This window comes from Crocuta crocuta, unplaced genomic scaffold (genome assembly GCF_008692635.1).
Source record: "Crocuta crocuta isolate KB4526 unplaced genomic scaffold, BGI_CrCroc_1.0 scaffold61, whole genome shotgun sequence".
Lineage (NCBI taxonomy): Eukaryota > Metazoa > Chordata > Mammalia > Carnivora > Hyaenidae > Crocuta > Crocuta crocuta.
The window spans coordinates 279,472-553,998 of record NW_027528369.1 but is presented as its reverse complement, the minus strand read 5'-3'; the positions used below and the strand labels follow the sequence as shown (position 1 = coordinate 553,998).

The window sequence follows — 274,527 nt, the reverse complement described above, 5'->3', positions numbered from 1 at the left end:
GGGGGGGGATTTGGGGGGGGATGCTAAATGGATGATAGGCATCAAGGAGGACACTTGTGATGAGCACTGGGTGTTACATGTAAGTGATGAATCACTAAATTCTATTTCTGAAACCATTATTACATTTTATGTTAAGATTTAAATAAAAATTTTTTAAAGATTTAAAATATGCAGATTTTTAAACTAGCAATACTACTTTTGGGACTCTGTCCTACTGTAATAAAAAATACATGTATCTAAGATAAATGTGTAATGGTACCTATCGCAACATTGCCTGTCACAGTAAACAAAACTAGAAATAAAAATCGTTTAAAAAAAAGTAAGATTCATTGTGACTAGATTGCCTTGGGCCATATTTTCATTTCTTTATCAAGCTCTGTACCTAAGGAATAGAACAGAAGATGAGATCAGCTTCTAAAGAAACAAATAATAAACAAGGGACCAGTGTAGACACCCAGAGAAAAAGGCTGAGTACTATTAGAAAATAGAGACATGGTCATATAAACAAGCAACAAATACATAGTATGGCACCAGTTGGCCCTTTCATGTCAGTAAGTAGGAGGAGAAGGAAAGCTACTATTTACACTACAGCTGAGCCTAAGAGTCTGACAGGACATTTTTGGTGGAGAGTTAAGAAATGCTTCCTCACAGGGGCGCCTGGGTGGCTTAGTTGGTTAAGCGTCGACTTTCGCTTAGGTCATGATCTCACGGTTCGTGGGTTCGAGCCCCGCGTCGGGCTCTGTGCTGACTGCCAGCTCAGAGCCTGGAGCCTGTTTCAGAGTCTGTGAGTCCCTCTCTCCCTGCCCGACTCGACTCCCTCTCTCTCTGACCCTCCCCTACTCATGCTGTCTCTCTCCTAGAAATAAATAAAACATTAAGAAAAAAAAAAAAAAAAGAAATGCTTCCTCACAGAGCCCAGTAGGTGTCTCCGGAATGATGGACAAGTGGGAAGGAAATGAACATTTAAGTATGCCCAAGGTACCTGAGTATTTAACATCCATTTTACTATATTCTTACAACAAGGTAAGGTAGAGGCTAGAGAAAAAAAAGTTATTAAGAAAATCATAAGGGGGAGAAAATACGTTTACAGTACTAGACTATATTAAAAAAATCTGCACTGAGGTAGACTCACAGAGTTCAAGCTGCATTGTTCAAGGAGCAACCGTACCAGCTCCGCTCCCGCACACCTGGTATTAGCTAGGTCCTCTTCCTCTTATAGCTTCCCTGAAAGAACAAACTCAAATAAAAACACCACTGGGCATTGTGAACATTGTTCTATATCTTGACAGAGCAATGAACGAGAATATTCACTGAAAATAACTCAAAGTCTCCCTACTTAATTCTCCAAATCTCCGTCTTTGCCAAGCATCCACAAGCTTCCTGTTTCCTTTTTCTCCATCTGAGCTCGGTTTCCTCAGCTCCACCTGGCTTCCTCTAGGCTTTCCTAAAGGAAAATTGAAAACCATTTTTCTTTGCCATCATTCATGGAGAATGGCATCCCTCCACCTGGGAGACCCAGTTAAGTGGGCCTCAGCCCTGGAAGCTCATCCTCTGCTTTCAGGGGCCTTACTGAAGCCACTTTGAACCCAGTAACACTATTCTAAATGGAACTCTCATTCTAGTCTGCTAGAAAATAAAACTATCTCCCTCCAAAAGGTTGCTTTCATTCTGTGCTCTCAAATACAAGCTTTACACGAAACACTGTGACCATAAAAGAGAGAGAGGAGGAAAAAAGTATTTAAATGTGAAGGAAAGGAATAGCAATTATTGAAAACTAGTCCATTCTCCTAAACCATAATAAAAACCAAAAAAATTAAGTATCTCCAAACCCTGTATGAGACAGAAAAGTTAAACCAGCCACAAAAGAGTCATTAAAATTGGTTCCTTATTTCATCTAGGATAAGCTTCACCGTTAGAAGTATTTCAGTCAGTATTTCAGCTTTTCCCTTTGAGAGTACTTCAAGCATCATTTATAGAAAAATTATTAAATGCAAGACAATCTAGTATGTGAGTGGAACTAATCCCACAAAAGTTATACTCCAAAGTTCAATAGTAACTCAACCTCCCTAGGGATAATTCCACAGTAGATATTAAGGGTAAAAAGCACTCAATAAATACTAGCTATTATTATTATCATTATTACCATCATTGTTATTGTTCTTAGCCTTCATATTCCAGATTTAACACTTTAGTAGTTGATATGAAAAGTTACAGACTAATAATACAGAATGTATGTGTGTAAATGAATGAATGAATGACTGGGCTATAAGATAAAATACATGTCTTATTATATGTCACGGTGAAAAACAAATTTTTTAAACATTGGTGTAGATACCAGTTTTATTTTTCCCTACTGGTAAGACTTCTTGAATAAGTAGGCCCTTGGTTCTCATAACCAACAATGAATGATATATGTGCCTTCTGACATATCATATCTGACATATGAGTTCTGACTCTATATATACCTTGATTCCTTGATATATGTTTTAATTTATAACACAGATAATTTGCAGATAATCCCAAACTGGTCACAGCCCTCACAGATCCCTTTTTCTTTCCAAGGAGGAGCAATAATGCCATAGATTCATCAATTTGAGGATGTTCTGACTACAGTCCTATAATAGGGAGCTTTCACTATTCTGGTAAAATAGGAGGGTCCAAAGAGGGATGGCTTCTTGTGGTATTCTTCCTTCAATAAGGAAGAAAGACAATTAAAATTTTCTCCAAAGTGCTTGAGAAACAAAAAGAAGGTCAGTATACCTGGAGAATACAACAACGGGAAGAGTGAGGAGAAGAGGTGCAGCTAGGAGCTAGATTATCTAAAGTTTGATTTTATTCTGGCTGCAATGGGAAACCCTTAAATTGTTTTAAGCAGGAGAGTAATGTAATGTAACAATGTCTTTATAAAACTCTCTCTGGGGGTGCTCCAGGCTGGCTTGATCTCAGGGTCATGGGAGTTCAACCCCACATTGGGCATGAAGCCTACTTAAAAACAAAACAACAATAACAAAACAAAACAAAACACACACACACACACACACATACACACAAAACCTCTCTCTGGCTGCTAATTAGAAACTAAGGTGCAGGACAGCAAGATTGGAGGGTATTTAGAAGATGGGTACAGTGGTTCAGGTGATTAAATTATTCCTCAGACTAATGTTCTTATACAGAAGATGATAAAAGGTTAACATCTTAAATATAATTTGATTTTATCTAAGCTTACTATTGAATAATCAAGGATCATTCATAAGTGTTTGTAGCAAACAGAAGGCAAATGCTGCTGCTATTTGCTGAGAGGGAAGACATGGCAATTGAGACTATCAGTTTGGAGGAGGGTTATAATAGTTTAGCGTGACCCATACAACATATGGAGTCTCTATACCTTTTATTTCTTTTTCTCATGTGATTGCTGTGGCTAGGACCTCCTGTACCATGAATAAAAGTGGCAAGAGGAGACATCTTGTCATGTTCCTAATGTTAGAGGAAAAGCTTTCAGCTATTCATTGCTGAGTATGATGTTGGCCATGGGTTTGTCACATGTAGCCTTTATTACATTGAGGTATGTTCCCTCTAAATGCACTCTATTGAGAGCTTTTATCATGAATTGATGTTGAATTCTGCCAAATGCTTTGTCATCTACTGAGATGATAATATGGTTTTTATCTTTCATTTTGAGGTCATGTATCACGTTGACCAATTTGCAGACATTAAACTATCCTTGCATTCCCAGAATAAATCCCCCAATTGTGCTCAATGATCCTTTTAATGTACTGTTGATAAAATATGGTGTATCTAAATGGAGACTAACCTATAGATGGGATTAGATGAGATCATCTACAAAAAGAGAATAGATGGAAACACTAAGGACAGAGACCTCCAATGTTCAGACAGAATGATTAAGAATAAGAAATTAAAAAGAAATAGCAGGTGAGGGTGATGTTATAGAAGTCATTTAGAACACCATTTCAAGAGCGAAGATGAAGTCAGCAATGTAGAAGCTTAAACAACTATGTTATAATGAGAATGCAAAACTGACTATACATTTGGTTAAGATTCAAGTTACTAATAACTTGGAAAAGACTGTATCATTGTATTTGCGGGGGGGAGGGGGGTCGTAGAGAGCTTGATAAGAATAAGCTTATCAATATATAATCAGAGTCCACTGTATCCAATTTTCACTTTTTGAGTTTCTTCTTTGAAGAGTTCTGTTTGTGAAGATTAATATTTCATTATGTTAGAGATCTTCAAAAAGTAAAAAGTTTACTATTTTTAACAGAATAATACCCATTCTATTTGAATTACCATATGAATCTACTGGGCTCTTTTATAAATCTAAGGTATATGACAGGAATTTAATGATCTTATGTTTCCTCAATCTTGAAACATTTTGCTATTTCATAAAATTTATTTTATCACTATCAATAATTTCCATGTAAGCTAAAACAGAGACTAAAATATAAAAATGGAAAAATATCAAACTAACCTAAAAGGGTAATGCAATAGTGAAATAAGTCATCTTTCTTTGATTTTCTAATTGTTGCCCAGAGTACTGCAAAGGATTTTTAAAAGATGAGAAAAACTATCTCTATAGCCTATTTTTACTTTTCATTAAACACAGTTGAGAATTCAGATTTTTTTCCCCTGCCCATATGGCAAAGCAAATACACAAGACATTTCACAATCACCAGAAAAATGAGATGAATACAAAGAGATACTCACTCTGAATTCTACTGATAATGATAAAACTGTTCATCTAAGTGAAATATCAGACTATGAACCTTCAGATGATGACATCTATAGATGAATTTTCTCAAACTCAAGAATCACGTCTGAAAAATATACTTTTAAGGACAAAAAAAGGAAGTAGAGCATTGCCATCTAATTAATCATATAATAGGAAGGACATTATTATACAATTTTTTTGTGACAAACACGTGGGCCATCTGTTCTTGCTAAAAAAAAAAAGTATACGGCAATATTCCTTTACCTTTAATGAGGTGAACGTAGCAAAAAATATTTTAAACAGAGATTTGCTATGTTTGATGCTATTATAACTTTTAACAGTAATTCTCTCTCCCTGTATTCTTTTCTTTAAATTATTTGTAGAAATAACTAACATATATTCTAAATAGATGACAGTCCCTTAAACCATAATGATAAATAATGATGACTATCTTTGTTGGTACACTAAGAGTTAAAAAATATGCGATGAGGAAATGAAGTCTTTAAGTATATATTTTAAGCAATATTTCTAGGAGTATTGCTGTAAGGAAAAATAGAAATGGCAGTAGCTGGAAAGAGACAGAAGTTTAAGGGATATTAAAATGGATGCTATTACTCAATAAATAATTCTGGATAATGCTAGAATTAGCATTGGGAAAAGACCTATATCCTGACCCAACAGGGTCTCTTGATTATTTTAATACAAATGGAGTTTGAAGTGGCCGTTAAGCAATGGTCCTCAATCCTAGCTGCTGAGGCTCTAGTGGCACATCTATGGAAATCTTATGACCCTCCAAACGCATAGAAGCTCTGTGGTGGCCTTGTAATTACATTGATGTACTATGATTACTCTTGCCCCAAGAATATATTACAATAAAACATGTCCTGTGATACAGTTGGTAGGAATATGAAGTATTGCTCATGTCCTCCCCATAGAAGGGGAGTGGGTCCTGCTATATAACAACACACAATGGAAACCAGTCTTCACATAGGCCTGTGAGATGAGGCAGGGTAATTGGCTTGGTCTCTAATTAACTTAGAACCCAGACAAAATTGAGTGAGAGCCAACTGAAATGCCTGTCCTTAATAAGAACTTGTATATGGGCAAAGATAGATTTTGTTGGGAAGGCAAAGTAAATATCTCTATAATTCTTACTGATTTGTTCCGTAATGAAACTGAGTGGTGCCATGACCACACTGTGATATGGTATAATATCAGGTTTGAGAAGATTCAACTACCTCATGTAACTAAGTCTTATGATAACACTGATGTTGATGATCAAGTGCACTGGAAGAATGAGCTAAAGCCTCTGCAGGATGTAATATTCTTGGAAAAATGATCGGCCTGAGGAAGAACTGAATGTAGCTAACCATCAACTGGTTTCTAAGCTCAACAGTTCTACATAAGTTTATCTTGATGTACAAATAGCAATAGATCAAGGGGTAGTGGGAGAAGTATCAATTGTACAAGAATATGAAAATGTGTGTAATATTTTTGAAAGACAAATTAGTTGTTTCTTTTTTTTAATGTTTTATTTATTTCTGAGAGAGAGAGAGAGAGACAGTGTGAGCAGGGGAGGGTCAGAGAGAGAGGGAAATACAGAATCTGAAGCAGTCTCCAGTCTCTGAGCTGGCTGACAGCAGAGCCCGACGCGGGGCTCAAACCCACGAACCGTGAGATCATGACCTGAGCCAAAGTCAGACGCTTAACCGACTGAGCCACCCAGGTGCCCCTTAGTTGTTTCTTTAAACCCATCTCTATTTCACACTGCCTTCACAAAATGTTAGGTATATTCGTGTTGGTGCCACTGGTATATCAGTTCTGTAAGTACTATATCAAATGTAAATGTTCTGAAAAATATGATGACTTTGCTCTAAGGGGTCCATAGCCTGAGACCAGGGTATGGACCGTGACATAATAAGAAATACATATTTGGTCTGTCCCTGGTTCCAGACACAGAGCTCCTAAGTCCCTTGGAAATTCTGGGGTAATAGGAATATATTTAATTCAAATAAGGCAATTCTTGTTGGGCTTGACGGTCAGTGGTCACCAAGAAGACCAAGCATGATTACAGGCTTGGAACTTTCAGCTCCCTCCCCTATTCTCCAAGAAGGAAAGAAGAACTAGAGATTAAGTTAATAATCAATCATGACCATGTGATGAACCCTCCATAAAAGTTTCTAAAGTAGGAGGTTCAGAGAACTTCTGGGTTGATGAATACATCAACATGCCAGGATGGTGACACATCCCAATACCAAGTGGACAGAAGCCCCTGTGCTTAGGACCCTTCCAGACATTGCCCAATGTACCTCTTTATCTTGCTATTTATCTGTATCTTTTTTATATCCTTTATAATAATCCAGTATAATAAAACAGTATAATAAAATACTTATAGGCATAAGTGTTTCCTTGAGTTCTGGGAGCCATAATAAGGAAATTATGGTAGTCAAGGAGGGGGTTGTAGGAACTGACAATTTAAAAATGATTTGTCAGAAGTACAGGCAACAACCTAAAACTTGTGACTGGCATCTGATGTCATAGCAATCTTGTAGGACTGAGCTCTTAGGTGTACAAATTCCACCTAGTTAGTGTCATAACTGAATTGCAACACAACCAATTGGTTTGGGGGGGAAACCCACTTGTGGTATCAGAGTGTTATGGGTATAGGGAAATGGTTTTTTCCTTTAAGTGGATAGGAAGAAGGGGTAATGCTTGTCTGATTGCTTCTCCCTTCCCTAAGAATTATAAAACAATCTACATTAAGGAAGTTATCAAAGGTCACACAGCTACTCAGTGGTTGAGCAGGCTGGAAAGTAAATCTGATTACAGAGTTTAAATGCTTAACTACTGTACCACAGGGCACCTGGGTGGCTCAGTCACTGAGTCTCTGACTTTGGTTCAGGTCATGATCTCACAGTTCCTGAGTTTGAGCCTCACATAGGGCTCGCTGCTGTCAGCATGGAGCTTGCTTCAGATCTTCTGTCCCCCTCTCTCTCTGCCCCTTCCCTGCTCATGTGCTAGCTCTCTCTCAAAAATAAAATAAACAAAAGTAATAAATAAACTCTTAACTACTGTACTATGACTCAGGAAAGGCAACTGCTTATCTTAGAGTAATCCATTCAGCTGCATGTTTATCTCATTCATATTTTTGTTATAGTAGCATTCGCTATACTGTTTCGTGATTTGTTTATTGTGTTTTTAAACTAGATCTCTGTGCCCTTTACGTGTGTATCAAATAGAATCCAATATTTGGCAAATGAAGTTAAGGAAGGGAGAGAGGCAAGAAACAAGGGTAGATGGAAGGGAAGAATGAAATAGGGATAAGGAGAAGAAAAGGAGGTGAAGAACAAATAAAGAGCTGTTCCTGGTTCTGCCACAGACTGGCCTGTAACTGGGGGGCTACAGACAGTCAGACATAAAACCTCCAAGTGTCCTAATTCCATGGCATAGAAATTGAATGTTTTGTACTAAGTCAACAATTTTCAAACTATTTTTCTCTGTGAAACTTCTTTAAATAACACCTGATCCAAGTTGTCAACAAATTTTATAAATGCTGTTGAGGTTGATACTTTACAAGGAAAATCTAATCGTTCCTCTGCCCTCAGCTCATCAGAGTATGCAAAGCCACATATCTACTAGAGCTTCAAAGCTTTGAAAAAACAGTGAGTAAGGTGGTTTCCTTCTTTAAAGACCGGCCAACCTCCCAGAGATGAGTTTGGCAAACCTTAGCCTTGTGGGGATGGGGATGATTCTTCTCTTGTTAACTGTTGACTTCTCCATGCCCAACACCATCAACCTCTACCTGAATAATCAATTATTATAAAGGACAACAAAAAGAAAATTCTGTTACTGTAAAAAAAAAAATCAGCTTCATTAACCTAAGTTTCCATCAATAGATAAATGTTTAAAGAAGATGCAGTGTAGGGGCACCTGAGTGGCTCAGCTGGTTAAGCATCCAACTGCAGCTCAGGTCATGATCTCACAGTTTGTGGGTTCGAGCCCCATGTCAGGCTCTGTGCTGACAGGTCAGAGCCCGGAGCCTGCTTCAGATTCTGTGTCTCCCTCTCTCTGTGCCCCTCCCTCATGCATGCTCTGTCTCTTTCTCCCTCTATTTCAAAAATAGGTAAACATTAAAAAAAAAATTTTTTTCAAGAAGATGTAGTGTAAGGGGAACCTGGGTGGTTCAGTTGGTTAAACATCTGACCTCAGCTCAAGTCATCGTCTTGAGGTTCATGAGTTTGAGCCCTGAATTGGGCTCTCTACTGAAAGTGTGGAGACTGCTTCGGATCCTCGGTTTCCCTCTCTCTCTGTCCCTCCTCTACCCTTATTTCCTCCTACCTCTCTCAAAAATATTTTTTAAAAAGATTAGTGTGTACTNCCCTGTTCACTCTGTCTATCTCTCTCTCTCCTAGAAATAAATAAAAATTAAAAAAAAAAATAAATAAAAAAATAAAAAATAAAAAGATGTAGTGTCTACACACACACACACACACACACACACACACACACATAGTGGAATATTAGTCAGCCATACAATGAATGAGATCTTGCCATTTGCAACAACATGGATGGACCGGAGTCAGACAAAGAAAAATATCATTTGATTTAAATTATATGTGGAATCTAAAAAATAAAACAAATGAACAAAAAAAAAGCAGAAACAGACCCCTAAAAACAGAGCACAAATTGATGGCTGCCATAGGAAAGGGAAGTGGGAGATTGGCAAAGTGAGTGAAGGAGAGTAGGAGATACATGCTGCTGGTTATGGAATGGCTGAGTCATGGGGATGAAAGGTACAGCATAGGGCACATAGTCAATGTACTGTAACTGGGCTGTATGGTGATAGATGGTACATACACTTGTGGTGACATATTATCATGTATAGCGTTGTCAAATCACTGTGCTCTATGCCTAAAACTAAGGTAACATTGTGTGTTAACTATACTCCAGTGAAAAGAAAAGAAAAGAAAAGAAAAGAAAAGAAGAGAAAAGAAAAGAGAAAAGAAAAGAAAAACATTAGATTCCTTATAGTAATTTATAAATTAATATCCCTACTTCTTATCAGACATACATCTGAGGTTCAGTGTGTATAACTGATATGGCAAAAATAAACACAAAGAAAAATGCTTTGAAAAGTTTCTAAGCCAGAGAATCACATTTTTCAAGCATATAAAATCATGCTAACACTTGAGCATTATTGTTATTGGGGCTTTTTAAATCTTTTTGTTTATGTCCATATTCCTATATGTATTCCACATAAAGATAACAATTTTATAAGTAAAACCTATCATTTTGTTCTCTAAAAAATGAGAAAATTAAGAGCAGTTTTTCATTATCTTTCCTTTTTTCTGTTATCAGTTTTTTACTCTATTAAGAGTTTTGAGGGTTACTTTCTGTTAAAGCATCAAATCAAACTAATTACTCAGAGACAGTTTAAAGTTAAAGATAAACTGAATACTTCCAAAGATAAAAAGCATACCACATTCTCTTGAGAAACCTTTGCTGATCAGATTTTTACTGGCTCTTAGCAGTAACAAAATAGCATCTTGAAATAGCAACAGACTAGTACAAAAGAGAGCAGGTCATTCATGGAAGGGTCTTCCTTTGAGACTGCTCTAAATTTATTTCCAAAGCTTCAGGCAACAATAAACCTCTCTTTCTCCCCACATTTGCAGTAACATTAACTCCAAGTCCCCACCACAATAGAATAATGAAAACAGATTCAGAGTCTTTTGCAGCTTTACAAAATGCCTGTCCACTAATCCTAAGCAAATGTGATTTTTCTTCCTTAAATCTATTGGGAAAAGTTACCTTTTTCTAATGGAGAAAATAAGTTTAAAGTAATATGAAGTGATCTCCTTCAAATGCATCACCCCACTTCACATAGAAATCTGATCACTTTCCTTGTTTGACATAGTACTGGTACTAATTTCCTCCCCTAGATTAGAAAGCTAAAAAAAAAAGTTCAAAAAGTATGTCATAACAAATACATTTAATTTTAGCTTTAACTTACGATCACTATCTCATTGATCAATACATAGCACAAAACAGCATACAGGATGATATGTAACTATAGCTATTGGCCCAAAAAATGCTGAAAAATTCTGTCTTTAATTTTAAGATACCAAAACTGAGTCTCGACTACTTTGTTCATTTTTTTATTCTATTTATTTGCTTCACCAAAACCATATAATTACAAAGTGCTGACTCAAACATTAATGTTAATTTAACCATTAGAAAATAATGCATTTTGGGGGTACCTGGGTGGGTTAAGCGTACAACTTCAGCCCAGGTCATGATCTCACAGCTCATGGGCTGGAGCCTCACATCAGGCTCTGCTGTCAGCACAGAGCCCACTTAGGATCCTCCGTCCCCTTCTTTCTCTGTCCCTCCCCTGCTTGCGCTCTCTCTCAAAAATAAACTTTTTTAATTTTTTAATGTTTATTTATTTTTTACAAAGAGGAAGACAGACTGTGAGTGGGAGAGGGGCACAGAAAGAGTGAGACACAGAATCTGAAGCAGGCCCCAGCCTCTGAGCTGTCAGCACAGAGCCCAACATGGGACGTGAACTCATGAACCATGAGATCATGACCTGAGCCGAATTTGGACGCACAACCGACTGAACCACCCAAAGTGCCCCAATAAATATTTTTTTAAAATAATAATGTATTTTTATGGTAAGGTCACTCTGCCCTTCCTATTATTTTCTGAAGTATATATGTTACAAGTGGTTCAATGAATTCTTGTGATACCATCTGCCCCATAGTTAAGGACAAGTATTTCCAGATTGAATCCATTTCCAGTTTGAAAATTGGGGTAATGGTCAAGGTAGATGATGGTTTTGTATGATGAGTATTCAGAATCCCTTAATGGATGCCAGTTGTTTACAAATGTTGATCTCAGTGTGCAATGGCAATTGTTCTGTGTTCATTTTCCAAAAAGTGGGAGAATGTTTTCTAGCAGAAATGTTAACAATACATGTTTATCACCCAAACCTTTCTATAAAGGAGCCAGACTCCAGCTTAGAAACAGCACAGTCCTTTGCTTACCACACACCTTATTAAAGGGACATGGTACTTTGTTTACAACTGGGTAGACAAGCATTGCTTAGAGACACTGTAATGCATTGTCCTCTCCCTAATCCAATTCCCAACTGATCTTTTCCTTCCAAACTTGACACTTGCGCACTGCTCTCCACCTTCCTCTCTATGATCAGTAGTCTTTCTTCACAACCTGAAATATTTGTAGAACATTTTATATGTTTTCCTCTTACAGAAACCCAGCTCCTTGTCGGGACTCCTCTGCAACATTCTCTTCCAGAAACTTTTTCTGTCTCACCTACTTCATATCTGGCTTCCCAGGCTTTTTCCAGTCCCTCCTCCCCTTTCCTCTCATCCCTGGAATTGTGGCTACAGCATCCTCTATATTCTCACCACCCTCTCTTTCACTGCACCTCTCTGCTAATCTCCTAGACATTCTTCATTAATTAAACCCTTCATAATTAAATCCTGACTCGGGGTCTTTCTCATCCTGCCAGCTTTTTGCCAGCAGTCTCAATGTTGATCATGTCCACAGTGATGGGCTAACATCTTACACTTTTGGTTCTCTAATCTCCTCCTCAAACCTCTACCTCCCATCCTACCTCCCCGCATCTTGTCCTTACCAGGCATTACACCACTTGTTAAAAGTGGATTTTAAGCATCCGCTTCCTGATCAAGAATGCCTGCTCAAGAATGCCCCCATTACTGGCACATTTCCAAAACCTCGTGATACCTCGAACCCACTAACCCTACGGCAATCCCCTTTGCTGTTAGTCCCACCTGGAGTAACCCTGCTCCTTGTCGAGCCTCTTTTCTTGTTGCATCACTACAATCACTCTTTTTAAATGCTTTTGATTTTGTGCTCTTCATGCTTTCAGTCTCCTGGGAATAACCACAGCTTATTTGTGGAGTATCAACCTACACATCACCTAACCAACAACCCAGCTCATGTGTTCCCTTTACAGTCATGACTGTGAGTCTCAAACTGGCACTTAGTACTACTCACTAGTCCTATTATCTAGTGAGCTTTCTTTCCCACTCATTAGAGGAATATTTCATACATTCTCTTACCTGTTAAAATCGTTTCACTTACCTCCTCACAACTGATTTTTCTTGCCTCATATTACACTGAGATTACAAAAGTAAGCATCCATCAATACACTCAATTTTTCACCAACAAATCTACATACTCACCATCCTTGAATCTATTTCCTCCTTCCTTCCTACCACAAGGCAGTAAGTGCCTCATATCCCCATGGAATACTTAATACCTTCCTCTACTTAATACCTCAAACTCAACCTCCTTGGACCCATCCAAACCTCCATTCATGTGGTTATCGCCTCCTCTTTAAACTTGATTCTTTCAGCAAACAAGCTCACTCAAGTTTCTATTACCTAAAAATAAACTAAATTAAAATAACAATATAAAAGAGGTGCCTGGGTGGCTCTGTCAGTTAAGTGTCTGACTTCGGCTCAGGTCCATGATCTCACCACTTGTGAGTTTGAGGCCTGTGCTGGGCTCTGTGCTGAGAGCTCAGATCATGGAGCCTGCTTTGGATTCTGTGTCTCCCTCTCTCTCTGCCCCTCCTCCACTTGTGCTCTGTCTCTCTCTCTCTCAAAATTAAATAAACACAAAAAAATTGTAATAAAACAATATAAAACTACAGAGAGAGCTATCCATACACACACATAGCTTATGCTTCATTTTTGTGTTTCCTTTACAGCAAGAAATCTCAATGGAGTTATCTCCTAAAAGTTACCAAATTCCTAACCTCCAGCCCAGCCAAGCACGCATCCCCACTTCTTGACAGACACTATTCTTGTTAGCCTCACCAGTAACCTCCATATTGCTAAATACAGCCTAACAGGCAACAAGTGTTACCAGAAACTTTCTCGTGCCTTAGTTGCCAAACTGACAATTCCTAGTGATCCTCCAAAGAATCAGAACTGAAGAATGGTACAGATTCACAAGTTACTTTGCAGCAACGATGAGGCAGAGACTGACTCAGTGCCAAGCAAGAAGTATTAGGAGAGAGTAAATTAAAAAACAAAGGTCAACACAAGGGCCCAGTCAAAGCCAGGAACATGGCCTGTAAGATATAGACATAAAGACTGGCCCAAAGACCAGCAGGCTTTGCAATCATAAAACTAAATCCACTGACTGGTTCTTTAGAGCCCAGGGGCACCTCAGACACAGACACAGAAGTCAATTTGTCATTAGAGTTATAAGAACAAATATGTATAAATAAATGTATATACACACATACATATATGACCTTTTGAAAGGATACAATTTTCTATAAATAATCAACTCTTGTAGGAATTACTTGATGCATATACATATAACTCTATTTTTATAACGGTTTATTTTCAAACACACATACATATTAGGCTATCTTATGTTAAGTACAATATTGAAAAAAATGAACTTTGGTGCACTTGTGTCTGTCTACATATAAATGGAATATTTTGGATAAATACAGTTCTATGTACTGTTTGTAAAAATGCAGCAGTCTCTACATTGGCACTGTTCCGTTTTGTGTCAAGCCCATCTGTTGCAATTATCCAAATGTCTATTTTTATTATTCAATTTCCCAATAACATGTGTCTGCCTTCCTTGTTCCATTAACTCTCTATTCTTTTATGTGCTTCCTATAGGATAATCAGCTCTATTCACTATATTCCACCACCAAAGAATATTTTAGGAAAGAAAAGGGTATTTTGGCTAAAGTGCAGCTTTATATATGATTGTTGTGGTCTTGGATACACAACACCTATTTATTTATCCTTTAAGCAAGACTGACCGAAATTTCCTAAATTTGTATGTAGTACAATAATAGAAATATCAAGAGTAATTGTATTTACCTCTGCATCTAATTTGGTTGAATTATATTATACAATATAATGCCCCCAAAATTAAAACACAGATGAAAATACTGAAATGTGGGGTTGTTGGTGGCTGTCACAGATTTTTCTGGATGGAACTCACGTCTCTTCTAACTTGGGAAAGCTCTCTTGGCATATGTAATGGAGTCCTTGCCCTGGGTAACAGGTAAGCACATGCACATTTCCCAGGGTCTTCCTTATTTCCAGAGTAGGAAACATAGTCTTGTATTCATTATCAGCCAGTCTGCCCACCTAGTGATCCCAGCCTCATTTCTAGTTTTAGGAAAAAGTACGGAGAAATCTCCTAATTGGATCTAGCCCCAAGTCAAAACTAACTTTTAACCTAGTACTATATATGGGAATCCTGTTTGCTGTTAGAGCCCTATAACCAAAGTATAATCTTTGATCTGACCTATAAAGTATGTCAGGAAAACAGTAAGGATTCAATGACAACTTTAAAATAATTTCATTAAAGGACAAGTGTTCCTGAAAACAAATATATTGAGAAAATAGGTTTCTTTGTCCTTTTACCTTAGTCAAACAGCTATATACATAACAGTATTATTTAATAGAAAATTAGATTTGACATCTACTTCTGGTTCATATACTAACTAGAACTTCCCTTAGGGAAGAGATTTAACATCCATTCATTCAAAATGTATTTACTGACCATCTGCTGTGTGAATATACGAAAGGCAGTCTTAGACCTTCCTGATTGATAATACCTTCAACTGAATAAAAGTTTTAGATTTTACCATCGTAAAATTCTATGTAGTTTTATGACATGTTATAAGATCTTGAAGCAAGGTACACTCTGCCTTATGCACTGATGACAGATATAGCAAGGTGAGAACACATTTTGTGTATCCTTTTTAGCCAAGTATCCACTAAAAAATAATATTGTTTGGAGCACAAAGGCAACATCTCTTAAGCTACATGTTACTTTTCTAACAGACAAAAATAGTTTTATTTTCTGAAGAAGTAAAGAATACTCCTTTCATACTTATTTTTAAAACTTTGTAAGTTTAGTTCAAAGCTTATTGAAAAGATGCAATAACGTCCCCCTTTGGAACAGGCTACCCTCAAGCACAGACAGGTCAGGACCTTTTTTCCATCGATACAGAAATATTTCCACAGGAGAAAACTCCTCGCAAAATAAATTGAAGAGTTTTACTAGTGGGTCATATCAGTACTAAGGAAAGCCTAACAAGGATATATAACTAACATCATGTGGTTTTTCTAAGTGACAAACATATTCCCTCCCAAGACCTGCTTATAAGCTATCCCTTCAGCCAATTATCCTGGCTCAGTCACCAAATATGATCTGATGAGCCTAAGAAATCTTTATCCTCATTCCATGAAACACAATTTTTAAACCACTTTATTAAGGTATAACTGATATAGAAAAAGCTGTACACATTTAATGTATACAACTTATGGAATCTGAAGATAACTATACACCATAAATCATGAAACATAATTTTGAAAGCAATTGTTTCCTGGATCTTGAGCTATCTCCTCATCTTTTATCATAGAATGGGGCAGCTAAGAAAAAATTTGCAAATACTAGGTTATAAAATATAAATATTTGCTTCAAAAGTACTAATACCTCCCCTAAAAATGTATTTTGGTGTTGGTTCTTGAATTATTTGCATAATAAAATGAGAAGTACAGAAATGATGCTCTTCAAGTTAGCTATGAGTAAATAAATTTCCAAAGCAAAATACAGGATGATGCAAAATTACATGATGTAAAAATGGCACCAAAGGAGGTTGTCTTCTGGGCAGGAAATGCTCATAGTGTTTGGAACAAAGACTTTCTAAGCCACATGCCAAGAGGAAATGATAAGAAGGCAAATTAATAACAAGGTAATAATAAGGCCAACTTGGACAGCATATTATTTATGAGATGTATGCCCCTTACTGCATTTAACTATAATTCAAAAATATATCATCATGTAATCTATTTTAGAGACACTCATGTTTTCCTTTTCATTTTAAGATCCATGATCCATGTGAAGCTGATTTTGGATTATCATGTGACACAGGAATCCTTTTTGCCCATTTGGACATCTAAATGACCCACTGCCATCTTTTGAAAAGACTTTCCTTTGTCACTGCAAAGAGTAAGCTTTGCAGTTTATCTATATAAGCTTATAAAAATACATGGCTCATATAAGTGTAGGTTAATATTTGGATTCTATTTTATCTCGATAATCTAATTGTCTATAGTAGCATCAATACCACACTGTATCATTTAGGTACCTTTATTATGATTATTTGATGGAATAATTCTTCCAACTTTGTTTTTCTTCAAGACTTTCTTGCCTATTCATGGTCCTTTGCAATTTAGCTGTATTTTCAAATCATCATGTCAAGTTCTATCAGTAATTTTGAAGACAGGTTGATTACATCTATAGTTTTGTTAATGCCACTTTACGATATTAAATCTTCCAATCCCTTGCCATGGTATATCCCACCATTTGTTTCAGCTTTCTGTAATTATTCTCATAAATGTTTTATAATTTTCTTTTAGATGTTCTACATAAGCTTTAGTACATTTATTCTGGCATTCAGTGTGTTTTCATTATATTATCAATGCTATTTTTACCTTTTTGACCATGACCCTTAAAGCTTAAAATACAATTTATGTTCCAATTAACCTAATTTGTTTCCATGCTTCATAAAATGCTCCAGTTTTATATTAATAGTTTGTCTAATATGTGTACTACACAAAAAATATCATAGCTATGAGCACAAAGACATTTGTCATAAAACTTTTGTTATTTCAGTTTGTCTATGTCTGATTATGATGTGTAATGTTTCTCACAAGACATTCAGGAAGGCTTAATCACCATTATTTGGACCCAAAAAAATAAAAGAATGGGAACAGTAACTCAGAAACTGAAATTCTAGTAAATGTAAAAATAATGGGTTCCATCACTAATGCCACAAAAGGAAACTGCCCAAACTCCAAATCCAGGAAAATGCCCACTTAGTCAAACTGGGCATTTACCCAGAGGGCATTCTATGGCTTAGTGATGGCGGAAAAGTAGCTTCCTTGTCTCAAATTTAAGGTCCAGAGCTCAAGCTCTGTAGACAGTTGGATCTCACTCTTTTGGTAAACAGATTCTCAGCTGACTCCCAGATTCCTTTCCTTGCTTTGTCCCACACTGACCTCCCAGTAATGGTGACCAGAGGTGAACCTTTAGAGGAGTTTAGGACACAGAACTGAGCAGCTGAATCTCTAAACACACCCTTATAGCTTCTGGCTGATATTCCCGCATTTGGATGTTCCTCAGATCATCAGAAACGATGAGGAATTAACTGGCTGTATCAATATCCATGGTCATATCCACTAGAACTTCAACATTCTTGGATTCATCTGTAGAATAGCTCTCAGCTGTAGTGCTAATTCCTTAATCTTGGAAACCAGCTCTCCCAGCTGGCAAGTGGATCAGATATTGTTCTTCTGAGAGACCAAACAGCAGAGGGGCACAATAAAACCTCTTCATCAAGTTCTTCATGCAGTGAACTGATGCACTGGAGGCAGTAGCCATATCAACATTTCAGGTACATGAGTTTTTCAAGATAAGTTACGTAGACAAGACATTTACTTCCTTTTCTTTGCCTTTTTAAAATTTATTTTTATTGTTTTAATGTTTATTTTGAGAGACAGACAGAGACAGAATGCATGCATGAACAGGGGAGAGACAGAGAGGGAGAGAGAATTTCAAGCAGGCTCTGCTTTGTCAGTGCAGAGCCTGACGTGGGGGGCTTGATCTCATGAACTGTGAAATCATGACCTGAGTCAAAATCCAGAGCTGGATACTTAACCAATTGAGCCACCCAGATGCCCCTTAATTATTTTTTGTTTTGATTCCAGTGTAGTTTACATACAGTGTTAGATTCAGGTATATAATATAGTGATTCAACAGTTCATATATTATTCAGTACTCATCAACCTCTGGCAACCATCTATTCTCTATAGTTAAGAATATATTTTTTGGTTTGCTTTTTATTTCCTTGCTCGTCTGTTTTGATTCTTAAATTCCATATATGAATGAAATAATATGGTATTTGTCTTTCCCTAACTTAACTTTACTTAGCATCATACTCTCTAGATCTATCCATGTTGTTGCAAATGGCAAGATTTCATTTTTTATGGCTGAATAATATTCCATTGTGTATATATACCATATCTTCTTCATCCATTCATCTACTGATGGATACTTGGGTTGCTTCATAAATTGGCTACTATCAACATAGGGATGGCATGTATCCCTCTGAATTTGTGTTTTTGTATTCTAAGGGTAAATATCCAATAATGCAATTACTGGATTGTAGAGTAGTTCTATTTTTAACTTCCTGAGGAAACTCCATCCAGACTTACTCAGTGGCTGTACCAGTTTGCACTCCCAAAAGTAGTGCAAGAGGGTTCCTTTTTTCTCCACATCCTTATCAACAGCTGTCAGGTGTTGCCATTCTGATAGCTGTGAGTTGATACCTAATTATGGTTTTGATTTCCATTTCCCTGAATGTGATATTAGATATCTTTTTGTGTGTGTGTTGACCATCTGGATGTCTTCACTCGAGAAATGCCTGTTCATGTCTTTTGTTAATTGGATTTGTTCATTGGATTATTTGTTTTGGGGAGTGTTGGACTGTAGAAGTTCTTTATATATTTCGGTTACCCTACCCTTTACTGGATATGTCATTTGCAAATATCTTCTCCCATTCCATAGGTTGTCTTTCAGTTTTGTTGGTTGTTTCTTTTGCTGTGTAAAAACTTTTTATTCTGATGTAGTCCTAATAGTTTATTTTTGCTTCTGATTCCCTTGCCTCAGGAGACAACTAGAAAGATGTTGTTATGGCAATGCTCACATACACATGCTCGCTCGCTCACTCTCTCTCTAAAATTAAAAAAAGGAGGGAAAAAAATTCTAGGCTTTAAGTCCACTGATGGTAAGAACAGACAAAACACAGCCCCTCTATCTTTCAAACCCAAATATTGGTTATCCCCAGTGTGATAACCTATTTCTCCCTTTTCTCTGTGCCCAAGGGTCTGTTTAGGTCCCCACTGGGTCTCTGCCCTTCCTACCCTTTTGATGTTACCTCTTTTCTACATTTAGTTGTGGAGTTTGTTCTGCCAGCCTTTGAATCATTTTCTGGGTTATTTACACTGATATGAGTATTATCTAGTAATGTCCATGGGACAAGGTAAGCATAGGGTCCTCACTCTGCCATCTTCCCCGAGGGTGCTTTTTTACTACCTGCAACTTTTAAGTGCTCACATGTGGCAACTGTTTGTCCTCAACTAGATGTACAGACGTATGGATATCCTACTTCACTTCGCTCCTCATTCTGTTCCATAGTTCTAAATATTTATCTTTATACCAGTACCACAATGTCAGTTATCATAGCTTTGTTGTAATTTTGAAATCAGGAAGTCTAAGTACTCTAAATTTGTTTTTTCTTTTTAAGATTTTTAGGTTATCAGGGTCTCTTGAGTTTCCATATGAATTATAGAATCTGCTTGTCAGTTTCTGCAAAAAAAAAAAAAAACACAGCAAGAATTCTGATAGACACTGTGTTGAAGCTGTAAATCAATTTAGGTAGTATTATCATTTAACATTATTAAATCTCTGAGCCAGGGTGCCTACACAGCTCAGCTGGTTAAGCGTCTGACTCTTGATTTTGGCTCAGGTCTTGATCTCACAGTTTAGTTCAGGAGATCCAGCACAGAGCCTGCTTGGAATGCTCTCTCTCCCTCTCTCTCTCTGCCCCTCCCCTACTCTCCTGCCTTTCAAAATAAGTAAGTAAACTTTAAATAAATCTCTGAGACATAAACATGGACTATATTTCCATTTACTTAGGTCTTCTTCAATTTCTTTCACCCACATTTTGTAGTTTTTAGTGTCCAAAACTTGTACTTCATTTTTAAAATTTATTCCTGAGTACTAATACTTTTTAATACTATTGCAATGGGAATTTTTCTTAATTTCCAGTTCAAAATATTCATTGCTAGCATATACAAGTACAGTTAATTTTTTATTGGTCTTATATACTAAAACCTTCATGAATTTATCACTAGATTCCAAGTAACTTTATCTCTAATCCTCACAAGAGTAGCACACAAAGGATGTTACTATGCCATTTTTTACAGATGTTGCTAAGAATATGAAAGAAGAATTCTGAAACTCAGAAAAATTAAACAATCTTGATAAACAAAAGTAGTAAGTTGTAGAGGCTATAAACAAATCCTATAGCTTCAAATGACCTCTAATATCATCTACTTTCTAATATGCCATGTGCCCTCCAATGAGCCTGGTTCTTGTTAACCTTAGTCATTTATTCTTAACATTACCTTATGAGCAAATAATAGTTTTGCCTATCTGTGTACCTTAAGCATGCCACATCCCCTTTTTTTGTGTAAATGTGCAAAATAATAACCAACTGTATTGTTCTATAATGACTTCATTCTTAGAAAAATGTCCTGTGTGATTCATTATTCAACAGTAGAAACTATCGGTTATATCATAAAAACCACATTATTCTTTTTACAATTATTTAAGTCTCTTTGAAAGGCTAAATTTACATTATCCGTGAAAATGAAGAAGAAAGAAGAAATTATTTAAAATGTTCACAGTACTATTTTTTTTTTTTTGAGAGAGAGAGAGAGAGAGAGAATGCACGCATGCAAGGGGGAGAAAGGAGCAGAGAGAGAGAATCTTAAGCAGGCTCCACATTCAGCACAGGGCCCCTCACAGGGCTCTATCCCACCACCTGAGCCACTCAGGCACCCCTCACAGTATTTTTAATATTACTGATTTCATTCGTTTCCAACTAAACAGAATTCTGAATACCAGGAAGCTTGTACAACTGTGGGAGTATGAGATGCCAGAAACATCAAAAGTAATGAAAGGCCAAATGATAATTCTGATAGGAATTAAATAAAACTTGTGTTTTCTCAGTTATTATTTCAGGCAGCTGGTTGTCTCAGACTTCATAGTCCAGATAGTAATGTAAACTCAACACAGCGAAATCAGATTTCAAGTAATATTTTATTTCACTGGGTTTCAACAGCTCTTTAAAACAACCCCTTTTATCTGGAGTCCATGTGGGAAAGATGGCATGCCACTACTCAGAATAACAAATAAATCCCTTGGCTATATCCACCTCTACATTGTCTCCTAACTCAAGTCCCTTGGAAAAGGAAACGTGCTGCATTACAATTTCAAAAATAGCCAGAGACTGAAAATTAATGCACCACAGAGCACGTCGTTTTGGCCTTTTGTCTAAAGGGCAAATGCAGACAAATCAGAGTCTAGAGCTGTGTGCCATATACAGGGATTTGTTTCCTGCACAAAACTCCAAAGAAAACAGTGCATTCAAATGGTAATGAAGAGAGGGCTTGGGTGCAGATAATGGTATATTAAACTTGGATGAGCTAATTGTGCATTTTCATGTGAATCAACCTCCTGCTAGGACTCATTAGGAATGCACATTAAAGATATAGACAAGTGTGCCGCCTTTTAATCAAGTGTCTTATTTCTAACAACACTATTAGTATTGTGAGCATTCTGGTAAGTGGAATTTTTGACTGAAATTTAATTGTGCAGCCTGGAAATCTGATTCCATTTCAAAGCTGTAAAAAATATCTTCATGTGAGGGTAGAATGGGGAGAGTTGGGGGCCGGAGGGGGGGCGGCGAGTGGACCAGAATAGGAACTGATCCATTACTTTCTTTTCTCTTAAAAACTAAATATGCTGGCCTGTTGAGCTGAATTCTTACTTGGAATCCATACAAATTCCCACAAAATATCAGTCTACAGATGGTGCTGAGGAAATGACAGCCGAGACCATACTAGCAATCCTTAGGAAAAGTTGAGAAGCATTTCTGCAAGAGGGTGATAGAACACATGCGGAGTCTCAGATGGAGAGATGTTACGTATGAGGCAATCTGCATGTAAGAGCAGAAAAATACTCATATGATTATGATTAGACATGTATCAGGAGAGAAAAAAATGATTTAGCTTATTAAGGAATTGAAATTCAAGTGGGTCAGTCTTGAAATTCTAAAATTCCTTGAAGAACATCCACTTTTTTTCAATTCTTATTATACCACACTTGTAAGAGGCAAACACTTAAAATCTGGTTGCATTGAATTCCAAAGTGTGTTAAAGGGAGATAAATAAAGAAAAAACAACCACTACAAAAGATTTCTTTGTCTTACAAAGACATATCTAAACACTGAAGTCATTTCTATGGAATTCTGGGATAATGGCATACTGGTCACGTATCATTACCTTTACTGCCAACATCCTTTCTCTAGAGAAAGTGATAGACCCAGGCAAGCATGCTCCTCATGGACTATGAGGGTCCAAGGACACAAGTTCTGCTGGGATTTCCAGGGAAGGAAAGCAAGGCATGGCTTCCTTCTCCAAGGAATCTGAAGTAAAAGACAAGGTTTGTCTCTCAATCTTGGAGAGCTGTTCATGAGCGGTCTCAAGTGGCTGAAGCTCTAGGATCTCTGGATGATAGCAGCACATGTCCACTTACTTCTTGTGATCCTTAGAACAGCTACTCAATTGTCTAAACCTTAGTGAGCTCTGGTGGAAACAGTGGTTAGGGCCAAGGCTTGCATCTGGGAGATGGCAGCCAGCCCCTAGAAAAAGAAAGCAGAGTAAGATCTTTCCCAAACCATAACAGAAAGGTTAGAGTCTAAAACTTCATTTACTCCAAGCTGCAAGAAAACTGCTATGCCTTCCATCATCTGCTAATTTCCCACAGCAGAAGAGAATGTGACATGTCAAGGTACACAGTTAAAGGGACATACAACCATGACTGGGTTTAGGAATGCATAAATTATCTTTTCTCATATGACTTTAAAAGAGAGAACTTAGGGGCGCCTGGGTGGCTTAGTCGGTTAAGCGTCCGACTTCGCTTACGTCATGATCTCGCGGTTCGTGGGTTCGAGCCCCGCGTGGGGCTCTGTGCTGACTGCCAGCTCAGAACCTGGAGCCTGTTTCAGTCTGTGACTCTCTCTCTCTCTGATCCTCCCCAGCTCACGCTGTCTCTCTCTCCCTCTCTCCTAGAAAATAAAATAAAAACATTTAAAAAAAAAAAAAGAGAGAGAACTTAAAGATATATAAAGTTAGGTTTATGAAAAACATAAAATATCAGAAGGAATTCAAGAAGACCAACTGTGAGACATCAATTGAAATCTTGAGGAAAACTATGAAATTTGATCCAAAAGATAAATGATCCCAACAGACACATAATCACATCTACTTCTAAGATGACCTCACTCTCGACTGCTTTGTAGCTGATTCCACCTAATTTTAAGTAATATTTTATCATTTCTTTCCAGGTCATAGGAACATATGGAAAGAATTTCAATTCGTGTAAACAAAATTTTTTACTAATGATGTTAAATGAAACTTAACCCAATCTTACCCTGATCTTACCCAAAGTATAAAAATTAATTTCACAGTAAAAAAAAAACCTATGGAAACTGTTCTGGAGAAATACTTTATAACATGCTGTATCAGGGTTCTCCAGAAAAACAGAACCAGTAGGGCACATAATGATACATATAGGACATTTATTGTAGGAATCTGGTCAGGCAGAGGCCTGACCCACCAGGAAGGTGGCCAGGAAGTCCCACCATCCGCCATCTGCAAGCCGGAGAACAGGAAAGTCAGTGGTGTTATTCAGACAGAGTCGGAAGGCCTGAGAATCAGGGGGCTGATGGTTTAAGTCCTGGTCTGAGTCTGAATACTCATGAGAGTCCAAGGGCAGGAGAAGATGGATGTTTTAGTTCAAGCACAGAAAATAGTTGCCCTTCCTCTGCCTTTTTGTTCTCTTCAAGTCCTCAACAGATTGGATGATGATGGCCACCAGCATTAGTGACAGTAACCTTTACTCTACCTACCAATTCAAATGCTTATGTCTTGTGGAAACACCCTCACAGACACACCCAGAAATACTGTTATACCAGCTGTCTGGACATCCTTTNGCTCCAGGCTCTGAGCTGGCAGTCAGCACAGAGCCCGACGCGGGGCTCGAACCCACGAACCGCGAGATCATGATCTAAGCGAAAGTCGGACGCTTAACCGACTAAGCCACCCTGGCGCCCCAACCGAGAGCATCTTCTGACGTTAACCCTATTTTATGACATAAAAGAACCATTTGCCAAAACCTCTACAAACAAAAGCCAAAGGTAATCAATAAACTGGGAAAAGCATTTAGAATGAAATGACCAACAAAAAGATAGTATTTTTTATATATATGAAGTTCGTCTAATTAATAAGTAAAATTAGCAAATGATATAACCAGGCAAGCCACAAAGGATATATAAATGGTCATTAAGCACAAAAAAAGATTTTCAGTGTCCCTAGACATTCAAATTATGCTTCATGAATGAGATATACTGTTCCACTCATCACATTAACCAAAGTTTAAAAACTTTATGGTATCTTGTGCTGAAAATTTGAGGAGAAAGGACATGTACACAATTGTTTTGAAAGTATGTATATACATAGTATAAACCTAAACATATCTTATACGGGATATATATATATATATATCATACATATTGTATCATACATATATATAAATTATGTCCAGTATCTCTACCATTAGTTCATTATAGTTCTTGAATTACAAAAATATATAGTCATAAGAATCTTTATAATTAAATGACTTTAGTTGATTTGGAAAGTATGAATATGCCTTGGTGTACCCTTTTTTGAGTGTTGACAAGGGAAATTCCCACCCTGCCCCATGCTAGACGAAGCTTATAGGAACCTGCCTATAACACACACACACACTTTCCATGCTACAGAGAGAATAAACTTTACATTTAATCACTATCTATTCCCAGAAAAATGACTGGCATAAGTGCATATTTGAAAAGATGGTGAGAAGTTTCCTTTCAAGATTTGATAGTAACACTGTCCTTCAAAATCAGAATATTTTAACTTTGGTTGAGACTCACTTTCTTGAACAGGCTGTCCTTTTATTATGCAAATATTACAGTCTTTTGAGCAACTATTTACTACTATTATTATAAGATCATATTGTTCTAAAAATATCTATGTATATTCTTGCTCTAAATATACATATCTTTTTGCATGTATACATATGTACATGCATGGATATGTGCATATATGTGTCTTTGTGTGTACATAACTATGTGTATATATGTATATGTACCTTTAAATCTAGTCAATTTCCATTTCCTGTATCCTATTGCTAACTTTCATGAAGTTTGCTATAATACACATCCCATATCTGCAAAGCTGATTGTGATACTATTTTATTATATTAATGTCTTCCTGACACATTCTCATTTGTGATATTTAACATATTATTGTTGCAATGTGCTAAATGACCCCATGATGGTTATTTTTTAAAGGTAAATATGAATTTTTAAATAAATTAAGAATCATAGTGTAAATTAATCACTAAAAGTACATTAAAGTACATTAACAGTGTTTTATTGTGAAATTTTGCTGTTGGCTTAGAGATTGCTAACCATATTCAGAGAAGTGTCTATTATTTGAAATCAATACAATTAAAAGCTGTCCACTTTTGAGCCAGAGCCTAATAGAAATTAAAATATTCAGGAAGATGTGATAAGTATGTTTTAAGAAGTCATTATTAAAATTAATTCTGTTGGTACAGATTATTCCAGTCAAGAGTTGGCTGTCAGTCTTCAGTTTGCCTAGAATAGCATGTCTGCCTGCAAAACTGTAAGTTAGAGGCCACTAGGGAATTTCTGCCACACTTCATTTCATTTACAATCACAACAAAAAGGAGTGCTTGGTCGGCTCAGCTGGTTAAGTGGTGGACTTTGGCTCCAGTCATGATCTCCTGGTCCATGAGTTTGAGCCCCACATCAGGCTCCATGCTAATGGTGGAATCTGCTTGAGATTCTCTTTCTCTCCCTCCCTCTGCCCATTTCCTACTCTCTCTCTCAAAATACATAAACTTTTAAAAATAAATAAATATATAAATAAAGCTACAACAAACATCAATTTTTAGAGTTACAGGTACATAGGTATGTGTGATCATATTTTGACATCACAACAATTAACACTGAAATAATTAAAAACATATGCCCTAAATCTTAAAAATTATAAATGAACAAAATGAAGATAATAACCAGGTACATATTAAACAAAGGAAATATTGAAATAGAATTATGCAGAGTTTTAGAAATTAAGCAGGTTAAGAGATCACAATAAATGGAAATGAAATAAATTCCCTATTACCTCTGAGAAATAGGTAACGTAGCATTACTCCACCCATCCAAACAGCAAATATTTAGGTCATTGTTGATGGAAACATCTTAAAGTTGTATCAAGAGAGACTCACGTTAACCCCAATAGAACAATAAACCCTTTGTGCATAGGTAATCTGTATTTTAACCAGAAAATGGGTAGATTTTCAAGATATTTTCTATATGAAGGTCCCAAGACTACAAGAAAAAACCATCTAGTTTTAAAATAGAGCTCAGAGAAGATATTTGCCAATGACATATCAAATAAAGGGCTAGCATCCAAAATCTATAAAGAACTTATCAAACTCAACCCCAAAAAGGCAGTGAAGAAATGGGCAAAAGATATGAATGGACACTTTTCCAAAGAAGACATCCAGATAGCTAACAGACACAAGAAAAAATACTCACTATCACTTATCATCAGGGAAATACAAATTAAAACCACAATGAGATACCACCTCACACCTGTCAGAATGGCCAAAATTAACAGGTCAGGCAACAACAGATGTTGGTGAGGATGCAGAGAAAGAGGAACCCTTTTGCACTGCTGGTGGGAATGCAAACTAATACAGCCACTCTGGAGAACAGTAGAAAGGTTCCTCAAAAAGTTAAAAACAGAACTACCCTTCAACCCAGCAATTACACTACTAGGCATTTATCCAAGGGATACAGGTGTGCTGTTTCAAAGGGGCAGATACACCCCAATGTTTACAACAGCACTATCAACAGTAGCCAAAGTATGGAAAGAGCTCAAATGTCCATTGACAAATGAATGGATAAAGATGATGTGGTATATATATATACAATGGAGTATTACTTGTCAATCAAAAAGAATGAAATCTTGCCATTTGCAGCAATGTGGATGGAACCAGGGGGTATTATGTTACGTGAAGTCAGAGAAAGACAAATATCATATGACTTCACCCATATGTGGAGTTTAAGATACAAAACGGACGAACATAAGGGAAGAGAAGCAAAAATAATATAAAAACACAGAGGGGACAAAACATAAGAGACTCTTAAACACAGTGAACAAACAGAGGGTTGCTGGAGGGGTTGTGGGTGGGGGAATGGGATAAATGGGTAAGGGGCATTAAGGTAGACACTTGCTGGGATGAGCACTGGGCATTATACATAGGGGATAAATTACTGGAATATACTTCTGAAATCATTATAGCACTATATGCTAACTAACTTGAATGTAAATAAAAATAATATAAAATAACGTAACATAAAATATAGCTCAGAGGGGTTCCTGGATGGCTCATTCAATTAAGCATCTGACTCTTAATTTCCACTCAGATCATGATCTCATGGTTCACAAGTTCAAGTCCCACATCAGGTTCTGTTCAGCACAGATTATATCTCCCTCTCCCCAGCTCACACACATGCTGTATCTCTAAATAAATAAATTTTAAAAAATAAAATAAAATACAGCTAAGAATTCTAGCAGCTACATGAAGAAAGCACACAGTATAACAATACCTGTGATTTGCAGTATTAGCAAAGTCCCAGCTCCTGAGCAAGCTGGAAAACTAGAAAATAGGTGATAGAAACAAGTCAGAAACAAAGAATACTAAGTTCAGCCAGCTAAATGACTTACAAATTGTGTTAACTCTTAATCTTCAGGTGTTTCACCATGAACATAATATAAACCATTTTTAATATAACGAAAAACATTTTTTATTAGCTTCTCAACTTTCATCTCTTTCAAAAGCTATATTCTGTAAAGCCAGTTGGCATGTAAGACACATACACACAAACATACATGTACACACACAGGAGTAAAAGTAGGCAAGTAATGTTGCTTGCTTAGAGTTTTGTATTGATTAAAATATTCTTTAAATAGGTGTGTGTGCGTATATATATATATGTATATATATGTGTATATATATATGTGTGTGTGTGTATATATATATATACACATATATATATGAAATGGGACTAAGTGAAGAACTCAAAGTTGTTGTGTAGATCCAATGGGATTACAATATAAACACTTAGCATTATACCTTGCATACTTAGTCAATACTCAATAAATGGTAGGATTATTACTGTCGGCACAAAATGCCATGGACAGCCATGGCAAATGTTTAGAATAAGGCTTGTGTGGTACAGAAGAAGAATGAGATGTTGTCATACACTTGGCTTATGCAGATTCAAGTGAGTTGTTTAGAGACGAAAACAAGGAACAAGTGTTGACAATCCACTCTCCGCTCCTCTCAATGAGCATATGCCACAATGTGAGTATGAGCCCAGCCACAGAATCTGTTTCTTTAGTGTGTATCCAATGTTTTGAATATCTCAGCTCACTAAACATGATTCTACGATTACATATACATGTTCTTCCCATAGCATGATGCCAAAACACAAGTCAAAAGTTCACCTGACACTCAATAGAAGAAATGATGATTACATCAATGTTGAGGAAAAGGTGTCATGACTCAGTAAGTGGAGTTCTTTGGGGTTCCTGGGCAGAGGCCAGTTTGGTCAATTCACATCAAAAAGAGCAGGGTTTTGGTAAACTTCTCAGGGGCCCTAGGAGGTAGAAGAGAATGTTTATCACAAGGGCATTAGGAGAGTCATATAAGGAATTTAAATTTATTTTTGACACTGCAGGCTGTTACCTAGGGCATGTGCTGGAGGAAGGACTAGTCAGTTCAAGGCCCCTGCAAGCCACCTAGGCACACAAAATGGATGCTGAGGCAGTAGTACCATGGAGTAGTTTAGCTAATCTCTAAATAATCAGGAAAGACTCATGTGTCAAGAATGAAAAAGTAGGAAACCAAACTAATACAATCCTTCTTCCCAAGTCACCTACTTTAAAAGTTTGCCTTCTTTCAGTGACAAGCATGATGTCCAGGACAATTTTCTAGCCAGACACTCCTGAGAAAGAGTGACCGCGTTCTCTGGATGCCTATGATGCTCTTCACTAGCTGTGATGACTGTCACCCCTGGGCTATACTGTTACATACAGACCTAATCTCTTTCTAGAATATTCCTCTCCCTGATAATTGCTGTTGCTCTTTTGACAGTGGGGCGGGAGAAGGTGGATGTGAGGCCCTGTGACTGACACTCTATTTACAGGCACTTGCTGTGTGGGTAAAGAACTTGGGCACAGAGGCAGAGATTTCTGATAAGCGTCCATTGATCCTCCCTAAACAAAGGCTTCAGGCTTAAAGTATGAGTGAGTTACAAAATCAATTTAGTGAAACCGGCTGCATCTTCACGACAAGGGATAACTCTGTGTATTGTGGATATGACTTTTTGTCATCTTCAGTTTTTGTAAATACACAGGTAGCGAAACACTGCCAGTAGTCCTAATATTCCATTACAGGGACAGCAATTATGTCAAAACAAAAATATATTGTCTATGCTCAACTAATATTATCTACTTGGTATCCGTTGCTGGCAAAAAGATTCAGTAGAAAATACTCAACAGGACAAAGAATTGCTAAGCAGCTGGCTAATCATGGACTATACAATTATTATATTTTCAACCTGGCTCTGAATAAGGAAACACTTAAAATGAATGAAATATGCATTGGTGCCTCCAGCAATGAAATTAAGCCACCTTATTAACTGTGCAATTTTTACAAAGGTTTCAAGAAACACTCATTAGGCCTTTTGTTTGAATTGAATTTCATCTCTTGTCTCATCTTAATTCCTAGAATATAAAGCAACTCTTACTTAAACACCTTGGTTTCTACTGAGAGATGGTAAATAAAATACCTGGAAATTTTGGAAATAGAAGGGGATAATATTAGCTGCTTCTTATTGTATTTAGCCTATTTTTTATAGTTATTACCTTATTGTTACTATTATTTTTCACTGTTATCATCACTATACTCAAACCATTATGCTAAGCACTTATACAATGTATTATTAATACTTTACAAAAAAATCAGGCAAGTCAGAAATTACCATTGTCATTTACTAAGTAAGGAAAAGCTTCAGAGTACAATTAACTTTCTGAAGTTCTCACTGCTAATAAGTCCCAAAACCTCTATTAAATCTCATACTGGAACAATTCCAAAGCCTACAAACATCCATCCTATCAGTCATGTTTCCATATAAAAACCTGTCAAGGATCAATGAGAAAAATGCATAATTTATATTTTACTATTATATCAGTCAATCTAATAATACTAATGTAATGAGATAGTTTCATTAAATGTTACTGTTACCCATAAAAGTTTTATAAATACCAATCTCAAATTATTAAAATCTCTAAATACTTAATATTAAATGCCCACACATTATTATTGCTTCTTCATCTTTAGGAAATCATCCAAGGAAATGGTCATAAAGTGAGAGCATTATTGGAAAATTTTTTATCACTAGGTTTTTAATCACTCTGAAATGATATTTGGCATTTTTTCAGCTAGGAGAATGGTGCTGGATATTTAATCGAAGAGAGTATGGCTAAGGATTAACAGTAAATTCACAGGTTGCTGAGAACAAACTGAGGACTGATGGGGTGGGGGGAGGGGAAGGGGGTGATGGGCATGGAGGAGGGCACTTGTGGGGATGAGCACTGGGTGTCATATGGAAACCAATTTGACATAAACTATTTTTTAAAAAAACAGTAAATTCACAGGAAAAGAAGCAGCTCCATAGAAATTGTGTTTGAACTCGGAAATGTTTCTACTTCCCTTCCACATCCTACAAAGTACCAGGCAAAAATAGAAGGAAAAATAAAACAGGTATAAAACAGCTACCTGTACAATTAAATTAAAACCGAAACTCCTACTCTGAATAATGAGTATTAATTGTCTACTTCACATTATAGAAATTTTCATAAAGACCTTCCAAACCACCAGACATTATCTGTACCTGTAAATAAAGAATCTACAAGCAGAACAGATCAAGTCAAGGCTACTTCATTGCTCTACCACTAAATTGGTTGAACTCCAGTCAGTTAACAAGGCTGACAACATCCTTACTGTGGATGTTATCATCTGCTCAAATAATCCTTTTGCCTGAAAGTCTCTAACCAGCATAATCCAATACAGCTACTTATCAAGCTCATGCCAATTATAAAAAATATTGAACATATAATCCCTACTAAGAAGTCTAGAGGGAATTAAATATACAACATGTATCAGGTTCTCAGCTCACATGTATTTGGAGTCAATATTAGCATTTGCATACTTTGAAACTGGAAGAGTCCTTTCTATGATGTTTGCTTTTCACAATTTAAAACAGGTTAACAGAAGAGCTTCTGGACACAATTTCAAAGGCTATTTCCAACATCAGTGAATCATTTGTAAATAAAATAACAGAAATCTGGGGGCACCTGGCTGCCTCAGTCAGCAAAGTATATGACTCTTGATCTCAGGGTTGTGAGTTTGAGCCCTACATTGTATATGGAGATTACTTAAAAATAAAATCTTTAGGGGTGGCTCAGTCAGTTAAGCCTACGACTTCAGCTCAGGTCATGATCTCACAGCTTGTGGGTTCGAGCCCCGCGTCAGGCTCTGTGCTGATAGCCCGGAGCCTGGAGCCTGTTTCAGATTCTGTGTGTGTGTGTCTCTCTCTCTGCCCCTCCCCATTCACACTGTCTCTCTGTCTCTCGAAAAATAAACATTTAAATAAATAAATAAATAAATAAATAAATAAATAAAATCTTTAAATAATAACAGAAATGCGATACATTTCAGACCTGGGACTGAAAACTCACAGTTAGGCCCAAGCTAATAAACATGGGATCACAGTTTGGAGAAAAGGAAACTACAGGTTCCAAAGAATGCACATGATAGAATTCGCCCTATTTAGGCACTCACTACTTGGTGAAAGAGAAGCAATAGCAGGTAAATCACCCAGGTAATAGGTGATGAGAAATCCTTAAGAAGTGAAGGAAGACACTGTGGACCAGGATCTAGATGAGCTTTTCTTATAGTCTTGGCTTTGATATAAACTATTTTTGTGATCTTAGGCAAGTTGTTTTCCTTCTTAGAACTTTCTTATCTCTAAATATTCTCATCTCTAAAGGATATTCAGGAAAAGGCAGACTGACAAATTTGATTTAGGGTTCCTTGAAGTTCAAGTTCCGAAGTTCCCAAATGAAGATTTGCAGAATAGGTTGTTTTCATGAAGAAAACATGTTTCATGTTTCTTTCCTTCAGCCCAAGTTTTAGCTGCATGGATGCAAAACATGGTAAAACATCACAGCCCTACTCATTATGGTTTGCTGGCCCTATTCAGACCTTTCTTTCTTAATAAAGAGATGAAGGTAGAGTGGATGTTACTTATACGCAATTGTGGCCTGGTCTACTGGAAATGAAGATGGAGGGATTATACAAGGTTACACAGGCACGGCTACCACATACAGTTGTCCAGTTGATAACCTGTACAGCTGTGGTCAGTTGTCCTGGGCTGGAAGTGATTGGAAAATCCAATATACTTGTTTGGATTGGAGGTGGGATGAAAGTTCATGCAATAAAAACCTACTAAACAAGAAGAACCAGTAGAAAGAAAGGCATCAGGTAGAATCACTGTGCATTTAGTTATAATCCTAATGGGAGAGATATTTAATTGATGACTATTCACTCTCTTTTTTGGAGATTTGTAAATGACTATGTCTTTAAGACAAAGATTAAAATTGTAACTTTTTATGTGCCTTTCTGCTCCAAGTGCATTTAAGACTAATCAAACACTTAAAGAGAAAAATTAAGGGTTGGTAACTAATAGAAGTATTCAGTACATTTCAAAATTAAATGCATAAATAGTTCTGTTTATTCACTTCCAACATGACAGGCAACTAAATCTCAAAGGGTTACCCCTTAACATTAATGAAAATATATTGTAAAAACAAGACTTCTCCACAGATACCATACATTTGCACATATAGGTGGATATGGAGGACCATGGGGGAGAAGAAGGGGAAAAATAGTTGGGGAGAGGGAGGGAGGCAAACCATGAGAGACTCTTGAATGCTGAGAACAAACTGAGGGCTGATGGTGGGGGGGGGTGTGGAGAGAAGGGCAGGGGGGTGATGGGCATGAAGGAGGGCACTTGTTGGGATGAGCACTGGGTGTTATATGGAAACTAACTTAACAAACTATTTAAGAAAAAAAAGAATTTACATGCTTAACTAGAATGCACATTTTATTCAAAGTACAATTACAACAAAGGCATTATACATAGAATAAAATGCAAAGAAATACAAAAAATGATAACTGATCCTATTCAACTGTAATTATATAAAATATCCTGGTACCACTAAATAAAATTGCCTCATTCTGGAAAAAAAAAAAAAAAAAGAGTTCTCTTTGTTCCAAATCAAATAGAAAATTTTCACAATGCATTTTAAATATCTGTATCTACATATGCATAGGATAGCATGTGAATATTGTACGTGACTGTGCACAGTTGAGCATGGGTGTGGATGAGTTTATGGACTGTGTGTGAGTGAGAGAGAGAGAGAGAGAACCAATAGATGATCTTGTATGTAAGCATGCAAGTGTGAATGTGTGCACACTTCTAATGTGAAAACCACCAAAGATCACCTTTCCTTCTATAACCAGAAGCACACAAGTCTTCAGCTTCATAGGAATCTTTTCCCACTGTGAATTGTACCAATGCACAAAGTAAGCATTTGTTCTTGTAGGTGTATGGAGGCAATTTAAACAAAGCATGGAAAGATGTCAGTATTTTACCATACACATATAATTTTTTTAAAGCTTTGATATGGACCCAGATATACATAAAGCAAGTAAACATTGATTACATAAAGGGGAAAACCCTACACATTAGTAAATATAACTATAATTTACTTTCCCATAAAACATTGTTAACTGTGTAATTTTTATTTTGTACAGATACATAAACCACAAATAAATCATGTCAATATAGGCCAAAAGTCAAAATAATACAAAAGGCAAATGATGTGCATCATTTTACAAAGATTAAATGCTTTTAGAAATGACAAAATTATTACGGTGAGTAGTAGGTGGCAATGATGCAGCTCTAATTTTTCGATGGTTATTGGGAAATTAGGCAGTTAGATGTTAATGGTCATGCTAAATCCATAATGAAGAGGCAAATGATCACATTAACACACACCATATGTTTACAATCATTTCGTTATGGTTACTCTACCATCTCTAAAGAGAAAGGAAAAGTTCAATTTAAATTGGGTGGAGAAATAAGAGTCCTTTCAACACCAAAACCGGAGATACAATGATTCTACTTTCTCCTTTCCACCAGGAATCTTGATGTCTCCCTACTTTGCTTCTTGTTTTCTTAATGATTCATCGAATTCTATTTCCTTAGTTTATCCACTCTTCTCTCTGTCCTCCTACTGTTTATATGACAGCTCTATACTCTCAGCCTTCTCTCTCTCTCTTCCTTGTTCTTATTTCACCTATCTTATATCTGGTTTTTCTTCTTTATGGCTTGGCTTAACCAATTTAAAGTCCTGGACTCCACCATCCATCCTCTGTGTGCCCAGATGCATGGACTCATTCACAATATCACGTACAAGTCACACCTACCCTCCCTATCCACCCCACACTTGCATGCTTAAATTCAAGAATAGTGCTTTCATGAAATAGGTGCTTTCCATTTCATTATCACTCCCCAAACACGAACTCCCAGAAATCTACATAACATTACACACATTTGGTTAACCAGCAGAGCCACCCAGGTGTTGCATAACATTATACACATTTGGAAGGACAAAACTTATAAGCATCTCTGAGTTTTTTAACTCAGTTTGGGAGGGTATTCTCCATAAGCTCTGTGAGGCACGGCATATAAATGACAAAGTAACAATAGTTATTACTGATTAGTATCCTTTCTATTGATAGCTGCTTCAGACTGAATCCCTATTATATGACACAAACAGATTTATGCTGAAGTTAATATTCTGAGTAATCCTGGGAGGTCTCTGGTATCACTACAGGTTAAGAAACACAGAATCGGGCACATAAACCATCTGCAGACCTGGGATTCCCACTCAGGGATTCCGGATATTGACATCAATACTTTATTTACTATGGCACCTACTATATAATACCATTTTAAAAAGTCAACAGACTAGCACTTGATTTTAACCTGGTGGCTGTTATATTTTTATTAATTTGCTTGTTGCTTGTAATACCAACAGCTACCATTAATATGGTGTAACGCTACCATGGGCATGGACTCAGAGCAGAAGTTGTGGGGACTATACATGTACTTAGGAATAAAAGATGGGCGCAATCCCTTTGACCAGCCTCTAATTATTACAGTTTTGATATTGTTAATATATCTCACTTGGATCAAAATAAGAATCAAAGAGGAACTGAATAGGTGATATTAAAAAAAAAATGACACCTGGGTGGACCATCTGACTTCAGCTCAGGTCATGATCTCATGGTTTGTGTGTTCAAGCCCTCCAATGGGCTCTGTGCTGACAGCTCAGAGAGCTTAGAGCCTGCTTCTGATTCTGTGTCTCGTTCTCTCTCTCTCTTCCTCGCTCTCTCTCGCTCTTGCTTTCTTGCTCTCTCTGCCCCTCTCCCACTCATTCTCTACCTCTGTCTCTCTCTCAAAAATAAACATTAAAAAAAATCTCTAACAATGACAAAGTAAAAACCTCCAAAACCTTCCATAAAAATCATGAGAAAATGTGTGTGTGTGTGTGTGTGTGTGTGTGTGTGTGTCTGTGTGTTTAATGGTCAAAATCAACACTTCAGAACTCTGGAATTACCTGATGATTTGTGGCAACCTGGAGAGTGTTTAATTCAAGAAAAATTGCTAAATCTCAGGAAGAACAGAGTTCCATGGAATTTTTTAACTTGCCCTATTCCCATTCATCCCATGCCAGCTCAGTGATAGCCTTGAAAACAACAGATTCACAATCACATGAAAATCAACAGTTTGGCAGCCTCTGGAGGAAGAAAAACAGGATTAGAGCTCTTTTAAAACCCCATTCAAGAGAATTTTCATTATTTAATCATTTTGGCAATTCCCTGGAAGATTCCACTTGCAAAGCTGGTCTTTATTTTAACTGACTGTCTTAGTCCATTCAGCTGCTATAACAAAAATGACACTAAGGTGAGGTGCCTGGGTAGCTCAGTTTATTAAGCCTCCAACTCATGACTTCAGTTCAGGTCATGATCGCACAGTCCTAAGATCAAGCCTTGGACTCTGAGTTGGGAATGGAACCTGTTTAAGATTCTGTCTCTCCCTCTCCCTTTGCCCCACCCCCACCTCTCAAAAACAAAGAAAAAAATGCCATAGACTGGGTGGCTTAAACAATAAACATTTATTTCAAAGGGTTCTAGAGGATGGAAAGTCCAAAATCAAGCCACCAGTAGATGCACTGTCTGCAGGGAGCTCTTTGGAGTCTCTTTTGTAAGGGTGCTAATCCTACTCATGAGGGATCCTCCCTCATGGCCTTATTATCTCCCAAAGATCCACCTCTAAATACCATCACACTGGGGATTAGGTTGCAACAAATGAATTAGGGGGAAGTGGGAGTCACAGACAGTCTGTAAGCACTGACTCAAAGTTCACTCAGTGCAAACAGACTTTTTGGAAGAAGGTATTGAAGAGATTTGTCAACGACAGAGGCAATTGTGTAACATCATACATGCCTGAGGTAGTGGGTAACAATTCAGACAAACAATAGGCTAATCACTAAGTTTAAAAGGAAGCGCTGAGGAATGAGATGTCTATAGAGGGAGATGAAAACCTGTTAACATATTCCTAGCAATCTAAAAGGCACATACATAGAGCTAGGTCCATGTTCAGGGCTGTGCACATGCTCAGAAAGACCTGAGAATATCCTATGTATTCACTTCTGATTAACCTAGAGGCTATGTACCAACAAGCAGCAAAGGTTAGGCAGCATTATAAAATAGACATTCCCCGATAAAATTGAAAGCGTTCACTGCTAACAAATCTGTCCCATAAGAAATACTAAAAAGATGCAAATGACATATCAGATAAAGGGTTAATATCCAGAATATATAAGGAACTCATCAAACTACATGCCCGAAACACAAACAACCCAGTGAAGAAATGGGCAGAAGATATGAACAGACACTTCTCCAAAGAGGACATCCAGATGGCCAACAGACACATGAAACGATGTTCAGCATCCCTCCTCATCAGGGAACTACAAATCAAAACCACACTGAGATACCACCTCACGCCAGTCAGAGTGGCTAAAATGAGCAAATCAGAGAACTCTAGATGCTGGCGAGGATGTGGAGAAACGGGCACCCTCCTACACTGTTGGTGGGAATGTAAACTGGTACAGCCCCTCTGGAAAACAGTGTGGAGGTTCCTCAGGAAACTAACAATAGAACTCCCGTATGACCCAGCAATAGCACTGCTAGGAATTTACCCAAGGGATACAGAAATGCTGATGCATAGGAGCACATGTACCCCAATGTTCATAGCAGCACTCTCCACAATAGCTAAAACATGGAAAGAGCCTAAGTGTCCATCAACAGATGAATGGATCAAGAAGATGTGGTTTATCTATACCATGGAATACTACATGGCAATGAGAAACAATGAAATCTGGCCATGTGTAGCAACATGGATGGACCTTGAGGGTGTTATGCTGAGCGAAATAAGTCAGGCAGAGAAGGACAAATATCATATGTTTGCACGTATAGGAGGATTAGGAGGAACTTGACGGAGGAACAAGGGGGAGAAGAAGGGCGGAAATGGTGGGGGAAAGGGAGAGAGGCAAACCATGAGAGACTCTTGAATGCTGACAAAAACTGAGGACTGATGGATGTGGGGGGAGGGGGGGATGGGCATGGAGGAGGACACTTGTGGGGATGAGCACTGAGTGTTATGTGGAAACTAATTTGACAATAAACTATTAAAAAAAAAAAGAAAAACAATAATAGATAACAAACAATAAAAAAAAATAAAAGAAAAAAAAAAAAAAAGAAATACTAAAAAGAGTTCTTCAGAATATAATGAAAGGACAGTAGACAGTAACTCAAATTCATATGAAAAAATAAAGAGCAATGGTAAAGGTAATTACCAGTGATGCTTTAAATCTACAATTTTACTAAAATTTAGTACATGAGTTTAGCAAAACCATACATATATACTTATGTATTTATATTCAAATGGATGACTGTGCGTGTGCGTGTGCGTGTGTGTGTGTCTATGCTTAAAAATATCAGGTAAAATAAATTGATGAGATGATTTTAAATACTTGATTTTCTTTTAATTTCCATCTGAAGGCAATCAATGAATTTCCATTTTATAAAAATATACCCAAGTAATGAAACATCTGGCACTTTAGAATATTTCCTGAGGCAATAATGTTCAGGGACATAGTCTAGGGAACTATTTCATTTGTCAGTTTAGAGATAAGTTGACTTGTGTTCTATATTATATGGTGATAGAAACCTTACATATTATTATTTTTATTTCTACCTTGCACTTCTTTTAGAAAGCATGTACTTTTCAAATTATTAGTTCCAAGATTAGACTAAAGATATATCATAAATTTAAAATAAAATATATTCCTATGTTAACGTCACACTGATATCAAATGTTGGAAAACAAGGAGTTATGAGGGGATATCACATTCAGAGAAGAAAGAAAGGTCATCCTTGATATATCCATGATACAGTTTTTAAGCCTTGGAAAGGACAGAGATTACGAATTGACAGATATTAGTATCTGTGACTAGCAGTGCTGGGCAACGTAGTTGTAGGTTTAAATAAGATGGACAATTAGATTAAAGCATTGCTGGGATTTGGCCAGGCAAACATGGTGAAAGGACAATTAGATCAAAAAAGTGAACAATATTTCTAATAACTACAGTTGAACTGAAGAACATGTTGGAGTTGGGTATGAAAGGAATTGAAGCTACATGGGTCTGATAGAAATAACAAACATTCTCATATGCAAATAATCACTCTTGTGACAGCTTATCTATTTTATTCATGAAAATATGAAATTATACATCCTTTGCATCCTAAATCCCAAAGCAGTTCCTCAGAGTTTCCAGCTCTGTTACTGGATAGATGGATGTTCTTATCAAGTCATTAAATCAGAACAATAATCCTCAGGATTATGTGTACATGAAAGCATTCTATAAACTATCATTGCTACTGCTTTGAAGGAAAAATACAGAAATGTATGACAATTTTATAAAAATACTAAACAACCTAATTCCCTTTCCTAGGGAAGGATCAAGATGAGACAAGGACAGCTTAAAGAGTTACAAACCATTCCACAGAATTTAAGATCAAGCTATGCAGACTTTGGCGATGTAAAAGTAGGAGTAGAGTCTGTGATATTATCATATACTGATTATAAATTGCTTCTTGGACCATCAAACATTTCAGCTTAGTATTTATTTTTCATTTAAACACCCAAAAATATATGTATGGGTTTATATGTTTTTCTTGCTTGATACATCATCTCTTAAATAATAAATATCATTTTGTATCCTCTCCATCCTGCTACATAGAGAAATGGAGCTTTCTGATAAGTGCATTATAGCAATTCAGATAATTTTATCTGCCATAATTCACGGTTTAAGTTACATATTCAATCATTTCAATAGAAAAAAATATCTTGTCTCTCTGTAAGCATGTAAGAATAAATATACAGACAATATAAAATTCAAATATAATTTAACTTAGAATACTACAACAGCATATGAACTAAAATCGTACACTCTATCACTTGCCCATTTTACCTTAGCTGTTTTAATGTCATGCTTCGGAGGAATACAAAAACAAAAAACACAAAGTAAAATCCAGTGGACATATGTCTTGCAGAATACAAGCAGTATTAAAATCCTTGACCTTATTTCTCTGGTTTAAAGAAAATTTGGGTTCAACCTTGAATAGCACAAACAGTGAGTTTAAATATTCTTTTAAACAAACTCATTACTACCGTCTTAATATAATACTAAGATGTTATATCTGTTAGTCAAACTATAGGGAAAAGAAAACCACACTTTGGTTAGAAGGTGTTGAATCTACCAGACATTTTCTTTCTCTTGTTCATCAACATAAGCCAAAGCATCTATTAAAGCTTGCTTTGGGGGTGCATATAAAGCTGTATGTGGACAAGCCAATGGAAAGGAGGTTTGTACCATTTAAACCAAAGGGCCTTGTTCCAGTGTTGGAGGCTTCAGTAGTTGTAGGATGTGGAAAATCTAGAGGAAAAAATGGGGGGAAGGGGAATTTCCTATATACCAAAATGGTCATTTTTAAATGAAAATACCTAACGTTGGGTATTTTTATCAGCAGTTGTTTCACTCAGTTTAATTCAAAGTCTCTATGCTTGTTTGACTCTAGAGACCTTATATGTTAATTTTAAAGTGATGCCCCACCAGGAGTTACCATCACCATTTCCAGTCACTTCCCAAGAGCCTCAACGTTGAAACACTGATTTTTATTCTGAAGAGCAAGTATATTTATATGCAGTTGTTGTTAAAGTTTCAATGACTAAACTGAAGATCCTTTAATGCATTTTTGTGAATACAACAGCACAATGACATTTATTCCTATCGTAATAAAAACACATTTCAACCAGCTCAATGAAAGCAGTTCAATAATGGCATAAGTCTGAAAACTTGACATTGAACCACCCCACAATGCTGAGTTTGGGGAATAAAGTTGTCATTAAAGAAGAAAGTGCCCTCTTTTTCAAATTTAGTTAATCTGGATTTTTAAAAACCACAATAATATTATATTCATTTTCAAAACAAGACACTTTAATGGGGCACCTGGGTGGCTCAGTTGGTCAAGTATCCAGTCTTGGTTTTGGCTCAGGTCATGACCTCACAGTATGTTAGTTCGAGGCCCACAATGGACTCTGCTGGTAGTGTGGAGCCTGCTTGGGATTCTCTCTCTATCCCAAAGAGCACCCTTCTTGGGTATCTAGCTGGTGCAAAAGAAGTCACAAGAAAGTCTCTTGGTTCAGGAAAACAAAGAAACAAACAAAAAAGTTGACTCTGCTACATGAATTCCTCCTTGAAATATCATGCTAGAATTGATTCTATTTCATGATAACCAACCCCATTCTATAGCTAAAAATCAGTACCACATCAAAGATGAAAGTGGTACAACATAATGTGAGTACCTTACTCCTATGAAGAAAGTTGCCAAACCTAAATGAAGTACCAACAGTGACTGGGGTCGAGGGTTTGCAAAATAGGAAAGCCCAGTGCAAAACCAAATATGCCCAGAATATTAAAACAAGCAAGAAATCAGTTATCAATAAAGTATAATCCTCAGAAAAAATACAAGTAATGTTCTCTTATAAATTATTTTTTCAGTGTCTATGGTATTGTCAACTGTACTTTTCTAATTATTGTATGTATTTATCTTTCCATATATTCCACTTGCTTTTTCTAAAGACCCATATTTTGGGGCATTTTTAACCTTTTTACAATATACTTTTCTATTTAATTTTATCTTTTATATCACTAATTATTGCTAGCTTCATTCTTTATGTTGTTATCATGCTTTTTCAACTTTCTTAAGTTAAATAGTTTATATTTATTATGAGGCTTTCTTTTAATAATAATAATTATTTTCTCCAAATAAAGCAATGACTATGTAGCATAAGCCATAATGTAAGCTGATCTATTGGTATTTTTTAATCTAATTTGTGACATTTTTTCCTTAATTGAGGATCTGTGTTTTTAAATTATAAGACTTTATAGTAATTCTACTTTGGTTTCTATTTTTATTGGCCATAATAAGAAATGTGACTTGAAAAATCTCTAAATTTTTAATATGCTATGGTCTTACTCATTTCTTGATAATCGTACATGCCTGTGAACCAAAAAAAATACTTGCTCTTTGCATATAAGCTACAATATTTCTTTAGTACATATTGCTTTGAGCTTTAAATTACATAAGTAAAATGCAGGGTAGTCTGGCTTTATCAAATTAATCACTAACATTTTTCTAACAAGTTATATAAAAACCTACCACTATAATTTTTCTTGGTCCAATCATTCTTATTTCTTAGAGCTCTGTCCTAGGTTTGGCACATTTAAGTAATACTGTCCTAGTTGTCACCAATAGCTATTCTCTTTTCTTTGTGTACTTTGCATTTTAACCACCTATGAGAGTCTCAGAGTTGTATAACGGAAATTGTCAGTATTTTTTATGTAATGTGGTAATTTATAAGGTGGTTTTATTCTTATACTTTAATTCATTTGATCTATTTATCATTGTTGTAATTGTTCTCCTCATTTTTACTCTTTCTGGTAAGTTAATTTTTTATTCATATTATTCCCCACACCCACCACCCATATGCCTGGTTACTTTGGAAAAATAACCACACTTCAGTATTATAACTATTTATATATCCATTCCTAAGAGTTATAATGAAACCTACATTTCTCTACTGATGACCCTAGATTAAGTAGTCATGCTACCAACCAAGACAGTTTACTTACCCATAGTATTTCCCTGGCCCAAATGAAATTATTAGAATGATTTCACTCCAAGTCTGTCTTCACTTGGCCAACCACTCATATCATATATTCATATTATATTATCCTCACCCTTTTAGAGGACTCCAACCTTTCGTATTATACTTGGAAATTTTCTTACATAGGATAGATGGGTGGCATACCAATTGCATCTTATATTCTCAAAAATACATATTTTTTCCCTAAGAGAAGAACGATCCCTTGGCTATATATGTCCTCAGAGTTCTGACCTTAAACTAAATAATCAATTACATGTTGTTCTTTTGCTGCCTCCTGATATTTGAGGCCTTTAATTTCTATTTGGGAGCCACTGAGCTTTTTAATCATTCTTCCACCCATGAAAAGGTTCTATTATTGCTTTCATTACTATCTATCCTCTATTTATTCTTTTTCCCACTTAGTCATCAGTCAACTATCTTTCACTTCTGATTTTCATTTCTTTTTATTTGTTTATCTTGTAAGCTACTTAATGCCACTTGGTTTTCTAAGACAATAATTAGGATCTCACTGGAAATCTACTTTTAAATTCTTTTACTGAATTGTGAAATCCAAGTTTAGAAAGTAGTTTTGTTTTTGTTGCTCCATTTCATCTATGTGAAGGTTTGATTCATTTTTTTTCCGTACTTATGCTCCATGCTATTTAGCCACTGATTTTCCCTCAAAAGTAATCACCTGTTTTAACTACATGTGTTCATCCTGAGTCATGTGAAATTAGTCATCTGCAATGTTGGTTATACATTAGAAGCACATGAGAAAATAATAAGATACGCTGACACCTAGGCCACAACCCCAACTATCTGATTTCATGCTATGCACAGCATCCAGGCACAGGTACTTTTAGAAGTTCCAATGTGCATCCAAGGACTGAGATCCACTGTCCTTAAGAATGACAGTGACTTGTGGGGATGAGCACTGAGTGTTACGTGGAAACTAATTTGACAATAAACTATTTGTAAAAAAAAAAAAAAAAAAAAAAGAATGACAGTGGCTCCTGACTGCTCATGGTTTTATTCCTACATTGTCTACATAGGCTGCAAGGGTCTCTAAGCCACTCACAAGCCAGTGGGCAGTGAACAACTAAACAGCCCTTGCCAGAGTCAGAGCAGCAAGCTTCTGTCCTGTGGGGATGACAGAGAAAAACTCCCTGAAGTTGTCAGGACATAGATGGTCTCCAGACAAGGAAAGATCTCATTCAGCCCCTCAGGCCAGTTGCTCTCCAGCTTGGTGCAGATTTAAACAAGAAAGTCCACCCAAGGACCAGAGGCCAGAGGGAGCAGACAGCGTGGCAGCTCTTTTATGAAGTCTGCCCCCATCTGCTGGCAGAGGAAAGGCTTGGGCCATCACTCCAGATAATTAAGTCCCCTGCACCTGCCCTCTTTCAGAGGCATCTCAGGCAATATCACCACCAGAAACACACCGTGCAGGGTCTGTCTATTTTACTGTGTGGATCCTGACTGGAAAAGGGGGTCAGGTATATGCATCCAGGCCATCATCTTTCAGATCCCTTTACTTGGGCATGGCTGTGCACTCCACATACCATAACACAATGCCTTGCACAGACATGTGGAGTACATATTCACTAAATCTTTGAGAGTAAATGAGGTCTGAGTCATCCTGCCCTACAATCTGAAACTTGGGGAATCTTCCAATTCCAAAGTGATACAGTGACTGTTTTAAGAATGCCTACCTAGAAATGAATCATGCTTAGAAATCAATACAGATACTTCTTGGTTTATTCTTAACCTCCCTACTTATTAAAAACTCTTTTAAATTTATATATTGGTGATCTCCAGCTTTTGTGAGAGTTCAGAAAACAGATAACAAGATGGTCTTAACCATTGCTGAATTCCCAATGTCCTGCATAATGACCGAAACATACTAAGTAGTATTTGCTATTGAAAACATTCAGAATTTTCCACTGAGCACCTCCTCACAGGGGCACTGAAAGATTAAATCAAATAATATATGTAAAATGTGTGGTTTCTTGCACAAATTAAATAAATAAAATATAGCCTTTGTTTCACTTGAATCAAATTCCTGCTTCTTTCAAACTGACCTGAGCATTTCATTCAATCTTCTCTTTCACTGATGATAACAACAGAGAATTTATAATATATAATCATTTTATTTTTTACCAGTAGTGGCCTGTACTCTCTCTTCCCAGACCCTTGTCTATGTAAGTACAATATTGTTATTTAAGATAGAAACACTTTTGAGTTTCCATACCAGTTATTTTTACAATGGTCCCTAAATTCCCCAGACACTGAGAAAGAATGACTCTGCCAGATTAAACAATAATTTACACATGCCACACATGCATTGTTCTATAGTGATTATGCAGAGTATCAATAGCACCAAGGTTGAGTGTAATTAGGTAATTCACAAAGCTAACTCTTATTCTAAAAGCTAATAAACAACTCTGAAACTTGCTTATAATCCCATCCTCCCGAGCTAAGCAATGTGGGATTTTAAAAAATTAGAACAAAAATAAATTTCATACAGTATTTTTAATACTTTTCTGTCTGTTAACATCTCAGTAGAAATCTTAAAGAGAGCAAAACAGCCGACTCTATTTATTTATTTTCCAAATATCCCTCTGGCACTTTGTGATAATTATGTGAAGTACTAATGGCATTTAAATTTTATTTAGTCATTAGACTTCTTTAGAGCTTTAGCTCCAGAATCCAAAGTGCTTTATGAAGAATTTATAAGCCCCATTATCCAGAAAGTAAGGAGCAAAAGAACTCATTTAATTGTGCATAACTGTGTGCTGATGGTTTTGCCTATATTTATGGAAGGAGGAGGTCAGAATTCCACTAAGTTTAATGGCATCACCACCACCAGCATTATCATCATCATACAATAATAAAACCATTGTTTATTGAGGCTTTATAATGTGCCTGACACCATTCTAGATATTTAACCTCACAATAACCCAATGAGGCAATGATTATTAATTACATTATACAGATAAGGAAACTGAAACTCAGAGAGTTTTAGTAACTTGCCTAACATTGCACATGGCTGAGAACCAAACCACTATTTAGATTCAGGTCTGACTCTAACACTTGTTATCCTAACACATGCTATCCTAACACATATCTATGTGTATGAGACTTATTCGATGTCCCTAAAGCTACTACTGATAGAATAGGCAGTTAGTTAGACATGAGATACAGGCAAAGGTGGTGAATAAACAGACGACACATTAGAAACCTGAGGGCTAAATCCTGACTTAGTGGCTCTTAACATCCTGGCCTTGCCACTTCCAACACCCCGGGGGCTGATAGACCAAGAGCCATAGGTACAGAACAGGCACGCTCTTGTTCAACCTTTGTGCCGGTTAACCTATAGCTTCATTACAATATATTTACACTGTGATTTTGACACACACACACCCTCCCAAAGATGGTCTTGACAGTTCTGGCAAGAACCTTGTAAGGTGAAAAATTCTCCCTCCCAAATGGAAGGAGGAATCCGTTAAATGACTGGAAACACGCTGAGTTAGAGACCACTCTTATTATGGCCCATAACCTATGCGAACATAGAAAGAAAAGACATCCCTAACCCCGGTGCAGTTGCCAACTCTGGGCTGGCCCGCTCTCCCACCCTGACAGTGAACGATCCTTAATAAACTGCTTTGTGCTTCCTACTTTCCCTCTTGTTGTCTTTATTAGAGCACAGATCTTCACATAAAATCTTTCATGGGGAATCCAAGAACCAAGACCTCCCATCACACAACAGCCTCTCCCATTGGTAACACTATGGCACTCTGGGAAAATCGCAATGGATAATCCGTTTCTATCAAAAGCTTTATGCTAGGCTGCCCAAGCTTGTGTGGGCTTGTGTGAAGAGATGGTCCCTACTAGACGCACCTGGAGTAAGAAAGAGGGAAGTCAGGAAGCTGCAGCTAATGGAAGAGAATGTATGTAAAGTGGGAAAAGCTTTTTTTTTTTTTTTTTAAATTCTTAGTTCCCAATTCTATTCCATTGGTCTATGTGTCTGTTTTTTGTGCCAATACCATACTGCCTTGATTACAGCTTTGTAGTAGAGGCTAAAGTCTTGGATGGTGATGCCGCCCGTTTTGGTTTTCTTCCTCAATATTACTTCGGCTATTCGGGGTCTTTTGTGGTTCCATACAAATTTTAGGATTGTTTGTTCTAGCTTTGAGAAATATGCTGGTANTTCTAGGTAGAGTATCATGTCGTCTGCGAAAAGTGAAAGTTTGACTTCTCCTTTGCGAATTGATGCCTTTTATTTCCTTTTGTTGTCTGCTGATGCTAGGACATCTATACAATGGAATACTACATGGCAATGAGAAAGAATGAAATCTGGCCGTATGTAGCAACATGGATGGAACTTGAGGGTGTTATGCTGAGCAAAATAAGTCAGGCAGANTGAATGCTGAGAACAAACTGAGGACTGATGGGGGTGAGGGGGAGGGGAAGGGGGGTGATGGGCATGGAGGAGAGCACCTGTGGGGATGAGCACTGGGTGTTATATGGAAACCAACTTGATAATAAACTTTTTTTAAAAAATTCTTTTTGACAAATTCACAGTAACTTCAACTGGCCAAAAAGTTTTACCCATCAAGGCCATGCTTCAAAGATTAATCAGTATATCAGTTTGGGAAGGACTGTGTTTCTACATACTTCTTAACAATTTGTATTTTTAGGTCAATCCAAAGGTCACATTTTAGGGGCAGCTGGCTGGCTCAAGTGGTGAAGCGTATGACTCTTGACTTCAAGGTTCTGTGTTCAAGCCCCAGGCTGAGTGTAGAGATTATTTTTTAAAAATTTTAAATCTTTAAAAATAAATGCTACTACCATTTATTTTTTTTTAAAAAAGGGTCTCATGGTACAGTTGATTCAATAATTTGCTCAAGAAAAACTCTTTATATGATTGGCACAAAGACCACTTGTTTTCAAGAAGCTATCCAAACACATGGTTCAAAGCATCATATTTAGAAATAATGCATGGGTGAGGGGGAAAGGGTACAGAGCAATGGTCTACCAGTACTACTGTAAGGACCATCTTGGAGCCCCTAAGAATACTGACTGGAAAACTCAAGTCCTTATGAATCATATTGTTTAAAAGATTATTTTTCTGGGTGGAGGCTAAGCCCCTTGAACCAGTCACTTGTCTTGACTTGGACTTAACTTCTACCTATGGAAGACAAACTGCAAGCATATACAATGCTCCCTCGTACCCTTCCCAGGCAAGGACTCCCAACCCAAGAACTAATAGCTATTCTAACTCTTCTGTTTTCTATAACTGTTGATTCATTTTGCCTGTTCTTGAATTTCACATAAATTGAATCCTACACTATGGCTAGATGCAGAACTGGATTCTTGAGCTTTCCATTATATCTGCAAGCTCATGCATATTGTCCTGTGTAGCAAAAGTCTGTTTTTCTTTGTTTTATATTGTCTTAAATGAGTAGGTCTCCATTCTCCTGCTAATGGGCATTTAGTTCCTTTTTAGAACTGGGGTATTAGAAGTAAAGTTGCTGTGCACACTCTTGTGCTTGTTTTTTGGTAGATTCAATTCTCAATGGTCAATGTCTATAAATCGGTTTGCTTATCCACATGATAGGCTTAAGTTTAGCTTTAATAGATACTTTGAATTAGTTGCATCAATTTAAATTTCTTGATATATGTTTTATGGCTCAGCATGTATCTTGGGAGCTCCATCACACTTGAAAGGGATGTGTATTCTAGCTACAGAATGTTGTGTTTTGTAAACAATTAGATCAAGGAGGTTGATGCTACTGTTCATATCTTCTATTCCTTATTGATTTTCAGGTCTACTTGTATTAATTACTGAGAGGACATGTTAATATCACCAACTATTATTGTACAACTATTTTCCCTTTAATTCTGGCTATTTTTGTTTCATGTAACTGGAAGCTCTATTATTAGGCACATGTGTATTAATAATTGTATGTGTTTGTAATAAGTCAGCACTGTTTCCATTACAAAATGTCCCTCTTTATCAATTCTGATCTTGAGGTAGATCTTGTCTAATATTAATACAGTCATTGCCTCCTTCTCATGTTTATTGCTTCCATGGCCTATCTATTCGCATCCTTTTGCTGTCACCTTTTATTTGTCTTTATAATTAAAGTATGTTTCTGTAGACAGAATTTAATTGGATCTTGGGTTTTTTTCCTCCTGTCAGACAACCTCTGTCACTTAACTGGCATATTCATTCCATTTACATTGAATATTATTTTAGATCTAGCTTGATTTTGGTTTACCATTTTTCTATTTGATACCTCATTGTTCCATCTGTTTCTCTTTGCTCTGTCTCTTTTTTTCTGCCTCGTTTTGAGTTAAAGAAATATCCTTGGTATTTAAGTTCCTATATTGGCTTTTTCTGCATCTTTTTCATGTTAACTGAGAGGTTACATCATGAATAATACAATTATCACTATCAACTTTATGTTAATAGAGTAATACCTTACATAAAATATATTAATTTTCAACAATATGAGTCTATTAACCCCAAATCCCCACTTTGTGTGCTATTGTTGATACATATTCTTACCTTCATATGTTATAAACTGCACAACTGGAATATGTTACAAACTGCCAAATCTCGAGTTATCATTTCTGCTTTACATAATCAAATGGTGAAAAATGTCACTGTCTCTCCTGTGGAGCATGACAATATCCTCTATACTGACTTTCCACTTCCATTCTAGCCCTCCTTTTTATGTCACTATTTACACAATAGCCAGAGATATTTCCTTTCAAAAGCAAAATGGACGGTGCTGTATGTCCCAAGCTTAGTGTGCTTCAAGGACTTCCCAGGATGAAATTCAGACTCACAGAAGTAGTCTTGTATTAATCTTCTAGGACTTCGGTAACAAAATACCACAGACTGGGTGGCTTAAGGAACAAATTTATTTTCTCACAATTCTGGAAGCTAGAAATCAATGATCAAGGTGTCAGTGAACTCAGCTTCTCGTAAGACCTCTCTTCCTGACCTGTAGACATTCCTTCTTGTGGTGTCCTCACATGGTCTTTTCTCTGGGAGCTTAGAGAGAGAGAGATCTGATATCCCTTCTCCTTAAAAGAACAGCAGTCCTCAGGTGGGACCACACTCTTATGAGTTCATTTAATCTTAATATACCTCCTTACAAGCCCTATATCCAAATTTAGCTAGGGCTTCAACAAGTGTATCTGGGGAGTGGGACATAATTCAGCCCTTAAGTAACAGGCCCGAAATTCTCTGCCTAGGCTAAGGAGGAAAAGATCAGTCTAGCTTATTATATAACCTAACACAACACACAGGTACAAATGTTAACAGCTTATGCCTATTAAGGAATCTATATCAATTCAGGATGAACCTCACTAGGCCTGTCTGTGTAAGCATAACTTTTATGTACTCTTAGATCCCACCTCTCAAAGAAGTTTAAATTCTCAAAAAAAAAAAAAAGTAATCATATTTTGAACAAGTGAAATTACAGTGCAATTTAAACCTAGCAACGATCAAGGCACAGCCAGTCAGAATGCCTCAGTGCCTACACATTGCATCCCTTTGGAAATCCTGAGTACACTTGGATAGAGTTCTGCATACTCAGGAGGACCCCAACACAGGATCCTAATGAACAACTAAGTGGTACTCAGGAGCCCCAAGAAGATAGCCAGGGAGTGGGAGAGATGGTGAATTAAAAGCAAGTGAGCTAAGCTCCAGGCCTATTTCAAGAGAGTAGAAAAAACACAAGTCCAAAATCTAACAGCTCACCTAAAGGAGCTAGAGGCAGAGCAACAAGAACGCCCTAAACCCAGTAGAAGAAGAGAAATAGTAAAAATTAGAGCAGAAATAAACAACATAGAGACCAAAGAAACAATTGAACAGATCAATGAAACCAAGAGTTGGTTTTTTGAAAAAGTAAACAAAATTGACAAACCTCTAGCCAGGCTTATCAAAAAGAAAAGAGAGAGCACCCAAATAGACAAAATTATGAATGAAAATGGACTTATTACAANTAATTTGACAATAAACTATTTGTAAAAAAAAAAAAAAAAAGTAAGTGAGCTAAGGACACCTGGCTGGCTCAGTTAGTAGAGCATCTGACTTTTGATCCCTGGGTTGTGAGTGCAAGCCCCACATTGGATGTGGAAGCTACTTCAAAAAAAAAATTAGGTGGCATAAAAGATTACACTTAAGCACTCATTTTGTAGAAGATTCAATTAACTACAGAGGAAAAAGCAAAGAAGTTGGCACAAAACTGGACCTAAAAAACAAAAAACAAAAACACTTGACCTAATTGCTAAGCACACAATTTTTCCATGACAATAAATGTTAGTGTCTGAGCAACTGCAATCAATATACTTACATATGACGTTTACCCAGAAACAAGAAAAGAAGTAGTTCACTAAATAATTTGAAAATTATATTTTATAAATACCACAGTAAAAAGCCTAGATCTCCTATCTCCTAGGACAGTATGAAAATGAAAAGCTATATTCTACAGTAACATATAATAAAAGTCTGACTCTTGTGTGCATGTGGCCTTTATTCATTATTTTAAGTGATCTGGATGTTTGCCTGAGTTGTCAAAAATGTTTTACCTTAACCATAAGAGATTCTTAAATACGGAGAACAGACTGAGGGATGATGGGGGTGGGGGAGAGGAGGAAAGGGGTGACAGGCATGAAGGAGGGCATTTGTTGGGATGAGCACTAGGTTTTATATGGAAACCAACTTGACAATAAACTACAAAAGAAAAAGAAAAGAAAAAAGAAAAAAAATAATGTTTTACCTTATTCCACACAGCAGTTCCTTCCAAGTCCTGAAACCAACCTGCCAAATGACACTGCTCTCTCAATCTTTTTTCATTTATTCCATAACATCTGTATTTGATTCCTATCACTGCTGTAACAAATCACCACAAAATTAATAGCTTACAATTTTGTAGGTCAAACATCCGGTGAGGGTTTCATCAGGCTGCAATAAAGGTAATGGAAGGACTTTCTCCCTTTCTGGAGGCATTAGGGGAGGACCTTTTTCCTTGCTCATACAGCTTATTAGCAAAATTCAGTTCCTGTTGTGGAACTAAGATATCTGTCTGCTTCCTAGAAAGCAGCTGAGGGTCCTTCCCTGCCTCTATAGGATGCCCACATTCCTTGGCTCATTGCCCCCTCTTCCTCCTTTAAAGGCAAACTCTAACATTTTGAATCCTCCTCCTTCCACTGCATCCCTCAGTGACCAAGCCAGATTAAACTGGGTCCACCTGTATATACAGGATAAGGTCCTGGTACAAACTCCCAGTTGCATCTTCAAAACTCCTTTTTCCATAGAAGATAACATATTCACAGGTTCCTGGGATTAGAATGTGGACATCTTTGAGAAGACCATTATTCTGTCTACCATACTACTGTAAGAAGGTCTTTGGTCAACATACTGGGCATCTTGATAAGGCAGCATTTTCAGGCTCTCTCCTCTCCTTTACCCTATCATGCAGAGAAGGTCATTCACTGCAAGTTGCACAAGGGCTATCATTTTCGTTTGCACTGGATTTTTAGCCTCTCAGATTTAATGGACACCTGAATGGTGTGACTTGGACTTTGTTCCTCAATAAGGATAAGACTTTGCCAACACACAACCTACAGATTCTCCAGAAAGGATCCAAGGTGGTATTTCTATAATATTCATAGTCAGTAACAAGAGAACACAGTCATTTTATGAATCATTAACTTCAACATAAAATGAAAAAGGTGCAGGAACCTAGCAATAATTTGGTGTAGATGACTTCCAGGAAAGGTGCTTCAAAAATGTCTTCAATTAAAACAAAAAAAAAATTGTAATGCCTGAATGAAGATTAAAAAAATAAAAACAAGGGAAGGAAACATTCCTTTTTAAAGTTAAATAAATTTTAACTAAACAATTTGTTAATAGATCTGCCACTTGAATCGCTATAAAAATCATATACAAAGATTGGGCTTTTGCACTGGAAAAACAGATATTCTTTCGTATGTCCAAAATGTTCTTAGATACAAATAAAAATAAATGTTATAATTCAGTAAAATTAAAGAAAATGGGTTCGGGTTCGTATTCATTTACTTTTGAGCAATTTGCACAGATTAAGGGCAGGTCAAATAGTCAAATGCCCTAAAGAATGAATGGTTTAGCCAAAAAGTTAAAGAGAAATTAGAAAGTACATGGAAGCCAATAAAAATGATAACACTAAAGCCCAAAACCTCTGGGATGCATCAAAAGCAGTCATAAGAGAGATATAGCAATTCAGGCCTTCCTAAAGAAGGAAGAAAGTTCTCAGATACACAACCTAACTTTACATCTTAAACAGCTGGAAAAAGAACAGTAAATAAAATCTAAAACCAGCAGAATATGGAAAATAATAAAGATTAGAGTAGAAATCAATGATACCAAAATAAAAAAAAAAAAAATCCAGGAGCTGGTTCCTTGAAAAAATTAACAAAATTGATAAACCCCCTAGTCAGTTTGATCAAAAACAAAAAGGAAAGGATCCAAATAAATAAAATCAAGAATGAAAGAGTAGGAGGGAGGCAAGATGGCGGGGAAGTAGGGAGCTCCGTACACTTCGCTCACCCGCATCTGTCAAACAGAGAAGGCCTAAAGCCATATGACACTGAACCACAGGAGTCTGGGAGGAAAAGAGACAAAGTCTACTAAGAAGACTGCCTCATAGGGCTACCTCAAGAAACAAGCCAAAGTACACATGGTGGAGAGTCCCAAATATAACTACAAATAGGGAAATAAAATAACCAAAGTCCAACAAGACAGACCAAGAGATACCAATAAAAGAAAACTTCCTGAATTGACAGGCCCTAGACAGTCAATGAGCCTTCTTTAATATAGTAATACTCGCAGGTGCAGAGCACATAACAAGCTTTTAAAACTGACAAGAAACAGAAAGCTAGCCAAAACAATGAAATGGAAGAAGTCTCCTCTAAAGAAATTCCAGGAAGAAGTGACAGCTAAAGAACTGCTCAAAACAGATATAAGCAACATAACTGAATAAGAATTTAGAAAAACAGTCATAAAATTAATAGCTGGGCTTCAAAAAGGCATGGAAGACATCAGAGAAGCTATTGCTTCAAAGCCTATGGAGCTTAAAAATAGTTGTGATGAATTAAAAAATGCTATAAATGAGGTGCATAATAAAATGGAGGTGACCAATGCATGGATTGATGAGGCAGGAAGGAGAATAGGTGAATTAAAAGACACAATTATAGAAAAAGAGGAAACAAAGAAAAAGAGAGATAAACTGATCCAGGAGCCCTAAAGGAGAGTTCATGAACTGAGTGATACACTCAAACAGAACAATATCCTTATCATAGGAATTCCAGAAAAGGAATAAAGAGGGAAAGTCGCTGAAGGAGTACTTGAACAAATTACAGCTGAGAACTTCCCCAATCTGAGGAAGGAAACACTGAAACCCAAGAGGCACAGAGAACTCCCCTCAGATGTAACTTGAATTGATCTTCTGCACGACATATCATAGTGAAACTGGCAAAATGTAAGGACAAAGAGAGAATTCTAAAAGCAGCTAGGGATTAAAGGGCCCTAACATACAAAGGGAGATATATCAGAGTGGTTGCAGACCTATCTACTGAAACTTGGCAGGCCAGAAAAGAATGACAGGAAACTTTCAATATGATGAACAGAAAAAATATGCAGCCAAGATTCCTCTATCCAGCAAGCCTGTCATTCAAATTAGAAGGAGAGATAAAGGTCTTCCCAAATAAACTAAAATTGAAAGAATTCATCACCACTAAACCAGCCCTACAAGAAATGTTAAGGGAGATTCTATGAGGGAAATGTTACAAGAAACATGAGGTACCGGAGACACCACCACAAGCTGAATCCTACAGAGAACACAATGACTCTAAACCCATATTTTTCAATAATAACAATGAATGTAAATGGACTAAATGCCTCAATCAAAAAACATAGGGCAACAGAATGGATAAAAAACAAAATCCATCTCTTTGCTGTCTACAAGAGACTCATTTTAGACCTGAGGACACCTTCAGATTGAAAGTAAAGGAATGGAGAAATATCTATCATGCTACTGGAAGTCAAAAGAAAGCTGGAGTAGCTATACGTGTATCAAACAAACTGGACTTTAAAGGCAGTAACAAGGGATGAAGAAGGGTATTATATAATAATTACAGGGTCTATCCATCAGGAAGAGCTAACAATTATAAATGCCTACGCACCAAATACGGAAGCACCCAAATACATAAAACAATTAATCATAAATAGAAACAATCTTATAGATAAGAATGTGCTAATAGCAGGGGACTTTAACACTCCACTTACAACAATGGATAGATCAACTAGACAGAATATTACTAAACAAACAATGACACATTGGATCAGATGTATTTGACAGACATATTTAGAACTCTATATCCTGAGGCTATGGAATTCACTTTCTTCTCAAGTGTGCATAACACATTCTCCAATATAGATCACATACTGGGACATAAAGCAGCCCTCAATAAATATAAAAGAATTGAGATCATACCATGCACACTGTCAGATCACAATGCTACAAAACTTGAAATCAATCATAAGAAAAAGTCTGGAAAACCTCCAGAAACGTGGAGATTAAAGAACACCCTACTAAAGAACGAATGGGCCAACGAGGCAATTAGAGAGAAAATTTAAAAATATATGGAAACAAATGCAAATGAAAATACAATAATCCAAACTCTTTCGGATGCAGCAAAGGTAGTCTTAAGAGGAATGTACATTGCACTCCAGGCCTATTTCAAGAAATTACAAAAAGCACAAATACAAAATCTAACAGCACACCTAAAGGAACTAGAAGGAGAGCAACAAGAGCACCCTAAACCCAGTAGCAGAAGAAAAATAATAAAAGTCAGGGAAGAAATAAACAAAATAGAATAAAAAAAAAAAACAGTGGAACAGATCAATGAAACCAAGAGGTAGTGTTTTGAAAAAATAAACAAAATTGGCAAACCTCTAGCCAGGCTTCTCAAAAAGAAAAGAGAGAGCACCCAAATAGACAAAATTATGAGTGAAAATGGACTTACTGCAACCAATCCCTCAGAAATATAAGAATTATCAGGGAATACTATGAAAAATTATATGCCAACAAACTGGACAACTTAGAAGAAATGGACAAATTCCTAAACACACAGACACTACCAAAATTCATACGGGAAGAGATAGAAAATCTCAACAGACCCATAACTACTGAAAAAATTGAATCAGTTATCAAAAATCTCCCAACAAATAAGAGCTCTGGGCCAGATGGCTTCCCTAGGGAATTCTACCAGACATTGAAATCAGAGTTAATACCCATTCTTCTCAAGCTATTCCAAAAAATAGAAATCGAAGGAAAACTTCTGGACTCATTCTACAAAGCCAGCATCACTTTGATTCCCAAGCTAGACAGATAACCAGCAAAAAAAGAGAACTACAGGCCAATATCTTTGATGAATACGGATGCAAAAATCCTCAACAAGATACCTGTAAATCGAATTCAACAGCACATAAAAAGAATTATCCACCATGATCAAGGGGGATTCATTCCTGGGTTACAGGGCTGGTTTAATATTCGCAAATCAATCAATATGATACATCACATTAACAAAAGAAAAGACAAAAACCATGTGATCCTGTCGATAGATGCAGGAAAAGCATTTGACAAAATATAGCATCCCTTCTTAATAAAGACCCTCGAGAAAATCAGGATAGAAGGAACTTACTTAAACATCATAAAAGCTATTTATGAGAAGCCCACAGCTAATATCCTCAATGGGGAAAAATTGAGAAGTTTCCCCCTGAGATCAGGAAAATGACAGAGAGTCCACTCTCACCACTGTTGTTTAACGTAGTGCTGGAAGTCCTAGCATCAGCCATCAGACAACAAAAGGAAATAAAAGGCATCAGAACTGGCAAACAAGAAGTCAAACTTTCACTTTTCGCAGACAACATGATACTCTACCTAGGAAACCCGACAGACTCCACCAGAAGCCTACTAGACTGATCCATGAATTCAGCAAAGTCACGGTACAAAATCAACGTACAGAAATTGGTTGCATTTTTATACATCAACAATGAAGCAACAGAAAGAGAAATCAAGAAACTGATCCCATTCATGACTGCATAAAAAACCTTAAAATACCTAGGAGCAAACCTAACCAAAGATATAAGAGATCTATATGATGAAAACTATAGAAAACTTACGGAAGAAATTGAAGAAGACACAAAGAAGTGGAAAAACATTCCATGCTCATGTATCAGAAGAATAAATATTGTTAAAATGTCATTACTACCAACAATCTACACATTCAGTGCAATCCCAATCAAAATTGCACCAGCATTCTTCTCAAACCTAGAACAAACAACCCTAAAATTTGTATGGAACCACAAAAGACTCCGAATAGCCAAAGTAATACTGAAGAAGAAAACCAAAACGAGAGGCATCACAAACTCAGACTTTAGCCTCTCTACTACAAAGCTGTCATCATCAAGACAGTATGGTATTGGCACAAAAACAGACACATAGGCCAATGGAATAGAATTGAGAACTCAGATTTGGACCCAAAAGTATACAGCCAACTAATCTTTGACAAAGCAGGAAAGAGTATTCAATTGAAAAAAGACAGCCTCTTTAACTGATGGTGCTGGAAGAACTGGACAGCAACATGCAAAAGAATGAAACGTGATCACTTTCTCACACCATACACAAAAACAAACTCAAAATGGATAAAGGACCTGAATGTGAGACAGGAAACCATCAAGACCCTAGAGGAGAAAGCAGGAAACAACCTCCTTGACCTTAACCACAACAATTTCTTCTTTTTTTTTTAATTTTTTATTTATTTCTGAGAGAGAGAAACAGCATGAGCAGGGGAGGGACAGAGAGAGAGGGAGACACAGAATCTGAAGCCGGCTCCAGGCTGAGCTAGCTGTCAGCACAGAGCCAGACATGGGGCCCAAACCCATGAACAGTGAGATCATGACCAGAGCCGAAGTCAGTCGCCCAACCGACTGAGCCACCCAGGCGCCCCAACCGCAACAATATCTTACTTGACACATCCCCAAAGGCAAGGGAATCAAGAACAAAAATGAACTATTGGGACCTCATCAAGATAAAAAGCTTCTGCACAGCAAAGGAAACAATCAATAAAACTAATAGGCAACTGAAGGAATGGGAAAAGATCATTGCAAATGACATATCAGATAAAGGGCTAGTATCCAAAATCTATAAGGAACTCACCAAACTCCACACCTGAAAAACAAATAATCCAGTAAAGAAATGGGCAGAAGACACGAACAGACACTTCTCCAAAGAGGACAACCAGATGGCCAACAGACACATGAAACAATGCTCAGCATCCCTCCTCATCAGGGAAATACAAACCAAAACCACACTGAGATAGCACCTCACGCTAGTCAGAGTGGCTAAAATGAACAAATCAGGAGACACTAGATGCTGGCGAGGATGTGAAGAATGTAAACTGGTGCAGCCCCTCTGGAAAACAGTGTGGAGGTTCCTCAAAAAATTAACAATAAAACTCCCTTATGACCTAGCAAAAGCACTGCTAGGAATTTACCCAAGGGATAAAGGAGTGCTTTTGCAAAGGGGCACGTGAACCCCAATGTACATAGCAGCACTTTCAACAATAGCCAAATCATGGAAACAGCCTAAATGTCCATCAACTGACGAATGGATCAAGAAGATGTGGTTTACCTATACAATGGAATACTACATGGCAATGAGAAAGAATGAAATCTGGCATGTATAGCAACATGGATTTCCGGAACTTGAGGGTGTTATGCTGAGTGAAATAAGTCAGGCAGAGAAGGACAGATACCGTATGTTTTCACTTATAAGTGGATGAGGAGAAACTTAACAGAGGACCATGGGGGAGGAGGAGAAGAAAATATAGTTGGGGAGAGGAAGGGAGGCAAACCATGAGAGACTCTTGAATGCTGAAAACCAACTGAGGGCTGAAAACAAACTGAGGGAAGGGGAGTGATGGGCATGGAGGAGGGCACTTGTTGGGATAAGCACTAGGTGTTACATGGAAACCAACTTGACAATAAACTATGAAAGAGAAAAAAAGAATGAAAGAGTAGAGGTGACAACCAACACAGCAGAAATACGAACTATATATTATGAGCAATTATATGCCAATAAATTGGGCAATCTGGAAAAAACACAAATTCCTAGAAACATATAAACTATCAAAACTGAAACAGGAAGAAACAGAAAATTTGAATAGAGCGTAACCAGCAAAGAAATTCAATCAGTAATCAAAAATCTCCCAAAATCATGAGTCCAGGGTCAGATGGCTTTCCAGGGAAATTCTACCAAACATTTATAGAGTTAACACCTATCCTTTTGAAGCTGTTCCAAAAAACAGAAATGGAAAGAAAACTACCAACCTCATTTTACAAGGCCAGCATTACCTTGATTCCAAAACCAAAGACCACTGAAAAGGAAAACTATAGACCAATTTCCCTGATGAACCTGGATGCAAAAATTCTCAACAAGATACTAGCCAGCCAGATCCAACAATACATTAAAAGAATTATTCACCATGATCAAATGGGATTTATACCTAGGATGTAGGGCTCGTCCAATATCGGTAAAATCAATGTGATCCATCATATTAATAAAATAAAGGACAAGAACCACATGATCTTCTCAATTGATGCAGATAAAGCAGTTCGCAAAATACAGCATCCTTTCTTGATAAAAACCCTCAGGAAAGTAGGGATAGAAGAATCATACCTCAGGATCCTAAAAGCCATATACAAAAGACCCAGTACTGGTAATCATCCTCAATGGGGAAGAACTAAGAGCTTTCCCCCTACAGTCATGAACACGACAAGGACATCCAGTCTCGCCAGTGTTATTCAACAGAGTATTGGAAGTCCTAGCCTCAGCAATCAACAAAAATAGAAGGCACCCTATTTGGCAAGGAGGAAGTCAAATTTTCACTCTTCACAGATGACATGATACTCTATATAGAAAACCCAAAAGATTCCACCAAAAAACTGCTAGAACTGATCCATGAATTCAGCAAAGTGGCAGGATATAAAAATCAATGCACAGACTCATTTGCATTTCTATACACCAATAATGAAGCAGTAGAAAGAGAGCTCAAGGAATTGATCCCATTTACAATTACACCTAAAACCATAAAATACCTAGGAATAAATCTAACCAAAGAGATGAAAAATCTATACACTGAAAACTACTGAAAGAAATTGAAAAGACACAAAAAATGGAAAAATATTCCATGCTCCTGGGATTAGAAGAATATTGTCAAAATGTTGATACTACCAAAAGCAATCTACATATTCAATGCAATCCCTATCAAAATAACACAAGCATTCTTCACAGAGCTAAAACAAACAATCCTAAAATTTGTATGGAACCAAAAAAGACCCCAAATAGCCAAAGCAACCCTGAAAGAGAAAATCAAAGCTAGAGACATCACAATTCCAAACTTCAAGACATATTACAAAGCTATAATCATTAAGACAGATGGTAATGGCACAAAAACAAACACACAGATCAATGGAACAGAATAGAGAACCCAGAAATGGACCCACAAGTGTATGGCCATCTAATCTTTGATAAAGCAGAAAAGAATATCCAAAGGAAAAAAGACAGTCTCTTCAGCAAAAAGTGTTGGGAAAACTGGACAGTGACATGCAGAAGGAATCTGGACCACTTTCTTACACAATGCACAAAAATAGCCTCAAAATGGATGAAAGACCTAAACATAAGACAGGAAGCTATCAAAATCCTAGAGAAGAAAGCAGGCAAAAACTTCTTTGACCTCGGCCACAGCAACTTGTTACTCAACATGTCTCCAGAGGGAAGGGAAACAAAAGCAAAAATCAACTACTGGCACCTCATCAAGATAAAAAGCTTCTGTAAGGCGAAGGAAACAATCAGCAAAACTAAAAAGCAAACGATAGAATGGGAGAAAATATTTACAGATGACATATCAGAAAAAGGGTTGGTATCCAAAACCTATAAAGAACTTAACAAACTCAACACCCAAAAAACAAATAATTCAGTGAAGAAATGGGCAAAAAACATAAAAAGACACTTCCAAATAAGACATCCAGATAGCTAACAGACACATGAAAAAAATGTTCAGTATCACTAATCATCAGGGAAATACAAAGCAAAACCACAATGAGGGGTGCCTGGGTAGCTCAGTCGGTTAAGCGTATGACTTCGGTTTAGGTCATGATCTCACAGCTCATGAGTCTGAGCCCCACATCAGGCTCTGAGCAGGCTAGGTGCTGACGGCTCAGAGACTGGAGCCTGCTTTGGATTCTGGGTCTCTGTCTCTCTCTCTGCCCCTCCTCCACTCACACTGTCTCTCTCTCTCCTTCAAAAATAAACAAACATTAAAAAAATTATTTTTAAACCATAATGAGATACCACCTCCCCCCCGACAGAATGGCTAAAATTAAGAACTCGGTCAATGACAGGTGTCGGCGAGGATGCAAAGTAAAAGAACCCTTTTGCACTGCTGGTTGGAATGCAAACTGGTGCAACTACTCTAGAAAACAGTAAGGAGGTTCCTCAAAGATCAAAAACAGAACTACCCTACCACCTAGCAATTGCACCACTAGGTATTTATCCAAAAGATACAGGTGTACTATTTCAAAGGGGCACATGCACCCCAATGTTTATAGTAGCACTATTAACAATAGCCAAAGTATGACTGATGAATGGATGAAAAAGATGTGGTATATATACATAATGGAATATTACTCGAAGATCAAAAAGAATGAAATCTTGCCATTTGCAACAATGTGGATGAGTAGAGGATATTATGCTAAGTGAAATCAGAGAAAGACAAATGTATGACTTCATTCATATGTGGATTTTAAGATACAAACAAATGAACATAAGCAAAGAGAAACAAAAATAACATAAAAACAGGGGTGGGGACAAAACAGAAGAGATTCTTAAATATAGAGAACAAACTGAGGGTGGCTGGAGGGATTGTGGGTAGGGTTAAGGGTTCAATGGGGAAGGGGCATCAAGAGGGATACTTGTTGGGATGAGCACTGGATGTTCTACGCAGGGGATGAATCACTGGATTTACTCCTGAAATCATTATTGCACTACATATAGCTAACTAACTTGGATGTAAATCTAATAAACAAGAATACAAATATATTTTTAAAAAGGCAAATGCCTCATCTTCACGGTTGTGACCCCATTTTCTTAGTGCCAGTGGCTTTGCCCACATCTGTTCCATACGGTGCTATTTAGGATATAACTTGCAAAACTGGGAAGTTTATTTGAAATAAGATGTTCCTATGGCTGTTCATCAAGATTACCTCTCCTCCTTCACTTCTTTATTTTTCTCCCTAGCACTTATCATTCAACATGCCATATAGAAAGCTCATTTGTGCATTTGTGACTATACTGACATATAACAATGGCCATGAGGCTCCCTCCCCCTTGATGCAGTATCAACAGTATACGCCGCACAATCTGGAATGTTATATAAATAATAACGATGACATCATAGATCCAAGGCAAGGGATAGGACATTTACTATGAATGAATCATTATTCTTAGAAGGTCTTATTTGAATTCTTTTCTTCCCTTTTCACCTTGGGGTGAAAGGTGTGGGGCAGTGTTTACCTTATCTATCTTATTGTTCACATACCTTCTGCTGCTCAATTCACTTTTCTTCCCCTCAGGTAAACTGAACACAACAAAAGCAAAGACCCAGGTTATGTCAGGACAATTCTGAATATCAAGAGCCACACAAGAAAGTGACTCCATATATGTTTTGCCGAAACCAAACTCATAGCCTAATGTCCCTCCCTGACTGCCTTCAGTGCGCACATCAAGTCATCTCCAAAAAAGAATGCAGGTTTGAAATGAATAAACAAACAAAAAGCAAAATCAGACCCATAAATACAGAAAACCGATGATTGCCAGAGGGAAGGGGATGGGCAAAATGGGGATGGGCTTCCAATTATAAAATGAATGTCATGGGGAAAAAGGACACAGCATAGGGAGTAAAGTCAATATTGTAACAGTATTGTATGGTGAGCACAGCAATAACATACAGAGTTGAATCACTAAGTTGTACACCTGAAACTCATGTAACATTGTGCGTCAATTACACTCAAAAACTTTTTAATAAAATTTATTGTCAAGTTAACTAACATATATTGTGCCCTTGGTTTTGGGGGTAGATTCCCGTGATTCATCACTTACAACAACACCCAGTGCTCAACCCAACAAGTGCCTCCCTTAATGCCCATCACCCATTTTCCCCTCTTCCCCACCCCACTCCCATCTACCCTCAGTTTGTTCTCTGTATTTAAGAGTCTCTTATGGGTCTGCCTCCCTCTCTGCTTGAAACTGTTTTTTCCCCTTCCCTTCTCCCATGGTCTTCTGTTAAGTTTCTCAAGTTCCACATGTGACACTCAAATTAAAAAAAAAAAAAAAATTTAATAACACAGGTTTGTTTAGCATGTTCTGCCTTAGATAAGTTAATTAACTACCTCCAAACCAAGCTCTAATATCATGGTGGAGTACAGAAGCCATGAATTTCCTTCCCACATGAGCAGATGGCCCAGTAGCCTGGAGCAAATCCCTAAATTCTCAGTCTCCACTACTCACCTGTATAATGAACATTCTCTAGTAGATTTATAAGCTTCCTTCCAGCTAGAATGTCCTATAATTTTAGTAATTAGATGGAATGACCATTCTCAAATGATATAAAACATGCCTGGAATTCAAAGGTACAAAGGATTGTAACCTAATCCAGAAACAGGTTATTTTTTCCAGGTGGTATCTTGAGGTCCAGTCCACACCTACTTTCAAGAACAAAGTGAATGGCTGATGAGGAAAGTCCTATTTCAAACTATAATTCATTCTATAGATAAAAGGAAGATCTGAGAGCAAACGGTCAGTGCTCCTTCCCGTACAGCCTCAGGAATGAATAATTAACTCACTTCAACCATCATTTGTGGAACTCCAACCATGTGCCATAATGTGCTGGTTGGTATAACCATCATGACAAATAAGAAAACAGCTCTAATAATATTAATCTGATCAGGATAATTGAAAAATTTTCTAAATACTATCCGTGATACGATATGATAAGGGTGATAATTAATAAGGGCTGGCATAAATAGAGTTAGGATCAACTCTATTTCAACACAATGCCTGCATGACCAAGGAAATAGTATCTATGTACTAAAACCATGCAGTGAGAGAAGATAAAATCAACTGCCTCTGAAAAGCTGACGTTGAAACAGGACCCCAGCTTTTGTGCCAAATAAAGACATCAATTTGTCCACTCTTCACACGTATGGTAAAATCAGGCTGGAATGTAAAGGGAAATAAAGGTAATGGTTTTGGAACAAAGCTGCAGGATGCAAGTACTCCATTGGGAATAAAGAGACAAGGAGCAAGTGAGAGGGTTCTGTGCGATGAAGGTCAGTTTCCAGTCCATTCGGCAGAATCAATACAGTGCTTTGGACCTGCAATAGGTCTCATAAGTCATAGATTGACTGGGCCATGTATCAACCTCCACCCTGTATAGCTTTCAATGCCTCTCATCGACAAGCAGTGTTGAGTAAAAATCTGTGATCAGAATCTGCAATTGGAGTGGAATACTGCCCACACATAGACTGGTAGAGAAACCAAGTAGATAACCAACAGCAAAAAGTACCATCACTTTCAGGAGACTATGTGTCAATTCTGGAATTGATTTCCAAAGTCAATATTGAAACTGCCATCAGAGGCTTCCTCTGAAATTCGAGCTCATAAAGGAGGTTTGTTTCAATGAAAACTTATGTTCTGCACAAGTCAGAAAGGTCCAGAGAATCATATTAATGTCCAACCTTCTCTTTGATATGGTTTTCTCCTGGGAAAATACTTGACAGAATAGAATAAGAAACAGAGAAAGGGAATAATAAACACCAGGGAACATTATTCATTCCTCCAGGCACTCCTCCTAGAACTTATATTCCACCAAGAGGAGACAGAAAATAAACAAAAAAATAAGCATGTCATATATAGTACATGAGAGAGTGATAATGCACAATGGAGAAAAACAGAGCAGTCAAGGCAGGGAGGTAATCTGGGGGGAGACAGGGCCGCATCAGACAAACTCATATTGCAATCAGCTATAAAGTATGATATTAAAGCACAATTTTCTGATGCCACCACTCCAAATAACACCATCACTGCTCACTGTCCAGACAAATGGAAGACAATCACATGGCTTCACCAGACTCCAGTTTATAATTTGAACTCTGAGCTGGCAACCAAAAACTATACAAAGCAGGCATTTCCTAGTCCCTTGTCTCAACCTAGCAATTTATTTGATGGGCCAGAAAGAGAAAACGGACTATAACAGCAAAGATTTACATAGCATATTCCTTGATCATCCAGACACATTCTAAGAGATTACATATGTTGACTAATTTAGTGGCTCATGCCACTCCAGTAAGGCTTATTTATTACCAACCCATTTTTCAGATGAGAAGAGTGAGACAATGAGGTTCACCTGAAGAGTGGATTTGGAGTTTGAAACCAGATGTTCCAGTTCCAGAGGCTGTGGTCTTAACTACCACCATTCAGAGACATGTGCCTGCAGCTAACAGTCTTCCTGATATCTCCATTTGAACAGCAAATGGGCAACATGAAAGTAATGTGCTCAAAATAAAACTCTGGATCCTTAATACATCTTCCCTCCCCCCCCACCCTTGCACCTCAGCACACCTGCTCCTCACCCAGGCTTCCAGAACCACCTTTATAAATAGCGCACCATTCACACAGCTGCTCAGGCCCCAAAGTTAAGCTTTGATTTATCTGTTTCTCTCTACAACCTTCATCTGATCTGTCTGAAAATCCGGCATAATATTTCTCAAATCCAGCAACCGCCAATCACTTCCAGGCCACTGTCAGGTCTCCCCATAAGACAGAACAGCCTTTTAACTAGTCTCTCTGCTTCCCTCTTGCTGCCAAAAGTCAATTCTCCCTCCTTGAAGTATTAGTGATCTTTTGAAAAGCATATCAGATCATATCACGTCTTTGTGCAAATCAATCTGATGACTTCTATATTAGTCTGGGTTCTCCAGAGAAACATAACCAAGAGGGTGGAGAGACAGACCAAAACTTAGAGAAAGATTTGTTTATTTCAAAAAATTGGCTGATGCAGTTTTAGAGGCTGGCAGGTCCAAATTCTACAGAGTGAGTGAACAGGCTAGAAATTCCAGCTAAAGGTAATGTTGTAGTCTTGAGTCCAAAGGCTGAAAGCCCAGGCAGAGTTTGTTTCAGTCTGAAGGAAGAATTCCTTCTTCTTTAGAGGACTTCAATCTTTTCTCTTAAGGCCTTCAACTGATTAAATAAGGCCCACCTACATTAGACTCTGCTTTACTCAGAGTCTACTGATATAAATGCTAATCACATCTAAAAACATAAAATAATACCTCCACAGCAACATCTATGTTGGTGTTTGACCAAACAATTGGGGGAACTGTAGACTAGCGAAGTTGACACAATTTACAATCACAGCTTCAAGATTTCAGAAAAAATCTACAGCCTACAGGTCCCTTCCTACCCTTTTTTTTCTTTTTCGAATTTTTATTTAAACTCCAGTTAACATACAGTGCAATATTGGTTTCAGGAGTAGAATTCAGTGATTCATCACTTGCATAAAACACTCAGTACTCATCATAACAGTGCCTTGCTTAATGCCCATCACTCATCTAGCCCATCCCCCACCCACCTCCCTCCATCATCCCTGTTTGTTCTTTAAGAGTCTCTTAAGCTTTGTTTCCCTCTCTCTCTTCCCCCTCCCCATATGTTCATCTGTTTTGTTTCTTAAAATCCACATTTGAGTGAAATCATATGGTATTTGTCTTTCTCTGACTAAATTATTTAGCTGGCATAATACACTCCAGTTCTATCCATGTTGTAGCAAATGCAAAGATTTCATTCCTTTTGATGCGTAATATTCCTGTGTGTGTGTGTGTGTGTGTGTGTGTGTGTGTGTGTGTGTGTGTGTGTGTATACACCACATCTTCTTTAGTCATTCATCTGTTGATGGATATTTGGGCTCTTCCCATAGTTTTTGTATCCCCTGGGTCAATACCTACTAGTGTCAATAGCTGGATCATAGGGTAGTTCTATTTTTTACTTTTTTCTTTTTTCCTCCCAGTTTTATTTTTTATTTTTTAAATAGAATTTATTGTCAAGTTAGCTAACATACAATGTATACAGTAACTCTTGATTTCAGGGGTAGATTCCCATGATTCATTGTTTACATACAATACCCAGCACTCATCCCAACAAGCCCTCCTCCCTGCATCCCCCCAATTAACCCTCAGTTTGTCTCTCTACCTTTCTGCTCTCACCTTCTCCATTCTTTGAATCACCTGGCCTTCTTGTTCTGGATATGTGACATGTTCCTTCCTATCTGGAAAAAATGCTGTGCTTTTTCCTTTTTTCTGTTCTTTGCACCTGGAATTCTCTTCCCCCAGAACTCCACAGGTCTCCAGCCTTCACTTAATCTAGGTCTCTGCTCTAATGCCACCTCCTCAGGAAGCCTTTGCTGGCCACCATCTCTCAAGCAGACCACAACCTCTTATTACTCTCTCAGCCTTCTCTATCTGCCCTCATAGTACTTATCAGTGTCTGAAAGCATATTGTATGCTTGTTCATTGTCCCCCTTTGCCCCACCAGGATGTTTTATTTAAACATTAAACCTCTAGTTTTACTCATTGTAGAGCTGAATAGTTTCTGCACCAACATGAATTGTTAGTGCCCACTTAACGAAGCTGAATGAAGGACAGTATAAAAGTATATTTTTTAATCCTTTGACAAAAAGGAACTGTGAAAATATTAAGAAACATTAAAACTACTTTTCAAATATTTATGATGTAAAGGAAACTATAAATGGTATTTCTTTTCAGCTGTAATTTATATTCCATGCAACATTCTTTTTTGTTGTGGTAGTTGTTTTTTGTTTTCATAATAAGGTTCTTGCCAATCTGTGTATGTGATTCTCTTTTTAATTTGAGGTCACTACTCTAAATGTTCTTTCCCTCCTAGAAAATTGCAATTGGATCAACCCACTTAATCAAAGCACACTAAAGTGGATCACCAGAACTTATTTACCTTGTATGACTATAACTTTAGGGCCTATAGTTAACCATACAGTATTGTATACTTAAAAATGTGTCAATAGGGTAGCTCTCATGCTTAAGTGTTCTTACCATAAATAATATTAAAGCATGGGAACACAAGAATGCTTTTGGAGGTGATGGATATTCTTATTACCTTATTTATGGTGACAGTTATCATAGGTTGTATGCAAATGTCCCAACTCATCAAAATGTTTACCCAAAATACATGCAACTCAATAAAGCTGAAAAAGAAATTAGTAAGCTCCATTCTTCCACAGAACCTTGATCTTCATGCCAGCTATACTGCAGCTCCACCCATGTATACCCACCCCTCTCTTTGAGTATTATGAATTGTTATAGCCTTTTGCATATCTTAAAAACGGCATTCAAGCCAAAACTGGTGTTTAGATAAAAGGATGTGAAAATCAGTGGAGTCAACACTGAAAACTTATTTATATAGTGACTAATAGTTAAGGTTTTTTGCTTTTAGGGAAACTGCTCATCATCTCATTATATGGTGATCCAAGAGGATTTTGAATGTTCTTGTTTCCAAGTTTGCAAATTAGAGAACAAAAAATTAACGCTATCAGATTCTGCAGTGAGTCAAAGAAATATCTTCAGGAATTTGAAGGAAACTCCTGCAAATTTACTGTTTGACTCTTCTGTGTTTGGCAAAGAAGGCCATTACTAGGCATTTTATATGCCATCTGTCCTTTTCCCTTACAATAAACAGCAATCCATAGAGTTTCATGTCTATACATGGTCACAAGAATGTCCCTTTATGGAATCAAAATTCCATCCCAGGATGTTCTGACTCCAAGTCTGTGTTCTTTTCAGTGACCTGGTCACACAGCGGCAGAAAACCCGAGACTGCAGGCACTTAATACAGTTCCATAGGGATACTGAACACCTAGTCACAATATGCTCCCCCGGACTCTTAAGAACATTTTTAGAAGAATTTCCCTTACCAGTCTATATTACAAGAATCTCTAGCATCCCAGCACAGCCCTTAGATTCTATGTCTGTAACGTGAGTAAGGAATCAGATAGTGAAGTCTGAGAAGCCCAGTAATTCCCCTCATCCTCTGCTATCAGGGCTGTGGCCACAGGACAGAGACTCCCACCCCCAGGGCTAAGGCTTGGAGGCTTAACACACACTGAAGAGCCCTCTTGTTGCAGACAGGAGAGCTCTGATCTCCAGCAAGTCACTCTTCCAAAAAACACTCAAACGTCTGTGAATGCTAGGAATGAAAAATTACACAAACAAATGAATAAAGAAATGGTAGTTCTAGAAAGAATCCTAAAATCATGTGTATTTCATGTGCCAGACTCTCTGAGCCTTTCTTTAATTATAAAATGACAAGATTGGGATTCTATAAAATCCATTCCAGTTCTAAGAGTCTGTGAGCTAAAAATCAATTAAAATCTTGTTTTTCCTCTCAAATTTCACTTCACTTTATTCATTTTTTCCCTCAATTAAATAGAATAATATTCTACCGAATATATGCTCTTCCCCTACCTGTAACAAACACACCTTGTCTTTCCATTTTGAGTCTCCTCTTTGTATCTCACAGCGGTTGCCACTTCAAGTGCCCGCTCTATTTTGTGCTGAGTTTTTATTTCCTTCACTTTCCTCTCCTTGAACAGCAGGTGCCAGAATAACAAGGCAGTGTGAAATTTACAGAAACAATGTGTTTATACAGTTGGCTACCTTATCTAAAACGTAATGCTATTGGACTCTAAATCAGTTATCTTGCCATATGCTGCAAGTTATAAAGAATACTGTACAAGGCCAGTACCTATCATATTTTGCAAAAAGGTATGGGGTCCCAAAATTACTTTTGTTAAATGCAAAAATTTCTATGAATCCTTCTGGTATACATTTATGGAAAGTAAAACACTTTTAAGCTGAAATTATTCCCTGTTATGTTACAGGGAATTATATTATCTCATATTTAATAAGGTCCCAGTTAAAAACTAGTCACAGCATTAAAAACCCTTTCACTTAATCATATTCAAATATTTGAATCCTATCAGAATTCATGGTAGATCTGGACTATAAAATGTAACTTTTTTGAAAAAATAGTTAAGAGTTATTTCAAAATGACCGTGTTTCCTCATGAAATTTATTTCGTGATTATTTGAGAATCCTCCCTTGGATTAATTTATTTTATTTTACTTGAAGTTGAACAGGAATGCCTGGGTGGCTTGGTTAGTAAACGTCCCACTCTTGGTTTTGGCTCAGGTTATGATCTCATGGTTCACGGGATCAGGCTCTGCAATGACAGCATGGAGCCTGCTTGGGATTCTCTCTCTCCCTCTCTCTCTGCCCCTACCTTGCTGTGAGCACATGCGTGTGTTCTCTCTCTCTCTCTCAAAATAAATAAGCATTAAAAAATAAAGCTGAAAAGGGAAATGTTTTGTTTTAAACCACATTATCTGACCATATAGAAACCTCCCACTTGATTCAAATGAAAAATATGTTTGAACTTCTCGTGTATTTTGGGATTATTAACCACTGCTTGCTACCCATCCAGGAGCAATACTAGAAATGCTATTAGAGTAACTCTATTTTCCTGTTTTCCTACATCTGACATTTCTACCTCTCTCATCCCTTGAGAAACCACTACCCCACCCAAAACAGGGTTTGGTTTTGTATCATTCCAGTGAGGGCATAAAAGAAATAATGATTCCCTGGGTTCAAATTCAACCAATGCTCTTACAGTGTAGATGGATTTATTTTAAATATAATTCCTGCATCAAGGGCTTCTTATCAGCAATGATAACTTCTAACAAATCAAGGTCTCTGCTAGAATTTGGTCTTAGGCAGCACTCACAAAATCTGCATAATGCATCAAATTCAGTACATTTATATTTACAATCATTCTACATTAGGCACTAGAGATAGAGTTAGAAAGACACTTTTTTTTTTTTTTTTAGAAAGACACATTTCTTGCCCAAGTTTGTTATAATTTAAGGAGCCCATGAAGCCCTCTCTGTTTCAAAATATTTCCCCAGCTGGCCTGACCATAGGGTCAGAGATTCCAACATACTTCCTTCTTGTAGAGTGAGGCACTGAAAGTAATGGTGAGGATACCAGTATGCAATCTCATTAACACTTGATAAAACTCTTACAGAGCAGAGCCCAGGAGAGTCAATCCACTGACAGCCTCAGTATTCTCTGACCCAGTTATCCCCAGCTCTGCTGATAATCAGAACCACCAAAGAGATTTTTATTAATTCAGCAGGCTAGATGTGGAGCCCAGGAATCCATCTTTTTCAGCCAGATTTGGAAACTAAAACCTCAAGTTTATTCTCTTTGCTTTTTCTCATTTCCCTTCCTCTCCTCTCTTTCTCCTTCCCCTTCTCATTCTCATGCTCCTCGGCCTCCTCTTCCTCCTCCTCCTTCTCTTCCTTCTTCAAATAAATAAATAACAGAAATAAAGTATGGTAAAAGTAGTGTTCTCCTAAACTATGTTATAGGTGCAGATTCTGAACAAGATGGCCAAGGCTATTCTGTACCTATAAACTTTAACATCCATTACCACCTTGGTTAGTAGGAATATCCAGATTAAATGTGTAAAATGTCCAAGAAAAATTTGGTAATTTATTTTATAAAGATACTAAGCAAAAGCCTTGATTTTTTTACATAAATGCCTTATCATAGGCAGAGAGAAGGAGCCTTGGGGTACTTTAGGTAGTCCTATACCCAGGAAATTTGAGACATTTTTGATACTCACCACACTTACATTCTAACGAACAGTTATGGTCCTTTCAATATCTTCTCTGTTATTTCAGACATACTTCAATTATACATGTGTATTCCTGAAAAGTCTAAAGAGAATTCTCAAGTTGTTTTTTTTTTTTAATTTCCACATAATTCTTTCAGCAATTGCTTGGTTTTCAGTACAATTTCTTAAGCTACCTTTTATAAGTATTTATGACCTTTCACCCCAATTTCAAGGTTTAAGACTTGAATATATATTCAAGTGAAGGTGTTTTGGATTTTGTTTTGTTCTCTCTGTCTCCCCAGAAAGCAATATAGGCAGGTAATTATTTTAGGAAATGTTCTACTGTTGTTTATTTTATTGCTTCCTTATTTTGGCTTTGTCATATTGCTCCCATATCTTTAAGTCTAACTGCTAATTATCTTAGCCTCAAATTTCTTAGGATTAATTTAAAACAAAGTAGATACCTCATTCACTTCAATTTCATGTGCTTTATTTTGCATAGCAAATATTTATTCCACTGATAAGTGTTATATACACTATAAATCAACTTGCCATTACAAACTAGTTATGCATATCTACTATCTTAACAAGATTATATGTTGTTTTTCTCTTTTATGAAAATGTGTCTTCATCTCTCTCAAATCTGTCAAACCATGTTGTTTTAACTTATTCTTAAACACTGTTTTTTTTTCAGTCATTAACACCTTATAGGAATTTTGACACAAAAAGTTCTCTCTCCTAATCTAAAACTATTCTTAACATCTGATTAATGGTAACTTATTGGAGCACCTGAGTGGCTCAGTCAGTTGGGCCTCTGACTTCAACTCAAGGTCATGATCTCACAGCTCTTGAGTTTGAGCCCCACGTCAGGCTCTGTGCTAACAGCTCGGAGCCTGGGGCCTCCTTCAGATTCTCTGTCTCCCTCACTCTGCCCCTCCCCTGCTTGCTCTCTCTCTCTCTCTCTCTCTAATAAATAAACATTTTAAAAAATTAAATGGTAATTTAATCAAATTGTGGGGATTTTTTGCCCTCTAATTTCTCTCAAATATTTTTTCCTCCAATTGCCAGAACTATTTTGTCCAATTATTTTGAGGTTAATAACACCAAAATAAGCATAGCATTAGGTTCATATTCATTTTTATAAATGTCCTATTAAGCATAATATAAATATAAGTATCAACAAAAGTGTACTGGTAGACTGACAAAAAAATAAATTTGAAACAAGAAAACCTACAAAAATTTAAAAAACCAAAAGGTGAGGGCTGATGAATTTTCACAAGTGAACTCCATGGAGCCATCACTCAGATCTAGAATATGACCAGCATTTAAGCAGCCCGCCCTCTCCTAGGCCCCATATGCCCTTCTGAGTTATCCCCCTAAGTTAAACACTTCCCTGAACTCATAAACCATGGATCAGTTTGCCTATTTTTTTATTTTATTTAAGATATATTATCACCTGGCTTCTTTACCTCAGTATTGTTTGTTAGATTTATTCCTGTTGTCACCTATTTGCAATACTCCATTCACTCTTGTTATAGCAGGATACTTTACAGGTATTTGTTTGTTTGCTTATTCAACTCTTGATTGACATTTGACTGGTTTCCTGCTTGAGGATATTACAAAGAGTCCTGCTACAAGCACTCCAGTAGATGTCTTTTGGTGAATATGCATAGGCCTTTCAGTTGTTTCTATACCTAACAATGAAATTACTAGGTTAAAAGGTTGTGTATATACCTACCTTGGCAGATAGCATCAAAAGGTCTTCCAAAGTGGTTGTACCCATTTACACTCTTATCCACAGTGCATAAAAATCCCAGTTGTGGGGCACCTGGCTAGTTGGAAAAGCATATGACTCTTGATCTCAGGGTTGTCAGTTGGAGCCCCATGTTGGGTGTGGACATTACTAATAAATAAACTTAAAAAAATAAAAGAATCCCAGTTGCTTTGTATCCTCAACCACACTAGGAACGGTTAGTATTTTTCATTTGGGATATTCTGGTGGATATATAAAGATTTACTTTTCTTTTTTCTTTAAAAATCTTATAAGAAAGCTTACTGATAATGTTAGGGGATAAAATATTTGATTTTCCAACACAAAGTGAAAATACATTTTAGTAGATAATTGTACTACACACATCACATAAACAGCAAATACTGAGAGATAATAAACATTGAAATATCTATGCCTGTCCTTCAGGAGAGTTTAACAAATATCTTATTATGCCATCACTTCCTAAACTCCCATGTCGTTACACTCTTAACTGGCTTTCCCACTGAATGAAAGCATTTTATTAAATTCAAAATATACTGTGTGAATATTTTACTTTGTTGAACCATGCTGCATGTATGATTCAGTGAGGTATATAAATGCAATCTGCTTATCCTTTAAAAGGCAAATAAACATGCTAAACTAAATGTCTTCTAAGTCCAGTTCCAGGATAAGACAAAGGTGATAGGTAGAAAAGTATAATATGGTCATTTCATCACATTGAGAATTGAGCCTAAATTGCCTCCCGTTAGAAGAGGGTAGAGGACTATTATTAGGATATAATTTTTCAAAAGAAGACACAAATTATCATATGTTCCAACAAATCACTCTGTATGTAAATGGGTTAACCCCAGATTTAAAACCAATATTTATATGCCTGACAGTTCCCAAACTACTAAGGGAAAGAGGCCTAGATATCAACACCCAGCATGGAAAGTGGCACAGGTGAAATGCAGAATTGGTGGCATCAAATTTTATCAGCTTTCAACTATTCTCCATTTTTTCTGAAGGACTGAATAAGTTCAGATACTTGGAAATCTGTTTCAGGCAATGCATCTATGTTACTAATAAGTATGAAGACGTAGCCATGGTAAGAGGGGAAATTTACCACCCAAGCTGTGTTTGGTATCTGCAAACTGCTCATACAAAAAAGCCAGGAAGTACAACTTCAAACATAGATACTTCTCCTGTCTCTCAGCCACTCCCTTAAAGGCAGGAACTGCATTTTGTGCCTCCCTCACAACAAATGCTTTCTCTAGTCATCCAGCAGTTCACACAGCAAAGAGAGCACACAGGCTAACTGTTAGGTTATTATGCTCTTCTCTCTAACCCCATCCTACACATCCCTTTGTGTCTCCCATTCATGTCTCCCAGAGAGCAGAGTAATTGGCACATTTCCCGTCAATCCCTCCTGTAAACCTTTGGTCCCAGGCTCCTTCCTTCCCTCACCCTAGCACATTACACACTTAGAAGAAAGTAGGCAGGATACAAGCTCACCAATATCCAAATAAGAAAAACTCTTCTCTAGCCTATGATCTCAACTTCAGTACACAATCAGGTCCTCCATAAACAGTGGCAATTCCCTGTCCTTTTGCCACACATTTCCCCTGAACCTGACGTTGATTCAATGAAGACATGTTTTCCACTTAAGAGGGCCATGTGCAGAGGCTGAAAAAGAAAAATGTTTTCCTGAGCGAGGCACCATGGTCATGCTTTGATCAAGCATGAAAAATACCTTAAAACTCTTTTGTACAGCTTATGGCTGTACAACAGCTTTATAGCTGGACTATGGGTCTTTAATCTTCTAAGGGATTCACTCCTGAAAATCAGTTGACTTCAATGGAAGTAGTACCGGAGTGCCTGCTAAAAGCAGGGCCCAATGCTAGGTGCTTGAATACACTTTCCTTGGGGACCTTTTGAAGTTAGGAGGAATCCAAACCACATAGAAGTATATGCCACAGCAGTGATGGAATTACACATGAGCTACACACGGAAAGGGGGCACTTATCCTTGCCTCGAGGCATCAGGAAAGAGATGCTGAAGAAGGGGACTTGGATGTGGTAGCAGACCCACAATGTCACCCATCTCACTGGTGATAACACTTAAAGACTTATAGCCTCACTACCTTGCTCACCAAACCTCAGTGCACCTCTGGATTAATAAAACCAAATTCTTCTGATGACAGTTCAGTTAGCATTCCACATAGTTCTCCTGATCTCCTCTTTAAGCAAACACTAGTTTCCATCCCTTCTGTTTATTCATTCTTCTGTGCCACCACCTAAAATATATTCCTTTCTACTTGCTGCTTATTCAAACCCTCTAGGTTTTTTTTATCACAGTCCAGCTACGGACTTACTTCCTCCAACAAGTATATGTCTACATACAAATACTCCCTTCCCTATGATTTCCTTCTCTATTGCACTGTCATCAGTGTGTTCAGCTGTTATCTTGAAACAGTCTCTGTTGTTTAAAAATACCTTGTCTCCCTACAGGGATTAAATTCCAAACAACAATAAATGTAGGGTTCTAGCAGATGATTCAAAAAGCAGAAGGTTATCACAGCAGCACCTACTCTCCCCAGCCGTCAACTCTGGGGCTCAGCTGTTCTCTGGACAGTGAGCAACTATAGTCTCGATTTCGGTGAGAACAGGTTTCCCCTGTCCCCAGAATCTCTGCTGAGAAGCCCTCCAGCATGGAGCTGTAAAGCATTTAAGAAAGGAACATCAAGAAGACCACAGGTGCTCCAAATACAGGGAGGGTAGTTTCTGGAGGGACTCGTCGAGAACTGAGGTTTGTTAGTTTCCTAGGGTAGTGGCAATAAATCACTTCAAACTTGGTCAGTTAACACAAACCTGTTCTCTAACAGTCCTAGAGCCCCGCAGTCCAAAATCAAGATGCCAGCAGGACCTCACTGCCTCAGAGGCTCAACTGATAATCCATTCCGTATCTTTCTCCTAGCTTCTTATGGCTGCCCACAATGTTGTTCCTTGGCTGGAGACATCCCCCTCTTTTCTCTTTGAATCTCCCTTATGTGTCTCTTAAAAGAAGCTTACTGCATTTAGCGCCCACCTGGACAATCCAGGCTGATGTCTTTATCCCATGATCCTTACCTTAATTACATCTGCAAAGACTTTTTCCTAATAAGATTACATCCACAGTTTCTGGGTATTAAGATTTGGACATATCTTTCTGCAGGTCACCATTCAACCCATTGAGAGTGTCATGATAACCTAATTACCTGAATTTTTCCACTAACCATGGTGGTTTACAAAGCGTACTCATCATTTAGCTTAAGTATTACAAATAATTAAGTCTACCTCCTGCTCCTGAGTTATTGAAATGTGTTCAAGGAGCACCACTAGGTGCTTTGAGGTGAGGCGGAAGAATGAACTAAGTCTTTTTTAAAGGTTATTATAATCTAGCAAGAAAAACAAGCATGTGCACAAGTGCAGAGAAACTGAATGGAGATGAGAATACAATATTTTGCAAGGAAGAGTATGGACAGAGTAAAGACTGCTTGTTTCTCTTCCCTTTAATTCTTTCTCAGCACCACTCTGATCAGCAAGTACTCAAACATTATGGGTATCACAATTGCCCCATTAACTGATGTTTTGGTTCATTTCTTTCATAGACCTTGAAGGCAAATGGACACCCCTTGCTAAATGTGATCTTAGGGAGCTCTCATGAGCCCAAAATCTAAATCTGTCATATTACAAATATAGATTACATTAAAAATATGGTAACTGCCCAATAAACTCTCAAAGGAAAGCACAATATGTAAGAACTATAGTATCATCTTAAATTTTTTTAACAGTGTGAAAGTCTATGGGCAACATATATAAAAGCTATACACACACAAAAAAATCTAAGCTTTCTAGAACTCCAGCTGCCTCTACTCATTAGAGGATACACATAAAACATTACCCCTAATAATTTTAATAATTTTAATTTCTACTTTGTGGGAGCCATCAGATTTCGATTTCTTTGTCTTTATCCATGATTCTGGTCTTTACCCATACAGAAGTAACACCAAATCACTTTCATAGAAGGTCTTAACTTCTACTGCCAGCTCAGGGTCAGCAGTCAGGGCTAGGATAGAAAGGAGGACTGATTAATAGAGCTTTAAAGGTGGCTGAGATGTCTTAAAACAAAGAAATGCCCAAAATGGTTCTACATCTTTCTAGTTCAAAAATCACTTAAATCACTACTTCTAGCCCAATTATATGGGACTATACTTTCTCTAGGACAAAGGTTTGCTTCCTTTAGGGTTTTGGCAATCAAGGATATAACTGATACGTTATGGACAAGCAGTTACAGAAAGGAAATCAGGAAATGGAGATAGAGACAGTATCCTCACAGGATGAGGCAGGCTCAATGCGTCTCTATCTGGTCATTATATTTAAGGAAGGAGTCACAAAGAAGAACACACTGAAATGCACCAATAAACATGCTGCGCTGTTAAAAAGGAGGGAGCTTTGGGGCACCTGAGTAGGTCAGACAGTTAAGCATCCAACTCTTGATTTCGGCTCAGGTCATGATCTCATGGTTTCTAAGACTGAGGCCCGCACTGGGCTCCGTGCTGATAGCTCAGAGCCTGCTTGAGATTCTCTTTCTCTCTCTCTATCCCTCTATGCTCATGCACACATGCTTACTCATGCTCACGCACGCGCACTCTCTCTCTCAAAAATAAAGAAAATAAGCTTTAAAAAAAGGAGAGAGCTTTGTCTAAACATGGGTACAGAATTTTCAATGAAGGGTGCTAACCCTCAAAGCATTCATCTTTGTAACCCCCAAAGCTTAGCACAAGTTACATCAGAAAGTCTTTTTATCAAATTGACATTGTAAAGGAAATAAAAAAAGGGAAGCTTATTTTGCCACGTTTCTTGAGCACATTTCTTTGCTCCAGTGATCTACACAAAGATGTAATTAAGGATTCAGAAATCAAAAAACATTAATTATAGTAACATACAAACCTATCTTTGGTGGGTAAGTCATTACAGAAATAAAGAATGTGGTATTTAAAAAAAAAAAAAGGCTTTTAATCAAAGCTGAAACAAGAGTATGCCTTTCCATTCCACGCCTTCCCTCCCTGACACCATATTTACAGAGAGCAGTCTCTAAAAGGAAAAAACGACCTGAGGTGGTAGAATTTTTTATGGATTGTTCTCACTCTATTTAAATTAAATGTACCGTCTTGTCAATTACTCAAACTATCATCACAGATTGCAAAGCAGTTCACATGTCTACTGGATTTGGGTTATTGGCTCAAAGCTGATTACCTAACAACTTTTCTGTACAAGTAGGGCCCAGGAGCTAAAGATCTAGAGAACCCACCCTTCAGAAGAGACCAACAGCTTGGCCTTGGGAGCACGTTGGGTTTCCTCATCAACCCCGCCCAGAGCAAAGCTTTGGATGGCAGCTCACTGTCAGCTACAAAGCAGTAATTTGGAAGGCATGTAATCCAAAATGAATTTGTATCTACCTATATTTTTTTAATCAGTTTACTATTTTCCAGTTAAATTCTTCTAAAGGATAAATCTCATGGAGCAAATGCTGTCTTTTGTGGAAAAATCCATAATAGAGCATGTTCAAGTTTACAAAGTTATTTTCAGATACCAATCCACATATACAATTTTTCCAAACAATATTTATCTACCTCCCTGTCCTCTGAACCAAAGCGAGGGACACTCCACAAAGATTTGAAAGGTGAAAAACAGCCAGCCAATGATTCCCTTGAAGCCAATGACGGGCAAAGTGAGGGCTTCAGCAAAAGGCAGATGTGACAATTTGCCAAGCCTTTCAAAACATCCTCCTAAATAAAGATCACCAAGTTCAGGGATGTGGGCAAATGGATTCATTGGTAGAGATATCCTGAAATTCCTGAACTTACAACAGACATTCTCTCCCTTATCCCTTCCTCTAGTTTTGAAAGCCTCTAATCCCTTGCACTCATTCCCTTCCAGTATGAAATACCTAAACTAATTTCCTTTCTCCTGATCAACTCCTGACTAATGCAATAAGGAATACAAATTATTCTCAGATTGATTACTTTGATGTTTAAAAAGCAAAAGTTAATTTTATTTAGTTCAAACAAATGGTTTAACTTAAAATTAATATTTCCACCGCATCAGAGGAAAATATTTCTACTTAGTCATTTCCAACTACCCTTCACCCTCTGCCACAACCTGGCTTCATTTATCATCTGGTCAGTTGATTCACCAGCATTCATTTGACCACTGAGCACTGCCCTTTATTGAATGTTGACAATGAACTCATAAATCATTAATAAATCTCCAATTTATAGTTAAAAACACCGAAGTTTAGAGATGTTGCATGCTTGCCCTTGGTCCCACATTCATGAATTAGAAGAATTTGAAGAAATCAAACTAGACACCATCTTATGCCTGAACTCTTTCTGCCACAGTAACTGACTTTTTCACCATAATTAATAAGTAATGTTAAGAGAGTGGTCAATATGAACATTCTTGGCGATCAATGTAAGGTAACCATAAACTGTTTTGTGACAGCATCTGCTTTCTCAAATCTCTCCCTTGTGGCCAGATATGGTGGAAATTTTCCCAGCTAGTTCATGGTGGTAGATGTGTGGCTTCTAAGATGTCGTGAGAACCTACTGTCACATGGGTCCAGTGGAAGGGGTTCTCAAGAGTCAGAAGAGCTCTAACAAAAGGGTTGACTAAAACAGATGAAATTAATAAAATGACAATAACAACAACAATCGCAAAAACATTATTCCCCAAATGTCACTAGAGGATATCTAGCTACACTGTCCTATTCTTCTATGAAACACACATATTGACATATTTCTCCCAAGAACCATCACTTCCTTCAACTGTCTTAACTTAATTTTAGAAATTCTGAAGTTCTAACAGAAAAGATTTGCTTTTTGCTGGGAACAATGCAACAGCAGAATCTTCTCTTTGGCAGTCAGCCTCCTCAAAATATGCCCACTGGACTTCACAGTGAGAGGTCTGGCTTCACCTGGGGGCAGGAACTGCACCACCAGCAACTTTCCCTGCCAATCCTTCTCCATGACAAAGCACATATGAATGCAAATAAGCTAATCCTTCTTTGGAAGAGTAAACTGCACCTGGCAGTCAGCTTATAGGAGCACCAGACAGAGAAGATGTGATTGTGAGGTACCTGGGGAATTGCTACAAAACAGGCTGGGAAAATCCCCACCTGGGATGCCTGAGATAAAACCTAATCACCTGCTGGAATAATTGGCCTCTGAATAAGATACATGCTAATAGCAGCAAGTCATAGGTTATTAACCTGCCTAAAGGTTACGAATATTTGCCTATTGATTATAGAATTCCTGAGAATAGCTAAGCCAACAAACCTCAAATAAGTAAACCAAATGAAATTCTACAAAAAGCAACTGTGCATCCCAGTAAGTGACAAAGAAGATATCCAGGGATAGGTCATCCTCTCAAATAATAGCACATAGAGAATTTTCTTAGAGAACAACATGTATCTCTACAAAAGGTGGGAAACCCCACCACCACCTCCATCAAAAAAAAAAAAAAGTTGGTACAGAATATAATTAGGAACAGGAAAATATTCTTTAAAATTTTCGTAAATATATGGTCTCATTTTCTAAAACATGCCCATTTAATTTCTCTCTCTACTCTGGATTTCCTAATGACAAGAGATGGTTTTAAAATATGTCCGCTTTATCATTAGTACTGCTCCTATTGAAAGATGGGAGTTTATCCTCCCTCCTTAAATATCAGGGACTTGCTTGTAACCAATGGGATGCAGAAGTGATGCTGCAGGCCCTCCAAAGCTAGGCAGCTTCCATCTGGTTCTCTTGGGACACTCATTCTAGGGAATTCATCTAATCAATGGCTACCCTGAGATCACCATGCTAGAGAAGAAGAGTCAATAAAGAAACTCTTACGCATAGCCCCAGCTACAGTCCCTATGAGACCTAGCCATCAGCTTCAGCTCCAAGTCATGTGAGTGAACTATCTTGGACATCCTGCCTGTCAAGTGTTTAGACAACTATAGTAATAGCCAACATGTGATCACAACTGCACAACAGACCCAATCAAGAGCTGCCTAGTCAAACCATTTCCAAATTCCTGAGCCACGAAAATAGGAGCAAATGAAATGATTGTTTTTTCACACCATTAAGTCTTAGAGTAATTTATTATGCAAATCATTGTTGACCATTCCTCAAACTTCCAACAAATCACGGTCAGCTTTTTAATGCCTTTCAATTTATAAAGTACAATCATATCATCTCATTTAATTTTTATAAATATCATGTGAAATATGTACAATTATCATGAGTTGCAGAGATTTAAACAAATGCTTATTATCACAATCAGGACTCAGAACCACATCATTTTATTCCCAGGGCACTTAACACTGTACTGACTCTCAAATGTGGTGAAATATTTTAAGTGGCTAAAAATCGTATCTATTCAAAAGTGCTCAGTGACAATGAAACAATGAACAGCATTGGTCCTATGCTTGATATTTCCAGAAAGACTGTCTCTTCATACATTTACATGTTCTTATAAAATTTTTAAAACAATAATAAAGCAATTCCTGGAGAATCTAGATGGCAGCCAATTCTTGCATTCCTTTGAAAGTAACATAGTGATTTCTTGTGATTTTACCTTCAACATTATAAGGAGCAGACCAGGTTTCAAGAGGTGAAATAAAACTGAATTTTAAACAGGCATTCAGAGACTGATATTTCATACTAACTCCCTAGTTTTCACATCTCAAACATACATTGGGAATTAACCGATTGGGGCCCTAAAAATTTAGAATTTGCTTAATCCTAAAAGAGTTTGCCAAATCTTGCATGTCGTCTCGGTATTTGGAGTTCCCCTGTATTAAATTTTTACAATGGCTAAATCAACAAAACACATTTACTTTTTCCTATTAAGGGCACTGATGTGATGCAAAGAGGTATAAAATGTGCTTCCAGCCTTACAAAAGCTTACAGTCTCGTTAGGGTTATTCAGAGATAAATTTGTATGATGTGGTAGAAAGTATACTGAATTAGGAACATATTTCCCTACATACCTAAAAAGGGCACTATAAAGATTAAGAAAGGAAATGCTTTGGAAGTCACAAAACACTAATATAAAATAAATGTGCAGGGCCACCTGGGTGGCTCAGTTGGTTAAGATAATCTGACTGATTTCAGCTCAGGTCATGATCTCACAGTTCCTGAGTTCAAGCCTCACACCAGGCTCCATGCAGCCTGCTTGAGATTCTCTCTCTCTCTCCTTCCCTCTGTCCCTTCCCTGCTCATGCTCTCATCTCTCTCTCAAAATAAATAAAACTTAAAAAAATTTTTAATATATGTCTAAGTTAAAACAGAAAGGTTTCATTCAAAATGGTGGCTGGATCCCTGCTCTGTTTTTAGAAAGTTGTTAAATTGTATCTAACTGGCTGATTCCACAGTATAGGTGCTTAAACTATACCTTACTAGCTTAATTCAAAATATATAGCCCATTGCAGACTACTAACTCCTTCTGATTACATACAACATATGTGAAGAAACAAAAATGTTTTCTAAGAGTTGTAATCAAGATGGACATCAGCAAGACTCCAGGAATTCCCCATCAAGTATGGATCACCAAAAGTCAAGTCAAGCTGAGGTTTACTAGCATAATAAATTATGATGCGTTTTAATTAAATTGAAAACAAAAACAAAAAATATTAGAAATATAAACCATTTCTATAAATTTCTTGGAGCAACGTATCTAGAGTATATGAGAACAAATCTTTACATAATCCATGATTGTGATGAAGTCTTCATTTTCCTGAAGTTTTGGTTTGTTTTTGTTTTTGTTTTCTGTCACCACATGACATGACATGTTCCAGAGAAATAAACCAGAAAACCGGGTACAGTTCTTTTGTACCAGGCACCCAAGCGAATGCTATCAGGAGAATATCACTAAGAAATATGGGAGTCTCTTGAACCATTAAGAATACAGACCGGAAGATACCGGTTTCTGTTCACTTAATATTTAAAAATAAACCAGTGGACACAACTGCCTTGCTTAAAAGCATTCAGACCACAGCACGATGGGACGCTGACTTGTAAATCAAGACACCAATATCTTCTCCGAACTACCACCACGTTGGTCTATAATCTTTTGGCCCACTCTTGGCCTCAGTTTCCTCTCTTGTTAAAAGCAACAATGGCAGTGGAATATAGAACGTTCGAGAAAATCTTACTGAGAAGTTCAAGTTCAAGATGGTGACATACGAGGATCCTAAGCTCAGCCACGTCTGGGAACATACCACATCTACTGCTACCTATGAACAACGTCCTCCGGAAAAAATCCCCAAGGGCTGGCTGGCCTCCTGTGCCGCAGGCGAAGGCGAGAAGGGCCACCCAGGGGCGCAGCAGCGCCCCNGCAGACTCTCCCACCTCACCCCGCCCCTGGGCCTTTAAGCACCGACGAACCCAAAACCGGAGCCTCTCCCTGAACAGTGAAGAGTTTGAACCCCGGCTCAGGCACTCCCAGCTTTGAAAACCTGCCCCTGAGGGACAAGGCCCCCAAAACCTCTAGTTTTGGAAACCAACGCGGTGGGCGTCCAGCAGACCGACCCACAGACCACAGACCCGAGCAGTTCTCACAGGCCGCGCTCAGACTCACCGGGGTCCCACGCGGAGACGGCGAACCGGCAGCCCAGACCCTGTGCGCGAGCGGCTGCTTCGACCCGAGGGGCAGGCATCTGGTTTGACTCGAGTTTGGAAGCCCTCTGAAGTTCTCTCGGGGGGAGACTGGCAGGCGCCACCTTCGCCTTTTCCTCCACAGCGCCTGGGGCTCCTGGAGGGGAAATTTTAAAAGCTGCGGGTGCGGGTCTCAGGTCAGGCGCCTGATTTTACGTCAAGTGCCTGGGTCTACGTCAGGAGCCGGGGTTTACGCCAGATGCCTGGGTTTACGTCAGGTGCCGGGGTTTACGTCAGATGCCTGAGTTTACGTCAGGTGCCGGGGTTTACGTCAGATACCTGAGTTTACGTCAGGGGCCGGGTGTACAGGTGCTTGGGTCTTATGTCCGATCCCCTCTTTTTAGGCAGATGTCCAGTCTGACACCCGAGCCTCGGTTTTACTTCGGAGGCTCTGGTTTTATGTCTGAGGCCCCCGTTTTTGTGGCTGCCACCAGGGAACACTTCTTTCACCTGACTTTGGTGGACAACAGGGCTTAAGCTTGCGGTCTCGCAGTCACATACGTTTGCACACTTTCAAATTATTGTATGAGGATCTGGCTTTCATTCAACTTGTATCCAGGTGCCCACTGAGATTCTCCCCCGCCCCACCATCTTGGGGACACTGAGGGGTCTTCCCTCAACTGCTGGCAGCCACTAAAAATAAAATAGGCTGCTTGGACAATCACAAAGGTTTGAAAGACAACCAAGAACTAGAACAGGATTGAATAAGTTTCATCTCCTGAAGGAGGCACTCTTTTTTTTATCTAAATGTGTCGGGAGTCCACGACACAGGGAGTCAAGCAGAATGAAGAAACAGGAATATTCTACAAAGAACAGGATAAAACCTCAGGGAAAAACCCGAATGAAATGGAAATAAATAATTTCCGGTAAAGAAAATCTTACTGAGCACTGATCAGTGGAATGAAGAAATGGAGGTGGCTGACATGGTAAAGAGAAATACACAAGGAAAAATAAATCAACAAGAACAATATCAGATACTGAAAAGTACTATAAGTAGTACTAAAGTACTACTTGTAATAGTGCATTAAAATAGCAGTAGTAAAATACAGCTGACGTGCAGGGTTTCTCAACCTTAGCACTTCACATTTTGGATTGGACAATTCTCTGTTGTTGGGGCTTCCTGGTGCATGGGGGAATATCTCCGAGCATCCCTGGCCTCTACCCACTAGATGCCAGTATGCCTCCTCCAATGTGATAACAAAAAATGTCTCAGGACATTGCCAAATGTCCCAGCGTGGAAAGAGAAAAATCACCCCCCAAAACACACACCCGTTGAGAACCACTGCAAAACTCACTAGATGATACCTTTCAGCTCTAAATTTTTATCATCATACTGACACCAGAATGTAACACTGAACCTGCCCCATCCTCCCTTTTCAACCAACCTTTGTAATTATAGATGCCATCCTCTTCTGTACCCAATTGTAAAACTTGCTGAGCTGTTTGCCTCAATAACATTCCAAACCTGTATTGTAGGAATTGAAAACACCGTCAGACCCTGTAAAATAGATGACAGAGTGTCCTGAACTATTGACATAGTTAAGAAACTCGATGAATAGTGCTTCTAAGCTATTATCCCGAGACCGACAGGAATGCTGTAGACTTTCTCCAAATGAAAGCACTCATCTTCACAGTTATAAAAGATAACCCATTACCATGGCAGGAAATCAAAACTGCAATAAATTTCAAAAGAGAAGAATGATGAGGAGGAGGCATAAAGGACTGGAAGAAAAATCCCAAGTGAGAACATGCTCGTCGCATCAAAAGGGAGGAAGGCTCGATCAGACTTTGACAGCTCTAGTACAGGGAGTGGTCTGACGCTGCTGGTGAACAAAAAGACACTTGAAAACTGGTTCAAATTTGTCAAGAAGTCTAGACAGTAGTGTTTAGACAAGCCCTTCTCTCCATCATCCAAATCATTTTCAAATTAAGTTGAAACCATGACAAAGAAAATCTTTATATTTGATTCTGGCTACAGAGAAACGCCATTTGGAAGCTGTTAAATAGCTCATGAAATTAACACTCACACCTGAATAAAAGTCCCCCCATCTTCCTTTATTTGTGCTAAAATTTTAGGGCATATCCCAGAGGAGATTTTTGAGCAAGAAACTCCAGGAAATATTTTAATGAGCATAAGGAGAAATAATTGAGCAATTAGATATTTATAGCAAATAGAAATTGGTTTTCACGAGTTACTTTTTCTGCATAATGTTCTTATAGATTCATAAGCTCACCTTTAATAGGGAATTAATACGACTGGTTATCATCCAAAGTTGATTGTAGTTATCTGTTTACTAATCAACTATATTAATAAATTTAAAGAAACAAAACATCTGAAATCAAAGAAAATGTTAGAACAATTGTTTTTTGTTGCTTTTCTTAAGAATTTATTACATTTNAAATAAAAATATTTAAAAAAAAAAAAGATTTCCCTTAAATAAGAAGGATAGGTTGGAGAGGGCACAGGAGTCAGATGCCTTAAAACGCCTCCTCTACTAGGGTGCCTGGGTGGCTCAGTCAGTTAATCATCCAACTCTTGATATCGGTAGTGAGATGGAGCCCCATGTCAGGCTCTGGGATGGCAGCATGGAGCCTGCTTGGAAATCTCTCTCTCTCTCTCTCTCTCTCTCTCTCTCCCTCTCCCCCCCCATCTTCCCCTCTCTCCCTGTCCCTCCCCCCACCAAAATAAATACACACTTAAAAAAAAAAACTCCTCTACTATTCATCAGCTACATGATGCTGTTAATTCACTCAACATTTCTAAGAATCAAGCTTCTCATATATGGATTGGGTATATCAATGATATGCTATTCACAGGTGGCTGTGAAGATGAAAAGAAATGACATGTGGGGTGCCTGGGTAGCTCAATCAATTAAGCATCTGGCTTTGGCTCAGTTCATGATCTCACGATTTGTGAGTTCTAGCCCCAAGTTGGGCTCTGTGCTGGCAGCTCAGAGCCTGGGGCCTGCTTCAGTTTATGTGTCTCCCTCTTTCTCTGCCCCTCCCCCACTCATGCTCACTTGCTCGCTTGCTCGCTCTCAAAAATAAATAAACATTAATAAAAAAAATTTTAATGACATGTAAGAAAACATTTTGCAAACTATTAAGTTCTATCAAATGCTGTTTTGTTATTATTGAATTAACATAAAATGTGACTACGATATGGTTTACAGAAAGCTTTCAAGCATGCAGATGAGCCAAAAGGGGCTTAAGGTTCACCTGAGTTTGATTAAATTTTAGACAGACTTCTTCCTAACTCTGAGCATTGACCTCCCTTTCCTCAGAGGGTTTTCTTTAGAAAACCCCCTAATTTCTTTCTCTGTCCCTTTGACATGTAAATCTTTTTAAAGGGCTCTTGCCCATTTTTAAATCCAGAAATATCTTCATCTAAGAGCTGAGAGCCATCTTTTTGAAATGTTAGCATCAGGGGACAGCTCCCATTTCCCATAAGAAGGAACTTCCATGGGCACTTTGCTCCAGAGAAAACTACCTTCTCTCATGCAGATAAGGAAGATTTTCCTTTTCCTTTGGGTAAGGTCAATTAGCAAACACAAACAACCTATGATTCCTCCACACCCCAACAATTAAAAGCTCTCCCAGCCTTGTCTGAGCAGAGTTGAGTTCACACTTTAATTCTGGCCTCTCTCCCCTACCTAAACAGCCTTGAATAAAGTCCTTGCCTGCTAAACTTTGTCCTGTACAATTCTTGCTTTGACACGTATCTGCAAAAGAATGAAAATATTCTGGGATGCATTTGCCACAAAATTTAACAACCTCTGACCCTACTTGTGACTCACCTGGTCACATTCACACTGGTCTCTAATACATTATAGCCTCCTGGAGCTCCTGGGTGGCTCAGTCGGTTAAGCATTCAACTTTGGCTCAGGTCATGATCTTGTGGTCTGTGAGTGGGAGGCCCACTTCAGGCTCTGTGCTGAAAGCTCAGAACCTGGAGCCTCCTTTGGATTCTGCGTCTGCCTCTCCCCCTGCCCCTCCCCCTCTCTCACACTCTCACTCTCACACACAAAAATAAATATTAAAAACAAAAAAAAGATTAACCTCCTGGAGCAGAGGGACTAATCTAAGAACTGACCACATCTAACAATGGCCTCTCTACATAAGCATGTGTTTATATATGTGAATCAACATGCAGCATTGATGTTTCAGTACCTGAATCTAACTTTCAGGGTTTAACTTACTTGAAAATGGAGCACTGGAAATGCTTCTACAGGTGGCATTAGGGTGATGCTGCAAAGCACCTTGCCAAATAAATGCATTTCTTTTTTTTCTTTTAACCACTTTATTGAAGTCTGATTGACATACCAGAAGCTGTACGTATGTAATGCATACAAAGTGAGTTTGGAGATAAGTATACACCCATGAAATCACTTCCAAATCTTTCCCTGCACCCTCTTTATTTATTATTTTGTGTGTGTGATAAGAACACTTAATATAAGATCTAACCTCATAGCAAATTTTTAAGTATACAATACAGTATTGTTCACTATAAGCACAGTAGATCTTTAGATATTATTCATCTTCTATAATTGAAACTAATTGTCTTAGACTAATATTTCCCTATGTCCCTTCCCCCCAGTCCCTGGCAACCACCTTTCCACTTGCTGCCTCTAAGATCTACACTCTTCATGTAAGTGGTATAATGTAGTATTTATCCTTCTGTGCCTGGCTTCATTTCACCGTTATGTGAATCCTTTGGGTTCATCCATGTTGTTACAAATGACAGGATTTCCTTCTTTTTTTTAAGGCTAAATAATATTTCATTTTATATGTATTCCACTTTTTCATTCATCTGTTGATGGACATTTAGGTTGCTTCCCTGACTTAGCTATTGTGAATAATGCTGCAATGAACACAGTAGTGCAGATATCTATTCAACATGGTAATTTAATTTCTTTGGATATACACCCAGAGTGGAATTGCTGGATCATATGGTCACTCCATTTTAATGTTTTGAGAAACCACATCCTGTTTCCCACAGTGGCTGCCCTGGTTTATAGTCCCACCAACAGCACACAAAGGTTCCCTTTTCTCCACATCCTCCCTAATTTTTACCTTTTGCTTCTTCATGGTTTTTAATCACAGGTGTGAGGTGATAGCCCATGGTGGTTTTGGTTTGCATTTCCCTGTTGAGTGATGTTGAGCCCCTTTTCATACACCTGTGGCTGTTTGTATGTTTTCTTTCAAAATAAAAATACATCTCAATACAACTCTATAAAACGATGACTTTGGGAGATGTATTATAGAGAGGTAAATGTACAAATTTCCAGAGATAGCCATTTCAAACATTTGTCAATATTAAATATAATTTGAACATAGTTAATTTACCCCCAAAATGTCTTTACTGAAAGACGCAGAAGGAATAGACGTAGCGCAGAAACAAGACAAATGAGAGGAGCACCATGTCTTAGGGGAAAAAGCTAAGGAATCTAAAACTCCTCTCTTAAAATCCTTCAATAATTTCCAATTACTTAAAGCATAAATTAAATCACCTCACCATACCTTTGGCAAAACCTTTGGCAAAAACTGGACCAGACCAAATTGCTCCACTTACTGGCTTTGCATATTTTCCCTACATCCCTGATCCTCAGTGTCTTCTGGTAAACAGAGAGGAACTGCCTGAAATCATCTAAGAACCTAAAATAGCCAAATCTCTTAATACCACTACCTAAAACCTTTGTTTATGTAACAGGGTTTGCAAATGGGTAATATAATCTTTGTATCACATCCAAACCCAAAAGCCCCATGAAATCTCCTTCCATCCCAATCTGATCAGTACTCTATATTTTCCAAAGCAAGTACGCGTCTATTATCATCATCACCAGCAGTGAGTTACATATTATTATTACTAAGTTCAATTTATTTGTGAGAAACTTGATGCTAATGGAATTTAATTTTTAAACCATTATGAGATATAATTAAATATGAAACCTGCACATATTTAAGATATGCAATTAGATGCTGAGAGTTTAAAGGTCTTATTTGTGTATCAGGATAGGACTTAAGAAAGACCTTAAGCCCATTTCTCTGTGGGATGATCAGATTCCCAGGGGTAACAGAAGCAGTCTTTGATTCTGTACACCCTGCTTGTTCCCAGAAGGACTTTAGGACCAGAGTGCACCCACAGTGATAAAAGATGCACATGTCATCCCCAAGACAACTGAGAGGGTTAATTTAAGGTTTGAACTGGATTCCCCAGAGCACAGAGTGAGAATGACTGGTGCGTCTCTAAAATAGTCTCAGGAACACAAAAGACAGAGGGGCAGAATGGCTTCTTCTTGGACCCAGGTTGAGCTTCTTGAAAAACCTGCCTGGGAGAGCCTCTCCACAGACAGGCTGTGTTAATGGCTGACAAGCATTATTCCAGGAATTTTAAGGCCATGAAAATTGATCTCCAAAAGGCAGAATGCTGCTGAGTCTCCAACTTGGTATAGCCATCGCCATGCAGTTAAATTTTTGATTCTTCACTTACATTAACGGAATCTGCATCCTCTGCCAGTGTCTGTTGATATCTCACTGCCAATCACTTTCTTCCTTGTGAAAAATATGCAGAGAATCACAAAAACTCATAAGTGGTAGATTTGGTGGTTCAGAAATTCCAATTGCATATCCAATACTCTTCTACTGTCTGCTTAATATTTAAAGGAATCCTATAATGCAAACCTTATAAATCACAGAACTTATCCCAAGGTTTATAATCAGAAAAGAATAAATAATGTAAAGCTGTTGGGGGAGTTCTGTCTCTGATTAGGATGTGGAATGGTGCACAAGACCATCATTCCCATGGTAACAACAAGAAAAAAAAAACACTTCTATAAAGCTATCAAAGAGCAGTGGATGGATGCAAAAAAGCCTTAATGACCTAAATTCCAGAGAGAGACAAGCAAGGAGTTGCCAATGCTTCCACACTAGCGGCAAATTCCAATCTGACTACAGATACGGGAAAGAGCACACTCATCATAGATGGAAGAGGGAGGTGTGAGGAGACCAGCCACACTTTAGCAACAGTGAGGCCAGCAAAAGAAGGTGAAATCTGTAATAGCTCAAAGAGTAAAATCATTGTTCAGGCCCAACATATTTCCCCCTCTTCTATCCCCTAGAAGTCGTTCTCTGAGAAAGCAGCAGAAATTGTTATGAGGACAGGGCTAAAAGACAGACAAAATTTTGGCCATTTTATGGTGTTAAGATCCCAGGGCCCTGCAAAATTTGAATCCATATGGGAATCATAACCACCTAAGCTAAAAATCAAACCCCTTCAAGTTCAAATCCTGGGAGGATCAAAGAGATTTATTTGTCCCTCAGTTGTAGCAACAGTAGTAAAGAAAGTTGGGGATTGAGCTGAAGGACAAAGTTAAATCCCCTAAATCATATTTGAAATCAGACATAAACTAACTGCAGCTGCAGTCCAGCCCTGGCCCAATTCAGAGCAAGGGGAATCTAAAGAAACAGACCCTGGCTAGGCTGCCTGATTGAAGTAAATTCTTGTACCCTCTGGGGAAAAAAGAAAAGAAGAAAGAAAAAAACATCATATTTCACTGTTCTTCAATGACTAGCATAGAATAAAAATTTATAAAATATGTAAAGATGGAGATAAATTGACCCATAATCAATAGAAGGAAATTCAATAAAGGTAGACCTACTAATGACTCTGCTATTGAAATCTACAAAGACTTTAAAACAACTGTTTTAAATGTGTTTTTTTTTAAGGCAAATTGAATCTGTTAAAACATTAAGTAATGGTGGATTTGATGACAGATCTGTAAACTAAAAAATAAATAAAATTCAAAGTATCAAATGGAAAAGAAATTATGCTTTTAAAAAAGTAATTGAATTCTGCCAGAGGCCACAATCCGTCTCTGCCTGGACCTCTTCCTGGAGACCTGTCCACATTGTTGCACGTGGCTTCCATCCCAAGAGACAGGAAGTAAAGGCTGCTAGTTTCTGGTGTCAAGCAGCCAGCCACAGAACCTAAATTCAAGAGTGGAGACAGAGACCTCACTTCTCAGTGGGAGGAGTGTCACAATTTGGAGACCACTATTAAACTCACCAGAGCAAGAGGCTGGAGAAACAAATTGTGGTGTATTGATAGATACAATGTACTATGTATTTCTACTTAGCAATAAAAGGAAAGGGGCATTAATACACACAGCATGGACATATTTCAAAAACATAATGTTTAGTGAAATAAGCCAGACTCAGAGGAGTAAATACTGAATCACTCTATTTAGATGAAGTTCAAGAACAATAAAAAATAAATCAATAATGACAGAAATCAGGAGAGTGTTTGTCCCTGAAGGAGCAATGGACTGAAATAAGGCAGAGAAACTTTGGAGGTGATGAAATATTCTGTATCTTCATTTTCACGTTACTTTCATAGATTTTTACATGTGTCAAAACTCACTGGACTGTACACTTAGGATTTCTGTACTTTACTATATATAAACTAGAGCAATATAGAACTGATCAAGACACAAATATTACTTTTCTATAGTTTATTGTCAAGTTGGTTTCCATATAACACCCAGTGCTCATCCCAACAAGTACCCTCCTCCATGCCCATCACTCATTTTCCCCTCTCCCCCACCCCATCAGCCCTCAGTTTGTTCTCAGTATTTAAGAGTCTCCTATGGTTTGCCTCCCTCCCTTTCCTTAACTATTTTTTCCCCTTCCCCTCCCCTATGGTTCTCTGTTATCAAATAAAATATTATTGAAACACAAGCGCTTGCATAGTTCCAAACTGGAGACTAATTTGGACAATGAGCTGTAAGAAACAAAATTAGGACCTCTGGAAATATTTTGTTGTGTTTATGGTATTAGGTGAGATAAGATTTGTTGATCTATAAAGACCAAGATAGCTAGCTGAAAAAAGCACATTGCAAAACAATACATGTGGTATGATATAGTACTGGTGAAAGTATCTTACAGAGGATGTTTAAGGCAATGAAAATACTCTGTATGATGCAATCATGGTGGACCCTGTCAGTATACATTTGTCCAACCCATAGAAGACTCACCAAGGGTGAGCCCTCATGTAAACTGCAGACTGTGTGTGATAATAATGTGTCAATGTAGGTTTGTCAATGGTAACAAATGTTCACATTCCCGTGGGGGATGTTGATAGTTGACAGAGTGCATGCATGTGTTGGGAGAGAGGATATATGTGAAATCTCTGTATCTTCCTCTCAGTCCTTCTGTGAACCAAAAACTACTCTAAAAAATAAAGTCTCAAATATATATATATATTATTACTTACATAAATTTGTAGGAAAAGTGCAGGTGGATGGATATGCTCTAGGGTGTTACTGCAGGAATCTCTGTGCATTGGGAAATGTATGCTTCTATTTCATATTTTTGCTTGCACGGTATTTTCTAATCTCGTAACAATGCACAAGAACTGTTTCTATGATAAAAGTTTGCATGAATAATTTGCATTTTGTGAAAACGGTGCTGAAAAATCATTTCTCCCCCCAAATATGCCATTTCTACCAAGCGCTAATTCAATTAAATTGTATTATGGGTAGTATCTAATATAAGATTGAATAAAGTGTAACAGCAGGTAACCTATGTTAATCACTGCGGTCTGTGCCTATGTTTAATCCTTGCCGCCTTACAGGAAAGGAGCCATTACGATCTCCGTTGCCGATAGGGCCCGACACAGTCACCAAATTAGCAAAAGTCAGAGTCTCCCTTGTCATTAGTCCTGACTATGTCAACACTTTTGGGGTGAATGCTACCGTTGGGTCATCTCCTTCTGTCTCAAAGCACTTTTTAGAGATTGCAGAGGTTCACATGGTGAAACCAGGGACCCAAAGAAGTAGCTTGCCCGAGGTCACCAGACAGCCAGTGGTATAGCGGTAATATGAAAGCTGGTGTGTCTGCCATTGATCAGCAAACACAACACTGAATCCCTCGTGCTACCAGCAGGATGCAGCAATTTCACATGAACCCCTAACAGACGCTATCACCCCATGCTACTACTGCACAATTTATATAATACCTAGATAAAAGAAGTGATATTAATGTAGAGTTTCTTGAAGGAAATGAGCCCATCCATTTCTTTTAAATGCAGAATTAAAGCCTGATCACCAGAACATTGCAGGTTTAGAACATACCGCGTTAGCCTCGGTGCTTGCTGAAGGATGAGTCAAGGAAACATTCCATGAATCCCACAAATGTGTTTGCAACAGCAAAGTCCCTTGCCTCTCACTGTCCTACTGATAAGGTGAAGCTCCCAATTAGAAGTTAGCCTTTAAAACTGGGTACTGGAGGAGTGCCTGGGTGGCTCAGTCAGTTAAGCGTCTCACTTCAGATCAGGTCCTTAGTGAGTTTGAGCCCCGCATTGGGCTCTGTGCTGACAGCTCAGAGCCTAGAGGCTGCTTCAGATTCTGCGTCTCCCTCTCTCTCTGCCTCTCCCCTGCTCATGCTCTTTCTCTCTCTCTCACACAAGAATAAATAAAACATTAAATTTTTTTAAATAAAATTAGGTACTGGATGAAACTTTACATTTCTAGAGAAATTCCCTTAGTATGTATTTTATTTTTTACCTTTAAAACACTTAAATAGTGCTTTCTTTGTGCCAGTCACTGTTCTAAATGCTTTACTAGTACTGGCATATTTGATTCAATCCCCATCACACGCCTACATAAAGAAGTTACTTCTATCATCTATATTTGACTTATGAGGAAACTGAATCACAGAGTAATTACTTAATTTGCCTGAGGTCATACATTTAATAAGAATCTTTTTTTTTATTTACAACATTCTCTTTGCAAACAAATATGTTTTGTTTTGTTTTTTTCTTACTGGACTTGCTAGGAGGTCTCTAACAGCTCTGGAAGATACTTTCACCTGTAAACATGCATTTTGTTTTCCTCTGTTGTTCTGATATCACATTATGTTTTGCATTCTCTTTGTTCCCAGATGGATACAGGAATAGGGGCGGAACTAAAGACTGAAATCTAGGTAAAATTACAATTACGTCTATAATTCCTATACGCCAGAATAAGTCCTTTGTAACACTAAATCAAGAGAAAAGAATTTGATTAAAGGTTTAACGGCAGTTTAAACTAAACCAGATTTTGAAACAAATATATGACTGAAGTTAATTTAAGAGACTGAATACGTTTAGAAAAATGGGAGAAGAATGGCAGTGTCTTTTTTAAAATCTGCTGAGCAAATTTAAAGGGGTTAGAAAAAAAGGCAAGAGTATATACAGGAACCTGTCATTGTGCTGCTCAGAGCTTCTCAAAGTGATTTTTCTCCTATGGAGTCCAGAAAAGCAATCAATTTAACAAGGCCCAGGAAAGCATTCAGGAGCCCAGGTATATAAACCACCTGCTAGACGGCAGTGATACTAAGAAATACCTGTTCTTGCCTCAGGTTGCAGATGAGATCCTTCAGCGGTGACAGATTTTCATTTGTAATCATTCACAGCCAATTCCAATTTAGTACTGAGGTGAGAGTTTAGCTTTGCAGCTGAACCGAAGCTGCCTCACACAACAAAGTATTTTTCAATTTTGTTTCTATAATATTCCTTTGTCAGGAAGGGTTGAGAACTGCTCGTGGGCAAGAGATGGATTTCTGTGAAAATAAACACCTGTGTATTTGGATGCTATTTCTTTATAAAGATGCTTATTCATGGATCATTCTTCTGGAAATCACGAGAAAGTTACTGCCAACATGATCACATCAACATAAGAGTTGAGAAGCCAGGTGAACACCTCCTTGGCCAAAAGAATCACATTTACACGGCAAGGGTGCATCTGCAGGCAGGAAGGTGGTGGGACTCTGTGTCCAGAGACACATGTATGTTGTTGTTTGCGTAGGCTACCATAATCAAAACTAGTGACTGGGTGGATTAAACAGCAGACATTTATTGTCTCACAATCCTGAGGGCTGGAAGTCCAAGATCTAGGTATTGATGGCTTCTTCTAAGGCCTTTCTTCTTGGCTTGAAGCTGGCCACCTCCCCCTGTGTCTTTACAGAGCCTTCCCTCCATGCACGCCTGTTTCCTAATTTCCTCTTCTTATAAGGACTCCAGACTATTCTTATAAGGACCTATCCCATTGACCTCGTTTTTTTAAAATTTTTTAATGTTTTATTTATTTCTGAGAGAGAGAGACAGCATGAGCAGGGAAGGGTCAGAGAGAGAGGGAGATACAGAATCCAAAACAGGCTCCAGGCTCTGAGCTAGCTGTCAGCACAGAGCCTGATGTGGGGCCCGAACCCACAAACCATGAGATCATGACCTGAGCCGAAGTCGGACACTTAACCAACTGAGTCACCCAGGCGCCCCCCTAATGACCTCGTTTTAACTTCATCACCTCTTTAAGGACCCTATCTCCAAATACAATCACATTCTGAGGTTTTGGGGGTTAGGACTTAAGCACATGAATCTGAGGGGACGTAATTCAGCTCAGAGCATTGTATCCAGGCCCTCATGCCTTCTCCCGTCTGTCTACCATGTTCTGAGAAAATTGGATATTTTGGGACCAAGACATCAATCGCAGCAGCCCCGTGTCTCAGAAGCCACATCAATGACTTCAAAAGCTGATGATTTTCTGCCTAAAGCCATTTGAACAGACTTAAGGAGAGAAGGATTTCAACTATAAAATAAATGAGGATCTCAGTTTTTTTAAACTCTGGTGTGACATAGATGTGAATTGAGAATATACCCCAGACTAGAATCAGAATAATAGAAATAAAAGCGACATATTAATTTCTGAGACTCCGCCTAGGCATTTAGCAGAGCCAAAAGGGAGAAGGAGTTGAGAAGTGAAAATAGGAGCCAGGACTCCCCAAGAAAACTTAAAATGCTGTGAGAATACACCATAACATGAGCCTTCCATGACAACACCCTCATCAAATGAGAGAATCAAGAGGAAATTGGGACGGGCAGATTATGTGTACATCGGCGGAGCCTTCCTTATAATCAAAGAAGATGCTGTGGGGGCGCTGACACTGTCTATGAATGAGTCAGAAGGCAGCTCATTAGCCTCCCTGTACTCGCTGTGGGCTCTGAACATGTCAGGTTTTCCCACTGTTTGCAAAGTTTGATCCAAAATAGCTCAACCTCCTGAAACGTGAGCCATGGTTGCATTTCACTAAAGCCAGGTTGCTGGGGATACCCAGCATGTTAGAGCTAGAGAAGACAGTACGCTCATTAAATCCAGAGTCCTTCAGATGGCCCTTGCAGTGCTGACAGATGGCTCAGAACAGGGGTTGTAGTCCAAAGGTTCGGGGTACACACGCACTGCATTGCCAGTTATTACTGTTACTTATTGAGCCTCGTGGTTGCTAAAATGTATTTATAGTTTGAATCCCCGATAGCATATGCAGCTTTTTATGACTTTCCTGACCCCAGAAGAACAGTGGTAAAGATGCTTCTTAGGACATACACACCTGTAGAAATGCGCATGTAATCCAGTTGCCTCATTTCCCACATTAAGAAACAGACAAATGACTGATGCCACTTTTCCAGGGGCAATGCCAAGACTTAAGACATACATAGCCTAATACCCAGAGTCCTTTCCTCTATGCCATTGAACTTCCTAATGAATACTGGTCTCTGGATTCAGAGGGAGGGACTGCGCAGATATTCAGAAAAACTGAATCTTCAAGTTTGGATGTAATCATTGACATAACATAAATTTAATCCTTGTAAAATATGCGCCAAATACCACATAAAATTTTGGGTCTGGCTTATAATGGGGACATTCAAATAAAGAAAAGCTATCTTTTAAATTGAACAAGTTTAAATTCTCACATTGAACAAAACACATCCACAGATTAACACAGCCTAGTTACTACGTATTATTATAGATAACTGTTCATAGAAGTGTGAGCAAAGGAAACACAAAATTCTCAGCCATGATATCTATCACCTTGTTTTCTGACTACTTAGGAAAAGTGCTATTTTAACTTCTTTTTTTTTTGTCCCCTAAGAATAGAATCACCAAGTAAAATACAAGATGTCCACTTAAATTTGAATATTAGATAAACAACAAATCGATTTTTAAAATAAGTAGCTCTCAGATATCACATGAGATATACTGACACTGCGTTTTTGTTTTTAAATCTGGCAATTCTGCCTACACCCAGTGAAAAGGCCTTGGGATAAGTAATAGAAGAAAAGTTCAATAAAAAGTGACAGTAAGGAAAAGCCAGGGAAGGGGTGGTCATCATTCAAGAATGGAAACTCAATTCTGAAGTGTAAACTCAAGTATAGGAGATGAGAAGCTAAGGAATAATTTTATCGCTTAAATTACATTTCCTACATTCTCGACCAGAGCCTCAATGAAAACTACCAAATGTAAGCCCATTTTTTAAAAGGTAAGTTTGCATCAGTATCATAGCAGAGAAAAATAGTTTAGGAACTATTTCAGGCATAATCCACTTGTGGGTTAGTTTCTTTTTGTCTAATTCAAACGGTTTTATATATGTCTATTCCAGACTCCAGGCCAGGGTATCTGTGCCGAGCCACGCACGTGTTAGTATTCCATAAACATTGTCAAGCCAGTGAATGGACAAAGCCAGTTCCCATTCATGTTTACATTGGCACCTCTCGCTAAAATCAGAGAAAGAAAATTAAAATGTTTTCACGTCCCAGCCAGGTAATGTAAGAAGCGGCCATATGGAAGACACTAAGGAAGGGTTGAGTGTGTGTCTAACTGTACAAGGCTTGCCTCTAGCCTGTCTGCAAATGCTGGTTAAGATGAACCATACAAAGAGGAGAAAAAATATGGAGCTGAACAACACAATTCATAAAGATTTACCAAGTGTACCAAATATCCCAAATTGAAAAAGATCTTGATATCGAAGAAAGTACGTTACTGCAGAAATTGTGTACATCTCAGAACGTAAAATGGAAGGCTTGGCTTGAAAACTCAGCCAGTTTCCAAGGAAAGCCCCAGTAAAAGGGTTTCCTTGCACCCATGATGAAGCCACCACCCTGAACCAAGAAAGCTTGATGCACATAAACTGATAGCAAGTGCACTATCACACCTTTCTTCCAACACTGACATTTCGGTTCACAATATCTTTTTATCTCCCTGTCATTCTCTGTAACCTCAAAACTTAATTCTCTGTCTACTGAGACAAATTTCTCCCGATGTGGAAACATATTGTTACTATATACATTTTTTACCTAATTGTTACTGATTCTATTAACAACAGTTAATATGCAACATATTTCCAAATGTGCAGACCACAGATTAAAAATCTTGCTTCCATGTATTTAACTTAACCTTATCATTTTTCCCATTTTAACGAAAGATGCTTTTCTTCTAACACATTACTTCTTCACCTGTGTCTTGAATATTCTCCTCATAATTAATATTGGCCACCAACCCCTTCATAAAAGTAATACTCCCTATTTTTCTTCTTAAAAATTCTAAAATACCATCCTTGTCAACATCCAATATTGTAGCAGTTAATATGATGTTAACCAAATGTGACTGTAGGACATGCAAATTTTATTTGCTCAATATATGGCACTAGACAGCACCAGAAATTTGCATGCATATTTTTTTAATGTTTATTTATTTTTGAGAGAGAGAGAGAGAGACAGTAAGCCAAAGCACAAGTGGGGAAGGGGCAGAGAGAGAGGGAGACACAGAATCTGAAGCAGGCTCCAGGCTGTACGCTGTTCAGCACAGAGCCCAATGTGGTGCTGGAACTCACAAACCATGAGCTCATGACCTGAGCCAAAGTTGGACACTTAATGGACTGAGCCACCCAGGTGCCCCAGAATTTGCATTCATATTATTACAGCTTTTCCTGTTTCTGTGTGGCCATATATTCATGGATTTTTTGATGGACATATCATGTTCTAGTTAACTGTGATCATTACTTTTCATGTGCAACTTATCATTACCAGGTTATTAGGATAATTCCAAACTGTGTTCCTATTTTCTTTTCAATACCACAATATTTTAAAAATTCCATTAACATTATGAAAACAAAAATACTATCAAGGTTATGCTGTTTCTTTCCACCCCAAGGTTTAGAACAAATTCCCTTTGAAGGAGCCCTGATTTCTATCACTGAAGAATAATATAGGGGTCCTTGGGGTTGGTCATGTCCATGAGACTGTCTCACTCAGACAATGTCTGGATTGATGGTGACAATACAGGTATCTTGACCTTTCTTGATGACTGAGACTTTTTACACGTGGGATCAGGTTTGTCCTCCCGCTTTAATTCCAACCATCCTAACTCTCACCTGTTCTAAAAATCACCTTCTGGGAGCACTTGGGTGGTTCAGTCAGTTGAGAATCCAACTCTTGACTTCAGCTCCGGTCATGATCCCAGGACAATGGGATTGAGTTGAGCCCCATATTGGACTCTGTACTGAGTGCGGAGCCTCTTTAAGATTCTCTCTCTCTCTCTCTCTCTCTCTCTCTCTGCCCTTTTCCCCTGTTCTCACTCTCTCTCCCTCTCTCTCTAAAATAAAAATTAAATTAAATTTAAAAAAAGATTACCTTCTGGGGCACCTGGCTGGCTCAGTTAGAGGAGCATGAGACTCTTGACCTCCAGGTGGTGAGTTCAAGCCCCATGTTGGTTGTGGAGATTACTTAAGTAAATAAAACTTCTAAAAAATCACCTTCTAGGAGCACCTGTGTGGCTTAATCAGTTAAGTGTCCAACTTCAATTCAGGTCATGATCTTGCAGTTCATGAGTTCAAGCCACCCCCCCGTAGGGCTCTGTACTTAAAGCTCAGAGCCTGGAGACTGCTTCAGATTTTGTGTCTCCCTCCCTCTCTGCCCCTTCCCTACTTGTTTTCTCTCTCTCTCGAAAATAAACATTTAAAAATCAATCAATCAGTCAATCACCATGTTGACCAAAGTGTTGGAAACTATAATTTCTTATTGTTGCTTTTATAAATGCCATGTGTTTTCTTTTTTGTCCTTCAAAATGTGTGGCTTTTGCACCAGGTTTGGATGGCTCTTGTCTGTATTTACATGCATGAGCCTCAAAATGTTAAAAGGAAATACATTTTATTCTTGCCCCAAAGGAAGCATTGAGAATTTGAGGGTATATGAGACTGTTTTTATTTTAATAAAATACATTTCCCTACTGATCTTATCAGGATATTCAAATTTTATTTTACTTTTCCTCTTATCATGAGCACTAAGTATATGCAGATTAATATCAATCACAGATTCTGTATATACTTAGTGCTCATAGTAAGAGGGAAAATAAAGCTAAATTTGAACATCCAGATAAGATCAGTAAGGAAATTTATTTTATTAAAATTAAAACTATATTTAAGAAAAATACTCATAGAAAATGCACATTAACAAAATCTCTGTACTTATTCATACACAGTTAGACATGTTTGGTATGATTATTTGCTTTGTGGAAGTAAAGTATATTGAAATGGTAGAAACAGACATGGCCCTGTCTACATCATGGAGTTGTGGACATGCAACAGAGGAAAAGAACAGGTGGTCTGGCAATACTGAGACCGAAAAAAGAGGGAGGAGATGGGCTGAAGTTTAGAGTGTATTTGTGTAGAGGATAGTGAATGGAATCAGATGATGGGGAATATTTCGGCTCCAGGAGGAAGAGAATGTGTTTGGCCAAAGAACCTGAGTATGTCTCAGATGTGGTGACCACTATAAATAAGTCAGGGTACATTAAAGTAGGTTGTCTCGCACAGTTCCCTTTGGCCAGCACTGTTACATGTAACAGTTGGGGGTGGGGGAGAGGGTGGGATATGAACTCTGAATAGGAGTGGAACTCGCTCTCCAGAAAGTTTTTCCACATCGGCTTGGGTTGTTAGGCAGGCAGCAGCACAAACCACTCTCCCTGCCCCTTACCCCCACCATTGAAGGTTGGCCAACTTTGAAAGCGGTAAAATAAGTTGGACAGGGATGAACAACAGGCTGAAGGTATTGCTGGGGTGCCTGGGTAGCTCAGTCAGTTAAGTGGCTGACTTGATTTTGGCTCAGGTCACATGGTTCCTGAGATGGAGCCCCATATATGGCTCTATGCAGACAGAGTCCTCGCTCTCTGCCCCTCCCCCACTCACACAAACAGGCTCTCTCTCTCAAAATAAATAAACATTTTGAAAAAAAGTACATCATTTAAATAAATTGAAAACAAGTAGCAATCCTCATTCTAGAAATAGGCACCTGAAATATTTGTCTAAACTCTTTTATTATATATCTTCTATACTGAAGAATTAAATATGAAACTTGTAGTTATCATATCATTTAAGATGGAACTTTGTGCCCCCCCCCAAAAATACTGCCCGATAAGAAAGCAACAAATTCCAAATACTTGCAGCACCACAATAAGAATTAACTGTATGCATAAGTCCAAAGACAAGTTTCAGTGTACCTTGGCTAGCTAGGTACATCAAGTTACATCAAGTATCAGACCTTCTTTGAGAACGTGGCATGGTAATTCACACTTTGCTGACTCAACTCCCTTATTACCTTCCTCTTTTGTTTTTGGTTTTGCTTTCATTTTATTACATCAGGGACTATATAGTCATTTTCCATGGAATTTAGAACCACCTAAACCAGGCATTGTCATAGGATTTATATTTAATCTGGACTGTCTTTTTAAAAAAATTTGATGTGTAACATTGTGTAAGTTTAAGGTGTACAGCTCATTGCTTTGATACTTTAATTGAAATGGAAAAACAAAGACCCAGTGCGAGCTAAATGAGGGTAGTGATGTCCTCAACCAATCTTTTCGGTGTATGCCTTTGTCAATTTTAGTCTTCCCAGAAGGAGAAGCCAAGTCAGGATTAGGCAGAAGGGACAAGCCTGTGATGGATAAAGAGGGAGGGAGCAGAAAAAGGTAGGGACTGCCTTCAGACTGTGCTGCAGAATGACCCTTGCAAAGGAAAAGAGAGGAGAAAGGGATGGGGAGGAAAAGCCTTAATCTACACCACCGTCTTTAAGAAAAAATTTTTTTAGTTTATTTGTTTTTGAGAGAGAGAGAATGAGCATGAACAGGGGAGGGGCAGAGAGGAAACAGCAGATCCGAAGCAGGCTCTGCACTGACAGCAGAGAGCCTGAAGCAGGACTCAAACTCATAAACCGTGAGATCACGACCTGAGCCGAAGTCAGACACTTATCAATGGAGCCACCCAAGTGCCTCTGCACCACGGTTTTGAGAAATTTTCAACCAGGAGAATGGAGCATCACGTGAGTAAAAGGTACTCATTAAAGGACTTTTGTGTAGGGGCACCTGCATGACTCAGTTGGTTGAGCATCCTACTTCAGGTCAAGATCTCATGGTTCATGAGTTCAAGCCCCCTCCCCTCATTGGGGCTCTGTGCCAACAGCTCTGAGCCTGGAGCCTGCTTCGAATTCTGTGTTTCCCTCTTTCTGCCTCTCGCCATCCCCATACACTCTGTCTCTTTCTCTCTCTCAAAAATAAATAAACATTAAAAAAATTAATCATCTTGTGTTAAGCCTATACACGTAGCCTATACCATGCTCGGTCTGGACGAAAAGCAGCCCAGGAGAAGCACAATCTCAGCATGAATGCAGTGGAGAAAACAAACTGGTGGCAGCTGGTGCTGTCAATCAACTATACTCTCAGCAGCAGGTTCTCTTTTTTTATTGTTTTATTGAAGTATAATTGACATATAATATTATATTAGTTTCAGGTGTACAGCATAGTGATTGACATTTGTATATACTGCAAAATGATCACCACACTAAGTCTAGTTACCATCTGTCACCATCCGAAGTTACAAAATTTTTATCTTGTGAGGTGAACTTTTAAGATTTTCTTATCAACTTTCAAATTTGCAATACAATATTATTGACTATAGTTATCATGCTGCACGTTACATTCCCATGGCTTGTTTATTTTATAACTGGAAGTTTATATGTCTTGATCCCCTTCACCCATTTCACCCATCCTACCCTCTGGCAACCACCAATCTATTCTCTGGTTCTCTGAGTTCACATCTCTGAGTTTCCACATCTAAGGGAGATCAAGCAAGATTTGTCTCTCTGTGTCTGTCTTATGCACTTAGCATAATGTCCTCCAGTTTCATCCATGTGATTGCAAATGGTCAGGACTTCTTTTTGTAGCTGAATAACGTGTGTGTGTGTGTGTCACATTTTCTTAATCCATTATCCACTGATGGACCTTTAGCAGGTTTCCATATCTTGGCTATTATGAGCATCATAATGAACATGAGAGTGCAGATATCCCTTCAAGATACTGATTTCATTTCATTGCCTTTGGATATATATCCAGAAGTGGGATTGCTGGATCATATGATGGTTCTATATGCAGTTTTTTGAAGACCCTTTTTACCGCTTTCCATAGTGGCTGTACCAATTTACATTCCCACCAATAGTGCACAAAGATTTCCTTTTCTCCCAACCTTAACCAATGTTCGTTATCTCTTGACTTTTGATAACAGGCATCCTGTGAGGTGATATCTCACAGCTGTGAGGTGATATCTCACCGTGGTCTTTCTTTGCATTCCCCTGATCATTAATGATGTTGAGCACCTTTCACATACCTGTGTTTCATTCATATACCTGGTTGTCATGTCTTCTTTGGAAAAATGTCTATTCAGTCTTCTGCCAATTTTCTAACCAGGTTATTTTGATTTTTGACTTGTTTGAGTTCCTCCTATATTTTGAATATTAACCCCTTAGCAGATATATGGTTTGCAAATATTTTCCCCCATTCTATAGGTTACCTTTTCATGTTATCGATCATTTCCTTTGCTGTGCAAAAGCCTTTTAGTTTGATGCAGCCCCACTTGGTAATTTTTTCTTTTGTTGCTTGTAGTTCTGATGTCATATCCAAAAAAACATTGCCAAGACCAGTGTCAACGGGCTTTTTCCCTATGTTTTCATCTAGGGGTTTTATACTTTTATGTCTGCCATTTGAGTCTTTAATCCATTTTGAGTTCATTATTTTGACTAATGTAAGATGGAGGAGGGAGGTCCAGTTTCATTCTTTTGCATATGCGTATCCAATTTCCCCAGCACCATTTACTGAAGAGACTATCCTTTCTCCATTGAGTCTTCTCAGCTCACTTGTCAAATATGAGCTGGCTGTGTATGCGTGGGTTTATTTCTGTGCTCTCAATTCTGTATCATTGTCTACACCATCAGCATGAGCGAGCATGACTCCTGCAGGGGCCTTAGCCAGATGTTGCCAATAGCAGGATCAAGACCAAAGAGAAATACAGCCATATCTCCAGAGGGAAGGAGCGGTTGCAGAGTCTGTAGCTGGGACCTCAGTTGGCGATTTGAAATCCTGAGCACGGCACTGCCTTCTCAAAACAACCCTCTTTGGTCTTGATCACTGCTGGCATTCTGCAGTCTCCTACCAGGATCCCAAAGCTCCCACAGAGGCACCTGTGTCCAAGATGGCTGCCAAATTATTGTCCCTGGGCAGGCACACGGAGAGGGACCTCCTATCCTGCCATCTTGTTGAAATCACTCCCTGCAAAATATTATTTGTTACATATTTGATTTCCCCTTTTAAAATTATTTGGGGTGTGTGTGTGTGTGTGTGTGTGTGTGTGTGTGTGTACCTTGCTGCCTGATTTAATGTCTTTCCAGATTCTGCCCAAAAGAAATCCCTCCAGGACATGTTTAGAAGAGATTCTATCAAAATTAAAACAAGCATTCTTCATTAGTGAAACCGAGAACATGTTCCTTAACTATTCTACAACTTCTAAAACAACTAAAGCTTGCATATGCCAGAAAACAGAAACCCCTACAGACTAGCATCATCTAAAGCAAATCTTAAAAGATGAGGGTAGGGCAACACATGGGTAATGAACCATGCAGCGCTCGCTCGGAGAGGCACCCAGTTTGAAAAGAGCATTGTCAGGCTGATGGAAGCATTTGTCTCAGTAAATATTCTTCTTTATCCCTAAAGCACTCAACCATGAGAAGGTGAGCACAGACAGCAGTCTAACAGTCTCTAATGAATACTTGTAACACACAAGCCAAACAATTCTTGATCTATCTGCTCTCTGTGAAAAATAGCAAGAGAAGAGAGGGGGTTAAAAATGAGGAAGAGGTTTCCACTTCCAACTATAATGGACCAGCCTGGAGCAAAATGAACCTCTCAGCAAGAAAATCTTTAAAAGATTAATGAAATAGAGAAAACATCAGTTCAGGGGGGCCTGGGTGACTCAGTGATTGGGCATCTGACTTCAGCTCAGGTCATGATCTTGCTGTTCATGGCTTCGAGCCTCGCATCAGGCTCTGTGCTAACTGCTCTGACCCTGCAGCCAGCTTTGGATTCTGTGTCTCCCTCTCCCTGTGCCCCTCCCCCACTCTCACTCTGTCTCTCTCTCTCTCTCTTAAAAATAAATAAACATTAAATAAAATAAAAGAAAAGAAAACATAAGGTCAAAGATATTAGAGAGCTATCAAGGCAGCCAAGACTCAAAGAGTCAAGTTGCTGGAAAGACAAAATGCCCAGCAAAGTGAACTCGGCTTTCTGGGCCCCCTTCCCTTTAGGCACTGATGATTCCTATGATACACAGGGCAAAAGGATTTTCAGAAATCCAAAATAAAGAGGAAATATGCCCTAACTTATTTAATGAGGCCGACCCAAGTTTCCTATTAAATCTGAAAAGGACGTTGCAAGAAAAGTGAATTACAGATTAATATCTATTCATAAACATAGTCGTAAAGTTGATTTCAATATAATTCATAAATACATAAAAAAGATAATACATCATAATCCATTTGAATTTATTCCAGAAATGCACCATTGATCCCACATTAGGAAAACCAAACAACAAAGACAACCAAACTATTCACCATTCTAGAAAAAGAAAAGGAAAGAAAAATTAATAATATAAGATCTTCTCAGTAGGTGCCAGAAAAGTGCTTGAGAAAATTCATTATAAAAACATTAGCAAAGTAGACATAGAAGAATCTGACATTAGGTTGATACTGAGGGTCTACCAAAATAACTACAGCAAACACCACACTTAATGGTGAAATATGGAAGCCTTACCTCCTAAGGCCAGGAAAATTGCAAAACACACTCTATCATCACTCCTATCCAACATCGCATTTTAGGTCTTTGGCTATGCACGTATGTAAGTAAAAGAACTCCCAAAGCATAAAGAATGCAAAAGTAAATATACCTGTGATTAGTAACAGGCAACACAGTTATTCATGTGCCATATCCAAAAATATTCCACAGGAAAACTACTAAAACGGATCTAGTAGGAGCACCTGAGTGGCTCAGGTTTAAGTGCCTGACTTCAGCTCAGGGCATGATCTCGCAGCTCATGAGTTTGAGCCTCGGGTCCGGCTCTGTGCAGACAGCTCAGAGCTCGTAGCCTGCTTCAAATTCTGTGTCTCCCTCTCTCTGCCCCTCCCCGGCTCTCCTTCTGTCTCTCTGTCTCTCTCTCTCAAAAATAAGTAAACATAAATACATAGATAGATAGATAGATAGATAATAAAATGAATCTAGCAAAGTTGCTCAGTAAAGTCAGGATGAAAAAGTTTCATCATCATCTACGAGAAAGAAGTAGAAAATGAGTTTTTTAAATGATCCTTATAAAAGCATAAAGGATATTTAGGGGTGACTCTAACAATATGTACAATACTTAGTCACAGAAAACTAAAGACAATATTGAGGGAAAATATAAAAGATCTAAACAAACAGAGGACATGTGTCTATGAAATGAGAGACACAATATTTTTCATTATAGTTTATTGTCAAGTTGGTTTCCATCTAACACCCAGTGCTCATCCCAACAAGTGCCCTCCTCCATGCCCATCACCCCCCTTCCCCTCTCCCCCACCCCCATCAGCCCTCAGTTTGTTCTCAGGATTTAAGAGTCTCTCATGGTTTTCTTCCCTCCCTCTCCTTAACTATTTGCAAGACACAATATTGTAGAGATAACTCCTAAACTGATATATGCATTCAATACAATCCAAATGAAAAGCCCAGCTGTATTTTTATATTGTGGAAACTGAAAAACTGATACTACAATGTATATGTAAATTTAAAAGGCCACAAATACATGACAATTTTCAAAATAAATAAATTTAAAGAATTCACAATGCTAAGTATTAAGGCTTATTATAAAGCTACAGTAATTAAGACAGTGTGGCAGAACACAAGGACAGAAAAATATTCTGGTTAAACAGAATAGAGTTCAAAAGCATAGCTACATAAATATGTGCATGTGCTTTTTTTTTAATATTTTTATTTATTTCTAGGAGAGAGAGAGAGACAGCGTGAGCAGGGGAGGGTCAGAGAGAGAGGGAGTCACAGACTGAAACAGGCTCCGGGCTCTGAGCTGGCAGTCAGCACAGAGCCCGACGCGGGGCTCAAACCCACGAACCGCGAGACCATGACCGAAGCGAAAGTCGGGCGCTCAACCGACTAAGCCACCCAGGCGCCCCTGCATGTGCGTTTTTAAAAAGGGGACACTCCAGTGAAGTACAAAAAGAATGGTCCTTCCAGTAAAATTTCAATGTGGAAAAAAATCAACCCTTCCTCATACAATACACAAAAGCATTCTAGAGATTTTGAAGATGTAAATAGTAAAGGCAAAATAATAAAATTTTCATAATAAAACAAGGGAGAAAATATTCATGTTGCCTTTGTTAGGGCAACAAAGAGAATGAGAGAAGACAGTCCCAAAAATAAATACCACAAATTACTCTCAGCTATACATGTGAGTGTGTGTATATAGACTCCACAAAAAAGAAATATAACACTATAGAAAAAAATGAACATACATTTTAAACCACCCCCCCAAAGAGATATCAAAGTGGCAAATAAACCAACAAAGAGGTTGAAACCTCATCAGTTCATCAAGAACATACAAATGAAAATTACAACCACAAAAATACACCAATGAACATAGACTAGAAGGGCTAAAAATAAACAATGTAAAAAATACTGACATTCCTAAAGTGTTAGCAAGAATGTAAACAATTGCAAATATCACGCACTGCTGGTGGGAGTGTTAATTGGCATAACTACACTGAAAAACCCTTTGACACTATTAATAAATTAAAACTATTCTGTGTGTACTCTCAGACTAAACAAATGAGTAAATATATAGATATGTGAGTCATGTTTCTACCTAGAGAAGAAGTGAGAAACAAACAATGAATGAGGGAAGTCAAAAAATAATCTTGAATGATTGGACTGGAATTAGAAGTAAGAGAAATAGGGGCCCCTGGGTGGCTTAGTCGGTTAAGCGTCTGACTTTCGCTTAGGTCATGATCTCGCGGTTCGTGGGTTCGAGCCCCACATCAGGCTCACTGCTGTCAGCACGAAGCCCACTTCAGATCCTCTGTCCCCCTCTCCCTCTGCCCCTCCACCACTTGCTTGTGCTCGCTCGCTCTCTCTCTCTCTCTTTTTCTCTGTCTCAAAAATAAATAGNACTTGTGGGGATGAGCACTGAGTGTTATGTGGAAACCAATTTGACAATAAACTATTTGTAAAAAAATAAAAATAAATAGTTAAAAAAAAGAAATATCTTTCATTTCAACTAGTCTTTTCTCTGACAGTTTACTTCTTCCTTTATCTAATTTTAAGTATGTTGTTTGTTTTTCTGACTTTCTTTAATGCCTTTTATTAAATTCTCATACAAATCTATTCTGCCTTGGCACCATTTAATTTATTAGCTATTTCTGACATAACCCAATCTCTTACTTCCATTTCTTTCCTGAATGCAGTCAACCTGGTGACATTTCTTCCTGGGTTTTGTCCATTTTTGTTCTTAGTTCTTTTTTTTTTTAATGTTTATTTATTTTTGAGAGAGTGAGAGAGCACAAGCAGGGGAGGGACAGAGAAAGAGACACTCACACAGAATCCAAAGCAGGCTCCAGGCTCTAAGCTGACAGCAAAGATCCTGACCCAGGCTGGAACCCACCAACTGTGAGATCATGACCCGAGCCAAAGTTGGACACTTAACTGACTGAGCCACCCAGGTGCCCTGTTCCTAGTTCTTCAATATCTGATTTTAGGGGTTTTCCTTTTAAATTCTCTGTATGTTATTTTGGGATGTTCTGAACAGCTTTATTCTGCTGTAGTGGGAATTTTTATCCACTAAAATGTATTGATTCGTAATTTCTGTTTTCATCTCTCATTTGTTTTGAATGAAGTTGGTTTCATTTTCCCTTTGGAGAGGCATTTTATGTGAAAAGCTCCTACAGGAGTCCCTCCACCATCAGTGGAATGAGTGATACTTTCTCTACTGATTGATATGTCTTTGGTGGTCGTCACTGGGAAACAGTTGGTGTATCTTTTGAGCTTGGGTAAATATCCCCATTTACTCATATATCTCACTTATCTGTAGTACACGGTAAGGAAGTCAAGATACTATTCCTAACCATAGTAATTTTTAAAATATGCATTAAAGAATTGACATGAAAAGAATGCAAGATAAAATATAGACCTTACAATACTAGAAAATACAGGGGTGCCTGGGTGGCTCAATCGGTGAAGCATCCGACTTTAGCTCAGGTCACAATCTCCTGGTCTGTGAGTTCAAGCCCTATGTTGGGCTTAAGGTTCAGGTCATGATCTCACAGTTGGTGAGTTCAAGCCCCACATCAGGCTCTCTGCTTTCAATGCAGAGCTTGCTTCAGATCCTCTGTCTCTCTCTCTCTCTCTCTACTCCTCCTCCAGCCTCTCTGTGTCTCTCAAAAGAAATAAACATTAAAAATTTTTTAATAAAATAATCACAAAAGTGGTAGAGATTAAAGTTTATGTAAGAGGAGTTCAGAGAGTGACAGGTCTTAACATGCCAAACTTCAAATATATAGTAAACGGAAGATCTAGCTAAAGGGAAGATGGTATTGAGAATAATCACCTCTGATCATATGAAATTTGTTTCCTTAGCTTTTCCAGTTTTTAGACTGCCAAAAGTTGTTTTAAAAAGCTCAACTCTCTAAGGTACCCAAATGCAAAGATACCAGATACAATAGAGGTCATTTTTAATCTCCAGTCCTTCCCGTTTTCAACAAATGCTTAACAATAACTGAAGGTTTGTAACATTAATCAGTTAACACGATTCACAGCCTATGATAATTCGCATTTTCGCTGTATAGTTGCTTAGACAAATCAAAATGTCCTTCATTAGTTGGGCTCCCATTTACATAATTTTTCCTTCCCATGGGATGTTGGCAGTGTGAACAATTATCACAAGAATAAAAGACTATTTATTCTCTTACTAGAAATCAAAGGCTGCTTTAATTTCAAAAGGCTTTAATTTACATGAAGAACTCAATATTATACACGATTTTCATGTGAAAATATCTCAATTTAGTAGAAAGTCAAGCACAAAGCCTGGTACCTGGAAAGGGTGCCCAGTAATTGTAAAGAAGTAATGTGTTAAGAAAGTAACCACTTCCAGGGCGCCTGGGTGGCTCAGTCGGTTAAGCGTCCAGCTTCAGCTCAGGTCATGATCTCATGGTTCGTGGGTTCATGGGTTCGAGGCCTACATCGGGCTCTGTGCTGACAGCTAGCTCAGAGTCTGGAGCCTGCTTCCGATTCTGTAGCTCCCTCTCTCTCTGACCCTCCCCTGCTCACACTCTCTCTCTCTCTCTCTCAGAAATAAGTAAAACATTTTTTTAAAAATTTTTTAAAAGAAAGAAACCACTTCCCTGCTCAAAAGTCTCTAATGGCCTCTTTGAAACCCAAGTCCTTACAAGGTTCCACACGATCCGGCCCTCTCCCTCGGTCTCATTTCTCAGTATGACCACTTCATTTGTGTAATCTGTGGTACTCACAGTGAACTCCCTGTTGTTTCCAGAATATTCCAGGTGCACTTAGGATGTTGACGTTGTTCTTCCCACACGCTGGATTTTTTTCACCCAGACACCTGCAGAGTTGTTTTTGTTTTCCCCTCTTCTATTAAGTCTTTGCTCAGCTTTTCAGTGAAAACTTCCTTCACGGCTCTCTCTGTAGCTTCAACCTTGCATGCACGCATACGTCCTTGCTTTATTTTTCTCTTTTACCCTTATCATCACTTAATGCATTCTAATATTTTTTCATCCTCTATTATTTGTACCCCATCACCAGATCACTCGAATATAAACTGGAATATAAACTCCAAGAAAGCTATAATTTCAGCCTGTGTTATTCGCTCAGATCCCAAGACTGTGCTCAACACATAATTGCTAAGTGAGTGACAGAGTAAGTAAAAGAATAAATGAATGAATGAGCTGAGGCTGGAGACTTAGAGACAGGCCAGACAATCCAGGGCTCTAAAGTCAGGGTATGGGAGGGGCGCCTGGGTGGCTTAGTCGGTTGAGCGTCCGACTTTCACTTAGGTCATGATCTCGCGGTTCGTGGGTTCGAGCCCCGCGTTGGGCTCTGTGCTGACTGCCAGCTCAGAGCCTGGAGCCTGTTTCAGAGTCTGTGACTCCCTCTCTCTCTGACTCTCCCCTGCTCATGCTGTCTCTCTCTCTCTCTCTCTCCCTCTCTCTCTCTCCTAGAAATAAATAAAATATTATAAAAAAAATAATAAAGTCAGGGTATGGGATTACGATCTTGTCCTAAATGCAATGGCAAGTCATCAAAGATTTTAAGTGGGGAATGTTAATGGTCTAATTCACATTATAAATTTGTAATGTATAACAAGAGTGATAATTGAGAAGGCAGTAAACCAGAGTTGTCAGTGGCTCCAGTGAAGGTGATTGTTGTGAAGCTAGAACAAGGTGGGATATGAGTGCCTGGGTGGCTCAGTTGGTTGAGCATCTGACTTCAGCTCAGGTCATGATCTCACAGTCCGTGGGTTTGAGACCCACATCAGGCTCTGTGCTGACTGCCAGCTCAGAGCCTGGAGCCTGCTTCAGATTCTGTGTCTCCCTCTCTCTCTGACTCTCCCCTGCTCATGCTGTCTCTCTCGCTCTCTCTCAGAAATAAATAAAACATTAAAAATTAAAAAAAAAAAAAGATGGGATATGGTTGAACTTGTGTGGTGTCATGAATGCTAGCTGGAGAGATTGCATGAAGGATGATGAAATCATTACAGATGTTCCCTGGGAGTTTAGAGGGAGTACAGACTAAAGTATAGAGGGTATAGAGGGAGTATAGACTGGGAATTTAGAGGGAGTATAGACTAAAGAAGTCTCGTGCATTGAATGACATGGGGGTCCCTGCTAACTTCAGCAGAGAGGGACAAACAGTAAGGCTGCTCATAGGAGACAGCATCTCAGGAAACCAACCTGACAATACATGGGAAATCAATAATGTGGATAACTTGGCTTTGACAAGAGATGGCAATGGTTTTTAAATCAAAGATACACTGATCTCATGTGGAAGGTGGGGGAAAACAGCTGGCAAACCAAACCCTGTTCCCTTCCTATGCCATCTTACAAACAACCCTCGGTCCAATTCCATTCTTAATTCTCAACGAAATGCCCTTGAGAAATAGGAAGTAGGTTAACCTTCCCTAAGTAACTCATTCTACTGTTTAACCCTAGCTTTAGGAACTAATGCCCTTAAATCCTAGGTAAATCCTCTATACCGCAGGCTATTTTAGGACCATAATCTCTTCACACTGCGTGATCAAACCAAATATCTCTTCAAATACAGTCAAGTTTTGTTCTGCCTTTTCAGTACATTGAATGTAAAAGTTGAAATAAGAGTCTGAAAGGGTAATTGTATATGATTATATTTCTTTATCACTAACTTTGAAAGTCCACATAAGCCATAATTTGCTATGTCTTTGCAAATGTTATATTGTATTGTTTATAATCTCCTAATTGTTGTGTTGCTCAAATATTCTTTCTGTAAATTTTCTGAATCTGACAGCTTACCTAATTGAAAGTTAGCCTCAGGTATACTTTCTTATAACGTCCAACCATTTCCTTGAGTTTTGATGTTACTTAAGAGTTTTTCAGAAAATGAAATAAGAAAATCTGCAATAAGCAGTGTCAGAAGTGCTCTGAGATCACTGACCAGTCTACTCTTGTATTTTACTTCCCTCATCCATATTTTATATAGCATTTGTTACTTCCAGATTTTGCCATGTTACAAAGCTCAACACAAATTAATTTGTCTCCCAATTAGAAGCCTCAATTTTGTAAAAGGAATGTATTTTTCAATACCCATAACGCTTAGATTGTTAGAATCAAATAAGAATAACACATGTCTTCTATCCTATTCATTCATGTGCCTGGCACATATTAGGTACCTAATGAATATGTACTGAGTGAATAAATGAGTGAATGAGAGCATTTCACATTTTGGCAGAATGTGCGGTGGTCTACATTTTGGCAGAATGTGCGGTGGTCTAAGTATTGTGATATTGAAGGGGAATGGAAACTACTCTTGTGCATTTGGAGGTGTATCATATGTTGATGTCACTGTTATCCAATGGAAATTTCTAAGATGATGGAAATGTTATTCATTGTATTGTTCAGTATGGTTTCCATTGGCCATATGCAGCTACCGAGCATTTGAAACATGGTTTATGCATGCGAGGAACTGAATTTTCACTATTTTTTTATTGTAACTAATTTAAATTTAATAGCCACATATGGCTACAATAGAAGACGGTGCAGCTTTACATGAACCTGTACACGTTTGGTCCAGATAAAGTGTTCCTGTCCCTTTAAAAACTAAAAGCATTTCCTGACATGCCCCCTACAATGCTAAAAATAAACTAATTCAAACACCAGTTTTGGATGTTTATACCAGTTTTAAACATCAGTGTCAAAGAATCAAGTTAGCAGAGAAAGACAGCCTGTGATGGTACACACCCACACACCTCCACCTCAGTGGTTCATAATGGGCTTCCGGGTTTACCATATACATGAGATAATGTCTCTGCAATCCCTAGAGCTGAATTTTAATCGTCCCAGGGTACCCATCTCCTAGTGTGCCTGGCACAGAGTAGGGCTGTCTCTTTATTTTATTTTATTTTATTTTATTTTATTTTATCTTAACATTCATTTATTATTGAGAGACAGAGCATGAGCATGGGAGAAGCAGAGAGAGAGGGAGACACAGAATCTGAAACAGGCTCCAGGCTCTGAGCTGTCAGCACAGAGCCCGACGCAGGGCTCGAACTCACAAACCGAGAGATCATCCCCACCTGAGCTGAAGTGGGATGCCCAACCAACTGAGCCACCCAGACGCCCCCAGAGTAGGCATTTTAGTATCCAGTGAATGCATACACAAAAATGCATAGATGCTACTTTTTTCATTTAGGTACAAGTACGTGTGTGTAGCATGACAGTCAAATATCACACATACATAGACTAATCCATAACTATGGTGACCACATATGCGGGTTTACCCCGGGCAATACAAGTTTAAATGTCCCCATCTGGGTTGTTAGCCTCTTTGATTCTCAAAAGTATCACTGTTTGGACCCTATCAAACCCCCCACTGCTCATCAGCAATCCCGAGCTGTGTTTGTTTGAATTGCAACATTTTGGAATAATCAATGTATTATGATGATTATTATGAAGGTGATTAAATTATCTGATCATTTTTAAATGTATGTTACATGTATTTATTAACCACAGTATGTTCTTATTAAGTAAAAATGATAATAATATTGAAATACCAAAGCTACTTGGTTTCTGTAAAAATTAAGTATCGTGGCTTAAGTCATAATTAAAAAGGAATTATGTACAAAATTAAGACAGGATGATGAAATTAAACCCTCGCTGCTGCCCCCCCACGTCACCCAAGCGAGTTGAGAACCCACTTCAAAACTAGGAACCGTGTGCTCACTCTCGAGGATGCCCCTACACGTGGCCACGCCCAAGTTACGGCGGATCAAACCCAAATTAGAACTCCTGCGTTGAACATTGTTCAAGCTAATTTGAAATGTAATTGCATAATCACATCAATATAGTCAAAGAAATGTGGTTTTTACAGACAAGGTATAATCATTTTCTAATTGCCAATTAAGAACTCTCCACGGTTTATTAGAAAATAAAAGCTTAGAATAGCTTGGTGAATTACAGTATGTGGATTAACCCAGCTGCCCTCTGGAACTCCTGAGGTGACAGAAATACAAATGAGTCACTGTGAAACCCTAGCTCTAATTTGTATCCTGAAACCCAAATTCGTGCCCCCATGCTTGACATCTTCTCGTCCTCACCGTGAGCTTATGTAACCCAAGTTCTAGGGGAGACGGATATCGATTCCAGTGATCTGAGCAGTTGATTTTAACTCCCAATGAAAGACCAAGCTTTGTGAATACCAGTTATTCAAACATGGCCCATTTGTACAATGAGGTTTACAGCCCAGCTTAAGAATTCTTGAGTAGCCCGTTTAAATAGTCACCTATATTAATTAATATAGTGCATGGGCACGGGATGAGCAGTCAGAAGACCTGGGTTCTAGCCCAGATCTCATTGAACCCCAGGTTCCTTATGTACAAAATCAGAATTACCCCCGCCCCAACTGTAAGGTTGGAAGGGCAAACTAATGAAATAGAGTACGTGAAAGTACTCTATCTAGGTACACGTAGTTAAGTATTTTAAGGAATCCTTTGAGTAGAATTGTCTTATAATGAAAGAAGTCCTTTCTCTAGGAATCAGAAAGCTCAGAAGATTGATAAATATCCACCAAAAACATGGTGGATCTCTGTTTCCTTAGGCCTAAAAAGCTCTGTTAGAGAACTATCTCTGCCTTCAGAGTTTCCAACCCAGCCCTCTAACCTGCCACCTTTAAGACTTTCAAAATCTGTCCTAAAGAATATTGCTGGGGGGTGCCTGGGTGGCTCAGTCAGTTAAGCAACAAACTCTTGATTTTGGCTTAGGTCGTGATCTCGCGGTTCATGAGTTCAAGTCCTGCACATTATTGCGGAGACTGCTTGGGATTCTCTCTCTCCCCCTCTTTCTGCCCCTCCCTTGCTCATGCTCAAAATAAATAAACTTTTTAAAAATTAAAATAAAAAGAATATTGCTGGAAAGACCAGCTTCATGTTCTCTCCCATATTGGATTTCACTCCCTATACACCTCAAGAGTGCAAGACATTTCACTCTACCTCTAAAAATATTTTGACCAAGATCCCTAGCTTCCATTACACATCAAAACCAGCTCAAAATTCCCATGAAAAAAAATTCCCGCTACTGATATTGTTACATTGGCCTTACATGACCAAGAAAAGTTTTGCTGGTTACTCTTTTCCCCCAAGATAGCATTTCTGCCTGTACAAGCTCCCGGTTCACACCCAGAATCAGGAAATGCCTCTCTACCACGTTAAAGGGGAAAAAAGGCAGAGATCACTACCTCACCTCTGATATGTTCTCTTCTCCCATAAATTGTGCTTCATATAAACCCTGTGCCTTCACAGCTGCTTGATACCTTCAAAATATTTTTATTGGGATTTTTTTCCTTCTTTCTTTCTTTCTTTTCTTTTCTTTTTTTTTTTTTTTTCAATAGTCGTACTTGCCTGCTGTGTCCTATTACATCACTCCTGGAAGTGGAAGTTGTGTCAACCTCTTTTTGCACATATTACTTAAGTTTAAAATGAAACCTTGGTTTTATTTAAACTTGGGAATCCAATTTTCTAATAAATGGCATGTTTAACCTTGAATCCTGATTGATGGTTTTTCAGAAAATGCTATTATTTCAGCATATTCTCTATTCCAGAGAATTGATATCAGAAGTGTTTGATTTTGATTTTGTTCTTATACCATAGAGAATGGCCACTCACAGAACCACCTAAAAGGTTCTTTTTGATATTGTCTTAGAGAAGATATTAATCATAGAGTTATCTTAAGATTATGATACCTATTCCACAGAAATGAAAATAAAATTGAACGTATTATTAATGCATTGCTAAATATTGTGTGGCAATTCCCTCCTTGTATCTAATAAACACAGAGAGGTAAAGTAAATTGCTAAGAAGCACAGCATAACTGGATAGAAATGTTAAAAAATTAAATTAACCCAGATTTCAAAGATTGTCCCTCTTAGATGTCTGGTTCCTACCTCTCCTTGACTCAGTAAATGTCCGCCCTTCTTCCATTATTAATGGCTCGTCCTTCTAGTGCGGATAAGTCAAGTGTTTTCGGTCCTTCCCCTTCAAACTGTTCATTCCAAAGCTCCACGTACGATCAGCAAAAGGAAAGGGTAAGACAGAAGTGTGGGCCTGAACTCCGTAACAAGTCAGTCTTCTACCTGGTTATACCCTGAAACAGCAAGAACACTATTCAAGGTGCTAACGTATTTGCCACCAATTGAGAATAATTAAAAACTTACCAACTCATAAAGAGTTACTTATGAAAAGAATCCCTCCTCTTTAATGTTGGGATTATATTTGAAGAATCCGTAAACGAATCACTGTCAGATGCCCCAGGGGCAGGGACACAAAAGGCACCTCAAACAGCTCTAGTCACAGAGGTAACCAAGGGCACCACCTGAACAGCCTCAAGTGTTGTGCTCAGTACAACTATTTATTTAATGAGATAAAATAAATTTCAGGTCATGATAAAAAAATAATACTCTTCACTTTGAATTATCTAGGAAACTGCTTATGGAAATAGCACAAAAGGAAACCAGATAACACAGGTTTTAATTCCAGCTTTTTCAATAGCTAACTGTGTGAATGTTAGCAAGTCTGGATTTTTTTTAAGTCTGTATTTACTTGTCAGTAGAGTAGGAATAGCTTACGCATTCCTTATTTATCATATGACGTGCAAATGAGTGCAAACCTGAAACAATTTGCAACCTACATATTGCTACACACAAGTAACATGTGAACATAAGAGAAATTAGTTATTTTCAACACTAGACCTGTGCAAGACAAAGTCACTTTCACTTCATAGTTCTGCATCCACTACAAATATTCGAGTAGGAATAAAATCAAATGGAATACAGAGATTTTTAATGGGGTTGGTCACTGTTTTCGTGGCAGAGTAGAGCAAGTTCCCTTGACCAACACCTAGATTTAAATATTTCACTAATGGCAAAATAACTCATTCTCAGGCAATGCTAGATCAACTATGTTTGAATATGTTCACGTCAAGAGTGATATGGGGGGCGCCTGGGTGGTTCAGTCAGTTAAGCATCCAACTTCAGCTTCATTCGTGATCTCACAGCTCATGGGTTCAAGCCCCGGATTGGGCTCTCTTTTGTCAGCATGGAGCCTGCTTCAGATTCTGTGTCTCCCTCTCTCTCTGCTCTTCACTCACTCGTGCTCTGTCTCTGTCTCTGTCTCTCTCTCTCTCTCAAAGATTTAAAAAAAAACATTAATTTTTTTTTTTTTAAGTTATATGGGGGCACCTGGGTGACTCAGTCAGTTAAGCATCGGACTTCAGCTCAGGTCATGATCTCATGGTTCTGAGTTCAAGCCCCACATCGGGCTCTCTGCTGTCAGCATGGAACCTGCTTCAGACCCTCTGTCCCCCTCTCTCTCTACCCCTCCTCCACTCTCTCTCCCTCTCAAAATAAATAAATAAACTTAAAAAAAAAAAAAAGAAGGATATGGCTGCTTTAAGGTGTCTACCTAAAGTACTTATAGAAACCAAAGGTAGTCTTTGTTGGAGTAACAAAAACTAAAAAAGACAGCAATATTGAGAAGATAAAAGAGGTGAGGTATTTGGCAGCTAAAACTAGAGACTGTTTCAATGCAAGGTTGTGAACAGTAAAGGTTGAGGCCTTGGAAAAAACATTGCATCAGTAACAGACCAGGGGTTTAGGCAAGAGACCGATGTGGTTTTACTTTTAGCCCCTGCTAATAACTAGCATCAATTACTTTAGGACAGAGTTCAAATCGTAAATACCCAGGCCATTCTTCCCTCTAAGAGGATTATTGATGTTTCCCTGAAAATCTTGCCTGTTCATATCACACTAGCTAGTCTGTCCTTAGAGTCTCAGGCCCAGAAATGAAGCAAAACAGTTTCTACAGAAAAATTATTTTGACACTATGCAAGAAGATAAAAAATAAATTCATATGGCTTTGCACTGATTTATGTACTAAGTTCTACGACTCTACCCTACTCCTCTTCTTTAAGACTTAGAAACTAGAATGGACCATCTGGTTTTGCTTTGGGGGTGCTGTGTGTAACTTTCTATTGGTAGAACTTACCTGCTGGTTTTCATCTTTCCGATACAGCTCTCACTGCCCTGGGGGTCTGTGAAGATGCCAGGCTGAGCCGTGACGTGGACTACAGTCACCCTGGAGTGAAGTCCCAAACGTGCAGCAGGCTTTATATGAGTGAAAGATCAATTCTTGCTCTTTTAGGCCCTTGGAATTTGATTGGTTCTCAAGGGCCCCCTGCTAAAAACCCTAAAATAAAAAAAAATCTTAGTGTATCACTAGCTTAGAGAAGGAGCAGTAAGGAAAATTATACTGCAAGCTGGAACGACAGCAAGCCATGTAGTACAGTATTTGGTAAACAATCATATAGTAGATCTATACCATGTACCTTATCGGATGGCAGTTCTATGGGAAGGAATCAGAAAACAGAATGTTAATAGCATGAGTTGCTTATTATTGGATGCATTCGACAAAGTGTTTCAAGAGAGATGAGCTGAGAAAAGAATTTCCATTTGTAAGCAGGAATGAAAAGGAATAGGGAGAGTCTAAAAATTCTAGGATTTGCAAAGTCAGAAGAGACAACAGCATCTCTTCCCCAGCTGGTGAAGGATTACAGGGTTTTCCCTCAGTCCTGTCTGACTAAATGCATTTTCTCCCACACTGGTTTAACAGCCATGTTTCCCATGGTGCATCATTCCCTCAAAATACTTCCTTCATTTGGCGCCCACGTCATCCCACTTTCTGTGTCTCCTTCTTTCTCATTGATCAATCATTTAAATTTCCTTTATGATTCTTCCCCATCCCCTTGACCTCTGAACACCATAGGGCCACTGGGCTTTGTCCAAGGACATCTTCTATATTTATATGTACACTCAGTCCTTAGAGCTCTCATAACTTTCCAGGACCACACGTATACTGACTATTCCTAACTTCTGCCCCAAATTCTAGCTGTCTCCTTGACATGTCTGCTAGGATTGCAAATACCCATCTCAGACTTTCTGTGTCCAAAATAGAATGCATATCCCTCCAAACAAACATCTAATCTTCCAAACCTGATGTTCCAGCAAGCTTCTCATTTTATTTTATTTTATTTTATTTTTTAATATTTTTATTTATTTCTAGGAGAGAGAGAGAGAGACAGCTTGAGCAGGGGAGGGTCAGAGAGAGAGGGAGTCACAGATTCTGAAACAGGCTCCAGGCTCCGAGCTGTCAGTCAGCACAGAGCCCGACGCGGGGCTCGAACCCACGAACCGCGAGATCATGACCTAAGCGAAAGTCGGACGCTCAACCGACTAAGCCACCCAGGCTCCCCTAAGCTTCTCATTTTAACAAATGGGAATCCCATCCCTCTAGGTACAATGCTGTCAACTTGCCCTGAGTGACCCTGCAACAACAAGCAGCAACCCCTTTGGTCTTTGATTTTTTTTTTTAATAAACTCAATATGGAGGCTGGTATCAGTAACATCTAAAAGTACCTCATTTTCCTTCCAGGACTAAAGAATAAGATATCTACTTTTATATTCCAGCACTGGCTTCAGAATTCGATACAAAGATAGATATTTGCACCCTTAAGCAAATAGCACTCTTGGAATCTCCTTAACTATGTCACAGGACCTGCATTTGGCTGAACAAATCAGCTACTAATGACCCTGCTCTTTCTACCGTGTGTTCTCCTGACACTGGGAAAATTATTCTTCCTACTATTTTAAGATTCCCTGCACTCGTGTTTTAAGATGTTTTTGCAAATTCCCCTGTACTAGTTTTAAGATTAGATTTCTATTTCAGGATTCATATTGCAGTTTAAGGAAAACTAAATCCTCTTACAAATCATGTGTCAACAGCCTGAATACCATCATGGCTGAATGTAACCAACTTAGAAAGATAAGTGAGTATACACTCCTAGAACCTAGTAAAACAGCTACCAGCATCCCGGATACGCTCTGATAGACAGGTACTGAACAATCCTTGGAAGGTCTCAGTCTGAAATCTTATCTCTTTTGCTAATGGACACCCTCCCAATAAAACAGGAAACAATTCAGGACTAACAGAGACATGCTAGTCACCTCTTCTCTTGCTACTCATAACAGATTTTCTTCCATGTGCCCAGCTCAGTATATGTTTTAGTTTAATGTACTTGGATATCAGTAATGCATCACTCAAGTGCATTTTTCATCAGCTAGGACACTACCTGCAGATGTCCAGGCTTCATTTAGAGTGAGCCACCCAAGCAGACCAAGCCAGAGTCCATCCAGTTATGTCAGCCATCCTGCATATAAATCCCTCTTTATACACTGTTTGCCATGAACACTGCTGTGCTGGAATCAGTGACCTAGAAATGCACATCCATTGCAAGCAAGTTGAAGTAAACAAACCTCACTTGCACCCTGTCGCTGTGGTGGTATGTGCCCAATATACTCAGTGCCTAAGAATAAAATGTAGTGTGAATATCCATTTATCCCAATTCAGGGCTCCATTAGGGTAATTATAAATCAGGGCCCCTGGTGTGAATGGAATACATGATGCTCAAAATGATGCTCATTTTGGGGAACCATTATATTCATTTGTAACCACCCCATCCACATAAAGAAAACGTCCTTCCTTTCATTAGTCTGGGAAAACGAACCATCAAACTCTCTCTCAGTTGAAACTAGTGGAAACATTTTCCTCTAATACAGGGTCTTGGCGTTTCCACCTCTAAAGCTCAAACATTTTCCTGACATGCGCATTCATGCACTGCTGACATCCACATCCTCCTGTATTCTTTTGTCATAGGAGGGTCCTGGCAGCTAACCTTTTAAACAATCCATAGAGAGCTGAGCAAGTTCACAGGAGCAAACCTACACAGCTGGTAAACAGGAATGGAGAAGTTCATTTCCTGCAAGCCAGCGCAATCCATGTAGTGCTGTATTTCCTTTTCACTATCCTCAATCATTTATTTTACGTATGAAACACAAACTAGTTTGTTGCATTTCTCTGGCCACTGGAAGGAAGTTAACATACAAGTCACTACGTTCTGCCTTGCCTGCCACCAGATCTGTAGTGATTGATTCCGGGAGAATCAATTCTGGGTATTTTACTAGGCGTCCTGGGAGGAATTATCACCCATTGTCTTTCTCTATGTGTTTGCCTTAGTTGTATTACAGGCAAGCTGATTCCCAAAGCAAAATGTTTCAGTAATAAGGAGGCTCTTCCCATGGACCTAGTAGTGTTAATTCCAAACACGCCACAGCATGTTAAAGACATTAAACCATTGGCTTTTTAATTATGATTTAATCATATACATTTGGAAATGTTGCCCAGATTAATTCTAGTTTCTTGAAGATATTCCATCATTTTATTCCTATATTGTCTTCTTTAATGAAGAGCATTGATTAGGGATTACATAAATATTGAAAAATAAAAGAAGGCATGAGTAAATGAGCAAATTGTCTCTCTTTGTTGACTTCTAGAATGTTCTATTCCTTGTTTTCTTCAGGAATACTTTGCTTTACTCACTGGTTGTATGTGAATGTGACTGTGTGCACATACACATATATATGTAAATTATTTCATATTTTTACCTCTTACTCTAAATTGATTCTAATCTGTAAGACTGCCAGCATCTTATCCTAAATGACACCTTGCCATCCTTCTTATCCTCATCCCCAGTTCTAGCTGACCCCTTCTCCAGTCTCTGCCCAGCTGCTTCACAGTTTCCAAAAGCAAAGGACACCCCATCCTCGACAACTGGAGATTCAAGCAAAGTATGACACGAGCTTAGTAGATAAGGGGAATAAGAACATTGACGAGAAGAAAGGATGGCTATAAAAACATTTATGATATGTAGCCATCACTATACTAATACTTTTCCATTGTATAGCCTTCTTGACCCCAAATTATTTTTGTAGATATCAATTAATTAAAGTTCACAGAGTTCTCAGTCCTACCGCATGATTTACTTTATCCTATCCATCTTGACAATTGTCACAGGAACCAAATACTGGAGTTTCACTAGCCATATTTCTGAAGTAATCTAAGCCATGTCTCGATTTCCCATTTCCAGAGTTTTTTCCCTATTAATAAAGAGTGGAGAGAGGGGACACACTTCCATTTTGCATGTATCGAAACAGGATTCAGAGTCATTTAAAGCAATCAGAAAGGACAAAGTGCTCTGTCAACCTGGTATGAAAATCTTAAAACATTTTTATTCTTAAACAAACAGGAAAGGCTCTTTTTCTTAAGATGTAAAGAAAGGAACATAAAGTGAATTTTTGATTCTACTATACATATAATTGTCCCATAAGAACAATTATACATAAACTTCCAGTGTCTTGCCCTCCCACCATGCAATAACCTTGTTTAATTAAAGTTGCTGTCTCTGACTTTTTTAAACACTCTTTTTTTTAGAAATAGAAACATGAACCCAACAAATAAATAGCCACATTTGGATGATTCGAATGTGTTTGGAATGTTGAGACTCTATTTACATTTTAATAAGATATTTCCTCAGTGCAGGTCTTAGATAAATCTCCATAGAGATGAGGCTAGGACACAGAATTAAGAAGAAAGAGGTGCCCTTGACAATTTGGAGAAAAGGAAAGATAAGCAGAGTGGTGTTTAATAGAAACAGATGTGGATGTAATCCCTTTAGGAAGAAAAAATCTGTACAAATATAACATAAGAGGAGGAGGAATGGCTTTAGACACATATAAAGGAAAAACCTGGGGAGCTTTGAGAACTCAAGCTAAGAATGAGTTCATGACTCAGACTCTCTTCTAATTCACAGCCCAACAACTGGTGTGTTATGTGGATAACTTGAAGAAAGCCTCGGTGTTAAGTGCAATATGTTATTTATAAGGAAGATTAACGGGAGTTTCTGAAAGTAGGAATGGAGGGCTGAAAAAGGGACCTGTCAGCCTCAATACGAATAAATCATATCTATATAATCACAGATGTACATGCTGGTCAGCACACCTCTAATGTAAGACCAGCGAGACCTGTCTTCTATCCCAGCAGGAAGGATTTGCACTAACGTTAAGGAAAACCTATTGGCTAAAGGTTGAGCATGAAAACCTATTAACGGAAGTCAGAGAATTCTATTAACTCCATTGTAAAAAAATGACCATCTATTTATTTCTGCAAGGCTTCATCTAGCTTGCAGGAGTATAAAACTGACCTAGGGTTCCAGTCCCACCAGCAGCTGAAAGATGGTTAATGGTTAAGTGATGAGGAGAATGTGGGGGGAAAGCTGAGGAGATGAATGAACAGGTGTCCTGGTACACAATGAGCCAGAACAGCACTGTCGTCCTTCAATGCGATTCTCTCTACCTCTGAGAAAATATTCCTTCCTTGTCCTCTCTGTCTTCCTCGGTTTTAAGGAATTGAGATTGTGTGAGTCCTCCATCTTGCCCTTTAAAGAAAAACAGATAAGCAGAGAAGCTGTCAAGGAAAACCTTCACCTGGGGAGGATTGAAAGGCACAGGTATGCAAATCTTCCCTCCTGAAGGTAAAGACACATACAACCTAACGACTCCTCTAATGTTTGACCCTTTTAGCCCTACGTCTCAGGCGAGAACTTGGACTCTAAATATAGCTCCCAAAGCCAAACCACGTCACTGATAGTTAGGACAAAAAATTGTGAACAGCATCTCAGCGAATCAAGTAATCAAAGTGATCCTACTAATCCAAGGCTATAATCGCTTTAAATAACTCTCCTGAAGGTTAAGTAAAATTTCTCCATCAATAAATTTATCCTACATGGCTGTGGCTAGAATGTAGTGTAAAAGCAATATCCCTCGGCCAAGTGCAGTCGCAAGGAAGAGAGGCAGAGCTACACAACGTGGGATACATCTTCCACCTGACTCTACCAGCAAGCCATGCTTTCTGCCTCTGAATCCAGGACAGTGAGAAAAGATTATCTGGAGGCGAAAGACAACCACAGGGCCAAGCGAACTAAAATGTTCCCTGACCTAACAAGGAAAGGGTCAGCATTTTGTGATGCATGTTAGAGATGAGCAAAGACTTTAGTAAACAATTTTTTTAAACAATTCATCAAGTTAACTTCAAGTGTACACAGATTCAGAGTAAATTCTCTATGTGTGATAAGTGTTACCATGATTACTATTAGAGAAGCCAGAAACCCTGAAGTCATGTCAACAATATCATAAAATTTTGCATGTAAAACTTCACTCATGCTTTTAAAAATATACGGTGGATGTTATCTGTTATAAAGTGAGGTATGGCAATCTGAGGCGGACCAAACTAGGCAAAGAGCATCTTTTCTGGAATCTGTATTAACAGAGATTATGTCTCTCACATGATTTTTTTCCTAAGTATTCCGAGTTGCTTTGAACAGATCCTCATATTTCCACAGTAGTTTGTTTAATTAATGGTATTGTGTATCTGCTGTGCCTCACACTCTACTAATTATCATGAGCAGCTGTAGGGGAAGCAAATAGCATTTAAAAGTCTGCCCACAAGAGCCTAGATGAGAGCAACACACACACACACACACACACACACACACACACACACCAGCTATGTGCAAGTCCCTACGGTAGTGCTGATATATTGTCATTAGTTTTGCCTAGAGGGGCAGGCACGTGGGAAGTCTTCCTTAAGGTACCTCGTAAAACCGAAGGCAGGGTGTTGTGATCGGAAGGAAAGAGATCGGAGGCGATGCCTGTGACTTCTGTGACTGGAAGCAGGAGCCGCTGCCCTGGGGAAGCAGTTAACACAACCTCACTCAGCTCTGCCCAGAGGCCTGATGCTGCCATTCTCTGATCAACAGAAAGCTCAGCGCTGGGAGCGGAGGTTCCCTGGAGCAGAGGATGGCCTGGAACCAGGGGCCTGTCCGCCCAAGGGGGTTCTTATCTCACAAGATGAGACGTCACAGCATCATCGCTACCACGTGAAGAGATTCTCTTTCATGTTCACACAGTCCAAGGAAATCTCAAAATGTAACGCTTGGCTCCACACGTGCGATATAGGCACCTTCGATTAGCCTATTTGAGAAACCATCGTTTCCATTTGCACCTCTTTTCCACTCCTTCCTTTCCGTTTCCAATAACAATCCCGTTCTGAAACTCACCCCAGAGCAAGAGCGGTGCCCGGCAGACGTGCCTGACTCATATTTTCCGCAGAGTTTGTGGGAAAGTGGCCAAAATGTTGGAAGCTTATTAAACATCTCTTTGGTCTTTAGAAATCACCAGGTTAGGGAGCCTCGTGGCTTGCCAGCTGAGCCTCCCATTCTTGATTTCGGCTCAGGTCATGATCTCATGGTTCCTGGGATAGTCCCACCTCAGGTTCTGTGCTAACAGCATGGAGCCTGCTCAGGATTTTCTCTCTCCCTCTCTCCCTGCCCCTCCCCTGCTCACGCTGTCTCTGTTTCTCTCAAAATAAGTAAAACTTTTGGGTGGTTCAGTCGGTTAAGCATCCGACTTCGGCTCAGGTCATGATCTCACGGTTCGTGGGTTCGAGCCCTGCATCAGGTTCTGTGCGGGCAACTCAGAGCCTGGAGCCTATTTCAGATTCTGTGTCCCCCTCACTCTCTGCTCCTCCTCTGCCCATGCTCTGTCTCTCTCTGTTTCAAAAATAAATAAAAACTAAAAAAAAAAGTAAAACTTTAAAAAAAATTTCAATTTAGTAGTTACAAGTACAGGCTTCCTATCAACATGGATTTTCTCTTCCTAGAAAGATACTTAAGTCAGGATTCCTAAATCATATTCATCTTTCCTCAGAAACTAGTTGATTTTGACAAGCTGATCGGGTGGGAAAGGACCTTTAACATGGCCTGGCTCCTTCCTGTCCGTCACCTCCCTTCCCCAGCTCAGGGGAGAGCTGAGCGAGCGCCATGTTGCCAAGCCAGTCTGAAAAGGCTTTTGAATCTTATTAAGATTCAATAGTTAATTGAAATCTTAATTAATGAGATTACTCCGAAGGACACTTGGACGACCTGGACAGACTGGGTCCAACCAAGGCAGGACAAACAACAGCAGGACACACTGCGAAGGCCAATCACAGAAGGAGCTGGGTGGACACTGCTCACACTCGCAAGATTTCCTGACATTGGCGACAACATAGGTAGAAACTGGGGGCATTATGCTAAGCGAGATAAGTCAGACAGAGAAAAATAAACACTGTATGATCTCACTTGTAGAATCTAAAAAAAGCAGAACTCGTAAAATCAGGGAGTAGAATGACAGCTGGCAGAGGATGTGGGGTGGGGACACTGGAGGGGATGTTCAGGGTACAGACATGCAAATAGTGGATCAGTATGTCCCGAGATCTAATACACAGCATAGAGATTATGGTCAACAATATTCCATTATAAACTTCCAAGTTGCTAAGAGACTAGATCTTAATTATTCTCACCACAGAAAGGAAATAATAACTACGTGAGGTGATAAATTGCAACTTATAAATGTATCAAACCAACACATTGTATGACATGTTACATGTCAATTATATCTCAATTTTTTACATACATACATACATACATACATACATAAAAGAGACACCAAACCAAAGGAGTAAGAAAAAAAGTCAAACACACATAAGTCTCTCATACCATAGACTGAACTCTCCTAAAAGTGTCACATTTGGGGAGAGTATCATCTTTTAAGAATGTGTAAGAACTCAGATATCCAGACTATTTCTGGAACTTCCTCAGCTTTGCTATTTTTCAACAAATACCCTTAGCAGACCTTACGCAGCCTGAACGGGCAGAAAGAGTACCCCCTTTTCTATGCTGACTCTCTTCCCATCACCTCTGTCCTTCTATTTGAATTCAGTTAAGTGTGTGTTTACTCCTCTTGTATTTTATCTTGTTTTTATGAGTACTTTCTCTGTGCTTCATTCAATTAAACTAAATGTATGTTAAAATGCACCCCTAATAAAAGCAGAATCAGAATTGTTTTAGCTTCTGTTTACATCACCGTCAGTAAGCAATCATCATGATTTTGTGCATCAATGTTGCTCATTTTTTGGCACCTTTCATTGCTTTGTATGGATCCAATTTTCCATGTGCTGTCACTTCTATTACACTTGAAGAACTTCCTTTAACATTGCTTACAGTGCAGGTCTGGGGGTGACAAATCCTATACATATTTATTTGTCTGAAAAAGCCTTTATTTTGCCTTCACTTTTGAATGATCTTTTTGATGCCTTTAACATTCTAAGTTATAGGGCATTTTTCTTTTCTTTTAGGACTTCAGAGATGGAATTTCACCATCCTCTGATCTGCATAGTTATTGAGGAGACGCCTGAAATTATTCTTATCTTTATTGCCCAATAGGTAATGTATCTTTTATCTCCACTTGGTTTTAAGACTTTTTTTAATGTTCATTTATTTTTGAGAGTCAAAGAGACAGAGTGAGTGAGAATAGGGAAGGGACAGAGAGAGACAGACAGAAAGACAGACAGAATCTGAAGCAGGCTCAAGGCTCTGAGCTGTCAGCACAGAGCCTAATGGCAGGGCTTGAACTCACAAACCGTGAGATCATGACCTGAGCCGAAGTCAGATGCTCAACCGACTGAGCCACCCAGGTGCCCCAAGACTTTTTTTAATCAATGGTTTTCAAAAATTTTATTATGATGTGACTCCATCTGTTGTCTTTTTTGTATTTATCCTGCTCAGTTGGGTTCATTGAAACTTTTAGACCTGTGGGTTTATAGAGTTTGTTAATTTTGGAAATTTTTCAGCCATTATTTGTTCAGAAATTCTTTCTGATCCCATGTTTTCTGGAACACCAGAAAGTAAATTAGACTATTTGATATTGTCCCACAAATCACTGAATCTCTGTTCTTTCTTTTTAATGTATTTATGTTTCTTGGCTTCATTTTATATAATTCCCTTGTAAACATCTTGAGGTTCACTGAGTTTTCCTTTACCAATGGCTGCTCTTTTTCTCATTTATTTTGTTAATTTTTTTTTTTTTTTTTTTGAGAAAGAAACAGAGACAGAGCATGAGTGGGGAAGGGGCAGCGGGAGAGGCTCCAGACTCTGAGCTGTCAGCACAGAGCCCGACACAGGGCTTGAACCCATAAACCATGAGAGCATGGCCTGAGCCAAAGTCAGATGCTCAACCAACTGAGCCACCCAGGAGATGCTCAATGGCTGTTCCTAGTCATATCCCATAAAATCTTCATTTTGTATATTTTACTTTTATGTTCACCAGTTAACAGTTTATTTTTATATCTTCCATTACTGTCTTAATTATGTTTAAAGTGAAGATTTTAAACATAATGATTATTTAAACATAATGATTTAAAATAACCATTGTAAAGTCTTTAAGCTAATTCTCTCACCTTTGCTATTTCTAAGTACGTCTACTGCCTGATTTTTTTCTTGGTTAACTTTAATTTTATATATATATGTTTATATGTAAAACTATAATTTTATATATATTTATGTATATATACATACATAAAATATATAGCTATATATTTATAATGAATAACATTTTATATATTTATTTTATTTCATTTCTATATATTCGCTTCTGCACATCTTACAATTTTATGCTAGATTTTAAGTATTACATTGTTGTCAGGTTTTACCTCTCTGTAGAGTATTCTCTGCAGAGAGTACTGAGATTTGTTTTGGCAGGGAGTTAAGTAACTTCCAGATCAGCTTATTTTTAAGTTTTATTAGATCTAGATTTAAAATATTATTAGAATTATTAGAATAACTATTAGAATTATTATCAGTACAGCCTTGTTTTATTTTTTATGGCTATTTATTTATTTTGAAATGGGGGAGGGGCAGAGAGAGAGGGAGAGAGAGAGAGACTCCCAGCAGGCTCTGAGCAGTCAACACAGAGCTCGAACTCGTGAACTGTGAGATTGTGACCTGAGTGGAAACCAAGAGTCAGAAGCTTCACCCACTGAGCCACCCAGGTGGCCCATCAGTTTGGCCTTATTACTAAAGCTGTGTCTGTTGACTAACCATCCAGGCTTCATGGGAACTGTCCCCTAGCCATAGGTGAGTTCTGGAAGTTGCTGGATGCTGCCCCATGGTGCTTTCACGTCCCACGTATGTGAAGCCCGGGGTTCAGCAACAGAGTCAGAGGACCCCTATTCTGATCTTTGGAGCTGTTTTTTGCATGACTCTACTCCAGCACCTGCCCTGCAACAACATCCACTTCATCCTCCCAGACTCTAATCTCTGTCTTCTCAACTCAGTGGGAATGTTATCCTCTGCCTGGGTTATCCTTTCTTGTGCCAAAGAGCACAAAGGATCTCCAGGTAATTGTAGCCAGAGCAATTGGAGGGCTCACATCCTTTTTTTTCGCTTTCCCTGGATCGCAGTCCTTTGCTGCCTATTGCCCAATTTCTGAAAATCCTTGGCTTCATGTGTTTTTCCAGCTCTTAAAAATGTCATATAGCAAGAAGACAAACCCAACACTAGGTACTTCAATATGGCAAGAAGTGGAAAATCTACGATTCCAGTGAGTAAAGAATTCAGGACAACTTGAAAGGGTACTTCTAACTCAGGGTCTCTCATGAGGTTGCAGTTGACGTGTTGGCCAGGACTACGATCATATGAAAGCTTAAGTGGGGCTGGAGGGTGAACTGCAAGGTGACTCACTAATGTGATGTCTAGTTGGTACTGGTTGTTTGCAGGAAGTCATACTTCCTCACTTTGTGGATGTCTCTGGCAGGCTGCTTGAATGCCTTCATGGCAGAACAGCTGGCTTCTCCCAGACCCAACGACCCAAGAACTACCTGTGCTTTCTACAACCACCAGAACAGTTAAAACACAAGGAGACAGTGTCTAAGATTCCTAGTATATGTATAAGATTCCTAGTATATGTCCAACCATTGACGTTCTCTTTAATACAAACCACTCTGGATTGCATTCAGCACACACAAGAACCGTATCCCCCAAATTCTTCAATTAATTACTTAATATGAAAAAAACTGGCCAAAGGTCAATTGGGTAGAAATAAGTGCAACCCCCAAGAAAGTGTGAGCGGCATCTTGGCAGTCACGGCCTTCCCTTCCTTTCACAAGAAGCTTGTCATTTATTTCAGAGATTCTAATGGAGAACATTCCCCCAACATTCTCAAGAGGACCAAAGGGGCTTTTGCTTGTCTCACAACTTCAGTCCCCCCAGATAACTAGAGCCCTGATATAACGCTCCCTTTGCAAATTGCAGTGTACTTCACTGCCCTTGCTTCCCATCTCTGCAAAGCTGAAGCCAGCAACCTCTTTCTGAAACTTCTGCTATTCCATGACACCACCTCAAAACTACAGTAAGAAAAGAAGGAGAAGGAAAGGAAAAGAAAAAGGCTTTTCTCATAAGGGGTATTCCAAGTACTAAGAAAAAGATGATCAGACCAGATGCTGCCTTTTCTGCTGCTGCAGACATGATCCCATTTAATTTAAGGGCAAGTTTGCTTTTGCTTTTGCTTCTAAATAAAGGCAACTTGCAAGTCACATACATTTTAAAATACACACATTTCTTTATGCTGTATGTATTCCTTCCAGAAAATCTACTTCTCTTCCAAGTGTATGAGATTCATAGCTCTTAGTAATATATTTAGCATTTAACATGCAGAAGTCCAAACCAGGAAGTCAACAGAGGGGAGAGATATACACTGAACTTTTCTGGGTCACACAAAAAATGAAAGCATTTGTGTGTGTGTTCGTGTGTGTGTGTGTGCGCGTGTGTGTGTGTGCGTGTGATTATGTTTATACATACATATTCATATTATACATATAATTTCCATTTAGCTTTTCTTGATAAGAATTAGAATAAACAGATGCAAAGTCTACCACTCTGTAAGCATTTTCTGCTGACCACTCTGTCAGGATGCTGCAGATAGATATTGAACCGCTTGCTTTCAAGAACCACAGACTAGGCAATGTGCATACAACTAACATACTTTTAGCTATTCGGGATATATCAAATTAAAACCACTATGTGGTAGACTCTCTGTCAGACACTGAAGGCTCAAAGTACAAGATAAAGATCTGACGTTAACATAAGCCAGATTTGGACACTGATAGAGGCGTTGATGCCATTTCTATTATTGTCTACAATTTGAACGTTTGTATAGGGTTGATTTATTGTTTCAGATCCCAAGCAATGTTGCTTGGTTGAAGGTCTGAGATTCAATAATTATGAAATACCATACAGATTCTATACTAAGGAGATGTTTAAAAAAAAAAGAATATCATATCTTAGCTTTACTTGCACTCTAACTAATGCACTCTGGCATTTATAGTGATAATTTGTAAATATTCCTCTAAATATGATCACAACCTTCTTTGAGAGTCTGAATTTCCAGGGTATAGCTGTGTTAGCTAATATGGCATCCATATGTAGCCACTTAAATTTAAATTTATATTAATTAAAAGTAAAAAAAAATTAAAATTAAAAAAATAAAATTAAAAGTAAAAAAAAAATTTTAAAAAGTAAAAAATAGGGGCGCCTGGGTGGCTCAGTCGGTTGAGCGTCCGACTTTGTCAGGTCATGNNNNCAGTCCTGCTATTCTCACTTCTAGTGTTCAGTAGCCACCGTATTATAGAATATTCCCGCCATTATTGGACAGAACTAGTTTCTCAATTTCTAACATAAGAAAAACCTTTCAACTGAAAACATATTATGTTTGCCAAGCACGTTTCCATAGCTATTAATTTGTTTATTCTTTTTAATATTAACTTTTTGACTCCTGTAAATAAACCTAATACTATTCATTTTATGATAATTCAAAATAGTAATTGATTAATAAACATATTCACTATGCTAAATCTATTCTCTGCCCAATAGCACTGACATCTGAGGACACCATATTAGCAACAACAATTTTTTTAATATTAAACTTAAAAACACCATTTAAAATTAAAAGTTGAATACCACAGGGGTCCCTAGGTGACCCAGTCAGTTAAGTGTCTGACTTAGGCTCAGTCATGAGCTCACAGTTCATGAGTTCGACCCCCACATCAGGCTCTGCACTCTCAGCACAGAGCCTGCTTCAGATCCTCTGTCTCCCCCTCCCTCTCAAAAATAAACATTGTCATAAAAATTGAATACCACAAAATTAAATCAACTACTTATATTCTTCATGAAACTCCATGAGAAAATGAAAATACAGCCCTTCTCTCCTGGATACGTGTAAACTACTTGCTAATGAAAATTTCAGAAATTCTGGATTTTGTACAACATGCTTCCAGAATTTGTTTTCCATAGTGAGAAAGAATGAAAGAAATAGATTTGCACATACTTCTTCAACTAAATTCCAGGTCACTTTTTAAAACTCCAACTGATAGAACATCAACTGCAGTGATAATTTGCTTGTTATTGCACATAAGATTATTAGATCATATTGATGATGATTGGACTCAGTGCTCCTCCACTGGACTCAGCTGGACACAGAAGTGATCTTGAAAATAAATGTGTTTTGGGGTGCCTGGATGGCTCAGTCGGTTGGGCGTCTGACTCAGGTAATGATCACACAGTTCGTGGGTTCGAGCCCCCACGTCGGGTTTTGTGCTGACAGCTAGCTCAGAGCCTGGAGCCTGCTCTGATCCTCTCTCTGACCCTCCCCTGCTCATGCTGTCTCTCTCTCTCCCTCTCTCTCTCTCTCTCTCTCAGAAATAAATAAAACATTTAAAAAATATTTTAAAAGAAAAGAGATGTGTTTCTTCTCTGGGGATTTACTTCTTTATGCTTAGATCATTCTAATTGTCAGTAAAAATTAAAGAATTAGCTTACTAATAACTGAAGAAGTCTATCTACAATTCTGGACCTTTGCTCTCCCATCTTCTAATGGTCATATACTTTGTCTTCTTCTGATCTAAGCAGATACATGCTAAGCTCTTGATCAAAATGGCTATAATTCTCTCTCCTGAAGAGAGAGACTCATCTCTTCACTCTACCAAAGAGCTGATTTGATTTCCCCGTTGAAGTTGTTAAGTAAATCTTTAAAGATGTCTGTCATGACAGTTACCAACACAAAGTCTGCCAGACATGAGTACTGCCTTCGGGAAGGAACAAGAAATGTCCCAAGTCATAATTTAAAAAGGCAGTGAGACCCCTAATATCTAGGGAAGTAATACTCCTATGTGAATCTTAAGTCTAGATGTTTATAAGATGTAGAAATACAGGGAAAGTAGTTTCTACAGAAGACTTAAAAGTGGGGAGGGATATTCCTTTATTTCCAAAACAAGAAAACAAGACTAATGGTTCATTGAACCCAATGTTCTATATGGAGTAGAAAAAGATCCCTATAAATTTAAACATTATTCCTTATAGACTTTCAGGGAACTGAAGACTTTCTACTAAAAATTTTTGGACAACCTATTGGAAGTCAAAGCTGTAACACTCTCTTTTTTTCTTGTCTCCACTACATAGAAGGCAAGCTTATATTCAGGATGAGTTACTGAATAGGGGAATGGAGATTCTTAAGTGGTCTAAAGACTTCTCAACAGCTAGATGTCCCATCTTATCACTCCTTAACAGGAAAGGCTAATAAGGAGCTGCCTCAAATAGTTGATCCATGTAAGTCCCATTTCAGCTCAGCTGCTGATTCATCAGATACATTTCTTGCTGTGTGCAGGGGCTTTCTGTCTGACAAAATGGAATTTGGCTTAGTTATTAGAGTTCTGATCGCTGTACCTTCTACCTTTCATAATATGCTCTCCTAAAGGTCTGGTAATAAAGAGACAGACCTCCACCCGCTGCCATCAGCCTCTTGTGCTTTCAAGCAGAAACTAGAGAGGCACATATCTGAGGTCTGTATCAATTTTGTTAAAAAGTTGAGGGAAAGAATGGGATGAACATAATTTTAAAATAACAGATAAATGATAAGTTCCAAATGGTCTAGGGTATGATTAACAAAAGTTGAAAGTAATAAAATTTGTGGGGGAAATATGACTGATTTCTTTTGAGATGATAAGAGGTCAATAGATTACTTGTTCAGAAATTTTTCAAGGATTTTTGATTGCTTAAGAATACATTAAAGTGGAATGCTTGCTTTATGAAAGAAAAACTTCAGATAATTATCTGAAAAGTATTACATATTTGAATAAGTGAAAACGAACTCTGTATATTGAACTATAACAAAAGTCTATTTATTCTATCTATACAATATTTACTCCTAATAGAATATATTTAAATCAAACTCAATGCCTAATAGAAGAGTGATTCAATAACTACATATACATGTGATTTTATATATATATATATACACATACATGTGTGTACATATGTATTCCAATTAAATGTACTTTTTCTATTTTTATATACACATATATTCCATGTATGTATGTATGACTTATCTAGAATTAAACAATATTTCTAAAATATTATGTTGGGGGGGCACCTGGGTGGCTCAGTCGGTTAAGCATCCGACTCTTGATTTTGACTCAAGTCATGATCTCACAGCTCTGGATTGAGCCTCACAACGGAGCCTGCTTAGGATTCTCTCTCTCCCTCTTCCTCTGGCCCTTCCCCACCCGCAAGTGCATGCACATGCACACCTACACTCTCTCTCTTTCCCAAAAAATAAAAATAAATAATAAATAAAAATAAAGTATGTTGGAAGTTTTTTTCATTACGCTGCAAAACACAAATATACTAAATGAGGGGTGCCTGGGTCACTCAGGGGGTTAAGCATCTGACTTAGGCACAGGTCATGATCTCCTGGTTTATGAGTTCGAGCCCCCGCATAGGGCTCCATGCTGCAGCTCGGAGACTGGAGCCGGCTTCGGATTCTGTGTCTCCCTCTCTCTCTCTGCTCATACTCTGTCTCTGTCTCTCAAAAATAAAGAAGTGTTAAAAAATTGTTTTACAAACAAGATGGCAAGTGATACAGCAGCACAGATTTCAAAGACTTTTTGTAACTTTTGTTCCTCATTATAGAAATAATAAATGTTCGTTTTAACAAAAATAAAAGGGTATTTTAAGTAAATTTTTAAAGTAAATTACCATAAATTATTTAAAAGAAAACCAAAGATCACCCAGAGAATACCATTTGTACAATTTGATATGTAATCTTCCAATCTAGCTTTCAAAATGTAACCATTAGGTTCTTATTTTCTGAAAGATTTGTTTATCTACTTTGGTTAAAATTCATTTAAATAACCATTTGCATGTTTAAAATATTATCTTTTACTATTTCATATTGTGTTAGGGGTTTCTTTTTTTAGAATTTCATATTGTATCGTCTCCTAGTCAGCTTTCCACAAACTACTGACGTCCAAAAGAAGGAAGCAGAATGGGAGGAAGATTAGAAAGTGCTACAGACGGGGCGTCGGGGTGGCTCAGCCAGTTAAGCATCCAACTATACATGTGATTTTAATCTCACGGTTCATGGGTTCAAGCCCTGGGTCGGGCTCTGTGCTGACAGCTCAGAGCCTGGAGCTTGTTTCAGATTCTGTGTCTTCCTCTCTCTCTGACCCTCCCCTGCTCATGCTGTCTCTGTCTGTCTCTGTCTGTCTGTCTCTCTCTCTCTCTGTCAGAAATAAATAAAACATTAAAAAAATTTTATAAAGAAAGTGCTACAGAGTGTCAACTTTCAAATCTCTGCCTTGGACATGTTCTGGTTCATCAGGGAAGTTGTTAATAAAGAGTTTCTGTAATCAAAGAGGTCAGTATATTTTATTTCCAGGTTGTTCAGTTCAGTAGGCCTATTACTTAGCAAACAAGACACATTGTACATGCAATTACAAACACACGTGCAGACGATGAGGTTCTAGGTAACCCTACACTTCTAATGGACAAAAAGGTATCCCGAGGGTTGGATTTTTTTTCACACAATGTGCATGTTTATTTACATTTATCCTGCCAATGTGTTCCTGGATTCTGTGTTTGGCTCCCTGGTAATAATGAGAGGATGTAAATATCATTAACATATAGGAGCACAAAGGAAAATGAAGGCATAGTTGGGATGTTTGTCAGTAAAACAATGGCACACCACAACCCTGTTTGAAGTCAACCACTTCTTTTTAAATATGTGAGCATCAAGTGTTTTTCTTTTCATAGAAAAATGGAAACTCATCTCGGCTGCTCTTCCAGTCAGTCAATATCACACACACTTACTGAATAGCTTCTATATATGCACCAGCCGCTGTTGCTGGTGCAGGCACTTATGGCAAATTATTCTATCTCTGCAACATGTTATTTGGAGGCAGACTGGCACTATTTACAAGGAATTGGGGGTTTAATTCACATCTAAAATTTCTAAATACCCGTAATTGTGTATGGGCAGGAACATTAGCCATGGTTAATTTGCATATTGTTCCCATCGTCCCTAAAAGATGAGGACATTTAGCAAAATTTTATGCTGTGTGACATGGCAAACAAAACTGAAAGCACAGATCACTTGACGGATGTGTGGTATTGAGGATTGTGGGGTCATGATGCACCACCAGACAGTTTCATGCCCTGCCCACTGAATTTCCCTTCTGAACATACCTCCAGCGCAAGCTCTTAGAGATTCATCCCAGGGCTGTCTGGCTCGGTTATCTTGGTCCTAGGTGGCTATAGACAGAATTATACTCGAAAAGGTTCAAAGGGCACAGGAGTTATCCATCAGGCCAATTCCATTTCAAATATAAAAAAAAAAAATCTTATGAGCTCTGGTCAAATTGACATTTTCTCCATCCTTAGGTGTAAGTAGCACAAAAACTCCTTCCATATTGAGATTCTGAACTTTCTTCCCCTTTAATGTAACAGTCCTTTCACTAAATCCTTTCTCAGACTCACTGATTGCTTCTCTTGAAAATACTCTAACCTTGTATCCCTTTCTTATTATGAATAAAACAGTTATTCAAACCTCGAGAAATTTTGCTAGTTCTCTAGCACTTTCATCCTGCAACTCTGTGCCAATAGTAAAAATTGAATCAAGGCTCTTTAGGGAAAAACTTGTGCTTCAAAGGGAAATGAGGCATTGTCTACCTAGCACATGTCTCCCTGTTAGCTATTTATGATCCTACGACAGTTATTCCCCATCTCTGTAAATTCTAGATAGCTGATAGCAATGAAAAATAATTCTTATCTATAGAAATGCAAACCTGCCCTGTCCATAGAGAGTAAATTGACCTCCCTCCTCAGGTGTGGACAAGCCAAGATTTTCTTTTGAATCTATTAAATGTCTACTTGATTCCTTCTCTGATTCACCAGTTAAATAAAATCCTTAATAATTATTCAGTCTATATCAGGACAGGAGCTAGAATTTTATCTTTTTTTGAAAATTAAAATTTAACAGCTGCAAATTAGGAAAATAAACATAACTGGGGTACACTTATCAATACACTGATCAATATATCAATATATTCTTTATGAAAATGAGATGAGGAAAGAGGACATATCCACCAAGAGGAGATCAAGAGTCATATTTTCTTGTGCTTTTCTAAGCATCAGGATGTCGTAATTTAGGGTCAATGAAAACAAAGAGTTATTTAATAATTTATCCTAAAAGTAGTATCACTTTTAAATTTTTTTTATTTCAGAGAAAGAGAGCATGAGTGGGGGAGAGAAGCAGGTGAGACAGAGAGAATCTTAAGCAGGATCCATGCTCAGTGCAGAGGCCGACATAGGGCTCAACCCCACGACCCTGATATCATGACCTGAGCCAAAATCAAGAGACAGATTCTCAACCAGCTAAACCATCCGCCCCCCCCAAAGTAATATCATGTTTACATTCATATGAAAGTGTTGATGGAAATGATTTAAGAGTGATGATTAGTGTATGGAATCATTGTCAAAACCACTGCACCAGACAAAGTTAAACAGGCAGGGAAGACTTCATTCAAGGCTGTTGCAATAGGGAAGAAAGTCCAGTGTGAACTCAATTCCATTGAAACAATGGGCAGGAAAGTTTTTGAGAGCTGGGTTGGGGCATGGCATAGATCACCTGTGTTCATAAATTGGGAAAGGGAAGCGAACAGAGATTTTACAGACAGAGAGGAGAAAGCAATATAGAAATAGAGCAGAGAGAGGTTTGAGGATTGGGGTGATGTGACCACAAGCCAAGGAATAGTGGTGTCCACCAAAAGCCAGAAGAGACAAGGAAATTATTCTCCCCTAGGGCCACCAAAGTGGACACAGACCTGCTGACACCTTGATTTTGACCGAAAGATACTGATTTCTGACTTCTGGCCTCCAGAACTACAAGTGGAAAAAGTGCTGTCGTTTTCAGCCACCAAGTTTTCAGTAATTTGTTTTATCAGCCACAGAAAACTAGTACGGATTCTGGCACCAAGAAGTTGGGTGCTGCTGTAACAAATACCTAAAAGTGTGGAAAAGGCTTTGGAATTGGTAATAGACAATTGCTGGAAGGATTTTGAGGCACATGATAAATAAAGCCTAGATTGCTTTAAATGGAGAATTGGTTGAAATACAAACATTAAAGACAATGCTGGTGACCACTCAGAAAGGAATGAGAAGGTCAATAGGGGGAGCCTGGATCATCTTAGACAATACATACATTGCCATAAACAAAGCACTGGAAGAAATATGACCACTAAAAGTGCTGCTCAGGGGCTCAGAAGAAAATGAGAAACGTGCTCTTGGAAAACGGAAAGGCAATCCTTGTAATAGAGCGGCAGAGAGCTTGCTTCAGTGAACTGTAACCTCACATTGCATGGGAAATAGAACTTGCGAGTCAAGCAAGAAAATGCAGCTTGGTTTCTTCTTGCTGCTCATGCTAAAATGCTAGAGGAAAGAGAGAAACTGAGGAAAGAATCATTAAGCAAAAAGGAACCAGGATCTGATGATTTCGGAAATTCCCAGACTGTCCAGATTGCAAAAGTTGCTAAAATCAGGAGATTCACTGTTATGAAAGTGTGCTTGAGAGGGAAGGTCAAGGTGTGGCTAGAGACCTTTTTGCCAATGCTCAAGAGATTAAGCATGAGCAAAGAGGTGCAACAGTTGGGGGACGGGAGAAACATAGGTGAGAAGAACAGCACATTGGTCTGGGAATTATATGAAGTGGTCCAACACTACAGGTCCTGAAAAGTGGTTGGATTCTAGATATATGTTGGAGACAGAACTGACAACATTTTCTGGTTGGTTGTACATACTTTGTGAGAGAGAAGGGTTGGGGATTCCTTCTAAACTTTGGGTTTGGAAAACTGGACGGATGTAGTCGACATTTCCTGAGATAAGTTTATAGGAAAGTACCAGGAGCTCAGTGTTTAGTGTAACAGATTGCTATTTCCATTTTTTTTTTTAAATGAGCAGAGATTTGGAAAGATAATTGAATTGAATATGGGAGTCCAGAGACCAGCAACTAGATCTGACAACAGCTATAAATTTGGGGTTATCAGTATAGAGATACTATCTAATGGATACGATTGGAGGAAATCAACCGGACAGGACAGTAAATGCAAAATAGAAAAGGTTCAAAAAAGGTACACAATAGAAAAGGTCACAAAGGCCTCAAAATTAAAAGGCCTAGAAGAAGAGAAGGAGACAAGCAGAGGAGACTGAGAAGGAGTTAGTAGGAGAAAAACCAGGAGATTGTGAAGTTTGGCTAAGCCAAGTAAAGAAACTGTTTCTTTCTTTTTTTTTAATATTTATTTATTTATTTCTAGGAGAGAGAGAGAGAGAGAGAGACAGCGTGAGCAGGGGAGGGTCAGAGAGAGAGGGAGACACAGACTCTGAAACAGGCTCCAGGCTCCGAGCTGGCAGTCAGCACAGAGCCCGACGCGGGGCTCGAACCCACGAACCGTGAGATCACGACCTAAGCGAAAGTCGGACGCCCAACCGACTAAGCCACCCAGGGGCCCCGAGAAACTGTTTCCATGGAGTGATCAAGTGTCTAATCCTGCTGAGCAGATGAGTTAGAAAAGGGCTAAGAAGTGTCCATGGGATTCAGCAATCTGCAAGTCCTTGGAGATATTGTCTAGAGAAGTTTTGATATACAACCACGGGTTTAGAAGTTTGACATGATGACTGTGGGGGCGGGGGGGATAAGAGAGAATTTAAAGACAGTATATACAAGAAGTGAAAAGAAATTGACTGGAAAGTCAATTAATTTTGTTTTTAAAAAAGTCCACAAATTTGGCCAGATTAAGCTCATTACTAAATTAAAACAGAAAACTTGTGCTGAGAGGCGCCAGACGGCTAGAGGTATGGAGGAAATGAGTAACCAACATGACTCATTCAATTAGAGAGCTTGCTAATTAAAGAAAGAGGTAGTAAGTGCGTGGTAATTTGCAAGATCTAAGGGGAAAGCAAATGTGATTGTTTTAATCTGTTAAATCTGTGCAGTAAAATGGATAGAGAAGAGGCCGAATGGGGTTCTTGAAAGGTTAGAGGCGATGTGAAGAAAAAGCAAAGGTGAAGGAATGGACTCTAGGAAAGAAATACTTTTTCCTCTGAAACCACAGGGACAGGTGAGAAGGTATCTGTTCACCAGGGTTTCTCAGTCTCAGAACTATTGACATTTTGAGCTGAATAATTCTTTGTTGTGGGAGAGCTGTTCCACGCATTTTAGGACATTTAGTATCCCTGACCCCTACCCACTAGATGCCCGTAGCACTCCCGCCCATTGTGACAGCCCCAATGTCCCCTGGGAGGAAAATCACCTTGGCTGAGAACAATGATACCGAGATATATTGAAAAGAAGAGAATTTCACTGTTGAGCTCAGAGTCCCAAGAGGAACTGGAATGGTAACTGCATACAAAGCATTAGAACGGGCTGGACAATTAAGAGAACTTCTGGAAATAATTTTTTTTAAGTTCATTTGAGAGAACATATGTACACACGCACACATGCAAGTGGGGAAGTGGGGGAGAGAGAGGGAGAGAGGGAAAGAGAGAATCCTAAGCAGGCTCCACACTGAGCACTGAGCCCTACACAGGGCTCAATCTCAGGCTCATGAGATCATGACCAGAGACAAAATCAAGAGTCAGATGCTTAACCAACTGAGCCACCCAGAGGCCCCTGGAAAGAATTTTTAATAACAATAGATACTGTGGAGGCTTTGTTCTATGTCAGTTTAGCTCATGGACAGTGTGAATGCTAGAATCCCTTTTCCTGTATGGCTCCAGATTCACACTGACCACAAGAGACATTTTACATGAGAATTGGAAAGTGGAAGGGAGTCAACCACCACATTGCTTTCACACCCAGAAGCCTGGTGCAGGGCACACGCACCATTGCAATGTCTGCTGCAGCCCATGCAGAGCCATTAATCTGCTGACTTATCCTGGAGCGAGGCCACGATCCCTCCAGATGCCTCTGGATGCCATCCCTCCTCTTCTCACACTTGGGGGCTGGGTGCCTCTTTTGCTCTGGAAGGATGGGTGTACTGGTCCCCCAGGTCACCTACCTCATTGAAGTTGGAGACTTGGAAGCCATGAGAAACCCTCATGGGATCCATTTCCTGTCTGAGGGCTCCAGCCCAGCCTTGCCATACCATTTTATGCTTACTCTCCTCTGCTCCCAGTCCATCCCTCTTCCTAACTGTCATTCCTGTGGGCTCCAAGCTGCAGTGTCCAACACAGAAACAAAACTGTACCCAACCTCTTTAATGAGATCTCTCAGTTGTCTGAGGTGAAATCTCTCCAACAAATCCCACATTCTACACCACTTACTTCCTAGTGCCTGTATGTCAGGTATAACAATGCTATAAACTATGTTTTATTTTACAGGTGAGGACACTGACACATGAGAAGACTAATTCCAGCAAGTCTCACATTTAGTAAGTGACAGGCATAGAGTTTGATCAACATCTATCTTCCTTTAAAAATCCTTTCTCCCTCCACCATATTGGTCTACAATGCTGTCAGTGGCTGTAGGAGGTAAAAAGGAGTAGAACCTTTTAAATGTATTGACCTTGACCTATTGACAAATGACTCTTTATTGTGTTCTAGTAAGGGTTTTGAAGGGGCACCTGGGTGGCTCAGTTGATGGAGCATCCGACTTCAGCTCAGGTCACAGTCTCACAGTTCATGAGTTCAAGCCCCACATCAGGCTCGCTGCTATCAGCACAGAGCCCACTTCAGATCCTCTGTCCCCCTCTCTCTCTCTGTTCCTCCCCCACTCTTGCTCTCTCTCTCTCAAAAAACAGATAAATAGATGATAGATAGATAGACAGATAGATAGATACATCAATAAGTAAAGCTCTTTTCAAGATAGCATTTAATGATGTATTAGAGGTAGGAGACACAAAACTTAAAGATAAAATTTACTTGCTCTTCACAGATATAAAACAAGAATAGTTTAAGCTTCCCATCTTTTATTACTACATAATGCTTATGAGACACTAACATTTGGTGGCAGCAGATGTCCTAAAAGTTTAGAAGGGACCTTAATCAACCCATCAACATTCAGTTTAATCAGGACTAGGAAAGAGCCATCAGGGGTTTTATGACTATTCTTGTGCCACCATCAATGCCCTGGCTCTAACTTCTTGCCTCTCAATACCCCAGGCAGAGCTTCTCAGCCTTTCCCTCCCTAAGTTATACTTACAGTAACAAAGCAGCCATGTTCACAGTACACATAGATTGTGGCAATAGGCCAAGATAGAACGTGTCTTGATTTTTATTTGCTGGTGTTGTACAAATCAGCAGCATAACCACCCAGGCGTTGATGAAAACATATTAGGTTCTCTGGGTGAACAATCTCAGATGTACATATCTCTTGTGTCTGCTGTTGAGTATAAAGGCCTAAGGTACAGGGATCAAATCTGTGAACCACTTTCCCAATAAGGCTAGAATCACAGAATATCAACATTGGAAGAGATTTTTTTTTTCGGGTCACCTAACCCATATCCATTCCAAATGGATGAATCCATTCTAAAACAAACCTAGCAGTCATCCATGGTCTTTTTACACTCCAAAACACCAGAGTTACCCAACTCAAAGGAGAGCTCACATTGTCCTCTGATAGCTAAAAGCTAGGATGCACTTCCTTCTTTGAACTAGACTATATTTGCCTAAGATTATGACCCAAGGGTATTAGAAAAGTCATTTTGCCTCATTTGGAGTATTTGCCTCCACCCAGCATGTGCCATATTTAGTATTTAATGCATGATCTGTTGTTATAATAATGGCAATAATAATGAGATTGATATTAAACCAGCTAGTTTCCTTTTTTAAATTTTGTTTAAATTTTTTAAAAAAATGTTTATAAAGAGAGAGACAGCGCATGCACAATCAGGGGAGAGAGACAGAAGGAGAGAGAGAGAGAGAGAGAGAGAGAACCTTAAGCAGGCTCCATGGTCAGAGAGGAGCCTGATGCAGGGTTTCATCCAAAGACCCTCAAATCATGACCTGAACCAATATCAGGAGTCCGACACTTACCCAACTGAGCTACCCAGGCACCGTTAAACCAGCTACTTTCTAAACCAGTTCGATCCATCAGTAAAATTTTCGTTAACTTGACTACTGGAAGCATAAATGATTATTGCTTTTGTCATCAGTTTTTTCACTTTACACTCGAGTAGCATTATGGTTATACAAGCTCAAAACAGGTAATAATTATTTTAGTAGTCATTTCAAAAAGTTCTTTTCCATGATTTCCACAGAAAATTATTCACTTGAACAAAGTTTTTTTTACCGTTATAGTAAATATAGGATATCTGGCTTTTTACCTTCTAAAAATAAGCTTAGTATTCCAGCCCACTCTAAGATCGCAGTTCTATTACCTGAGAACAGGATAAAAGTCTGAAATAGAATATCTTCATCAAAGAGGGTGTTCAAGATGGCAGAATAGGAGGACACCAAACTTCCCTCACCCCACGTCTGCAATTAGATGTCACTCCCATCTGAGTAAATGCGAGTCATCCGAAGACCGGCAGAACAAATGCCACTACTAAAGGTAGGGAAGAAGCCACAGAGAGGTTAGGAAAAATAGAAAGCGTGGTCAGGAGCTGCCCGCAAGAGGGAAGGAGCTGGGTGGCAGAGAGGGGAAAGCACCAGGAGCCCAGAGAGCGAAAACAAATGCCCATAATATCTGGCCTCGAAAACCAGAGGGGCTGACTTCTGTGAGTTTGTATAACCGGGGAGACTCGGAGCCTGGAGCTTTGAAAGTCAGCTGACTCAGCACCGGGCAAGCCGGGAGGGTGAATGATAGCTAATGATAGCAGAGTCTGCCTTTAAGGAGACAATGGCCAGAAGGTGGGCAACTTAGAAGCCACAGCTTGTGCAAGGAGAGAGAGATCAGCTTACACTATTTCGACTGTGTTGGGGGCCTTCTCTGGAAACAAAGGAGCTGGTGGGCGCTATTTTCCTCCCCCCAACCCCCAGCATAAAGCTGTGGAAAGAGCGCTGCAAAGACACTTGCCACCTCACCTGCTAGCACTGCATGCTGCCCATGAGTTGTCCTGAGAGCTCACCCGCTCACAGCCTGCTGGCCTCAGCCCTGGGCTCAGTGCAAAATTTTCTGAACACCATGTGCCGTTCCCTGCCCAACTGCCGTGAGCACAGATGCCGCATGGCCCCGGCTGCCACCACTGCCATCGTGCGCCGAGTCCTCGGCAGCTACTGGGCTGCGGGGGTATCCTATCTAGGCCTAGTGGCTCGGTGCAAATTTTGCCAACACCGCTGCCCCGCCCCTAAGCACTTCCGCCATGATGCCCCCTCAGAGCATGCATCTCACCAACACCACAGAAAGCAAGCACAGCCCACAACAAAGAATCGCTACAGATGTCTGGACTGAAAGGAAAGGTGACTCTGACTAAATAGCAGGACACAAGCAACACACTTAGGAGACTCCCCTGTGGTGTCAGGTTCTGGTGAACAGGGGACACTGCCCTGCGGGGCACTACAGGACCTCTTCTATAGGAGGCCACTACTTTCAAGAACAGAAGACACAGCTGACTTTCCTAACACACAGAAACAGACACAGACAGGTACACAAAATGAAGAAACAGGGAAATAGGCCCCAAAGGAAAGAACAGGACAAAATCACACCAGGAGATCTAAACGAAAGAAAAATAAGTAATATGCTTGGTACAGAATGTAAAGTAATGATCATAAAGATACTCACTGAACTTCAGAAAAGGGTGGAGGACATCAGTGAGACCCTTAACAAAGAGATAAAAAATAATATATCACAGATGAAGAACTCAGTAAATGAAATTACAAATATACGAGATGAAATAAATAGTAGGCTACGGGAAGCAAAGGAATGTATCAGTCACCTGGAGGAGAGTCACCTGGATCAAGCTGAACAGATGAGAGACAAATACTGCAGAATGAGAATAGACTTAGAGAACTCAGTGACTCCATCAAGTGTAATAACATCCACATTATAAGAAAAGAGTTGGGGAGCGCGAAAAACGTATTTGAAGAAATAATAGCTAAAAACGTCCCAAACCTGGAGACAGAAACAAATAATTGAGATTCAGGAGGCACAGAGATCTCCCAGCAAATTCAGCCCAAGGAAGTCCACACCAAGATACATAGTAATTAAAACAGCAAATAGTGATGAAGAATTTTAAAGTTTACGAGAGGAAAGAAGACAGTTATATGCAAGGGTAAACCATATAAGGCTATCAGCTGATTTTTTTGGCAGAAATTTTGCAAGCCAGAAGGAAGAGTCATCATGTATTCAAAGTGCTGAAAGAGAAAAATCTTCAGTGAAGAATATTCTATCCAGCAAAGGTAACGTTCAGAGTAGGAGAGATAAAGCATTTCCCAGACAAACAAAAGTTAAAAGCATTCATGACCACTAAATCAGCCTCACAAGAAATATAAAGAGGGACTCTGGGAGTGGAAAATAAAAACCATAAGTAGAGTAAGAAAAATGTGAAGCACAAAAGTAAAAGAAAAAAAATAATAAGTATGTCTGTAAAAATTGGTCAAGAGAAGTACAAAATTGAAGGATACAAAAGAGGACACCAAATATCTGAAACATGGAGGGGAGAGGAGTAAAGAATGACCTCAAAATTAAGCAACCATAAGTTTAATATAAACTGCTATATACAAAAGATATTATACATAAATCAAATGGTAGCCACAAATAGAAAAACAATAATANGGTGTTATGTGGAAACCAATTTGACAATAAACTATTTGTAAAAAAAAAAAAGAAAGAAAAAGAAATAAATAAAACATATTTTAAAAAAAGAAAAACAATAATAGACACGCAAAAAATAAAAAGTAAGGAACCCAAGTATATAAAAAAAAAAAACATAAAACCATGAAAGAGAAGAACGGATCAGAGGAAAACTACAGAAACAACCACAAAACAAGTAACAAAATGGCAATAAATACATATCTATCAATAATTGCTGTGAATGTAAATGGACTAAATGCTCCAGTGAAAAGACATAGGGAGCAGAATGGATTAAAAAAAAAAAAGGGTCACTTGGGTGGCTCAGTCGGCTAAACAGCCAACTTCAGCTCAAGTCATGATCACACGCTCATGGGTTTGTGCCCCATGTCAGGCTTTGTGCTGACAGCTCAGAGCCTGGAGCCTGCCTCTGATTCTGTGTCTCCCTCTCTCTCTGACCCTCCCCTGCTCACACTCTGTGTGTGTCTCTTTCTCAAAAATAAATAAGCATTAAAAAAATTTTTTAAAAACATGGGGCACCTGAGGCGCCTGGGTGGCTCAGTCGGTTAAGCGTCCGACCTCGGCTCAGGTCATGATCTCGTGGTTTGTGGGTTCAAGCCTCGCATCTGGTTCTGTGCTGACAGCCAGCTCAGAGCCTGGTGCCTGTTTCAGATTCTGTGTCTCCCTCTCTCTCTGACCCTCCCCTGCTCACGCTGTCTCTCTCTCTCTCTCTCTCAGAAATAAATAAAACATTAAAAAAATTTTTAATTAAAAAAAAAACAACACAAGACCCATCTATATGCTGCCCACAAGAGACTCATTTTAGACCTAAAGACACCTGCAGATTGAAAGTGAAGGGATGGAGAAACATTTGTCATGCTAATGGATGTCAAAAGAAAGCTAGAGGAGCAATACTTATATTGGACAAAATAGACTTTAAAACAAAGATTGTAACAAGAAAACAAATAAATAAAGTAAGCAAAGACTGTAACTAGAGACAAAAAGGATAATATATAATCATAATGGGGACAACCCAAGAAGGTATAACAATTATAAATATGTATACACCCAACATGAAAGCATCCAAATACATAAAACAGTTAATAAAAAATATAAAGGAACCAACCAATGATAATATAATAATAATAGGGGTCTTTAACACCCGCTTAAATCAAAGGACAGATCATCCAAACACAAAATCCACAAGGCTACAGTGGCTTTGAATGACACACTGGACCAGACATTTTAGCAGCCATGTTCAGAACATTTCATCATAAAACAGCGAATACACTTTCACAAGGGCACATGGAACATTCTCCAGAATAGATGACATCTCAGCCCACAAAACAAACCTCAACAAATTCAAGAAGATCTAAGTCATACCATGCATCTTTTCTTCTCACAATGCTATAAAACTGGCAGTCAACCACAGGAAAAACTCTGGAAAGACCACAAATACATGCAGGTTACACAATATATGACTAAACAATGAATGGGTCAACCAGGAAATAAAAGAATAAATAACAATTATATGGAAACAAATGAAAATGAAAATGCAACCGTCCAAAACCTTTGGGATGCAGCAAAAGCAGTTCTAAGAGGGACGTTTATAGCAACACAGGCATATCTCAAGAAGCAAGAAGATCTCAAATAAACAACCTAACTTAACACAAAAAAGAGCTAGAAAAAGAACAACAAACAAAACTCAAAACCAGCAGAAAGAAGAAAATAATAAAAATTAGAGCAGAATTGATGATATAGAAACTAAAAAACAGATCAACAAAACCAGGAGCTGGTTGTTTAAAAAGATCAGAAAAATTGATAAACCTCTAGCCAGACTCATGGAAAGAAAGAAAGAAAGAAAGAAAGAAAGAAAGAAAGAAAGAAAGAAAGAAAGAAAGAAAGAAAGATTAGAAAGAGGATTCAAATAAACAAAATCACAAATTAGAGAGGAGAAATAATAACCAACACCACAGAAATACAAAGAATTGTAAGAGAATATTATGAAAACCTATAGGCCAACAAATTAGACAACCCAAAATAAATGGTAAATTCCTAGAAACATATAACCTACCAAAACTGAAGCAGGAAGAAATAGAAATTTGAACAGACCAATGACCAGCAAGGAGACTGATTCAGTAATCAAAAAATTCTCAACAGACAAAACTCCAGGACCAGATGGCTTCACAGGTGAATTCTACCAAACATTTAAAGAAAAGCTAATACCTATTCTACTCAAACTTTTCCAAAAAATAGAAGAAGGAAAATACTGAAATTCATTCTATGAAACAAATATCACCCTGTTACCAAGATCAGATAAAGATACCACAAAAAAAGAGAATTACAGGCCTCTATCTCTGATGAATATAGATGCAAAAATCCTCAACAAAACACTAGCAAACAGAATCCAACAATATACTTTTCAAAACCCTCACCACAAACAAGTGAGATTTATTCTCAGGCTGCAGGTGTGGTTGAATATTCTCAAATCAATCAACATGATACATCACATCAATAAGAGAAAGGATAAAAATCATATGATCATCTCAATAGATGCAGAAAAACATTTGACAAAATACAACATCCATTCCTGATAAAAGCCCGCAACAAAGTAGGTTTAAAGGGAACATACCTCACAATAATAAAGGCCATATATGAAAAAACCACGATGAACATCATACTCAATGGGGAAAATTTGAAAGCTTTCCCCCTAAAGTCAAGAATAAGACAAGAATGCCCACTCACCACTTTTATTCAACATAGTATTGCAAGTCTGAACCACGGCAATCAAACAACATAAAGAAATGAAAGGCATCTAAGTCTGTAAGGAAGAAGTAAAACTTCTACTATTTGCAGATGACATGATACTATATATAGAAAACCCTAAAGACTCCACCAAAAAAGCTGCTAGAACTGATAAACAAATTTAGTAAAATCACAGGATACAAATCAACGTGCAAAAATCTGTTAAATTTCTATACACCAATACTGAAGCAACAGAAGGGAAATTAAGAAAACAATCTCATTTGCAATTGCCCCCAAAATAAGAGACCTAGGAATAAACCTAACCAAAGGAGGAAAACACCTATATTCTGAAAACTATTTTAAAAAAACTGATAAAAGAAATCGAAGAAGACACAAATAAATGGAAAGATATTCCATGCTCATGGGTTGGAAGAATAAATATTGTTAAAATGTCTACACTACCCAAAGCAATCTACACATTTAATGCAATCCCTATCACAATACCAACAGCATTTTTCACCAAGTTAGAACAAATAATCCTGAAATATGTATGGAACAGCATAAGATCCCTGATAGCTAAAGCAATCTTGAAAAAGAAAAGCAAAGCAGGAGGCATCACAATCCCAGACCTCAAGTTTTATTGCAAAGCTGTAGTAATCAAAACAGTATGGCACTGGCACAAAAATGGACACATAGATCAATGGAACACAACAGAAAGCCCATAAATAAACCCACAACTATGTAGTCAATTAATCTTCAACAAATCAGGACAGAATATCCAAAGGAAAAAGATATAGTCTCTTCAACAAGGGGTGTTAGGAAAACTGGACAGCAATATGCAAAAGAATGAAACTGGACCACTTTCTTACACCATATACAAAAACAAAGTCAAAATGGATGAAAGACCAAAATGTGAGACCTGAAACCATAAAAATCCTAGAAGAGAATACAAGTAGTAACTTTGACATCACCTGTAGCAACATTTTCTAAATATGTCTCCTGAGGCAAGGGAAACAAAAGCAAAAGTAAGATATTGGGACTACATCAAAATAAAAGGCTTCACCACAGCAAAGAAAATAACAAAACTAAAAGGCAACTTATGAAATGGAAGAAAGTATTAGCAAATGACATATCTGATAAAGGGTTAGTATCCAAAATATATAAAGAACGTATAAAACTCAACACCCATAAAACAAATAACCAATTAAAAAATGGGCAGAAGACATGAACAGACATTTCTCCAAAGAAGATATACAGATGGCTAATAGACACATGAAAAGATGCTCAATATCATTCATCATCAGGGAAATGCAAGTCAAAATAACAATCAGCCATCATCTAACACCTGTCAGAATGACTGAACTCAACAACACAATACACAACAGGTGTTAGTGAGGATGTGGAGAAAAAGGGACCCTCTTGCACTGTTAAGGGGAATGTAAACTGGTGCAGCCACTGTGGAAAACAGTATGGAGGTTCCTCATAAAGCTAAAAATAGAACTACCTAATGATCCAGCAAATGTACTACTGAGTACCCCAAAAAATACAAGAACACTAATTAAAAAGGATACATGCAACCTTATGTTTGTTTATAGCAGCATTATTTATAATAGCCAAGATATGGAAGCATCTCAAGTGTCCATCAACTGATGAATGGATAAAGAAGATGTGGTATGTATATACAACAGAATATTATCCGGACGTAAAAAGAAAAAAATGAATGAAATCTTGCCATTAGCAACAACATGGATGGAGCTAGGGGGTATAATGCTAAGCTAAATAAGTCAGTCAGAGACAGACAAATACCGTACGATTTCACTCATGTGGAATTTAGGAAACAAAACAAATGAGCAAAAAAGAGAGAGAGACAAACCAAGAAACAGACTCTTAACCATAGAGAACAAACTGAAGGTTGCTGGATTGGAGGTGGGCAGGGAATGGGCGATATGGGTGATGGGGTTAAGGAGCGCACTTGTGATGAGCACCGGGCAACATGGTAGTATTGAATCACTATATCATACACCTGAAACTCATATAACTAAGATAACACTTTATGTTAACTAAACTGGAATTAAAATTTTAAACAAAGAATATCTTCATCAAAACTAGGAACAGTTTCTACAGAAATTATCAATTAACTCTTGCATACCATCTTCAAATTTCTACTAATGCAAAGTAAATTTTGTAATATGTTGTACCTCTTTTAAGACTGGAGAAATCAAGTCACAAAGAGGTCTTGCTATTTTTAATGTATGTTTATTTATTTGTTTGTTTGTTTGTTTTGAGAGAAAGAGAGCACACGTGAGCAGGGGAGGGACAGAGGTGGGGGGGAATTTCAAACAGGCTCTGCATAATTACTGCAGAGCCTAATGCAGGGCTCAATCCCAAGAACCATGAGATCACGTCCTAAGCCAAAATCAAGAGTCAGTGGCTTAACCAACCTGAACTGTTACTATTTTTGAGATCTCACAGCCTCTGCCAGAAATAGAAAGAAGGGTTTGCAATGGCCAATCTTCTCTTTGTACCTGGAGCACAGTAGCTTCAGGAATGCCTTTTATTTCACTTCATCAGAGTCTATCTCTGCTAAGAGAAAACAAATAGTGCAGGTATTGACAATATAAATGACCTCAACAAGAAAACTATAGACAGGGCCAACATATGTTAAAGCACAGAGTTTATCAGGATTAGGAACTGATTCATCAGTTTAATTTCTCAGTAACTGGATTAGTGTCTGTCCTCTAAATAAATCTGCTTCTTGGATACCTGTGTTCTGCTCGGTTACAGATAAAACATGTTTAATAAGGAAATGAATGAAGGATTGCTTCTTTCAGATAAAATAGTGAAAAAGTCCTAAGGCAGGAAAACCCAGGTACACTAAGAAGCAAAGTTTAACAATTCAACTTTATATAGCTGTACTCAATGGAAAAAATACAATTTAGTAAAATTCAATAAATAATTCTTTTAAATTAAATTATTTGTTGAAATTAAGCTGTGCTCTGGGTTTTTAAATCAAAATGAATATACTATGGTAATTGAGGATATGAGAAAAAATAAATTAACACTACTTGGAACATAGTTAATGTGTCTGAATTGATGCCAATACCTGTTTGTGAGGGAATAATATTCTAGTAGATGAAAGTTGCAAATTATGTTTTAATAGGTTCATATAAAATGATAGGCAAATTGTAATACTCATTTTCTTCTGAATACTTCAATTTGCACTGTTTTCCTCCAATAATTTCTGCTTCAATGATTGTATATTGATCTTCACTATGTATTACTTTTCCTTAAATTAAATACTCTATTTGTAAGTTGCAGGGGAGGCGGGGGACTCACAAGAAGAACTAATCCAAATTCTCGTGAAACCACCTGATCTTTCATCAGTATGGCACTTCATATTCAGAAATAAAATTCCTGTGATTTTCTTGCCTTGAATATTCAGGAATTGGCTATCCAATTCATTTGTATTTATTCATCTTGCTTTTCCTTCATATTTGACCTTTGCTTCTGCCTTGAGTCATTTCACAGCTAATTAATTTCTCTACCTCCCAAATGAGAGAAAGACAAAATAATGTAAGCTATTCTAGTAGTGTTGAAGGAGAAAAAAATAGAAAGGGACTACACAGTTGTTCCAAATGTCTTTGCCAACTGACCCCAGGTCCGCCCCCTTCCTTCCATACTGCCCTGGTATGAAAAACTTTTGACATGTGGCTCTACCTCTGCCCTACTCAGAGATAAGCCAATTCTGCCAAGCCTGGCTGTATATGTGGGAATAAACACACCAGCACCATGCCTGTGAGATTACCAATAGTCTTGCTTCTCTAATACAAAAAGCCTTGGATATGGCATGCTTACTGAGAACTTCCTCAATTCCCTCCAAATCAATTTCTTCTAAAGAATACAGCTCTGGGGTGCCTGGGTAGCTCAGTGGGTTAAGTGTCTGACTCTCAATTTCAGCTCAGATCATGACCTAACAGTTTGTCAGATTGAGCCCCGTCTTAGGCTCTGTGCTGAAAGTGGATCCTACTTGGGATTCTCTCTCTCTCTCTCTCTCTCTCTCTCTCCCCCCCTCTCTCTCTCCCTCCCCTCCTCCCCTCAAAATAAATAAATTTTTAAAAAGAGAAAGAGAATACAATTCTGCCTTCTTTTCCCAATTGACAATCTGTCTTCCTTGAAAAGTCTAGAGTCATCCTCACTCTTGCCCTCATGTGGCTAGATTTCAACAACACACCAGATAGCTCCCTTTTGCCTGCTCCCTTCTCCCAGGGACAAGAATTGGAGCCTGTAACATCACTGACTCAAGGAAGAGATACCCGTGGGAAATCTGCTAGTACCACCCACTTATTACAAGCCACCACCTAGAGATCCCAATAAATCTGCCCTATGGAACACCATAACTAGCTAGAATACTGTTCTCTTCAGCACTGCCATCATGGATAATGTTTTGGAGACTTAGTCACTTCGTTGAAGGCAACTCAGCCTTCAGTTTGTCCTATTAAATATCCCCTGCCCTTTCTTAGTTCTCTCTGTTCCCCTCACCAGCCAACATTCAAAATCCTATAACACTTTATATAATTTAGGTTAATTTAATTTCATCTTGTCACTGTTTCTTATTCTAAATAATCAAAATTTGTCAGCAATTATAGTAATAGCTCAGAATTGATGTTATGTTTCTCTATAGTAAGTTTCTTTTTAGCAAGGTTGATAAAATATGCAATAAAACTGGTACAAAATATTGATCCATCTTCTCTATGAGTCTGTATATGCTTTGACTAATATGAAGAGGCCTGGAGGGCTATCAGCTAAAAGAATTAGCCATACATTGATATTTTAGTTGGCATTGTGCTAAGGAAATTGGGAATTCCCCCCAAATGCATGAAGTTACTGTTTTAATCATTGCTGCATCCCCAAGACCTATCACAATACATTACCATAACAGATTTCTAAAACATTATGTAAATAAATAAGTGAATGGATGAAGATAGTATCTCATGCCTAAAATTCAAGGTCTCAAAAATAACTTGAATAAATATAAATCATGGATGAATAGCACAAAAAATAGTAAGGCGCCAACTACACAAGTATTAATAAAGATTAAAAGAAAATAAAGAATAGAATGTAGTGAAGAAGTTGGTAAAACATACATAGAGAATTTGGAACTAATCTAGACTTAAATTTTGGGCTAGGTTCATTAGCATAATTTAAGGGGAAAAGTATTCCTAGCACAGGGAACAGAACACATGAATACCTATGGGTGCATAAGAGCATGGACCAAGGAGAAGAACGGCTCTTTGGAGTGAAGAATGTGCAGGAAATACAGTTAGATGGATGAACCAAAGCTAGAACATGGAGGTCATTAAAACTCAAGTGGGAAAGACTTGGAAAAGCACCAGTAAAGCTTGAGTCTAGTCAATCAAGATGAGTTTTGTGCATCAAGACATCAACTTCGTCTCCATTTCACAAAGTCCATTTTGCCAAAAGATGTTGGCATGCTCTTTCCCATGCTCTGTGTTAAACATAAGACTCCAGGATAGGCAGGGGAGTACAGAATACTGAAAAGAAATAACCACAATCAAGTACAAGACATAGTAACTTGGGCAAGGATGGTCTCAAGTGCAGGTTCCCCAAACTATCACCAAAGCATCTACCGATAAAACAAAGCATAGCTAATTACTTACCATGGTAACAGAGAATACTAGGTCAGCTAGAGTCTTAGTAATGTCCTGGAGAGGAAAGAACAAAGGATATTTATTGAGATTTTGAAGTCTGGTTTAAGGCAAGTCTTTCAGTGTGGGGGCTTGATTACCATTGAGTAGGAATCACGATGTAACGACTTAGGATTAGTGGGCACAGCAATGCAAGAGTGTTGGGTGAGGGGTTCAGACTCTGATGTAAACTGTCCACAGATGCTTTCTATTAATGAGCTGATAGAAAGAACTATCTGGAAGTCCTTGGAATGAAAAAGTTATTTACAACTTGTATCTTGCTGGGAAGGAGTCTCATGAAATATTGAAGTTATGTCAAAGGCAATGGAACAATAAAGTCATGTTAATGTAGACAGTAAGCTGCAAATATGGTTTCAGTTCTCAATGCACGTGCGTGCTAAGAGCAAAGGAAGCAGAACTGAAGGAAAAGGGGCCAAGCTGTGCTAGGTAGATTCAAAAAAGTCTTAAAAGAAGAGGTGACCTCTGTGTCACAACCTGAAAAATGAGCAGGAGTTTGACCTGTGTACAAAAAGGAGAAAGAATTTAAGGGCATAATATTGTATACAAAAAGGTCTGGAAGTGGGGCGCCTGGGTGGCTCAGTCAGTTAAGCATCCGGCTTCTGCCCAGGTCATGATCTCACAGCTAATGAGTTCAAGCCCCGCATCAGGATCTCTGCTGTCAGCACAGAGCCCACCTCGGATCCTCTCTCTCTCCCTTCTCTCTCTGCCCCTTCCCCACTCACATGCTTTTTCTCTTTCTCTCTCAATAATAATAAATTTTTTAAAAATTTAAGACTGATATTTATTTATTTGAGAAAGAGAACACAGGTGAGCTGGGGAAAGAAGCAGAGGGAGGCAGAGAGTCTTAAATAGGGTCTATGCTCAATCCCATGACCCTGGGATCATGACCTGAACCAAAATCAAAAGTTGGACACTCAACTGACTGAGCCACCAGAGCACCCCAAGAATGTTTTTTTCATTATTCCTGAGACCCCTTTTATGTGTTAAAATTACTTTAAAAACAAATATAACTTGGAGAGGCAAACTCATGTGGTTTTTTTTCTAATATACGCTTTTTAAGAACAAATTGTTAAAACAGAGAGAACCTCACTCCCACCTGGGGAGAATGAAAGAGAAAGGAAGCATGGAGCTTCCAACAGGATTCAGAGTTTCTCTGATACAGTGTGATAGCATTCAAATCCTCCAGGAGAAGAAACAAAATATTCTACACTACTTAAAGCCAGAGTTGAGACCATTTAGATCTCTCTCCTGCATGTCAGAGAATTTTTGGTATAAACTAACTTAGATATAAAACCAAATGGGATATGATGGCCATGCTGTATAATAGAAGAGATGGCTTTGAAAGAGATTTAATCAGAAAATAAAATTCAAAGTCAAAAGAATGCTTTGGTGCAAGGACAGCGGGAAACCAAATAGTATTTGATGATGTCAGTCGCCTCATCTAGAAACTGCATCTGTATCCCTTTGGTGTCCTTGTCTGGTAAAGGTCAAGGCACCTCCACCCGGCCCTTCTAGGAGTTGGTCAGACCCAGGTCCTCCAGTCAGTGATGAGCACAGCTCAGCTTCAACAAGCTGCAAGCCTCCTGCTCACCCACACCTGAGAGCCCAGACAGATTCAAAACAACCAGCTAATTAAACCTGGAGCACCAAGCTATCATCATCCGAGATTCATGGGCATCCAACAAGCAGAAGAACCAGCAACGCGGCATTCAGCAACAGCTGTCACCTGCTGTAATGTTCTTTAATTATCTTAAAATCTCTAAGAACTGACAAATGGGTGACAAAATGCAATTTTCTGTGTCAGGAAGCGAGAGACAAGCCTGTGTTACTTTGATGAGAGGAAATACTGTAAAATCATCTCTCTCAGCTCTTCTTCTTGGGGAGGGGAGGCTGTTGTCACTCAATTCTCATCTGTAAACACACTCATTACAGGCCTCCTGGAGGGGCATGTTTCTTTTCTTTATAAAGATTAAATGGGAAAGGCCAGAATGGGCATCAGGCTGCGCCAAGCTGTCCCCTGGCCCAGCTACTGGCCCAGCCCCACAACATTACTTACTTCCTCCCATGGAGATGCATTCTTGGGGTGGACCATCAGCAAAGACTGACCGGAGTTGCTCTCGAATCACAGTAGGCCTCTTGCCACAAATTTCTCCAGGTGCCTGTCCAAATTGTGACCTAATCCTTCTCAGTTGCAGTGATGTTTATTATGACCTCCATAAGGATTGCCAGTCGTCCCTAATTTCTGTTTTGGTCAATACATTCTATTGAATGTGCATGATGACATCCTTTGTTTCTTTAAGGCAAATTTCCTTCTAGCATTTCCACAGCTCTTCCAGCTTTTATAGGTGAAAAATGTTCATGAGAACACAAAATAAATTGTAGAAAGAAGGTCACTGTGTAGTAAACAGCTCTTAACATCAGCTAAAAAAACCACATCATCTATATAGAGTAGTAGGGCACTCATAAGCCAAGAGCATTGCACTACTCATGGTCACTGAAATAAAACAGAGAAAAATATGGGCTGGTTCACATTGGGTAAGAGTATAAGACAGCCCTTAGAGCTTCAGGAAAATATATATTAACAGTGTGTTACAACAGCTTGTTACATACAATTAAAACTGATTTGTGTGTTTGCAGTTTTTTTTAAGTATTTGCGAGACAAACAGCATAACCAATCAGCATGCTAGTGTCTGTTACCAGACACAATCTACAAAGATCACTAAAAATTCTCAAAACATACAGTATTTATGATTTGTTCTTAAAATGTACATAAACATACTGATGCATGTAACAATGATTGCAAGCTCTGGTTATGGTTTTGAACCAATCAAACAAAGGTGTTTTTTTTTTAAGTTTATTTATTTCTTTGAGAGGGAGAGATGGACAGAAAGAGAGCGAGAGCGAGAGCGAGAGAGAGAGAGAGAGAGAGAGAGAATCCCAAGCAGGCTCTGTTCTGTTAGCATGGAGCCCAAAGCAGGGCTTGAACTCATGAACTGTGAGGTCATTACCTTCAAAACCAAGAGGTGAATGCTCAACGAACTGAGCCACCCATATGTTGAGATTTTTAATTAGAGTAACAATAGCTCATAAGTGAACATTCCTGTCCACTAATTATAGTATAGCCACTTATGTTCTGTATTTAAATTTATTTTATGCAATTAGCACATTATTTTTTAATGTCTATTAATAGTTAAATTAGACTGTTTTTGTGATCTCTGAGATATAAGCTTTCTGGGGACAAGGCCAAGATCTGTCAAGAGGTTTGTTAGTGGTATTCTGATGTTAATATTATCAACATTTGGCATTTGATAATTTTGATAATAGAGAAAAGTCATCTGTTTTCTCCAAAGCCATGTAGTGAAATTCATTCATTTTTTTCTTTCCTATTTTCAGTCTCATTACTCATCCCATCACAGCATCTCACCTTATCATTTCAGAGCACAGGGATCTAGGCATCTTAGTGTCTAGTACATGATTAGGCCAATTATTGAAAAAGAACCTGAAATGGTCATGCCATTAATTTAATAACATGAGAGAAGATATTTATTTTCTCCAGTTGACCTCCACTGAAAACCAAGGCAGAGCATGAAGTTGATCCAGAAGAAGGTATAACACCAACAAATAAATTAATTAAAACAAAAATAAAAAATAAAAAGGGTGGAGCTATGGATTCAGAGACTTAAAAAACATGTCAACCAACTGCAATAAGGGGCAGTTTAGGTCCTTATTATTTAGGTCCTTATTATTCTGCAGCCCTAGCTGCAGAATATAAAGTAAAAAGAGGAAAAAAGAAAAAGAAAGAAAGAAAGAGAGGAAGAGAGGGAGGAAGGGAGGAAAGAAAGAAAGAAAGAAAGAATGAAAGAAAGAAAGAAAGAAAGAAAGAAAAGGAAGGAGGAAGAGAGGAAGAAAGAAAGAATAGAGGGAAAGAGAGAAAGAGGGAGGAAGGGAGGGAGGGAGGGAGGAAAGGAAGGAAGAAAAGGAAAGAGGAAGGGAGGGAGGGAAAAGAAAAAAGAAAAGAAAAGCAGAGAGAAGAAGACAGGAAAATTTATACGAGGACTAGGCATTTGATTATATTAAGTATTGCTAACAATTTAAGCATAATAATGAAATTACTTTTATATTTTATATATACTGAAATGCTAATAAACAAAACAATATAATTTATTTAAAGTTCATCCGGTAGGGAGTGGTATAAGGGTGGATTTATTTTTGAAACAATATTTATTTTGAAACAAAATTTTGAATATGTGGTTGATCACTATACTAGTCCAACCTTTTATGTGTTTGAAACTTTCATACTAAAACATCTGAAAATAAATAAAACACATGATTTGGCTTGTGATCCAGGACCACATATATTTTTATTCTAATGGGTTAATTAGATCCTATTTAGAATCGAATGTGGTTTATAGAAAATGGAGAATTTGGTACAACCTAATTAATCCACCTGTCCCTCCCATGAGAAAAGGGAATAAGGCACTCACAGCTTTCCCTAGCAGCTCCTAAGAAACCTTGAAGGCCAGGTTTTCAGCGGTCCATGGCTGTCGCAGGCAGCATCAGTGCCCCATCTTTCAAGATGCCCCAGGAGACTTCCCACTGCCTGTATCGTCAGTATGGTGCCTGAGGTGTGTCTGCACATCTGCACGGCAGGCTAGAAGTGCCGAGGAAGTAGCAGCCCAAGGAATAGCTCCCAACAGATGTCGATCAAGAGTTGTTGTACATACACCACAGCTTCATAGCCCATTTCCCAGTCAGTTCTGAAATACGTGCTTTGCAGTTTTCCAGAGACTCCCATGGAAAAATGCCCCAGTAGCCCGTACGGCAGCTGGCCTGTGGGTTCACCCTTTATTTGGTTCCCTTCCATTCTTCCCTTCCTACCAGTTTCCACCCAGTGTCTTTTCCGCTCCCCTACGTCTCATCTCAGGGTCTGCCTTGGGGAGAACCCGAACTGAGAGAAATAAATACAAGACATGGATTATCCTTAAAAATAAATTTATTTTAAAATATCAGGGGCACCTAGGTGGCTCAGTCAGTTAAGCGATTGACTTCAGCTCAGGTCATGATCTTGCAGCTCGAGAGTTCAAGTCCCCCGTAGGGCTCTGTACTGATGGCTCGGAGCCTGCTTCAGATGCAGTGTCTCCCTCTCTCTCTGCCCCTCCCCTGCTTGTGCTCTCTCAAACAAAATGAATAAACATTTTTTTTAAACTTTTTAAAAAATATTACTATGGAGGGCAGTGCCTGGTGGCTCAGTCAGTTAAGCATCCAACATTGGCTCAGGTAATGACCTCACGGTTCGTGAGTTCAAGCCCTGAGTTGAACTTTGTGCTGACAGCTTGGAGCCTGGAGTCTGCTTCAGATTTGTCTCTCTCTCTCTCTCTCAAAAATAAAAAATAATAATATTAAAAATTTATTTGAAAATATCACTATGGAATAACTAAGAATTACAAAAATTTTAATATGCTAACACATACTAAGTATCATAGGCCATGATATATATATATATGTAATAAATACATACATTGTATATAATTTATATAGTATATATAATGTATATATGTGTATTGTATTATGTATTTCCTTTGATATTCACAGTTTATTTTATAGATAAAGAGAGATATGAAGCTGACCAAGCTCATACACATGAGTTGATATGTGGTAAATGGTGGAGTTAATAATAATATTCTTACTATTTTGTTGTTAAAATGACGTTCATAGTGATAGTTGTTTTGGGGAGAGTTTGGGGAGGGGGAGTGTGTATGCTATAATATTCTCACTTGGCAAAATATGTACGAGTCCTTTCCACTAAAATAAATATTAAAATGGGGCACCTGAGTGGCTCAGTCAATTAAGACACCTCACTCTTGATTTCGGCACAGGTTATGATCTCACAGTTCGTGAGTTCAAGCCCTGCATTGAGCTCTGCACTGACAGTGCAGAGTCTGCTTGGGATTCTCTCTTTCGCCCTCTCTCTCTGCCCCTTAAATAAATAAACTTAAAAATAAATAAATAAACTTTTAAATAAATAAAAATGTTTAAATAAATAAACTTTAAGAAACAAAATAAATATGAAAATAACTGGGAAACTACTACAGTCACATCTTCTGAGAAGCAATGAATAGTCCTTTTATCCAAACTTCCCTCCCCACCATAATGATGCTAATTTTTTCTTCTGAAAAGAAACATTTGAAAAACAGAATGGAGAGGAAATGTATTCCAATAGGGATAATTCCATCACTCCAGTTTTCCTTCCTACAGAGAAGAAAGCCTTCCTGAAATTAAAGATGTGACCACTAACAGAGCACCAAAGACAGCCCGAGATAACTCAAATCACCACATCACTAGAACAAAGCTGAACCTCAACCTGTATCTGGCTCTAAGATCTGCCCAGCTGTCAGTCAAAAGACATCTCCATTTAAAACAGAAATACATCAAATGCAAAAGATCAGTGATACTGGGGGAACTGTTTTATAGCCTATACCAAAGGAAGTAAATGCTATTCCAAATGATGTTTGGCCCTTAGGACATGGTCATCCTGGACAGCATGAAGTAAAATGACTCATTCTAAGATCCTGCCATTGTGACAACATGGATGGAGCTAGAGGGTATTATGCTAAACAAAATAAATGAGGCAGAGAAAAACAAATACCATATGATTTCACNGAATCTAAAAAAAAAAAGAACCAAAAAAAAAAAAAAAAAAAAAAGAAGCAGACTTACAAATACAGAGACCAAACTGATGGTTGCCAGGGGTGGAGGGAGGATGGGAGAAATAGATGAAGGGGATTAAGAAGTATGGACTTCCAGGGGCGCCTGGGTGGCTCAGTGGGTTGAGTGTCCAACTTCGGCTCAGGTCATGATCTCACAGCTCGTGGGTTCGAGCCCCGCGTCGGGCTCTGATTCTGTATCTCCTTCTCTCTCTGACCCTCCCCTGCTCATACTGTCTATCTCTCTCTCTCTCAGAAATAAATAAAACATTAAAAAAAAAAAAGAAGTATGGACTTCCATTTACAAAATAAAAAAGTCACAGAGATGAAATATAGGGAATATAGTCAATAATATTGTAATAACATTGTTTGGTGACAGATGGTAACTACAATTATGGTGGTGAGCATTGGATAATTTAATGAATTGTTGAATCACTATGGTGTACACCTGAAACTAATATAACACTGTATGTCAACTATACTTCAATAATAAAAACTTAAGTAAATAAATAAATTATTCATTCTTAGATGTAGTTGTTCTCTGCTCTAAGAAAACCCCAGAGGAATACTCATGTGAATGCATTTTTGTATTTGTAAAACCTGTCAGGCAGTGGATGGTAATATGTATCAAAATGTAAATATGTTTACATTTGGACTTGGAATTTCAATTCTGGGTATTAACTGAACAGAGATAACAAATATATAAATATGTATCTATAAGATTTCTTATTAAAGCAATACTCTTACCAGCACAAAACAAAAAGAAAGAACTAATATATATATTAGTTTTTATAGAGATAGATACAGATACAGATATAGACATAGATATAGATATATAATGGAATCACAGGCATCCATTGTGAAGAAGGAATGATGTTATATAGGAAAAGTATTATTTTCATCATTAGGCATGGAAAGTATATTACCAGAGAACATGGTTAGTGGAGGTTCTTTACATTCTAAAGAACTCTGCATAACAAATTGTGGATAGTTTTATCTCATCAAGTAAGATTAAGTAAGTTTTCACCTTAAATTTTGTTAATTTTATTATTTTACAAGTGTATATTTTACACCACTTTTTTTTTACACTTTTACAACCAACAGAAAGTAAAGATGTTTTGAAACTATAAAAAGGCAATATAACAAAAAAGAGACTGAGGTTACCTGTAATATTACTACCCAAGGAGATTCCATCTTTGACAGAATTATTCGTCAAAAGATATCTTGAAAATTAATTGTGTTGGTGCATTTATACTTAGTCATAGATTATAGCCACCATAACTTAGGGTGCTAGGAACAGAGAAATTCAAGATTGAAGTCTTAAAGGTTATTGTCAAAAAGTAAAAAGAATCTCCAAATTTATATCACTGCAAATATTATAAGTTGGAAAAACTTATAAATCTGCAAAACTCCCGGGGCACCTGGGTGGCTCAGCTGGTTGAGCGTCCGACTTCGTTTGGCTCAGGTCATGATCTCACGATATGTGGCTTCAAGCTCCGCGTCAGGCTTTGTGCTGACAGCTCAGAACCTGAAGCCTACTTAGGATTCTGTGTCTCCCTCTCTCTCTGCCCCTCCCCTGCTCACGCTCTGTCTATGTCTCTCAGAAATAAATAAACATTAAAAAAAAATCTGCAAAACTCCCATTTAAAGTCAATTTCTACAAGCCTATGTCCACAGTTGTTTAAAATACCGTCCAAACGTAACTGTGACAACCCAGCTTCCTGAAGGTCCCTTTGGAGTCTACATCACAGCTGTGCATCATCAGAGAGCATTACACCTTCATACACAGCAAAGTAGCAGCACCAAAGAACAAAGATAACAGATTGGAGTCCTAAGGAAGGAGGACAGAAGTCTTAGGCAAGATGTAGATAAGTGTCATGCCTGTTGACTTATGTTACAGCCTTCTGGTTTTTTATTCTATTAAGTCTATTTTATTATTTAACTTCCTTTTGCATAACCAAAGAAGAGATCTTGGTAAGTCTTTGGCACCCTCTTTTGGACAGTCTGATTATTTCAGAACTGAAAATTGTTTAAATGACATGGATTTCTTAGTATGTTATAGGCAAACTGAAATTAAACATGTATTATTGTTTTGAATATTTTTGTCTTTTATAATTAATAGACTTCACTTGCAGAGCAGTTTTAGCTTTGCGGAAGAACCAAGCAGATAATACAAAGCTGCCATATACTCCCCTCCCCCAGAGCTTCCTCTTTTATTAACAACTTGGAGTAGGATGATACATATGTTAAAGTTAATTAAACAATATTAGTATATTATTATTAAATAAAAATCCATCATTTACAGTAAAGTTGTACATTTCTATAGATTTTAACAAATTTCATATATCCACCAATATAGTATCATAGAGAATAGCTTCATTGCTTTGTACCTCACATCTTCATCATTCCTCTCTTCCCTCCAACCCCTGTAACCACTGATCTTTTTTATTATTTCTGTTTTATTTTTATCTTTATTATATTTATATTTTTATGTCTCTACAATTTTCCAGAAAGATATACAGGGGAATAGTATGTATTCTTTTCAGACTAGTTTATTTCACTTAGCAATATGCATTTAAGAGTCGTCCATATCTTTTCAAAATGGTTTGATAGTTCATTTTCTTTTTTTTAAATTTTTTTTAATAGTTTATTTAGTTTTGAGACAGAAAGAGACAGAGGATGAGTGGGGGAGAGCCAGAGAGAGGGGGAGACACAGAATCTGAAGCAGGCTCCAGCCTCTGAGCTGTCAGCACAGAGCCCGACGCGGGGCTCGAACCCACAAACTGCGAGATCATGACCTGAGCTGAAGTCGGACGCTTAACCGACTGAGCCACCCAGGCGCCCCTTGATAGTTCATTTTCTTTTGTCACTGAATAATATTCCACTGTATAGATGCACCAAAGTTTGTTTCTCCCTTCTCTATTGATGAACATCTTGACTGCTTCCGGCAATTAGGAATAGGACTGCTATAAGCATTTATGTTTATAGGGTTTATAAACAGCAGGGTTTATAGAAGGGTTGGGGTTTTTTAGTGTGTTAATGGATATAGGTTTTCAATTTGATTGGGTAAATACCAAGAAGTTTGCTGGTAAGACCATGCTTAGAAACTGGCCAATTATCTTCCAAAGAGGCTGTGCCATTTTTTATTCCCACCATCAATGAATGAGAGTTCCTCTGATTCTGTATCTTCACCAGCTTCTGGTACTGTTGGATTTTAACCATGCATATTTGGGATAGAGCCTACTTTTTTTTTTTTTTAATGTTTTATTTATTTCTAGGAGAGAGAGAGAGAGAGCGTGAGCCGGGGAAGGTCAGAGAGAGAGGGAGTCACAGACTGAAACAGGCTCCAGGCTCTGAGCTGGCAGTCAGCACAGAGCCCGACGCAGGGCTCAAACCCACGAACCGCGAGGTCATGACCTAAGCGAAAGTCAGACGCTTAACCGACTAAGCCACCCAGGCGCCCCGGGATAGAGCTTACTTAGCCATGATGCATAATCCTATTTGCTGTTGGATTCAATTTGCTAACATTTTATTGAGGACTTTTTGCATGTATGTCCAGAAGAGATGTGGGTCTGTTGTTTCCCATTTGTTTTATAATGTTTTTATCTGGTTTGGGGGATTAGTGTAATTCTAGCCTCATAAGATGTGTTGGAAAGTGTTCTCTTTTCTTCTCTTTTCTGGAAGAGGTTGTAGACAACTGATATCATTTCTTCCTTAAATGTTTAGTAAAATTCACCACTGGATTCATATAGAGCTGGTACTTTCAGCTTTGGAATTTTATTAAATAGTGATTCAAAATTGTTAATGGATACCACCCTATTCCAATTATCTGGCTCTTTTTGTTCAAGTTTTGGTAGTTTTGTCCAACTGGTCCATTTTATCTAAATTACCAAACTTGTGGCATAGCCTTGTATACAAATTCCTTTGTTATCCTGTTATTGTCTATGAGATGAGTAATGATCAGTTCTATCAGTATTTTACTTCATGTATTTTGATGTTGTGTTGTTCGAAACATGTATATTTAAAAATTTTTTTAACATTTATTTATTTTTGACAGAGACAGAGTATGAGTGGGGAAGGGGCAGAGAGAAGGGAGACCCAAATCTGAAACAGGCTCCAGGCTCTAAGCTTTCAGCACAGAGCCAGACGCAGGGCTCGAACTCACAAACCGTGAGATCATGACCTGAGCCAAATGGATGTATAAACAACTGAGCCACTCAGGCTCCCCAGGAACATGCATATTAAGGATTGTTCTGACTTCTTAGTGAATCGACCCTGTTTTCACTATGTAATACCTGTCTTTAACCCTGACAATTCTTCTTGTTCTGAAGCCTGCTTTGCCTAAAACATAGTTGCTCCAGTTCTGTTTTGATTGATGTTACATGATAGAACTTTCTACATCCCATCCCTCTTTATCTATCTGTGTCCCTATATTTAAAATGGCTTTTTTAGGGGCGCCTGGGTGGCTTAGTCGGTTAAGCGTCCGACTTTCGCTTGGGTCATGATCTCGCGGTTTGTGGGTTCGNTCTCGCGGTTCGTGGGTTCGAGCCCCGCGTCGGGCTCTGTGCTGACTGCCAGCTCAGAGCCTGGAGCCTCTTTCACAGTCTGTGTCTCCCTCTCTCTCTGACCCTCCCCTGCTCACGCTGTCTCTCTCTCTCTCCTAGAAATAAATAAAAATATTTAAAAAAAAATTAAATAAATAAATAAATAAATAAAATGGCTTTTTTAAGGTTACCTGGGAGGCTCAGTTGGTTGAACGTCTGACTTTGGCTCAGGACATTATCTCACTGTTCCTGAGTTTGAGCCCTGCATGAGTCTTACTACTCTCAGCACACAGCCCGCTTCAGATCTTCTGTTTCCCTCTCTCTCTGGCCCTCCCCTGCTCATTTGTAAATAAAATAGCTTATTTACAGAAAATATATAGCTGGGCCTTGTTTTCTTTTCCACTTTGACAGTCTTTGTCTTTTAATTGGTATATTTAGACCATTCACATTTTAAAAAATTTTTTGTAATGTTTATTTTTGAGAGAGACAAACAGACAGAGCACAAGTTGGGGAGGGGCAGAGACAGAGAGAGAGGGAGACATAGAATGAGAAAGAAGCAGGCTCCAGGCTCCAATCTGTCAGAAAAGAGCCCTACACGGGGCTCAAACCCACAAACCATGAGATCATGACCTGAGCCAAAGTCGACACTTAACCTACTGAGCCACGCAGGCACCCCTAGACCATTTACAGTTAAAGTTATGATTGATAGAGTTGGATTAAAATCTACCATATTTGTAACTGTTTTCTATTTGTTGCCCTTCTTTCATTCCTTTGCTTTAATCTCCCCTCTTTTTCTGCCTATCTGGTTTTAAGTGAGTATTTTATATTATTCCATTTTCTCTGTCCTCTAGCATATCAATTACACCACTTTTTAAAATTATTTTCCTAGCTGCTGTCAAATTTGCAATTTATTTACAACTAATTGAAATTCACTTTTAAATCACACTATACCCCATCATGGGTACTACAGGTATCTTATACAGAATAGCCCCAATTTCTTCCTCCCATCTTTGGTAACATTGATGTCAATTATTTCACTTATAATCTCTACCTAATACCATCCAATACATTGTTTTCTATTGCTTGAACAGATAGTTATCTATTATATCCATTAATAATAATAATATCATGGGGCATCTGGATGGCTCAGTAAGTTAAAGGTCGGACTCTTGATTTTGGTTCAGGTTATGAACTCACAATTTGTGAGATCGAGCCCCGCTATACTGTCAGCATAGAGCCTGCTTGGGATTCTCTCTCTCTCTCTCTCTCTCTCTCTCTTCCCCTTCTCCTCTACTTGTGCTCTCTCTCTCAAAATAAATATTTTAAAAATAATAATAAAAATGTATTTTTCACCTTCATATATTCCTTCTTTGATCCTTTTCCCTTCTTTATGTATATCTGAGTTTCTGACCTATATCATTTTCCTTCTCTGAAGAACTTTTGATATTTCTTGTAAGACATGTCTACTATAAACAATTTTCTTCAGTTTTCTTTGAGAAAGTAGTTTTTATTGCTCTTTTACTTTTGAAGAATGATTTCTCTGGATAGAGTTCTAGGTTGTTGGGTCTTTTTTAAACAAAAAACACTTTAAACATTTCACTACACTCTCTTGTTTGTCTGGTTTCGGACAAAGAATCCAATATAATTCTTACAGAGGTCCCTCTGTAGAGAAGTCCCCCCACCCTCCTGACTTTTTTCTCTGCCTTTGGTTTTCTGTCATTTGAATATAATATGCATAGGTGTAGTTTTTTGGTGTTTATCTTGCTTGGTGTTATCTGAGCTTCTTGGTTCTGTTACTTGGAACCAAGTAATTAATTTGGAAAATTCTCAGCATTGTTACTTTAAATATTTCCTCTGCTCCTTCTAAAGTTATTTCCATTATGTCTGTGTTACACCTTTTGTAACAGGCTGTCTGTCCTACAGCCCTTGGATATACTGCTCCATTTTTTTCATTCTTTTTTCAGTTTGGGAAGAGGGAGTATAGTGTTTGATTTGACAGTACCCTACTCATTTTTTATGAAGAAAATTTGATTCATAGGTTTTGAGTTCATATTCCTAACCACCAGTATCTCAGAATGTGACTCTGTTTGGAGAAGGGTCTTTAAAGAGTTAATTAAATTAAAATGAGGGGCGCCTGGGTGGCTCAGTCAGTTGAGCATCTAACTTCGACTCAGGTCATCATCTCACAGTTTGTGGGTTCGAGCCCCGCATCAGGCTCTGTGCTGACAGCTCAGAGCCTGGAGCCTGCTTCGGATTCTGTGTCTCCCTCTCTCTCTGACCCTTCCCTGTTCTCTCTCTCTCTCTCTCTCAAAAATAAATAAAAAACATTTAAAAATTTTTTAATAAATAAATAAAAAATAAAATGAGGTCACCGTCATGGGTCCTAACCCAGTATAACTGGTTCCTTACAAGAAGAAATTAGGACATAGTTACAGAGGGAAAGCAATGTGAAGTCACAGGGGGAAGACACTCATGTACAAGCCAAGAAGAGAAGCCTTGGAAGAAACCAACCATGAAGACACATTGATCTCAGATTTTTCACCCCAGAATTGTGAGAAAATAAATTTCTGTTGTTTAAGCCATCTTATCTGTGGTACTTTTATGGCAGCCCTAGCAAACTAATACAAACACCAATCAGAGGATGTGCCTGAGGACACTCAAAACAAGTTTTTCCTGGGGCATCTGGGTGGCTTAGTCGGTTAAGCGTCCGACTTTCGCTTAGGTCATGATCTCGCGGTTCGTGGGTTCGAGCCCCACGTCGGGCTCTGTGCTGACTGCCAGCTCAGAGCCTGGAGCCTGTTTCAGTCTGTGACTCCCTCTCTCTCTGACCCTCCCCTGCTCACGCTGTCTCTCTCTCTCTCTCCTAGAAATAAAAAATTAAAAAAAAAAAAGTTTTTCCAATGTATATTCATGTAACTACATTGCAGAAACAAACTTTTATTTTGAAACCATTTGTATTCTCTTTGGCTATGTAGAAATAAACAGTGAAAGTAATGAGAAGCAGGGAGAAAAAATTAGACAGTAATGTGCCTGCCATCATACAGATTTCACATACTTCAAACTGCTGGCTGCTTCTTGGAGATCGGAAATTTTCATAATCCCGAAATAATACCAAGATCAAAGCCAAGTCCATGAGAAGAGCCGAGGGGCTATGCATAGGCCTTATGGTATCTCAACATTTTCAGTCTCACAGGGACTGCCCACATACCCAAGCAAAAAGAAAAATCATGTATAGAAGACTGGGTGATGAGGGGGTGTCTGGGTGGTGCAGTCAGTTAGGTGTCCGACTTCAGCCTAAGTAATGATCTCACGGTTCACGAGTTCAAATCCCGTATTGGACTCTGTGCTGAAAGCTCAGAGCCTGGAGCCTGCTTCAGATTCTGTGTCTCCCTCCCTCTCTGCCTCACCTGTGCTCATGCTCTGTCTCTCTCTGTCTCTCTCTCCCATTCTCTCTCTCAAAAATAAATAATAAAGGCAAAGAGGAAGTCAAACTATCACTTTTTGCNGAGGAACAAGGGGGAGAAGAAGGGGGGAAATGGTGGGGGAAAGGGAGAGAGGCAAACCATGAGAGACTCTTGAATGCTGACAAAAACTGAGAACTGATGGATGTAGGTGGGGGGGATGGGCATGGAGGAGGGCACTTGTGGGGATGAGCACTGGGTGTTATGTGGAAACTAATTTGACAATAAACTATTTGTAAAAATAATAATAATAAATAAATAAATAAATAATAAAAACACTAAAAAAATTTTTTTTAAGAAAACTGGGTGATGAGACTCTGGAAAATTGCAAAGAAGGATTTCCACTGAGTATTTCTGCTCAAGCTCTAACTTGCAGTCAGGCTTCAATTCCAAACTCAACTACCAACTAGATAGAGTAAGAGGCCAGACAATTCACTTCACTTTACAAATGGTGCCAGTTTTCTCATATGTGAAACAAAAGGATCAATCCATAGCCAACCTCTAAGGCTGTTAACAGCTCCCAAGCTTTATAAATAGTAAAAGTAGGAGAAGATATAATCCAGTAAGAAAAATCTGGGATGACAGACTTAACAGAAGCTTGAGTCAACATGACATGGACAAGTCTGTATGAAAATAACCAAAGGCAAAGCAGTGATCTCACTGCACTATAAGTCATGCAATTGAAGTGATATCAGCGAAAATGTCAGAATGAGAACTAAAAACTTACCCCCTCATAAAAGCAATGAAAAAATAATGGCAAAAATTGTCAGAACCAACTTTTTCAGAGCTCTGGATATTAAAGACTTGTAGTGACCCAAGGAGTGTTTATTTAAGACCAAAAAAACATTCTAGGTAGTCATAAAAACAGCAAGCTTTGTGGTGTTTTAACTTACCCTAGAACTATCCTCCACTGCCCATCTCACCGGTAGCCTTAGAAACCAACAATCTGCATCCCTGGTGCCAGAGAGGGCAAAGGACACCATCAAGGGACACAACCCACAGAATGCCCATTCCATAATTTTTTTTAACTGGAAAATAAGTGTTGACAAGGATTTGGAGAAATTGGAATCCTCATATATTGCTGATGGGGATGAAAAACTACACAACTGCTGTGAGAAATAGTTTGGCTATTCTTCAAAAAGTGAAACCTAGAGTTATCATATGACTCAGCAATCCTACTCTTAGGTATATACTCAAGAGAAATACAAACATATGTTGACACAAAAACTTATACACAAATGTTCACAGCATTATTCATTACAGCCAAAAAATGAAAGCAAAGCAAATGTTCATCAACTTATAGATGGATAAATAAAATGTGGTATAGCTAGCTATAAAATGGAATACAATCCAGCCATAAAAAGAAATGAAGTATTGACACTTGCTGCAACATGGATAAATCCTGACGTTTTTTGCTAAGCGAAAGTAGCCACGCACATTATATGACTCAGTTTATGCCGAATGTCCAGCACAGGCAACTCCATTGCAACAGAAAGTGTATTTGTTGGTCAATGTATCTTCAACAAAGCAGGAAAGAATATCCAATGGAAAAAAAGGCAGTCCCTTCAACAAATGTTGTTGGGAAAACTGGGCAGCAACATGCAGAAGAATGAACCTGAACCACTTTCTTACTCCATGCACAAAAATAAACTCAAAATGGATGAAATACCTAAATGTGAGACAGGAAATCATAAAAATCCTAGAAGAGAACACAGGCAGCACTCTCTTTGACTTCTGTCGTGGCATCATATTACTGGACATGTTGCTGGATCAAGGGAAACAAAAGCAAAACTGACTATTTGTTCTCCATCAAGATAAAAAGCTTCTACACTGTGAAAGAAACCATCAACAAAACTAAAAGGCAACCTATGGAATGGGAGCAGATAATTGCAAATGACATGTCTGATAAAGTGTTAGTATCCAAAATCTATAAAAAGCTCATCAAACTCCCTCAAGTTCCTTTAGGTGCGCTGTTAGATTTTGCACTTGCACTTTTTCTAATTTCTTGAAATAGGCCTGGAGTGCGATGTACTTTCCTCTTAGGACTGCCTTTGCTACATCCCATAGAGTTTGGATTGTTGTATTTTCATTTTCATTTGATTCCATATATTTTTAAATTTCTTCTCTAATTGCCTGATTGGCCCATTCATTCTTTAGTAGGGTGTTCTTTAACCTCCATATTTTTGGAGGTTTTCCATACTTCTTCCTGTGATTGACTTCAAGTTTCATAGCATTGTGATCTGAAAGTGTGCATGGTAAGATCTCAATTCTTTTATATTTATTGAGGGCTGCTTTATGTCCCAGTATGTGATCTATCTTGGAGAATGTGCCATGCGCACTTGAGAAGAAAGTAAATTCCCTGGCCTCAGGATGTAAAGTTCTAAATATATCCGTCAGATCCATCTGGTCCAATGTGTCTTTCAAGTCCATTATTTCTTTAGTGATTTTCTGTCTGGTTGACCTATCCATTGCTGTAAGCGGAGTATTAAAGTCCCCTGCTATTAGCACATTCTTATCTATAAGCTTGTTTCTGTTTGTGATTAATTGTTTTAGATATTTAGGTGCTCCCATATTCGGTGCGTAGACATTTATGATTGTTAGTTCTTCCTGATGGATGGACCCTGTAATTATTATGTAGTGCCCTTCTTCATCTCTTGTGATTGTCTTTAATTTAAAGTCCAGTTTGTCTGATATAAGTATAGCTACTCCAGCTTTCTTTTGACTTCCAGTAGCATGATAGATATTTCTCCATTCCCTTCCTTTCAATCTGAAGGTGTACTCAGGTCTAAAATGAGTTTCTCGTAGACAACAAAGAGATGGATTTTGTTTTTTTATCCATTCTGCTACCCTGTGTTTTTTGATTGGGGCATTTAGTCCATTTACATTCAGTGTTATTATTGAAAAATATAGGTTTAGAGTCATCGTGTCCTTTGTGGGATTTATGCTTGTGGGGGTGTCTCTGATATCTTGCATTCCTTGCAACATTTCCCTCAGAGAGTCCCCATCAGGATTTTTCTTATAGGGCTGGTTTAAAAAACCAAATAATCCAGTGAAGAAATGGGCAGAAGACAAGAATAGAACTTTTTCCAAAGGAGACACCCAGACAGCTAAAAGACACACGAAAAGATGTTCAACATCACTCATCAGGGAAATACAAATCAAAACTGTGATGAGATACCAACTCACACCTGTCAGAATGGCAAAAATTAACAACACAGGAAACAACAGATGTTCGCAAAGATGCAGAGAAAGGGAGAACCCTCTTACACTGATGGCGGGAGTGCAAACTGGTGCAGCCACTCTGTAAAACAGTATGGAGTTTCTTCAAAAAGTTAAAAATTGCACTAACCTATGACCCAAGAATTGCACTAGTAGATATTTACCCAAAGGATACAAAAATAATGATTCAAAAGGGCACATGCACCCCAATGTTTCTAGCAGCATTATCAACAACGGCCAAACTATGGAAAGAGCCCAAATGTCCATTGACTGATGAATGGATAAAGAAGATGTGGTGTGTGTGTCTGTGAATATTACTCAGCCATCAAAAAAAATGCAAATGAAATCTTACCACTTGCAGTGACATGGATGGAGCTAGTGAGTATTATGCTATGCAAAATAAGTCAGTCAGAGAAAGACAAATCTCACGATTTCATTCATATGTAGAATTTAAAAAACCAAACAGATGACTATAGAAGAAGGAAGAAAAAGAGAGTGAAGGAGGAAAACTGTAAGAAACTCTTAACTATAGACAATAAACTGAGGGTTTAGTGGAGGACAGGGATTTAGGAGGTTGGGTGAAATGGGTGATGGGTATTAAGGAGGGCACTTATTATGATGAGCACTGGGTGTTGTGTGTAAGTGATGAATCACTAAATTCTACTCCTGAAACCAATATTACACTATATGCTAACTAACTAGAATTTAAATAAAAACTTGAAATTAAAAAAAATATGTGAGTGATTTCACCTTTTTGAAATAATGAAGTATTCTTCAATTAGTTACTACAGTTGCACAACCTTGTGAATGTACTCTAAATCCCTAAAATGTACACTTTAAAATGATGAATCTTGGGGTGCTTGGGTGGCTCAGTCAGTTGAGTGTCTGACTTCGGCTCAGGTCATGATCTCACAGTTTGTGAGTTCAAGCCCTGCATCAGGCTCTGTGCTGACCTTTCAGAGCCTGGAGCCTGCTTTGGATTCTATGTCCCCCTCTCTCTCTGCACCTCCTCCTCTCTCTCTCTCTCTCTCAGAAATAAACATTAAAAAAAGTTTTTAATAAAATAATTAATCTTATAGTATGTTAATTACATCTCAGCAACAATAGCACACAATTAAACTAAATATTGCTATGGATTCCAAAAGATTGACCTTAAGCCTGGAGCAAACCATCCACATCAATAAGAATAAATGGAACACCAGCACTGTGGCTTCTCTGATTTTGACACATATTCTCAATCTTTCAAAAGTCCAATAGTGTTGCCAGAAAAGTATTTTCATTTTAAGCCTCATAATAAGCTGGTCCACTGTTGTCATCATTCCTTGACTGACATGTGATTTTATTTTATTTCCACAACACAGTAAATTTTGATAGATCACAGTAATTTCAATCCATGAGGAACTTCCAACTGTAGGAGTGAATTAGAAAGATATTTTTATATTGCCTATTTAAGATAACAGGTCCTAGCACCAAGCTTCAGGCAAAATACATCAAAAGAATGAACTGAAGGTTAAGTTTCCTTTTAGATCTCAATTTTTATAACATCACAAAAATTCTTGCCTAAAAGCAATCCAAATTATTCAACTGCAAGATATTCTATATTCACCTCATTCAGCCTGAGGGAAAGAACAAAGTCAGTAGCAGGAGACACTTCTAAGGTTGAAGCACATTCGTCTTCTCATTATGCCCTTCTGAGTCACCAATCCCTGAATACGACACCAGTACCCTCAGAGAGAAAATCCAAGTAAAAGCTCTTTGAAAAGTTTTCTATGATGTCGTATTTGCAAAGGTAATTCTCACGTGAAAAGAAGCAATAAGAAATTCAAGTAATGAAATTGAAATACCATGTCCAACAATTATTGCCATTTTACCCTGCCCAAATCAGTCAATTAAATTTAACTATCTCTCTAAATTAGTGTTAGATAGCACTGAATCCCAATTTGATTTTTAAAAAGATGCCGTATACTTGTTCCTATTTTTAAAAGTTCCTTGCTACGATTACAAATAAAACATGGGAATGAAGGGCGGTTTGTTTGCCTCTAATGCTGTTTATCACTGAACAGAGTTGGTACTCAGTTTCAGGGGGCTCTGTAGGGACCTATACTCAAAAGGGTTTATCTACTGAACTACCCAGACATCCTCATTATAAGTTGATCCCAAATATAAAGGAATCCACTGGCATATTATCCAGGAGCAACTTTAATGACAAGTTTCCAGTCGGGTTTTCCTGGTGTCTGTTTTGTGCAGGACCTTGTCTTTCTCACACACACACACACACACACACACACACAGAACTCATTGGGGTTGTGCAACACCATGGCCCTACTTAATAAATGCTTCTTTAAAAAGAAAAAACTGTATTCCGATATAACTGACATATAAAAAACTGCACACATTTAATGTATACATCTTGATGGGTTTGACATTTGCACGCACCTGTCATACAATTACCACAACCAAGGTATTAAACATATCCATCACTTCCAAAAATTTCCTTGTGTTATTTTGTGGGGTTTTTATTTGTTGCTGATTTGGGGGTTAGAGCACTTAATATGAGATATATATTCTTAATATATTTTAAGCTTCACAATGCCGTATTGTTAACTACGGGCACTTACCTTGAATAAATGCTTCATGATATTGATGATGATGACAATGAACATGACGCCAGGTACTAATACATATGTTCATTTATTTACATAATCAATGATTCCATATTGACCGCTATATTTGTTCCAGGTCCTGTCTGGCTACTGGCGACAGGACGATGAACAAGGAAAACGAGGCCCCTGACTTCCTGCAGTTTTACATTTAAGTAAAACTAGGGAGAAAGTAAACACAGCATATGTGAATAAAATCATTTGAAATACTGATAAGCGCTACAGAGAAAATACAGTTGAATAATAAGATAGGAGGCAACCAGGCAAAACAATTTACAAAGGTTCACTAAAGCACACAGGGAGAGTGGTCAGCTCATCAGGCCATTCTGCACCCACAGAAACCAGTGGAGGTCCTATATAGAGAATATTATGGAAACATGACCTATTCCAATAACAGATGTTTGAAGGCCAGGCAAGGAATCAATGTTCCAATAAAAACATTCAACTCACATCAGGTTTAAACTGGGGTCAGCTTTAAAAAGTCTCCCCCTAGATTCGGTGGGCATACCTTGATAACGCAGGTGACTCCATCCTGTTTCAGCTTTCAGAAGCTGAGCGCCTAAAGACTAGCCACAATTCTGATACTTAGCAATGAAGAAAAGAATATTTTCAACTCTGTCTGGAAGACAGAACGCAAAAACCATAAATCCTGAAAGGCCTCCTGAACTGGTATCACCCTGACACGCAGAAGTAAGAGAAGGGATGCAATTTTCCAATCAACAAATTAACAAGGTCAAAATGCGACGTGGGAGGGGAAAAGTAGCTGCAAATGGTCTAGGCATAGATTGTTTACAACCATTTCCACCATTTCAAGACAGCTATTTTAATACTTCGCATGCTATTAAGATACAAACCTATGCATTTATGTAATATCTTTCATGTACTTGATGCAATTTGTAAACAGTAATTTATAAATTTGTTCAATAAAGTATCTGCAAAAGTGAGGCAAGGACACGACGCTCCTGCTACATGCGGGAAACTCAGTCATCCTCAGTGAAGTAGCCATGTTCATTTGAAGAGCTAATGGATGCGCAGAGGGATGGACACACGGATCCCAGTTCAAACCTCCTCGGTATCTTCTGCAATAGTGCGGCAAATAACATAGGTCAAATATTCCAGTTTATCTTTGTTCTCGGTCCCAGTCCATTTGAGCTCCTGCAACAAAATGCCACTTGTAACAAACAGATAATTTCTGTCTCACAGTCTTGGAGGCTGGAGGTCTGAGATCAGGTGCTGGCGTGGCTGGGTTCTGGTGAAGCCCCCTTCTGGGTGGCAGACCTCAGATCTCTCATTGTGTCCTCACCAGTTAAGAAGTCTTGTCCTTTCTGATCAGCCGCAAAGTTTTCTTTCCAAGATAATTCTAATCCATGTTCACTTGTAATACCAGAACTTTTTATTATTATTTTTGGTATGTTGCTTTATTAATTTACAAGAGGCTGAAGTGAAATATGCATTATGTGAACTGGACTGTCGTTCTTTATCTCGGTTTTAATTGATCTCTGCTCTAATTATCAACAGACAAGAAGCTCATGTTCGGCATCCATGTTGATCTCTCATCTACACTCTACATTCTCTGTGTTGCAGCCATAGCCACCCGACCTGGGGGGTATGAGGGCACATGTGTCCCAGGGTTCACAGAACGGTCCACAGGGGACACATAAAACAGTAAGTCTCCAATGTGTACTAGTTTTATATTGATAAATAAGAAAGAGGGGCACCTGGGTGGCTTAGTTGGTTAAGCATCCGACTTTCGCTTAGGTCATGATCTCGCGGTTCGTGAGTTCGAGCCCTGCGTCGGGCTCTGTGCTGACAGGCAGCTCAGAGCCTGGAGCCTATTTCAGATTCTCTGTCTCCCTCTCTCTCTGACCCTCCCCTGCTCACGCTGTCTCTCTCTCTCTCTCCTAGAAATAAATAAAAATATTAAAAAAAAAAAAAAGAAAGAAATTAGACTTCTAATATTCATTGGGAGAACAATCTTAGTGTTTATGTGTGAAATGGTCACGCAGCAGGTGCAGTGTGCCAGGCTTAAAGAAAGAGTGGAAGTTCACTGAGATGTTTGAACTGCTTGAAGTGATCGAGAAAACAGCAAGACTCAAATGTCTTCAGTTCCACTTAAATTATCTCCATTATGACAGAAAGCAGCGATCTCATCAGACCTGACTTATAATCTACAAAAATTAAAAACTATCAAAGGTTATTTTATTAATACCACAAGCTCCATAGGTTTGTGCATATTTTACCATCTACATAATATATCTGCATAGTACTACATATGTATTAGGTAGATAGGTAGGTAGATAGATAGATAGATCTCAGATATTTACTAAATTAACATTTTATTAAAAAGGCTGTTCAGTCAAAATAGCTTAGAGACTAGTCTAAAACACCATTTTAATTATAGAAATCACTTAATTGAAAACTATCATTTATCTCCACTGGCTACAAGGTAGGGTCCAAACCTTTATTGTAGTAAATTTTGCCCTTCGTGATATGGTCCCAGCCCCTATCTTATCCTTATTTCCTACCACTCTTCAATTCCCTCTAACTGCATGGACTCACTCAGTCTTCCCTGATCTGGTTATGGTATTTTGAGTATCTATCTCCTTCAACATGATATTTCCATGGTTGGAGATGACTGTTATTTCCTCCTTCTCAAGAGGAAAATCTCTACACATCTTTTGCACCCTGATGGATGGTCACCTGCTCTGTGAGGCATGCCATCTGGACCACTGTGGATCCACAGCTGTCTCCCCCATGAGGACAGGAGCCCTCTGAGGCAGGAAACACATCTTATTCTCTGCAGGTCGCCTACACCAAACAGGAATGAATATTCATCAACTCCTTCATAAATATATCTAAATCCATTTAGGGGGCACCTGGGTGGCTCAGTCGGTTGAGCATCCAGCTTCGGCTCAGGTCATGACCTCGCAGTTTGTGGGTTCGAGCCCTGCATTGGGCGCAGTTCTGACAGCCGGCTCAGAGCCTGGGGCCTGTTTCAGTTTCTGTGTCTCCTTCTCTCTCTGACCCTCCCCTGCTCATGCTCTCTCTCTCTCTCAGAAATTAAAAAAGGAAAAAAACATTTAAAAAATTATAAATCCATTTAGAGGTGGGAAAGTATCCTTAACAACTGTAATGTTTCCACTACTGGGTTCTAGTGAGGAGAATGTCATAAATCACTGCAATCTATGACATGTGATTGTAGGTAAAATATCTTTATACACTTTACATTGAAGAAAAAACGCCATTATAACAAATAAAAGAATAAAGTAGAGCTCAACAAAACAGACTTGCAGACCCAAGCTAATATCAAATATATAATTTCATAGATCTCAAAAAAACCTAGAAAGTTTTGTACTGGGCCTTTTCTGAAAAGCATCTCAGTTGTACAACATTGCCACCTAGTGGTAGACTTCATAACACAGTAAGTCAATCCTGTTTTCAGTTTCAAAGATAATATAATAAGACCTTAGCTTCTGGCCATAGTGGAATAACACAGGATGAATTTGCCCTTCAATGAGAGGGGGAAAAAAATGAATAAAATATACCACACTACTGTTTTCATGATACTGTATAACAGGCAATAAAGGACACTAGTTCTGTGAAACAAGAATCAAACAAGGTCAGCCCCTCAGTTGTCCCTAGATTGATTGCTGCCTTGAAAGAAATCTTGGGCCACAGTGCAAGAAGGGGTGCAGGGGGGAGAGTGGAGTCATTATTGATAATGTGTCCATATTTCCTTATCAATTGTAACTGTGCGGCACTGATACAAGATGTTAATTATAGGAAAAAATTTTGTTTTTGTAAGAACGTTTATACTTTGTGCTCAACTTTTCTGTAAACTTAAAATTGCGCTGGACAGTGTATGTGGCAAGGTGTTCAGGGCTCTGGGGGTGACCCTAGGCCAGCCTCGGGGACACACAGGTGAGGCACTCCCAACAGCTGAGGGGCAGGCTTCTTGATGGAGTCTGCAACACAGTAGGCAGTTAGCACGTCCCTTTAATGCCCTCTAAGAGTCCTATCTGCTGCTCCCAGGATCTTCCCAACCCCCAGCCCCTCACTCCTCTAGACATAAAGCTCATGATTTCATCCTGGGGATGGAGCAAGAGAGAAATAAGCCTTTTTGGCAGCGACCCACACAGCTAAGAAAGCAGGTGCTCACTTGTATGCTCTCCCTTTCCCCCAAGCAGCCTTGGGAAAGGTGTGATGAATGTCAAGCTATTCCTCTAATTGACTCCAATGTGTCCAAACTTTTATTTTTGCTCCAACAGTGTGATGGAAACTCTCCTCTGGAAAGTCAAACTTCCACAAAGGTCTCTCATCAGTGTTTTCCAGGGGCTCCTAGACTGGCAGCCAATAGGGCCTGGGGTGGGTTCAAGGGCCACTGCAGGGTCCACAGTTCAGGACCTAGATCTCTATGCCTATTACCCAATGGACAGGTGGGTGAGACTCCTCCTGGGCCCCTTGGCATATGGTGCTGGATCCAACAGCTCCCACAAAGGCACTTTTGTCTGTGGATGAATGCCAAATTGGGGGGTGGGGGCTGCCAAAACAGGTACATCTTACACGGCTATCATGCTGACATCCTAGAGACACTTTCGATTGTCATGTTGGGGAAGGATCCTACTGCCATTTAGTGGGACAGAGAACAGGGATACTGCTAGACATCTCATACTGTCTAGGACAGCTCCCATGGAGAATGATCCTTTACAACATGTCAATAGAGCCAAGGCTGAGCGATGCTGATAAAAAATATCCAAATAGTTCTGAAAAAGAAGAACAAGGGTAGAAGACTTAAACTACCTGATTTCAAGACTTAATATAAAGCCATGGTGACTGAAACAGTGCAACTGCCAGAAAGGCAGACAAACAGACCAATGCAATAGAGTAAGGAATACAGAAATAGACTTATACGTGTAAATGATTTTCCACCAAAGCACCAAGGCCATTTGATGGGAAAAGGATAATCTCTCAACAAATTGTACTGAAACAATAAAATATATGTATAAACCTTTACCCTTACCTCACACCACATACAAAACCTAACTAAGGCTGTATCATAGGACAATTTCAGGAGCTAAATCTATAAACATTCTAGGAGAAAACTTAAGAGAAAATCTTAATGATCCTGGGGATAAAAAAGTTGATCAAATATAACACAAAGAGAGCAAAATATTTTTTAATTTAATAAATTTCACTTCAGAGGCAACTGGGTGGCTCAGTTGACTGAGTGTCTGACTTCAGGTCAGGTCATGATTTCATGGTTCATGGGTTTGAGCCCCACATCGGGCTCTGTGCTGACAGCTCGAGCTGGAGCCTGCTTCAGATTCTGTGTCTCCCTCTCTCTCTGCCCCTCCCCTCTCGCACTTTGTCCCTGTCTCTCTCTCAAAATGAATAAACATTTAAAAAAAATTTTTGATGGGCACCTGGGAGGCTCAGTTGGTTAAGCATCTGACTTCAGCTCAGGTCATGATCTCACAGTTCATAAGTTCAAGCCCCGCGTCGGGGTCTGTGCTGACAGCTCAGAGCCAGGAACCTGCTTCAGATTCTATGTCTCCCTCTCTCTCTGTCCCTCCCTACTTGCACTCTATCTCTGTCTCTCAAAAATAAATAAACATTTAAAAATTTTTTTTTAATTTTTTTAACTTGCTTAATAAATTTCATTTCATTCACAGGCATTTTGCACTGCTAGAAAAAGGTCTCCAATAAAACACTGTAGTCTGATGCCCAGTGAGGGATGAAGGTGGGGCTGGCAGGGATGTGCCCAGCAGCCCAAGATCCTGAAAGCCCCACCCCTGCCCTTTCATTCACAGACTGCAATGGGGCAACCTCGCCCCTGCCACTAGCGTCCTCCACTGGAGCAGAGGGTGGAATCCATCACCTGCCTCCATGCCCACTTGCCCAGGGCTTCTGTTTGCTTCTTTGTGGATGTGGGTCAGGCAAGTGTCCACAGCACTCACACTCACTGTGTATCCCTGGTGCATCCGGGGCATCACGCCCTCGGCGCAGGGCCACTCACCCTTGGCTAGGTAGGCCCCTGGGTGCAAGAGGTTTAATGTCACATGGATTTCCACATGCCCTGCCCGGGACCAGCTCCGTTCTGCCACGCAACCAGATCAGGAACCTAATTTGAGTGTTGCAACCAGCCTGGCCGCACACAAAGCCACGTCCCAGGTAAAGACAAAGTTCACTCCTGTGTGGAGACAAGTGTGGAGTCAGTGGCACCAGACGATGCCAAGAGAGCTTGACTTTGTCATCTGCCTTGGTCCGGGCCCTGGCTGTGCTCCCACTTCCCTTTTTCCGGACTCTGCCTGAAGTCTTCTTCCCCAGAAGGACAGGTTTTGACAAAGTCAGAAACAGAGGACATGAAGGACAAAGCATTATTGCACATGAGGGCTCCTACTGTGGTGATAACAATGTTCTAAAGCACGTTAATGCTGATTACGACACCAGTGAGTAAAGTTACCAAAATCAATGAATCATGCGTTTGGTAGGGATACATTTTTATATGTAAAATGTACCTAAATAAAGCTGTTTGTAAAAAGAGCATTGGTCAGGGTTGACTGTATTCATCCCTCTCCCCAACCTGGGCTGAGGCTGCCTGGCTGCCCAGCACTGGTTGGGTTTCGGGCACAATGCTTTCAACGCTCTCTGAATCTGTCGTTGACTAATGACACCCTGGATGTGAGGTGACTCCACGGTGGCCTCTGGCGGGTGTGCCAGTTTCAGGATGATCTGTGTTCTGCTATCCCGCAGCACTTCCAGGGGCCCTAGGCCAGACCCAGCTCCCCACTCATCGCGGTGTGCAGTGGCAGTTGTGAAAGTCATGGTCAGATTCATTGTTATCGAGATCTGACTCAAAATATATTCTATCCAACCTCCTATAGGGACAAAGTGAACACTGGAGATTCTGTCCTTCTGGGGGGAAAAAAATACATTTTTGAGAAGGTATGACTAATTGAAAATGAATTTCAAGGGCCTGAGTCAAAAGGGTTCAGCAGAACCAGTAATAAGAAGCTGGAGACCATGAATAAAGACCTGCAGAGTAGACATTCCAAAACTACCCAAAGAGGACAAATCTCAAGACCTAAACCAAGTCAAACCAATGGCTGACATTACCCAGTCTTTACAAACAACATCAGAGTCCCCAAATCAAGTCACTGTCGCTATTAACATCTGCGAAATCCATCAGGAAAATGAAGAAAAAAATTCAGGGAGCTCTCAGAGATGCTCTGGACAAAAATTCTCGACTTCAAGGAAGCCTGACTCTGTTTTCAAAGGCAGCTAAATGAAGAAACAAGAGAGAGAAAACATTTGTTACACAGAATACAAGAATATTACAAAACTTTTTTTAAAAGTCAGGTCAAGCTTCTGGGTAAACACTGCAGAAGATGGGGGTAGGGCCGCTGCTCCTGGAGAAGACATGGCTGGTGGGGAGCTTGGAATCAGATGAAACAAGTTCCCCAGAAAACAGAGGCCACGTGGAAAATGAACCAAAGGGAAGACAATGATCGATGTGGTTTGAGCTTAAACACTCACTTTAAAACTCTTGAAGAAAAAAGAAACCAGTTGCATACTAAGTGCACTGAAGAATATGACATAATCGGTGTCTTGAAAGATCACCAGAAATGTCTCAAAACCAAGAATGCTTCACTGCAATGAGAAAAGGCGGCAAGCAAGCACAGTAGGTAAGGGAGATACCTCAGCTCCAGTGGGAACTTCCCATCCTCCCTGAAGTGTATCAGCATAAAAATCATTTTCACCAGATGCCTGATTTAGAGAGGATGTACCCTGCAGAGATGTAGGAGAATCCTTCAAAAGCAGATGACGAGACCAGCCAGTGATGCGAAGAGCTGGACACATACAACATACATGTCAAAATTCTTTCAGGTGAATTCTAAACAACCTTGTGTTATTATTGAATCCTATTTTTTTTTAATAGTTTATTGTCAAGTTGGTTTCCATATAACACCCAGTGCTCATCCCCACAAGTGCCCTCCTCCATGCCCATCATCCCCCTTCCCCCCCCACTCCCTCAGTCCTCAGTTTGTTCTCAGCATTCAAGAGTCTCTCATGGTTTGCCTCCCTTACTCTCCCCCACTATTTCCCCCCTTCTTCTCCCCCAGGGTCCTCCGTTAAGTTCCTCCTAATCCTCCTATATGTGCAAACATATGGTATTGAATCCTATTTTTAAAAGAGCCCATGACAATGAGTTAGGAGCTCTGTGGCTTAGCAACACCTCCATAGGTTAAGAAAAGATAGTGCAGGAGCACTTGGGTGGCTCATTCGGTGGGGGATCCGACTTCAGCTCAGGTCATGATCTCATCATTCATGAGTTTGAGCCCCACGTCAGGCTCTGTGCTGACAGCTCAGAGCCTGGAGCCTGCTTCGGATTCTGTGTCTCCTCTCTCTCTGCCTCTCCCCCTCAAAAAGAAATAATTTAATTTTTTTTTAAAAAAAGAAAGAAAGTGCATACCTGAGGGAGGAAAAAAAACTGAGAAAGAATGTAAGATCTCCAAAAATATCCTTTTGTCCCTGATGTTGCAAATAGGACGTTTGGCAGAGGGCAGAGATTGCCAGGGTACCCTCTGGATGTCCAGATCCCCAAGGCAAGAGCAGCACTAAGCTGTGGTTGGTTGAGGATCCAGGGTCCCTCCAAGGATCAGAAACCCAAGGGAAAGATCCCTTAGGCAGGTCGGCTCCATCTGGACACAGCAGATCTTTCTCAATCTCAAGATAGCCAGGGAGTCCAGCTTGGGACTTCTCTTTTGATACAACAAATCACAGGATCAGAATTTCATCGGCCTCGACTCTGGTTCTCCCATTTGTCCCTTGTCAAGACTTCAGATGTTTTAGAAAAGCTTAAGGGGACAGCGCAGGGGAAACAGGACTCTCCGGTCTTTCCCCCATTCCAGAAATTCCGAAGAAATAGCCTAGGAATCTTCTCCGACGAGGGGCTTCACTGGCCCTGCACTTCCTCTCTATCCTCTATCAGCCACAGGAAATGTCTCTGCACCAAAGGCTGTCCACACCGCCTGAAACAGAAGTGAATCACCACCCAGTTGACCCCACTTTCTGTTGATCCTACAATTATAAAACCAGAACCAGAGCAAAATGTTCTTATTCTCTCCACTAAAATCATTTTCTAATACTATTCTAGTTTTATTGCTATTAAATGATTATGTAATGTCTAAAATGAAAACCACATGGGGTCATACTTTGTAGATAATGTTCTGTAGTTGTAGATTATTTCAATGTGACACTAAGTTAATTGCTTCATTTTATTCTATTTGCAAACAGCATAATTACAGTTTTTTGTTGTTTTTAGGAAAACTTCTAAAATAATCCAGGAAACCAGTATTTCATTTTGCCTTTCTCTTAAAATAATTTTTATAATTCTCTTTCTGGTTTTATTGCCGTCGTATAAACTGATTACACAACATCTCAGTGGGAGACCTGATTGAATTACAACATTGAGGGCTGTGGATTATTTTGTTCCTGATGTGAATGTGAGTGAGACTTAACCCTGAGGCCACCTGCCTTCACCCCACTCAACCTGCACTCCTTGGGGTATTGACTGGAAGGCAACCTTAACCTTGACTCTGAAAGGTGCCCCAGGGGAGCCCTGACTAGGTTCATAGGTCAAGCCCAGCAACTCTTCACCTAGGACGTGCCCCAGACAAAATTATGAAGGTGAAAATGCCTTTCTAGGACCCCAACTCCCTTCCCTGTCTTGTGACCTGTACTACCCTGCCCCATCACAAGCATGGATTTAGGGATGGAAAGGACCTCAGAGCCCAGCAGTCAACGCCTACCCCTGCCTTCCCTGAACTGAACTGTCTCTCACCTTTACAAGTGTACAGTTAATGGAAACAGTTTAAAACCCTAAATGAGACCATGAGACCATAATGCCAAAGCCCAACAATGCTTCCAAATCACACGGAGATTCAAATCCATGCTCCAATGAGAAGGACAGATACCGTACATTTTCACTCATATGTGGAACAGGAGAAACTTAACAGAGGACCATGGGGGAGGGGAAGGGGAAAAATAGTTAAAGAGGGGGAGGGAGGCAAACCATAAGAGACTCTTAAATACTGAGAACAAACTGAGGGTTGATGGGAGTGGGGGAGAGGGGGAAAGAGGTGATGGGCATGAAGGAGGGCATTTCTTGGGATGAGCACTGGGTGTTATATGGAAACCAACTTGACAATAAACTGTAAAAGAAAACAACAATAACAAAAACACAAATCCATGCTCCAATGACCCATGAGGATGTTGGATGTCCTGGTCCAGATATGCACATGCCCAAGCCCCTCCTACACAGCCACTGACCATCCTTCTGTCCAAAAAGCATCTCAAGCTCACTCGTGTCATTTCCTCTGCCAGGAATACCTTTCCCCAGATGGGTGGGTGCTGCCTCCTTCATTTCAACACCCACTCTGGTCCTGTCTTCTTGAAGTGCCCTTTCCTGACCACCACAGACTAGCGGATATGCTCACTCCTCCCTCTCTATCCCTTCACCCTATTTGTGGCCTAATAGCACTCATCCTTTCTGAAATCACCTTATTTCTGTGTTTATTCACATGTATTTTCTGTATTACCCTCTACCCTATAAGAGCAAGTAGAACAGAGATTATCTATTCCTGCTGAGCCCTCTCTCCTCTAGCACATGAAAGACACTCAAGGGTTTCAGAAATTGAGCAAGAAATGAACAAGTGAATCCAGTGGGAAGACAACTCTGAAACCTCAGACCTGCCCAAACAGTAATGGTGGGTCTCCCACAAACATGCAGTGCCTCCTTGGAGCCAAACCTCGACCCAGCTGCTCCCACTGGCTGAATGTTCCCTGAAGAACACAGGCTTTATCTTAGAAACGGCTCCTGTCTCATGTCTGGGTTTCAGGCCAAAGGCTCCACATTAATGCAGTTGATGAAGAGGGTAGAGAAAGCTCAAGGGTGTAGAGAAAGAGGAAGCGATGTTAAGGAAAGAGACTTGGTGGGGTGGCCACTGCCTCCTATACTAAGTGTTGAGCAGGAAGGAGCTCATGCACTTTTATGGTAAAAGAAAATCCACTGGACTTCAAGGTCCAGATTTTCCACTGGTTTGGACAGTCCCTAGCAAGGAGGGACTTGCAAGCACTCAACACTCAGCTCCTCCCTAGAAGTCATGGGGAATATTTGCGAGGCACAGAACTCAACAAAGCACAGACCTTCACAGGAACTCCATGCTATTCTCCACTTCATCCCCCTCAAAATTCACTGATGGCTCCCCTCTAGAGCAAGGGTTACATGCAGAAATGAGGAGACCAAAGTTCAAACAAGCTGCAAGTTATACAACTTTGAGAGGTGGTGGTTAGCTCGTGCTCTGAAGCCCAGGGACCAGGCTCCCCTCTGCAGGGTATCTTTGGGCACATCACCTAGACCTGGTCCCTCAAACCTCTCACTTCTGACAGAGTTGTATGGGCTAAATGAGATGAGTTTATGGAAAACTCTTAGCACATGGTCAAATAAGTTGCTATTTTTACAATCATAAGCCTAAGTTATTGACATAACTGGCATTGCATCTGGGACATCCATCCCCAAATCCCATTCATTTTCCATTCTCTGAAAAGCTCCTTTGCCTGTTCAAGCTTTTATTGACTAGCAGACTGCACCAAAACACAGTATGAGAACCTCTTGTGGAAAGAACTGGTCACTTACTCAGGAGGAGGTGCCCCAGAGACTGAACTTGCATATACTTGGGCAGGTGTGTACAGGGTGGAAGCATTTGAGCACACTCCCCCAAGGGCCAAGCCGAACATCAAAGGTGCAGGTGGGAAAGGGGCTCAGCCTTGAGTGCAAATCGCAGAAATAATTCCTTGACCTGAGAAAGATCAAGGGAAGATGGGCCGGTCATCCTAGGCTCACTGTGAGTGGGTAAGAAACAGTGGAAATGAAACTGGCAGATGCAGTCCAAGTTAGAACAGGGGGTGGGGAGGGTCTTTCTGGAAGCAGCAAAAACATTTCGGAGATAACTATGGGAACAAATGTGAGATAACCCATAAAGGAACACTGGAAATAAACTCATGAGTGCTTCTCGGCAAGAGGAACAGCTGAAACCCAGGAAATATTCCCTCTGCCCTGCTCTGAGCACTCGCATCTAATTTGTGTTTCCATCTGGTACCTCCAGCACTTGAGTCTGAGCCTGTTTTTACATTCAGAATGTGGCAAGGTCTCTGCCTCACTCCTGGCCACTGGCGACCTGCAGAGCTTTTACACAGACCACTCATTGCGACGTGTGCAAACTTAATAGGATTGTAATTCTTAGATAATATTTCTAGAGCTGTAGGTTTTTCCAATGTGACTCTCAAAATTCAGTGTTTCCATGTTGTTCTATTTGTAGGTGGTATAATGACAGTTTCTTTGTTCTTGTTAATTAACAGGTCCACTAAAATCATCGGAAACACAGCAAGAATATTCTTTCTTTTGAAATAATTTTATTTCTCTTTGTTTTCCTGCTTTAAGTGATTGTACAATATCTCAAATGGAGAACTAACAAGATTATAATTTTTAGGGTAGTTTTTTAAATAAATGTTCATTATATAAAATATGAATTACACTTTTGTCATTACTATGGAATGACAACAGGAATACTTTTCCCCTCTTCTGATGTCAGTTTGGACTTTCTTGTAATTGTTTTCACTACTATTGCTAAGTAATTGTACAGTTGCTCAAAACTGAAGCTCAAAAGAATTACTGTTTCGAAGATAGTGCTTCATAAATGGACCTCATTTGGAAGTAAATTTGGTGAGGCCTTGTTTCTTTGTCCTAGACTGTGTAAGGGCAGTATCTTGGAGATGGCTGTTTCTTAAGGTCACATAATAAAGAGTTTATCTTGAGTTTATGCTACTTGTAAAGACTGGTATAGCTAACTGATAAGTAATTTTTGAAAGAAAGTAGTCTGTGAAACTTCTGTAGGCCAAGCATCACTTCCTTCTGTATCCATCACGTATTTAAGTGTATTAACAGCTCCAAGGAGACCAGCCTGTGGATTCGGATGCCTTCAGCCTCCAGCCTCAAAATCCAACTCCACAGAAGGACTTACCAACACAGAGAGCGAGTTTTCCTTCCGAGGCAACCCAATTTCACAATTTTTTTTCCTACAGCATCCTACTCCATCCCTGCTGACCCCACTGGCCTTGACTACCTTCCCTCAGAAACAGCCTCTCAAAGGGCATACTTCAGTGACTGAGAATTTGGTAAAGTGGAGTCCCTGGGGTGCATAAGAGGGAATCTGTACTCAGATTTAACCGGAGGCCACAAACTGCTTCATCCTCCTCAGGCTAACACTTCAGCTCAGTGTTCTTCTACCAGGGCCAGCCCAAGGCCAAAGTATGATGGTGAAAACACTTTTTGGGACCCCTAATTCCCTTTTCTGTTCTAATGTCCTTCACCTCTCCCTCCCCATCACAAGGCCTATCCTGGGAATGAAAAAGACCTCAGCAGAGCTGTCTACCCTCCCCTGCTCCCAGATTGCCACCTCCATCCTCAGCCATGGCCTGGCCAACCTGGTGACAGGTGGAGATGACATGCACAGACAGTTTAGAGCTCTGTCTTCCACCAGGACAGAGCAAGGGCATGTGGCCCAAGAGGCACTGATCCCTGCTAAGGACCAGCCCACCACAATCGGACCTTAGGAACCCCTGTGTCTCCTGGGATCATTTTCCTCTCACTACCGCAGGACTGCTAGGACACTTACACAAGGCTATAGGCACACGGCTGCCCGTCAACCCTCGCAGTATTGTCGGTGCGTAGGTCATAGCAAATCACAAGCAGAAATAACCATCTACACACAAGCTGGGCTACAGCAAGTCACTTTCCTGATGACCCTGAGGTCCTTGAGAATGGCTGATCTTAATGAGGTGGGGGTCCAGGAGTAAATGTATACTGTTGCTCAAGTTAACAAAATACAGACGACTTCCCAGTCTTGTGGAGATGGGCATAAAGGATGCAGTAGTGCACATCTCTGACCTTGGCCACAAATGAATGAGACTATTATTTTAAAAAGTGTCTTGTACTCAGTTAGTTTCTGAAGACAAATTACCAAGTTGTTATTTGGAGGCAAATAGTAGCCCAGAAAAAGCACCCTCCTTCTACAACCAAAGAAGTATTGTGAGTTTTTGGCTATATCATGACATTTTTCTTTTTTTTTTTTTAATGTTTTATTTATTTCTAGGAGAGAGAGAGAGAGAGAGAGACAGCGTGAGCAGGGGAGGGTCAGAGAGAGAGGGAGTCACAGATAAACAGGCTCCAGGCTCTGAGCTGGCAGTCAGCACAGAGCCCGACGCGGGGCTCAAACCCACGAACTGCGAGATCGTGACCTAAGCGAAAGTCGGACGCTTAACCGACTAAGCCACCCAGGCGCCCCTCATGACATTTTTCTTGATCATACGACTTTAGGTTTTCTTTGATCATATTGAATTATGAATGCTTTGGAGATTGTCAGATCTGTCCCCAGTTAAAGCAAGTATATTGGGTCTCCATCAGTTAATGTATTTTCAACCTAAGTGATGCTCTAGAACTCCTTTGCCTTGAGGCTTCCCAATACAGCCTGACCCTAAACAGGTTGCCCATGTAGGCTGGGCCTGATGCTCTGTACCACCATGACCTAAGGTGAGACCTGACCCCTGGACACATCACTGAGTATTGATTTACTTGAAGCGTTCCTCAATATCAAATGTGCCTCAGTGATCTAATAGTATCCAAGACAAGCCCAATACAGGTCCAGGCAAATCACCCTGCAGCAAAGATCTGTTTGTTAGCACACCCTACTGGGCACCACGTCCACCAATCTCATTGTAATCCTATTTCCAATTATGCCTTTCTTTAGAATTTCAGTTTTTATTTCTCTTGATGTTATGAATTTTGTTTAAGTTTATGAATTTTGATTACAATTTGGATCCAACCTAAGGATGTCTTAGAATTGGATCTTGGGAGGAAAGGCATGTAGCAAATGAATATGCATTCCATGGTAAATTGAAACCATGATTTCATGGTATGTGCTGTTAAATAACTGCATTAACCATGGCTCCTTAAAACAAAATAATGGAATCTGAGTTTCAGCAGATAGGAGCATTTTCTTTAATAACACTTTGTACTCCCTAAGTGGACTGAGAGATATGTAAATAATTAAGAAAACCAAAATTAGAACAGAGGAAAGATTCTAGAATTAAGGCCTGATTATTTGGTTAGACTATTCATTTTATATTTCTTCTAATTGATAGAATATTATCAATTAGCATATCTAATTTATAGAATTGACAGAATACTTGGGACATTTCAGGTTTCAGAAAGGCCACTGTTTTGTTTCTTTTTTTAAGTTTATTTATTTATTTTGAGAGAGAGAATGTGGGGTGGGGAGCAGAGAGAGAGGGAGAGAGAGAGAGAATCCCAAGCAGGCTCCGCACTGTCACCACTGAGCTTGATGTGGAGCTCGAACTCACAACCATGAGATCATGACTTGAGATGAAACTAAGAGTCAGATGCTTCTCTGACTGAGCCACCCAGGCGCCCCTTCAACAGGTTTTTTCTTTAGACAAAATAACAGAATAATAAAAAATAATAACAAGAATATTATCAGAATATATAAGTGCATGAATATATTATAAATATATTTATTCTAGAAATATATATGCATTTATATTTATTCATATTCACATATAGAATGTGTTATGTTCTAAGGAATATGAAGAAAGGGCTACACTAGATTATTAGCAATAAAAAATGAAGTATATGCTATGATGAGTGCAAAATTAGAGGGAAGAAGATGTGTTATGACATAAAATTGGTGTAAAGGAAATCTTAAGGTGTGATAACATTATGAAATTTCTGGCTACTTATGTCAGGTTCCCAGGGTCTCACACCGTCTCCCATGTCATTAGCATCGCAGCCATGACAGCTTAATCAGTGTATTCACAGAGAACTACCACTGGTTCCTTATGACTATATGCATGTAAAATATCTCTGAAAAGGATCCTAGGATTGAACGAGAAGAAATACATTTCGTATGTACCCATTTCCTTTATATGTAATAAAAGTTACATTCTTGGGAATTTGACTTTTTATTTTGAACTTTTTAAAGTTTATTATTCTGAGAGAGAGAAAGCATGACTTGGGGAGAGGCAGAGAAAGAGAANCTCTAACCCATGAACCATGAGATCATGACCTAAGCTGAAGTCAGACGCTTAACCAATTGAGTCACCCAGGTGCCCCTATTTTGAACTTCTTAACTTGAATACTGGAAATAAAATATGACTGATACTAAAACTTACTTACATTTCTTCTTGTAGCACCCAGACAGCAAGGGGCTTCAAATTTTACAACAGTAAGATTCAGTGATAATGCTGAATTTTATCAAGTCTGGGAGCCAAGAGAAAAATGGCATGAATATCTTAGAATACCAGAATAATGTGAAAGCAGATAAAATGAAAGGGTAACTCTAAATGATGCAGTAATAACTATAACTTAAGAGATAGAATAATTAACAAAAATATTAAACATCAATTATAGTTGAGTGTTCTAATAGTAAACATATTGTAAATTCCAACTTTGTTAACAATTTATATCATCTGGGCTCATTATTGATATTGGGTTATGAAATAATTATTGATAGAATAACTATAGTTTATCAACATCATAATTATGTTATTATTAACTATTAAAATATTAACAGAAACTTAATTTTGAATACAATTATTATCAATATTAGTGACTGATAAAATATTATGTTTTCATAATTTTTTAGGGCAATACTTTTCTAAGTTTACCATTAATACTTATACAGAATCATATGTAATATCTCTTGGCAAATAAAGTGACATTCCTTATATTGATGTTATTTTCTATTTGAAGAAGGAAAGTGAATCACTGGAGATGAATAGATGCTTTTGCATTATGTTTTAATGTTCTTTCATTGTCAACATAATCAGATCATATTATTCATGCCACGCTTTTGAAATTTCCAATATTTGTTAATATCTTCATTTGAAAATTTGAAGTCCATCCACATAATTAAATGCATANATGCCACGCTTTTGAAATTTCCAATATTTGTTAATATCTTCATTTGAAAATTTGAAGTCCATCCACACAATTAAATGCATACTTTAAAATATTTTTTTCTGGGGCGCCTGGGTGGCTTAGTCGGTTAAGCGTCCGACTTTCGCTTAGGTCATGATCTCGCGGTTCGTGGGTTCGAGCCCCGCGTCGGGCTCTGTGCTGACTGCCAGCTCAGAGCCTGGAGCCTGTTTCAGAGTCTGCATCTCCCTCTCTCTCTGACCCTCCCCTGCTCACGCTGTCCCTCTCTCTCTCTCCTAGAAATAAATAAAAATATTAAAAAAAAATAAAATATTTTTTTATGATCAAAGATACATTACATAAATATTCAAGTTACAGTGAGTCAGACAATTTTAATCTAAAATACGTGGTCTGTCAAAACAATGTTGGCAAGCTTTAATAGCACAGACTTAGATTTCACAATAGTGTGTGATTCTTTTATTTACATGTTCATTTGAAGCAATTCTTTTTTTTTTTAATTTTTTTTTTTATTTATTTCTAGGAGAGAGACAGCGTGAACAGGGGAGGGTCAGAGAGAGAGGGAGTCACAGGCTCTGAAATAGTCTCCAGGCTCTGAGCTGGCAGTCAGCACAGAGCCCGACACGGGGCTCGAACCCACGAACCGCGAGATCATGATCTAAGCGAAAGTCGGACGCTTAACCGACTAAGCCACCCAGACGCCCCTTGAAGCAATTTTTCAATGCGAATTGTTTTTGGAGTTTCCTCCGCACATGCACTTACTCGAGTGGTAAACATTTCATGACCCTTTCCATTATACTGTCTTTTTATAAGTTAATTCTCTTTTTTATAACAGTTTTATTGAGATATAATTCATTCACCATAAAAACGCATATCTTTTTACAGTGTGCAATCTGTTGGGTGTTAGTATATTAGAAGAGTTATGCAACTATCAACATTAGCTAATTTTAGAAAACCTTCATCATCTTTAAAGAGAAACCCCCTATCAGTCAGCACTCAGTGCCATTCTCCATCCTCCCTTAATAGTTGATGGAAACTACTAATCTACTTTCTGTGTCTATGGATTTGTCTATTCTAGACATTTCAATATGAATGGAATCAAACAATAGTGGCCTTTCATGTCTGACTTCTTTAACTCAGCATGTTTGCAAGATTCACCCATGTTAATAGCATGTATTTCATTAATTTACATGTCTGAATAATACTGCATTATAAAATATGCCACATTTTATTTATCCATTCACCAGTTAAAGGACATCCAGATGGCCAACAGACACATGAAACGATGCTCAGCATCCCTCCTCATCAGGGAAATACAAATCAAAACCACACTGAGATACCACCTCACGCCAGTCAGAGTGGCTAAAATGAACAAATCAGAGGAATCTAGATGCCGGCGAGGATGTGAAGAAACAGGCACCCTCCTACACTGCTGGTGGGAATGTAAACTGGTGCAGCCCCTCTGGAAAACAGTGTGGAGGCTCTTCAAAAAATGAACACTAGAACTCCCCTATGACCCAGCAGTAACACTGCTAGGAATTTACCGAAGGGATCCAGGAGTGCTGATGCACAGGGGCACATGGACCCCAATGTTCATAGCAGCGCTCTCAACAATAGCCAAAACATGGAAAAGAGCCTAAGTGTCCATCAACGGATGAATGGATCAAAAAGATGTGGTTTATCTATACGATGGAATACTACATGGCAATGAGAAAGAATGAAATCTGGCCATGTGTCGCAGCATGGATGGACCTTGAGGGTGTTATGCTGAGCGAAATGAGTCAGGCGGAGAATGACAAATACCATATGTTTGCACGTATAGGAGGATTAGGAGGAACTTAACGGAGGACCATGGGGGAGAAGAAGGGAGGAAATAGTGGGAGAGAGGCAAACCATGAGAGACTCTTGAATACTGAGAACAAACTGAGGACTGATGGGTGTTGGGGGGAGGGATGGAGATGGGCATGGAAGAGGGCACTTGTTGGGATGATGAGCACTGGGTGTTATATGGAAACCAACTTGACAATAAACTATTTGTAAAAAAAAAAAAAAAGGACATCTCATACACTAACATTCAGTAATTACCAACATCTTTCCTCATTATTCTCCTTAAGTAAAGAGTTTGAGAATAAAATCTGGGAAAGAGAAAGGTGTGCTCTCCCAGAGGATGAAAAAAAGTCCTCAGATCCCTCCCAAAAATGGGTAGGACTTTTTTTTTTACACAGATGCACTATAAACCCATGAGTAAATTTGTCTCCAAGAGAGTCTGTCCAACGTGCCCAGTGAGAATGACTCAGTAGTCAACGTGGCACCCAACATTTATCCAAGGAATATGTGTGCACACAGACACATGCACGCCCACACATACATATTGGATCCAGTGTACAGAGCGCCATTTTATTCTGTAAAGTCATGAATGGCTTAAAGATTTTCAGAGGAAGAGCTAAATTTTTTTCCTGAAGTGAAGTACTTTTTCAGCACTGTGAATATTTTATGCAAAATGCTTTCCATAATAGAAATTTCTATTTTGTATCAGTTCCATTATCTCTTTGGAATATTTCCAGATGTGCTGTAGGACATGGTGCTCAAATGGGAGTCACTGTACAGCCTCTTCTATTCCCCCTCCAAGATGGCATCTGGCAGTGAGGGAAGCCCCAAGCCTTCTGGAAATAATCCTTGAAGCATTTTCTGGGACTGAGATGGCTGATGTGAGGGTGGCAGGGGGTGGCAATAGACGGAAGTAAGTTGGAGAGAGGGGAGGGTAGAAAGGGGTCAGACATCTGGAGAGAATGGAAGGAGGTGGTCCTCCAGGGAAGGCCCCAGGGGACCCTGGCTGCCTGGGTACTGGCCCTTCCCTTTGCAGCAGGTCCAGGATGCCACCAGCGCAGGCTCCTCTCCTCCCTCAGTCGGACTCCTCATGGCTCCATTATTTTCTGACAATGCTTTTCTTTTCCTTCTATCTTTACCCCAGACCCGTATTTGAGAGCAGACACCACAATGGATCCAGCAGCTGGGCTGCATGTCTCCAGCTCACCTCCTGCCCGCTCTTCTCAAAGCAACATATGAGAAAGAGCAAAGCCACACCTGATAGCCAGGACTGGGCCTCGTACCCTCAGCATGTCCTGGTGTTCTTCTGCAGAACATAAATGTTTTTACAGACTATGGACATCAGACTCGTCCACTCTGTGGCCGTGGTGGATCAAGACACAAACAAGATCACTTTATGACCCTGTCTGACCACAGACAAACTGCAACACTGTCTACGCCACAAAATACCAACCAACTGCTCTCTCCTGACTAACACGAGTGACTGCTGTTCCTTCACAATTATGGCAGCAGCCTTGCCCAAGCTTTCCTCCCTACAGATAAGATTTATTAAAATACTAATCATAGAACCAGTATTTCATGGCAGCACAAAATCCAGAGAAAATGTCTTTTTCTGTAAACTCACCCCACAATCACCCAGCATAAGTGGAAATCCTATAAGGTCCTTCTGCCAAGGCAACAATGGCCAAACCATGGAGGATTGTGGGGGAGGGGGGATCAGCAAGGAACAAGCAGGACCAGAAACAGTGTTTGAATGTGGCCCCTGGGAAGGGTCAGAACAATCCCTTCAGCCACTGTAGACTGGAGTAAGCTATCAGGAAAATGCCGGATGGGAAGATGTCCCTCCCCTCCCCTCCCCCTCCTGTAGGGGCCGGGCCACGCAGGCTCCTGGTCACCCTCATTAGGGGAGCAGGGCTGGACTCCATTCCCCCTATCCATCTAAGGTTTTTCGGACCACACTATCCATACAGGTGGATTTTCCTGCTTACCTGGCACCCCACTAGGGTTGAGACCCTCCGGGCTACTGCTGCTATGAAATGAAAGCAGATGAAGGAATAAAATGAGCATTAGAGAAGTTAAATGAAATAGTTAGGATCCTACAACAAATCTGTAGTCAAGTAACAATTGCATGGTGTGCTTGCGGACATCAATGACATAAGATTTATATGCATATATGTTTTCACTTAGATGTAGAATTTGAGAAATGTAACAGAAAACCATGGAGGAAGGGAAGGGGAAAAAGTAGTTTCAAACAGAGAGGGACACAAACCATAAAAGACTCTTAAATACAGAGGACAAACTGAGGGTTGATTGGGGAGGGGGGGAGAGGGGAAAATGGGTGATGGGCATTGAGGAGGGCACTTGCTGAGATGAGCACTGAGTGTTTATGTAAGTGATGAATCATGGGAATCTACTCCTGAAGCCAAGAGCACACTGTAGACACTGTATGTTAGCTAATGTGACAATAAATTATATTTCAAAAAAAAGAATTCTATGCATATAAGAAATAGAAATGTGGGGTGTCAAGAAAGTGTGTTATTAGTTCACCCTGGTGGGGCTTGGTGATTTGACTTAAATGTAAACCATAGGGCCACTGTCTCCAGTGGAAGAGGTTGTCGCTCTGGAAGAGTGCAATACACCACCTCTGTGATTACAGGTGCAGCCCTGGGAAAGACAGCCTTTGTTTCTCACACACTCTACTCACTGTCAGGAAAAATCTTGTCTTGACATCCCCTTGTCCCATCTGCTACCATGGTGGGAGTACCTCACCCCTCTCTGACAAGGCCCAAATCTTTGCTATCTCAGTTAATTTTCCAAATCGAAGTAAGTCCCCCTTATATTGACCCTGAAACTACGGATTTGTATCCACTTTTTTTTTCTTCTCTTTTGTTTTAATATTTATTTATTTTTGAGACAGAAAGAGAGTGCATGATCAGGCGATGGGCAGACAGAGAGGGGGGCACAAAATCCAACTAAGCCACCCAGGAGCCCCTTGTCTCCACGTTTTAAGAAACAGATTAGGATAGGGGCACCTGGATGGCTTAGTCAGTTAAGTGTCCGACTTTCGCTTAGGTCATGATCTTGCAGTTCGTGGGTTCGAGCCCCGCGTCGGGCTCTGTGCTGACTGCCAGCTCAGAGCCTGGAGCCTGTTTCAGAGTCTGTCACTCCCTCTCTCTCTGACCCTCCCCTGCTCACGCTGTCTCTCTCTCTCTCTCCTAGAAATAAATTTAAAAAAAAAATCCAGCTTAAAAAAAAAAAAAGAAACAGATTAGGATAACTGGATAACCTAATCCAGAGAGGTCTTTGTTTTACCTCTTTGTGTCCTTTCTTGCTAAAGCACAAATAAACATCTTCTCCAGGATGAAGGAAACACTCATTTCGTGTAGGCAACACTCAGAGTCTTAAGTCCAAGGACATTCCTTGTTTTCTGCATGTCACATGCCCACCTGAGCACATAACTTCACATGATCTTCAACAGAATGGATCCTGTCCAACTAGTACTCTCTTAGGTTCACACCTAAGAAGTCTCTTGGAACTTTTTGTTTAGAAAATGGGTCTCGTGCCCTTCTAAATTTCATGAAAATTTACTGCAGTTAAAAGGGAGGGGCTATAACAAATAAGTTTCTGGGAATATTCAGATAATTATTTAAAAATGAAGACTTGGGGGGGAGCCTGGGTGGCTCAATCAGTATAGCATCCAGCTCTCTTGGTTTCTACTCAGGTCATTATCTCAGAGTTGAGTTTGGGCCCGAGTTGGGCTCTGCGCTAACAGCACAGAGGCTGCTTGGGATTTCTCTCTCTTTTCTCTCTGCCCTGCCCTAGCTTGCTCTCCCTCGCTTTCTCAAAAAATAAACATTCAAAAATTAAAGTAAATGAAAATGAAGACTTAACCCTGATCATAGAGCTTAAGATACAACAACCAAATCTGTATATCCACTTTAGTCTCAATTATGTCATGGTAATAAATGACCTCAAAACACTAGTGGCTTACCTCAACAAAAATCTATTTCTCATCCTACTGGGATTCAGGTTAATGAGATCATCATTATCTAGGACAGGCTCACATTAGTGAGAGAAGAGCAATGGCCCAAAAAGCTGGGAGAATTCTGCTCAGAGATGGTATAGATTGCTTCATTAGGCCCACTCATATCTCACTGGTTGAAAGAAATCACAGGGCAAAGGCAAAAATCAATTTGTGGAGTATAATTCCCTTGGAAGACATGACCTGACTGGGCTGGTGCCGTGTGGGTGGGCATGAAATAAGTGGCCCTTTTTAATATATGGTGGTTCATTTATTTGGTCAAAATTAGCTTCCATCCTGAAAGTATACAAAATTATCTTATTCTTCTCCACCAGACACAATCTGAAGTACTTTCCAAACCAAAACCCTTCACTGATACTCAAACCAATTTGAAGATCCCAATACAACTCCTTCATCAAGATATCAAAGAGCAGAGACACTTGGGTGGTTCAGTCAGTTAAATGTCCGACTCAGGTCATGATCTCACTGATCGTGGGTTCAAGCCCTACACCAGCTCCATGCTGATCATGCAGAGCCTGCTGGGGATTCTCAATCTCTCAAAATAAATAAATAAACTTTAAAAAAGATATTTAAAAAAAAAGATATCAAAACACCCCATGCTATGAGCCAGTTGGGAGTAGGGACTGGACCCATGTAGAAAACATTCTCTTATATATAAAGAAGACTGCACGCATTGAAACAGAGCAGTAATAAGATTCAGTTGGGAAGATGTTTGGGGCAGACTTCTAACTGAGCATGAGATCTATTTCTGCTTCCTGGCTGAAGTCCCCAGACCAGATCTTTGAATGTCCCTTATCTTGTTTGGCCTCATATGTAGGGACCCTAGAGACTGTAGTAAAGAAAAACACAAAGGAAAACACATACAAATACAAACCAATTAACCTGATTCCATTTATTTCCAGGTGTAATTAACCCATCCCCCAATTCATTACACCCAATTTTTCTCTCAACTAAAATATCTTTAGCGTATCAGTTGTCTGTTGCAAAAGCACGCTTCATTTTTTTTTTCTGTAGCAATTTACAAGCATACTTAATTAAAGAAAGATTTATTGGTGGAAGTTTTAATTGCCATAAACCAAATTTCAAATCATGACCTAGGTCTGATTTTTGAGTTTCTTTTTTTTTTTTTTTTAATATTTTTATTTATTTCTAGGAGAGAGAGAGAGACAGTGTGAGCAGGGGAGGGTCAGAGAGAGAGGGAGTCACAGACCGAAACAGGCTCCAGGCTCTGAGCTGGCAGTCAGCACAGAGCCCGACGCGGGGCTTGAACCCATGAACCGCGAGATCATGACCCAAGCGAAAGTTGGACGCTTAACCGACTAAGCCACCCAGACGCCCCTGAGTTTCTTAACTAAGCATAAAATTTTTGTTAGAAAGTGTGTCTCCAAGCTTTTTTTCTTGAATTTTTGAAATTAATTTCGTCATTTCAATGAGTATAAATCTACCTGTACTCCTTACTTTGAACTTCATGCATCCTTTCTATCTCCTACCCTTCTTCCCGCTGAACAACATATTCCTTTTTTTTTCAATAGTAATAGAATGTACCTTTATTAACACATTTCTTTCTGAGCTCATTTCTTTCTAGATGTTCCCAGGCAATAATGGCCAAAAGCATATGAAACATGACAGCAATATTTTGTTATCCATAATTCAAAGCACAAGAGAGATTCGCCCATTTTCTGCCTTCTAGGCTTTCACAGGTAACAGAGCTTTGTTTCTTTCTATAAGGATTTTTAAATTTTTTCATGTGTATTTTTTTTTAATTTTTATTTATTTCTAGGACAGAGAGAGAGACAGCGTGAGCAGGGGATGGGTCAGAGAGAGAGGGAGACACAGACTCTGAAATAGGCTCCAGGCTCTGAGCTGGCAGTCAGCACAGAGCCTGACGTGGGGCTCGAACCCACAAACCGCAAGATCATGACCTAAGCGAAAGTCGGACGCTTAACCGACTAAGCCACCCAGGTGCCCCTCCATGTGTATTTATTTTTGAGAGAGAGAGACACAGAGCGCAAGTGGAAGGAGGCACAGAGAGAAAGACAGGGAGACACAGGATCTGAGGGAGGCTCCAGGCTCCAAGCTGTCAGCACAGAGCAGGATGCAGGGCTCAAACTCACAAACCGTGAGATCATGACCTGAGCTGAAATCAGAAGCTTAACCAACTGAGCCACCCAAGTGGCCCCACAGCTAATGTAGCTTTACCAAAAACTTTATGATGGCATAACATGAGTAACCTTCTTTCTAGGATTCAATCAAGTTTTCTATCACTGGTGGCTTGTCTCCATGACAAATCCATATACACACTTTTCTCCTGTTAAATGTCATTTCAAAAAGAAACCATTTGTGGGGTGCCTGGGTGGCTCAGTTGGCTAAGCATCCTACTCTTGATTTTGGCTCACAGACCGTGATATCGAGCCCCATGATGAGTGTGGAGCCTGCTTGGGATTCTCTCTCTCCCTCTCTCTCTGCCCTTCCCCTACTCAAGTTCTTTCTTGGTCTCTCTCAAAATAAACAAACATCAAAAAAAAAAAAGAAAGAAAGAAACAATTTGGTGATTATATCAGGCAGAGTTCAACTATTCAACCACAGAAACAGAATCAGTACATATAGTGATCAATTGCAAGGAACTGGCTTATGTGACTATAGAAACTCACTAAGCAATTCCAAAACTCACAGTAGGGCTGAACTCTTGAGCATGGGCATCTATCAACAGGAAGAATGTCTTTGAAGGGAAGCCTCCACTCTGACCTTTTGGCCTTTCAGTTGATTGACTTAGGCTCAGCCAGATTATATAGGATTAATCTCCCTTAAAGTCAAGTGACTGTGGACTTTAATCACATCTACAAAATACTAACACAGAAACACCTAGATGAGTGAAAAACTAAGTTCTGTAGCTTAGCTATGCTGACATTTAAAAGTCATCATTCTTGGGGGTGCCTGGGTGGCTCAGTCGGTTAAGCATCCAACTTTGACCCAGGTCATGATCTCAACAGTTCGTGGGTTCGAGCCTCGCATCGGGTTCTGTGCTGACAGCTCAGAGCCCGGAGCCCGCTTCAGATTCTGTGTCTCCCTCTCTCTCTGACCCTCCCCTGCTCATGCTCTCTCTCTCTCTCTTTCTCTCTCTCAGAAATAAATGAAAACACTAAAAAAAAAAAATTTTTTTTAAGTCATCATTCTTACTAAGCTAAGTGAAATAAGTCAGGCAGAGAAGGACAGATACCATATGTTTTCACTCATATGTGGAACAGGAGAAACTTAACAGACGACCATAAGGGAGGAGAAGGGGAAAAAATAGTTAAGGAGAGGGAGGGAGGCAAACCACAAGAGACTCTTAAATATTGAGAACAAACTGAGGGTTGATGGGGGTGGGGGAGAGAGAAAAATGGATGATGGGCATGGAGGAGGGCACTTGTTGGGATGAGCACTGGGTGTTATATGGAAACCAACTTGACAATAAACTATATTATAAAAAAACAAAAAATAAATAAAAGTCACCACTCTGGCTACACCTTGCCTTGTCTAACTGTAAACTATATACCTCTCCTAGAATAAATGATTTCCAAATTCAAAAAATAATGTGATATTTCTGCCTAATACGGCACAACTATCCTGCCAAGAATGGAAACATGCTAATTCTTTCTCCAAAAGAAGATGGAACATCCTTGGGTGATATGCATCCTTCTCTTTTGATGCTCCCTACATATGATGATGTAAAGTTAACTATTATTGGGACACCTGACTAGCTCAGTGGGTAGAGCATGTGACTCTTGATCTCAGGGTGGTGAGTTCAAGCCCCAAGTTGGCTGTAAAGCCTACTTAAAATATTAATAAAGTCAACTATTATTAATGCACCTTATATTGGATCATTAGGGAATATGAGAAGAAAACAAATATTTTAATAAATGTACAGATTCATAGCAAAATTCTCCTAATATGTCCTCATTTCTGCAAATGGTCAAAGGTAGTAGCTAGCTTTGTTAACTATTTTCTTCCATTACCAATTCATATTTCCTTTGACCTCAGCAACTACCTCACATGGTTTTGATTCTTTGCCTGGTCAGGTGACCTGAATATATTTATATATTTTTTAATTACATGTAATATATACAAATGTATCTCTAAAAGTCTGTTCTTATAGAATGACCTCCAGTACTAACCTCTGTATCATTTAGTCTCAACCAGAGAAAGAGGATCAGTAGCATTCTGAACTCATAGGAAACTAGTGAAATTATACACACATATAAAGACATTTGTTATAAAGAATTGACTTATACAACTATGGCATCTGGATAGGCAAGAATGAGATTTCTTGGGGGTGGCTGGGTGGCTCAGTTAGTTAAGTGTCTGACTCTTGGTTTCAGCTCAGGCCATGATCTCATGGTTGTGGTGACAGTGCAGAGCCTGCTTGGGATTCTCCCTCTATCTGCCCCTCCCACGCTCACGTGCACCCTTTCTCTCAAAATAAACATTTTTTTAAAAAAATGAGATTTCTGGGGCAGACTCTGGAAGGTCAGGCTGAAACTGTCTCACAGATGAAGATGCTGTCCACGGATCTGATTTCTTTTCCTCCAAGAATGCCCAGCTTTGCTCTTAACACTTTCCCATGATTTTCTCAGCCTCACCAGATCAAGGATAATCTCCTTTACTTAAATCCAACTGATTATATAACTCAATCAATCTACAGAATACCTTCAGGTCAACAACCTAAAAACCTACCTCAGTATGTTTTTGAACCATGGAGTATAGGTTAGCAAAGATGACATATAAATTTTATGATCAATGATGGGAAAAAAATGTTTCAGTAAGAGCTGAGGAAAACGGGTAAAATATGAAGTGAAGGGTACCTGGATGGCTCAGTCAATTAAGCATCCAACCCTTGATTTTGGCTCAGGTGGTCATCTCAGGGTTTGTGGGATCAAGCCCTGAGTCTGGCTCTGAGCTGACAGCACAAGGCCTGCTTGGGATTTTCTTTCCCTCTCTCTCAAAAATAAATAAATAAACTTAAATATATACATACACACACACATATATAGGCACATGGGTGGTTCAATCTGTTAAGCATCCAACTTTGGCTCAGGTCATAATCTCATGGTTTGTGAGTTCAAGCCCCACGTCAGGTTCTGTGCTGACAGCTCAGAGCCTGCAGCCTGCTTCAGATTCTGTGCCTCCCTCTCTCTCTGCCCCTACCTGGCTTGTGCTCTCGCTCTTTCTCTCAAAAATAAACATTAAAAAAAGAAAAACATAGGGTGTGTGAGTGGCTCAGTCCATTAAGCAACTGACTTAACCGATGCGTGAGTTCAAGCCCCACATCAGGTTACACACAAAAGAAAAGAAAGAAAGAGAGTAAGAGAAAGAAAGAAAAAAAGGAAGAAAGAAAAAGGAGGAGCATTTGGGTGACTCAGTCGGTTAAGTGTCTGGCTTGAGCTCAAGTCATCATCTCACAGTTGGTGAGTTCGAGCACCGCATTGGGCTCTGTGCTGACAGCTCAGAGCCTAGAGCGTGCTTTGGATTGTCTCCCTCTCCCTCTGCCCCTCCTCCGCTTGTGCTCTCGTCTCTCTCAAAAATAAACATTAAAAAAAATTTTATTTCAAATAAAAACAAAGAAAAATATAAAGTAGGTAGATCTTTCCAAAATTATAAATAACATCAAACCAAAATAATTAAAATGTGCAAGTACTACATTATGGAGAAAAAAATGTTTTTAATATATAAATGTATCTACGTATTTGTACATAAACGAGAGAGCACAGATTCTAAGTCATATTTGGAAAAATATTAGGATATCTTTAAACTACCTGGTAGAATCTGTACTTCCTCTTAATCTGATTACTTCAAGTTTCTTTCTAAAAGTGTTGAACATTAATGAAGGATTAAATAGAAGGGTATATAAGAAATGGGTGGGTCACCCTTGGTGTTGATAAGGCTGTTGTCTTCCACAGCTGCTCAGTTGCCCACTCACCTCTGCAGAGTCCAGGTACCTCTTCCCAAGATGGATTTGAACAGCACTGCAAGTGGTAAATTTTCATCTGCATTTTGCTCTCTTCTTTGATAATGCCATATGCTTTGTTTCCCAGAGTTTATGAGTTAAATCACTATCATAATTAGAGGGACAGATTGTTGGAACAGGAGGTGTTTTGCATTGATAAGTTGTGTTAGAGGACTGATGGGTGCTTTAAAATTGGAGACTGGAATTTCAAATTTAAGGTTAACAGCCAGGAGTCCCACAAGTAGGTTGTAGGTTGTCAAAAGTTTTGTGGGTTTTTTTTTAAATTTCTTTTATGTTTTTATTTTATTTTGAAAAAGACAGGGAGCGAGCGGGGGAGGGGCATAGAGAGTGGGAGACACAGAATCTGAAGCAGGCTCCAGGCTCTGAGCTGTCAGCACAGAGCCCGACGCAGGGCTTGAACCCAAAGACTGAGATCATGACCTGAGCCCAAGTCGGACGCTTAACCGACTGAGCCACCCAGGTGCTCCAATAGGTTGTCAAAAGTTTTAAAGTTGACACTGTAAACGGAGAAAAGCATATATATATATANCCCTGGGTGTCCTTTTTTTTTTTTTTTAAGAGAGAGAAAGCCTGAGGGATGGGGCAGAGAGAGAGGGAGAGAAAATCCCAAGCAGGCTCCTCACTGACAGCACAGAGCCCTACGCAGGGCTCAATCTCCAGAACTAGGGCTCAATCTAACCATGAAATCATGACCTGAGTCGAAATCAAGTGCTAGATACCTGCAGCTCCTGGGTGGCTCAGCTGGTTAAGCATCTGACTCTTGATTTCAGCTCAGATCATGATCTCACAGCTTGTGAGTTCAAGCCCAGAGTTGGGTACCACACTGTCAGGGCAACTCCCACTTAGGATTCTCTTTCCCTCTCTCTCAAAATGAATAAACTTTAAAAGAAGAAAAACAAATTAAAAAAACAAAACAGTCAGAAGCTTAACCAACTGAGCCACGCAGACACCCCACTGTGTATTTTATTTAAATTTTTTAAGGTTTGACTTGTTTATGTCCATTAACTTTCCTAGCTCCTACTGCTTCCTATGTTCTTTGCATGTAATTTTCTGGATTTTCAGTAACTTTTTCCTTTGATAACTCAGATCACAGAGTGTCATTTTTTCTTTTCTTTTTTTTTATTTATTTCTAGGAGAGAGAGAGAGAGACAGCGTGAGCAGGGGAGGGTCAGAGAGAGAGGGAGTCACAGACTGAAACAGGCTCCAGGCTCTGAGCTGGCAGTCAGCACAGAGCCCGACGCGGGGCTCGAACCCACGAACCGCGAGATCATGACCGAAGCAAAAGTCGGACGCTTAACCGACTAAGCCACCCAGGCGCCCCATGAGTGTCATTTTTTCTATTATACATACATATTCAACTTACAGTTCTCCAATTTAACATGACCTTAGCTGTATCCCTAAAGTAAAAATACAAAATCATTGTTGAACCTACAGGCTTTCAGCCTAGAAAAAAAATATTCACAGAGTTCTTAATCCATAAACATATCCTTCATACTCCTCTTCCCATTTTCTCTTGATCAGGCATACTACAAAAAGAAACCTGGCAAGGCAAGACTGTTTACAACCAGAGTCAAAAGGATACTCCAAGCATGGTTTGAACAAAACCCTCACCCTGGTAAAGCTACCAGGAAACAATGGGCCAAAGAAATAGCATTCCAGAGTGTAAAATTCAGGTAAGCATTAGGTTTCTATTTCATTATCTGTCAGATTCAAAGTAGACAGAAATGTTGCGATCAGGACTTTCAGGCAATTCTTACATGTCAGGTATGTTGCTCAGGAGGTTTTTATTGTTGTATATTAAAAGAACTGTGTTTGTATCTTTTACTAATTGTGAAAATACTGATTGGGTATATTCACTGACAGGAGGAGAATATACTGGCTCAGGGCCTCCCAATGGGAGATACATCAATTTTTGAGATTTACGCAATTCAGGAAATTACAACACTATAATAATATGGCATCATTAAGTATTGATATATACTGGGGCACTTGGCTGGCTCAGTCACTAAAACATGTAATGAATTTGGGGTTGTGAGTTCAAGCCCTATACTGGGTGTAGAGATTAAAAATAACAATCTTTGGGGCTCAGTTAACTTCAGCTCAGGTCATGATTTCAACTTGTGGGATCGAACCCCATGTCAGGCTCTGCACTGACAGCACTGAGACTGCTTGGGATTTTCTCTCTCCCTCTCTGTCTGCTCTTCCCCCACTCACACTTCCTCTAAGACAAATCTTTAAAAAAAACAAAAATAAAAAATCTTTTTAAAAAAGTTCTGATATATACTGCATAACGATGATTAATATGTAATTACGAGAAACTGTGGGGCAAGAACTCACATAAATTTCCAATTCTCAGGCTAGGTCTTTTTTAATGCCTGAAATGTGATTTTCACACACTTAAGTATATAAAGTAGGGGTTAGGGGCGCCTGGGTGGCTCAGTCAGTTAAGTGTCCAACTTTGGCTCAGGTCATGATCTCAAGGTTCATGAGTTTGAGGCCCACGTTGGGCTCTGTGCTGACGGCTCAGAGCCTGGAGCCTGCTCCAGATTCTGTCTCTCTCCCTCTCCCCTCCCCCCTCCCTCCCTCTGGAGCCTGCTTCAGATTCTGTGTCTCCCTCCCTCCCTTCCCTCTCTCTGCCCCTCCCCTGTTCATACTCTGTCTCTTTCTCAAAACTAAACAATGAATGTTGCGCTAGGGTGGCAAAGCTGGTTAAGCATCTGACTCTTGATCTCAGCTCAGGTCATGATCTCAAAGTATGTGAGTTTGAGCCCCACATTGTACTCTTCACTTGGGATTCTGTCTCTCCTTCTCTCTGCCCCTCCCCAGCTTGTGCTCTCTTTCTCTCTCTCTCAAAATAAACTAAAAAAAAGTTAATAAAAATAATTTTAATTTTTTAAGTATATTAAGTAAAATCCCATATTGTATTATTTTGAATGGTACTAATGTAAAAATGAAACTAAGTTGGATTTCTTCGATAGCTGTAAACAATTATACCAGTGAAACAGCATTTAAAACAATGAAGATCAATAAAATGTGCTTTTAGAGGGAAATAATGAGTTCCTATTTTTGTGTCTGTATAGAGCCACCAGTAAGCCATAGGCTAGAAGGTCCTCAGTCTGAGGAGATGTCGGAGAGAAATTTTTTATTCTTCATGCAGGAGTTCTGGGTGTGAAGAGACAGCTTATTCAAACCCCAATAATAAAAGCACATACTGTGGGACTATGTGAAATGTGCCTAAGGCTTACCTGCAAATATTCTGATTAATTAGAGAACAGATAACCTTTTAGCACAATGCCTGGATAAAAGAGCGGCTTGTTAAATATTGGTTGTTCTTTGATACCCTACCTATCACAAATTATCAAAAATAAAACCAACAATTAGAAAGTACACTGCAAATGTGACTCCAGTAATGAGGAAACAGCAAAGAGTTCTACTGGCTAGATAAGTGACAACAGTTTCCCAGCAAGGTGTACTGGGTCCTAGGAGTCTCCTTACCTACTGCTGATTATGGAATAAGAGGGAATGTGGATCAATGTTAGTAAGGCTCTTGATCGTGGCTAATTTACTCCCCACTTAAAGAAATTCTTTTCACAATCAATTCCATATGTATTATACATAATAAAATGGGACCAAGAAAAGACATTCACACAGAAGCTCTGTTTTGAGAGGTGGGAGGAGGGAAAAGAGAGAAAAATAAATATTGATAGAACAGTATCTCTTGTATCAGGGACTTTTACTTGGGACACCAAGAAGATGACCATGCAAGAAATGCTGTCTTGAAATGTATGCTAATAATAATATAACTCCTAAGATAATACATCACTTTTTTTCTTATGGATCTTATCCCAATGGCAGTTGATCAAATCAATTTCATTTAATTGCCTTGATATTTGGAACAACACAGATTGAGTTACATGACTTCAACATCTCCCACTCAGATTTGGTTTAAAAACCTCAGATCCAAACAAAGACAATTGGAATTGGATGCTCCCGAGCAAACGGTGAAACCCAGGGACAAAACCAGCATCAGCCTTGGACTCAAGGGAAGAAACTACTGGTCCAAATGCATTTCTTCAGTGGGTCCCAGAGAAAGTGAAAAAGGCTCTGCACATTGTGTCCATATTCTCAACAAAAAAATCATCATCTTAGGAGGCACTTACACCTTGTTCTGGGCACCCTAGTGTCAGAATAAAAGCAAGGTCCCACAGCTGGCTGAGACAGGCAGGTTCTTAGCACGGCAGGGCTCCGGGCCTTTTGTCTTGCTGCTCTAAGCAGGGTGGCATCCTGTTCTGTCACCCTTGGGGATTCAGGGAGAGTGTCAGCATGATCTTCCTAGATTCAAGTTTTCAGTTCAAATATGAGAACTGTCCTAAAAGACACCCTCTGTTTCCATGTTCTCCTTTAGGGTACTTCCCAAAAGCAGCCAGATAAGACTGGACATCCATTACAAGATCTCAATCACACATCCTACTTAAACTTTTGACAGGAACCAATTCCCTGACATTACAACCAGGAAAAAACTGGCTAAAATAACAGGCATTCAGGAATCAAGAATTCAAGTCAGTTCTGTCAGTGGCACCAAATATGTTCTACCTGTAAGTGATGTTATATTTCCTCCTAATGGGCTGCTGAAAAACTCTGACCTATCTTAGATTATCACAATCATCAAGAGCAAAAGTATGGGTTGGTAAACAGCTAGCACTACAAGTCAGATTCCTGCAAAATGCAGAGTTCTGTCAATGTTCTATCCATTTAGAATCTGCAGCAGCAAAAATGGGGGAGAATATGAAAGTTAATACCTATTTTAGGAACTCCCTGTCAGATTTTTTAAAAGCTTGGTCATTTTGGTCCAGATAATTCCTTTCTTATGAGGTTGTCCTGTGCCTAATTGGTATTTTTAAGCATTCCTGGCCTCTATAAACTAGACACCCTGCTCACCTCCCGTCCTCCAACTTCTGACAGCCCAAAACATTTAGAGACTTAGTCACATGTCCTCCAGTGAACAAAATCACTCACTGGTACCTTCTAAAGTTATGAAGACAGTGGTTTAGTGTATGTTAAATGCTCATGCCTAGAAAGCACAGTCATAGTTTTTTCAGCACAGAAACCCTCAAAAGACTTGTGTTCATTAATCCTTGATCAGATTTATACACATGTATGTAAGACTGGGATTTTTTTTTTTAATAGTTTATTGTCAAGTTGGTTTTCATATAACACCCAGGGCTCATCCCAACAAGTGCCCTCCTCCATGCCCATCACCCCCCTTCCCCTCTCTTATACACATGTTGACAAAGAGATAAATGTCAACCTGGTCAAGAAAACTTATTTCCTGATCCACTGCTGAAATTAAAGGGAAGAATCTAGAGCAAATGCCTTCTCAACCAGTTTCAATCCATCTATAGTTGACTGTGGTGTTAGGACCTCACTTTGTGTTTGTATGTGTATACACGTTTATACATACACATATATGCATACATACACATACTGAACACAAGAATGAGAGAAATGACATATATGCAATAGTTCTATTTCATATGAAATACACACACACACACACACACACACACACACACCCCGTGATAATGGAGCCTGTATTAATAGTCCCTTTGCTTTATGCCATATGAGAAACAGAGCCAGAATCACTTGTCTTATGACATTCTTGTCTCCTTTTTCTTCACAAAAACGTGGTTTCAGAACGGAAGGTTCTATACCCAGGGCAGAGAAGTGAGTCTATGAATTCCTTGGCAGACTGCCCAAACAAAAGACCAGATCTGACATCTCAGCACCACCAAATTGATCTGGCAACTCTTCCAGGCAGGTATCATTTTGCTTTCTCCAATTTTTTCGGCAGGAGCCAAATATTGCTACCAGCTCCTCTTCCATCCCAGGAGTTCTCTGTCCCTTTTGTTAGCCAAAGACCAAGAGACATGATGGTACAGCCCACACAGACTGTGCAGAGAGAAATCTCTCTCTACTCTCAGGAATTACCTGCCAATATCATTGACTCTGGGAGTCTCGGATACTCAGACCCCTTTCTGGCCCGAAAAGCAAGAAAAGTGCCAGAATCACAAAGAATGACACAGGAGTACTGCAGTTGAAGGACTACTCTCAGCCTCATCCTGAGCACCAAAACCACCAACTGCAGGATCTGGCGCAGGCGGACATGTATTACATTCTGCAACGGTGGGATGAGATCTGCCAGGCTCTGACTGTGAAGTGGGATCCTTGAGGAGGGACACACTGAGACACATGCCTGCCGAACAGTCAGCTGGAAAACCATCTTATTCCCTTGGCCAACTTACCAGCAATGTGGAAAAACCTCAAGCCTTTATGTCAACTACTGTTACCCACAGATTTTCAGGAACAAGTAACTTTTCCAAGTCCTGGCCCGCAGAAAGAGGACCCTCCAGGACCCCAACTGTGCTTCAGTGAAGATGATTTTCAGGCTGCGTTCCATACCCTACAAAGCTCACCAGGGCCTGAACCTCCAGAGAAAGAAGTCATTCTCAGAACCTGGTCCAGGCCTCTCTTCTTTTGATGCACTATCAGTGCAATTTAAAGGACTGTGGATAATGAAGTCATCCTGTTTGGGACAAGATTAATGCAACAGGAAGGAGAAACCACTTGGAAACCCAAATGAAAGTTAGAACTGTTTTGTGGGCAGTGGTTATCTTCTATACTCACTTCACCGAATAAAGGATGGTTTCTAAGCTCCACACAGCCTCTGGAAGCACCACAGGCCAGCACACAGGTCTGCTGAATCCTTCTGAACAAAAGCATTTTATTGACAAACATGACCTCCTCTCTAATCACCATGTCCACCAATCCAGAATATGCATGAACTGTAACCAAACCCAAGCAGGAACAGATCTACCTGCTGACACATCAGCACTCCTTTTCCTCCTAGCAAGATGGGAAAGCAAACTTGAAATTAAGTTTGTCACACAGAAAATGAAAGGATACTATATTTCTTGATGATGTGAATTCATACAAGTGAGCTTTTCCCCAACATTTTAAGGATTTCAACTGGGAACTAGACACTATCCCAGTATCTACAAATACTGTAGATTTGTGATATCTACAAATATTAAATGTAGATATTTAATGATTAAATGAATCATTTAATGAACGGTTAAATGAATCAGGTTAAATCCACAATACTGAGTATTCTTCATTTGCACTTTTTTCCTTTGACTATTTAAAACGTTACCAAAAAATTACAATGAAAATACAGTAGTAACACCATACAAGCACTTAGTCTAATATGTTAATCTAAAACTGGGATAACCATTCTCATTTTCAGTCTTCTCTCTTCTTCTGAAATGAAAGCACATCTCAAAATAGACTTTGGTGTATGAAGGTGTATGTGGGTTTACCTTGGTAATACAAAAACATCTTTGAGTTTTATCAAGTTGCATTGTTCGAACAAACTCAAAAGGCTAGGTCCAGGTTGATGATAAACAGTGGTAACATTCCACCCCTGGATGGATAGTCTTGTTCCTAGAGAAGGTGACTAGAACTTGTACAATCGAAGTTTTTGGCAGACTTTTATTTGGGTATTCACCTTCCCTTTCATGCCACGTTCTCAGGGAAAGTAACACAATCTGCAGTCCAAGTAGAATATATCTTGATTGATTTAAGTTAATCCAGTCAATTTCACTTACAAAGAGTTAGGAAGGCATGTGTGCCAAAATACTGGCCAATGAGAAATCCAGGGTCTTCCAAGAAAGGATGCACTCAACTTGCGACCATAAAGGAAACAGCCCACAAGACAAGCTAGGGACAGCCAAGTAGAAAAATAAAGAGAACCCTGAAGCTACCTACATCGGGACTTCTCATTCATACAAGATATAAATCCCCTTGTTTCCCTTATTGTTTCAAGTCCTTTATTTTAAGCTTTCTGTTATAAACAATTAAATACAACTTTTAGATACAGGCAAAGGGAGCATATGATCCAGCAAAGAGCATTAGACCAAAACCTAGAGAAAATCTCAACAATTCAAGCAACAGCTTAAACTTTTAACTGCACCTGCTTAACAGGGATAGGGAACAAAGGAAAACTTAATACCAGGAGTATAGCCCACTGCTGCAGTTTGCAAAGAGGAGACAGAAATGTTTCTGCTACTAATGAAGGTATACAAGTTATTTAAGACCTAGAGAATTTCAAAAGCTGAGTTGTGGGGTTAGTAGAAAATAGGGAGGAAGGCCCATAATTCATGGGCTAAAATGAGTAAGAAATTATGTTTCCCAGAGCACAAGCCTCATGAAGTCAAGAAAAGAAAACCCAACAAGTAAGAATCTGACAGCTTAACGGCGAGGTATCCTAACTTTAGGACTTGAACAGCTGGTCTATGGAGCAGATGCAGCCATAGCTCGATGTCATTAACCGTTAAGATCCAACTCATTTTCCTTAGATTTGTGCTCCCAAAAATACTTCTGATAATTTGTTTTCCTTCATATTATCTCCCAGCCTAAAAAATGAAATTCCAGAGAAATGACAAAAACAGATATTTGGAAGTCACTGGTGCTTTAATTTAAATATCTTTTGGGAGTCTAGATATAATGACTCAGACCCTTTTGTACATGCTCTGACAAAACCGAAGTTTCTAACCTTGTAAAACTATAGGAACTTTACTAAGGTATAAACATCCTAAATGACATCTCCATTCCACATTTAAAGTATTTTCAACCACCCTAGAGTCATACCTGATTGAATAACACATTTTAAACAAATGCCTACCACCTAACCCTTCCCAATATCCACTTAAAAATTATTCCTGGAGCTAGGTACTCCCGGGAACAGTTATCCTTTCAACATACTAAAGAGAAGGGCAAAGTAAAGCATTTTGATTTAGAATGGGTCCCGCCAGAAGCAGACCCGAAGAATTTGTGTGTAACTGATGATTCCAAAATGCATTTATTAGAGAAATGCAGATGTGAAACAGGAGAAGGAAGCCTGTGCAGAGTGCATTCATAAACTACTACCACTGTGGGCAACTATGCTGGTTTCTGCTGAGTACCGTTAAAAGATGGCATGGAAACCTTTATCCCGCTCAAGGGGGCATGGAAACCATTATCCCACTCAAGGACTGCTTCTCAAATATTCAGTTGGGTCATTTCTCCAGATGGCAAGGAAGCTGGAAATGCATCCTCTAATTCTCATCCACCATCAGCCGAAAGCCACTCACAGCAGCATGAACTTCACAGCACTTCAAGGAGAGGGGAAACCTCAAGCCGGTGCTTGCAGTAGGACCCCTATCCGTGGCATGTGCAGGAACGCTGAGTGCCCAGGGGGTAGGGGGAGGGCACAGCCACCCGTTACACACCTGATGGCTCCTGGTTGGCTTCTCACCCTTCAGCTTTCAGCAGCTCACGGTGTTCTCCCATTCCTCGGTCCTTGACTCAGATCTTCTCTCCGCTCCATCCAGAGAATCTAGCATTCTTCTAGGGGCCTACCAGTTCTAACATGGAACCATTTTGTTCATTATGGACCTAATTAAGAGCCAAGAAATGTCAGTTCCTTTATGGTTTTTATATCAAAAGTTTCATGAATACAATCAAAGAAAACACTTGGAGATTCAAAGTTCTTTTTATTTTCAACAACAACACAACAAAGAGGAATCAATCCACTAATATATAAATCTAACACAATCCTTAGCACAAAATTGTCTTGAATAAATAAAAACACATTACTGATAACTGAGTAAGACTGTTCTTAAGACTCCAGGGTTTTGTGTGCGTTTTAAACAAAACTGGGGATAGGTAAAGAAACACGTGCTACAAGTATGACTGACAAAGAGTGGAAGAAAACAACAGCCAAGGAGCAGGGTCCCCAAATATTAAGTTAGCAAAGGGAACATGGGGTTTTCAAAGCAGTCTAGAAATTAGAGCTCACTAGATGATGCAAGGGTTTAGGATGGTCCAAGTTCAAGACCTTAAAATTAAATCTTTCCACATTTCTAGATTCTTGATTTGGAATCTATCACAATCTAGGGGAGCTTCTGCCAAAGGACAGAGGCTCTTTATTTTCCTCCTTTGACTTTGTCACTAGCTCCTGAAACCAATATAGCAAGAGTTCCAATCAGAAAAGGATTACTACTACAAAGATCAACCTCTGTCTGGTGTAGATTTCCCTTTTATAAACACACTGAGACTGCCAGGGACAGCTCTAAATATATCAAATGTCTTTTACTTTTATCCTTCTACACAACTCTGCCTGGCTACAAAATCTAAAACTCACAGAGCGATGGCAGCATTGGTCAAAAGACAAGCGTCAGTTCCAAGGTAACAAACTCTGAAGTTCAATGTTCACAAAAAAAACTTTTTAACCTCACTTGCCACTCTTTTTCCTTTTCTTAATATCTTGCCAATTATTTCTTTCGGAATTCAATCCTCCGAGCTACATTCTGAGCACCAAATTTTTTGACCAATGCATCTCGGGCATCCTCATCATCTTTCTGCAAATCTAAGTCATCCTGTCGGGACCAAATAGGATATCCATCAGCCCTCTGACCAGACTCTAAAAAGGAGGAAGTAGCCTCCAGCTCACCACTATTTTTTAGGAATGCCTGTGTAACTGTTGACAGATCCAAGTTAAACTTTTCCATCAACTGCCTGATGATCTTAATAGCAGCTCCCACCTCTGGTGGAGAAACTTTTTCTTCTTCTTCTTCTTCCTCATCCTCATCAGGCTGTGTTTCAGAGTCTTCCTCAGGTGTGGGTGGATCATCATCACACATTGTTATGTGTATTTCAAAATCAGGGCTCTCGTCAACCTAGAAAGAATGATAAATATGACCAGTTCCTAACTGCCAAGTCCCACTTACTCTTGCAATACCTAGTCTCTCCCAACTACCACCACCTTGCCCTTTTCATCCCAATCACACTAGACTTCCTTCAGTTCTTCCAATATGCTATGTTCCTTCTTATATTTACTCATGTTGCATATGTGTACATTAAGTTTATGTATACAATGGATTAAGGGGGGGGAGTGTGGGGGGGATATACGTGTGCTTATGTGTATATTACATGTATGTACACATATACATACGACTACGGTATTCCAACACAAGATTAGAAGCCAGGATAATTAAAAAATAAGTGTATGTGCATACAAGTTCATGTGTACACACATATTCATTAGATCATTTGTTTAAAGTTTGACTTCAGGAGCATTTGGGTGGCTGAGTTGGTTGAGCATCCGACTTTGGATCAGGTCATGAGCTCACAGCCTGTGGGTTTGAGTCCTGTATCCAGGTAGCTGTTGTCAGTGCCAAAGGCATCAACGTGGAGCCCACTTGGAATCCTCTGTGCACCCCCCCTTTGCCCCTCCCCCACTCACACTCGCACTCTCTCAAAAATAAAAACATTTAAAAAATAAAATAAAAGGGGCACCTGGGTAGCTCAGTCAGTTAAGCATCAGATTCAGCTTAGGTCACATCTCACAGTTCCTGAGTTCAAGCCCCACACTGGGCTCTCTGAGCCCACTTCAGATCCTCTGTCCCCTTCTCTCTCTGCCCCTCCCCTGCTCATGCTCAGTCTCTCAAAATAACGTTAAAAAACAAATAAATAAATATAATAAAAAATAAAGGAAAAAAGTTTGACTTCACTGTCAGATTTTGTAAGCTAAGGACAGGAACTGTATCTCTTTTGCTCATCACTTACATCCCCAGTACATGTACCAATGCCTTCACATAAATACTCAAAACTATATTACGTTTAGGCATAGTACCAAGCATGCTATATGAGAAGAGACCTATGTAGACTATGTTTGCATCTGAAAGTTCATGGAAAATAGACCAAATATAAAACAAAACTCAGACTTCAAAAGGCAACCATTACTAAATTCTGCCAATTCTTGTGCATTCCTTCATTCACCAATTACAGGCCTTTATTTTCCTGTGTTACAATGAGGCCTGATCATTTTCCTTTATGTTAATAAAAAATATTAATTTATAAGATCCTTTTTCTTGGAGAATACATGCAAATATAATTGAGACTTTCTTTTCAATTACTCCTCACTACTTTATAGTTCCTGCTTGTCCCTATAACAATGATTAAACATGGGATTCCAACAGAGTATCAGAAACTAGACCAAATACGGAAGCGTTAAAAGATCCCAAGACCAGGGGCACCTGGGTGGCTTAGTCGGTTAAGCGTCCGACTTTCACTTAGGTCATGATCTCGCGGTTCGTGGGTTCGAGCCCCACGTCCGGCTCTGTGCTGACTGCCAGCTCAGAGCCTGGAGCCTGTTTCAGATTCTGTGTTTCCCTCTCTCTCTGATCCTCTCCTGCTCACACTCTCTCTCTCTCTCTCTCTCTCTCCTAGAAATAAATAAAAATATTAAAAAAATAAAAATAAAAAGATCCCAAGACCACCCTAAGTACACAAAAAGCTGAACTTGCTTTTTAAGAAAATTAAGCTCCTTTAAAAATTGCATTTATTTTCCAGGGAAGGACAAAAATATTTTCAGAAGATAAATCCACAATCTTAACTTTGTAAACCTTAGAATCAGATCAAAATATTCAAAATAGGATGCTTTCTACTGTTTAAAAATAATTCTTCCCAGGAGCGCCTAGATGGCTCAGTTGGTTAAGCATCTGACCTCAGCTCGGGTCATGATCTCACAGCACATGAGTTCGAGCTCCGTATAGGGCTTCGTGCTGACAGCTCAGAGCCTGGAGCCTGCTTGGGATTCTGTGTCTCCCTCTCTCTCTGCCCCTCCCCCACTCACAATCTGTCTCTCTCTCTCTCAAAAATAAACATTAAAAAAAATCTTAGTAAGAAAAAATAATTCTCCCCAATTTTTCTCCCCTCTTCTTCTTAAAGAGAGGCAGAGAAAACATATGCACACATATGCAGGGAAGGGGGAGAGAGAGAGAGACAGAGAGAGACAATTCCAAGCAGCCTCCAAGCCCAGCACAGAGCCCGATGAGGGAGCTCGGATATGACAACCAAATCATGACCTGAGGTGGAATCAAGAGTCAGACTGAGCTGGACTGAGCCGCCCAAAATGCCCTTCCCTCAAAGCCACATGCCTAAAACCAAGATCAGCCCCACTTTCCATTTTCCCTCTTCCCACCTTACCTTTCAGGGCCTTAGGTGTACAAAAAGTAAATACAATAACCAATTTTAAAGAAGAATGGAAGTGGAGAAAATAAGAGTTAAATCCAGTCCACATACCACAATCTCCTCAAACTCCCGGGTGGCTTCTACAAGCATCTTTTTGACTGCTTCCTGATTCTCCTTGATCTCTTCCTTTACATACTCTTCTTCAGGTAAATCCGGAGTTCTCTTATTCTGTGGTTCTATTAAAGAGAAGAACGGTACCAGATTAGAATTAACATCTTTTGCAGAAACCAAAAGTACAGTGCATGCTCTGTGAGCTCTGAGCCAAAAGTGAGCCTCTACTTTTTTTCTATTAGAAGACATCAGTTTTTGACCAGGATTAGAAAACCATAAAACATACATATTCAAAACTGTCTACTCCTGCTTCTATAGAGCTGTACTATCCAAACGGTGATATTTTCCTTAGGTTCCAATATAGAAAATAAAAATACTCTTCAAGCATAATTCATTTTTGTTCTATATTCGTGCATTATGCAAATTAACAAAATTGCTAGAAACTGGATTCTCTAGGAAGCAGACTGTGAGACGGAGACTTACACGTAACGTGTTTAGTAAGGAGGGCTCCAGGGAAAACCCCTGTTGAGAAGAGAGCAAGAGTGGGCAGAGAGGGAAGGTGAGCTGTGAAAGAGTTCCAACAAAGCCTCAGCTGAAACCATGGGGAAGTCTGGAACTAGAAAGTCCCTTCAGAATTAACTGTGTTAGGGTGAGGGAACCATGGCACAATTCCACAAAGATTAGTCCCTAAATGCTAGCCAACCTAAGATGTCAAGACTGGGCAAAGCAGCTCTCCCAGCTGCTGAAGATAGATGTGGAGGATGCACGACAATCTACCACATACCATCTAACAGAAGGGAGGCCCTCCTAAAGCTAAGCATCCTCCTCTTTCTTACTCTTTGTTCTCTGAGGATTTAACTCTGCTCTTTTCCACTTAACAAAAATTGACTACTAAGGGACAGCAGGAGGAAGCTTTTTGTAATGGAACTGTTCTGTATCCTGATTTAGATGGTGGTGACACAAACCACACAGGCACTAAAACACATAACTGGAAAATACTATGGTGGTCCCTCAAAATACTAATCATGGAAATACCATATGACCCAGCAATTCCACTTCTGTATACTGAAGAGAAATTCAACCAGGATCTCAAACAGATCTCAGTGCACCTATATTCATAGCAGCATTATTCGTAATGGCCAAAATACAGAAACAACCTAAGTGTCCAACAATGGGTGACCACATACACAAAACGTGATACATACATGCAGGAGTATCATTCAGCCTTATAAAGGAAGAAAATTCTGACACATGCTACAACATGGATGAACCCTGAAAACACTGTGCTAGGTGAAATAAGCCAATCACAAAAGGACAATTACACGATTCCACTTACATGAGGGAGCAAGAGACTAAATTCATAAAGACAAAAAATAGAACGATGGTTATCAGGGGCTGGGGGAGGGAGCAAAAGGGAGTCAGCACTTAATACGTACAGTTTTTCAGTTTTAGAAGAAGAAAAAGTTCTGGACAGAGATGGTGGTAATGGTTCCATGCCAATGTGAATGTACTTAGTGCCACCCAACTGAACAATTGAAAATAGTTAAAAGGACAAATTTTATATAATGTATATTTTACCCAATAAGGTATCTCTAGGTATTACCCATTTTGTTAATCTTTGCCAACCTGATAAAGTACATTTCCTTGTTCTGATTTACTTTCGTACATTTCCTTGTTCTGATTTACTTTCCTGAAAAACATCACCACACACGTTTTTTTTCATTTTCCATTGGTCAGAAGTCCATGGCTTAGATTAAGCCTCTGTTCAGAGCCTAACTTACTTTTATTTAGTAACAATATTCTGCATTTATTTTTTTGCCATTTATTTCCTTTTCTAGAAACTTCTCATTCCGTTTCTTTTGTTCATTGTTCCCGGAGTTTTTCTTTTACTGACTTCTGCAAGGTCTTTGGACATTAAGGAAACTAAGTCTTCCAATGTATTAGGAATATTTTTCCAGTTTGCTCTCTTTTATGATGAGACGTTTTTAATTTCACTTATATGCAACTTTCTGCATATATATATAAATCACATATATGCAACTTTTTAAAAAATCCTGGTTTCAGGAGTATCACCATGCACATATTAAAAATATATTCAAAGTAACCTGCTGAATGGGAGAAAATACTTGCAAATCATATATCCAATTATCCAATAAAAGGTTGACAGAATAAAGAACTCATAACAACAACCAAAAAAATTCTAATTTAAAAATAAGCAGATGATTTGAATAGATGTATTCCCAAAGAAGATATACAAATGTCCAACAGGCACATGAAAAGATGCTCAACATCACTGATCATCAGTAAAATACAAATGAAAACCACAATGAAGTATCACCTCACACCTATCAAAATGACTTATCAAAAAGACAAGAAGTAAGTATTAGGCAAGATATGGAGAAAAGGAACCCTTAAGCACTGTTGGTGGAATGTAAACTGGCATAGCCACTATAGAAAACAGTATGGAAANAAACCACAATGAAGTATCACCTCACACCTATCAAAATGACTTATCAAAAAGACAAGAAGTAAGTATTAGGCAAGATATGAAGAAAAGGAACCCTTAAGCACTGTTGGTGGGAATGTAAACTGGCATAGCCACTATAGAAAACAGTATGGAAGTTCCTCAAAAATTAAAAATAGAAATACCGTATGATCTAGCAATACCACTTTGGGGTATTAATCTGAAGAAAATGAAAATGCTAATGTGAAAAGATATATGTAGCCCTATGTTCACTGCAGTATTATTTACTGAATTATTTAGAAGAATCAAGATACAGCAACAACCCAAATATCCATCAGCAGATAAATGGATAAAGATTGGTATGCATATATATACACTGGAATACTCCACTACCACCCCCCCCAAAAAAAAAATCAACAAAATCTTGTCACTTGCAACAACATGGATGGACCCAGAGGACATTGTTAGTGAAAGAAGTCTGAGACAGAGAAAGACAAATACCATGTGATAAGTGGAATCTAAAACACCAACCAAACAAACCCAAATCCACAGGAAAAAGAGAACAGGGAGGAAAGAGGGTTAGCATGGGGGACATGGCAGCAAAATGAATAAGGGAATAAGATCAGTAATATCGTATTAACTTGTGAGACAGAAAGAAACCAGACTTAATGTGATCATTTCGCAGTGTATAAAAATATAGAATCACTAGGTTGTATACTTGAAATTAATACTGTATGCCAACCATACTTCCATTTTTTAAGAAGATCAATAAATAGAATTGAAAAATAAAAGTACAGTCATCCACATTAAGTAATCTCTACACCGAACGTAGCGCTTGAACCTCCAGCTACAACTCTGAGATCAAGAGTCACACGCACTACTGGCTGAGTCAGCCAGGTGCCCCTCATCCATACTGTCTCAGTCATTTTAGGATTTCAATTTTTATAAATTCTGACCATCAAAATATTAGAGTAGGGTGAATCCAGCTGAATTTTCCCCAAGGCTCCAAATGGCTTGCCCATAGTCCCAATCCTACTGGATTTCAAAGTAAATCCCTATGTCATCTACTTCCCCCATACACATAGCCTTGCCTTGTCCTCTCTCCTAGAACTCACCCTCTTGCTTACTCCATTTTAACCACACGGATCTTTGTTGCTCCAAAACACACAGGCCATAATCCCACCTCCAGGCCTTTGCACTCAATATTCCCTCTGCCTGAAACACCCTCTGATAACCCCCTGGCTTGCTCTTTCCTTGGGTCTCTGCTCATAAATCACCTTATATAGTGACCTTCCCTTATCACCCTGTAGAAAACAACCTCCTCCCCAGCCCTTACCCTGATTTTATTTTTCTCTATAGCACTTACCACTGCCCAGCTAGTATGTTAAGCTCCATGACCGCAGGGACTTTTATTTATTGTTATATCCCAGCAGGATAACAGTGTCTGGCACTCAAATATCTGTTGAATGAATGAATCTGAAATGTCACTTTTACCAAAAACAAATATTCCTACTAAGCATGCTGAAAGGAGAAATAGATTTACCTTCCCATCTTGAAATGTTATATGGAATCGCCACATAAGGGGGGGAGGGGGGAGACATGCTTCTTTAAACAAAAGGGTCAGGTTAAGCTGTCAATACCGATTACATCAAAAGTAAAGCATCCTGACAGCTTTACACTGAGCCTTAACCACACCTGAATCCCAACATACAGTTCAACTGCATTAAAAACGCACTTCACCTGAGCGAGACCAGGATGAGCATTCCAACTGACGAGAACCTTCTGTGAATACGCACAGACGCCAAAACTTTCATGAAAATAAACTGGTCGGGCATGCCTTTTAAAAAGCTTGTACTGAATCTACCTGAATGTAAAGTATTTTTCGAAACGAGCCTCTGGAACAGATACCCTACAAGCTGGTTTAACAACACATTGCCCCCGGAGAAGAAAACTGGGTACCCGGTTGCTAGATGAGGTGGAATTTCTACATAGCCTCTTTGTACCATTTGAGTATCAAACCACGTCAGCTTCCGGAAAAAAATAAATCGAAGTGCGAAGAGAAAATGGTGCAATTTTACCCGGATGTCTAAAGGGGAAGGGGGGAGGGCCGGGCGACGCCACCGGAGACACCAACATGGACGCCGGAGCGAAAGGGGAAGGAGCCCCGCCCCCGCCCGCACAGGTGCAGCCGAGCCCCCGCGTTCGCGGCAGAGGCCTCACCCCCACTGTCGGCGGCCTCGGGGTCCTGCTCAGCCTTCCGCTTGAGTTTCTGGGAGGAGGGGCTCACTGGGGCGTCCCCCAGCAGGTACTTATGCTCCTGGCCCCGCAGATGCTTGAGGTAGCGGTCCTTCAGGGACTGCCACGAGTGCTGGGTGAGCGAGCTTTTCTCCATCGCCTTCCACAAGGCGGTGCCGGTGACGGAGCTGGGCGAGCGGGCATTTTCCTTCACGTACGTCAAGATGGCCACGTCGTCCGCGTCCGTGAAGACGATGCGCCCCGTGTGCGGCTGCGGCTCGGGCTGCGCGGCGGCGGCGCCCCCCTCGGCCTGGGCCGCGGGCTTCGTCTCGGAGGCCTGGGCGGCCGCCGAGCCCAGCCGGTAGGCCTCCAGGTCGAGCCTCTCGTTGCGCTCCACGCAGTCCAGGATGTACTGCGTGGAGATGAAGTCGCCTGAAGCCTCGGCCGCCGCCTCCCCTGCCTGGGCCAGCAGGACGGCCCCGGGCTCCTGCACCCGGCACAGGGTGCCGCCGCCGTGCAGGATGAGCGTCGAGAGCCGGCGCTTCGCCGGGCTGGGACGCACGTAGAAGGACATGGAACTGCCATCTTCCCTCACGAAGAGAGTCGAGGAATGGGTGGGCCCGTTGGGGTCCTTGCCCAAATCCATCGCCTCAGCCATAGCTGACCCCAGGCACTAAAACAGCGGTCCCCAAAAGAGCGTCTGACGCACAGAGCGAACCCGAACGAACAGATCCAGACGAGCCGGCCGCGAAGCCCCGCCCTGCGCCTGCGCAGCAGCAGGGCGCGAAGATTGCCCGCCCCCTCCTCTCGGAAGAGGCGGAGCTTCCGGCCGTGACCTGGAAATTGCAGTGCGACCCTAGTCCCTTTTAGGTCGGGCCCTCGGGGAAGATGGCTGCGGTGCAGGGGGCTGAGGTGAAGGTGGACGGCGGCGAGCCAAAACTGAGCAAAAAGTAAGTGTCGCCGTGAGTTTGTAAGGTCTTTGCGGCCGGACAGTCCGGGCTAAGAAGCGCCTCGAGACTCCGGCCGAGGCGGCTGTGCCTGTGGTCTTCCTGCCGGTTCTCGTGGGTCTGGACACGCCGGACGTAGCCTCTAAGCCGGGAAACTACATCCCCCAGGTAGCTCCGGGGCCCGGCTCTGGCGGAGTCCCGTCGTCGCATTCCTGGAGTTAGGGAATACGGAAAAATGACAATTGACTAGAGAAAAACGAAATTTACTCCCTCCTTTCCCTCCTTCTGAAAAAAAAAAAAAAAAAAGCCGTCTTTTATTACTGAGCCACGCCTCGCTACCATTGGGAGGAAGTTAAATACCCGAGCTTTTAGGAAGACCTTGACATTTTCCTTGGCCTTACTTCGGCTGTTCTGAATCTTTTCCAAAACTGTGCTGTGCACCTATGCGTATGGATTATTTAAAGGATTTTTGAGTATTGAGTGAATGACCGATGTCCAATACTAGAATATGATTTCACCGGTACACTAGGCTGCACTTTGGAGCACTGCTGGATAGATCCCAAATCCTTGGAGTGTGAGGATAAATGTAAATATATCAAGACTAGTCGCCCTTTAGCTGATTACGTTTTATATTCCTGGATATACCCTCTGAAACAGAGTTCTTCAACTGAAGCACAGAACACCGGCTATGATTTATTTTCTCAGTACTCCCAAGGAGGCGCGTAACTAGACTTCCAGAGGCGTAGGAGAAAAGTTAATTCATTACAAATAATGGCTGCCTTAGTGCATTGGGCTCAGTTCTTTGCTGAACCCTAATCGAATAGGCCCTTAACCAGTAAAAATTAATTTTCTTTTTGTGTCTTTGGATTTATGCTTCAAATATTCAAGAAAAATGAGAAAGAAAACATTAAATGTATGGTTTGATGGCACCCAGTATGTTATCCTTTTGAAGGTAGGATACGCATCTCTATAAATGTTTGGAACCTAGTTTTGGACTTCTGCCTTTAGGAAAATTGGTCCGACTTTGATCTTTTACATCGATATAGTTGACCCTTGAGCAACTCAGGGGTTAGGGGCACTGACCCACCACACAGTGGAAAGTTTGAGTGTAACTTTTGGCTCCCCAAAATCTTAACATTCAACTGTTGACTAGAAGCCTTATTAATGACCTTCACAGTTAACACATGTTTTATGTGTTATGTATGTTATATACTTTATTCTTATAATTAAGTAAGTTAGGGAAAAGATGTCTCTTAAAACCATAAGAGGTGGGTGCCTGGATGGCACAGTTGGTTAAGTGCCCAACTCTTGATTTCAGCTCAGGTCATAATTTCATGGTTCTGGAGTTAGAGCTCTGTACTAACAGCATGGAGCCTGCTTGGAATTCTCTGTCTCCCTTTCTCTCAAGTTTTCCCCCCACTCGCTCAACGAACTGAGCCACCCAGGTGCCCCACCTCTACTACTTTTTAAAGTAGCTTCTGTGTGTCAGAAATTATACTAGAGCCATACAAACTTTGTCTAATCTCAATAACCTTGCAAGGAAAATATTAATGTCTGTTTTTCAAATTAATAAACTGAGGCTCTGGGTGACTACCTTGCCAAAGTCTGCATACCTAAAATGTGGTCTGTCACTGATTGAGGCTCTGGAGCAGAGATCAAAAGCCCAGTCCAGAACTCCACAGCCCCTGCTCTTTACACTGCCTGCATCTTACCTCCTCACATTGTCTAAGAAAATCTGCTGTTAATGTATATTCCTTTAGTGACCATGGGCTAAAAGAATTATTTTGAATGATTAACGTTTCCTTCTGTATCTTAATTGTTTTTGGGACTTCGTTGGTCTGCATCTTTAGTGAGTACCGTTTTATGCCGGTTGTCTTCCTCAAGTTTAAAATGAGATGGGCTGCCTGCCAGGTGATTCCCTATGGTCAGATTAATGTAGTCCAGGATCCTTTCTGAAATTCTTCCTTCCTCCCACTTCCTAGAGCTCAAACAAGTCTTATCTTTGACTCAGAGGTGCTTTTGTGTGGCTTGCTTTTAGCTTCATCTACAGGTTGCAGTTGATAGTGACATTTCACGTGCTTCCCATTGCCATCTTTGTGGCCAGTTTTTTAATCCAAGAGAAAAACCACATGTCAGGGGCTTCAGAAACATCGCCTCAGGTCCTGTCCCCTATTTTCTAGGTTCTTGTGATCATTTCTACCTTTAAACTATGGATTGCCTTGCTCCTGAGTTTTTAACACAGATACGCACCTTTTTACAGTAGCAAGGACAGAACGTTGTCAGTTACAGTTGCGGCACAGTGAGTTACAGGGTTGTCCTCAATTAAGAGGGTCATCGGTGGAACACTAAAAGTTTATGCAACCTCCCCCTACCCATAAGAGTAGGACTGCTGGTTGGGTGTATATATATACTGTTTTGTCCCATCTGACACCACATCTCTGTTTCCTGTTAGGTGGTGGTAATCATTAGTTCCGGGGTGTTCTGCCATGTTGATGCAAGCGGCTGTAAGGCTTGTTAGGGGGTCCCTGCGCCAAACCTCCTGGGCACGGTGGGGTCAGAGGGAGCTGCCACTGTATCAACTCGCTCCTTTCACAGCGCTTCACAAGGACAAGCCACTTTCTGATAAAAGAAGGTTGGTGCCCTTACCTTCATTGTTGCTCTGGGAGCAAAAATCCTTCCCTTACTTAGGTCCTTATTATTTGTTAAGCCTCTGGCTGATACCTTGCACTTGTTGCTAAGGAAACAAAAAGCTCTACTGCCAAAACCAGTAGTTTCTCATTTTCTCTTTAATAAGTTCAGATTCTCACTCATTCTTGAGATGACTTGTGGATCTTATTCTAGAACAGTGCTGAGAACGTTCCCTTTTCTGTCTTTCTGAACTTGGTTTGCTCCTGAGATTAATTTGATTTCTTTCTAGTCTTTGTTCTATCTCTAGGATCTTTTTTGATTTCCCTTAAGATTAATTTGATTTAAAGAGTAACACCTAGTTAAGTGGAAAACAGGTTTTTTCTGTTAATGCCAGGAAGAACCAAATAGATTTGATGTCTACTGACTGGATTACAGTACAGTAAGCCTAGCACACAGTTCTGGAATAATTGTATTGACAACTGTTGAAAGACAGCTTACATCCAGAGACACCTACTTTGAAGCCCTCAGAGTCAGTTTTTTTAAAAAATGATTATTTGACATCACCAATTTATTTTTTAAATTGAGTCATTCTAAATTCATACTGAAAATTAAGAATGTGCCATAAAGCCAGGTAATATGCAAGCATGACTTGGTATAATTTGCCATGGTTATTATAGAATATTCAGTTGACATTGGTGGTTTGAAAGAATGACCAATTCTATTTGAATACTGAGGATATCCTCTACACAAATCTGTTTGGTTTCTGGGTTCAGATAGCAAGATTTCAGATCAGAATGTACGTAGTGAGAGATTTGACCAGCAATGTATTGAAATCTAAGATTTCTTTCCTGGGTACAGAGAATGAAAGGTTTAAGATAGTGAAGAATACCTAGAATAGCTCACATGTGCATGTTTACTAAATGCTAAGGGCAGGTCATATCTTTGCATACATTATTACAATCCTCACATTTGGGGAGGGGAGTGTCCTCTGCAATTTCCATTTTACAAATGGGGAGGTCACTTGTCCAAGGTCATATAATTGCTAGACGGGTATGTCAGGATTGTGTCCCAGGCAGTCTGGCTCCAAGGATGTTATATTATCCCCTACTCTATGCTGATTTGTACACTGAGGGTCACTGTTAATACACTGACCAATGCTGAGGGAGGGATTGTCAATGGTGTGTCTCCTTGAACTCGAGGAGCCACCTCTCACCCTCCCTACCCCATCCTACCCCAAACTAACCTACTCCTTAGAGAGGTGTTGGGAAGGATGGCAAACAGAGGACCACGTTGCCTCTGGTTTTTCTTTGTCCTGGGGTATCCTGATTTTAGTTTGGGATCTCATGTTAGAAAGCAAAGGCTGAAAAAGGTCTTTCACATCTTTATTCTAAGCTTATTTCTTTTGTTTCATTCATGTATAGAGTTGACTTAGAGACTAGAAGTGGAGGTGTAGAACCAAGCAAGAGCATTTCCCCCAAGGCTGTCCATATTTTTGATCTGTAGTTTGGGGGCAGAACATTAGTAGAGGAATCTTCAGGCATCTGTCACATTGAACATTTGCATCTTCCCAACAGTGAGCTAAAGAGACGCCTGAAGGCTGAGAAGAAAATTGCAGAGAAGGAAGCCAAGCAGAAGGAGCTCAGTGAAAAACAGCTAAGCCAGGCCACCACTGCTGCCACCAACCACACCACTGACAATGGTGTGGGTGCTGAGGAGGAGAGTCTGGACCCAAATGTGAGTCCCCTGGACCACCACTCTGGCTGGGCACAAGGAAGCTTCTGATGAGGCTAAGGCAAATTCCTTGGGACCAGTGACTAAGAAGATGAATAGGAANCGCCACTCTATCTGGTTAAAGGCACAGGCAATGAGCATTTTTCTAATCAACTCCCAATAGGCATTTGGGAGAATCCAGTACTTCCAAGTGACTGATTAATCTTCCCTGAAACTAGCTGGGCCTCATAACAAATCCAGAGAAAGTATCTCCCTAAAGATTGACTAGGGTTTACTTTGGACCAGAGATTAGCAAACTAGTCCATCAGCCAGATCCACCTTTCCTTGCCTTTAATTTCATCCCTCCTTCCTGGTTTTGAAAATTGTATTGGAACACAACCATGCCCAATTTTTTTCATATATCTAAGGTTTTCACACTACAATAGCAGAGTTGAGTGGTTGCATCAGCAAAGGTGTTCCTTTTTTATTTTTTACATCCTCCAGGCCCCAGAGTCCTGTCCTGGGGAAAAGTTTGATGTGTAGCCAAGGGTAGCAAAGTAGGAAAAAAGTAACTCACTGTGCAGATGCATCCACAGAAGTGGCAATGAAGGCCACCTATACAAATTAAACTTAGTATTTTAGGTGGAATTCCCATTTTCCTTCTTACTGAATCTTGAATTTTGGAATTCTGACCTTCATTTCCACCTATGGATTTAGCTACAGTGCAAAATTTAAATGCAAATCTCACTCCCATCCTGGGATTGCAAAGGTATGGAGGACTCAGATGAAACCTAAATGTATTGGAGCCACTCTGGGGCAGAATACAACACTGCTAGATGGTTCGATTTCTCAAAGGCTAAAGCCTTTTTTTTTTTTTTTAATAGCAATACTTCAAGATCCGCAGCCAAGCAGTCCACCAGCTGAAGATCAATGGGGAAGACCCGTATCCACACAAGTTTCACATAGACATCTCGCTCACTCATTTCATCCAAGAATACAGCCACCTACAGCCTGGGGACCACCTGACTGACATCACCTTAAAGGTGGCAGGTAGGAGGACTCCCTGGCATTATGCTGAGCTCCCAAAGCAGACTGGCCGCTGCAGGGGCACAAAGGAAGTTCTAGGTTGGTCTTCCTTTCAAGTAGCCCGTGTTGGAGGCTTCTACTTCACGAGGGACAGTGCAAGTATATCCATTCACAGAAAGAAGTAGAGCAGCCCTGAGACACGAGATTGTGTTTCAGATGAGGTCATGCAGCAGAGGAGGGAGCATTCTCTAAGGGGAGCCCCTGACCTGATGCCGCTGCTAGTTTATAGTTCTTTATCAGGACATCCCCTTACCACGTCATAGGGCCCAAGACCCTATGTTCCTAAAAATTTCCACTTCTGGCCTAAGAAGTTTTGCACCGAGATTATATTTGTAGAACATTGTTCTTTTGGAGTTCCAGTATCTTGCATGGGATCTTTTCCTTAACTTAAAAAAACAAAAAATGTGGGGGCCTGACTGGCTCAGTCCATAGAGCATGCAACTCTTGATCTCGGGATCACGGGTTCAAGCCCCACATTGGACTTAGAGATTACTTTAAAAAAATATGTCTTTATTTGCCCCCCCAAAATAATAAAACTATTAATTGTGGAAGATTTACAACATTCTGCAAAGCAAAGAGGAGTTGAATTACCCATAATCCCACCACCCTTAGAGGACCTCTGCCAATACCTAAATGCCCACCGGCTAAAGTCCAGTAATTCTACTAAAATAGGTCTTGATGTTAAGTTGCTCTGAGTCTATATTCTCAGGTACACAGAGTGCCCTTTAAAAATGTATTTTCGGGGCACCTGGGTGGCTCAGTCAGTTTAGCGTCCGACTTCGGCTCAGGTCATGATCTCACGGTTTGTGGGTTCGAGCCCCACGTTGGGCTCTGTGCTGACAGCTCAGAGCCTGGAGCCTGTTTCAGATTCTGTGTCTCCTTCTCTCTCTGACCCTCCCCAGCACATGCTGTCTCTCCGTCTCTCAGAAATAAATAAAATGTTAAAAAAAATTTTTTTAATGTATTTTCAAGTCTTTTAGGAAATTTTTCTTCAATATAATTTTTTTAATTTGGGAGAGAGAGCAAGCACAGGTGCAGGAGAAAGGAGGAGAGAGAGAGAAAGAATATCCCCAGTAGGCTCCACACTGAGTGTGGAGCCCAACATGGGGCTCAATCCCAGAACCCTGGGATCATAATGAGCCAAAATCAAGACTTGGACACTCAGCCAACTGAGTCACCCAGGCACCCCTTGAATATATTATTTCTTTGGTTTTCTTTTGGGACTCCTTTCATTCATATTCTTTAAGTGATTTTTTTTACTATATTTCTGATTTTTTTCATGTGTGACCTCATTTCTTAGTTTCAGTGATTCTAATGTGTAGGTATTTTTGTTTCACATCATTTTCTTAATGTCTTTCAACTTACAATGAAATAGAATTTTCTTTTTTCCTCGGTGTGTCCTTCCCGAGTGCTTTTTTATTGAACATGTGGTGTTTGATCTCAGAACTTTTATGTCACTTAGTTTTATGTGAGATTAGTATTCCTCAATGTTAAGGGAAGCTTGATTCAGATAGCTTTTCCAGCTTCACTGAGCTCCGTCTTCTGAGATTTCCAGAATTTCCAGGTTGTCAGACCCTTCGTGTTTTCCTGGTCTTTTCCAGTTTTATGGGGCCTGGTCCTAGAAGGGAGCCCTGGCTATTAAATTTAGCATGTGCCTGAGGCTATGCGGAAAGGCTTCAGTCCCTTTACACCTCATGCAGCCCCAGCTCCCTCTACTCCACCGACGAGGCAGTGGGCAGTTTCCCTCCTGGGTTCAGCTCCCGCCTCCCACTTAGCTGCCACATTTTCCAGTGACTACTTCTGGCTGTTTTTGGAGATTTCCAGTTCTCAGACCCAGCAGACACCCCTCTGCTCCCTACAGCTTTCTCCTGTATGGGGTCTTAGGGTTCTTGGTGGTTTGCCCCGCTGCGTGTGTTTGGGGATTCCTGGGAGTATCTTCCCACGTGATTTTGTTGTAAATGTTGTCCACAGCTTTTTGGCCTTGCCTGTCTTATTGTGCTTTCTGTTTTAATGTGAGGATTGAGGTAGATCCGAAAAACTGTGCTGCCCCCAACGTTGCCATGTTCCAGGAGTCCAGTAAGCATCTTTAAAGTCAGGTCTTCCTGCACTTCTTTAACTGGTTTAATGAAGATTTTTGTCATGAAGGAAAAGACTGGGCTTAAGTCATAGGCTAAAATCAAATTGTTCTGGTCTATGTTAATAGGACATTCTATCTAGACATAAATGGTGCAGAGAGAACTTTTCAAGCACTGATGCCATGAAACGGCTTCTGGTTCTATCAGTGTTTTTGCTGTTCTGTTTCTAGGTAGGATACATGCCAAAAGAGCTTCTGGGGGAAAGCTCCTCTTCTATGACCTTCGAGGAGAGGGGGTCAAGTTGCAAGTCATGGCCAATTCCAGGTATGTAGAAATAGCCCATTGCAGGCCTTTCTCAGTTGACCCAAAGCAACATGGTTGGGGACAGAAGCCCATGTGGTCTTCCTCTTGGTATTAAAAGTTAAAAGCAGGTTAGGTTGGGTAAGGCTGAAAAGAGAATAAAAAGGCCACTTAGTCACCTAGAGAATAACAGGTGCCCTCAGATTGTGTGGCAGTTACAGGTAAAAGATAACACTTCAGCAGCAGCTGACAGGAGAGTCTCAGATTCTTCTCTGGCTCGCCCTCACTGGGCTTCAGCAGTTAGGATTCCAGAAGGCAGTTTTAAAAACGAAACCAGTGGTCAGTTTTAATTTGGAATATCGTATACTGAAGTATATTTTTCTTTCATTCAGGAATTATAAGTCAGAAGAAGAATTTATCCACATCAATAACAAACTGCGTCGGGGAGACATAATTGGAGTTCAGGGGAATCCTGGGAAGACCAAGAAGGGTGAGCTGAGCATCATTCCCTATGAGATCACACTACTGTCACCGTGCTTGCATATGTTACCTCACCTCCACTTTGGCCTTAAAGACAAGGTAAGCTGTGGGGCCTCTTTGCCGTGCTTTGTCATAGCACCGAATTAGACTTAGTAGTGATTTCTGTCTGTTGCTTTTGCTTTAGGAAACACGGTATCGTCAGAGATACTTGGACTTGATCCTGAATGACTTTGTGAGGCAGAAGTTTATCATCCGCTCTAAGATCATCACTTATATAAGGAGTTTCTTGGATGAGCTAGGATTCCTAGAGGTGAGAGAGCTCTTACCTTTCACCATGAGCTAGCTGCCCTGCTATGCCTATATCTTACGATTCCTTCCCCTCCCTTTTCCATGTCCTGTGTCCATACCACTCATGCATAATGAACAGTCCCCTTTCTTGCCAGTGTCTTTGTCCCATCTTGTTTTTTTAGTGTCCTGATTAGGAAGGCAGGATTTGAATTTAAGATCAAGGACAAAGTGTAGGGCTCTCCACATACTAATGATGCCATATGTTCAGGAGTTATCAACTCATTTTGCTTTTTTGTAGCATTTAAAAAAAAAAAACTTTTTAATTACATGAAGAAAGGGAAATACGCATGTAAAATAAATTCAGAGAAACAGAAGCAAAACTGAAGGTCCCCTTTTGTGTCTCCCAACTTTCTTCCCCAAACTTGAGTTTGATAAGTATCATTCCACACCAGTCGCTGTGCATATATACCTACATAACCTAAGCATGTTGCACATGAGGTACGTGTGTAAACACTGTGGAAGGGTTTTAATTTTTGCTTTAAACATAAATAAAGTCACACTGTATGTATTATGATGGACCTGGTGTTACCCCCTTCCCATAGACATTGGAGCCTTTTGCATGTCTATAACTAAGTCAAAGGGCATAAACAGTTCAATTTACAGTGTTTATTAAAATATAATTTATAGCTTATAAAAGTTTGGTTCTATGTTAATGGTATTTAGTATTAATAGAATTTGAGACACTTGCAGAAAATCAGGCCATCTCTACTTTTGTCAAGCACTTGCACATTACTATTAAATTTCACTTAGGAATATAACCAGCTAAACTGTATCCATGCAAAACAGGAGCTAGCCCCAAGGCCTCTGGTTTGCAGACCTCTGAGGACTCAGTGTTTCTCCCTGTCTTTTAGATTGAAACTCCCATGATGAACGTCATCCCAGGGGGAGCTGTGGCCAAGCCTTTTATCACCTACCACAATGAGCTGGACATGAATTTATACATGAGAATTGCTCCAGAACTCTACCATAAGGTAATCAGTAAGAAGATGCCCTGTTCCTGGGGGAAGCAGAGGCCGGAAATCCATTGGCTAGATAGTGCACTTAGAGATAAAAGGAACAAAGAGACTAGAGCAGCCAAGAGAGTGTTCTCATTTGGCAGGCCTGTGAGTGTTAACACTTCTGGAAATTCTCTACAAGATCAGTAGAGCATTGCAGGTCAGAGGGCACAGGGATTGTCTTTCTTAGGTGTACAGCTCCTCCTAACCTGCTTTGATCCTCGTAATATTTTAAGTTTATAGTCTTCTTTAGATTAGGTCTGATTTTAGTTTTTTATAGAAAGCTCAATATATGTCTAAAAGTTGGAAATAAGTATCTATAAGTCACCAGAGTAAATATCAAAGACTGTCATTCAGGGTTCTTAGTTACAGACAACAGCACCTGGTATAACTAGTGTAGCCACAAGAAAAATGTATTTAAATATGTAAGGAGGCTCACAGTTCCCAGGAGGATCAGAGAATCCAGCTTGGAGACCACAGGACTAGGAATGATTCTCAGGCCTATCTGGGCTGTTCCCATGGAGAGCCCAGATTTTTCTACTAGGGACAACTAACACAGCTCACAATCCCAGCTCTGTACCGCTAGGACCTCTGCAGTTACTACCTCTAAAAGCTAGATATCTCTGGCCCCCTTCACCAGGAGGAATTCTGCAATACCTACATCTTCTTTCAGTAGCATTCAGAAGTTCCATGGGCATGTCTAACTGGTGGGGAGCTTGAGTCACATGCCTGCTTCCTAACCCCAAGAGAGGCCTCTTTCTTGGGGAGGCTCACACTCACAAGATGGGGTGCTGTCCTGACAAAGTAAGAATATTCAGAGGTCCTGGGCATCCAAAACGAATGATGTCTCTCCACTACAAAGGTCTAAAGAGAGTAGGGCATTTGGCATTTGGGTAGAGACCTGAAAACATGGCTCAGCTATGGAAACCAAATTAGTTTTTGTAGACAGAAACTTGCCAGAGTCATTGAGATTAGCTGCCATGACCTTGGCCATGTGTTGTTAGATACTGGTGGTTGGTGGCATTGACCGGGTTTATGAAATTGGACGTCAGTTCCGGAATGAAGGAATTGATTTGACTCACAATCCTGAATTCACCACCTGCGAGTTCTACATGGCGTATGCAGACTATCATGATCTCATGGAAATCACGGAGAAGATGCTTTCAGGTGACCTCTCTTATTCCCTTTTGTGTTTCACATGTGTCTGAAGAGCTAGTGTACTGCTTGTAGGAGGACTTCCTGTTGGTCCTTTTCAAATGATAGATTTCTTTCCCAGGGATGGTGAAGCACATTACAGGCAGTTACAAGATCACCTACCATCCAGATGGCCCAGAGGGCCAAGCCTATGAGATTGACTTCACCCCACCCTTCCGGAGAATCAGCATGGTTGAAGAACTTGAGAAGGCCTTGGGGGTGAAGCTGCCAGAAACCAGGCTCTTTGAAACTGAAGGTAAAGTGATGCACTCCTCCACTGAATGGCCCTCCTTTCTTTTTAGCTTTGAATTAGGGGAGGTCGGGGCTAGAATTTACCACACTGTTCTTTTTATACACTTTTTTACTGGGGTGATATGATTCTTCTGTCCTAACTTGTACATTTGTATTACAGAAACTCGTAAAATTCTTGATGATATCTGTGTGGCAAAAGCCGTTGAATGCCCTCCACCTCGGACCACGGCCAGACTTCTTGATAAGGTGACAGACCGTGCTCTTCGGAGTACACGCCCTCATTCAGTGGTAACCAGCCCCCTGCTCCCTGGGAAGGTGAACTCCGCTGTAGAGAACTAACTTACACAGCCTCACAGGAAAGCCCTAAGGAGAAAAATAAGAGAATTAACCAGTTTTGAACTGCTGTACTAAGCTCTGTACCCAGTAGCTACATAATGTCGGTCAAACCTTACCAGTCATGGAGAGCTTTAGGATAAACCCCTGTAGCATCCGGTAGTGGGTACGAGCGGAGTCCTTCCACCAAGACTGGGGCAGTCAGAACGCCATTCAGAAGGGGTCTCTAGCTCTGCTCTGCTTTCTCCTTAAGCTTGTCGGGGAGTTCCTGGAAACAACGTGCATCAATCCTACGTTCATCTGTGATCACCCGCAGATAATGAGCCCCTTGGCTAAGTGGTAAGATAACACATGGTTTTTCAGTTACTTGTTGGCTACATAACCACCTCAGAGTTCAGGAGCATAAAACAACCTGTTCTCAAGATTTTGTTGGTTCACTGGGAAGTCTTTCTGCGCTACAAAGTAGTAGCTAGGGGAACTCAGGCGGCTGTAACTGGGAACTCAGGCACCCTGTTTCTCCTCCACGTGGGTCCTCATTCCTCCAGAGCCTCTTCAGTGCAGCTAGCCTCTGTCTGGCAGTGTAGCCTGGGCTTTCTTATTACATAGTGGCCGGCTTCCCGAGAGGAAGGATTCCTAAAGAATAAACCCCAGTGTGCAAATGCACATCAAGCCTCTGCTGATGTCCCATTGGCCAAAGCAAGTCATATGGGCAGCCCTGAGTCAGTGCGACAAGGCACAGAAGGCCATGAGTACAGGAGGTATGGTTCAGTGTAACCATTTACCACCCAGGTGTGTTGTGAGGATGATTAAAGCTTCCCTGTGTCGAACCCTCCTCACTGTTGTACCAAATGATGTGGCGCTAGAGTGCATACAGGCTTCGGGTCTCATCTGTAACGCTTTGGAGTCAACTAGAATTCAGGCACTCTTGTGTTCGTACCAGATGTTATTAGAGAACCTGTATATTCAGCCTCGCCTTTGGTCTCCTCTCTCCAGGCACCGCTCTAAAGAGGGTCTGACTGAGCGCTTTGAGCTGTTTGTCATGAAAAAGGAAATCTGCAATGCCTACACTGAGCTGAACGACCCTGTGCGGCAGCGGCAGCTCTTTGAAGAACAGGCCAAGGTAAGGAAGGAGCGTGTGAGGCAAAGGCACATACCTCATCCTGTGCCCACTCACTAGAAAATATCAGTCTTAACTCTGGTCTGTGTCACTGTTTGCATCTCTTGGTGACTTTAACAGAAATGAAGAATAAAGCCACAGGCTTCATTGGAGGAGGTCATATTTCAAGATGGAGAATTTGACGAGTTTGGACCTTGGAATTTCCATGTAAAGGAGCTTAGACGTGATAGTGTCTGTGTGGGAGCCCAGTATTTGCCTTGAAAATGCATTTGTCTACAAGAACATAATTTTTCTTCTTAGATGGTGCATGTATTAAGATGGGTTGGGGATAAGAGGCAGATGAAGACAGAGCCCTCACAAGCTGCCTGTGCCAGCGCTGCCACGGATGGCTGGTTTCAGGAAATGAGGGAAAGTCTTGGGAATCCTTAGTATGAAATCAGTCTCCATGCACTCGCAAAGTCGTCTGGGGCAGTGGAGGTATTTTCATTTCACAGAGAAAGTCGCTTGTGTTCTGAAGTGGGGATTGCCAGCCTTGACCAGGTCTTTGAAAGAAATGGGTCCATCCTGAAGTTACTAGGAAACCAATTCCTAATAAATGCTTGGTTTCCAGAGCATTCCTGGAACGGTCATCGCACTGAACATGTTACACTCACTCAGACACTGAGACACAGCACCGCCTGGAACAGTGTCGCTGTTTGGTTCTCTCCTAGGCCAAGGCCGCTGGCGACGATGAGGCCATGTTCATAGATGAGAACTTCTGCACTGCCTTGGAATACGGGCTGCCCCCCACGGCTGGCTGGGGCATGGGCATCGATCGCGTCACCATGTTTCTCACAGATTCCAATAACATCAAGGTAGAGTGGCCCCCCGTGCCCCCTGCCCTGCAGGAGCCCTGCCCTCGGAGGTGGGGCGTGGTGGACCCCGGAGAGCAAAGGAAGGGCTTCGGGCTGGAAGGCGGGGCAGGCAGAGAAGTTACACGTGACTCCACAGGAGGCCCATCAGAGGATCTGACATTATGGGATTTGGGGTTTCTCTGCCTGAGGCAGAAGGAATACTCATTGTTTGCATTTTTTGAGGATCCAAAGAACACCAGGCCCTCTTGCACCCATTATCTCACTTCACTTAAGTCAGCCCTATAAGATACACGTGTTACCCCTTTTTGTAGATAGGGAAATTGTATTTTAAGAGAATTTGTGTTCACTCATTCTTTTCTGTCTTGTGAGTTGAAATAAAAGCACAGATCTCTGGATTTGGGTGGCAACAATAACCAGAAGCAAACGGAATGGGTGGATGGCTGTGAAAAACAGCGTGCTGCTTCCTTCAAAGCGATGTTCTCTCCTGTAGGAAGTACTTCTGTTTCCTGCCATGAAACCTGAAGACAAGAAAGAGAGTGGAGCCACGACGGATACATCGGAAAGCACAACAGCTGGCACTTCTGTCTAGAAAAATCCCATTATTATGTTGTGTAACTCAGGCCTCTCTGCATTTCTGCACAAGATCAAGGACTGCAGGGGAATTTTTGTGTGTTGCTGTCCATTTGACGATCACTGTTCAGTTGGGCTGCCAGAAGAGAAAAAAGGAATTAAGAATTCCTTTTTACTCATTGTTCCCAAATAAACCATTTGTCTCTACTCTTGTCTCCTGACTATTTACCGTGGAATGACAGCTTTTACTCAGACAGCTGGCATAGTGCATGGTTAGCATTATATCACTTTATTCATTCAACCAGTTTATGTTAATATCTGCTCCGTACCAGGCATTTTTCTAAGGGATTAGGGACACAGCGGTGGACAAAAGGCAAGTCCCTGCTTTTGTGGAACATTTAATCATTTTTTAGGGGTTGAGGGCAACTAGATAAATACATATTTCTGCTACATACTAAGAAGAAAAGGGGGTAAGGGGACAGAGGTGCTATTCTAGAAAGAAGTGGTTGAGGACAGTGTTATTTTAAATATGTGATCAGTGAGGACTCTTCTAGGTGACATTTAAGTAGAGAACTGGAGACACATCTAAGGGAAAGGACTGTCTAGACTGGAGGACTGCGTTTTCAAGGAACAGCAAAGGGTCTGGTGTGGTTGGAGGAGTAAGGAAAGTTCCCTGTAAGCCATGCCAAGGAGTGTGTTTTATCATAAGTGATGTGGGATCCCATTGGAGGGTTTTGAGCAGAGTGCTTTCAAAATACTATTCTGGTTAGCACAGAGGGCAACGGTGAAGGAGAGGATGGCCGATGATGGTTTGACATTAATGGAGATGCTTACAGGTGACTGGACTCTGCCTATTCCTCAAGTCGATAGAATTTGGTGATGGGATGTAGGTCAGGAGAAAAGAGTCAAAGATGACTTCAAGGTTTGGGGTCTAAACAACTGAAGAGTTGTCCTTTACTGAAACGGGACCAACAGAAGAGTTGTCCTTTACTGAAATGGGAGCAACGGGAAGTGCAGTTTGAGAGGAAAAGTAGTGTTGGGTTTTAGGCATGATTTGACATCAGGTGGGAACAGTAAGTATGATGGTGAATGGGAGTCGAGTTTTCTCATTACTTTGAGCTCCTTTTATCTGGACCGGGAATGACAGGGCGTGCTGGTATAATGGAGTCCCAGACCCTTGATGCATGAGGCAGCTGGGAGAAACCTTCCAATGAGCCCTACCACAAAGGACTTGTCTTTTGCCTCTTAGCAAAGACTGCAAACACCCCAGTTTAAGTCTTCACAGAGCAAGGTTTCACTTGAGTAGCTGGTACAGTGATCAGAACATGCAGAATTACCTCCCTGGGAATTACTTCAGAGAGTTTTGAGCATCTTCAACCTTGGTGTTCNTTCACAGAGCAAGGTTTCACTTGAGTAGCTGGTACAGTGATCAGAACATGCAGAATTACCTCCCTGGGAATTACTTCAGAGTTTTGAGCATCTTCAACCTTGGTGTTTAAACACAGGCTCTAGGAGCACTCAGCAGTACTGGTAGATGACCAGGTGTAATTTCAGAAGAAACTCTTCCATATGGCACCTCCCTCACCAAGTTGGTGTTAAGTGAAAACCATCACTCCCCAAAGGAGAGAGTATAGGGTCAAGACAATGGTACTAGACTTCAGGCAACACTACCATTGGAAAAAGCAACAAGAACAATGAGGTCACAAGTGACCTTTTTTTTTAATGTTTTATTTACTTTTGAGAGAGCAGGGAAGGATCAGAGAGACAGAATCCAAAACAGGCTCCAGGCTCTGAGCTATCAGCCCAGAGCCCGACGCGGGACTTGAACCCACAAACCATGAGATCATGACCTGAACTGAAGTCAGATGTTTAACCGACTGAGCCACCCAGGTACCCCCACAAGTGACCTTTAAAGAGCTGTTTAGTAGGTTGGGGGGAGAAGCCAGGTCTCTAACCTCAAGAAGACAAGATAGAGATGAACTGAAGCAGTAGACAACTTGTCTGTGGGATTTAACAGGAAAAATGACAAACAGGATGTAAGCTAGAAGGGACAGAAGGATTGTAATTATAAAGTCCTCATTACTTTCTTAAACAGTTGAAGGCTCAATGTACTGTCTGCCATACTGGGGTGAACAGAAAGGCATGGTCCCAAACTTCATGGCAACTCTGATAAATGCTTTGAAGGAGAGGTCTGTGGAGTATGAGAAACTCTAACAGACCTAGTTAAGGAAGGTTTCTCCGAGGACGTGAGAATCTGAGAGCTGAAAGAAGATAGAGCATTAACTAGTCAAAGAAAGAAGGTTTTCCATGATGTAGCAACAAGTGCAAGGGCCCTGAAGTAGGAAAGAGCATAGAAAAGGCCAATGACACAAGATAGAGGACAGAAGCCTGTGAAAATAAGCTACCAGCTGAAGTAGGAGGCAGGTCATACAGGGGTATAAGGCCTATTATGATGGCATTTAGTGTAATCTCTGAGCCCTACTATGGGATTTTGTTTTAAGCCAGTGAAGTATTAAAGCAGGGCTGTAACATCACATTTGTGTTTTTAAAACATCAATTTGGGGCACCTGGATGGTTCAGTCAGTTAAACTTTGACTTAGGCTCAGGGTATGATCTTACAGTTAATGAGTTTGAGCCCTCGCATAGGGCTGTGTGCCAACAGCTTAGAACCTGGAGCCTGCTTTTGGTTCTGTGACTCCCTCTCTCTCTCTCTCTCTCTGCCCCTCCTCCCTTTCAAAAATAAAATGTTAAAAAAAATGTTTTAAATAAAAAAAAAATAAAACATCACTCTGGCTACTCTCTGAAAAAGAACCAGTGTTGGGAAAGGAAAAGTGAAAGTCTAGAGGTTAGCATAGCAATCCAAGAGGGAGACAGACTGGGCTGTTGCCATGGAAGTGGACAGAAGTGGATGGATTCAAGAGACAGGAAGTAAAATCACCAGGAGCTGGCAGTGAATTATATTGTGGGGGTTACAGGAAGGAAAATGACAAGGAGAGTGACTCACTTTTCAATTTATACAACTAGATTGATGGTGGTACTAATCCCTGAGATTGATGATTCTTCCCAATCCCCACTCCCCCACGCCCCGCATGATCAGTGCTTCTTTAAAGACAGAAGAGGGAGACAGTTGCAGATTAAAGATGTTGGAGATGGAGGAAAGAGGAGCAGAGAGTCCTCAGCCTTGGAGGGATCCTGTGGCCCTTTTCTGAACGAGAGAGAAGGACAGGGTCAAGTAAACTGCACTCTTAACAAGCCAATGACAGATTTCTTAACATACTTTAAACTTAGGTATGAAAAAAACACTGTAAAATATCTCGGTTTTTTAAAATATTGATTACACGCTAAAATGATAATACTTTGGACATACTGGGCTAAATAAAATATATGCCTACAATTAATTGCACCTATTTCTTTTTTACTTTTTTAAACGTAACTATTAGAAAATTTTACACTATCTGGCTTAAATTACATTTCTGTTGGACAGCGCTATTTTAGACAGAAATTCAGACTAGTGTTCCATGATACGGCATCATTCTACTACTTGCATCACATCATCAGACCATTTCACCGGTACCTACGCTCCAACAGGCTGGATTCCTAAGCCTCTGTTCAACAGTCTCCGGCTCCAACCCAGCGGGACTACAATGGCCAGTGTGCACTGCGTGCCTTTAGGGGTGGGGCCTAGGAGAGCAGGCTTTTTGTGACGTCACGTCCGCTACGCCAAGCTCTTCTCCTCGCGCCCTCCCTGGGCGCACACCTTGGAGGTGGGAGGGGAGCATTTGGGAGGTGGTAGGGTAGCAGGGTGCAGGGCGCGCAAATGTGGGGGGAGAGTGGCCCCAAGCCTGCTGGGTGAGCTGCCCTCGGTCTGACTTCCCCCGCCCATGTTGGGTCCGAAGCGGTCGTGAGCATCGTTCTTCCCGTGGCGCGCGTCACGTGGAAAGAGCGGCTGGTTTCCCGGAAGTGCCCGTGTCCGCTGTGGGTGGGCGTCGGGTGTGTGGCCTCGCGGGAGCGTCCACACCACAAGAGGAGGCAGGCGTGCGCGTTGTCTCTGCTTCTCAGGCCCAGAACCTCTCCCGTAACTTGCACAAAGGGTGCCACCCCGGTTCTAGAGCAGACCGAGGAGGGGGAGCTGAAGGCGAAAGCCTTTTCTGTACTGGCAACCGACCTGCTTTAACTTTTCTTGAGAATTCTTAACGCTACTTGGAACTGTGGTAATGTGCGATCTTGTGGGCAAAGAAATGCCTGTTTAACTGAGCTATTGTTTCCTATGAAGTTACTCAAGATACAGGAGAATGTATTTGAATTTTAGTGGACCAAGTTTAGCAAAACTTTTATTCATTTCAACTGCTGTGCACGTTCATTCATACAACCTCGTGATTGAGATGATGCTACAGTTCTGGGCTGCATCATCTTAGGGAGTCGATGTTACTTCTGGCAAGTTCTGGCTTTCCCTGGCTATTATGCTTGGTGGTATGTGCCTCTTGTTTAATTTCAGATTGATTGCCTTGTGATGGCCGTTATCCCTCCCCATCCCCAACTTCCCCCCAAAATGAAAGGGAAAAAGTTCCTTCCAAATGGAGGATTCTGGGATCTCCCATGCTTTTCTTTTCCTTCAGAACATACATGACGTGCTGGTTCTCTTACGTAAAAGGCACAATTTATGTCCCTGCCAAATTGTTTTTTCAAATCACTGTGGTCTGATTTACCATGACTTTTTATAGCAGCAGCAGGCCTCCACATTGTAACTCTTAAAAGATAAACAAGCGTATTAAAACTTTTAGAGTTTTTTGAACAAAAATCAATTCCAGTTAGAACCAAACCAAAAATGGTTAGGAGCACTCAGCAGATCAGAACTAGAAGAGAGACATAATAAAGTGCAGCAAGAAAGTGTTTGATTGGCTGTATTTTTTTCTTAGTTTATTGTCAACTTGGTTTCCATATAACACCCAGTGTTCATCCCAACAAGTGCCCTCCTCCATGCCCATCTCCCCCTTTCCCCTCTCCCCCACCCAATCAGCCCTGTTTGTTCTCTCAGCATTCAAGAGTCCCCCATGGTTTGCCTCCCTCCCTTTCCCCCACTATTTTTCCCCTTCTCCCTCATGGTCCTCCATTAGCTTCCTCCTAATCCANGAAAGTGTTTGATTGGCTGTATTTTTTTCTTAGTTTATTGTCAACTTGGTTTCCATATAACACCCAGTGTTCATCCCAACAAGTGCCCTCCTCCATGCCCATCTCCCCCTTACTCCTCTCCCCCACCCAATCAGCCCTGTTTGTTCTCTCAGCATTCTAGAGTCCCCCATGGTTTGCCTCCCTCCCTTTCCCCCACTATTTTTCCCCTTCTCCCTCATGGTCCTCCATTAGCTTCCTCCTAATCCACCTATACGTGCAAATATATGGTATCTGTCCTTCTCTGCCTGACTTATTTCGCTCAGCATAACACCCTCTGGTTCCATCCATGTTGCTACACATGGCCAGATTGCGTTCTTTCTCATTGCCATGTAGTATTCCATTGTATAGATAAACCACATCTTGATCCATTTCTCAGTTGATGGACACCTAGGTTCTTTCCATGCTTTGGCTATTGTGGAGAGTGCTGCTATGAATATTGGGGTCCATGTGCCCCTAGGCATTAGCACTCCTGGATGCCTTGGGTAGATTCCTAGCAGTGCTACTGCTGGGTCATAGGGGAGTTCTATTGTTCATTTTTTTAGGAATCTCCACACTGTTTTCCAGAGAGCCTGCACCAGTTTACATTCCCACCAACAGTATAGGTGGGTGCTCATTTCTCCACATCCTCGCCAGCATCTAGTCTACTGATTTGTTCATTTTAGCCACTCTGACCGGCATGAGGTGGTATCTCAGTGTTGTTTTGATTTGTATTTCCCTGATGATGAGGGATGCTGAGCATCATTTCATGTGTCTGTTGGCCATCTGGATGTCCTCTTTGGAGAAGTGTTTGTTCATGTCTTCTGCCCATTTCTTCACTGGATTATTTGTTTTTCGGGTGTGGAGTTTGGTGAGTTCCTTATAGATTTTGGATACTAGGATTGGCTATATTTTAAAGGTGGCTATTTAAAGGTGGCTATATTTATAGGTGGCTGTTAGTCGTTGGTTTTCTTTAGCATTTTGCTTTTGTAATCTAGAAGCATGTACACACTTAGAGCATGGTTTGCTTACATAGACCACCACAGCCACATCAATCTAATAGCCTCCTTGTTTAATTAATTTGACCCAATGCAGGGAACTCCTAATTTTCAGAAGTTGCATGCATTGGGACTCAAACCCTTTTTTTTCATGGTTAGCTATATCCGTCACCGTATGATCTCATTTTCTGCTAAGAAGCTTTTCATACATTTAAGTCCAAAGTAGCCTCTCAAATCTAATCAGCTTAATGATTTTTTTTTTATTCATGGCTTTACATTGTTGTTACAGCAGTGCACCCCAAGGAGCTTAGGACAAATCATTTAGCAACATGAAATGTTCCTTTTTGGAATATTAATCACAGTTGACATTAATTATGCTTAATATTGTAGCAATTGAGGGGCACCTAGGTGGCTCAGTTGGTTAAGCATCCGACTTCAGCTCAGGTCAGGACCTCACAGTTTGTGGGTTCAAGCCCCGCGTTGGGCTCTGTGCTGACAGCTCGGAGCCTGGAGCCTGCTTTGGATTGTGTCTCCCTTTCTCTGCCCCTCCCCACTCATGCTCTGTCTCTCTCTCAAAAGTAAACAAACAAACNGGTCAAGTGATAACATGACATCAGAAAATGGAATTTTTACGGTGGATAATTCTCTGTGATAAGATGCTTTGGAAAGTGTACAGAAACAGATTTCACAGAAGGATTCTTGCAGAGCTACCCCAATCATAATGAGGTTGAGTAAATCTTCCAACTAAGAAAATAACAGGGAAAAACAGGATAACATACACATTTGTTTAAGTCAGTACGCTAAGTTGAAATCATAAGTTGCATATAGATAGGCTAGGAGCCATTCTGTCTGGCTCACAAGAGGAAGAATGTGTTTGAGCTGGTTAATAGGTTGCCTGTGCAAACTTTTTTACTTGATGCTGAATGTGTAAACACCATGGGGGCCCTAAATGTGTCAGCCTTAGTATTTGGGTTTATGTTTTAACTACTCTTACCCATTCTTATAATAGATGCCAGTGTAAGGGAAGGTATTTGTAGAATGTAGGCCCTAGAGAAGGGACATCACCAATTAGCAAAGGCATATGTATTAACTTATGTTCTGCCCTTATCTGTTCTTTATCTCTAAATTAGACTCTTTGTCTCCGGGCCAGATTTAATTGTAACTCTTGTGTTCTTAACCCCCTTTATTATGTATGTCTTGGATCTGCAAGGCCCATAGGAAGAGCCTTTTGACAAATATCTACAGTACTTTTATCTAAAATTCTCCTTTGTAGGGGCAGGAATACGCCTTTTCTTATGAGGTATCTGTGTGGGGAATATCGGTCTGATCTGGAATATTGTGAGGCCTGGTCAATACCAGCAGGCTCATTTCCAACATGAGCCAGTAGTAGCAGAAGGAGATACCAGTTTTCGCTTCTCATGGCAGGAGCTGTGCAAACGCTGCCATTTCCGCTCTGTGACTGTGTTATCCAGCAAGGCCGGTGCGGCTCCCAGCACCAGCTAAGGTCTGCAGTATTTTACGTGCAAATGAACTACTTTACTTTCCAAATGAAAGTTGGAGTAATGAGAATGCTTCCCTCTCATGTGCTTTTATTTTGAGTAGTAGGTTCAGATTCATAGATTCATGTCAGATATCCAACATTTAAAAAAAAAACAGTTTTAAGAAATAGGGTGTCTTCTGGGGGTGGTGGGATTTGGGATTCTTTGATCTTTCCTTAAAAATGAAAAGGGAACAGGCGCCTGGGTGGCTCAGTTGGTTAAGTGCTCAACTCTTGACTTTGGCTCAGGCTGTGAGCTCATGGTTCCTGAGTCCAAGCCCCGTTTTGGTCTCTGCACTTGAAGTGTGGAGCCTGCTTGGGGTTCTCTCTCTCCTTCTCTGCCTGCCCCTACTTCACTGGTGTGCACTGTCTCCCTCTCTCTCAATAAATAAACTTTAAAAAAAAAATGAAAAAGGGACGTAGTAGAACGTGACCGTTGAAGTTGCAGATAGAGAAACCTCAGCATGAACGCGGCTGGGCCACCCTGAAAGCCTGTTGAAGCACCCAGGCAAGTTGTAGCACCTTGTATTGGTTATCCTTTCTGTACTTCTGATGATTGCGGTTTTTGATCAGGCTCAGCGCTAACCGAGACCATGTGGACCGCAGACGAGATTGCGCGGCTGTGTTATGAGCACTACCGGACCAGGCTGCCCAAGCAGGGGAAGCCCGAGCCCAGCCGTGAGTGGACGTTACTAGCAGCCGTGGTGAAGATACAGCCTGCCGCCGAGCAAGCCTGTGACGGCGCTAACAAACTGGTACAAGGTGAGACCTTTCCACCTCCGAATGGCCCCTCTCCCTGTCAGAGATGGCAGAATTGTTCCCGGCCATGCAGGGACAGTCCTGGCTGGGTCAGCTGCAGTGGTGCGAATGCTCCCCTGCGCTCCACCAGGTGCCGCGGTCCCTCCCATGGTGGGAGATGGCTGTGCTGGAACCACAGCCCTCGGCTGGGTCAGCCTGCACGAATGCTCTGGAGGAATGTGCAGACACGAAACCTGAGCATGGGGGACCGTTCACATCATGAGAGCTCACTTCATGATTCGTTCTTTTCCCCTCAGTGACAAAGGAAGTTGTCTCGATGGGAACAGGAACGAAATGCATAGGCCAGTCCAAAATGAGGAAGAGCGGTAAGCCCAAGTGGGGTCTGGAAACCCCCGTCTATGTTGTCTTCTCCTCTTCTCCGCAAAGGGGCCATACTGCTGTGGTGGCCGACCTTTATGTTCCCACTGACTGTCACTCCAGATGGAAGGACAGAACTCATTTGTTTTTAAGTTTATTTATTTTGAGAGAGAGAAAGAGAGAATGTATGCCTGAGTTGGAGAGGAGCAGAGGGAGAGAGAGAGAATCCCAAGCAGGCTCCCCACTGTCAGCACGGAGCCCTATGCAGGGCTCGATCTCATGAACCGTGAGATCATGACCTAAGTCAAAATCAAGAATCAGCAGCTTAACTGGCTGAGCCACCCAGGTGCCCCATAGAATTCATTTGAAGCATGGAAATAAACTGTGAAAGCAAAGGCCTCCAGGAACGTTGCTTTCTGAGTAGATTGAAATTTGGCCAGTATGTTCATGCTCAGACCAAAAGTTCCCCAGACTTAGCTGCTCCACATTATATCTGAAGCCTCCACAAGCAATCAAATGGAGATTTGGGCACCAACAAGAATATGGAAATCCCTTAGAGATCTGGCATCTCCACCTCTGCTTCCAGTTAACAGATTCCCTCTCAAGATTGCTTTCCCCATTTTCCTAGCCTTGCCTCCTGTGTTCCGGGACCAACATGGATTGAATCTGATGAAATCATATCACCACAAGAACAAGTGTGATACCAGAGTACAAAAGACTTGGCCTCCAGTCTTCCTATAAATCAGTAGTTCCTGGCTCTGGGGAGATTTTGCCCCCAGAGGACATTTGGCAATGGCTGGAGATCTTTTCAGTTGTCAAAACTAGGGGAGGGGGATGCTGTGCTACCTGCCTCTGGTAGAGGCCAGGAATGCTACTAAGCATCCTACATTTCCACAGAACAGACCGCCACAGCAAAGAACTTTTTAACCTAAAATATACAGTAGTGCTGAGTTGAGAAAACCCTGCACTGCCATCGTTGCAGTGCTCTTTGACAGAGTCCTTGAGGGGCTCTGTGGCCATCCTGGCCGCTGGGGGACATCGCTGTGTTCTGCTTCTAGGAGGCAGGGCCAGGCTCTAAATGTCTTCACTAGTGTCCTGTCTTTGTCACAGGAGACATCCTCAATGATAGCCATGCTGAGGTCATAGCCAGGAGGAGTTTCCAAAGGTAAAGCCACCTTCCCAGACAATCCGATTCAGCCTGCCATGGGAGGGGGGGTCCCAGAATTTGCATTTCTAATAAGCTCTCAAGTAATACTGACCTTGTCAGTCTGTGAACTACACCTTGAATAGTACTGGTCTACGCAGTGGTTCTCATGCCCAAAGTGCATCAGAATTACCTAGGTTTGTGAAAACCCAGATCGCCGGGCCCACCCCTAGAGATTCTGATTCAGCAGGTCCAGATTGGATTTCTAACAAATTCCAGATGATGCTGATCTGCTGTTACAAGGGCCACATTTTGAGACTCACTGGTCTAGACCATTCTCGTAATTCCAGATTCCAGTGCCAGTCCCATTGGTCTGCAGTAGCTCTTTCTTTCTTAGAAAATCACCCAGCCAGTCTTTCCCTTTACCTCAGTGATTGGTTGTTCATTCTGATAACATCTTGCACCCCGTTAGGTACCTTCTCCATCAGCTCCACTTGGCGGCCTCCCTGAAGGAGGATAGCATTTTTGTCCCTGGAACTCAGAGAGGGCTGTGGAAACTCAGACCAGACCTCTTGTTTGTGTTTTTCTCCAGCCATACACCCTGTAAGTATCTTCAAGGCTTTGAATGAATGTTACATTGTATATTTCTTGATGTTTGTCTTATTCATGTCTTATTCATACATTTCAAAAAATAGCTCTTCTGGCTGAAGTGTAGCTACAACCAGTGGACAGTGCCTTTTTCTGAACAGGCCATTATGCCTAATCCCTTCTCTACCAAGGAAAGGCATTTCAGTTCTCAGTTCCCAATCAGGATTGTGAAGCTTAAAACACACAAGGTCTGAAACCAGCAATAGGGCTTAGAAATCCAAAGCCTTGAGTTCTATAGAGATTTATGCTGAAACTCATTCTATTCATTCATTCATTCATTCAACAGATGTTTTCTACTACTTGTGACATACAGTATGACACGCTGGGTATATAGCAGTGAGTAAGACTGGCCCCTGGCTTAGCCTCAAAGAGTCTTTTAGGGAATGTAGACAGTCATGATTAGTTAAGTTAAATTTTGATGAGTTATAAGGAGATGTTCCGGTGCTATGGTTTTATTAGGAAAACCAGACATGACCTGGGGGTGGCCACTCTTTTTTTGTCTAGAAAACTGAGAATAATTTCTACCCTCTGTAGACAGCAATTCAAATCAAAAATGTAATATAGTTTAAGAAAGAATGAGTCTATCAGAAAAGAATTGGTTGAGTCAAAGGCCAGAAAAATGACATGCAGAGTGAGGTAGGCAGGCCTCACCCATGCTTTCTTGTTAGCGGTGGATGCCCTGGTCCAACCAAAGGATGTTTCCTAACTCAGTGCTTCTCAAACAATAATATGCATATGAATCACCCATGGATCTTAATTTAAAAAAATTTTTTTAATGTTTATTTATTTTGGAGAGACAGAGCGTGAGCAGGGGAGGGACAGAGAGGGAGGGAAACACAGAATCTAATACAGGCTCCAGGCTCTGAGCTGTCAGCACAGAGCCCAATGCGGGGCTGAAACCCACAAACTGCAAGATCATGACCTGAGCTAAAGTCGGATGCTTAACCAAGTGAGCCACCCAGGTGCCCCAATCATGGATCTTAATAAAACATGGATTGAAATTCGTTAGTTCTGGAATGAAGCCTGAGGGTCTGCATTTCTAACCAAATCCCCACAACGCCAGTGGTGTTGGCCTGTGGACCACACTTTGAGTAGCCAGGGCTTGGCTGCTCCAGTGGCAGGCATAGCCTTATCATGGAGAGAGAAGCCTCTGCAGATCACAGCTAGCCTGACCGCCTAATCAAACCACATAAACCACACGCTGCCCTGTAGCCAGATGGGAAACATCAGGACTATATAATGAGTTTTTCAGGAAGCTAATTTCTTTCTATGTGAAGGTTATGAGATTTTTATTTTATTTTTAATAGTGGTAATTAGGATTTTGAAAGATCTTAATTAATCGAATACAAAGTAATCTGTTGATCTTAAAGTCTGTTGGAAATTTTACTGGCCTATGAAATCAAAATCTAGAACCATGGGTCTAACTGCCCTGGGCTCATGGGTACTCTTTTCAAATGTGATGTCCACTCGTGCATGGTTTGTCTGCAAGAGGAAAAGTACACTACCTGGAGAATGTGACTGTCCGGCTCCCTTGGCTTTTATTCCTCACTGCTGGTTGATAATTTGGTGCCTGGGTTAGCTACTTCCGGCCCTTACTTGTGAGTTTGATTAGCATGAGTCAGCCTCTCGAGTTTAGGCATCCGTGCATATCAAATCTCCGAGCTTTCTGAGTGGGAGGTGGGCCCCAGTTCATTCTCCAAAGTCACTGTCACCTTGTGAGGCCTCTGGAAGCCTGCCAGCCAGTCTTTCTGGCAACACGCCCACATCTACCTCTCTTGCCTTTTCCACTCTTAGGTCTAAAGACTACAAATGTATTATTTACATGCATTAGAAGAACAACATGCATTAGGTTAGTGTTTGAAGAAGGAGCTCCTTTCTCATGGGGAAGCTGTGCTTTTAACTAACCTCTGGTTTTCTTTGATTCTGTTTAAGCACAGAGTTAGGTCAGAAATCTCTAACTTAGCACAGGGAAACGCCAGCTGTATAATTCACCGCAGTCTTTACTGTGAGGACATGCCCATAAATCTCCAAGGTGGGGAAATTGTGAACATTTTTGCCAAACGTATTTTTTTAAATTTTTAATGTCTTATTTATTTTTGAGACAGAGAGAGAGCATGAGAGGGGGAGGGTCAGAGAGACAGGGAGATACAGAGTCTGAAGCAGGCTCCAGGCTCTGAGCTGTCAGCACAGAGCCTGACGCGGGACTTGAACCCACGAACGTGAGATCATGACCTGAGCCGAAGTCCGACGCCCAACTGACTGAGCCACCCAGGTACCCCTTTGCCAAACATATTTAAGCATGAAATCAACCTCCCACTTTGGTTTTCCAACTTACGGGATAACATCCCACAGAATATACTCGGGAAACTGTGCTTATTGTAAACCAGGGTTCTTAACATTTTCAGTTTTCCAGATGCCCCCCACCCTAGCGTTTCTAACTCACTGGGTTTCAGTAGGATAGAGCCGCAAAGGATTCTTACTCAGGAAGTTTGGGCAAGTCTTCCTAATTGATCTCAGGTCAGCTGGAAGATAGAATTAAACTCCATTTAAGACAGTGGTTCTTGGTGGGGCTTCTGGGTGGCTCAGTCAGTTAAGCTTCCAACTCTTGATTTCAGCTCATGTCATGATTCCAGGGTCCTGGAATAGAAGCCCTCGTTGGGCTCTGAGCTGAGTGTGGAGCCTGCTTAAGATTCTCTCTCTGTCTCCCTTTGCCCATATCCCCTTTTCTCTCTCTTTATTTATTTATTTATTTATTTTTTAATGTTTGTTTATTTCTGAGAGAGAGATAGAGTGCAAGTAGGGGAGGGGCAGAGACAGAGGGAGACACAGAATTACAATCAGGGTCTAGGCTCTGAGCTGTCAGCACAGAGCCTGATGCGGGGCTCGAACTCAGGAACTGTGAGATCATGACCTGGGCTGAAGTTGGACACTTAACCAACTGAGCCACCCAGGCACCCCCTATTCTCTCTCTTCAAAAAAATAAAAAATAATAATGAAAAAGACAGTGGTTCTTAAACTTGAGCCTGCATCAGAATGACCTAGAGAGCTTGTTAAAACACACATCGCTGGGTGCCGCCTCCAGAGTTTCCAATTCAGCAGGTCCACTGTGGGTCCCAAGAATTTGCAGTTCTCACAAGTTCCTAAAGGATGCTGATGTGGCTGACCTGGGGGCTTTACTTTGAGAACCACTGGTTTTAAGGGGTTCCTTCTCCTGCAGGTGGGGATGCCTCCATCATTCCAATGCTTGAGTTTGAAGATCAGCCCTGCTGTCCTGTCAGTAGACGTTGGGCCCAGAAGCCATCAGAAGAAGCCAATAGTAACCTGGAAACTTCTGAAAATGAAAAGAAATGTGAAGACCTGGGTGGTCCTGTGACCAAAAGGATGAGGCTTGGGATTCCTGATGGTGCGGCTCACTGTCAGAGTTTAGACAATCAGGAAAGTGGTCCAGACCCACCAACTGTCAGCAGCTCTAATCTCACCACACAGGAACTGGCCACTGTCACCGGAATGGCCCCCAGTGGTGCCAAAGTGGTGGACATTTATAGAACTGGAGCCAAATGTGTGCCGGGAGAAGCTGGAGACTCGGGGAAGCCTGGTGCAGCATATCACCAGGTGGGGTTGCTGCGGGTGAAGCCCGGCCGGGGAGACAGGACCTGCTCCATGTCCTGCAGTGACAAGTTGGCACGGTGGAATGTCCTCGGTTGCCAGGGCGCACTGTTGATGCACCTTCTAGAAGAGCCCGTCTACCTGTCAGCTGTGGTCATTGGGAGGTGCCCGTACAGCCAGGAAGCCATGCGGAGAGCTCTGACTGGGAGGTGAGCGGGCAGGCAGGGAGGGCTCAAGTGGAACAGTCTTTCTGAGAAGCAGTCTGGGAGTATGTCTGTCCAGAGAGCCTTCAAGGCATCCGTATGGGGGTGCCTGGGTGGCTCAGGCAGTTGAGCCTCCAAGATATCCGTACTGGGGCCCCCGGGTGGCTCAGGCAGTTAGGTGTCCCACCCTTGATTTTACCTCAAGTCATGATCTCACGGTTACTGAAGTTTGTTTATTTATTTTGAAAGAGAGAGCACACATGAGCAGGGAAGGGGCAGAGAGAGAGAGAGAGAGAGAGAAAGAGAGAGAATCCCAAGCAGGCTTCATGCTGTCAGCACAGAGCTCTTCTCAGGGCTCAAACCCACAAACTGTGATGTGAGATCACAACCTGAGCCAAAATCAAGAGTTGGACACTTAACCGACTGAGCCACCCAGGCATCCCTGGTCTTAAAGTATATATACACATACAAAAAAATTGTGGACGAATATATACCAAATTGTTAGAATGATTACCTCTGAGTTGTGATATCATGGGTGTTTTTTTCTTCTTTGCGATTACTCTATTTTCTAATTTCTCTACAGTACATATATATATTGCTATTATAATTTTTCAAAACCATCAACATCAGTGTTAATTTTTTAAAAGATTAAAGACACAGGATGATCACTGAAGTGTAGCCTCCCTAAAGAAGGGCAGCCAGACCTAATTATGGCTATGGTAACTGAGGGCAGGGTGAGGCCATGGCTGGAGGGGAGGCCGGTCGTGTCAGATGTACTGCCCCCCCGAGGCTGAGCCCAAGGTGCAGCCGCAGGGTGTGACCCACTAATTCCACTCCTAGGTACGTACCCAGGAGAAATGAAAACATGCATCCACATAAGAACTTGTACATGAATGTTCATAGCAAGGTAGGTCACAGTAGCCAAAGCGTGAAACAGCCCAAATGTGTGTCAGCCAGATAAACAAAAGGGGGTAGACAGTTATGGTGGAATATTAGCCCCAAAGAGAAGTGAAGGCCAGATACAAGCTGCAACACAGGTGAGCTTGAAAACTTCATGCTAAGAGGAGCCACAGAGAAGGGGATGTGGAGTGATTGCCAACAGGTGCAGGGTTTCTTACTGAAGGGGTGAAATGTTGTAAACTTAGGCTGTGGTGACATTGGCACAATTCTGTGAATATCCTTAAAAAAAATGTTGAATTTTACACTTTATTTTTCTAATGTTTATTTTTGAGAGAGAGACACACAGAGTATGAGCAGGGGACGGGCAGAAAGAGAAGGAGACACAGAATCCGAAGCAGGCTCCAGGCTCTGAGCTGTCAGCACGGAGCCCAATGCAGGGCTCCAACCCATGAGCCGTGAGATCATGACCTGAGCTGAAGTCAGACGCTCAACCAACTGAGCCACCCAAGTGCCCCTCACCCCAAATTTTATACTGTAAATGGATGAATTTTATGGTATGTAAATTATACCCCAATAAGATTTTTTAAAATTTAATTTTAGTTTACAGAAAGAACATGCTCAAGCCAGGAAGAAGGGCAGAGGGAGAAAACCCGAAGCAGCTGAGTGGCCCAGTCACTTAGGCATCAGACTCTTGATTTCTGCTCAGGTCATGATCTCACAGTTCATGAGTTGAAGGCCCACGTCGGGCTCTGCACTGACAGCATGGAGTCTGCTTGGGATTCTTTCCCTCCCTCTCTCTCTGCCCCTCCCCCACTCATGCTCACATGCATGCACACCCTCTCTCTCTCAAAAGAAATATATAAACTTTAAAAAAGGCAACTCTGGGCGCTGTGTGCAAGATATTTTCTGAGTTTCCCATGCTTTCCCTATTCTGAGACCTTAAAGTTGCTCTCTGCTCAGTTCCAAAGCAGCATCATGTTGGCATGTAGATTGTGTGAAAGATACAAGAAGTAAAAATGAAGCTTTTATATTATAGGATAGTTTTGGTTTCTGGTGTGTTTGAAGGATTCCCTAGGAAGCAGATGCCACAAGTTAATATTTCTGTTTAAGGTTTTCAAATCTTCAAAGCCGGTACCAGGAGTAGAGTTCAGAGTCCCTAAAGTCACTAAGGAGTGGTGACTCAGTTCACCGTTTTCACTTCAAAGTGATGGTAAGAGATCTTCCTCCAGCCATGAGGTTCATATGATCTAGATTCTGTTCTGTTACACCCTCTCACCAAGACTCAGGGGTGATGTGGTCCACGGTCCTTCATACTCTCTTCTTCGAATAGAAGGCCTAAACCGAATGCATTTTCCCTCACATTCAGGTGTCAGAACGTCTCAGCTTTACCCGAAGGCTTTGGAGTGCAAGAAGTGACAATACAGCAGTCGGGTTTACTGTTTGAACAGAGCCGCAGCGCAGTGCAGGCAAAAAGGGCTGACAGCCCAGGCCGGCTTGTCCCTTGTGGCGCAGGTAAGGTGTCCTCGTTCCCCTTGCTCTGGAGTGACTTTTCCCCAGACCACGGGGCGGCCTGGGAGGGCCTATGTCCACCCAGCCTGGGCAGGCAGTTTATTACCTGAGTGGTCAATAGTGTGGGCTTGGGAGCCAGCTTCATGCTGTCCATGACCCTGGGCAACTTATGTCCTGTCTTAGCCCCAAGTTCTGCGTGTTCAGATAAGAATATCATTTCTTTTTTTTTTTTAATTTTTTAATGTTTTATTTATTTCTGAGAGAGAGAGAGAGAGACAGCGTGAGCAGGGGAGGGTCAGAGAGAGAGGGAGACACAGATCTGAAACAGGCTCCAGGCTCTGAGCTGTCAGCACAGAGCCCAACGTGGGGCTCGAACCCATGAACCGTGAGATCATGACCTGAACCAAAGTCCAACACTTAACCGACTGAGCCACCCAGGTGCCCCAAGAATATCATTTCTTAAACAAGGAATCCAATTAAAAATGCATAGAAGACATGAATAGACATGTTTCTAAAGAAGGCATCCAGATGGCCAACAGACACCTGAAAAGATGCTCAACATCATTCATCATTAGGGAAATGCAAATCAAAACTACAGTGAGCTATCACCTCAGACCTGTCAGAATAGCTAAAATCAACAATACAAGAAACAGGTGTTGGCGAGGATGTAGAGAAAAAGGAACCACCTTGTTGTTAGTGGGAATGCAGACTGGTGTGGCCATTATGAAAAACAGTATGGAAGTTCCTCAAAAAACTTAAGAATAGGGACATCTGGGTGGCTCATTCGGTTAAGCATCTGACTTCAGCTCAGGTCGTGATCTCATGGTTTGTGAGTTTGAGCGCCACATCAGGCTCTCTGCTGTCAGTGCAGAGCCCACTTTGGATCCTCTATCTCCCTTTTTGCCTCCTTCTCTCTCTCTCTCAAAAATAAATAAACATTTTAAAAAATCTAAAAAAATTTAAAATAAAACCTACCCCATGATCCACTGATCACACTACTGGGTATTTACCTAGAAGTACAAAAACACTAATTCAGAGGGATGCATGCACTCCTGTGTTTATTGCAGCATTATCCACAATAGCCAAATTATGCACTGGCAGGTGCATGGATAAAGAAGAGGTGGTGTATATATACAATGAAATATTATTCAGTCATAAAAGAAAATGACATCTCGCCATTTTCAACAACATGGATGGAGCTAGAGAATATTATGCTAAGTGAAATAAGTCAGAGAAAGACAGATACCATATGATCTCATTCATGTGGAATTAAGAAACAAGCGATAAAGGGAAAAAAGATAGACACAAGCCACAAATGACTCTTAACTATAGAGTTAACTGATGGTTACCAGAGGGGAGGCTTGAGGGAGGATGGGGAAAGTAGGTGATGGGGATTAAGGAGTGAAGGAAAAGTCTATCCTTCCTTATTGGGCTTTATCAAGATTAAATGAGAAATACTATTTCAAGCATTTACTGTGTGTCCAGTATATGATGAATGCTTAATGGTTATTAGATTTTATAATGATGATGATGATGATGATGATGAAACACAAGCCACTTTACATACCATATTCTGGAGGCCATCCATCAGAGTGGCAACCATTGACCGATGTCCTATCCAACTCTCATGAATCTGCAGAGGCAGGGAAATATTTTTGTTAAACCCCTCTGATGTTCGCAGGAAACTAAACTGTCTTAACTTCAAAATCTTGTCTTTTCACAGCCATCAGCTGGAGTGCGGTTCCTGAGCAGCCACTGGATGTCACTGCCAATGGCTTTCCACAGGGAACAACAAAGAAAGGAATCAGCTGCCTTCAGGCCAGGTACAGCATATTGGGGCAGAAGGAGATGGTGGCTGTGCAGTCATTAGATAGTGTTAGCACTACCTAATTCCAGAACGTTTCATTCACTCCAAAAAGAAACCCTGCACCCATTGGCTGTCATTCCCCATGCCCTTCTTCAACCCCATGAATCTCCTTTATGTCTATGTGGATTTGTCTGTTCTGGACATTTCACTACATGAAATCATACAGTATATGACTTATTTTACTTAGCCTAAGTTTTCAAGGCTCATCCATGTTATAACGTGTATCCATCCTTCATTCCTACATTCCATTGTCTGGATCTGACCACTTTTTGTTTCTCCATTCTTCCATCAATAGACATTTGGGTCATTTCACTTTGGGGCTATGGGAATAATGCTGCTGCAAACATTTATAGAACCTTTGAGAAGGACATATGTTTTCAGTTCTCTTGGGTATACGGTGGAATAGAATTTCTAGGTCATAGGATAACCTTGGGAGTTTTGGGGTTTTTTTTGGCTTTTGCTTTTTTGAGGAACTGCCAAACTGTTTCCCACAGTAGCTGCACTATTTTAAACTCCTACCAGCAATGTATGGGTTTCAATTATTCTACATCTCTTTACAACACTCGTTATTGTCTTTTTTTTTCCAGCTTAAGAAATAAAAATTTACTGAGAATTCCTGGGATAGTAGTTATAGCCTCCCGACCTGGAGGGAGGAACAAACACCGTAGGAAATCACTCAGAAATCACACTGTTCCCACGCCTCTAGCCAGCACAGGGAGGAGCAAAACCATTCCCCCCAAAATTGGTCAGGATTTGTTCATCCAAGAAGGGCTGGGAGGCCAGATGCAGAAGGGACCATCGTATGATACTGGGGAGGAGGATGGGGAATGGACCCCAAGATGGCTCCTCAAAAACCAGGAGAGACACAGATCCACTTCTCTGGTGGTGGGGTTCCTGGTCACCAGGCACATTTCCTTCCCTTGATGAGGCTGTCACTGGCCTGGGTAAACCTTACATCCTGTAGGTTCGGGACAAGGTTGTCAGCAGTGAGATAGATACGGTGCTGTGATTTGGCGGTCGTCTTGGAGATGTTCTGGGCTGCCCGCATCTTGCGCAGTTTGATATAGCCTGGGGTTTTGGGGGCTTCTCCAAGGTGAGCAGGCTGGGGTTAAGGGTTCACACAAGGTCCACTTTTGGTCTCAACCCATGGCCCCATCCTTCCTACTCCAGCCCTTCTCTGGGCTGTCAGATCCAAGGTTGCACTCAGATAGCTCATGCCTGGTCCCACTTCGGTCCCCACCTATGGGCCCCCCTACAAGCAGCTGCCAGGAACTGGAGACAGCAGCAGAATTGGAGGCTCTGCCTCCAATTGTAGTCATTGTGGGTGTGAAGTGCTATCTCGTTGTGGTTCTGCTGCGCATTTCCCTAATTGTTTGAGCTGCTTTTGCTGTTGAGCATCTTATCGTGTACTTATTTGTCCTTTGTATATCTTCTTTGGAGAAATATCTATTCTGATCCTTTGCCCATTTTTTAACTTGGTTTTATTTATCTTTTTATTATTGAGTTGCAAGATTTCTTGATATATTCTGGATACTTGTCCTTTATCACAGATGTATTTTAACATATTTTTCTGCAATTCTGTGGCTTGTCTTTTCACTTTTTGAAATTGTCCTTTAAATTTTGATGAAGTCAAATTTTATCTCTTTGTATCGTGGATGGTTTGTGCTTTTAGTGTCTTGGGTAAGAAACCACTGCCTGATTCAACGTCACAAAGATTAGCTTTGTTTTCTTCTCACAGTTTATAGCTTTAGCTATTAGGTTGATGACTTTGATCCCTGTTGAGTTAATTTTTCTGTAAGGTGTGAGGTAGGGGTCCACCCTCATTCTTTTGAATGGGGATATCCAGTTGTCCTGCCACCATTTTTTTTTTTTAAACACTGTTCTTTCCACTGGAAGATTTTGAAAACAACACATTCTTGGACTTTACCACTAGGGATTCTGGTTTCATAGGTCAAGCTTGGAAGCCAAGAATCATTTCTGAAGCTCCACAGTGATTGGACTGGCAGAAAGGGAACCATGAAAGCAGGACTTTTTGTCTTCATATTGGCTTCTACTGAAACGTAGAACATGTAGTCTGCTAGACCTGAGACTCCATGTGTGTTTGAAGGTTCATGCATCCGCCTTACTGGTTTTTCTTCTTCTAAATGCTCAGCAGATCCCACTCTCCTTTTCCCTCCCAGTGAGCCACTGTAGTCTTCAATAGCCTGTGCGTGGGATGGGCTGCAGGGAAACAGCCTCTCCACCAAAGGCATTTACATCTTAGATGGACTGAGCTGCCACTGAGTGACTCTGGTAGGATTTCCACCATTTACAGTATAGTTAACCCTTGAACAATGGGGGGTTTGTGGGTTCTGACCCCCCCCTTACCATTGAAAATTCCATGTATAACTTTGATTTCTCAAAAACTTAACCACTAATAGCTTGCTGTTGACTAGAAGACTTACTGATAACACAAACAGTTGATTAGCATGTATTTCATATGTTGTAGGTATTATATACTGGATTCTTACCGTAAAGCAAACCAGAAAAAAAAAGTTATTAAGGAAATCATAAGGAAAAGACATTTACAATACTGTATTTATTGAAAAAAATCCTTGTGTCCATGGACCCCGCACAGTCCAAACCCACATTAATCAAGGATCAACTGTTGTACTTTTCACTCTTGAGTTGCTTTTCCGTTTCTTTACTATTCCCTTAAAAAAAAATTGTAATTAAAGTAAACAGGTGGATTTGTTTGTTCTTTTTAATATGCTTAATTTGCCAGCCTCAACACAGACAACAATAACAACTTACATAGTTTTAGACTTTAAAAAAGAAAGTTTTGTTCTTTGCAGCCACTCAGCAGGGTCCGGATGGCCCAGTCTGCAGACCCAGACCCTGTCCTGATAGCCCAGGCTGTTGAATGGAGTGAAATTAATAAACTTGTTCAGGGTGGAGATTTTGGGGCCAGTTTTTCCCTGGGGGCCTCCTAGCTTCAGGCCGCTGTTTACATCTCTCAGGGGACCAGCCCTTAGCCACAGACCAGGGTGTGTGAGCAGAGCACGTCCTGCCTTCACAGGGACCACATTTCCTGCAGTTCTGGCTCTGCTCTGCCGTAGTGACAGGTCAGCAGCAGCTTGTCCTGACCCCACCCACCTGACTGTGGCTCCTGTTTGTGCTCTGCTCAGGTCTGAATGCTCTTCTTTCCTAGGAATCCACACCCTCTTTTAGCTTGAAGGCTCAGCTTAGCCACCACTGCCTTCTGACTCACAATTCCCATCCTCTCTTCAAATTCCTGTAGTGCTGATTCTCCAGCTTATCCCAATATGTCAGTGCTCTCTGTTGATGGAGAGTACCTCGCATTCCCAAGCTCGCTTTGGCTCCAGTTACCCGCATGACTTTGAACATGTCCGGTTGCATTCCAGGCTTCCGTGTGTCCATATCTGTAAGATGGGGATATTGGAATAGATGATCTGAGGTCCCTGCCGTGTTGTAGATGTCTCTCCATTTAGGAGGCAGACTCCATACAGGGAGGAAGTGTATGGGGGAAAGAGCAGAAGCTTTGCAGTCCAAGAGACTGATGTTTAATTCCTCGTTCCCTTTCTCCCCAGCGTGTGACATCTTGGGCGAATTATTTTACTTCTCTGAGCCTCTGTTTCCCCAACAGCAAAGCAAGGGTAACTAAGAGTATGTATCACCCAGGAACATGGTGAGATGTGAAAGCAAATGTGGGGCGCTTAGCTAGCTCAGTGGTTTAAGCGTCCGACTTCACCTCAGGTCATGATCTCACAGTTCGTGGGTTCAAGCCCTGCACTGGGCTCTGTGCTGACAGCTCAGAGCCTGGAGCCTGCTTCAGGTTCTGTGTCTCCCTCTCTCTCTGCCCCTCCCTTGCTCGTGCTCTGTCTCTCAGAAATAAGTAAACATTAAGAAAAAATTTTTAAAAAGCATATGTGTGCAAGCTCACAGCAAACTCCTTGTTAAGATTGGTTTCCCCTTCAGTTGCCCAGTGAAGCTTCATGTTATGTTCAGAAGAGTCAGGATTTCTTTTATTCTAACAACTTACAGCTGCTGGAGAGAGAGCAGGTTTTCCCACTGCTCATTCCCACACCCTGGCATCTTAAGACCACCTTCTTTACAACTGCGGGACATATGAACACAGACTGGGATGTTAGAGACATTTCATATACTAACACAAGACGAGAAGAAAACACTTCACCTAAGTCATCGTGTTCTTTTACAAACAACACGATGATAACAGACACCAGGTAAAAGACCCTCATTCTTAAGAAGCTTTATTTCGCTCTTTTCCCTGAAGTGGCAAATCCTCATCCCCTCACCCCCAACCCAGAGCATCCTGGAGAGATCATTACATGGCTCACTAAATTATAAAAAGAAAAGGGGGAGGGATTAAAAAAAAAAAAAAACTGTGTGCCTAAGTATGTTAAAAGATAGGTCTATGTTGGGGCGCCTGGGTGGCTTAGTCGGTTAAGCGTCCGACTTTCACTTAGGTCATGATCTCGCGGTTCGTGGGTTCGAGCCCTGCGTCAGGCTCTGTGCTGACTGCCAGCTCAGAGCCTGGAGCCTGTTTCAGAGTCTATGACTCCGTCTCTCTCTGACCCTCCCCTGCTCACGCTGTCTCTCTCTCTCCTATAAATAAATTTTTAAAAAACATTAAAAAAAAAAAAGAAATTGTCTATGTATGTACAGTTTTCCGAGCTCTCTGATACCCCAACCAGCAGTGTCAACCAACTGACCAGGAAGAACCCGATATCCAAGAACGCAATCCTTGCTGCTGCAGGGAACTGGGGCTCCTTGGAAAGCTGTAGCTCGCAGCCCTCAGGAGAATCGTTGTGCCCCATAGATGATGTGAGCGGTTATTAGTGAGTAGGTCTCGTTGACAGAGGAATTACTAGGATGGCCACTCTGTTCTGCTGTTGACTAGGTCTTGAGAAAGGTCTTTCTTCTCTGGAGGTGGCTCTTGGTCAGCAGAGGAGAGGTTCCCAGCATCCGCCGTCTGTCTTTATAGCTATAATACTGTAGCGTCTCTCACAAGGCCATTGACTTAGGCCAAAAACATTCATAAGAGAAAGTGCTGCTTGTTCCTCCAGAGGGAAGAATGCTGGAAACATTTACAGATCTGGTCTCCAGAAGCTGTGAAAGCAATGCCCTTGTTTTATTCTTGATTTTAAGGACATGAATTTGCTATAGGTCTTTATAGACACCCTTTATGAACGTAAATTCTGTCTTTCCTAGTCCTTGTTTGCTAAGAGGTTTTAAATCATTCTGCGGATGTTGAATTCTAACAAATGCGTCTCTGCATATTTTTTCCTCATAATTATATTGCATTTCTCTTTTAATCTGTTAATGAGTTAAGTTTCGTTAGTTTCTTGGCTTTGGATTTTCTTTTTAACGTTAAAGGAACCTTATTTTCCCAAGCGCCAGCAGCCACACAGGCCCCATTCAAGCCCAGGGAGAGCGGGAGGGCCCCACGAAGCAGTGATTGCTGTAGTATAGCCTAGGTGCCCACCAGCTGAAGGAACTTTCTGACAGACTGCACACTTCCCTAGTACACATATACCTGCTACGGCCCCCGGGGGTCCGAGCTGATGCAAAGCTCAGGTGGACAGTTTGTGAGGACGGTGAAGGGTACGGTGTGTAAAGATGAGACAGCACCTTTTGGCACACACATCTCCCTACCCTGAATCAGCTTGTGAACTGTGTACAGGAAGGAAAGGAAGAGGCACACGTGGTCCAGATCACAGCAGCACGGATGCGCCAAATTAGGAAGGCCCAGGTGGGCCAGTGAGGAATCCGCACTTGCTTCCTTCATGGTTCCGAGCTGTGGCCTGCACAAAGCTTCATGTCAGAAGCAAAGGGAGGCCCACAGTGCCCCTGGGGGAGTCTGGAGGCTCTGCCTCGGGTGCTTGTCCAAGGGGACTTGATAACCTAGAGTCTGTGTGACCACAGTGTCATTGTGAGCGGCATCACCCACGAGGCCAGCTCCCTTAGGAGGAGGTAGCCCAGCATGGCTGGCAGGTGTCCTGGGGGGCATTTAGTAATCTCACCTCTGTCATCACCCCATTTGAGCCTGTCACCTTCATGATTTCACTACTGATGACATTTCTGAAGCTGAGGTTTTTTTAACCTCACCCCAATCTGGTCTACATTTTCTTCATGTAAAGAACAGGTAGAAATGGGAGGTGGGTTCCTGCACATTCAGACTTAAAAAAGATACCACGTGAATCCCGGTGTCTGTGACAGGGGTCTGGTACATATCAAACACTCATGATAAATCTTTGTCTTCTCTTTCCAAACAGATCCCGAATCAGCAAAGTGGAACTCTTCAGATCATTTCAGAAACTGCTAAGCAGCATTTCAGAGGACCAGTGGCCAGACTCCCTCAGGTGATGCTGTTGACCCATTTTTTTTTTTCATTTTTAGGGTGACTTGTGGTTTAATTCTGGTTTACAAGTGGCAGGAAGCTTTGGCAGTAGTGGTGGCTTAACAGGCCAGTGGGCACTTAGTTGCCACCCGCATGTGCCACAGTCGCATGTGCCTCTGTCCCCCGGGCTCTGACCAAAGATGCAGATCTGAGGTGTGCGGGATGGGTGGTGCAGGGTTACAGAAGACTGGGGGGGGATTAGGGCTCAGCCTGTTCCGGGCCCTCCCTTCTCCCCACTCCAGGCGGAGAGCAGGGCGGACATGTGAGTGCTTAGAGAGCAATAGAGTCTGTTAGGAACATCACTCCTCTGTTTCTCTGCTGCAGCTTTACGACTGAAATTGCTCCCAGACAGGAATGGAGAGAAGTATGAAACCACTCCAGGGGCAGGTGGGTGGGTAGTTCAGGCACTTAACTACTCACAGTCAGTGCCCTCACTTCGTACACCAGATGCAAGCTCCAGGGCCCCCAAGCCAGTTACGCTTGTGACCACTGACTGCACACTCGGGTTCCTGCTACACCCTTAGGTTCACTAATTCACTGGAACAGCTCAACTTCAGAAGTGCACTGTACCTACAGTTACTTTTTATTGTGGCGAATATAGATCAGGACCAGCCAAAAGAAGGGACACACAGGGCAGGGTCTGAGGGGGTACCAAACATAATGCGTCTATGTCCTCAGGATGTGTCACCCTCCCAGCACATTACTGTGTATCACCAACCAGAAGGGGGACCCAAGTTTCAGTGTCCAGCGCCTTCACTGTGGTTTCAGTACATACACCTGAATGACTCGCTGGCCACATGACGTGACTGAACTCATTCTCCATCTCCGCCTCCCATCAGGAGGTCAGACGGGTATCACAGACCCAAGTCTACTCTGTGGTTAGTCTTTCTGGCATGGCCAGCCCCTTCCTGATCTATCTAGGGCCCACCAGGAGTCGCCTCACTAAGTATAAACTCAGGTGTGATCAGAGGGGTCTGCCATGAATAACAAAGACATTCCTGTCCCTTGGGAAATCCTGAGGCTTTGAAGGTTGCCTCCCAGGAACCGGCAACAAGACCAGCCAAATTCTTTATTGTTCAGCAGGGGGGGAAGCCAAGGCGTTGCCAGAAGAGGCTGTTTGAAGAGGCTGGCCGCTTGTTGTGGCCATCCTGCGTACTGCAGTTGGTAATGATGAGCTCCAGTCAGTTTGGTCAGTAGTCACTTTGCTTGGTTTTTTTGTCTGGAAAAATGAATCACACTAACCAGGGGGTTTCCGTACATTTTGTGTGTCAGTGAAAACAAACGTGGACTAAGGTCAAGAGAGATTTTACTCAAAAGGATCATTGCAGGGGCTGTTACCAGCAGCAGCAGGACTGATGACAGTGAGGACACTCCAGTCCTAAGGTCTGTAAGCCTCCAGGGCAGGCGGAGGGAGTATCCCTTCGGGGGGAGCGGTGAGCAGAGCCGGAAAGAACAGGGCAGGGGGCCTGGGATGCGCAGTTGGTGCGATGGGACAAGTAGACGGAACATCTTTTCTTGAGATCAGTCAGTTGTCAGGAGGGGCCTTTAAGAATAGGTCACTGCATATTGTGACGCTGGCCCAGGCTGCGGGTGGGTCAAAGCCCAGGGTCTGGGGGAAGGACAGAAGCGTAACTAATGTTGGTCAGGGAAGCAAGAATTTTGTCGAGATTGGTGTGTGCGTGGAAAGAGTTCAGCTAGTCATTATGAGATAGAGAATGGGAGTTTGAGGGTCTGTCATAGGTAAACCAAGGGGACATCTGTGAACCTTATCTGAGCCTTACAGGGAAAGGGACTGTGCAGGAAGCCATTTCCCAGAACTCTATAAACCAAAATGTAGTTATTCTTGTTTTACCTGATTCCGAGAGGACCAGACAAGACTAGCATTGTTTTTTCTCACCTGGTTTTTTTTTTTTAATGTTTATTTATTTTGAGAGAGTTGGCGTGCAAGCGGAGGAGGGGCAGATAGAGAGAATCCCAAGTAGGGACCACACGGTCAGTGTATAGAGCCCCGTGTGGGGCTCCATTTCATGAACCAGGAAATCATGACCTGAGGCAAAAGAATCGGACACTTAACCAACTAAGCCACCCAGGTGCCCCCTTTACTCACCTGTTTCAATCCATATAGCTTTCTTTTTTTTCTTTTTAATTTTTTTTTTAACGTTTATTTTTGAGACAGAGGGAGACAGAGCGCAAGCTGGGGAGGGGCAGAGAGAGAGGGAGACACAGAATCTGAAACAGGCTCTAGGCTCTGAGCTGTCAGCACAGAGCCCGATGCGGGGCTCGAACCCACGGACCACAAGATCATGACCCGAGCTGAAGTCGGACACTTAACCAACTGAGCCACCCAGGCGCCCCTCCATGTTGCTTTCTAGTGAATTTCCTACACTGGAGAGAGAGTAGCTGTCGGAAAGCCTACCGAAATCTCCCATTCCTAGGTCTGTTCCTAGTCTCTGGTGAGACGTCTGTCCAGCTGATCGCTCTGTGGGCCCCCATGTTGAGCTGATTAGTGAGAACCTGTGTGCTTGCTGGTGTGTGTGCATTAGGGCGCAGACGCTGGAGACGTACCACGAGTACAAGGAGGCTGCGTCTACTTACCAGGAAGCCTGGAGGGTGCTCCGGAAGCAGGCCTTTGGATCCTGGATCAGAAACCCACCGGACTACCACCAGTTTAAATAAGAAGGGCAAACTGCAAACACTCTGGTAGCAGAGTGTTTTCCCGCTGCTTGTACTGGACGGCTTCTTCCTTTGTGCTGGACAAGACTTAGCTTTTCTTGTGGCTGAGTCAGGAAAAAAAGTCTGCCATCTGCCAGAGTGACATATCTCTTCTGTGTAATATGGACAGAATTCTGGAACACAGAACTATCTATACTTGACTGACATCTCTCTCTGCTAAAACCTCATCTTGCTGATGCCCTTGGCATATGTCCTGACTTGTGTGTTATTGCTTCTCTAAAATATGGAATAAGAATTTGGACTGTGACGCTTAAAGGTACTCTGCAGTAGCTCCACTTTGTGCGTTCTTGCATTGATCTGGCAAGTATTTCTTGGGCTGAGATGGTGTTCGAACCTCTGCAAGTTTTAGGGCTCCCTTGGCATAGTGGACAAATACCACTTCTTCCCTTGGATGGCCATCCTTTCCTGCTCTTTCCACGGGGCTTGGTTGAAGCAGACCTCACTCCCCGGCTCTCAGGTTGTGAGGCAGCCCCGTACAATCCTGGCACCACTGTGAGAGCGAGCAGGACAGATGCTCTCTCCTCTCGGTTCAGGAGCTCTACGGGCCACAGCATCGTGGGACTGTCTGTCTGTGCCTGCCTTTGCCGCCACACAGAGGCAGCCAGCTTGAGAACGAAGGCAGTAAAACAGGAAACCACCAAAAGAGTCAGCTCCCATGACGTTGTTTGGATGCCTGAAGCCAGTGCCCACCCTGGACTTCCAAGTATGTGAGATAAATTCCTATGACTGTTTTGGTTAAGCCTGTTTGAGTAGGTTGTCAATGGTTTTCAAATCAAACAGTTCTGTCCAAAAGGCCATATAGCAAATCAGCAGCAGACCTAGTCACCAATCCTGTTTTAACCAACATCTAATATTTAACTCTCAACCTCTCTGCTCCTTAAATTATTGATGGAAAGGGAAGATCTTCACGTCAGGATTACCCAAAGCCCTTCTCAAAGTTCTTTAGCATCTTGGTATAGCTTTTTTTTTTTTTTTAAGGTTTTATTTTTAAGTAGTCTCTACACCCAGTATAGGGCTTGAACTCATGACCCCAAGAGTCACACACTGCACTGACTGAGCCAGCCAGGCTCCTCTCATTCTTGTATAGCTTTAAATGTTTTTTAATAACAGCTTTATTGGGATCTAATTTATATTCCATAAAATTTACCCATTGAAAGTATACAATTTAGTGGCTTTTAGTATATCCACAGAGTTGCACAACCATCACCATAATTTTAGAATATTTTGTTCTATATTCGAGGTGGGGGCACCCTCATCAACCCAGTATGGTACCCCTTAGCAGGTGCTCCTCGTTTCCAGTCAGTCCCACCCTCACCCCAGCCCCAGGGCAACCAGGTTCTACTTTCTGTCTATAGGATTTGCCTGTTCTCAACATTTCACTTAAATGGGATCATATAATACATGGTCTTTTGTGACTGGCTTCTTTCACTTAACATAATGTTTTCAAGATTCATGATGTTAACAGCATGAAACAGTAGCACAAGCACGAATCAGTACTTTAGTCCTTTTTTTTTTTTAATGTTTTATTTATTTTTGACAGAGCATGAGCGGGAGAGACACAGAGAGAGAAGGGGACAAAGGATCCAAAGTGGGATCCAAAGTGGGCTCTGTGCTGACAACAGCGAGCCCAGTGCAGGGCTTGAACTCACGAACCATGAGATCATGACCTGAGCCGCAGTCAGATGCTTAGAAGCCACCTGTACTTTATTCTTTTTTATGGGATAAAAACAGCATTTATCCCATATGTCCTATTTAGCCATTCATAGGTTGTTTCCACTTTTTGGCTATTGTGAGTAGTGCTGCTGTGAACATTCCTGTACAGGGTTGTATGTGAGCATACGTTCTTAATTTTCTTTTAATTACAGAAGTAGTACAAGTCTTGTCATAACAAATTATCCTTGAGTGTTTTTCCATAAGAAATCCTTTTAGATAGCAGAAAAGAAAGGCAAAAACACCACTACCTGGAGGCCAGGCTCTCCCATATGCTGCTGTAATCAGAGAGATTCTTTGCTTCACCCCAAGCCTCACGTTTATGACAGCAGTTAGGGTAGCAACTGGCGGGAGCTTTTATCCACAGGTCGTAACCTCTCTCTTATGAGATGCTATTCAAAGGATAAAGATTTGGGGGCGCTTGGGTGGCTCAGTCAGCNAAAAAGTTAAAAAAAATAAAGGGTAAAGATTTGTATGAGAATGGAAAGAGATGATGTGTTTTTACTCTTAAGTTTTACGGTAAATTTGTCAAATCAGTAGCAAAAAAAACTAAATGCAAAAACCACCCGTACATTTGGACTTCAGAATAGAAACTGGGAGAACCCCGAAGGCTACGGACAAAAGGCAGCTCTTTACTACCTGTCTTCTCAAGAGCTAAAAGTGGCACTTTGACATCCAACTTCCTGCATTTCACTTTCGCCTCATAAAACCCTTAGGATCTCACCTATGCCTTAAAATCACATCTCTGAAATAGTGGCAGGCTCTCAAATTTCCTACATTTCATTAGGTCATGCATTTTTAATATTTCTTAACCCATTTTTCACTGATAACTGCTTCTAATTTTTAAATTCATTTTTTTCCTAACTCTTCTAAAATGGGTTGTTGAAAATGTTAAATGGACACAAAAATAGAACAGGGCAGTGGACCCCGTGTACTCATCTGCAAGACTTAACCACCAGCCTGTGCTGTTGTTACCTGAGCTGTTCTTCCCCTGACTCCTCCAGTTTTTTCCCTTAGAGCTTTTTTTTTTAAGTTTATTTTTTTTATTTTGAGAGAGACAGAGGCAGGGAGGGGCAGAGAGAGAGAAGAGAGAGAATCCCAAGCAGGCTCCACACTGTCACCACAGAGCCTGACACAGGGCTCAAACTCAAGAACCATGAGACCATGGCCTGAGCTGAAACGAAGAGTCGGAGGCTTAACCAACCGAGCCGCCCAGGCGCTTGGAGCTTTCTAAAGCAAATCCTAGCCATTGTATTTCACCCACTAAAATTAACACTAGTTCCTTAATATCTAATATTCAGGTTGTGTTTAGTTTTCCCCTGTTGTTTCAAAAATGTTTTTTCACTACTGATTTGTTCAAATTAAGACCCAAAAAAAGTTCCACACTGTGTATGTGATTGATTTGTCTTTGTCTCACTAAATCTCTAACAGTTCATATTCCTTTTTATGTGTTTAACAAATGGGTCATTTGTCCTGTGTAAAAGCTCACATTCTGAATTTGGCCACTTATTCCCTGCCAGTGTTGTTTAACAGGTTCCTCTGTTCCCATATTTCCTATAAATTTGCAGTTCGTGTAGATGCTTGATTAGATTCAGTTTCTGCTGATTTGCCGAGAAAGCTTCTTAGGTGATTCTGCACTTCTGTCGCATCCTTCAAGAGGGACAGAACATGTGGCGGTCCTACTGTCAGTGAGTGAGCAGTGGGCTCCGTGGGCTCAGTCTTATCTATTCCGTTAGGAAGTTCCCAATCACCCTTTCACCTCATGGTTTTAGCAGCGGTCAGGGACCCCCAAGACCACCTTCAGGTTTAAAGATTCACTGGACAGACTCCTGGAATTCAGCAAAGCTATTGTAGTTACTGTTTCACTCAGCAAAAGGATACATATTTTTTTTAATCTTTTTTTTTTTAATATTTATTTTTGGGAGAGTGCAAGTGGGGGAGGGGCAGACAGAAGGGGACAGAGGATCTGAAGGGGGCTCTGCATTGACAGGCTCACAGCACCAAGCCTATGTGGGGCTCCTAATCGTGAACCGTGAGATCATGACCTGAGCCAAAGTCAGACTCTCAACAGATTGAGCCACCCAAGTGCTCCGGATGTTTATTTCTAGAGAGCATGCGCATGCACGCAAGCAAGCAGGGAAGGGACACAGAGAGAGAGACAGAGAATCCGAAGCAGGCTCTGCTCTCACAGCCTCACACTGTGGGCTCAAACTCACAAACTGCAAGATGATGACCTGAGCCAAAGTCGGATGTTTAACCTGCCGAGCCTCCCACGTGCCCCTGAAAGGATACAGGTTAAAGGCGGCCGAGAGAAAATGCACGTGGGCGCAGTCCAGGTGCAAGACTCTGGTTGTCCTCCCTTATCAGCCGTGTGCTTCTGCTGCTTTGACATCCGGGGCCTTACTCGCCCTGGAGAGACTGCCCGGAGAGGGTAGCCAACTCCCAGAGATAGTAAAAGATTGAAACTAAGCCTCCAGGGACGCCTGGGTGGCACAGCCAGTTAAGTGTCCGACGTCAGCCCAGGTCATGATCTCACAGCTTGTGAGTTCAAGCCCCACGTCAGGTTCTGTGCTGACAGCTCAGAGCCTGATGCCTGCTTCAGATTCGGTCTCTATCTCTCTCTGCCCCTTCCCTGCTCGCCCACTGTCTGTCTGTCTCTCTCTCTCTCTCTAATACACACACACACACACACACACACACACACAGTAAAGAAACTAAGGCCTCCAGAGCTCATACCCCAGCCACCTGCTTTATAGGGCTCTCCCACTCGGCCACACTCCACCTACAACAGTCGAGCCCACTCCCCGCCCTGGTCCAGGTTCTAGAAAACCAGGGACACCTCTTGTGCCTCAGAGACCACTGAAATGAGTCCAACTAGCCGGTCCCAAGTCAGCCTACCCTGCCCCATCATTTCCTTCCCCTTTACAATAATGGCTCTTGCGCACATGTCCTCACTGCCTCTGCCTCCTGACCAACCCTAGTCCCTCTCCAGTGACTCCTTGTGGCCTGGAACATCTTGCCTCCTACATTTTAAAACTGTCTCCCAGTGGAGTCGCACACGCAGCACTTACTTCCCCCAGCAATGGTGTGTGACAGGATGCGCCAAGTGTTGCCAACCTTGGGTGCTGCTGACATGCCGCAGTGCACAGGACAAACCGATAACAAAAGATTATCTGGCCCAAAATATCAGGAGTGTTCAGGCTGAGAAACCCTGATGTACAGATGGAGTTTCCAGGTCTCATGAAACCGTTCCTGTTGTGGTTATTGCTCCAAATCTATACACAGTTAACTTTGTTTCACTTTTCTTTTCTTTTGTTGGGGGCGGGGGTCAGTGCTTTTTTAAAAACTATGCGGGGGCGCCTGGGTGGCTCAGTGGTTTAAGCGTCTGACTTCAGCTCAGGTCATGATCTCATGGTTCGTCAGTTCAAGCCCTGCATCGGGCTCTCTGCTGTCAGCACAGAGCCTACTTTGGATCCTCTGTCCCCTTCTCTCTCTGCCCCTCCCCTGCTTGTACACTCTCTCTCTCTCTCTCTCAAAAATAAACATTTTTAAAAAACAGAAAATCCATGGGGTGCCTGGGTGGCTTAGTCGGTTGAGCATCCGACTTTCACTTAGGTCATGATCTCACGGTTCGTGGGTTCAAGCCCCGCGTCGGGCTCTGTGCTGACTGCCAGCTCGGAGCCTGGAGCCTGTTTCAGTCTGTGACTCCCTCTCTCTCTGACCCTCCCCTGCTCACGCTGTCTCTTTCTCTCTCTCCTAGAAATAAATAAAAAAACATTTAAAAAAAAAACAGAAAATCCTTTCTGTATTTTAAACTGTCGAAACAGCAGAAAGTCCTCAGAAGTGGCATTGTATACAGAAGAGGGACTCTCCCAACATATTTTAGGCAGCTCTGCTTATAATTCCAGAGAACTGTCTAACAAAACGTCTTCTGAAATTTGGCCCTTGGGAAGTTTACATTCCAGTGTCACTCCTTTGTTCTTGTTCACAAGTGGATTCTAATGTGCCTGTTTGCATAATTTTTAATTATCTTTCTTTAGAATTTTTAAAATGTGGCTTGATTTAAATAATTGTGTGTTTGTATTCCATGTAGTCATTTCTGCCTTAAAGCATGGGGTGAAATGCCTTGTTTTATGGAGTTTGCCGCCATTGCCAAGCATTAGCTCACTGTCTGGGGCAACGAAGCGGCTACGGAGCAAATGGCCCATCCTGGCTGCCAGCTCGGCTTGGAAGAAAAGCAGGCCCCGTCTGATCGGGCCGTGGCTGTGGCCGGTGGAAAGCCGCCTCCACCTGGACCTTGGCAATACTTGCTGGCGCAAAGACAATGTTCAGAGCAAGCCCTAGCCAGAGTTTTCCAGTTTCTTTTTTTTTTTTTTTTTAATTTATTATTTCTAGGAGAGAGAGAGAGACAGCGTGAGCAGGGGAGGGTCAGAGAGAGAGGGAGTCACAGACTGAAACAGGCTCCAGGCTCTGAGCTGGCAGTCAGCACAGAGCCCGACGCGGGGCTCGAACCCACGAACGTGAGATCATGACCCAAGCGACAGTCGGACGCTCAACCGACTAAGCGACCCAGGTGCCCCCAGAGTTTTCCAGTTTCTAAACCCCTGTTCCCTTGCTAGCTAGGTAAGTGGTTTAGGACAACGCTAACATCTTCAACTACCACAGTCCTCTTGTGATGCCATGTGGCGAAGCCAGATGAGCTGGTGAGAGGAGGCCCAGTGTGGCAGGAGGGTCACCCAAACCAGGGAGCGGCTTCGAAGTAGGAAGATGTGCACGTGTGCTCACTTTCCAGGGCTCAAGCAGGTCTTCCCACAGACACAAAGGCAGCTATCTGAAGAAGAGGTGGGATACAGAAAAGAGCCAAGAAAGCAGATACTGTGAAGAAAAACTTTACTTTCCCAAAAGTTCTTTTTGTCCTGCATACTGAGGACTCGTAATTGGCCTTCACATCTCGCAAACGTGAATCCCTTTAAACCTAAATGCACTGGGGTTAAGACTGACTTCCTGGAAGGCACGGATCCAAAACAAATCTTAAGTAGTACTTGTGATCCGACAGGAGGAAAATGTGCAGGCACACTTCAGGGCCGCAGGCAAAGCTGCATGCATTCAATTTTTCTTAAAACTGGAGCCCCAAAACTAATGAAAGGGGACAGAAATCAAAGAGTGGTTGTTGCCTGGTGGGGGAAGATGGGGGGGAGGGGGAGTTCAGGGAGAAAAGGCCTAAGGGGACTTTCTGGGATTATGGAAATAATCTATTTGGATTGAAGTGTTGATTACGTGGGTGTAAACAGTTGTCAAAATGTATTAAACTCTACTCTGTGCATTTTATTATGTGTAATTACACCTCAACTTGAAAGGGTAAACAAACAAACAAAAAAACCCCAAAATCTAGTTCTTTTATTTGTAATAGTAGAATAAACTTTGATCTGGATATTTAAGTAATTATGTTCTTTTTTATTTTTCATTTTTTAAAATCTTTTTTTAGACATTTATTTTGAGAGAGAGTGCACATGTGTGTTGTACATGAGG

At 40.2% G+C, this 274,527-nt stretch overlaps 5 protein-coding genes and 1 non-coding gene across 11 annotated transcripts; 3 read left to right on the top strand and 3 right to left on the bottom strand.

The window, feature by feature from the left end:
• Positions 1–77,981: 77,981 nt before the first annotated feature.
• Positions 77,982–120,901, bottom strand: LOC144223454 (uncharacterized). Its single transcript, XM_077754200.1, has 5 exons — positions 120,799–120,901; positions 118,701–118,900; positions 86,166–86,245; positions 84,704–84,877; positions 77,982–78,140 (listed from the first exon to the last, which is right to left on the bottom strand). The coding sequence occupies exons 3-5, from the start codon at positions 86,236–86,238 to the stop codon at positions 78,061–78,063; spliced, it is 327 nt and encodes a 108-aa protein (XP_077610326.1). The 5' UTR covers positions 86,239–86,245; positions 118,701–118,900; positions 120,799–120,901; the 3' UTR covers positions 77,982–78,060.
• A 20,490-nt stretch (positions 120,902–141,391) lies between these two features.
• DUXB (double homeobox B) lies at positions 141,392–212,935 on the top strand. The gene is given in 10 exon segments (XM_077754167.1): positions 141,392–141,632; positions 208,213–208,270; positions 208,272–208,339; positions 208,342–208,364; positions 210,630–210,783; positions 211,124–211,165; positions 211,168–211,286; positions 212,580–212,647; positions 212,649–212,765; positions 212,767–212,935. Coding segments are annotated over 10 exon segments (1,059 nt in total).
• A 3,326-nt stretch (positions 212,936–216,261) lies between these two features.
• On the bottom strand, positions 216,262–225,340 carry TERF2IP (TERF2 interacting protein). The gene is made up of 3 exons (XM_077754041.1): positions 224,558–225,340; positions 219,874–219,998; positions 216,262–217,466 (listed from the first exon to the last, which is right to left on the bottom strand). The coding sequence occupies exons 1-3, from the start codon at positions 225,228–225,230 to the stop codon at positions 217,062–217,064; spliced, it is 1,203 nt and encodes a 400-aa protein (XP_077610167.1). The 5' UTR covers positions 225,231–225,340; the 3' UTR covers positions 216,262–217,061.
• Positions 225,341–225,415: 75 nt separating this feature from the next.
• KARS1 (lysyl-tRNA synthetase 1) lies at positions 225,416–239,668 on the top strand. 2 transcript variants are annotated; one of them, XM_077754039.1, is made up of 15 exons: positions 225,434–225,522; positions 227,972–228,151; positions 229,722–229,881; positions 230,742–230,907; positions 233,249–233,342; positions 233,711–233,897; positions 233,983–234,108; positions 234,998–235,117; positions 236,146–236,308; positions 236,418–236,591; positions 236,748–236,833; positions 237,174–237,259; positions 237,914–238,040; positions 238,748–238,891; positions 239,382–239,668. In XM_077754039.1, exons 2-15 carry the CDS (start codon positions 228,006–228,008, stop codon positions 239,478–239,480), a joined length of 1,878 nt encoding a protein of 625 aa, XP_077610165.1. In that variant the 5' UTR covers positions 225,434–225,522; positions 227,972–228,005; the 3' UTR covers positions 239,481–239,668. The 2 variants fall into 2 exon arrangements, with proteins under 2 accessions (XP_077610166.1, XP_077610165.1); XM_077754040.1 differs by lacking the exon at positions 227,972–228,151 and having other exon boundaries at positions 225,416–225,522.
• A 3,542-nt stretch (positions 239,669–243,210) lies between these two features.
• On the top strand, positions 243,211–269,431 carry ADAT1 (adenosine deaminase tRNA specific 1). 5 transcript variants are annotated; one of them, XM_077754033.1, is made up of 12 exons: positions 243,211–243,225; positions 247,715–247,903; positions 248,197–248,265; positions 249,368–249,422; positions 249,874–250,004; positions 253,267–253,864; positions 256,125–256,270; positions 257,991–258,090; positions 264,431–264,517; positions 264,880–264,919; positions 265,639–265,744; positions 267,154–267,890. In XM_077754033.1, exons 2-12 carry the CDS (start codon positions 247,735–247,737, stop codon positions 267,225–267,227), a joined length of 1,575 nt encoding a protein of 524 aa, XP_077610159.1. In that variant the 5' UTR covers positions 243,211–243,225; positions 247,715–247,734; the 3' UTR covers positions 267,228–267,890. The 5 variants fall into 5 exon arrangements, with proteins under 5 accessions (XP_077610159.1, XP_077610162.1, XP_077610163.1 ...); XM_077754036.1 differs by lacking the exon at positions 264,880–264,919 and having other exon boundaries at positions 267,154–267,208; XM_077754037.1 differs by lacking the exon at positions 267,154–267,890 and having other exon boundaries at positions 264,880–264,942; positions 265,639–265,697.
• LOC144223497 (small nucleolar RNA U89) lies at positions 259,318–259,516 on the bottom strand. Its single transcript, XR_013332715.1, has one exon. It is a non-coding gene; the product is annotated as a small nucleolar RNA U89 (small nucleolar RNA).
• Positions 269,432–274,527: the final 5,096 nt, after the last annotated feature.

Excerpts from the sequence above, each read along its gene's own strand:
- LOC144223454 (XM_077754200.1), bottom strand. The coding sequence starts at position 86,238 with ATGTTATTGAGGCAAACAGCTCAGCAAGTTTTACAATTGGGTACAGAA. Across the intron at positions 84,878-86,165 it reads TGGCATCTATAATTACAAAG|GAGCCCCAGGCGCTGTGGAG; the intron begins GTTGGTTGAAAA and ends TTTCCCCTCCAG. Across the intron at positions 78,141-84,703 it reads CGTCTCCGCGTGGGACCCCG|CCCTGACTGCTGACCCTGAG; the intron begins GTGAGTCTGAGC and ends TTTCTATCCTAG.
- TERF2IP (XM_077754041.1), bottom strand. The coding sequence starts at position 225,230 with ATGGCTGAGGCGATGGATTTGGGCAAGGACCCCAACGGGCCCACCCAT. Across the intron at positions 219,999-224,557 it reads CGAGGCCGCCGACAGTGGGG|AACCACAGAATAAGAGAACT; the intron begins GTGAGGCCTCTG and ends TCTCTTTAATAG. Across the intron at positions 217,467-219,873 it reads GGGAGTTTGAGGAGATTGTG|GTTGACGAGAGCCCTGATTT; the intron begins GTATGTGGACTG and ends CATTCTTTCTAG.
- KARS1 (XM_077754039.1), top strand. The coding sequence starts at position 228,006 with ATGTTGATGCAAGCGGCTGTAAGGCTTGTTAGGGGGTCCCTGCGCCAA. Across the intron at positions 233,343-233,710 it reads CAAGTCATGGCCAATTCCAG|GAATTATAAGTCAGAAGAAG; the intron begins GTATGTAGAAAT and ends TCTTTCATTCAG. Across the intron at positions 234,109-234,997 it reads ATGAGCTAGGATTCCTAGAG|ATTGAAACTCCCATGATGAA; the intron begins GTGAGAGAGCTC and ends CCTGTCTTTTAG.
- ADAT1 (XM_077754033.1), top strand. The coding sequence starts at position 247,735 with ATGTGGACCGCAGACGAGATTGCGCGGCTGTGTTATGAGCACTACCGG. Across the intron at positions 253,865-256,124 it reads CGGAGAGCTCTGACTGGGAG|GTGTCAGAACGTCTCAGCTT; the intron begins GTGAGCGGGCAG and ends CCTCACATTCAG. Across the intron at positions 264,518-264,879 it reads CAGTGGCCAGACTCCCTCAG|CTTTACGACTGAAATTGCTC; the intron begins GTGATGCTGTTG and ends TCTCTGCTGCAG.